At 38.3% G+C, this 288,358-nt stretch overlaps 10 protein-coding genes and 2 pseudogenes across 14 annotated transcripts in view; 8 read left to right on the forward strand and 4 right to left on the reverse strand.

Annotated features, from left to right (window-relative positions):
• The window catches only part of LOC144635774 (uncharacterized), a 10,192-nt gene extending 9,608 nt beyond the window's left edge, over positions 1-584 (forward strand). For both annotated transcript variants that reach the window (XM_078494858.1, XM_078494859.1), the window contains one exon: positions 53-584. In XM_078494858.1, coding sequence (XP_078350984.1) covers positions 53-384 — 332 coding nt within the window. In that variant the 3' untranslated portion in view covers positions 385-584. The remainder of the gene's footprint in view (positions 1-52) is intronic.
• A 10,065-nt stretch (positions 585-10,649) lies between these two features.
• LOC144634820 (uncharacterized) lies at positions 10,650-13,227 on the forward strand. The gene is made up of 2 exons (XM_078493853.1): positions 10,650-10,801; positions 12,711-13,227. Exons 1-2 carry the CDS (start codon positions 10,750-10,752, stop codon positions 13,040-13,042), a joined length of 384 nt encoding a protein of 127 aa, XP_078349979.1. The 5' UTR covers positions 10,650-10,749; the 3' UTR covers positions 13,043-13,227.
• Positions 13,228-14,549: 1,322 nt separating this feature from the next.
• Positions 14,550-16,395, reverse strand: LOC144636131 (adenosine receptor A3-like). The gene is made up of 2 exons (XM_078495263.1): positions 16,282-16,395; positions 14,550-15,810 (listed from the first exon to the last, which is right to left on the reverse strand). The coding sequence occupies exon 2, from the start codon at positions 15,638-15,640 to the stop codon at positions 14,723-14,725; it is 918 nt and encodes a 305-aa protein (XP_078351389.1). The 5' UTR covers positions 15,641-15,810; positions 16,282-16,395; the 3' UTR covers positions 14,550-14,722.
• A 7,825-nt stretch (positions 16,396-24,220) lies between these two features.
• On the forward strand, positions 24,221-35,410 carry LOC144636991 (uncharacterized). The gene is made up of 5 exons (XM_078496173.1): positions 24,221-24,356; positions 31,702-31,827; positions 34,071-34,190; positions 35,154-35,285; positions 35,394-35,410. Exons 1-5 carry the CDS (start codon positions 24,305-24,307, stop codon positions 35,408-35,410), a joined length of 447 nt encoding a protein of 148 aa, XP_078352299.1. The 5' UTR covers positions 24,221-24,304.
• A 1,831-nt stretch (positions 35,411-37,241) lies between these two features.
• LOC144634532 (uncharacterized) lies at positions 37,242-125,543 on the forward strand. The gene is given in 40 exon segments (XM_078493509.1): positions 37,242-37,301; positions 39,068-39,237; positions 41,866-42,183; positions 43,044-43,328; positions 44,048-44,195; positions 45,382-45,551; positions 45,645-45,956; positions 47,577-47,861; positions 52,057-52,198; positions 62,448-62,626; positions 72,634-72,951; positions 81,640-81,927; positions 82,089-82,254; positions 93,381-93,562; positions 93,909-94,223; positions 94,575-94,865; positions 95,202-95,379; positions 95,915-96,099; positions 97,345-97,614; positions 98,226-98,270; positions 98,765-98,910; positions 99,122-99,463; positions 102,879-102,979; positions 103,324-103,416; positions 103,663-104,112; positions 104,114-104,178; positions 106,895-107,113; positions 107,314-107,640; positions 108,297-108,551; positions 111,696-111,895; positions 114,869-115,202; positions 116,768-116,893; positions 117,708-117,830; positions 118,527-118,652; positions 119,269-119,391; positions 119,625-119,750; positions 120,933-121,051; positions 122,479-122,582; positions 123,250-123,630; positions 124,610-125,543. Coding segments are annotated over 40 exon segments (8,223 nt in total). The 5' UTR covers positions 37,242-37,248; the 3' UTR covers positions 124,773-125,543.
• Positions 125,544-128,837: 3,294 nt separating this feature from the next.
• On the forward strand, positions 128,838-130,490 carry LOC144636992 (uncharacterized; annotated as a pseudogene). Its single transcript, XR_013567653.1, has 3 exons — positions 128,838-128,882; positions 129,479-129,547; positions 129,792-130,490. The product of XR_013567653.1 is annotated as an uncharacterized LOC144636992 (transcript).
• A 2,163-nt stretch (positions 130,491-132,653) lies between these two features.
• Positions 132,654-195,630, forward strand: LOC144636993 (phosphatidylinositol phosphatase PTPRQ-like; the record flags this gene model as incomplete). Its single annotated transcript, XM_078496174.1, has 17 exons — positions 132,654-132,786; positions 135,928-136,053; positions 137,668-137,793; positions 142,004-142,145; positions 142,714-142,898; positions 145,240-145,557; positions 156,517-156,801; positions 157,469-157,616; positions 158,683-158,846; positions 158,940-159,248; positions 165,438-165,722; positions 174,475-174,616; positions 182,692-182,861; positions 183,431-183,748; positions 186,462-186,746; positions 189,318-189,459; positions 195,591-195,630. Coding segments are annotated over exons 1-17 (3,237 nt in total), but the record flags the coding sequence as incomplete, so codon positions are not given.
• A 31-nt stretch (positions 195,631-195,661) lies between these two features.
• Positions 195,662-233,619, forward strand: LOC144634535 (uncharacterized). The gene is made up of 30 exons (XM_078493512.1): positions 195,662-195,796; positions 205,383-205,700; positions 211,174-211,461; positions 212,072-212,237; positions 212,712-212,893; positions 213,620-213,934; positions 214,455-214,745; positions 215,141-215,318; positions 215,911-216,095; positions 217,470-217,739; positions 218,346-218,390; positions 219,134-219,279; positions 219,608-219,949; positions 220,706-220,806; positions 221,164-221,256; positions 221,508-222,025; positions 222,711-222,929; positions 223,156-223,482; positions 224,371-224,625; positions 225,164-225,363; positions 225,688-226,021; positions 226,759-226,884; positions 227,252-227,374; positions 227,862-227,987; positions 228,729-228,851; positions 229,098-229,223; positions 229,711-229,829; positions 230,539-230,642; positions 231,030-231,410; positions 232,762-233,619. The coding sequence occupies exons 1-30, from the start codon at positions 195,721-195,723 to the stop codon at positions 232,922-232,924; spliced, it is 6,240 nt and encodes a 2,079-aa protein (XP_078349638.1). The 5' UTR covers positions 195,662-195,720; the 3' UTR covers positions 232,925-233,619.
• A 3,209-nt stretch (positions 233,620-236,828) lies between these two features.
• LOC144634415 (uncharacterized) lies at positions 236,829-238,697 on the forward strand. Its single transcript, XM_078493366.1, has 3 exons — positions 236,829-236,998; positions 237,579-237,647; positions 237,868-238,697. Exons 1-3 carry the CDS (start codon positions 236,954-236,956, stop codon positions 238,552-238,554), a joined length of 801 nt encoding a protein of 266 aa, XP_078349492.1. The 5' UTR covers positions 236,829-236,953; the 3' UTR covers positions 238,555-238,697.
• A 1,441-nt stretch (positions 238,698-240,138) lies between these two features.
• On the reverse strand, positions 240,139-245,047 carry LOC144634673 (uncharacterized). 2 transcript variants are annotated; one of them, XM_078493701.1, is made up of 5 exons: positions 244,380-245,047; positions 243,516-243,781; positions 242,915-243,001; positions 241,770-242,066; positions 240,139-240,611 (listed from the first exon to the last, which is right to left on the reverse strand). In XM_078493701.1, exons 2-5 carry the CDS (start codon positions 243,720-243,722, stop codon positions 240,432-240,434), a joined length of 771 nt encoding a protein of 256 aa, XP_078349827.1. In that variant the 5' UTR covers positions 243,723-243,781; positions 244,380-245,047; the 3' UTR covers positions 240,139-240,431. The 2 variants fall into 2 exon arrangements, with proteins under 2 accessions (XP_078349827.1, XP_078349825.1); XM_078493699.1 differs by lacking the exon at positions 244,380-245,047 and having other exon boundaries at positions 243,516-244,273.
• Positions 245,048-246,073: 1,026 nt separating this feature from the next.
• Positions 246,074-253,875, reverse strand: LOC144634641 (uncharacterized; annotated as a pseudogene). Its single transcript, XR_013567225.1, has 4 exons — positions 251,964-253,875; positions 248,315-248,424; positions 247,596-247,918; positions 246,074-247,217 (listed from the first exon to the last, which is right to left on the reverse strand). The product of XR_013567225.1 is annotated as an uncharacterized LOC144634641 (transcript).
• Positions 253,876-275,631: 21,756 nt separating this feature from the next.
• Positions 275,632-283,133, reverse strand: LOC144634633 (uncharacterized). The gene is made up of 7 exons (XM_078493650.1): positions 282,685-283,133; positions 279,652-279,698; positions 279,197-279,227; positions 278,446-278,519; positions 277,255-277,389; positions 276,511-276,771; positions 275,632-275,987 (listed from the first exon to the last, which is right to left on the reverse strand). Exons 1-7 carry the CDS (start codon positions 283,004-283,006, stop codon positions 275,817-275,819), a joined length of 1,041 nt encoding a protein of 346 aa, XP_078349776.1. The 5' UTR covers positions 283,007-283,133; the 3' UTR covers positions 275,632-275,816.
• Between the last annotated feature and the right edge of the window lie 5,225 nt (positions 283,134-288,358).

Consider the following 288,358-nt stretch of genomic DNA (forward strand, 5'->3'; position numbering starts at 1 on the left):
CAACTGAAGGCTTACTTACAAGTGCCTCAATTTCCCTCTTCGTTTATTTCAGCTTATAGCATCAAGTGCTATGTTTGCAAGGGAACAGAAGACACTTGTTCAAAGATTAATTTGGAAGCAGACAAGGACATGCAGCAGACCTGCCCTGGTGATAGCAATCTGTGCATCAGGAGCTGGTACGGAGCAGGCAACTATACAACAGTTTCCAACGCATGCGGCACTGACTCAACTTGCGAAGACTTGAAAGGTACCTGCGGCGTAACCAAAGCCTTCTGTGATGTCGGCTGCTGTTACAGAGACCTGTGTAACGAGGGCTCCCCTCTTTCCTTCAGCGTGTTTCTAATGGTCGTTTGCTTCTCCGTGGGCCAAGCAATACTAAAGTAATCCGGGAGCAAGGATGTTTATGCAACTTGTCCTTGGATATAATGTTTCGTTTTACAGACCTGTAGCTCGTAAGAACAATTTAAAAACAAGTTCAAACTTTGCTTGTGTTTCGAAATTTAACCTAGTGAACGTTGTTTTCCTTCTTTTCTAATCTGAAAGGAGGTGATGGGTTTTGAATAAACATTAATACGCAGGTGTTATTTCAGCGGAGTTCTTTATATTATACTTGAATATTTAAATCAAACTTATGGAAGATAATACTCCTTTACTAAAGGTAATCTTTAAATTGCACCAATTAAAATCAACCTGTAACAGGAAACGAGAGCAAGTGTATAAAATAGAAGTGGAAAAGGGTATGATGAGCATCTCCAACGGACCCTTAAAGAGAGCCCCTCTCACCCTGTCCCCACCTCATCAGGCCTACGTGTGGACTTTGGTATAATTGGAGCACATGCCATGTTTCATCACTTCTTTTGGTGTCCCGAGATTCATTATAGACATTTTGTTACTTACAAAGGTCTCTGAACTAAAAGAAACTAACAAAATAGTTTAAAGTGAGAAAAAGAGAACAGAGATACTTATAAAAATCAGGGATGTTGAGTCACGTGTTGGCGAGCAGTTAACAAAAGACAAAAACTCGCACATATACTGGCACATCAAAGGACCAGAAATCTGCAAAGCTTCGTGTTCAGAAGATTTCATCTCAATCCTCGACATCTCACTCATTGCATGCTCGTGCTTTGGACATATTTAGAAGGTGTAGCCGAGTTCGATTACTTTTTCTTTACGTTGATGATTGTTTTATCTTAATATCGTGATGAGAAAAGAAAAAGCAAGCAGCTCTCAGCGTTACACATTTCAATTGCATGTATAGTTAATCGCCTATCCATTCGCTTTTCTGTATGCGTCTCTTAATCGTTAAATTAATTTTCCCTCTGGACTAATATTTGCATAAACTGGCATCATTTATATTCTTTTTTTCTGGTTGTTAAATGTACTCATCTTTCTGCAGTATTTGATTTCTTTTTGTCCTTTTATAATTGAATACAAAACTTACATTTAAGCTAGAAAGTGTTACTGGGGAAAATATTCTGTTGGTTTCTTTCTTATGTGCTAACAATTTAGGGCCTGTTTAAGAAGCAATTTCATTTTTTTTGGATATTGTGGTGGTAAAGAGTGGTTCAAAATCTTTTTCTGTCACACAGGAAATAAAAAAAATAAAGTAAGATTATCATCTGTGGTGTTGAAGTCCTTTTTCAGAAACTAAACAGAAATTTCCAAATCTTTTCAATGCCAAATCGCTGTAATACGAGTACCCGATATAAATTCAGTAAATTCGCCATTATATAAATTACTCATTTCTGATTACCGGCAGGACAGAGAATATTGCTAAAAATTCTAGAAAAAAAAAACAGAAATTATTTTAATTTAGATTATCACCTGCTGTATTAAACGACATGTTATCTGTTTAAGTGTTTGTTAACAGAACTTTCTTGACCTTTTTGATGGCACGTTCAGTCGTTGTATTGCCAAAAAAGGAGCATCTAATTAAAGTTGTTGACTCTGCGTCCTTGGTTTACAGGTGTTTTTGGAGAAGCGTTCTATTTTCTTTGACAAACGTTTTCCATGATTATTCCATAAAAGCAAATGCCACACATTCTATGGGTTCACAGGCTCAATAAACCCACCTGGGATGTTGGAGGAGACTCAAAAAGTTTGTAAGTCACTGGCCAGACGGCTCGACATCCCGTGTGGGTTTGTTTGCACCGGTAAACCTCTAAACAAATAAATTATTTAGAAGGATGTTCACCACACGGATGGTTTTTTAAAAAGAGGTTGTTTTACAGATTGCTTATTCAGTCCATACAACAGCATTCTACGACTTTCTTCTTGGCGGGAAACAGACATTGTCACTTACGGGTATTATTTATTATCACGGGTACTACTGCTTCTGGGGAGATTGCCACAATTTCAAAACCATAATCGATTTTAAATTTCGTTACAAAGTTGCTTATTATCAACACAATCATCGGACGACGTTCTTTATCCGACGCCCGCGCTATTTGGAACTCGCGTATATCGCGCTCGCTGTCGCGTTCGTCCTCACCGACTTTAGAGCAAAAGAGAGACAATAGTCACTGCGGCTTAAAGAATAAAACAAAGGTTCAGCTCCACACACAAACTGCCCAGTTCAGCGCGACGAAAACTTTAAAAGTTACGAGCTATAAAGGTCATAAGAAAGGAAAGGTAAGAGGCAGTCGGTGAGAGGCAGGAAAAGTATTCAAGGACTACCTATTTTAAAAGTTTTTCTGTAGAAGTGTTTGTTAAGGTGGCTCGATCGGATTTTTGAGTGACGATACCTTTCAACTTTGAGCAACTTGTATGTCACGGTAAACAATACGACTGAAAATCGATCAAAACAGCTGTACTAAAGTAAGATGAAAGTTTCGAATGAGATAAGTTTCGTCGAAATCGGAGTAACCATAGCAAAAAAAATGAAAAAAGGCTTCTAGATCTTGGACTTTTTTTTTTTTTTTAAATTTATTTATTGACACACAAAGAACACTACTTACTTAACAAATACATACACTACCTACGATGCTAATTACAAGACATTACTTATTACATTATTTAATATACATTTTCTTTTTAAATAATAATATCGCAATAACACGCCTTACAATACCTACTATAACAAATAGCGCTCTTACAAAAAATATTACATTATATTACTATTACATTTTAAAGTTACAATCTATTTACAAAGTTCAATTTTTTACTACTAACTCTAATACTAACTGTATGTATTTTATTTTACTATGAAACGAAAAAAAATAAATAAATAAATAAATAAATAAATAAATAGATTGCGGCACAACCTCTGGGCAGGGGGCGGGGTAACTTGGGGGAACTCAGGCACAAAGTGTTGTCCATTTTGCTTTGTATTTCGTCAAACTATTATTTTTAACAGCGATTGTGCGTTCATAGAGAATCTTTTGATTGAGTAAGAGAAGGAAGATATCTAGATTCGGATATGCTGAATTCAACCAGGACAGAAAAATGTGATACTTGGCGATGATGAGGAAATGATTCAGGGCATAAAAATTACTTAAATCTGGTTTATTACCGTAAAAAATATCTGTGTCAATTAAGGTGATATTTTCTGAACGTTTTTCATTCCACCATGCAATAACTTTTTTCCAGAATAATTGTACCGTCGGACACTCATACAGCAAATGAGGTAAAGTTTCGTATGAAGAGCTACAACGATCACAACTGGGAGAACTTTTCAATTTCATTTTGTAAAGTCTGTTATTAGTGGGTAGAATGTTATGTATGACCTTGTATTGGAAACATCTGAGTTTATTTTCTATCGTAACTTTGAGTGGCAATTCATAAATGGCTTTAGCAGGAAGACGTTTTTCTATAAGCTTAGTTTCTATGTTTGGGGCTTTAAACACTTTCATAACAAGCAGTTCGCGAGCAGATTTGGCGGTGACATTCGCAAGAGGAAGCTCATTACTGTCAACATCGGTAAGCATTCGTTCGCAATTTAAAATTGATTTTTTCCATTCTTCAGGGATCGCGGTGAGAAGGCCATAATACGTTAAGAAGTTTATCGTCATACCATATCTATGTTGAAACTCAGACCAGGATAAAAACGTTCTGTTCTCATTTACCAGATGACCGATTTTAATAACTCCTTTTCTATGCCAAGATGGATAGAAGACTGATTTACCATCTATTTTAATATAGCGGTTATTCCAAATAATTTCGTTTTCATATTCCTTAGCAGAAGAAGGGTCTTTAGAATGTAGCTCCTGCCAGACATTCAATACTTCCTTGTAAAAGGACGGTACATACGAGACGAAATTAAGGTCAGATACATTAAAATTACATTCCAAAAGAAACGAACCACCATATTGGGATGTAGCAGATGAGAAGAGGGAGCACCATTTGTTATCACCAGCTTCATATAAACGTTTAACCCATGCTCCCTTTAAAGATTTGTTTATCATGTTGAAGTCTACCATGTTAAGGCCCCCTTTCTCTATAGGACCAATAAGCGTGTTACGTTTGACCTTATCGGGCTTAAAGTTCCATATGAACTTGAAACAAATATCATTAACTTCACTAGAAAAATTTGGTGGTGTTGTGAGAACGGAGGTATTATAAACAAGCTTGGAGATAGCGAGGATTTTGATGATACAAATTCTTCCCATTAAAGTTAAGCCTCTGGTCGTCCATTGGTTTAAAATTTTCTTTAGCGCAACAAGTTTTTCCTCGAAATTAATTTTGTAACTAACAGACTGATCATATGCGAAGGCCACACCTAGCGCGATTACATATTTTTCAGGCCACGAAATATTAAATTTAGAACGTTGACCCAAGTTGCATTTAAGACTGCCCAGCCACATACCCTCCGTTTTAGAAGTATTTATTTTTAAACCTGATATATATATATATATAGCCTTGGCTCCTAAGTGAAGCATAGCTCATCCACAGTTTTCTTCCACTGTTCTCTGTCTTGGGCTTGGTGTTCAATTTGGGTCCATCGTAGAACAGCCTCCAAAATCATTTAAAAGATTAAACAAGTGATTAGCTGAGCGATCATCTTTTATAAAGGCTGTGATATCATCCGCGTACATACTTAATTTTAATTCCGTGTCGTTTATTTTCAAACCACTGATATTTTCATTATTTCTAATCGCTTGGCCAAGTACCTCAATTGCCAGGACAAATAAGAGCCCCGATAAGGGGCATCCTTGTCGGACTCCTCTTTGAAGCTGGAAGAAATCGGACGCAAATCCGTTATTTATCACACAGCTGGTGATATTGGAATAGAAGGTGTGGATCCATTTTTGAAAAATTGGCCCAAAGTTCATTAATTCAAGGACTTTAAACAGGTACTTCCACTCTAGGGAATCAAATGCTTTTTCAAAATCTATGAAAAGTAACATGCCAGGTAGTTGTCTTTTCTCATAAAACTCAATTACATCAGATATTAGCCGAATATTTTCTCCTATAAAGCGGTTTTTAACGTACCCTGTTTGATCATTATTTATCAACGTTGGTAAGACTTTCTCTAATCGTTTTGCAATACATTTCGTTGCTATTTTGTAGTCAATATTCAACAACGTGATTGGCCGCCAATTTTTGAGAAGGAGGGTGTCTTTATTCTTTTTAGGTAACAGAGAAATCACACCTCTCCTTTGCGAGATCGACATTTCACCTCTATGATAGGCTTCATTTAAACAGTCTATTAAAGGAGTTACCACGGAATCCCAGAAGCATAAGTAAAATTCTGTAGTCAGTCCATCTGAACCTGGGGTTTTGTTTTTCTCAAACGTTTTAAGAGCGGCTAAACATTCTTCTTCAGTGATAAGGCCCTCGCAGGATTTTTGCTGCTCGCTATCAAGTCTCTGTACATTGTCAAGATTTAAGAATGACGGGGCTGAAGCATCAAATGTGTTATCTGTTATTTGTGAGGCATATAAAGCTTTATACAAAGTTTCCATCTCACACAAGATCCTGTTCGGTTCCTCAACATACTCGTTTTGATCGGTTTTCAATTTAACAATATGCTTCCTTTCATGCGAGCGCTTCTCTAGATTCATGAAATATTTCGTGTTTCTTTCGCCATGTTCGTACCACCGTGCTCTGCTTCTTATAATCGCGCCTTTTGTTTTATGTTCAGCGATTCTTTGAAGTTCAAGCTTGACACGTTCAATGTCTGTTGCTAAATTAGCTGCTAGCGGATTTTGATCCAAACGCATATTTAATTGTTTTAACTTGCAGAGTAAATTTATTTCTTTTGATTTTCTTCCTTTAGCAAGACGTTTAGAGAAACGGATACAAAAGTCTCTAATCTCCATTTTAATCATCTCCCAATAGAGTCTTTTGTCACTTGTTCCACTATGCTTTTTCTTGGCATGAAGTAAAAAGAATTTTAGGTTTGTTATAAATTCTTCATTGTCAAGAAGAGAGTTGTTAAATTTCCAAAACCCAGGGCCAGCTTTTTTTTGCTTATTTTTATACGCGATTTCAGCATAAATTGGGGAATGGTCTGAGTCGTAATATGATAGCACATCCGTCATAGTAGTACGTGGAACTAAATGTTTTGAAATAAGCCAATAGTCTAATCGACATCTTATTTTTCCTGAACTATTCTGCCAGGTAAAGCGCTTATAATTTGGATGATGAAATCTCCATATATCATCGAGATTTAAGTTGCCGCTCATTTCCTTTATGCTGTGGATAACTTTTTTCTTACCGCTGATATCTTTTCCACCTATTTTATCAATATTTTGGAGTGGACAATTAAAATCGCCTCCCATTATAAGATTTTCATTCACATGAGGACGTAGCTTGCTCGTTAATTCGTTAAAAAAATTTAATTGTTGATTTTGGTCATTGGGAGCGTAAACATTGGCTAAACAAAATTCTTCGTCTTGGAGTGTGAAGCGAACAATAAGCATTCTTCCGTTCTTATCATTAGTAATGCAAATATTCTCTGCTTTTAAGGTAGGTCGAAAAAGAATCATCACGCCTCTGCTATGTTTAGAGCCATGGGAAAAGCAAATGTCACCACCCCATTCTGCACGCCAAACGTTTTCGATTGTTTTGTCACTGTAGGTTTCCTGCAGAAAAATTAAGTCATATTTGCCATTATGAAGCCACCTAAACAAATGTCTGCGTTTGATCGACTTATTTATGCCTCTGATATTAAGGGAAACACATTTTAAATCCATTGCAAATGTAATTACGGCTCAACACCTGCACCAGAGCCCCAGCCAAAAAAAGTTGTCCCCAGATGTGGTGCCACCAAAAAAAGAAAGAAATACCACGAAACACTAAACAAAAATCTAATCAAGCCGTTGAACGACTTCATGTATAGAGGAGATAGCCTTAGTAAATAAAATAAATTCATCGATCTTGGACTTGATATAGTTTTCTCAAGGTCCGCAAAATTTGAAGAATTTTTATGAGAGCGTTTTCGAGAATATTTTGGATGAAGTTTTCAGGTGCTCAAATACAACAAAAACAAAGCAGTGTTAAAACATTATTGAGAAAACGTTCACAAGGCCCGATCAAGTGACATTTTGGCCTTAAGTGAATATTGAACTATCTAATTACCTTGGAAGAAAATCTCAGAGAAATAGTTTCATTTGATTTCTTGAAACATCAGCTTGAATATGAACTGGTATGAAGTGTTATTTCGCTCTCTTATCGAAAAAGAGCCTTCGCTTACTAAAATGATCGCAAAATAAAAAGCGCTCGATAGAATTTTTTTAAATTTGGCAGTCAAAAAGAATAATAATTATGTAATGAAATGTCCGATTTTCAAAATAATTGAACCATTTAAAGGCATTTAATATCAAGCATTAATTCAGGTAAACATTGCGCTGTTTTGCACCCTACATCGGATCGCTGTCTGTCTCCATTGTCTCAAGCCGCGTGCATTTGTAAATTCCAGTAGATCATGAATCACTGATTATTTATTACTGGATATTTTTGTGACAATTCTGCCTTGGCTTTGAAACTGTTAAGAGACTGAAGATAATACAAGTGCTTTACTAGCCTATTCGTCGTTGTTATTGTACTTCGGCTTGTTAAATTAGCTTGTTTCCGTGCAGTTTTCGGAAAACAAGCAGCTGTTATACATATTCAAGATGTGCTGAAATTTACAAATGCACGGGGCACGACACAATAGAGTACTTATAATGAGGCAGCGATCCGATGTTGGGTGAAAAACAGTGCAATGTTTTCCTGAGTTAAGGCTTTAAATTAACTGCCTTATAATGTTTCAATTATTTTGAAAATCGGACATTTCATTGCATAATTATTCTTCTTTTTGACTGCCAAATTTAAAAAAATTCTATCGAGCGCTTTTATTTTGCGATCATTTTAGTAAGTGAAGGCCCTTTTTCGATAAAAGAGCGAAATAACACTTCATACCAGTTCATATTCAAGCCGATGTTTCAAGAAATCCATTGAAACGATTTCTCTCAGATTTTCTCCCAAGGTAATTAGATAGCACAAGATTCACTTAAGGCCAAAATGTCACTTGATCGGGCCTTGTGAACTTTTTCTCAATAATGTTTTAACACTGCTTTGTTTTTGTTGTATTTGAGCACCTGAAAACTTCATCCAAAATTTTCTCGAAAACGCTCTCATAAAAATTCTTCAAATTTTGCGGACCTTGAGAAAACTATATCAAGTCCAAGATCTAGAAGCTCTTTTTTTCAAAATTATCCCTCTATTACAAGAAAATCGGTCTCGTGTAAAATGGGTGGTGACGTCATTATGTTGCTATGGTTACTCCGATTTCGACGAAACTTATCTCATTCGAAACTTTCATCTTTCTTTAGTACAGCTGTTCTTATCGATTTTCAGTCGGATTGTTTACGGTGACATACAAGTTGCTCAAAGTTGAAAGGTATCGTCTCTCAAAAATCCGATCGAGCCACCTTAATAATTACTGTGCGCTGGCATGTGGCGAATTATCGCAATTTGAGTCACCGCTTTATAAGGATGGCGCACTTGTTTTACGTTATCGACGAAACTATCAAAAGCTGCAATTTCGTGTCCACGTTTTCGTCTCAAATATATAGGTTTCGGTGTATATTTGCTGCCGCAGCCAACAAGCCTGAAGCGAGCGAACGAGGCAGCTCTCTAATCGGCAAAGAATCACATTATAGGCGCATTCAATCACTTTTCTTACGAAACGCAAGGAATTGTGGTCGGCGGTAAGATAAAAGGCGCAAAGAATTGTGGTTATGCGTGAATGGAAGGTTTAAGATGCGCAGTGGCCATCCATGTGCTTTCTTAGTTTCGAAAAGTTTTTGTATATTTTTGGACTTATTCCATGAACAAGGCCTGGTTAAACTCTACTGTTTTGGCGGCCATGTTGGTTGTTAGGTCGTGTTGAGTTCTAGGCAATATTGATACACCATGGGACAGTTTGGATCGCTTCGATCGTCTCCCTGCGTGAAAGTAGTTCTCATAAAATCGTTCGCGATCGCCGCGGTCTACGACCAATCGCCCGGATAGAACACGGGCGATCCCTCAAGCAATCACAATCGCCCCAATCTCCGCAGGTATCAACGATCGTCTGTGAAGTGTTCTCATGTAATCGCCCCGATCGTAAGACCACTTTTTGAAGTGACATGCAGCGATCGGAGCGATTATATGAGAACCAACCTTAAGTGACCTTTGCAGTATGTTGATACTTCCCTTCAAATCGCTACAAATATGGCTTGTTTTAATTTTAGATCTCACTTCAATTTTACGATACTTCACCGTTTCAAGCAGGAAAAAGTAGTACAGCTTATACAGTTACTGCAAGCATACTTCTACCTCATTCTTTCCCTCGGCAGCATTTCTACCATTTTGGTATACTAGTTTAAAGATAAAAGCGAGTAGTTCCTTGCTCATGCGCACAGCCATATCACCCGGGAAGTGGCAGCCAAGGGCAGCTGTGTCGGCCTTCAACCCTCTTGTACTCGACTTAATTTAGCAGTTGCAAAAAGAAAGCCTGAAAAAAAGATATGTGTTCAATAGTCGATTGTATGCGCAACGGAGCGGTTTCATTGTTTCAGTCGAAGAAAAAAACGACGAGGAGATTCTGACAAAGCGTTGACCCGAGGTCTTCTCACCTCTGCAGAACACAAGACAACAGTTTGAGAAATTTCATATTACGTGAAAAAAAAAATATTTTTCATGCTTCCTACGCAGACGCTCTTTTTACTCATCGCGTAATCTCGAGGGACTTCGTGACGTGCACAAACAAGAAACCAATAAGGGATCGTGCTGATCCGGTCTGATAAATACTTCATGACAACTAAATAACAATTTTGCAGCAAGTATGCAAATTATAAATTGTATGCCAGGAGCAGTATGATTTTCATTCCTTAAAAGGAATGCATGGAGCCCTTCAGAGCGTACCCGCCCCTACACCCTCCCGGAGTTCTCGACTGATGGTCTTACCGCACCATTTCCTTATGTGTTGAAATTTGAACAAAATAGCAGAACAAAATTTTTTTGGCCACTGTTGTCTTACACTCTAAATTTAATTTTCAATAAGCTTTCTCCGATCGAGAAGCCAAGCATTTTAGTGAAAGAAATCCTTTTGCTTTCGCAAGTTTCGTTTTCTAGGAATTGCATCGCGAATTTTTTTTATTAGTAATCTGTGTTTCTGTTTGTGACGCTGGCGTGCCTTGATTGGCTAACTATTTTAATGGTTAAACCTTATTGGTTAATATCTGTTATATATACGCCCATTTTCAAAGCCTTTGCCTTTTGTGGGCGCTGCTTTCCTGAAGTAAGTACAAGTTACAACCGTCAGTTCACGAAGCAAACATAATGAAAGGTTTCCTGCTGAGCGTTATCTTTTTGTCTGCAGTTCTTGCGACTGGTAAGTTTATGTGTTTGTTAAACTCCAATTAAGAGTGCAATTAAGCGGGTTAGTAAGATCAGCGGAATCTGCTCAATATTCAGACAAAGTAGTTGCTTTTAAAGGATCAAGTCGACCAAGTCGATGGCCATCAACAAATTCATTGCTCAGTCGAGGTAACTAATACAAATAATTTAATTCAGAACCTCAAAATTGTCCAAAATAAGAAAGCAGTTAAGATCAGTGGAATCAGTTCAGCGTATGGACTTAGCATGATTACTTTTGAAGAATAGTCGCCAAGATGGAAACTGGGATATGAAATCAATATAAATTATTCGCTCTTAAAGGGACTGTGTCACGACTGAGTTAAGTTATTTTATCAAGTTTTGTCAAATACTTGCTATTAAACTTAAGCTGTGTTCACACTAGGCCGAAACATGTTTAGTCTGATCACGAATGAAACATGTTTCGTTATGAAAAGTGTTCACATCAGACAGTGCATTGAGCGAATCATGATTGAAACATGATTATTCTGATCATGATTGAAACTACCTCACGAGGTAGTTTCAATCATGGTCAGACTAAACACTTTTAAATGGCGGACATGCGGTGAGGAGGCGAGTGCCTAAAAGCTTCAAAATTGGGCTATCTATTAACTTCTATGAGACCAAATGTTTGTTTAAAATATGGGCTTATGAAGCGATACAACAGGAATTATCGGCGATGGGTAGAATGTAGAATAATTGGCAGAACATTGCCACGAAAGTTTACGACAGCGGATACAAGCGAACGGCATTGCAATGCAAAAACAAACTTCACAAAACATTCTTCTTTTACCAATGATAGCGCAAATACTGACAATAACTGAACTAACGGTTTTCTGTCAAGGGTTCGATAGTTTAGTTTAGGTTTCGATGGTTCGATAGTGTAGTTTTGGTTTTGGTTCCCCTAAACTAATTAACAGTTTTCTGTTAAAGTTTCAATAGGTTAGATAGTTCAATAGTTTAGGTTTCGAACATAATAGTTCGATAGTTTAGGCCCCGTCCACATTAATCCGGATAAATTTGAAAACGCATCTTTTTTTCTCCGGTTTGGCCAACCGTCTAAAAACATTTTAAAAACGGAACTTTTCAAAAACGTTCTTCAAAGTGGGTATTTGAAAACGCATTTCATCCGTTTTTGATGCGTTTTTAAAATTTATCCGGACTAGTCTGGACGGAACTGAAATATTTTATACGGCGTTTTCAAATTTCTCCGTTTTCCAAATTTATCCAGATTGACGTGGTTATCCCTGGTTTCATGTTCGTCTCACAATTCGTGTTGGTTCCGCCTCCCTATTTTCAATTCGATGAAGAGCCACTCTGCAGTGAATACCCGATTTGTGAACCCTCGATTTTTCAGACCTCCCGATATATAACTCCAACTATAAATGTCGTTGCCCTTGCATCTACTTCGATCACTCAAACACTGCAATTTTAACCCCAAAAATCTTCGGCCCGACTGTTTTTTTTTTCAAGTTTACCTCTTCTTTTGTTGTTACCAGTAAGAGACTATTTCTCTGCTTACTTGAAGTTAAGAGCTTGCAGCTAACAGAATTATCTAAAATACCGTTTTCTGAACCCTTTAAATTACCTGAATTTCAGACGACTTTCTCTGGTCGATCATACCGGTCACGCACTCCTGAGAAAATACGCCTAACAAACTGTCAGTCGAAATGCAAGGAAACGAAACTTCAAAATTTCCCTGTAGAAAATTCTTAAGAGGACATTACCGCAGTATAACTACAAAATGCATTATCTGTATCTTTAAATATCGTTTAAACAGTTGCCAAGAGTGTATTACGCATGTCTCTTTATCCAAAATATGTTTGTCATTTCCATTAATGAGGTTTACTTGTAAGTGCCTCAATTCCTCTCATCTTTCGTTTCAGCTTATAGCATCAAGTGCTATGTTTGCAAGGGAACAGAAGACACTTGTTCGAAGGATAAACTGGAAGGAGACAAGACCAAGCAACAGGACTGTCCTGATGTCGATCGGTGCTTAAGGACCTGGTACAAGAAAGACGGCAACATACAAGTTACCAACAGATGCAGCACTGACGCAGCTTGCAAAATCGCGAAAGAAGCCTGCGACAAAATCGATGAAGGAAAGTGTGCTGTCGGTTGCTGTGACAAAGACCTGTGTAACGCCGGCTCACATGCTTCCTTCAGCGTGTTTCTGATGGCCGTTTGCTCTGCCGTGGGCCTGGCACTACTGAAGTAATCCAGGAGCATAGATGTCCAGCGAACTTGTCCTTAGGTGTCATGTTTAGCTTAAGCTCGTAAGAACAATTAAAAAACAAGTTCAAACTTTGCTTGTGTTTCGAAATTTAACCTAGTGAACGTTGTTTTTCTTCCTTTCTATTCTGAAAGGAGGTGATGGTTTTTGAATAAACATTAATACGCAGATGTTATTTCAGCGGAGTTCTTTATATTAAACTTGAATATTTAAACCAAACTTATCGAAAATAATACTCCTTTACTAAAGGTAATCTTTAAATTACATCAATTAAAATCAACCTGCAACAGGAAACGAGAGCAAGTGTATAAAATAGAAGTGGAAAAGGGTATGATGAGCATCTCCAACGGACCCTTAAAGAGAGCCCGCCTCCCCCTGTCCCCACCTCATCAGGCCTACGTGTGGACGTTGGTATAATTGGAGCACATGCCATGTTTCATCAGTTCTTTTGGTGTCTCGAGATTCATTATAGACATTTTGTTACTTACAAACAGGTCTCTGAACTAAAAGAAACTAACAAAATAGTTTGAAGTGAGAAACAGAGAACAGAGATACTTATAAAAATCAGGATGTTGAGTCACGTGTTGGCGAGCAGTTAACAAAAGACAAAAACTCGCACATATACTGGCACATCAAAAGACCAGAAATCTGCAAAGCTTCGTGTTCGGAAGATTGCTTCTCAATCCTCGACATCTCACTCATTTCATGCTCGTGCTTTGGACATAATTATTGAGAAGGTTTAGCCGAGTTCAATTACTTTTTCTTTACGTTGATGATAGTTTTATCCAAATGTCGTGACGAGAAAAGAAAAAGCAAGCAGCTCTCAGCGTTAGACATTTCAATTGCATGTCTAGTTAATCGCCTATGCATTCGCTTCTCTGTATGCGTCTTTTAATCGTTAAATTAATTTTCCCTCTGGACCTATATTTGCATAAACTGGCATCATTTTATATTCTTTATTTCTGGCTGTTAAATGTACTCAGCTTTCTGCAGTATTTGATTTCTTTTTGTCCTTTTATAATTGAATACAAAACCTACATTTAAGTTCCTGCGAGACAGAGTAAGTCTTTCAAGTGTTGTATTGAATGCTGAATAGTCGCTCAGTGTTATGAAAATATATACATTGAATAGCTTTCATCAGCATCCGTATACAATCAATCATTACACAGACGGAAATTTAAAACAGCGTCGATTTCCCTGGTGAGTTTTTTGACAGATAACTGATGGGGACGCTAATTGAACACGAAACATGACCCGTTTAGTTTCGTTTTTAATGAAAATGCGTAATTACTTATTAAAGGACCCAAAGGACCCTAGTCAGCGACGCCTTTGTTTTTGTTTACATGCTAGAGTTTCAGTATTATATTTTGCGCAGAACGTGTTAAAGGGAAAGAAATCACTGTGAAAATGCTCAAGGTAATTATACAACTTTCCAGCAACACAACTGAGAACAGTGAATATCAAGTTCGCTTTGCCATAATAACGACGGCATCCAAAATGGCGGAGGCTGACTGGGGTCCTTTAAAGGAATATAATGGACATAAAGGGAGACGACAAATTTCAATTTTATCCTCATATTGATCCACAATCGCCCCAAGCGAAGAAAACCAGCCTCTTACCCGATCAAAATAAACTTCTGTTAGCTTGCACATCCCTTTTTCTGAACTAACAAAACTGTGTGATTGTGGTCTTTACTGCTTGTTTCACTTCCCTGATTTTCCAACAGTAAAGAAATGGATTCAGTGTAGAGTTTAAGTAGAGGATAGTTACTGTTGTATCCCAGGCGATATGTAGAGATTGTGTTATTGATCCAGTAGTAAAGAATATGGACACCACTATACCATATGGAAGGTAACAAGCCACTAATGTTATCTGCACCCACAATGAACTAGAAACTGTCTTTCTGTATCGTGCTATATTTAGTGGAATTCCTCCTCCGTTCTGCTGTCCTTGGTAAACATGGTCTTGTACTTGAGCTTGATGTTGTCGTAATGTAAGGTATATTTTTGTACAACAAAATGTCGAGGTTATTAAGCACAGCGTCGTTATTGTGAAGACGAGGAGATTTTTAATACGAGAACTGTAAACGATTGAGAGTGCAACAAAAGTACTTAAAACCCACGATGTAACAATGACGATCCATACCCTTCTCAAAGTTACCACTTGTCTGTATCTTAGCCTCAACAACAGGGCGAGAAGTCTGTCCACACTTATTGCAGTCAGTGTTAACAAGGATACTCCACAAAAAATTGTACTTGTCGTATTGGCAAGAATGAGTGAATAGTAACCATGTTGGGAATGTTCTGACGAAAATAAAAAGTAAACGTAAAGAGGCTGTGTGATAAGGCCTACACAGAGATCGGTGCTTGCAAGACATCCAAGCAGAAGTTTCGATGGCGGATGAAGGGATGACACCTTTTTAAAAGCAACAATTAACAGAACATTCCCCAGAAATGCAGTAACGGAGAGAGGGATATTAAATGCTGAAATAGTGATATTTATAATATATGGATCATAAATAGCCGGGATGCGAAATAACTCTTGAGTTGTCGTGAAGTTTCCATCATCAGTTAAATTTACCATGTTACACTTGATAATGATTGTTCTATAGCTGGCTATGTAAGGTGCACGTTATTGTGCCTATGGCGTGCTTTTATAGTCCTTTTAGTTTAATACCAGGGTCGGTTACGAAGACATCCCCAACACTCCTCTATCGGTTCACCCTGTGGATCGAACAGCGCTGATTTACTTTCCTGGTGAAAATAGAAAGCATTCTTTTAATACGAAAATAATCGGTAATCAAACGTACATCTTTTGGTCGCTCTTTCGAGGATGGTTTTGCAAGCACGCAAGAATAAACGAGATTTTTTTGTTTAGAGCGTGTAGTAATCGAAATAATTTCCCGTTTGCTCCGATAAGGAAGGGAACGCTGAAGTCATAACTAGCATCTCACATTTCTCACTCATTACTTGCCGGAGTTTTGAACATCCTGAGGAAAGTTAGCCAAACTCAGTTACTTTTGCTATAATTTTATCCTAATATCGCGATTAGAAAGAAAAGAAAACCCCTCTAATAATCAGACAATGCATTTTTAGCTTGTCGCCTATTCATTCACTTTCCTATGCGTCTGTTAATCGTTAAATCTTTCCTCTGAACATTTAACTGTATAAATAAAAATTGGCTGTATTTTTACAGCTTTTTTTCTGGTTATTAAATGCACTCACCTTTCTGTAGTACTTGATTCCTTTTTCCTTTTTAATAATTGAATACGAAACCTTTTTTTAAGTTTTTGATAGACAGAGGTTATCTGAGTCTTGTACCGAATAGGGAACAGTCGCTAAGGGTTATGAAAATATATACATTAAACAGCTCACAACAGCTGCCGTGTGCAATCGATCATTCAGAAGGAAAATTGAAAACAACATCGATCTATCCGGTGCGTTTTTGACAAGTAATTTGAGGAAGCTAATTGCATTCGACACATGACCCGTTTAGTTTCGTTTTTAATGAAAATGCGTAATTACTTAGTAAAAGATATCTCATGGTCTTGGAACAAAATCACAAATTTTAATTCTATCGATGCACGATCGCCACCAGCGACGAAAACCAGCCTTTTACTCGATCAAAATAAACTTCTGTACATGTTAGCTTGCACATCACTTTCTTGAGCTAGCAAAACTGTGTGATTATGCTATTCACTGCTAATTAGTAGTGTATTGTTGTTTCACTTCCCTGATTTTCCAACAGTACGTACAAAAATGGATTCAGGATAAATTTAAGTAAAGGATAGTTATTGATGTATCCCATGCGATATGTAGAGATGGTTTTTTCCCAGCTCTTTATTACTATATGCCAGCACGCCACATAACAAAGCAGTTACATACACTACATTCGCTACATTATAAAACAATACTATAATGTGTAAAAAAATTGAAATGCGATCTCTGGTTAAAATTTTTTGATTAAAAACAAGCTTTTGACTACCAGTCTGTAGTCTTTAACGAGTAATGTTAAAGACTACAGACTGGTAGTCGAAAGCTTGTTTTTAATCAAAAATTTTTAACCAGTGATCCTAATTCAATTTTTTACAAATGTCTTACCCTAGTTACTCGTCTATTTTTAAACTATAATAATTGCTAGGGCGGTGTGGGGATATACACCTCATGTTTGAGCTTTGCATTTTCTGGTTATTCTAGTGTATTTCGACAGCACCTAATGACAAAGTATTACGTTTTTCGCGCTGCATCCCGACTAACCGAACGCGTGGAACAGGCTAAGAAAACCCATAAACGCTAATGGTTCTTGGTGTGGTTAATGGCTAGGAGTCCTGGAACTCATGGTTTACCCTTTTTGGGCTAATGTAGTAGAAAACTTTACTTTAGACGCCCTGCGGCCGTGCGACGCTCGCGAGACGTTCGGCGCTTCGTGCTTTCGATAAGCGCTTTTTCCAACGACGTTAGAGAAAAAAAACGACTGCTTGCAGTATAATCAGTCCATGAACTCTCCCTTGCGCACCCTGTATAGGGGTTGACCCCAGGATCGAGCCCCCTATACCGGGCCAGGAAGGGGAATTTCAAGTACTGGACTTACTTTATTTAGACGCTATTTATTCACATTTATTTGTATTTTTTTTTTATTTATGTACGAATAAGCTGTGTCATCTATACGTTTCTGGGAAAGTATAGCCACAAACGTTTACTAGCTTTATTGATCAATGCTTATAAAAAATTAACTATGTCCCCCCTAATAAAATTACTAAGGCTGCTTGTCTGCAAAATTAAACGGAATAGGTTGCTGAAAATTTTGAATATTAATATTTTAATCTTCCTTTGACTCATTGTTTGACTGGGGGAATGAAGTGTAATACACACTGTCGGTTTTTATTTGTCGGCGATCTTGGTTTATCTGATATGAAGAGATCTTAATGCCCTTTGTAACCTGGATGAAGGGGGGGGGGGGTGTTTGAGTGGTAAAATACCTTGTTTTTTCATTGTTTTTTGGTTGAATTTTGGAGCCAATCAGCATTTTATCCGAAAACCTGGATTTGGCAGCCCAAAAGATCGACATGTGACGTCAAGGCATGACCGCGTAACCACTGAAGTTCGGATATTTCGTCAACTAGAAAACCAAAATATTTTTTGGAATCGCTTGACATTTCTAAACAGACATCTGATACTCTCAACACGTTTCAGTGGATATTTTGTGAAAATTTGCTGTTGTCTGTAAACGAGCTCATATCGTGAGGAGAAGGCTCGGCTACCAAATCAAGCTTGGTTTCCAAGCTCCCCAAGAAAGTGATCCTAAAAGAAAATGTTCACTGGTCTGATAGCGGGAAAGTGAGTTTGTGATCATTTGTTTTGTGTATTTACTGGTGCATGAATCACTATCGTTTGCTTTTAAGTACTAGCTTTTTTTTTTGCAAACGAAGTACATGCTTTTGGTGGGTATTTGTCGAAAGCACACAGCTGACGTGGAAGTGACCTCTCGAACAGACAGGTTGCAGCGCAGTGCATACGTAAGCTAAACTTGAGCTTTATCGAATCAATTTCTTCGACTAAATGGGTTCTAAATGAGGCTTAAGTTAAGGTTTTCTTTTTTAGAGCTCGCTGCAAACCGCACAAAGCGCAATGTAAAGGCAATGAAGTTACCGAGAAGCTTCATCACCGAACCACGAGGTGCGCAGCAGACGAAATGGCGCAAATCGTTTGGCCAGTGGCTACGAGTGGCTTACTTCTTGAATCGTATATTTTTGTTTTACTTGGGGGCGTTTTTCAGTAAATTGCGGTCTTCAACGATGTAATTTTCACAAGGGGCTGATAACAAACATTTGGCTGAGCTCTCATGGTGTAATTTTTTTGCTTAATGGTATCTATAACAAAATTCTCGGTTTTGATTGGTTCTGCGCTTTACCCTTTTTCTTGGATCTCCCAACAAATTTCCACATAAAGCACATTTTTGTTCGGGGGAAACGGATTTAACACTTTTTTCGGCATACTAGGAAGCGCCATTTTTTCCCGGGACGCTCGAGTCAAATATGCTCGAGTCAAATATGACATCGTAATTTGCATAAAAAGCGGATGTGACGTCACGGACAAACGATACGCACCAGTGATCCAGCGGTTCGTTGGGAGGAGGATGTCGCACCGGACTCCCAGAACGGCTGGAAATCGAGCCTAGTTCCAACAGGATCGTTTAAGAAAGTGCATCATGGGGAGATTGTCTATTATCCCTATCAGTACGAGAGGATTTAGACACTGAAATTGAAACCCGTTACGTATCGTTGCGCTGATTACTAACACCTGTCACAAAATCTTAACCGGTTCGTTTTTGGGATCCTTTGTAATAAATATAAGTAATAATCAATTAATAATATATGGCTTTCTGTTACAGCCATTTATTTTATGAAGTGCTTTTCTTTTTCTAACAATTTTAGATTGAAAAGGAGTAATGTTCGAGCTGTATTAATTTATTATCTATTTATTTACTTCGTTATTCTTCTAGTATAACAGATGAATTCCTTCAAATATTGAGTCTTGTCTGTCCAGGTCGGAAATTTTGGTTTTTGTTTTTGTTCTAGCGGATCGCCATTGCTCTGCACGATCACAAAAATCATATCAGCGGACTCACCTTTGAGACCGGGGAAACTTCAAAGTTTGCAGGTCGTCTGGTCAAAAACAATTCTTTTTCCCCCTCCCTTTCCCCCGAAAGCACAAACTGTTATAAAACCCACCTTCCATTTCCATCGTGACACAGCACTTGCTACAAAGAAAGCCTTCAATTTCTTCAATTTGGCAGGAAATTGGCAAACTTTTTGTCCACGTGACCTAAATCGCCCTATTTTTTGCCATATTTTTATTTTGTAACAACCCCCCCCCCCTAAAAATAGGAAAGTTATTGAACCCGGTTTACTCAACACCCAAGGGACCAATATATGATGCTGTTATTGGTTATTTCGGTTGTTAATCCAATTATCCTCATTCCCAAGGGAAATTCACACGCACCCTGAAAACAACTAGGATGCCCTTAGGCATCCCAAAAATTATGTCATGTGATGTTGGCTGCCAGTCATTCTTGGCATAGTTTGCATCCCCGACAGTCACTGATATTAGCAGCCAGCGCAGTGAGGTCCCGACCACGCATAACGCATTTAAATTTCTTCAAAGAGGGTAAATTTCTTAGTCTAGGTGTGAGAGCATTCCAAAGTTTGGGCCCTAGGTATCGAAGAGAGTGTTTGTCCTTATGCGTAATCGAGCGTAGTGCGGCCATGTCGGGACAAAAGCGGGACTTTACCGGTACAATAGTACATAGGTTTTTTACCAATCAGAGCGCGCGTAGTATCTGAGTTATTTTATAACTTAAGATTAAAGGTAAAAAGAAAAAAATTAAGATTAAAAAAAAAATTAAATTTAAAAATCTTCAGGTTGATCTTATTTCTAGTTTAACATTATTTTACCAAAGGGAGAAAAAGGCCTTACTGGGAGACTTCTAAAGGTAAAGATCCTAAAGGTATAGATCAGGGGTTCGGCAAGGTTGGGTTTAATTTGTGAGGAATTGAGGAAAGCAGGTTTTGATGCGGAAGACAAGGAAATTAGTTAAATACATGAACTCGAGGATAACTGGTTTTGCAAAGTGATTGATGGATTGTTTCTATTTTTGTGTTCAGCTGCGTGTAAACAAAAGCGCTTAAAAGTTGCTTTGCTTGGAATAAACCGCCCGAACTACTAGCTAACATCTAAATTATTCAGTTACAATTGGACTCTTATTCCTCGTATCGTTTAGAACGACTGGCGGAAATACGTTGACTATGCCAATATAATAAGCAAAAGCGATTTATTTTGGTATTTTCCTTCGTGAAAGCTAAAATTCCTTGCCGTTCCGTCAAATGTCTACACTTTCAGTGCGTTGCTAATTAAATCAGCTAAATCAGTTACATACGGCTGACTTTTCCCAATAACATTAAATCAATACAGTACTGCATGTGTCTTAAAGTTTAAACAAAGTTTTATTAACAGAAGAGTGTTTGTTTGACAAAAGTAAACTGTAGTAAAAAGTACTCCTGAATTAAGACCTTTCTCGCCACTTTTGTGTCTTTTGTGATGTTTTGAAATTTATTTTAATAAGAACCAGTCTTTTTAGAAGGCAACAAAACAAAAAAAAAAAAAAACCAAAAACAGCAACGCGACGTTTCTCACGAGTATTATTTTAAAAGTAATTTTTATAATGCACAGTTTTTTCTTTTAGATTGATTCTCGGAAACATCAGAGGAAAAAATTTCTGCGGAATAGTTTGAATTATAATATCCAATATTTCAAACTTACAAAATGCTTCCCGAGAAAAAAAAAATCGTTTTCTATTGGAGGAGGTTGCCACTCGCTCACCGGTCGCCATATATAAATATAAGAGTTTTAGTCTTTTGTCGATCTTGTGTTTTTTCGCTGGCAGTGAGAAGTGCTGAGATTGAGACATGCACTTTACCCGAGGGACAATAAGAGGGAGCCTTATCAGGTTCTGCACCGTGGTACTCCTCTTTGGTGTGTTGTAAAGGCACCTTGAATTAATTTATTGAGATGTCGTTCATGTTTACGGTCCTTCAATGTTCTCAGTTTTAAAAAATCTTATCCTACACTATATCAGTGACTATATCCACTGTTGCCCTTACCATAAAAAAAACTATAACGGAACTCTTCCGACCAATGTAGTCTCCTTTTTTATCGTTAAGCATAAAAAAATCTTTACGGCATCCCCATTTGTTGCTACTTTTCCAGCAACAAATCTACTTGTTACTTTTAACATAATTTTAATTTTTATATTTTAATATAGTTAAAGAAACAGAATTTTAATATATTTGTACTTAGGTTTTTTAAATGTATATAAATATTTTCTATTTTATATATATTAATTACGTCTTTTAGTTAGGCAGGTTAGGTGTCCACAATTAGTAGAGGGGACTTTTCCCCTCAGCTACTACGGATTTGACACGATTATAAAGTTATTATTATTATTATTATTATTATTATTATTATTATTAACTTTAGTTTAATGTATTCTTTTGGTCTATCTTATGGTTAAAACGGAGGATATATGATTATCGTAAATGATCATTATGAAAATTTACTGAGGGTGGATCACAAAATTAAATTTTTCCGCCCACAACATGTACAGTTGAGCAAAGGCACTGGAGAAAAAAAAAAAACGCAGAGACAAACACTGACTGAGTGAGAAGTTACAGAATAAACAGGTCCGCTTTCACTGGACTAGAAAAATATGGATATGGTTACATTCACCATTAACTCGGTAATGTTATTTAAAAGGAAATAAAACTGATCGAATTTGTCGTGATGAACTAGAATTATTTTGATGACAGAACCTCACACTGAGTTCTTGTACGCGCTTAAATGATATCTTCAGTTTTACGTGCTTTCAGTGCTTTATTTCAAGTCCGTTATTCGGCGAAAACAAAAGAATACGAAATAAATAAATTCGGAACAAATTTCTAAAGAAGTGTTTAATTAATTTGTGGAACTAACCTTTATTCTCAATACCTTTGTCAGTCTGTGAAGTTTGTAAACTTGCAAAGTTTTCGTGCAGTCTTACTTGCTTTTACTTTCGCGGTGAATGACTCCGGCCACAATTTGCTAGATTTCCACATCAAAGAACTTTAAAATCGTTGAATACATTTTATACCGTGACAGTTTGTTTTTTTCCTTTCCTTTACTTATGACTTTCATAGCTTAAAAAGAACTTTTAAACGTTTTTGTCGCGTCGATTTGATTTTGTGTGTGGAGCTGAAAATGTGATTTATTCTTTCAGCTGCTGTGATTGGTTTACCGCGTCATTCGATGAACTTGTTGAGAATAAGACATTTGATCACGAAAAAATAAAATAGATTCTTATTTCTTTGAAGACGTTTCCTATAGTTAATTCATAAAAGCAAGAGACCACACTTTCTAGGGCTTTTCTGGCGTAATAAAGCCACTTGGGATGTTGGGAGAACACTCGAAAATCTTGTAAATCACTCGCCTGCGGCTCGCGATTTACAAGCTTTTCTCGTGTTCTCCCAACATCCCGCGTGGCTTTATTACGCCAGTAAAGCCCTAGAAAGTGTGGTCTATTGCTTAATTAGTTTTGTTTCCCCGTTTGTGCAAGCGGGCGTCTGAATACAAAAACGATTTTCCGGGTGTTCCTTGTTGTTCTTTTGTCGGTTTTTCGCGATAATTGCCCTCAAGGAAAGGCGAAAGACCGACTGCCAGTCTGCCGACCACGCTAAAAACTAATGTATCGGTTGCAACATGACGACACTGTCGTCTCCAATAAGAAAGTCCTTGAAAACTCCTTGAGTTCTTGGCCTGAAAAAGTGCACGAACCCTGCGTTTAGCATACTTATAAGGGACAGTCGTTTTGACGTCCAGCAAACTTCAAAGAAGTTAGGAAGATAGAAATATGTTGGAATTTTTACGACCGTACGCAATCTTGTACATTAAATTTACACTACATAAGAATTTCAGTTTAATAAACGTTTCTATTGGTTAGTTGCTTTGACAGAAGTAAACAGCTTTTGTGTTTTGTGTACGGTTTAAAACGAAACATGCGAACTAAACAAAGAACTTTGTCAAGCTATTCACTGTGCTTTTAGCAACGATAGCTACTGCGCCCCGCACCGCTATGCCGCACTTTTAAATCGTGTAAGAAAGGAAGATTCTCCCCCCCCCCACCTGATATGGTAACAGCGTGCTGGTCCACGCGCTAGCTTATGAAAAACCAATTCAAAAATGGATTTTATCCAGCACTTCCGGCTTCCAAAGTTTTTCTTAGGCAGTTAATTACCCACATAAAGCATGCTTCAATTTGTCTGTCTGACTTCATTACTTAAGGTGACAACATGAATCGAAAAAAGCAAAAGCTCTCAGACAAGGGAAACAATACCTGTGACCCTTAAGTGCATTTCTTAAGTGCTTTATTTTTTCAGTTGTCTGTTGCAGTGATTCTTTTTCAAAGAAAAACCAGTTGATATCCAGGGAAAAGGCTCTGGAGTGGCATCTCCTTGACCTTACAGCTTGCATGTTTATTGTGTTAAAACGTGCTCACAAATCGAATATGCAGAAATGTAAAAAAATGTCAAATTTAAGCAGACAAAAGCAATCCCATCGGATTGTAGCGTTTGACCTTCGACTTGCGTGTCTGGATTTCGCAATTTAAATTGCAGACTTGCTTAATGCTTGGGAGGAAAACGAACCTTGATATCTAAAAATGCTCTGGTTCAAGGTGTTTTTGCTCCCGATCCTCAGCTGCTGCGTACAAGGTAAGCACTAAAGCCTTTTGTTTTTGTCTCATCGAAAAACCTGGGGCTTTTACATTCCAGAGATTAATCCCAGTCTATGGGAAATTTTTATTATTAGCCGGTGAAAAAATCTAGCATGGATAAAACTGTTCAGTCAATAGCCTTCGTTGCAAACTGTGTCCGTTTTAATAGGAAAAGTTCATTCCACAGATTTATCAACAGTCCTTTTTGAAAATTTCATTCTTAGAATTGAACAAAATCCGCTAACATATCACTGAATTCTGTTTGGTAAATAGCCCTCGTTGCAAAATATTCCGTGTAGGAAAAGTGGATTCCAGAGATTAAACAACAGTCTTTTTGAAAATTTTATTCTAAGAAGTGAATAAAATCTGTTATGGCTAAATTCTGTTCACTCAATAACTTCCGCTGCAAAATTTACCGTTTAGGAAGAGTGCTTTATATGACTTGGCCGTAAATACAAGCGCACTAGAACACATGCTGTCTGTAACATTTTGCAAAGCTACCTGGTTATTTCTGACTTTTCAAATTTACTCCTCTTTATTTCCTTTTAATACCAAAAATTACGTTGTCTCTTTCGGTGCTTGTTGTATGATTATGTTAGCACGCTCATTGCGTGTGACCTAGGTAACTGTACTGGATAGGTGCGTCGACTTTTCTACTAGCAATTTGTAGTTTAAGTTTATACTTTTATAAGAAAGTCGAGTCTGAAATTTACCAACATTTTATGAACATACCGAAGCAGAGAGGTTTGTATTGAGTTCAAAGTACGGTACTCTATTACTCCTTGTATAAAGAATTTATTCCGTTCCAAGTTACAACCAATGGTTAAAGTGAGTCTTTTTCGCAGTAGAGTTTTAAGTTCTTTGTTCCTAGACCTGACTACAACCTGAACGCGTGAAAACTTACGTGAAGCGAGTAATTTTACATAAGATCACATGACAAAATCTAGCATGGCTAAATTCTGTTTGATCAATAGCCTCCGCTGCAAACATTTTAGGAAAAGTGCTTTCCACGGATTTATCAACAGTATTTGCCAAAAATTTAATTTTAAGAAGTGAAAAAAATCTGGCATGACATAAATTTTGTTCGGCCAATAACCTGCGCTGCATAATTTGTCCGTGCAGGAAGAGTGCTTTATTTGACTCTGACAAAGTACAGTACTCTACCACTCCTTGTGTAAAGAATGTATTCCGTTTCAAGTTACAACCATTGGCTAAAGTGAATCTATTCCGCACTAGAGTTTAAAGTTCCTTGTTCGTAGACTCGACTACAACATGAACGCGTGAAAACTAACACGAAGCGAGTATTTTTTTTACATAAAATCAGGTGACTCGAAATGTTAATATTATTAGAGGGGGTCTTCAGAATTCCGCACTAATTCCTCAATAATTTGACTGAAGGTCAACATTCTGCAATTTCTATAAATTACAAACTAAAGATACCAGTTGAAAGAATTTGCCGAACAAACTTGAGAAACTAAGTCTCACGAAGAAAGCCGCAAATTAAGATTTTGATTTTCCATACATTTGTCTGTAAAATCGGCCGCCATTCGCAGGAAAATTTAGAAGCATTTCTTTGAAAAACTAAAAATACGATTTCTCGCTTCCCAGTGATCCTGAACTTAACACTTCAATTTAATCGTCAAAATCTTTTGCTAGGTAGCCTTACTTCGTAATTCATAGACATTGCAGAATGTCAATCTTTTCTCAAGTTATCGAGCATCAAACTCCCGATTTTTTCCCATACATTTACTGTAACTTTTGCCCTCGCCCCATTAGTTTTGCACCCCCGGCAAAATGGCGTCGGTAACCTTGAGATGGTCTATTAGGTCGACTACTATGTTGGAACTCGCTCGTCTAAAAAATAGCGTTCTTGACAGGTAGACAATGGAACCTTTTCACTAAGCAGCTACTTTAGATGCACATATGATACGCTCTTTAGAATTTTTGTATGCATTGTTTACTGCTTTTGTTGGCACATCCGCAGAAGACAATTGAAGTCAAACAATTGTCTGTTACACTGTACATAATAGTGAGTTCGAGTCTCACGATATCAAGAACAGAAAGTCATTAACCTTCTTTTTGCTCCACCAAGTGGAACACCGCACTTTTGTTTCCGATTTCTCGAACTAATGTTATTTTATTTTGTTATTTTCGTTTCTCCTAAGAAGTTCGAGAAATCGGCATTCCACAGTATCGCCATAGAGTTTCCATTTATTTGTCGTTTAGCTGGAGTTTGTTCGAAATGAATCTCTCGGATTAGGACCCTCAACAATCCGTCCTTTTAAATAAACGTTGACATCGAATGACGTTGGAAATGCATGGGACAAAAGAAAATTGCAATCCTTTTGGTGACGGGATTGGTTTCGTTTAACTGTGTTGAATGGTTGTTAATTCGTAGCGACAGAAACTGCAAATAAACTTTTTTCTCAAGCATTTTAGCGGTCCGAAATTTGATTGGCGTATTGCACAGCGCGCTCCAGTGGTTCGAATTTTTCCATCTGGACTCCGCGTACAGATAGCCTGCGTCGGAATTTAGTTCGTCTGCAACGCACGCTACGTACGAACCGTTCACCACACCAAATCATTTTGCAGCGAAACAAAAAGACACATGAAAGTTGTGCTTTCCAAAATCGAAAAAGCTCTTCTCAAACTCATTGATAATTCATCAAGTTAAAACAAAGAATAATAACCGGGAAGGAGGTTTGGATACCCGGTGTTAATTAGCATAGATATTTACGATTATATTTCACCGTTTACTCCGTAGTTTTAGTTTCGATTGAGAAGATATATCAGACTCTCGAGACAGTGTTTCATCGGCTATCCAAACACCTCAAATTTCTTCAAAAATACTCCGCTGCACGTCGTTTTTTGACTTTCTTCTCGGTGTTTGGATTATCCCGATGAAACACTGTCTCTCGTGTTTGATATATTACGTCACAAACCATTGCAAATGTGAAAGGACAAAAAGAAGTGAAACTTGGTGCCTATCAACAAGATCGAGTTGTAGTTTATCTTTTTTCGCATTTTGCAATGAATGATTTTCATGCCATTTTGCGGTTACCTGCACCGGTTTTCAGACTCCATTTATGAGTTAAACTGCCTTGTTTATTTGCCACATTTTACAGATAAACAGCATCTAAAACACTGTCCCATCTTTCAACTAAATGACATTGACCCTTTTTAAGAGGACATATGCACAAATTTCAAACAAAAATGAAAATTCTTGGCAAGAGCCCTGTTACGGATTTCGCTCATTCTCTTACCATGGGTAGGCCTTTATATGAAATAAATCAAGTATATTTGTTTGTAAATATCGATTGAAAATCGAAATTCTAAAACCAGAATTGACGCTCGGAGCAAATTTATGCCGATTTACTTCGCGTCGAAAAATAAAGCACCTGAAGAAAAATACTATTTAATATCGAAGAATAACATAATATGAACATTTGCTCTTAAAGTCCTTTTATTTACAAAATATAATTAATTTATTCGACACACTGATTAATTCAGTCAAATTATCGCTTTATTTAAGTAGAGGGTAAATGGCCGAAATTATAGAAGATAAATGATTTTCTTTCGATACTAAAAGGATTTCCTAGGAAATGATTTAGTGCGATGCTTTCAGATCTCAAAGTTGCTTAAAATTCGTTAATTTAACCGACCGTGACATTGTTGATCTTATCAACATTATGTAAACAATCCACGCAAAGGTTAATTTTCCCCATGTAAACTTCAACTGAGTAAAATAAAAACATAGACTTGCTTACCGTGGTGTTCGCTGATACATTGTAAATCCTGCTTTCCTCATTTACGACAAAACCTAAGCCCTCGGCGAAGCTGTTATCCTATTTTCTTGACGCGCCATTTGTAACTGATTTTCACGTCTTGAAGTGACAGTTCTTTTCCATGCATTCTTGAAAACAGTCCAGTCTTAACTGATAGTGTAAACAGGAATACGAATACTTGCTTTAAATCAACTTAAAGCTTAGCAGCAGTGGTAGATAAATCGATACGACCGGCGAATCTTCGTTTCGAAAACCGCCATTTGAGATTTGTCGGCCCAGTTGTCCTGCGGTATGCAGATAATTAATTCACACTTGAGTAACTTCCGGACATGCGACAACCACCGTGACCAGAAAGCACCCTGCTTTTTGGTGTATTGGTTGAGGCATTATTTTTATTATTTTAACATAAGCTCTCAATGAAAATTTTTTGGGCTGAACTTGTAATTAAGTTTCACTTCAGTAAGCCACCGTTCGAGAGAGTTGTTAAATGGTTCAGAAGCGCTTTTAACTTCCGGGTCGATAGTTCTTCTGTTGCGTTGCTTCGCTTTGCTGCATATTTTTATCCAGTTCTTACCCTTGTTCAAATTCTTGATTAGGCTAAGGCAAAACAGTTGTAGAGTCAACTCTCCCTTATTGAAGATCTCTATAAGACGGACACCTGGTGTTGGTCCTGTCCTTGCCGTTTTTTCAGTCATTTTTATACTCTAACCAGCTAGGCTACGTTTACACGGGACCGGACCGGAGCCGTTCCGAACTGGACCGGACCGGATCGGCCTCTGTTTACACGGAAGCGTTTGGCACCGATCCATGTGTTTACACAGGAGGGACGGTCGGAACGGTCATATGACCTGCAAAATAGCAGGTCTAGTTTTGGTTCCGTCCCGCACCGGTTCCAGAACGGCCAAGAAAACCTATCCGAAAATCGGACCGACCCAGAACAGAGTGATACGGCCGGCAATCTTCTTTTCGAAAACTGCTATTTGAGTTTTTCGGCCCTGCGGTGTGCAAATAATGTATTTCACATTTGCGTACTTCCGGCAGATCGACACCGCCGTGACCAGATAGCACCTGCGTTTTGGTATAGTATGGTTGAGGCACCATATATTGTATATTAATATAAGCTCTAAATGAAAAATTTGCTGAACATATTAATTCACTTCAGGTAGCCACCGTTTGTGAATCTAATAGTGCAGAAGCGCTTTTAACTCCCGGGTCTAAGGTTCTTTTTCGTTGTTTTATAGTTTTTTTTTCTTGCCTTTGTCCAAGTTCTTGATTAGGTCAAGGCAAAAAGGTGAAAGCAAAATTAAATGTTATGTTGATCCGTCTTCCGTGAAGTTAAAAAATATGACCAAATTGTTGGGTCCGGCGTAAACGGAGGGCCCCCCGCCAGAGTGGGGGAGAGAAAGCGCCTCGCCGTCAGGGGACCAAATATAAAAAATATATAAAATTTTTTAACTTTTTTTTTTATAAAAATGAAAAAATTTAAAAAAAAAAAAAAACGAAGCCCAATACCCGGAGCACAACTCCCGAAAGAATAAAAAGAAAAATATCCGAATCAGCAATATTAGAGTAGGGCCACTCTAAAAGCTAATTCCAAAAAAATTTTAAAAAAGACAATTTTACAATAAAGTTTTTTCTTCCAGAGTGTTTTTTCGACGCGAAGCTAAAAACTCGGCATAAATTTTAGCTCCGAAAGCGTAATTTTCTGGATTTTAGAATTATCGATTTTCTCGAAAACAAATCGATATTTAGCCAAACAAAGTATTTGATTTATTTATATTGAGACCTACCCATGGCAAGAGTATGAGCGAAATCCATTTAAGGACTCTTACCGGCATATGTTTGACCGTAGGAAACCTGTGCTCTTAATCGTTGACGTCATCGCTTTATGCCATCGCACGACCGGCAGGATGTTTTATTCCTTTATTCTGTTGTGTGTTTAGCGCCATCGAACAGAAATCAAGTTCAACTTAACACTGAAGAAATCGCCGCGTAGAACACAAAAGCATAATAACTACAATACTCCCTTGCAGTTAGAATGGGACACTGCAATGTATAAACGAAAGAGACTGATTATATATAATGGGATCTATAGACCTTTTTTGCTTGAGCGTTTTGTTGCCTTATTACAGACCATGTGATGATACTCTTGAGAATTCTTGCTTTCAAATTTTCAAATAGTCGCGTGTATTTGAATGAATAAATTTTATGTGGATAAAAGGAAAATTCACGTGGTCTGTAATGGGAAAACAAACCGCCCAAGCGAAAAAGATCTATTAGATGTAGCAGACAGAAATTTCCAATTCTCATAATATACAGGGCCGCTGTGAGCATGAGACCGTTTGACCTTTCTCGCAGCTTAAAAGCTAGCTCCCGCGTATCGTGTGTCGTTTATCATATGTCACCCTACAATATAACGCAATCTTTGTTTGTTGATTCAACATAGGGGAATTAAAAAAATTAAAATAAAATAAAATATTACTGTTGTTAAATCGAGCAAATCTACAAAGAAAATGTATTGTTAACTTTTCATCCTAGGCCTGTGAATTCATGACTGCTGTATTTAATTTATTTGAATTGCATCAGATCCTAACCATGCTTTTTATACAATCACCAAAATTGCTTTTTAGGTTTGAAAATGCAAGCTGTAGCTGGATAACAGTCTTTATCGCGCACAAGGCGTCAGCTACTTTTATTTACGTTAAGTTTTTGTCAAGTTTCCTCAAAATTATGTAAGACCCCCTAGTGAAACGTCATCGCTTCTGCATGCGTTGCATGCCATTTATTATAGTAGGGACATGTTACCCGAGGAAACGTGTTTCCTGGTTTTGCCAGGCCTTTATCTGAAAATAGAAATCGATGTTAAAGTGCAAAGTTTTGTGACTGATTTTAATGCTTTCACTCTATGTCACAGGCGTGCTGTATTTATTACTTCAGTTGCTTTTCTTTTTCTTCTGTGTTACCTTTGAGTGATTACGGTTCGTTTTGGCGAAAATATTTTATCCGGAATTATGTAGCAAACAAGTTTTCTTTATTTTTGCTTCTCTTGCTTACCTGTCGCTTGACTTAACATTGGATGCTTGCGTATACAAAACCCAATCTTTTCTACGTTTCTGTACAAAAAAAAAATAAAGTAGGAAAACGTAAAAACGTTATTTGCCGGTCTAGGTCGGTCCGTAAATGGAAAACTCTACCCTCCGGTCTTGAGCACCTACTCAAGACCGAGGGCCAGTTTTCTATACATAAAATATTTGCTGTGTGCCATGTTTCGCGAAATTTTTTTGTCGCGCTGAGCCGGATGGTTCAGTTTAACATGGAAGAAACACAATTTTTACAATAACTTGCTTGTCTATTTGCTAATTTTTAAATCTAAAAAGTGTTTATCGAAGTCCTTTTTCAAATAGGGGCAAATAACATTTAAAAAGGAGTTGTTTAAAGCAAAAATCCTCAAAACCGTTTTTTAATCGATGCATTTATAAACCTTGGATTGGCTATAGAATTTTATGTGAAAAAGATAAAAACAATTATTGTTGTTTTAATTTTTTTGTGCTTGTGCAGGGCTCACCGTTCTACCAAGTTCCTTGAGTACATTACAACAAGCGACTGTCACCAAACACTGGCCTCCTTCGTTAGCCATTTGGCCCACACCGACATCTTCTGCTTCGCCGTCTACTGATGTATCAGGTAATCTTGTTTTACCTTTCATTTGAGCTATTTTCAACTATTTCTTTTTATTTCCCACTCTGCTATCATCCCCACAGTACGCCAAGAAACGTATATAATTATATAATTATCATGGCAAGTTGAGTACAGTACCAGAAAAAGAACGAGTGAGCGTAGCGAACGAGTGTGTTTTCTGATACACCTCAACGAGTGAACAAAAATCGTATAAAACATTTTCCATGGTGTTATGTGTTTTTTTATTGGTCAGTACTGAAATTTTTGCGTGCCATGATTACAAACAAGCGTAAGTACACAGAACGGCGTTGAGGCGAAAAGTGATTCAAAGCTGAAAAGTGGTCAAAAGCATTTTAAATTCTAAATTGTCATAAAAACTAGAAGGTTAAAATTATAATTTCTCCACGTTCTTAAATCAAGTGTCTGCTAACAATGGCAGAGTTCAGAGGTCTCTATAAACTGCTATGGAAGAAATCACTTTAAACTGTTCAAGTCGCTGCTTAAGTCATTTTCATCTTGGCAGTGCACGTGTGCGACTCGCGACAGATTTGTTGACCAGTTTTTTTATCCTCCTCGTACCCAGGGGCAGTTAGTGGGGGCGCGGGCGGATGGGGCGGGGAAAGTAAAAGGAAGGAAAAAAAAAAAAAAAAAAAAAAAAAAAAAAACAAAAAAAAAAAAAAAAAAAAAAAAAAAATTGTAATCATATAATTGGCAAAACGTTTTCCCTTCAATGAATACATGTATACAGTTAAAAAATGCCATAGCCTACTTACCAGTATTCATTGCCATCTTTATCGTTCTTTACCTTGAGATTTTAAATTCACAGAAGTTATTGAGTTCTACGGAGTTATCTTCGACTTTCCTCGAGCTCGCCTTTCCAAGTTTTCTCGAGTAGTGTTTACATCTTGTTGAGTTTCGTAAAGAGCGATTATTGCTTTCTTGACGTGAAATGAAATGAACTCTGCAATATGAACACAAGTTAGAAGCAAACCTTTCTTTTGTTTCAATTTTTCAAAGCCCGCGTGCAACAGCTGTGCAACGGCTGCCGTGCAACCCTGCACGTTCATTCATCACTAGTGAACGATTAAAATCGATTAAAATCGATTATAATCGTTCGCGTTGTTGATTGGACGAACGATGTCTTTTACTAGTGAAATTCCATCGTTCGCGTTTCTGATTGGCTAACTCTGAATCAGCACGAAACTTTTACTCCCTACGATTTTCATGAGTGAATCTCAGTACCTATGAAATAATAGCGTTTACTAAGTTGAATTCAAAACTGTGATCAGATGTATTTTTAAACCTTTCTATTACTGGACGATTGAGGTAATGATTATTCGAAGATTGTCTTCAATCGTCCAATAATAAATTGGAAGATTAGTATCACGAAACAGCGGCTTTGATAGTGCAGATTGATTGATTGATTGGTTAAATATCAATTAAACAATTTAACTATAAAACATTTTATAACCACCATGGTTTGAAAAGTTTTAAAAAAGTTTAAAAAAGCGACGACGTTTCGACGTTCGCTAAACGTCATTATCAAGTCAAACTGAAAATGAATAAAATTAGGTGCGACTATAAATGTATAAGAAAATTCCTAAGGGACCGATATAAAAAGTAAAAAATGTCACGATGATGTAATGGGGTGATTCGCACGCAGTCACGTAAAAAGTTTGGCGCGAATAGAGTCTTTCTGAGTATTTAGCTCAGGGTTCAATTCCCTAATGAACAACATCTCGAAAATTAAGCAATCAAACTTCGATCTGCATTTTTTCAAAACAGAGAATTGTTTTTCGTCCAAATCAGCCTTTGATAGATCATGTTCCTCCAGGTACTTCCCGATTGCAGAGTATTTGTGCTCGTTGATGCGTTGGTGTAAATGTCGGGCGGTGTACCCGACATAAGCTGCGTTAAGCAATGTTTTATTGTTAAATTGTTTAACAAATCTCTTCTTCTATAAATATTAATTGTAAATATAATAATAATTTTTAATGTTTTAGATTTAAAAATATATTTTTCTTTCTTTTTTTAAATAGATTTATTACTTTAAGACACTCGTACACGTTTGAACGAGAACTTCATGCGTTTAAATAAATTTGATTTGATTTGATTTTGATTTGGTCTGTGGTTGTAGGTACAATCATAAGCGACCAGACAGGACAGTTAAAATTCAGGCTAAAAAACCCAAGCTGGGCGAAAAAAAAACAAAACAAGTGTACTGTTTTCTTTATTATTTTTTAATTCAGGCCCCGTCTGCCTTACAAGTTCCTCAAGAACATTGCAGAAAGCAGCTGTCAGCAAAGCGTCACCAGGTTGGCTTTCACCGACACCTGTCTCTGCTGCTTTGTATTCTGTTGCAGTATCAGGTAACCATGTTTTGTGTTTTCTTTTACGGTAATTTTGAAATATTTCCATCTGTTATCCGCTCGAACGTTATTCCTGAACTCTCTTAAAGGGATTTGTTGTACCTGAAGAAGAGTCTGATATAGTTTATAAAATAACTGAGATACTACACACACTCAGAAAGCAATGGACTAACGTAACGGTAAACAGTTCCTGTTAACCCACAGAAAACTAAGAGACATTTCCTTTACGCCAAAGAACAAAGAACTGGAAATTAAATATAATCAACTTTTCGTTCTGTCTGACAAAAAGAAATAGATTATCTGAAATAATGTAAACAATTTGCTGAATTCGACCACTTAAATGGCCGCAGTGGGAGTAAAGGACGTCGAGAAAATCAATTAAAAAACACAAACAGAAAAAAATCGACAAAGGAACACAATAACAGTTTCCTGCTTTCGCTGGCTCGCATAATATCAAATACATAAGGATGCATTTTCATTTAACATATTCTTGTAAACCTTTTTTTTGTAACGAAGAAAGGGACCAAAAAAATCGGTCACGACGTATGTTTATATTCTACGCCTTTTCCATTTACGCTTGATTTAGGTGCAAGCTTTAAGCACTTCATCACTTTCAGTAGAGTCTGTGGAGAACTCAGATTACGTTCTTATTGCTACTGCACATCAATAGACTGATTATAAGTTGGCTTTCGAAAAAGCAAAGCTAACATATTGTTAAGTTTAACCAAACTATGTGCATCAGTTTCACCTTAAGTAATTTAAATTCATCTTGCTCTATTGGCCACCATACTTTTAATAGTTTAGCGGATTATTAACCAGAATGAAAACATTTATATTGCGAATTCCATAAAACATAAATAAATATGGAACTCCGCTTTTAGGCTTGCCTAAATCTGATCTTTACATTATTTTATTTAAAGAATAACCTATGTTCTTTTGTGATCTATTTGCGTGCTAATTTAGGTCCCATCAGTCCAGCAAGTTCCCTGAGGACATTGCAATCAGCAGTTGTCACCAAATACTGGTCACCACCGTCAACCATTAGGCCCACGTCGATATCTGTCCTTGTCTCTCCGTCTTCTGCAGCTGTATCAGGTAATATTGTCTTGCCTTTCTGCTAAGGCTATTAAGATTCATTTCCCGTTCAGCTGTGATATTATTCCTGCAATACGCTAAGAAAGTCATAACCATTTTTCTAAATAGAGAACTTTGGTGTCTAAACAAAAGACTGCCACCGTTTCTCAGTGCAATTGAGTTGAGTAGATAATAGGTACAATAGATAATTTTTTATAGCTGTGTAAACTTGCCATATTTCGACGATCTTCATGTTTGCTGCTATTTTGAGGGACTCTTCAGAACGTTGTTCCATTTCGAGTTGTGTTATATTTTGCGTAAGTTGTTATATTTTGTGGCGTAACAGCGTCAATTATTAAATTTTGTGGCATAACGGGCTCCGCTTATGGGAAACTTTTTTTCATAACTTGTTTTTCGCGTTTTAAAGCTACTCTATCTAATGCGTTAGTTAGGTATTTCGTAATTACTTTAGATGAAAATCTATTTAACAATTAGACGAGAAGAACTGTAGCTGAGTGTACTTGACAACGTTAAGTAAAAGCAGTAAATGTTTTCTTTGTTTTCTATTCTTTTTTTAACAACTAGCTAAACTGTAAACACCGTATTTATTCTATTACGCGCCCTGGGCGCTTATTAAATTTGTGGATCTCGAGAGTGGGCGCTTATTAGAGGCTGGGTGCTCATCAAATATTCACGATTTTCAGCAAATAGTTTTTTTTCCATGTTTATTTTTGTAACAAAACAATAAATAATAACAAAACTTGAGGATGTACCAAAGCAGAATTTTAACTGTTCATTGAAAGTTTCTGTAAAATACTAACAAAAGTCGGTCATGGGGGAAGTCTACTTAGTAGTACTTAGTCAATTTCTATAATCAATACTCCTAGTAAATAATAAGTAATAGTAATTGGACCGAGTGGAGTACAATTCAGGAAGTAATCGGGCGAGTAATTTCAAAATCGGTCGAGCGCGCAGCGCGAGGTCAATTTTGAAATTACGAGCACGATTAGTCTCTGAATTGTACGACACGAAGTCCAATTACTAATTAATCGTATCAATAACAACATTCGAGGTTAGGAAGTCTTTAAGAACCATTTTTGTGAGAAAAAGCGAAAGGTAAATCCAATTGGTTGCACAAAAAGTTAGAACACAGCAAGAAAAATTCATTCAAATGGGGTGATTGACGCGCGGATGGCGTAGGTGTCCAATTACAGGTATCCAATTTGAAATTGCTCGACTCAAATTGGATACCTGTAATTGGACACCCACGTGATCACGCGCCGATTAAGCGACAAATAGGCGCGCGCAGAACCAATCAAAATCGAGAATTTTGTTATAGATACGATTAAGATGTTAAATTTTAAGCTCGGTAATGAATAATGAAGATGAAGTATTCAACATGACACGAGCATGGGACAAAGAAAAATTCTGAGTCCCCGACGGGAATCGAACCCAAGACCTCCCAGATCCCGGTTGGGCGCTCTAACCAACTGAGCTACGAGAGACTCGTTGTGAGCTGGGTCATTTTACTAGGTTGATAAGTGACACGCGTCCTGCATATTGCTAGGATCAGCAATGTCGAATTCATCAAGTTTGTAGTAAATAATAAAGATGGAAAATCTTAAGCTCGGTAATAAATAATGAAGATGAAGTATTCAACATGACACGAGCACTTCAGCTTTTTTGTGGGGTGGAGGGTGGGCGCTTATTCGAGGCTGGGCGCTTATTAACTTTTCCTACCTTCAGGGTGGGCACTTATTCAAAGTTGGGCGCTTAATCGAATAAATACGTACGGTAAGCATGGATCTTGTGATGAAATTGTTCATCCTGCAAGGACGACACGAAAAACTGAACGATTTTATAACTTTTGTGTACTATTTTTGCAGCTTGTGGGAGGACCTTTAGTGATACAACAGGTGAAATCAATGTAAGAACAAACTCATACTATGGAGGAGATTGCACTTGGGAAATCCATTCACCATTAATGAACTCCAGTATACTTCTGGTTGTTGAACATCTCCAGATGTATCATTGCTGGTAAGGATTTTCGATCATTGCTTTGTTGTATTGAAGTTTCTTCACACGTTATTTTTCGACTTTAGAAACATATAAATAGTTATAACTGAAATATTAATTTTAAGTAGGATGAGCTAACCATCTCACAGCTTCCGATGTGTACATTTGTATCATCCGGGAAATCCCCTTTTGTGTCTTTACATGAAAGCGAGGCGAGCGTGATTCAGTCCTCTTTCGCTGACGTTCTCAACGAGCCAAGACAATTTCCCCCAACCCTCTTCACCCTGTTTTCCATTATACCTACCATTTGGGCGCGTTCTCTGCAACTTTTGCTGGGATAATACTCTTTCTTAAACCTTTGAAATAGTAAGTGCACTGTGATTAGTCAATTTTTCGGGCTGTATTCTACCATACCGCCCGAAAATTTTGAGAATTATCAAAACAGCTTAGGAAGAAAAAAATTAAAAGTAACTTACGTTTGCACTCGGACGAAATTTTTGAAGAAAAAAAGCGAAGCAAACAGAGTCTTTCCAAACTTTTAACTTGATTTAGATCGGCCGAAAACGGCCGCGATTTTAGAATATGTAAGCAACCAAAACATCACTCGAGTGAGGAACTTGAGAATATTTTCATTGCAGAAAGGCGAATTAGTCATTCAGTATGAAAAAACTAAAGAAAACGAAAAAAAAAAACATTTAACACGAAAAAGGTTCCTGCTGTTGTTCTTGACGATCTCCTCGGCGAAAGTTTTAATAACGTCTGCTTATTGAAAACAAGATAAGGTTTAGTATGTCAAAGGTACAACGTCTCTCTGTCAGAGCAGTTTATCAGTGTTTAAACCTAAATATCGTTACTTTTTGGATTGACAATGGTTCGATCCTTTTCCATCTGTGTGTTTAATTGTCACGAGCGGCAAGTGATTCAGGACATTCAGCTCTATTCAATGTACGACTTGACTGAGATCGGTTTTGCACTAAACACCTCTCAGGACGAGTAGTTTTGCCAGTAATTGTTTCTGAACAAATAAACGTTTTCTTGTTATGTATATTTTGTGACTAGGTAAACTACCGAATTTCAAGCTTCCGAAAGACGAACAAATACATTGCATTAAAAATTGCTCGCGGTGTTTTTTTTCAGTAGAGTTTCTCTTTATATAACGAACTCCATTTTAATTTAGACCTTATATTTCAAAGTAACCTTGATCGGTTTCCAGTTTTCTTGCTTGCACGAGAGGCAATCGTTTGAAGTTACAATACTCTTAAAAAATGTTTGAAGTCTGGATTCTCGTCTCTACGAGCCAATTGCAAACTGTTCTCTTAAGCCAGTAAAATTCATCGTCTTGTTGCTTGTGACGTGTGTCCTTCAACTGTAGCTGCTTGCCGAGCGATTGACTTGAAATGTTTTCTTTTCTCCAGAGTGAGAAATTTCTCAATCCGTGCTGTTAAACATGGACCCTCATTTTCCCCGTCGATTTATGCCCCCCGCTTCGAGGTTGAACAATTAATTGGCGGGAAAACCTCGTCCTGTATTTCACAGTACAAACGTTAACCTAGATAAAACACCATTTAGCAACAAAAACGCATTTAGGGGGTTAGATGTTACTAAGTAACCGTTTGGAAACCAATTTCGGAGGGTTTCAAACCCTTTGGAACCAATTTATTAACCTGAGTAAAGATAAGATGCGATAAGATAAGAAATGAGTGGGTATACTTTCCACCTACTTAAGTGTTTACGAAATTTAATTCATGATATTCAGTGGAGTTTTTGTCTTTCTCTGTTGCATTCAGGTCTGGTACAATAATAACTGATAGCGGGCACGGAAGAAACTTTTGCGGAGTAAAGGAACCATTTGCAGTTCTCATTTTGGGAAGCTATGTCGAAGTCAGACTTCGCATGCGCGGATATTATACTGCATTGAAGGCTCATTATTTTGTAATGAACAACACAGACTCAGATGGTATGTTAACCTTAAAACCAGAAACCCATAACCCTTATCAGTTTCTATTAAAACTTAAGTCCACTTAAAGCAGTGCTAAGAAACTTTGTTGGTTACAATCTGTAAGTTAAATCGATGACGGATCATGCAGAAAATCTTTCAACAAGCTGCAGCAGTTAGCCACAGCAGATACCTTTCGTTTTTTGCCAAATGGAATCTGTTTGATTCTTCAGTAAAACAAGCCCCAAGCTAATCGTGTGACGTACGTAACTTACGTGATTTGATCTACAGGAAAGCCAGAAAATCACTGTGAACACCCCATGTCTAAATAAATTAAATTTCGCTTTAAATTGCCACCAAAAACCACTTGATCCATACTAAAACAATTTTTAAATTGTGGTAATTGTTCTTCTTTAAAACTCTGAGATCTTTAGTTTATTTTTTATTTGAAGAGCTATATTTACTGAAGCTCATGCTGGATATAAATTGAAGAAGGCATTAGAACGCTGATAAAAAATGGACAAGAAAGGTCTTATTATGTATTATTTAAATTCCACTAATAAATCATAAAGTCATCACGGAATACCATATTGATAGACATAATTGATCCGATAGTTTCTTAGGCAGGTTTGACAATAAAATCACTCTAAAATAATAAGGATTTCATGACGTTTACTAGTGAAAGAACTTGCATAAGACTGTACACCTCACCGTTTGTTCAGGTGTTTGTTGAAGAGAAGTAATATTAGAAATTGAGAAAGCATTTGCACAAACTTGCACACCTCGGATTGTTTTTGGCAACCAATTTTGGCATATGGCGAGCAAGAAAACTTTGACTACATAAGCTGTGTTTACACTAGGCCGAAACATGACTAGTCTGATCACGAATGAAACATGGTGGAAAGTGATTAAATCAGGCAGTGCAATGCGCGAATCATGATTAAAACATAATCATTCTGATCATGATTGAAACTATCTCACGTAGTTTCAATCATGATCAGACTAAACACATGGGTAAAAATCAGAATATTTCGACGGCGGATACAAGCGCACAACATTGCAATGCCAAAGCAAACTTCACAAAAAATCTACTTTTACCGAAGAATGACAAATACTAACAATACTGTCTCCTTGCTAAACGCTTGAAAGCCCTGATCCATCGAAGGGTTTGAAAATGAACATAAAGACATATTTAAATGGAAACTTTTTGTAATTTCGAACAATATTTTTCGGTTTAAGTGAAACAAATTTATGCAAGAACCGTAAAACCGCATAAATTACGCACCGGGATTGAAACGTGTTTGAAACTGACATCTGATGTGAACAATGCAACAACAAGCATGTTTAAGTGAAACATGTTTTGTTGAAACATGTTTATTCTAAAAATGTTTCGGATTAAATATAAAAAGGTCACTAAAGAACTTGCCTCAATCATATTTAGATCCAAAAAGGATTTGCACATCCAACAGTATAGTATCAAAACTCTGAAGTACTCGTATCCAAAAACAGCTCACGGGTCATACAGGGTCGAAGCAGCAGCGAAACACGAAAAAATTGTTTACTTATGCCTGTACTGGGTCCTACAATTGGTCGCATCAAGTTAACTTTTATGCTAAGCAAACATTTTGCCATCTTAATTCACTGATCAATAAGTCATTGAAAGGTTTGTACTACACATCGTCCTGGATACACCAGTAAAATGGCAAAATAAAGGTGCTCATTTGCTTTTGTAACAGCTAACCCAAAGGTGCAACAAGAAACGTTCACTGTAAGACGGTAAACATTTAAAATTATCAGTTAACAGACCCGGATCCAAATGGCGTCAAAGTTCATTGCAACGTGAATAGAGGTTAAACTATCCGATTTTTACCTCTTATAACGTAAGAACGTGTCGGTTAAAGTTTTTTGTTCTTGTTTTAAATTATGTGGATCCAATTAAGGATTTTTTTAAAATACAGTCGAAGCTCTCTTAACGGACTCTCTCGTAAGCGGACAGCTCTACTTACGGCCACCTTGTTGGAAACCCCGTTTTTACTCCCATACAAACTCTGTATTTTTACATTCTCGTAAGCGGACATTCCCGTAAGCGGCCGCGGACACTTTACGAGATTACGACTTAGACTTTTTCTTTATTTTTAAGCTCCCGTAAGCGGACACCGCAAAGAAAATCATATAAAAAACCTCTGTATCTTGTATTAATCAATCAAATTCACATCGCCGTTCGTCACAATGATTTTACTGTAATTACAGTACCATATTTCAGTGTTTGTTTTGTCGTCATCCACGTCCGGTTACATTTCGAAACACCACTAAGTTGCATATTACCATTATGTTAGCTGGGCAAGCTCCCGTAAGCGGCCATCTATCCCCTACACCTCTAGTGGCCGCTTACAAGAACCATTCTCGTAAGCGGCCAGCTCCAGTTGCGGACACTTTTTTCGCGTCCCGAGGGTGTCCGCTTATGAGAGCTTCGACTGTATGTTGGTATGACAAGAAAACCTTGACAAAAAAAAAAAACGTTTGCTTGTGTGTTGAAATTTACTTCTGTTATATACGTATCAGCTAAAGTATAACGGAATTAACCAAAATAATTGTGACAAAATTACCTTCTTACACTAAAAATATGTTTATTATGTATTTATTTTCTAGCTTCATATCAACATGACTGGAACGTCACAGTAGACAGCATTAACTCCACAGCAATTGATGTCAGCTGGTTTCCTCTAAACAGCAACAACTTAAACTCCACATACATATATGGCTATGTTGCTGTATGCTTACCCAATGTCACGAGCGGCATACTTGTAACGAATTTAGAAAATGCGTCATGTTCCAGCACTGTGCTAAGAAATTTAAAGCCCTATACGAAATACAAAGTGAACGTCTTTGCTCTCGTCGGAGATGGAGTTACAGGTGTTAGAACATTGAAAAGCAGCAAGAACATTGACATACGCACTAAAGAGGATGGTGAGGATTTTTAACGAATTTCTGTGTCCTTAAGTTAGCGTTACGCCTTGTTTGCGCAGTATGTTGGTACCACGTTTACTTATTGCTTTGCGAAATTTAATGATACTGCCAGAGAGTTACAGTCTTGTAATATAATCATCATCATCATCATCATCATCATCATCATCATCATCATCATCATCATCATCAACCACACCACAATATTTAAAGACATTTTTCCTGCTCTGCAAAAAGACTTTCCAACTTAAAAATAATAGTTTTCTGAGTTAGCCCCTTGAAGTATTAGGTAACGAGTAACCAACGAGGAATGTAGTGCCGAGTTGGTTTTAATGATATCTCGATGTGAAAAGAATACTTTTATTTAAATTGCGAGCTGATTTTTCAGTGTAATCTAAATAAAACCAGGTCAGGTCACTTTTTCGAGTGTAAGAGGAACGAGGCTGGCAACAGTTTCCAGTTTTAAAGTACTCTTGTCCTCCTTGCTCTTAATATAAAGCCGAAAGAATTGTCGTCCTACCTTGTAACAGTTATGTTTGATAGTGTATTCATGAATTATGCTCGTACAGCGCTGAAATTCCATGAACGTTGATCATAAAACGGTAAACTATAGCTACCACTTCATATTACACCTTTCGGCCTAGTCGCTTCTGCTATAGGGACAACCTTTCCCGAAACCAAAGGTAAAGAATTTTAATTGATTAGTTTATTTATAAATGATGTCTATTACTATGAAACTTTATCACGTAAACACCTCCCCACCTCACCTAGAAACATCCTTATATTACAATATTTTTGCTTTTTTGTTAACAGTAGCTCTGAATCTTAGAATAGTACGAAACAATTTTTTTTTTATTATTTAGTTCCTGGCGCTGTTTCATGGGTGTATGCCTACAGTCGAGATTCAAACAGTCTTGTGATTAAATGGTCTTCTATACCTCAAGAGGATACCAATGGAGTTCTTCTTGGTTACGTAGTGTACTTCATGCGTTACAAATCGAACGAAAACCTTACCATCTTCCACGTTAACGCAAGTACCCGAGTGTTGAAGATAACTGATCTGATGGAGGCCACAACGTACGAAATCAGAGTTGCAGGTCGCACATCTGCAGGAGAGGGACGTTCTACTTATAGTATTGAAAGCACAGGTTTGTAGTCACCTGTTTTGGGCATTTACAGTTGCGTTTTCTAGAATAAGACAATTTCCGGAATAGCAGGCTTTTTGTGGGTGCTGGTAGCCTTGCGCTGACTCTACTGTAATGATGTATGGTTTTTTGTTAATGTTCCTTGTAATGCTACACTGTCTACGCGAGTGGAATAATCGTTTTATTAATTTTAAACAGCCAGTTAGCACTACTAGTTATTATAGCCAACTCGGAGCTACGCACCTCGTTGGCTATAACTATCTTATATGCAACAAGCGCGAGTGGAATAGTTGTTTTATTAAAAAAACATCCAAAGTATTGCAAAATTTAAGATCCCCGGCTGTTCTCGTTGACGCGTACACCTAACATAATTATGGTCCATTGTATATGAACTCATATAGCATTGTCTTTTAACCAAAAAAACTCAGTAGTTGCAATGTACCATTGCTAGTTTTTAATCATACAGGATATCTGTTATGTACGGATGAGGGGTAACGAGGACTTCTGACCATAAATGGGCATCGTGCGTTTTGTTAGGTAATAAGTTGTGATATCTATCTTTTGGTAAGTGTATTTGACAACGTTAAGCAAATGCAGTTAAATATAATTATTTGTTAAGCATTGATATAAATATAGATCTAGCGATAAAAATGTTGTTCAACCTGCAATGACGACACGAGAAACTGAACGATTTTATACCTTTTGCACATTTCTTTCTACAGTTTGTGGGAGGAACTTAAGTAACGGAACAGGTGAAATCTCTGTAACAGGAAACTCGTACTATAGAGGATATTGCAATTGGGAAATCCATTCACCGTTAATGAACTCCAGTATACTTCTGGTTGTTGAACATCTCCAAATGTATTGCTGGTAAGGACTGTCGAATATTTCTTTGTGGTAATGATCCTTCAACCAGACGTTAAATTTAGTCTCTTAAAACATAGAGATTTTATTTTAAGAAACAAATAATTTAATGTGGGAAATGACGTAATCAACTCCCAGCTTCTGGTTGAGGAACTTCCTGTCATCCGGGAGATCTTTTCACGCTTTGTACATGAAAATGAGACAAGCGTGGCTTAGTCCTCCTTCGCTGATGATCTCAATGAACCAAGACAATTTTCTCCTCCATTACTTCCTGTTTGCCATTATACTTAACAATTAGACTACGAGCCCGAGTTTTCCATGAGCGAACAGTCAACGAGGCGGAGTCGATTTTACTATCACTCAAATAAAATTAAGGCAAGAAGTCTAATTGTTTTAGTAAAAATTCTAAAAAACTGCAGTTCAAATCCTACATTTTTATGTACTTTTAAGTCAAAAATCAAGTAAAATTGCCTCTTTGAAGGATAACGGGCGCGCAATCGGATCTATCAGCGAATAAACCAATCAGGAATAAAGATTGGTCACAAACAAATGTCTGAGGAAGCCCACTGTAAGCGAACGACCTCCGAAGGCAGTTTATTAACAAATAAAAAGAAATACAGGCTCATTAGCTATAGAAGAATACAATGATCAGACTGTAAGGGAAGTCGTAAATTAGTATTTAGAAAATCCAAATTAGCATGAGGAAATCTAAATTAGTATTCAGGAAATCCAAATTAGCATACGGAAATCTAAATTAGTACTCAGAAAATCCAAATTAGCACGCGGAAATCAAATTAGTATTCAGCAAATCCAAAGCAATGAGTGAAATCAACACAATATGCTACTATCATGGTCTCTGGGAAACCCGCGAATGTTTGCATATCGCCTTGTTAACAATTGACTGATACACTGCGATCTTGTGTGCGGGTTGCCATAAAAGAACGACCGCTCGCCTTTAAACTTCAACTCAATAAACAAAATAAAAGAATCGGGCAATATGCATCCTGGTTCTTTATTCTGCGAGGCTACTCTATTTACTTTTTACAAGAGAAGGCAGGACGATACGAGCTTTCTCTATTCTGCGAGGCTACTCATTTACTTTTTACGAGAGAGGGCAGTGTACGAAATTTAATCGGTAGACTATAATTCATCTTTTTCAATGGATCTTTTGTTTTTTCACTGTTGTATTCAGGTATGGTTCAATTATATCTCAAAGCGGGCAAAGCAGGAACTTTAGTAGAGAAAAGGAACCATTTGTAGTTCTCATTTTGGGAAGCTACGTCAAAGTCAGAGTTCGCCGGTACAGATATGATACTGCATTGAAGGCTCGTTATTTTGTGATGAACGACACAGGCTCAGATGGTATGTTGTTCTTAAAACTAAAATCAATGCTAAGCTCTGGCCAAATGATCTCTCCTAACACTAAAATGTGCTTATTATGTATTTATTTTCTAGCTTCATATCAACATGGCTGGAACGTCACAGTAGACAGCGTTAACTCTACAGAGGTGTATGTCAGTTGGTTGCCTCTGAACACCACCCGCTTAAATTCCACGGACATGTATGGTTATACAGCTGTACCCAATGTACACAATGTTAGAAACAACATATTTTTGATGAATACCTCATCCTCTAATGCTGTGGTGCGCAATCTAAGACCTTACACGTGGTACAGAGTGATAGTCGTTGCTCTGGTGAGAGATGGAGTTACAGGTGCTACAACGTTGAAAAGCAGCAAGAACATTGACATTCGCACTCACGAGGATGGTGAGTATTTTCAAGAGATTCATTCTTGTTGGGGGAGGCTAATCGGCGAGCCTGCAAGCCTGAGCCCTGTCTGCGAGCCGCGAGAAAAAAAAAATTCAAAATTACGTAAGGCCCTATCATGGTCTCTTTAGCGGTCCATTGTTGTTTTCAATTAACTATGGGCCGATATCGCTACATTAAAAGAATATCTGTACGTATCTGTTCGAATGGCCCTACAAATGTAATGCTAAGAGACCTTGAAACTGAAATTAACTGAAATAAATACTAACGAAAGAGAGAATATTAAAATTAACATAACAGGGACGTGTATAGAAATTTTGTATCTAAGTCTATACTATGAAATTAAAACCCATGAAAATACACTGAAATTTTTCATGGAAAATTCCTAGCTTCTTCATGGATTTTTCGGTAGATTTTAATGGTCAAATTTTCATGGGGTTTTTCATGAAAATATACCATGAATACTGCATAAAAATCTCATGAAAATAAGAGATGAGATGAGCTGTTTTTTATTTGATTTGTTCTTTGCCTTTTGAGAAACGTCTTTCGATCAGTTTTAACCGCAAATTAATAAAACTAAAGTGAAATAGTTGGTTTTATTATTGGAAGCAAAACAACTGCCATCGGGCGATGTCTTTGATACCCTCAGTTCCCAGTTTCCATTGGCTTCTGATTAGATTACAATCCTGGATAAGAACGACGTCTCCTACTTTTAAGTTTCTATGTGCAGTATGCCATTTCTGTTGTATTAACAGGCTTGGAAAGTAATCTCTTGTCCATTTCTTCCAAAAGTTGTCTGTAACCATTTGAATGAATTCAAATCGGCTTCGTGGATCGGTTGAATGTGTAAACGGTCCATTAGGTATTCTGGATGTGGATCGTCCTAGGAGAAGATCGTTAGGGCACGAGTACTGAACGTAGTGCCGAGTTGGTTTTAATGACATCTCGATGTGAAAAGAATACTTTTATTTAAATTGCGAGCTGATTTTTCAGTGTAATCTAAATAAAACCGAGCATCTGATCACAAGAATGCTCTCGCTCCCAGATTTTCCGCGGGCTCTTATCCACTCATGTTCCTTTTAACGCTTCAAGCTCGACTGACTTCTGAAGGAAAAAGGGGTTTATTGTAATCTATATCGGCGTGAAGTTTATTGAAAATTGAAGACAACTGACCTTTCACTTGTGGTCATAGGTGCAAGTGCAGGTGCAGGCCACTTTTTCGAGTGTAAGAGGAACGAGGCTGGCAACAGTTTCCAGTTTTGAAGTACTCTTGTCCTCTTTGCACTTAATATAAAGCCGAAAGAATTGTCGTTCTACCTTGTAACAGTTATGTTTGATACAGTATTCATGAATTATGCTCGTACAGCGCTGAAATTCCATGAACATTAAGTTGATCAAGAAACGGTAAACTATAGCTACCACTTCATATTACACCTTTCGGCCTAGTCGCTTCTGCTAAAGGGACAACCTTTCCCGAAACCAAAGGTAAAGAATTTAAATTGATTAGTTTATTTATCAATGGTGTCTATTACTATGAAATTACAATCTTTTTTTTTTCCTTTGTTAACAGTAGCTCTGATTCTTAGAGTAGTACGAAACAATTTTTTCTTTATTATTTAGTTCCTGGCGCTGTTTCATGGGTGTATGCCTACAGTCGAGATTCAAACAGTCTTGAGATTGAATGGTCTCCTTTACCTGAAGAGGATACCCATGGAGTTCTTCTTGGCTACGTAGTGTACTTCAGGCGTTACAACTCGAACGAAAACCTTACCATTGTCCATGTTAACGCAAGTACCCGAGTGTTGAGGATAACTGATCTGATGGAGGCCACAACGTACGAAATCAGAGTTGCAGGACGTACATCTGCAGGAGAGGGACCTCCGTATTATACAAGAGAGAACACAGGTTCGTAGTCAACTGCTATAGCCATTGACGGTTATGTTTCTTAAAATAAGACAATTTCCGGAATATTGGCTGTTTTCATACTAGAGATGGATAGTCCATCATAGATGGGGTTTCCGTCCAAGACGACTTACCCGTCTTGTGGTGGAAACGGGACGGTATTCATTTTAGACCTCCTTCATTCTCTTCTTTTCATTCTCTAATTTTATCCGTCCGATTATCCGTCTATTTAGGTGGACTTTGAGGAAGAAACATCCGTCTTAGTCGTATAACGTTTCTTGAATTCATTCATGAGGGATAAACTCATCTTATCTTGTCCAGAAAAGCCTGAAACTAGAGAGAGCTAGTTGCGTTTTGGGAAAGAAAACATAGTATTTAAAGTTGCGAAGAAGAAGGTATCGAGGATACAGCTAATTCGAGAAAGGTTGTCGGAAAAAAGCACAAAAGTGCACGCGACAAGACCGAAAGGTGGTCTGGGTATTTACCTGAATTTTGCATATTGGCCTAGAGGAAATGTACAAGTTTGTGTTTTTGCACCTTGAAGATTTTCTTTTTCCTTTCCTTTCCTTTCTTTGAGTGTTGAAAGTTCTTCTTAAATTCAAAGTGACTAAAAGTACCTTGTGTCCACTTATCTGAGGAGAAAGAAAACGTGCAAATTCATGTTTGTCGTGTCGCCGTCTTATTAGTATTCGGCACGTGTAGTAGCTCTCCACTTCTACCCATACCTCCTTTCGGTCTTGTCGCGTGCACTTTATTTGTGCTTTTTTTTTTTCCGACAACCTACCTCGAATTAGCTGTAAATTGTAATGTCTCACGTGTTACCCTCACTTGTTTCTTAAACAACGCCTCATTCCAGTTGTGGTAACCAGGGTCGCACCAGATGAAGAAGATGGTTTCTTTCATCATCAGGTTGCTTTGGAATCGTAATAGACTGCCCTAGCAACACACACTAGCTGTATAAGACAAGCAATGTTTGCCCTGATGTGTTTCGAGAGGTGTTCTTCGCGAAGCTTTCGGATAGAGTACCGCTAAATTGTCTTCAAGTTCTCTTTTTTTCTCCTGGTTGACATGAAAAAGGACGCGATCACCGTCATATTAAACGGTGTAAAATTGAGACGAGAGAAATTTGAAGAGTTTGCTGGTCTCGAATTCACATCAAGACGGGTATCCATCCAATGGGTTATTCGTCTTGCCGAGTTATCCGTCTCTAGTGTGCAAAATAGGCTTCTTTTGGTCGCTGTAGTCCTCGCGCTGATCCAACTATAATAGTTGCTTTGTTGTATATTATATGTTTCTTGTAACGCAACACGTTCTACGGATTCAAGATTTTTCCCTTACTAGGCAATAAAAATTAGCGCACAAGCACTCCGCAGAGAGTCACGCCATCATTGTGTAAGCGAACGGTGTCTTCCGTTTCGGGAAGACATCAAGAATGTAACACACGGTACGTTGAACCGCATAGCAAAAAAATAAAACCTAGAAACTAAAGAAAATACTAAAGAGAACCGGAGAATTGAAGCGCGATCACGTGGAAAGATAATTTAATTACTGACTTTTGGCGGTGAATTTATACAAGCAATGACAGGAACTCGTCGACGCTCAGTTGGCGGTTATTACAAATTCAAAATAGTTTTATACCTTTATCACGGAAACCGAAATAACTTTCCTTTTCCTATTTTTGCACAAAAGACCACAAATTTCGTAAGAACATATTAACAAAAGAGAAATTGCTTTTTGAGTGAAGGTTTACTGAAAAACTAGGTTAAAAATATTTCGACCTGAAATTCAGCATACATTTTTTAACCATTAATAAAGACTGCGAAAATTGACTGAATGTAACAACATAAAAGAGTTTTGTTCACAAACTACTAGCACAAGTAGCAAATCCGTTGTGGTTGGAATGGAATATTTTCTTTATTGACAGACTTGTACAAACTGTACAAATTTGAGCTGCCAAGTGTGTGTCATATGAACGAGTTATTTCCACAGCTTTTATAGTTAATAAATCAATAGATACCTTTATTTAAAATATTGTAGCTCATTTAACAAATTACCAACAGTTACTGTTATCAGCCGACGCCCCAAGTAAAATTTATATATATAAAGGATTCTTGTATTTAGATCCAAGCAAAAGGGTCAAAGAATGCAAAAGGTTGTGATATGGATGCCTTAGATCGTTAAATTATGTCAATCCTCGGAAGCTTTAGACAAAGATTAATCCTAGGTAGGAATAATATTAATGCCACATAGGATTAATAAGAATCCTATGTAGAATTGACATTGTTGAGATTGCTATTAAGATCATTTCCCTGAAATAGAACTGAACATAGATTTTTAACCAAACTTCGCCTACTGGTTTATTTAAGGAACCTAAATTTTGAAATAAAAAAGGGGGTTCACCATATTCGTTTAGGAGCAGGAAGACCTTGTATATTCCATATAATTCCTTAATAATTCCTCTGCGAATACTGGCAAAGTACACGTTTTTAGCGATAATTTTTTTTCAAACATAGGAATTGATCTGTTTTCATTTTACACAAAGAATACGATCGCTACACCCAAAATATGAGAAAAAATTGATAGGTCACCATACTCGTTTACAAGAAAGCGGCAATTTACTTCTCTCGCGGACTATAAGCCGCATAAAAAAAAGCCGCCATTTTGTTTATGTGCGCACGTTAATTACGCGTAAAAATCTGCGCAGTAAGGATGCGCAATGCAATACAGGGCAATGACCTTAAGATTAAAAATATTAATGCGATTAATATTAATCTTACATAAGATTAATATTAATCCTAATTGATTAAGGCACGGCTCAAAACTCAGAAACAGATTATAATAATCTATTACTGGATTATAATAATCTATAAATGGATTAAAATAATCCATTACTGGATTATAATAATCATTAGGAGTGATATTAATGCGATTAATATTAATCCGAGTTGTCCTGTTCTCCGTTAAATAATCATTTGCCATGCATATTTGTGTGAAAATTGCAATTCAATTTTCCGGTATGTAGAGGTCATTATTATTCATTCAAAATATATCTCCGTTTCTGATTGGCTTTCAATCCCCGGTAATTCCAGCTAACCGGCTAGCGCTGACCAAATTTGGAAGAAGTCCTATTATACGACGATTGTCGTCATCAACTGTCCTACATCAAAAATTAACCGATCGCAACCTTGTTCCCAAGGATCGCTGACGTCACGCAACAACGGCTTTGCTGCCGAGCAGCTTAAAAGCGCGAAAATGGCCGCAAGATTTGAGCATTACGAAGAGGAAAATATTTAAGTTATTAGAAGAAAAGCTCATTCAAGTAAAACAGGCTCCTCTCTTGTACTTTTATCTCTGATGACAGTGGTGGTGATATTTGAAAACAGATTACTCCCGCTCGTCTAGCAAATCAAAGGCAAACATGCTGCAAAACTATGATGAAACGAAATTATTATTTTATTGTTTTTATTTTATTGTTCATCATGATTTCATTTTTGTTGTTAGTGGCTTCTCTCAAAACATATTTCAGTTTGGTTACTGACATGAAAAAGTGTAAATATCAGGCACCTGGAGTCTGCACTGCTAGGCTTTATTGTGAAATTTTAACTGTTTGCTACCGTTGTTACTGCTTCTATTACTAACGGCTAAAATGTAGACATGTTTGGGTTACGAATCGCGCAAGACCTTGGAAGACCTTAGACACTTGTGAGACTTGCTTGAAAAAGGAAATGCAAACAAGCCTTCATGAATAACCAACACAAAGAGCAAATTTTGATAAATTCTCCATAAATTCGGAAGAACTAAATCGAATAGAACACGAAAATGGAACTGGAACTTTCGTGGGCGTCCATGCCAGTCCATGGTCAGCAGAAAAGACCCAAACATGGAAACCGATGGATGTTGGTGTTTTTTAGAGATAACAGCTAATAATAAACTAAGAAAAGCGGTTAATATTCTTATAGCGTTCACGAGAAATTGTTTCATCATCGTGGATGGAGGGGAACCGTGTATGTGGAAGTTAGAGTAAATGAATGAATGAATGCCTTAATTTAACCTGAATACATGTAACAGTTTGCAGAATAGCTGGTGGGGTCGTGGAATTAGAGTTTAGTTGCACCATTGAGCTGCATATTTGGTGAGCAAAATACTTTTTTAATTTAAGTGTTTGTCAAAAGTTAATTGAAGTGTTTGTCATTTTCAGTTTGTCGAAAGACCTTTGAAAGCACAACAGGTGAAATCGATGTAGTAGTGCCATACAGTGGACGTTGCAGTTGGATGATCCAATCACCGTTCATGAACTCCAATATACTCTTAGTTGTCGAACATCACAAATTGGATTGCAGGTAAAGACTTTCAGTTATTCTGTTGTTGTTATGATCCCAATTACATGCGTTTATATGCATCCTCAGAGACCCAGGGGCAATAAGAAGGGGTGAAGGGAACGCGAAACTTCCAGAAAAAAAAATCGGCATAGAAGACTGAGAGATTAAAAGGTGCCCCTGGGGAAAGAGTCTTACCAGGCCAGTTTCAAACAGTTCTCTGAATACTGCCTTCTGATTTGGCAGAAAAGTTCTTTATATTCCCTTTGTATTATTCTGCCCAAGAGAAACTTTTTTCCCGCGGTTTCGCGTTTCACTCAACCCCACGAAGGTACATATTGAAGCCGATTAAAAGCCGTTTTTTCGTTTCTTTTGGTACGTTTTGCCAGATTAGGACAGAGTGCAATATATATTGGAGTGTGTAAATGAAGTGTGTAAATGAGGTTTAGCTCTAGTCAGTAAAAATAAGGAAAAAATGTTTAAAAGGCCCTATTTATATGATCTAAGGTACGCGAGATAACCATTCCCCGCGGCCGTGACAACTTTACGGAATGTTATATGAAACAAAGTCAGTACTCACCCTTAAACAATTCGCCCGCCCAAGTTGTCTCGCTTCCCCTCACTCCCCGTCCCTCCCCCTTTCATCGAGAGCAGTTAGCGATTCTGATGTAAACGGTTTGCTGGGTTTTTCACAGAGCTTTAAAAAATAGAAAAATGAAAAGATAGCTCGGCCTGGGTAACTCGGGGGAGGGTTTGTCGGGTACCTGTGTCCTTAGTCAGTAAGCAGCAAAAACGAAGATTAGGTTGTTAGTTAAGACGAAATGTCCACTAAGACCGACTGAGTAGTGAAACAAGACAAAAATCAAAATTCTTAATATTTTGCCCAGAGATAGCCTTTGGTAAGCCAAGAAACATGATGGGATTTTTTTCTTGATTTTATTTTTAAACCGGCCAAAAACTCACAAAACCGCCTACATGTCTTCAAAAACACACAAAGTAAACGTCACTCATACCTTCTCGTCAACTTCGCACTGTTTCATTCTTATTATACAAACACCCGTTTTTCTGCCTGGAAATGTGCTGTTGTAGTATTTGCGAGTCATTTGAGCTTATTTATTCTTCTTTAAGTTCTTCTAAGTCCTTCTAAGTTATTGAATTGCTCAGCCTACTTGTCGCCCCTCCTACAACAATAACACCCGCAACGAAACCTACGCTCATCTTCTGAACTACTTTTTACTTTCCCTACTGTGAACTGTGACATACGGTGATCGTGCCTTTTCTTTCTCCGTACCATTACTATATTTATACTATTGTTTTTTTGGTGTTTGGTTTTTTGGGGGTTTTGGGTTTTTTTTTTTTGGGGGGGGCGGGGCGAGAAAAGGGGAGTTGATTTTTTTTTTTTTTTTTTTTTTTTTTTTTTTTTTTTTTTTTTTTTTTTTTTTTTTTTTTTTTTTTTTTTTCTTTTTTTTAGTAGAATAGAATGGAAACTTTATTAACGTGTCAAAGAACCACTTAGCTCGGAAAAACCCATACTAATTTGGGGACACGAAATGAATACATTCCAAAAGACAATTAAAAAATATTTAAAACCATGTAAAATATCAATCAACAAAAAAAATTCTAATCCTCATAGCGGAGCTCCCAGCGCGCGCTATGGGTAATGCGGGTAGTGACTTTCTTGTGAAACCATGAAGCCGAAAAAATTTGGTTGCGTACGCCCACCCGCCCGCGCCCGGGGAGGAGGAGGGGAGTCACAAGGCAACCCGACTGGGGGGAGGAGAATGTCGTCTTATCATTCGTCAACGACTGCTTTCATCTTTGATATTAGACATGATTGGAAGTCTTTGTTATGGCCAATTGACAGCTGTCAAAACAAGGATTCCGCTGACCAGTATCACATGACCATATCGCGGGCTCAGATGTAGAACACATCGAGGTTGAATGTTTTTTGAAGTTGACCGCTGACCAAGTTACATTTCACCATTGAATCGCGGGCGCAAGTACTTTTCTGTGTGGAATAACATGAAGCGGAAAGTGAAATTGGGGAAGTGCGCTGGTTGCTGTCGGCTCGGCTAAATAAAAATTTATAAGCTTATTCTGAACTTATGGCCATTCTGGTTTATACCTAAACTTTCGTGTAACGGCAAGGTTAACAGCAGAATTTTGAATATGGTTCAGAGTTAAAAGTCAGGAAACAAACTCACAACATGCCGATTAACGAATGAGTTCACCGAGAGGACTGCGCGATTGAAAAGCACACGCTTATTACAGATAAATTATTTCTGCATGTATTCCTCGTTTATCCCGGGATAGCAACCAAAGAAAAACGGATTGTGACCGATCGAAATGGACGTAAATCTTCCAAGCTACTTGTTGAGTTTAAAGCAAAGACGGTCAAAGACAGATTCCCTTTTGGAAACCAAGGTAAGCTAAGCTTATTATTTATGTTCCTTTTTTAACAGATTAGAAAAGTTTCTGTTATTTAGATTAACAAGCATTCAATCTAATAACACTCGTTCGTGTAACCGGTAAATGTATGTCAGAACAAGGCATACAACCGTATTGAAATTCGTTTTGTCTTAAACACGAGTTGTATTCAAAGCAGATAGCTTCTACTGCGATAAATTTGTTTATCCTGTAATTAAATCACCGAAGTAGGAGGAATTTCCGATATCGATTTCTATTGATTGACTACGTCAGATTCTTATAAATTACAATAAAGATAAAAGCACAGATTCTAATTTGTTATGTGTATGATCATGAACATTTTTTATGTTTTATCAACCAAATTGATCAGTTATAATATAGGATAAGGACTTGGAAAAAAAATTCCAGTTTGCCCTGTGGTCAACAAGCAGCTCTCAAATTTTGCTGGCCTAGGACAGTGCATGTGACACTATGTATTAGTAAACTTGTGACTGTATAATTAACTTGTAGTCAGATGATCATGACTTGCCTGGGCCTTTACCCATTATGCAAGCAGGCATGAAAAATTAATTGCTTGACAGGAAAATCTACTTGCCCCCAACGACCAGAGGGGAATTGTGGCTATTATTTGACGGTTTTGACTGGTACAATTTTTTAAGCCTTTCAAAATTTTCCAGCCTAAAGCAGTGACTAATCAGATATTTTTGCCTGAATTATTTTTTCTACAAGAGTAGCAGGTTAGTTTTCGATACTGAAAAAAAAAAAAAGGTTTAAAATGGGCCTGTCTGCAATGAGGAGAATTAATATCACTTAGAGCAAATTTAAAATACATGTACATTCAAATGTACATCAAGGTTTATGAGGTTAATTGAGTGACAGGTATTTATGGAGGTTGTAAGAGGCAGTTTGAGTTTATAATAAATTTTATATAAATTGTTTATCATAAATTTTATATATTGCATTTGTAAAACTTGCTATATTAGGATTTCCATACCTTTTATGGGTTTTTGATGTGTACATTTTGCTTTTAACTTGCTATATTAGGATTTCCATACCTTTTATGTGTTTTTGATGTATACATTTTGTTTTTATAGTGAGGGAAAACAGGAATTCAAGGGGTGCAGTTAATGTCTGTGATGATGAAGGTAAGCATTACATTAGTGTCAGTTTATACCTTTATTTCTCTAAATGCTCTATGACAGAGTTTAGTTTATGTGAATCTACATTAGTGCATGAAACTTGTTTTTAAAGTGTAAAATTTTGGGTTTGAGAAATGACTTACCAAGCAGTTAAAACTGCTTGGTAAGTTAATGTTTCCTTAAAATCGTGGTTCCCATTGAGGAATTTAATATACACAATTTACACGTAACAACACATGTAAATATAAATACAAAATGTAATGTTTTCATTGTTCAAGATAAGAGGGGATGGGGGAGGGGTAGGAGGGCAAAAAACCCAACAAGATCTGCCACTTGACCCGACAAATTACTGGAATACTTGTAATTACTTTGTGGGAGAAGTGCAAATTGACCTGTTCAAATTCCACTTATTAATAGCTAACTTTAATATCTACATATAAGCTTAAGCCCTAACTTAACATAAATTGTCTTGTTGTGGTACTAGGCGAATATAGTTCTAAATAGAATTTTAACTCAGCTGAAATTTCATATGAAAACAAAAAGTTGATAAACTTTTAGAGCTGTTTAGGCCAGAAAAGCCAGTTGGGCTTGTTGATGAGCCAGGGTAGTGTTTTCTTAGCTACGCTAAGAAAGGAGAGAATATGTAAGCTTTCATGGAATTAATCACAGTGCTTTCAACAGCACCTGTCAGAGAGCAATATGAGTCTCAAGACACCTCATTTAATAGGGAAATCATGAATTTTAGCCAGTGATTCACCCCAAAACACCCACCAAAGCTCATTCATGTACCAGGTCTTATTGATAGCACTATTTATGCCTTCAGTAGGTCAAAGGACTTTTTTGGTTCTGAACATATCCCCCAACACAGTCCCGGGCCCAGGCAAAAATTGGAAAAATATATCTCTTTTTTATGCATCTGCAGAGTGTTCTGAACAATTTAAGCTAATTTAAAATTATAAACATTCATTTGATGCCAATGATCATCAACAAATCTTTTGTCTTTTTTGCCTTTTCAGGGTTAACACGAGTAGCAGAATTTACACAGAGTTGCAGACACAGAAAGAGATAAATGAACAATCAGATTATTATATTATTTCCTTCATTGCATGTACAAATGTACTGTGTGTAGAATACATTTTATTTATAAGGACAGGTGAAATTGTAAAGTTAATGAAATAAAGCTAGATAAGGTACAATCATGTACATAAAAAATCATCCTGCTACCTAAACATTTAATTCCCAGTGCCCACACTGTAAAGAACAGTAATTATGATAATGAGATACACATTTCATCAATCTTTTAATGTATGGTAAAATTACATGGTAAAATTTTTGCCAAGCAATCTATACCCGAGTTTAGAACTAACAAACAGTATTTATGCCTCTCCAGAATTTTTGCTAAGTTTACATGTAATTAAGCAAAGGGCAAAGGGACTCATATAAAGGAAAAAGGTGTTATCGTTTTGGGGGACCCTATTTGGCCGAATGACAGAATGTCAATATTTTGCTTGCCACTAACTTTTACTCCAGTTTGCTAGCAGGAAGATGTTTTTTTGGTGTTAGGCAATACACCGTATAGGTGTATTATTACATCGTATAGGGCCCCCATTTGGGGGAGGGGGGGGGGAGCTACATGCCAAAACTTTCCAATTGTATGCTATGTACAGTATTAACATACCAGTTATGATGGGGATATGGATATTTTCTAGATCAACCCTTTCTTTGTTCTTGTTTAACTTATCTTAAGAAGGTAATATGCAAGACTACTAATGATATTTTTGATTGATCAATTTTTTAACTCTTCTTTGGTGCTGTTGTTCATGGTGGAAAGGGATACATATCATATATAAAGAAAAAAACATGAGTAAAAAAAATCAGTCTAAAAAATTATTAAGGAGAAATAACTGGGGAGCCCCGCTTTTAGGCTTGCCTAAATCTATATATTAATACTTATCTACTAATCTAATAAAAACATGTCTAGTAGCATAGGAATTAAAATGGCAATCGCTAAAAAGATAAAATGATAAGATTCTCTAATTATGATGTGCAGAGGGAACAGCAATTGCAGTCATAATCAAGCAGTAAGCTAATGTCACATATACGTTTATATCTTATTTTTTAAAATATTCAAAGTTTATGCCGTTCTGACATCTAGGGATAATTTTCCCCATAATCTAAGCCCAAGGTAACGCAGAGAATGCTTGCCGTATGTTACAGTGTTATAACTAAAAATGGAGAACTCTGATTGACGTAAAAAAATAAAAAAAATAATCGTGATTATTAAAAATGGTACAGATAAAAGTTGGACACAGTTTATGCTTTACTTTGTACATTAAAATACATGTAGGCGCCTGTTCATCAATGTTGGCAACTCAGCCCTCTTAACCCTATCGGGGGGGGGGGGGGGAAGTTCCCGCGCTGACTTTGAACGCTTATAACGTTTTCAAAATTCAACCAAACGCTGCCAAACTTTGCAAATTTATCTAAAATTTATCTGGGAATAATTTGGTAGGATTGGTTGTTGTGTCAAGAACTTGACGTTACCATGTTTGTTTCTATTAATGAAAAATACCTTAAATGCAATTATTTTCACTTTTTTGCGGTTTTGAAGGCCCGATTTATACTAGAGACGGATGATCCGTCTGGACGAACTTGTCTTTTGGTATACGTCACGTGGGATGATGACGTCACAGCATGTGACAATTATATCATTATGTCTAAACAGCCGCCATCTTGGACCAACTATCTTGATAATTCGTCTTGGCAGACGAATTATGAAGATAGTTGGTCTGGACGGATGATCCGTCTGTTTTCCCGTATTTATACACAGACGAATTATCGGACGAACTAAAAAATGCTTCCCTAATTAAAATGTAAGTCCATCCAGACGGATCATCCGTCTCTAGTATAAATCAGGCCTTTGAGTACTGCACAGTAATTTTGGGCGGTTTTCTGACGTTTTGGAAAAATTTTGAATCCAAGATGGCGGATCCAAAATGGCGGCTGTTTAGACATAATGATGTAATTGTCACATGCTGTGACGTCATCATCCCACGTGACGTATACCAAAAGACAGATTTTTGGACATACTATATATCCTCTAAGTTTCATAATGATTGCCCAAATATTCTGGAAGTTACTGTCTATAAAGTTCCAAACAGCCCGGTCTGAATAGGGTTAAGTAATTGTGAATAACTGGAATGGTTTTCTCTGTACACCGCCCTCAAACCTCTTTCTTGAAGTCTCTCTATTTTACGCGCATCACTGGCTTTACAAAAATGCCAAACTAAATGACAGTTGTTAAGGTACGGTAAGACCGCAGATTTAAGTAAAACTAACTTAGCGTTCATCGCCAGAAATCGCGAACATTGGAGTCGGCGAATTTTGATGCATCGAACATTAACCGCTCACGAAACTTGGTAATTGCCGGTGATTCGAAAGCCCGACTTTGGGGTCATATACATCGACGATGATACATAAGAATGAGGCCTAAATAGATGAATATTTTTTGTAGTGGGGAAACCATGGTCCAAAATATTGTACGATAATAAAACTTGAGCAAAAAAGCTTTCAAACGATGGCCTGTGTAGCAAAATTGGAGCAAAGACGGTTAAAATATCGTAGTTCAAAGACAGCGGAGTTTTCGATTTAAACGGGACTGCCGCCTGGTGTTTACGTTATGCGATTTTTTATGGTTTTCTTACGGCAAAAATAATCATCAAATCTAATCGGAAGGAGATGTAAATCGTTCGGAGAGTTAGATTCATGTATAGTTTTATCAAATTTGCTTGCACATTTTTTCGATCACATTTAGTTTGCCGACAATCCCTGTTTATTAACTATACGTTTTCGGTTTTCGCCATACATTCCTCATTTATGCCTTATAATTTTGGTGTCAAAATTTTTTTCACAGGAAACGTTCATGAATACACATGAAATTCTGCACTTCAATTTTGTACAGTGTGGTTCTTAATACACCAGTCTATTGTGTTCCGCTTGCATATTTTTACGTTTGTTAATTTTTCAAGAAATATTTAATTGAACATTTCATTCTCAATACTGTTTCTTTGTAATCCTTGCGTTCTCTTCTACGGTCAATGTACCGCAGGACATACTAATCGCGGACTTGGAGGTCCGCGATTTCTGGACATGGTGGGAATTAAGTTTTTCCGTCTCATGAGAACACCTGTTCTTTGACTTGCTTTCTTACCAATTGAGCTTACGTGATCACTTAAGTTACGTTTGGCGTCTATGGAGCAGCCTCCCGGACTCTTTTAAAAATACATATCTCGTTAATTTTCAAGGACACATGATTCATTGATGAGATCTCTTAAGTAAATCTCTTTAACTGTTGTTCAGAAAATAAACAACTGCTATGCCCGCGCGAGCAAGTTGAAGAAATTCGTACTTGCCCTAACCTTTCTTATAAATTCTCCTCGTTCGCATCGCAGAACGCTTGCTACGCAGACTTAATTCAGATTTACAATCCGAAAGAATTTTTATGAATTTCATCGTTGACGATAGGCGATATTACCTTGTGTTGAAGTCAACTACTCAATAATTCACACTCGATCCCGAAACTAAAGGTTAAACTCGGTCAGTTCTACCAGTTCTCTTTATAGTTTTGTTTGACACTGGTATCACTATAGCCTTCAGATTACTAGAGCCTTACAGCTTTTAACATTTTACTGGTTTTCGGCAGCCCAGCCGTACTTTAGTCTATTAAATTCCTTGTTCGGTTTGTTTTGTTTTTGAGTGCATTGCTTAGCACATTCTGGTTTTGACGTCACGGCTCGACTAACCGTACGTCCCAAAATAATTTCGCTGTGCCTTAATAGAAAGAAAACCCTGGGGAGGGGTCCATTCATCCCCCCTCCTTTGTACGATGGTGGAGGTTTGAGATTGCTTGTACGTCCGAGGGGTCAGAGGAAGGGGATAGTGCAGGGTTCAGGAAACCAGGTGATCAAATAATAGCGAATATCACTGAAAACAAGAAGAAATATCTATATTTTAAGTTATTTAGCCTAGATGAGCGTGTCAATTGTTTACAGGTTTATGTCGTAATTATCGGGATTTCAAGCTTTTTTACTCCGTTCTAAAAAAACAAAACTAATTTTAAACAAGGTTTTAGAATGCCATTTCCTCTTTAAAGTGCTACTGTGATGAAATTCGCATGTTTCCTTTCGTAGCCGTTTTAAAATATTATCAAGTACTCCATATGAGAAGAAAAATGCCCTTTACAGTTTTCAAATTTCTCTTTTCTTTCTTGAGATATTGAAGTTTTTAAAATATGCAAATTAGCAAAGTTGTGACGTCATAGACTCAACCAAATTTTGAACAAATATGAAGAAAGTGATATCTCAGCCAGTTTGTATCGGAACTCTCTGTTTTTTTTTGCAGTAACACTCTGCTAGTTGTGTTTTACAATATGAATTTAGAATTTTGTTACCATGGCAACAAACTAGGTTCCAGATGCCCCCCCTATGCTAAAGGCTTTTCTGGCCAATTCTGGCATTTCTTTTTGATATTTGCCGATGATACTTTACATGCGTGATCTGGCAAGCATATGAATGGATTAGGCAGGCATCTTGGCCAGGTTTCATTTTTCCGAACTGAAAAATTCTAAAATATTAAAAACGAATTGGTGGGGACTGGAAAAGAGTAAGTTGCCATGGTAACATAATTTAGTTATAGATGTAAGTGTGTCACCTGCAGAACTATTAGTGTGCCAAGTTTTATTGGTTTCTGCAGAAAAATGTCTGATATTTCTCAATTTTTGAACTTCCAATAAAATTGGGTTGAGTAGATGACGTCATCAGTCCCCTAATTTGCATATTTGACGATTTTTAAGCTTAAATATCTCTGGAACTAAAAAGATATTTGAAAACGGAAAACGCCATTTGAATCTTTCGTTAAATACTCTATGAGACGCCTTTAATTTCAAGGGGTAAAAATTTCATCAAAGTAGCACTTATTTCACATAATTTGGTGATTTACCGGGTAGGGAAATCTTCTCTTGAAAAAACAAGTGAATTTCGACGAGTTTTAGCGGCTCGCCGTGACCTAAGAAATTAATCCACAGCAATATAATTGGCCTCGTTTCCCTTGTTTACACTTAAACAACATATTTTCTAGCTCCAAACAAGGTTTAAAGTGATGAAAATTAAACAGAGCAAAGTTTACTTGAAAGTATATGTCATGTTAAATTTTGTTTGTGTTTTCAAGGCACGTGGGGCTCCAACGGTTTTTTTTAGTTTTAAAACATATTTCGAGAACAAACTCACCGCGTTTCTTAGCCTACCATAAGGTATCTCTGGACAAAATATGAAGGATTTGATTTTTCATAATGTGCTACGTGTTTTGTAATCGACTTGGAGGACATTAGCTCTTAGATCTCTTAATTTTTACGATTTACGAGTGTAAAGAGCTGCCGTCAGAGTGGTATCAATGTGCAAGGTAGAATGTAAAAACAGTTGTGAATAGAGCGATGCTCAAGACGGTGTGTTTTTTCCTTACAAGCCCAGTATTACAACCTTTCTGTGTATGTGCCATGTGGAGTGGTCAGTCGTTACAATTGAGAAGTTGTTCCATGCACTTCATAATTCAAAGCCAGTACCGGACAATGTGCGAAATTCGTTCCGTAGTAATTCGGAACAGGCAGTGTGATATATTTAAAGCTCTTTAAAACCCGCGTATCTTTTTTTTAGGGATGCTTACATTAGAATACAAACTGGCAACAGGGCTAGAAAGTACATTTGCAATCACACCGAATCATTTGCAGTTTTTCTGGCGGACAGTTATGTTTATGTCAGATTGTACCAGTACAGAGGGAATTATACAAAATTCAAGGCTCATTATTTTGTAATAAACAACACAGCTTCAGACGGTAAGTTAAGCTTCAAATAATGTTAGTAAGTTCTGTAATATAAAAAGAAATAGAAAGAGATTTTGCTGACTCTTGGGAAAGTCAGTCATGTCTTGGTTTTATAATTACTAAATATATTTGAATAAATCTAACTACTGAATATATAAATAAATATAGATTGTTTCATAAAAAGTGCGACTTACGGAAGTAGTATACTAAGGACAGCGGTTACCCCTTCTGTGGGGCGGAATCTCATTAGCGTGGGGCGGAATTAATTAAGTAGGTGGCGTCATAGGGGCGTAAGTGACGTCATCAAAATGGGGCGTAATCTAAAAGTAGAAAAATTACATCATTGGGGCGTAATCTAAAAATAGAAAAATTGCATCATCGGGGCGTAATCTATAAATAGAAAAATTACATCATTGGGGCGTAATCTAAAAAAAGAAAATTACATCATTGGGGCGTAATCTAAAAATAGAAAATTACATCATTGGGGCGTAATCTAAAAATAGAATAGGGACAATATTGCCTCCATCTTGTTTATTGTAGAGAAAATAAAAATATATTTATAGAGGTTAAAGAATCTGCATTCAGAAGTCTTTTTAAAGGCAAAATTATCGGTATATTTAAGATTTATGCAGCAGCCAACGGAAAAGTCATGGGAGCGATTATTTCTCGTTTCCATTCTAACTCGGGCAATAGTTCGAATATAATGTATGCAGGTTGGCGCAATGTTTTGCTGTGAAAGACCAAAGTCGCATTTTCTTAGTCCCCGCATATTTGGATCATCCGAAGACGGCAACTTCGTGACCTTGATAAATGAAAGCATCCCATCTTGGCTTGCGGAGAAAAAAAAAACTCAAAACTCAACTGGCAGTAGTGAAGAGGAGGGAACAGCTTCTGAGGAGGGTAGTGGAGATGAGGAATCTCAAGGGAGCGAGAGCGACAGTGATAAAGAAGCCGAGAATAGCGATTTCGAAAATGTAATTCAGACAAAAGCAAGTTCTCCATGTGAACACTGCGAGGGTTCCAATGTATATGATACTGCGATCATGAAATGCCCGAAGTGCTTTTGGGAAGATAACTGTAAAATTTGTCCTATATGCGAGCACGAAATCCCTCTTGACCGAAAGCACGGAAAGGATACTTTGCGTCGATGTAACGATTGCGGAGCTATAACACACAAGAACGTGAAGACATCAAAATCCACATTTTATCCCCCAAGCAATGAGGAGGACGAAGACGATTATTAAATTAAATCATTGTAATGTCATGTTGAACGATCGAAATAAAAGTTTTGCTTGAATTACAATCTGTGTGTTTAGTGTGTAATTTTTTTTAAACTCTGTACCGATATTTTCTCTATCATAAGCGGTTCGAAATCCTTGTTTATATCCGAGGTCACCGAAGCGCGTACACGCTCTTGTTTTTATTTTTCGATTGGTCATGCTTTGTTCACTAGAGCACATCGAGTCTTAACCATTGTTTTAAAACAATAATGTCTGGAATAGAAAATATGTGCAACTAGACAACTTGCATAATTACAGAATTTAGTGATCTGACCGAAATGAATCGGTACTTATGCCTGTTCTGGTGAAATGCTGAAAACCGCTCCTGCCATAGAGTAAAAATTGAACTATGACATCATTGAACTTTACAAAGGTAATTTCGTTAAACAAAAAAGTGCCACTGAAATGTTGATTTCGTAAACTAATTAGTTCAAGTTGATGCGAATTCGCGTGCAATAAATCTTGGCGTTAGTTGATTAAGGATCACGAAGTTATTTAATTCTAGTTTGGACATGAAGCAAAAAACTTACCAGAGATGATCCAAATATATATATATTTTTTTAAAGAATTTATTTCATACTCAAAGGTTTTTTTACAGCACACAAAAGATAACATACATATTTATATTACAATTCGAACACACAAATATCCAAAAAAAAAAAAAAAATAAATAAATAAAACACTCACGCAAACACACACACACTGTACCACCTGGGAGTTACTGGTATACTGGCTCTGTGAAAAACAATTGAATTATAAGTATATTGAATTGCAAGTGATGAAATTGCAAGTATAAAAAAAAAACGCTCTGCGATAATAATTAACAATCAGTTTGATGCACTTTTATAAACTTGCCCCACTTTTTAAAATGGGTTGGCCATTTGTTGCCAGATTTAGCTACCATCATTTCTAGTTTGTAGATAGTCTTAACTTTAGCAAGGAACACCAGAAAAGAAGGTTTAACCTTATTACATCTGCAAGAATAAATATATTTTTTCGCGATTAATAAAATGTGATTTACAAACAATTCTTCTTTCGAAACTGTTATCCCAAATATTATATCTTTACAACTAAGAGAGACTATTTGAATGTCAAGGCTGCTAATCAGTTTAATAACCTTCCCCCAAAAATTTACAGAATAATGGCAAGTTACAAACAAGTGTTCGAGGAATTCGTCCTCTTCTCCACATAAAGAACAAGCTGGAGATGACAAAATGCCGATTTTGCAAAGAAAAACATTCGTTGCGAGACATCTGTTTAAAAGTTTATATTGAAATTTGCGCAGTTTTGTGTCTAGGGCAACTCGATGCGGTAAGCTATATATCTGCTTCCAGTCTAACACATCGTTTTCGAATAGATCATTATATTTGAATTGCGCTGTAGGTGGAGTAATGATCCTATCACGTAATTCCTTGTAAATGATTTTTGATACAGCTTTACTGATCTGCACATTTTGTCCGTTTAAATGCAGTTGTATCTGGTCTTGTAGGTTGAATGGCTTCGCAGTAATATATTGACACGTTTTTAGACATCTTCGCCATTCGGTTGGAATGGCTTCGATGACACAAGTAAGTCTAAAGGCATCTAATGGGGAGATATTTAATTCACGTAACTTATGTTTCGTGATAAGTTCATTGTTTTCAGCGATTAAATCTCCTATTTTACGTATACCGATGCTCGCTAGCTTGTGATTGTATACAGACTTGCCATTGATGCAAATAGCTTTATTATTCCAAAGGACAGTTTTTAAAATTTCAGCAGCTGATAGGTTCTGTACGCCTTTGTTCGATACAGAGCATTCTGAAAAGTATTTTAGACATTCTTCATAAAAGGGTGGAAGCTTGATAGGCAAAGTTTTCACATCAAAGTCGCAACAGAGGATAAATATGCCACCAACAGGTTTAAGGTAATGCAATAAAATAGTTTTCCAGTTGCTGGTCTGTTCGTTTGCAAGTCTCTTGCAAAAAAGTATTCTTTGGGTTCTAATAATGGATTCGAGATGAGGAGCTTTGAGTCCGCCATCTTCGACATCGCTAACAAGCGCTAAACGTTTGACTTTATCTTTTCCTTTCCAGATAAAATTGAATATAATGCTATTTGCCTCGTTTAAGAATTCTTTGTCTAGACATATCATGCTTGCACGATATAGGAGAATTAGAATTATGAAGGTTTTAACAATTTGAATCCTACCAATAACTGTAAGGTCCCTCCACCTCCAGATTCTTTACTTTTCTTTGATCGATTTAATCAGATCGTCACAATTTAACTTTCGCTTGGCGCATAAATCGTACGTGAAGTGAATTCCAAGGATTTTAACAGACGTCTTAATTTCTAGACGATTAACAAGGTGATCTGGTAACAAATTTGAACATCCTCCAAGTAACATTATTTCTGATTTATCCTGATTCATTCTAAAACCAGAATACTCTCCAAAGTCGTCTAAAAGGTCAAGAAACTTTGCCAAAGAAGTATCCTTTAATAAAAATGCAGTCATGTCATCCGCAAAAATTTCCAATTTAATCTCTTCTCCATCTACCGTGATTCCCTGGATGTTTTTGTTGCTTCGTATATTAATAGTCAAAATCTCGAAAACCACGATGAACAAACAAGAGGAGAGCGGGTCTCCTTGCCTTACCCCACGCTGAATTTCGAAAGGGGCAGTGGAGAACCCATTATTTAAAACGCAGCTTGAAATGTTGGTGTAAAAAGTCTGGATCCATTGTTTGAAAGAAGGTCCGAAGTGAAACGCAGAAAGAGTCCGAAACAGAAAGTCCCTACTTACAAAATCAAAAGCTTTTTTGAAGTCTATTGAGACCAGTCTCCCTTCAATCTGGTATCTTTTTGTGTATTCCAAAATATCCTCAATAGACCTAACAGCGTCGCAGATAGTCCTATATTTGACATATGCAGATTGATTGTAGTGTATGATACTGGGTAAATCAGCCTCCAGTCGTTTAGCGATGGCTTTTGAACCAATTTTTACGTCGACATTAATGAGCGAAATTGGTCTCCAGTTAGAAATGTCCCTTCTGTCTTTATCTTTTTTTTTCAATAAGTGTAATAATAGCCCGTCTCTGTGAGTTGGACAGTTCACCATGATCGTAAGAGTAGTTTAAGCTCTCCACCATTATTTTGCCAACGACATTCCAAAAAGCCTTATAAAATTCCACCGTTAAGCCATCTCGCCAGGCGTGATGGAGGCCAAAACCGGACGAACCCCCACAGACGAGCGCCGGTGAGAGGGACGGGCAAAAGACGAGCGAGTCATTCGATGGGGCTAGCGAGTCAGCTTTATAAAGGTTCGAGTAAAACTTTTCAATTATGTACAATACCTTCTTTGGATCGGTTACTAAAACACCATCTTCGTTTAAAACCTTACGGACAGAGCTTTTTGCTTTTTTGTGCGATTCAAGGTTCAAGAAGTACTTATTGCTCTTTTCTCCTTTTTCATACCAAGTTACTTTAGATCGAACAATTGTACCTTGAGCTAAATCATCATAAATACTGTCGTGCTCTAATTTTAAAATTTCGAATTGTTCACGATTTTCAGCGGAAGGACATCTGCTGCAATTTTCTTCGCAGATCTTCAGCGAAGCCTCGATATCCGTTATCCTTTTTCTTTTCTTGCGTGCCTTTTCATTTCCATATTTTATTGAAAGTTGCCGTATTTTATATTTGATTAAATCCCAAAGCAATCTCTTATCATCAATTGTTTTGAACTCCTTAAACCAGGATGGGATGCTTTCATTTATCAAGGTCACGAAGTTGCCGTCTTCGGATGATCCAAATATGCGGGGACTAAGAAAATGCGACTTTGGTCTTTCACAGCAAAACATTGCGCCAACCTGCATACATTATATTCGAACTATTGCCCGAGTTAGAATGGAAACGAGAAATAATCGCTCCCATGACTTTTCGGTTGGCTGCTGCGTAAATCTTAAATATACCGATAATTTGGCTTTAAAAAGACTTCTGAATGCAGATTCTTTAACCTCTATAAATATATTTTTATTTTCTCTACAATAAACAAGATGGAGGCAATATTGTCCCTATTCTATTTTTAGATTACGCCCCAATGATGTAATTTTTCTATTTTTAGATTACGCCCCAATGATGTAATTTTCTATTTATAGATTACGCCCCGATGATGCAATTTTTCTATTTTTAGATCACGCCCCAATGATGTAGTTTTTCTACTTTTAGATTACGCCCCATTTTTGATGACGTCACTTACGCCCCTATGCCGTCACCTACTTAATTAATTCCGCCCCACGCTAATGAGATTCCGCCCCACCGACGGGGTAACCGCTGTCCTTAGTATACTACTTACGGATTTTTATTCACGAGTTGCGACTTTGGAAAACGAATGAGTGAGCGTAGCGAGCGAGTGAGATAGTGAGCGAGTTTTTCAAAGTTTTGCAACGAGTGGATATAAATTCGTACAAAACACTTTCTATGCTGTAATGTGTTTATGATATATTTAGAGAGAATTCAATCATTGTAAACTTTACGCGATTTTTCTAGTTTATGGCCTTTGGCATATTAAAACTCAGTGCGAGGAAAAACAAAGCTGGAAAATGCACAACGCTTTCCAAATGAAATTGTCATTATTTAGAAAATGACCATCGACAAACTCTCATACACAAAAACTTTATAAACACTTTTGGTATCGCATTTGTTTATTTAAACATCACCACAAGCGAATTACCTGAAACGGCTGTGAAATGTCAACCAAAATTGTGTTAATACAAGGCGTCGGTTACTTAAACAATAATTACGACCGAATTCCACATGTAAAAATGCAATTTTGCAATTTAGTTTTCCATGGTGTTCCCGAGTACTTGAATGTTCTTAAAAAGTCCGCGGATGCGTTGTAAGTTCCGAAGAAAATCTTGCATCTTTCATGCATCTCAGTCATCCCCACTTAGCTTGTCTTTGCTCCGTACGTGTTTGAAGAATGATTTTTATCATTTTCCTAACATTACTAAATTTTTTTCTCAAGCATCTCAGCGGTCCAGAATTCTCAATCCTTGAACCCGATTTTCCCCTCTTATCCAGGAGAAATGTCGCTGAAAAAGTCGTGGGAACGGAAGATGCCGAAGTGAAAAGTGTTGTGGAGGGCAGGGACCGAATGTGTCGGCACGAACCGTGAGAGGGGGGCGGATGTGGGGCGAGAAAACGAGGCTGAAGCCACCGCGCAAGCAAGGAATTGGAGGACGAAGATCCAGGAGAAAACAAGAGTGAAACGTACAGGTCAGCCCAGAGACCCGGGGAGGGGCCGCCAGCGCTGACAACGCGCACCGGGGGAGAATCATTGGACGAAGAGGCGACGAATCACATGGAACGGACGGACGGAGATCACCCGGGGCCAAGAGAGGGGTGGGGAAGATAAGATGGCGGATCAAATGGCGGCGGACACGGAGATGACGTGTGTCGAGTACCAGGAGAACAGAGACGACAACACACCAGAGCAGAGGAGAAGAAGCAATGGGGGACGAGGCCTGGACGAGGGCGGGGCAAGCGGCGAAGCCCGACGAGACTGAACTCATCAAAAGAAGAACGGGACGAGAGAGAAGGAGAGGGGAGAGAGAAGGAGGGGGGAAGGGGACAGAGAAGGAGAAGAGAAGGAGGATGGAAAGGGAAGGAAGAACCGGAGGAGGGAACACCGACACCGGAGGGGGGAGGAGGGACGGAGGAGAAATGGGAGGAGGGGAAGAAGAGAGAGGGGACAAAGCGGAGGGGGGGGGAGGAAGAGGGAGAAGGGGGAGAGAAAGGAGGGACGGAAGGGGGAGGAGAGGGAGAGAGGGGGAGCGAGGGGAGGAGGAGGGAGAGGGAGAGGGGGCGAGGAGGAAGGAGGAGAGGGGGAGGGTGGAGGGAAGGAGAGTGGGAGAAGAGGGGGGGGGGGGGGGGGGGGGGGGGAGGGAGAGAAGGAGGGGGAGGGGAGAGGGGGGAGAGAACCGAAGAAAGAGGGGCACCCAGGAGGAGAGGACAGATAGAACGAGGAGGAGGGAAGAAGAGACGGAGGAGAGGGAGGAGGAAGGACGAGAGGAGAAGAAAATGAGAGGGGGGGGAGGGAGAAAAAAGAGAGGAGGACAGACAACAAGCGACGCACGCCGGGAATATGAACGACCGGAAATGTGGTGAGGGGACGAGGACTGCAGGGTGAGCAGAGAGCGATGGTTGTGAGAGACAAAAGAGATGGAATAGACAGAAGCAACAACACGAGCATCATAGCCGGAAAGGCGATGGACCCCCGAGGCGACGGGACAAGATGCCGACAACAATGTGCTAGGTCCCACACTCAGACAGGGCAAGAACACGGGAAACCATTGCTCCCAGACTATCTGTACCCCGCGTACGGACCGCTCATGGCGCGAAATCATTTTGTAGCTTCGGTCTAAACGAACACATGAAAGTTTTACTCTTCAAAATCAAAATAGCTGTTCACCAACCGTTGAAAATTTGAACGGACAAATTAGCAGTGGAATTAAAGGCCTCAGAGTCCTTCAAAAGGCGAGTAATTATTTCTTTCTCAACAAAATTGAGTTGTAGTTTACCGTTCGTAGTTTGCCGTTGTTTGCGCATTTTGCAATGACTTTCACGCCATTGCGGTAAACTGTACCGGTTTTCAGACTCCCTCTGGGAGTTAAACTGCCTTATTTATCCGTCACTTTAAGCTAAAAACAGAGCACTATTTGCCATCATTCAAGGAAATGAGATTCTTTAATTAAAAACGGACAAATTAATTATCACAATATTGTGCCGTACGTAGACACTACGCATTTCATTCAGTTTGGCACTGTTTATCAGAATAAAATTCTGCTGGGAATCATTGCAAAGATTATTAATTTGTTCAATACAAGAGTGAATAGCTTGTAAAATGCTTTTCGGTCACAGATCTTTTTGAGTCAGAGAAATAGGATTAACACCCTGCGAGCAAAGTTCGGGAATTGTTCGGGAAGCCGAAATCGATTTAATGTGTTCAGTTTTGTGGTATATTTGTGATTTATTTATGATTTTTATTTGCTTTTTATTTGCTTCTCTGCAGTGTAAATTAAATATGCTGAACCTTTCTTGAGTAAGGTTCATTTAAAGCGAAGCTATTTTCTTCGGAAGTAAAAGGCAAACAGAATTCTTCACTCTTGCTCGTCGATCGAGTCGGACACAACATTGAAATCAAATCCGCGCATCCGCACAAACAAAAATTTTTCGACACATTTTTTTCTCGGATTCTTTTCCAAACAAATTAAAGTAGGAAAAGATAAAAACGTTATTTTCCGGCCTAGGTCGGTCCATCTTGGGAAAAACTGTACCCGAGGTCTTGGGGACTTTTCCCAATAAGGACCTCTCGGCCGGCATATAACATATATGGATTCTTCAGATTTTGCCTAGCGTGTTCCTGCTGACTTGCCTTTCAACAAAGTTCTACAGCAACATAAGCTTGTCGCTCGTTGTTTCTTCAAACTCTTTCGAAACCATTTAAGTTCTCTCGCTCTGATTGGTAAGTTCGTTCTATTCTAGATGCTGATTGGTTCCTTTTTTTACGCAAACAAGCCTAACGCGAGGCTGATTGGGCGTATCGCTTTTATCACATGTTAAAATATAACAAATATAGAATTATATTTTCAAGGTTTCTTGCCTAACATTTTGGCTATTTTTTTTAATTAATAAATTTACATCAAGACACTCCCGGCCTCTGAGTGACTAAAAGTACAGTGACTTTATCGCGCTGCAGCAATATTTACTACTTAAAGGAACTATGTCACGGGGATTTCGCAGTTTTATGGCCTAAACTGTTCCGAAATAAGTGATAGGGAACTTTACCCATAAAAACATTGTCTTTTTAAAACATTTAACGGAAGATATAACCTTTATTTGGGGATAGAAAACAAAAACTTCGGCTATAAAAATTGATTTTTTTTTTAAGGCGCGCGGAAACAACTTGAAAACTTTGGCTAACGTTTTCAAATTGCAATGTATTTTCATTCGAGACATCCGCAGCCATACGCGCTTTTAAATAGCAATTGTTAATAAAAATGGACCATTATTTTTAAGTTTCCTACGATACAAATATAAATTTGGGTTGTTTAAAAATCTGTTAAAACCCATGACATAGTCCCAGGCCTTTTTTTTCCTTAGCCATGTGTCCTTTTTATTTCCACTGCGATCCTCTGGGAGTTTTTTTTTTTAGTTGAACGAATCATTTTTTTGATATAATTTTACTTCGGTTAATTTAACTGTGGTTCGAGAATTTTCACTTCGGATAGCATGTTCTGTTGAGCTCATTATAAGTAGCACAAGAAAATTAAATGTGTGTTTTAATGTAATTTAATGTAAATGATTTTGTGTTTTGTTGTCTATTCATGTGTATTCTGTCAATTCGTGAATTTCGGGAAGACTCAAGTGACCTTCCAACCTGTCCACAACGATGACCTTCACGTCCGCCTTTATGCTTCTTTGAGCTTTTTCTCTCTACGGCCGCGCGCGGAGACGAAACCTTTGGATTGTCCGAGCACCAGCAATTGCTTCCGAAAGTGATAACACGAGATAACACGGAAATCGCCCCCTCGCAACGGGATTTGTACTCTCTCTACAAAAGATGCATGTAGATAAGACCACCAGAAAGTAACTGAAATACTCTATTACTTTAAATCTCTGTTGATACCATAGCAAAGGGAAACTATTTTGGCAAATTGATGTCCCCATTCTAAAAACGTGTTTAATATTCGAATTTTTCAGCTTCGTTGCAGCAGGATTGGAATATCACAGTCCATGATGTCAAATCTACGTCTGTAAGCATCAGTTGGTTGCCGCTGAACACCACCAGTTTAAACTCCACGGACATATACGGCTATGTAGCTGTCTACTTACACAATGGTACCAGTGACATACTTATGTTGACTGTAGAAAGTGCTTCATCTTCCAATACCGTGGTGCGCGATTTGAAATCCTACAGGAAGTACCAAGTCAAAGTTGTTGCTCTCGTCAAAGATCGAGTGACTGGAGTGATCTCACTTAAAAGCAGCAAGAAAATTGACATACGTACAAAGGAGGGTGGTGAGTAATATTGATATACTTCTATTTCCTAGGAGCCATCCGCAGCCACAGACGCTAGTTTACAGTTGCAGTGCTCTAATATAGCAATTGTTAATGAATATGGATCATTAGTTTTAGGTTTTTTATGACACAAATATAAATTTTGGCTGTTGGGAAATTAGGTATAATCCGTGACAAAGCCCCTTTAACTATTCGAAAGTGGTTTTCATATTGATGAAATCAAAACGGATTTCACTCAACTACTTGAAGTATTTATAGACGTGAAAATATTGCCTTAATCAAATTACATTCTGCAGGAAGTATTTTCTATCCTTTATTTTGTCCCGAAACTTTGAGGAAATTGAAGTCTTTATTGGACAGTACTGCATAAAAGGCAGTTATAGAACTGAATAAAAAAAAATAAGAATCATTGGTAAAGGAAATCTTAAAACTTTATTTTGCCTCATTTTAACGGGATTCAGGATTTTCAAAGACTGCCGGTAAACGACTGTATCTTGTCTGTCTCTATTAAACGATCTTGCTATGGTTTCGAACGCTTTGATTTTTCAACATGAACAAGTGCTGCGCTGGGATATCATGGTAGCGGGCAGACGTCGGTTCGTTTTGAATTTGTCAATATACAAGTTACAGGTCAATAAACAGACCCTCTGTACAGTAAAAAAACGTTTTGTGAACAAACCATTATGAAATTATTTTCTATGCAGATTATAGTAAAAATCCTTAGTACGGCGTGGTGTTTGTTATCAAAGTACGTTTATAAAAACATTCCAGTTGATGAGTGACACTTTATAATTTCTAGATGTACCCTAATACATGTCCAGCTCATGTAAACCGGTGGCTTACGCAAACGTCGGTCTGAGTGTTACTTAAGTAACTGCTTCGTGGTTTTTGCTGTACCGAACCCTGCCTTTCAAGTCAAAGTGGATGGTCAATTATTAACTGCCCGATTTTAAGCTTCTCAATCTTCTTTTTATTGAATGAATCGCGCTTTGCGGTAATGTTGTAACCAATAAATGAACTTTTTTTTAAAAAACGTAGTTTTGTGTCCAAGTTTTCTGCTCGAGAAGAAAACAAGAAATTCGATTTTACTACTCAGTGATCAGTCAAAAGCTGACTGGGATTCTTTAATTTCAAGTTTCATTGAGAGTTATCAGCTTTCAGTATAATTTCAGAGGTGATTCTAAGAATTGGGCCATTCTGATTGCTCGAGAAACTCGGCTTATGAGGCTATAATCACCCCGTGAGAGGTGTTTATAGCATTTAAAGGCTTGATTACTAAGTCATGCCCCTTTTGACATCTTGGAAAGTAAACATTGTCGCATTTGTTGAATGAAATTTTCCTTCATTTGAAAGAAGCCACTCCAAGATATTGATTGTAAAACATTAGCTTTTGGAAGGCTTTTGGAATTATCGTAAACACGGTGGTTTTAAAGATCGCACGCGGCCATGAGAAACTCAGTCAGATGGATTGAACAAACATAACTCAGTTCTCTTCCCAAAGGACTTACTCATTCCGAGAGGATTCGCACATTTGATCAGAAGCCACATGCAATAGGGATAGCAGAAAACGAGGGGCCGGGGTCCCGGAGTACTGGGTCTGTGGAAAACGTGGGTCTCGGGGTCAATGGAAAACACGGGGTCCCGGGGTCTGTGGTAAACGCGAGGTTCTGGGGTGTGGAAAACCAAAAACAATAAAAACTCTTTCTATCTTAAAAGGGAAGTTTAATTTTTTGGCTGTTATAGCGGAGCTCCAGCGCGCGCAGCACGCCAGCGGAGCACCATGGGTAAAGAAATTTGGAGTAAAGCTATGGAGCAAAAAAAATGTGGTTAGCGAGTGAGCGTACGCCCGCCCGCCCCCCGTACAGACTCTCGGGGAGAAGGAGAGGAGTCACAAGGCAGCCCATCCGGGGGCCGGGGGTAGAAGAATGCCATCTTAGTATCACATGACCATATCGCAGGCAGAGGTGTACAACTTATCGAGGTCATGTGTTTTGAAGCTGACCGCTGACCAGTTATAGTTTTCCGTTGAATCGCGGGCTCAAACAAATCTTACTTGACAAGATTTTGTTAGCGCATTTTTTTCGATTGGAGTTGACGATCTATTTCGGCTATGGATCTTTCTTGAGTAGCATACGTTTAATAACTTCAATGACAGTATTTTCAATTCGCTTTTTTCACGATCCCATAATACATCTTGTTTTATTTAAATAACCCCCCAAAATTTTTGCATAAGCATTGTTTTCAATTTCTCTGGGGACGATTGTACGTCACTGTAAATCCCAAGAGAAATTGAAAACAATGCTTATGCAAAAATTTTGGGGGGTAAACAAGATGTATTATGGGAACGGTGAAAACAGCGAATGAGGAGGCAGCGGCCACACACGAAGACCGAAGGCCGAGGGGAGCGAACCCGACCGCGGCCAGGAAGCCACCACGAGCACAGCACGAGAGGGGGGGACGGGAGAACCGAGAGGAAAAGAGGGCGGGGGAAAAGAAGAGGGCCGAGCGACGGGAGGGGAGCGAACCCCGAGCGGGGCCACACGAGCACAAGCCACGAGAGCGGCGGGGCGGGGAGAACCGGCCAGAGGAAAAGAGGGCCGCAGAGCAGGAAAAAAAGAAAAGCAAAGCGGATGAGAGCATTTTTACAAAATCTTAGGAACCAGAAAATAAGTGTGGAGCTCTGCTTTTAGGCTTGCCTTAATCTATATATTAATGCATTACCAAATGAAACGTGATTCTTTGCATCGTAAAACCTATTTCATCATGTAAACATGTTGTGAACGGAAAGCCACTTGAGCGTTGTGAATGGTACCTTTTCTTTTATAATAATAATTTATACATTTATATAGCGCTAAAACTATAAATATTCTAAAGCGCTGTTTACTATATGTAAAAATAATATAAAATTTTATAGCCTTTTGGAATAACGTCACACATCATACAATTTTTTGCTTCAAACAAATTATATGAAAAAATATGTAAATTATCAAATAGTAATAAACCTTTTGTTGGTGGGAAATAATTTTCGGCCAAAAATTAACCTTCAAAGGTTTGTCGTGATTCCGAAAATATTCAGACAAACTACCCGCGCGCCACCATCGTCCATATTTCTCACGGAAACACTGGCGCTGGCGCTGACTTCATTCACCGAGTTTCATTCATGAATCGATGTGTCGTGCCGTGTTTTTTTTTAGTCAAAAAAAGCAATGGCGTTTTTTAAAATACCGACTATTAAAACAAGACCAAAAAAGAAGAATACAGTGGAGGGTTTGAGCGAGTTTGAGTAGGGTGACATTATAAACGAAAAGGAAGACATCGGAAGAGGTTCTTTTGGGGTGGCTTTTAAAACGTCATTTGAAGCTTGAAAAGCGAACAAACGGCGAATGTTGCCCTTAAGTAAGACTGTAATATTCAAAGTGTCACAAAGACAAGTTTGAGTGGCTTCCCTTCATGACATGCTTAATAGGCTTTTCGATACAAGAGAACACGTTTCACGAAGATTCTGAGTTAGTTGGTGATGTCTTTTCTAATAGACAAAATTTAGCCAGAAAGAGTCTTTTTTGGTTTCTAATTTTCCACACCCCGGGCCCACTCGTTTTCCACAGACCCCGGGACCCCGCGTTTTCCACGGACCTTGGTACCCCGGTACCCCAACCCCGCGTTTTCCACTAATCCCAAACGATAGCCGCAATGTTTGTTTTCGCTTTATTATGCAAATTAGGCACGTGAATCATTAAGGGGAAAAGCAAGCTTAAATCGACAAATTTCAACTGTTTTCTTACTATAGCTGATATTTTTTTTCATACCATGCTTTGGTTTCACTATTGTGGCAAACACATTTTAAGTTTAACGCAATTTTGGCGATTTTTATAAGACGAAAATGTTAACAAGTCAAGTAACCGAGCAATTTTTACAGAGTACCTTTAATAATGAAATCATTATTCCATAATCTGGCTCTCAAATGTAATTTTGGCGCAGATAGATCACTACTTCTTCTTAGCAGTGGAAACCCAAAATGGCATAACTCGCTTAAATCGCCTCGTATCGGCCTGAGAACCGAGATAACAACAGACATAACAACAAGACATCGACGGAAGTTGATTTTATTGTCAAAATATCATTATATTTAGCTATAAATTCGAAAGGGTTAACTCCCATACAAACCTTTATAAATACGAATCGTTGTAACACAACACCTCCATATGTCACTAGGCGAGAGTCACGTTTCGCGTATTTCAAAAGAGTATTATTTGAACTCCTCACATCGTGAGCTTGGGCCGCCTGTGCACTGTCGCGTAAATATTTGCGTACGTTAAAAAATGTACGTTGACAAATTTCCACTGTCGCGTGAAAGGTAATAAAAAACATTTCTTTTTTACGCGCGTTGAACTTACCTAAATGCCCGCCATCCTGAATTTTGGCGCCAAAAGGCAGGGAGATCACTGGTAATTTGATTTGCCTGCCGCCAAAGTAACCCGTTGGAGACAAGCGTTTCCTTTTCTTTTTTTACCTACGGCAAAGACTCTAGAGAAGAAAAAAGCAAGAGATACCAGGTATTAAAGAGAGCTGTTTCAATACCGTTATCAAGTTGGTGAATAGAGTGAGTTCTTGGCGGCCATATTGGAGGAGTGAAACAACAAATTGATTTTCCTTTAGGAAAAAAATCATTAACATTTTTATGCAAATATCGTGTTGTTTGACTCTTCCAACATGGCTGCCATGAAAACACACAGCCGTTTTCTTTCACTACTGCGTTCGTGTAATTTGGGTCTGTAGTCAATTCTAAAGATTACTGCTGGAAATGTTCGGACATTCGATAAGAAGTGCTTCTACATCTGAATGTTTTTCCATGTAAATCGACGGCGATTTAAAACAAAATGGCTTTCCACATGGTAAGTGGTATGTGACAAAATCCAAAAGTATGATTGGGTAAATCGTTGCGTAACCGCAGACAGCCGCGAAAAAAGTTGAACTCAGTTCAACTTTTTTGAAAACACTCGCGATCGCTACGTGCGTGTAACGTACGTAAATACCAAGAAAAAAACGTGGCAATGGAAATTGGACAACGTAAATTTGACACATAATCGCGCGCATAAAATTTCATTTTTACGTACGTTTACAATTTTTACGTACGTTAACGTGCGTCAACAAAAACGCGACAGTGGAAATCCACTTTAACGGTTAATTACGTAGAAGATTTGAATATAAACCGTACAAAAATGCTAATGAAAGCTAACACCTAAACTCCTATAGAATAAAGGTTTAGGGCTGTGTTTGTATTATTTAAAAGCCATTGTTCGTTTAGTTTTTCATTCAACGTCGTAGCAGGTGGCTGCTATTAATTCCCCTTTTCAAAATGTCTAACTTTATATACTACTTCAGTAAACTGGGATATTTTGTTTATTCCTGCATTAATATATATATTTTTTTCAATTGAGATGTTCATCTATTACTACTCCAAAGGATATGATGTGTTTTTACTCGAGAAATGGTTGGTTTTTTTAAATTGTTGATTCGTTTAGGGCTGGTTCCCACTAGCGACGTAAGCGACGGAATTGGAATCGGAGGCGGAGTCGTAATCGTAAGAACCTTACGATCTAGTGGAAATCAAAACGACGGAAGCGTCGGAAGCGGTAACGCAACGCTCACCTTTGCCTCGCTTACATGTTGTAAGTATTCAAGATGGCGGAAAACGATGTCATTCTTCTTTTGCTGTTGTTAATTATAATTCGACGTTAAAAAAGAAGAAAACAGGAAAAGAAAATGTTGGGTGCATGAAATATATTCACGTCGTTTGCATATTTCAAATTTCAATTTTCCCCGTTATAATACATACCAGATTAAAGACCAATCTCAGCAGCCACATCCTGCCAGGCCAAACGATTTTTTATTTTGTCTTTGAAGTCGTTTAAGGACTTGTCGTACAGTATTGGATATTTTCTCACCGCTTCTGCCAGTTTCTCGTCTGCGGTGGCCACCATATTACTCTGAGGCTCGTTTTTGCGTAATTGGATTGAGCTTTGTGATTGGCTTATTCTTCCGATTGGACTTCCGATTCCGATTCCGATTTCGGGTTTCCACAAGATTGTAAGCGACGGAAGCAAAAGCGGAATCGGAAGAAAAAGGAAACTTTCTGATCCTTCCGATTCCGATTCCGTCGCGCTTCCGATTGCGATTACGACTCCGTTTTTTGATTTCCACTAGAACGTAAGGCCCTTTACGCTTCCGACTCCGACTCCGCTTCCAATAACGTCGGTAGTGGGAACCAGCCTTTACGTTTTTTCCTGTATGATTAATTAGTACTATTGTTGGGCCCTTGAATTAATCGTTGTGTCATTTGACGCTGACTTTTAAAATGACAACGTTTGTTGACACGATGGATGTATTGAAGTAGTTCTTGCTGGCTTAAAAAGGCTCAATGTCAATTTTGTGAGTGATATCAGGCGCCTTTGTGTCACTCATGCTCTTGTGTATACACGTTAACGATACTATATATGACCGGGAAGCGTCTTTCTTGAAAAAATACAAATATTGGCCTGGTCTAGCCTGCGTCGCAGACAGTCCAAACCGCCGGCTGCAACGCAGGCTTGCCTGGTCGGGTGACTGACGAAAAATCCCGTTAAGCCTATAATTTACGAGCCTACCATATTTTCTAAATTAAACGCCCCGGCGTTTTTTTTTTCAAACTTGGCTTGATTAATTAACGAAGTGCATTTTTCTGTCAATTTTCAGGTTGATTTGTTATTACCGATTCTCGGAGAGCCAGAGGCAGTTTGTCAAGGCGGGACGATTTTTCCCTTCGTCCTTCGTCCCGCCCCGGCATACTGTCCCTGGGCTTCCAAGGGTAACTTACCAAAAGATATCAAGATTTGTGAAGCAAGTATATTTTTTGGAAACAAAGTAATAAAGTTAATAAACGGCAACGTAGCAAACGTCCTCCTCGTTTACAAACGTACTCCTCGTACTTATAAACAAACGCTAGAGGAATCCTCGCGATTTCAACAACAATGACCAAAGAAAGAAAGCGTATCAGTGGCGACAACAAGTTATGTTACGCCGGACTGTTCCTTTGAAGGTTTATCAAAATTACCAAAGTAGCATATCGTACTAGTATGTCATAGGAGTGCAATTCAAGAGAATATATTTACTCGTTGGCTTGACCGCAAATAAACGTTCCAGCGTCTATTTAAAAATAAGCAGTTTTAACCCCGGCGTTTACACGAGGCCAGGGTTTAATCGGGGTTTGCCTAGCCTGCGAACGCAGACGTATTTCCCGCTGTCGTTTCTCAAGCTAGGGCTCGCCGTGGGGTCCTTCTTAACTACAGCTGCTAAGGAATTGCTAAATTTTTAAAGATGGTTTTTGGTGGCTAGCCATTTTGGAGAGTTTGGAAATGCTTAATGGTGAATTTTTAATGGGGAGGACAACTGCATTGAAAAAATTGATATTGCGCGCGCGTACCTTCTGCCAGTCCCAAACCGCGCTCTAGAATTTAAAATCCCTTAAACTTGGAGGAAGTTAGAGTTGCGACTTTTTTTAAAAAAATAGAGATAACACAGCCTTCTTTATATTCCTTCGTATGGAATTACCGTTGACGTGTAAGAATGAAATAAAAGGCTTGTCTGAAAATACGGGTTTTTATTATGCTATAGCTTTAATAATAATGCGAATTTCATTAAAAACCATACGAAGCATTAAGCACGTAAACGTTCTTCATCTAATGGCACTAACTTTAATTCTTAGATCTATATGCTTTTTCAGCTGTAGGTTTTTTTTTCTATTCTGGCCACCTGACTTGTCAAATATGGCCGTGATTTGAAACAGTTGAGGAACTCTTCAATGGAACAAAGTTTTGCAAAAAGCCTATCCATAGGAGGTTTGGCGTCCAAAAAGTGACGGTCAGGAACTTTTCTTAGCAACAAATTGGCAATTAAGAAGGACCCCCGTAATCGAGAAAATACGGAATATCTCCACGTCAATCAACTGCAAGCACATAGACAAGAAAAATCTGTTTACGAAGTAGAAGGCACTACCCCTTTTACAGCGGAAAATTATTTGGCCTCTCAAATCTTATTTCTGATAAAACTTGGTCTCCCTGAATTCATACATGACAACTTCATCTCGATTTGAGTGTGTACCCCAAATTTTGGGGTCGTTATAAAATTAAGGATTCATATATTCAGTCTATTGTTCTAGCTCATTACATATTCCCGCCGAGTAGTTTGCCGAGAATGTGGCATATTTATATTTTATTTAATGTGACTTTTTCCTTTTGTTTTACGAAGTTCAATAAAACCTCTGGGACTAACTTGCCGCTTGATTGATTATGAAATATCACTGTTTAGCGTGCTGCATACCGGCGACAAGAAGCGAACAACTTTTGCGGAGGGTTTAAAATGTGGCGTGGTGCGGGGCCACTCAAAAAAATACATATATCAAGAAGTATTTAAAACAATGGTGGCTTAGTAGACACTGTAAAAATCCCGTTGTTGTCATTGCCGAAATGCACTGAACCTCGCAAAATAAATTTAAAATGTTGTACAACAACCTTCGAGATTACAGTTATTAGTCTTCTTGTTAACAACCTGTTTATTTAAATTTATACCGAATATTTCTAGCGAATGTTATTTGTTATTTGTTATTTTCCATGAAAATTGCTTTCTAAGTAAATGCACTTATTCTATTTGCAGTGCCCGCAGCAGGACCTCGGTTTAATAAAAATTTGGCCTTGGGTCATCACAGAGTTTTTGTAAGCTGGTTTAGGTTGCCACCAGATGATGTCGGCGGATTACTTCTGGGTTACAAAGTCTATTACCGACACGACAACACATACGAAACTAAAAGTGTCACAGTGCGACCAGACAAGCTGCAGGTTGAGTTGACTGATTTAGATCCAGACACCTACTATGATATATGGATAGCTGCATTTACAGCTGCAGGAGAAGGCCCACGATCGTATAGCGATTGGATCAAAACTTGTAAGTGAAGTGCCATCCTTGGCAGTTTCTAATGTAATTTAATTTAATGTCTGATTTTTCATTTATTTTCGGGGGTCGTGTAGAGTAAAGAGAGAATAGCAGGTTCTGATTTTTGAGTACTGTTATTAGTCTGCTGTTACAACATTTGTTTGTGGTTTTAGTGTGTGGATGGTCAATTTCTAATCAGTCCGGTGAAATTGTTTCTTCTGGTTTCCCCTACTACATCCGACGCGGTGACTGTTCATGGAGTTACTCTGCTGCTGATAACAAGTCAATACTTCTAGTCACCTTTCAACATTTTGATTTACCCTTTACATGGAACTGCAGGTAAGAAAATTTTTTATTCGTGCCGTTTAAGGAAGTCGCATGACAAGACGTTAGAAGTTTAAGTGTCATGGTCAGAAAAAATCAAAGAAATTTTGGCCACAGCCAAAAACTCATACTTTGTCAGTTTGAGGGCCTAGGTATGTAACTTAAAGATATGAAGTTAGTTTTTCGAAATATTCAATTTTACGGCAGAAAACCACGAATAACGGTAATCGTACCGGAAGCTCAAATTTTACTTCTCGACAATCCGAAATTTCACGCTTTTCAGCTTCTTGCTACCCAGACGTTTCAACCGCTGTAAATCTTTACTTACCTTAGTTGCATAGATTAACTCTTCCTTTATCGAAATATAGTTAGTATTTTTATCTCTGATTATTTCTGAGCCAGCTGAGCCTCGATTAAGTAGACACATTTTTCTCATTTAGGAAAAAGGCTAAAATAATCCAAATTCAGTGAGGAAAAAAGCTGACCGGAAGTGCTTCAAATCTTCTGATATTTTAGCCAAAGAGAATCCAGTCGTTGAATTTTAGGTTTATGGTTTCAAAAGTGTGGGATCTAGTAGCAGTTTTGAACAAAGGTCGATCAAAGGTCGACAAAATTACAATTCCGCGGCTTTGAAAAGAACAACTGAAACACGTGACACGAAACACGCAATAGAGTAATTTGTATATTTTTTTGGGCAAAGACAACACGGTAAAATTAGCTTTGAAGTTCTATACGTTTGAGACTTTAGAAAAATAGTATTTATCCTAAAGATTGCCTACAATAGAAGAAATACCAAAAATAACAGCACTTGAACTCTCCCTGATGTTCGTCACGCACGAGCGACTTGGGGCCGCGAATGACAAAAATATTTTCCATTGATTCAAAGTAAGTCATATTCTGAAATAAGAAAAATCTATTTTCTATAAACTTTGCTCACAAATCTGTCTTAACTAAAAACCGAAACAGCTTTCATTTTTGCAAATATCGCAAGAAATATATTTTTTAAGAATTTTATTCAATTGGACGACAACCGGCCTATTTTTAGCAATGGCGACAAGTGAAAATAGGAAAAAAGGTCGAGTCAACGCTTCAAAAATGTATGCTCCAATTTTAGGAATTGTCTTAACTCTCCAGGAATAAATTGGACCTTAATCTGTATAAAGCACGCAATTTTGGTTCGTTAAAAAGAAACTAACAATACGGAATATTTTTGATTTGAAGTGTACTTGGCCATTTACGCAAACGGCTCAAAAAAATTGCACATTTTCAACGGGTCATTGCGCAAAAGTCCAACTACTTTCGCATTAAATTTGTTTCCATACCAACTAAAAAGAAGTCAAAGAGTATGGAAATGGAAAAATATGTTGTGGTTTAAGCGAGCTTTTAGTGCAACCAGGGGGCAACGTGGCTTATGTTGCGAATCAACATGTTTTGTTTACATTGCAACAGCGGGCAGTTGCTCACGCGAAACGAATTTAGCTTAAACAACACAATATTTCGTAAACATTGTAACGTTACAAAACTTTATATCAGCTCACACAATAAAACATCATTTAAAACTCGAAAACCTTAGCAGCTAGCTAGTCAGCAAAAAAAATACTGTCGCCTACCTGCAAGCCGGTGAAACAACAAAATTCATTGTCAGGTCCGCCATGGCCATGTTATTGGATTCCACATTTCTTTCTGGTTTTCGTCAACCATAGTATCCGCAGAAAGTTTCAAACGGTAAACATAACACACATAACATAACATTGAACATACCACATGATTGTGATAACTTAAAAAAATGAAAGAAAGTTGCGGGCAACACATCCCAAGACATTAATCGATCACAACAGATCGGCTTGAACGGTCGATTGAAAGTTGCGTCACGCAATCTAACCTGAATCCAACTGCCTTATGGGCGAGCTGAATAATTATTGTCCAAAAATCGGACTGTCCAAAATATCGGCTGTAAATATTTTCTGACAGATGTACATGTCTTCGTGTGCACCATTTTGGTATGTTTATTAGAAACGAGGCTTACGTATTAAGCTGAAAACGTATTTAACTGAAAGAAAAGTCAAACAGTCCTAATCGCGGACGGGTTTTTTTTCATTTCCCAGTTGGGCGGGTTCGTTAAGGGGGGGGGGGGTGTAATAGAGCTCAATTTACCTCATCATCTATTCCTTCTTACGAAGAAAGAAATAGGGTGGAAATTATCAGAAGGATAGAAAAACCCTGCACATTTTCTGGCCACACCAAAAATCATTAGCCAACGAAAAAGTGAACAAGACATTTTTGCCTAGAAAAATTTCCCACTCAGCCATTAAAGGAAATCTATAAGCTTATACTACCGTAATGTGAGTTACGTTTACAAACCTGATCTTGTCGGCCATGTGCCATGCACATTTAGCACATCTCTGCTTCTAATGGCTTTTTTATCACCACGGTGAGTGGGATATTAGCAAGGCCTGTGCTGTTTCGAATATTTCCTAAGAGAAACTAGGATGGCCATGCTTGGGACATATAAAATTTCCCTGGGGGGGGGGGGGGCACTCAAAAAAGTTTTATACGGGGAGGCTCCGCCCCGAGCTCTGACCCCTTACCCTTTTATATACCATTTTTGACAGAAATTGTACCCCTTTCGTATACCTTTTACTGAAAAAGGTACCCCTTTTATATACCTAAAAGACATGGCATAGACTTGCAACAGAACGTTTTCTTGTCATTTTCACGTAGCGCTTAATACATTAAAATAATACAGCCGTTAATTGCGTCTGTTCGAAATATTTTAATTAAAGGCCCTTTTAAATACCTAAATGACAGATTTCCATACTCTTTCGTATACCAAAACTTTTGAAATCCCTACCCTTTCATATACCTTAAGCCTGAAAAAGGTACCCCTTTCGGGCGGAGCCTCCCCGTATAGGCCATTATAGGGAGTGCCCCCCACCCCCCGGGAAAATTTCGCCTTTCTTTGATGAAGACAATTCAAATACACCTGCTCTTGCAAAAATTAGTTCGTGCTCTATCAAAAATGCGACGAAATTAAATGGTTTGCTATGGGATCAAGTCTCTTGCCGCAACTTCCTCTATACTTTGAAGTGTGAAACAAAAAGCGCAACTCCTCCATTTGTTTTGGAAGTTGTTAATGCTTCACGAGAACAACAGCAAAGTATGATTGACAAGTTCGTGGCGGCGTGGTTTGTAAAGACTTATTTTTGTTCGACTTTTTCTTTCTTTCTTACCTACCTTTATCGTTTACTAGAAAAATTTATCATTTTAAAAAAGCGGGTTTTTTTGTATTTGCAAAGCGAGCCTAAAATTTCAAATTTGGAAGCATCCAGATGTAGATGTACAGGAAGTGGTCGAGAACAAGAAATCAAACAAATACATCGGTCAAAAATATTTACAGCCGATATTTTGGACAGTCCGATTCTTGGACAATAATTATTCAGTTCGCCCATAACGCAGTTGGATTCAGTTTGGATTGCGTGACGCAACTTTTAATCCACCGTTTAAGCCGATCTATTGTGTTCGGTTAATTTCTTGGGATGTGTTTCCCGCTACTTTCTTTCATTTGTTAAAGTTATCACAATCATGTGGTATGTTCAATGTGATTTTATGTGTTATGTTTACCGTTTGAAACTTTCTGGATACTATGGTTGACGAAAACCAGAAAGAAATGTGGAAATTTGAAATTTGTTGTCTTGCAGGTAGGGGACAGTATTTTTTGTTGTTGACTAGCTGCTAAGGTTTTCGAGTCTTAAATGATGTTTTATTGTGTCAGCTGATATAAAGAAGAGTTTTGTAAGGTTACAATGTTTACGAAATATTGTGTTGTTTATGCTAAATTCGTTTCGCGTGAGCAACTGCCCGCTGTTCTGCTTTTCTTTCGGAGATCCGCTGACCATGGCGGCGTAAGGAGCTTTGTGAACCCGCTCGCGAAACAATCTCTTTTTATTTGCAAGATTGGATGGCAAACCAATTTGTGAACTACTTCAGTAAAAGGAGAAACAGAACGCCGAACAGCTCTGCTAGTGAGAGTGAGTCACCCGATTCTAAAAGATCCAAAAACCTAGAGGAATATGTTGAAGAAAACGAAGATGGCGACGTGATCATCGACGCCCCGGAAATGACGGGAGAGATTGCAGGAACCCTCAAAGGAATTTTGAAAAAGCTGCAAAAGCTAGACACTATCGAAAGTAGTGTTAAAAGAATCGAAACTACGATGGAAAATCTTGAATTAAGAATAGCGAACCTCGAAACCTTTGAGCAAACAGCTACGACAGACATCGAACATCTTAAAGAGAGCGTCACGCAAAATGAAAGCAAATGCATCGACCACCAGAAGTGCTGCGAGAAAAAGCTAAAGAAAATTAAAGAAGCTATCGCAGAATTGGACCACAAAGAACAAGAAATAAACAACAAACTGAAAGAGCTAACGTCCAAAGATCTGTACTTGGAAGCCTATTCGAGGCGGGAAATTCAAATTCAACTACATCCCCGAGACAGCTTCACCTTCAATCGGGGAGAATGGTGAAAATACTGAAGCAGTGCTCAGAGAGTTTCTGGAGAAAGAATTAGGATATGCTGATGGAAGCACAGTCGAAATCCAACGGGTTCACCGACTAGGGAAAAGAAGAAACGAAACCCCGCGTCCAATCTTAGCTAAATTCCTTAGATCTAAAGATGTGGAGAAGATTCTCTCGCTGAGTTCCCGCCTGAAGGGTACAAACTTCCAAATGTTCCGCGATCTGCCACAAGAACTCGTTGATAGGAGGAGAGCACAGATGGATAATTACAAGAACGCAAAAAGAAACGGAATTCCAGTATCCTTTAGTCGATCGAAACCCGATCAATTATATATTAGAGGAAAACTCTGTCCACCAACGATTCTACGTTTTGACGGATAACTGTTTACTATGATTTAGTTTATTAGACACTACCAAAGCTGTTCGAACTGTGTTAGCCTCCAGTATATTCCATTATACTGCTTAAAAGTGAGTGGGGCAAAACAAAGCTTAAACCAAACGAACACTGCATTGTTCGCTAGCTACTTCTTTATTTATTTACTTTCTTGTTTGTTTTAGTTTCGCTTTTGGTGTTAGGTTTTCTTTAGTTGCTTGTTTTCTCTTGAGTTTTAAATATCACCCATTCAGGAAATATGACACAAATACCTTCGGAGCTAAAGACATATCTAATTTTAATATTACTTGTTTTATAGTTCAGCGATTTTCAAATCTATTTTCTTTGGAAAATTTTTCTGTTCGATCCGATGTGCGCTGTACATGCAAGAAGAAATATGCAAATTTTAAATCCAAAATCTGCTGCATTGGGAATTATGACAACTCCGACACCTCTTTATGAATAGTCCTATTGATATCAAATGTCTGTCAGTGAACATTAGAGGTTTGAACAAATCACTTAAGCGTCGCACTGCCTTTAGGTGGCTCAAAAGAATGTGAAAAGGTTTGGCAGGCGGAATGGGGCGGCGAGGTATTTTTTAGCCACGGCACAAATCACAGTAAGGGCACTATGATTCTTTTCAATCCTAATCACAAACGGACATTCGATCTACGCTCCGAACGACGTTAATCAACAAGTAGTCTTTCTCAAAGAGCTTCAAGGACACCTCGAAGAATTTTCTGAAGAAACAATGATAATAGGTGGTGACTTTAATTGCACATTGTCAGAAAAAGACAAAAAGGTGGTAATCCAAGCAACCGAAAACATGCGGTAGTCGAAGAAATCACCAAACTATGCAACCTTTACGGCCTAAATGACATTTGGCGTTCTCTAAACCCAGATGCAGAGGAATATACGTGGAGAAATAAATCATTTAAAATTCAATGCCGCCTTGACTTTTTCCTAATTTCTAAAAAACTAAATGATCTAACCGAAAATTGCAAAATTTTATACGCACCCGAAACAGATGTCATTCAGCAACACTGATACACGTAAAATCCGATGAGCTAAGACATAAGAAAGGTCCCGGTTTCTGGAAATTTAACCAATCGCTTCTTAAAGACGAAATCTATGTCTCCAGATTGCGTACAGAAATTCCCAACTTCAGAGAAAAATATAGCAACGTCGACGACTTAACCCTCAAATGGGATTTAATTAAGATGGAAATAAGAGGTTTTACGATTAAATACTCTAAAAATAAAGCAAAGAAAAGAAAATCTGCAGAAATTCACCTCCAAAACCAAATCAATGAACTCTACAAAAAGGCTGAAAAACAACCAAATAACAAGCAAATTATTAACGAGATCTATCACATCAGATCCTGCTTAAAAAATATCATGCATCATAAGACAAATGGGACGATTCTTAGAAGCAAAGTCAGGTGGCATGAGCACGGGGAACGAAATACGAGATATTTCTATGGCTTAGAAAAACGAAATTATGTAAAAAAGACAACTACAAAATTGAAACTTTCAGATGGCAGTTTCACCAACGACCAATCCAAAATTCTACAGGAACAAATGCACTTTTATAAAACCCTTTACACATCAAATAAGCAAAGATCTGCGACTTTAAGCGATCCTCTCTGTAGTTTCAACGAAAACATCATTCCATTAGAGAATGACGACATGTTATCGTGCGAAGGAAAAGTGACTCAAGCGGAATGCTTTTAAAGCTTTTAAAAAAGCTTTAAACGAGTTCAAAAATGAAAAATCGCCAGGTACAGATGGGCTACAAGCAGAATTCTACAAACACTTCTGGAAAGAACTGCACTCCGATATGTTACAATGTTTTGATTACGCCTACGATAGCGGTAAACTATCGATATCTCAAAGATGGGGAATCATAACACTCATCCCGAAACCGAACAAAGACACTACTGTACTCGATAACCTAAGACCAATTTCGCTTCTTAATACCGATTATAAAATATTAACGAAAGTCATTGCAAAACGGCTAGAAAAAGTACTTCCAAAAATTATTAATCCCGATCAGACCGGCTACATTTAAAACCGGTACATTGGTGAAAATGTTCGTTTAATTTCTGACATCATGAATTACACAGAAGAGAATAACATTCCGGGAATCGCCCTATTTATAGACTTCAGAAAAGCCTTCGCTACCATTGAAAGGGATTTTATTAACAACTGCCTTGAAAAATTCAATTTCGGGCCGAACATCAAAAACTGGGTTAAAATTTTATACAACAATGTTTCCAGCTGTGTTCTTAACAATGGATTTGCATCGGAATTCTTTTTAGTAGAAGGGGGTGTTAGACAAGGTTGTCCGTTGTCCGGACTTTTGTTCGTAATTGGCATAGAAATACTCGCAAGAGAAATTCAAAATGGTACCGGCATAAAAGGCATTAATGTAGGTGAGAAAGAAATTAAAGTCTCTCTATACGCAGATGATACCACTGTTTTTGTTCGTGACCTGGATTCTGTTGACAACTTACTAACTCTACTTGATAAGTTCAAAAACCTCTCCGGTCTAGAAATTAACACAACAAAGTCTGAGGGAATGTGGCTTGGTCCATGGAAAAAGAAAACCGAAACTCCCTTTGGCTTTCGTTGGCCGCGGGACCCAATAAAAGCTCTTGGTATCTTCTTTTCGTATGACACAAATAAAACCAACGAGTTAAACTTTGCAGTGAAAATCCGGAACTTAGAAAAGACACTAAATAGTTGGAAGAGAAGAAATTTAACACTCTACGGAAAAATAAACATTGTGAAAACTTTCGGACTTTCAAAATTAATCTACAATGCATCTGTTCTTGTTATTCCAGAAAATTTTATCAAAGAAATCGAGAAATTGATTTTTGACTTTATTTGGGATGGAAAGCCCGCAAAGATAAAAAAATCAACTATCATTGGGGAAAAAAGACACGGCGGTCTTAAAATGACTGACTTTAACATCATGAATAAAGCTTTAAAGGTTGCTTGGATACCACGTTTGCAAACCAATACTGACGCGTCCTGGAAGATAATCCCTGAAATCGCATTAGAATATCATGGAGGCCTCTCTTTTCTGACACACTGCAATTACGATATCAACTCGCTGCAACTTAACCGCCTCCCAGGCTTCTATCACGAAGTCTTAAAACATTGGCAGAGCTCAAAACAAGCCTTTCAGAACAACACATCTCTACACAACGAAATAATTTGGAACAACCGCAACATAAAAATCGAGGGTAAAACACCTTTTTACAAAAATTGGTTCGAAAAAAATATTCTACGTATTAAAGACCTTCTCCAAAATGATGGCAGTTGCCTTTCTTTTGAACAATTCTCCGAAAAATTCCATCTTGAAACACCTTTTACTTTATATTTTGGATTGATCAATTCCATTCCGAATGACTGGAAAGTAATAATTAAAAGAACTCCCCGGGAAACAGCAGAAAATAGAAATCATAAAACAAACATAATTTCTACCAAAAACGTCTACTCCGCTATGTTAAAAAACGTATTTTTACCCCCAACCGCTAAAAGCAAAATTTTAAGGTACAGTTTTAACCGAGCAAACTTAAACAAAGTTTATGAATTACCCTTCCAGATAAAAAATGACATAAAGATATCAATGTTTCAATATAAGCTTATTCATAATATCCTTCCAACAAAAGTCAGCCTTTTTAAAGCCAGAATATCAGATAGTGATTTATGCCCTCAATGTCTCACTGACAGACACTCTTTAGATCACATGTTCTTACACTGCTCTTCAACTTTATCTTTTTGGAATTTATTTCAAAATTGGTGGTCCAGCAAAACTAAAGAAAAGATCACATTATCAAACAGTATGATTTTATATGAAATTCTTGACAAAAAGACGCACTCGTACTCTTTAAACTACACGCCTCTCATTGCGAAATACTCTATATTCTGTAAATGCTTACACGATGAAAAACTATGCTTCGAAAGTTTTCTGTCACTCTTAAAAGAAAGACTTAATATACAAAGAGAAATCGCGATCCAAAATAACAAACTGCCTGAATTCAAAGAAATATATGAAAATCTTTTGTAGTTTTTTTTTCTTTTCTTTTCTTTTTTTTCTCATAAATACAAGTATGTTATCTTTTTTCCAATACTACTATTTCTACGTTTTCTTTGTATCCTTGTATAATTAAGTTTAACGATAAATGTATGCACTGTATGTAAAACAAATTGTAACGCATGTAAATACCTTTACAATTTCTTATTATTTTTTTTTTTATACCTGTTAGTTTTTATTGTTTCCTTGTACTGTAAGCCCTAACACCAAATAAAAGCTTTTTATTGCAAAAAAAAAAAAAAAAAAAAAACTGCCCGCTGTTGCAATGTAAACAAAACATGTTCGCAACATAAGCCAAGTTGCCGCCTGGTTGCACTAAAAGCTCGCTTAAACCACAACATATTTTTCCATTTCCATACTCTTTCACTTCTTTTTAGTTGGTATGGAAACAAATGTAATGCGGAAGTAGTTGGACTTTTGCGCAGTGATCCGTTGAAAATGTGCCATTTTTTTGAGCCGTTCGCGTCAATGGCCAAGTAGACTTCAAATCAAAAATATTCCGTATTGTTAGTTTCTTTTAAACGAATCAAAATTGTGTGCTTTATACAGATGAAGGTCCAATTTGGTCCAGGAGAGTTAAGACAATTCCTAAAGTTGGAGCATAAATTTTTGAAGCGGTGACTCGATTTTCACTTGTCGCCATTGCTAAAAATAGGCCGGTTGTGGTCCAATATTTGTAAAAATGAAAGCTGTTTCGTTTTTTAGTTAAGACAGATTTGTGGGCAAAGTTTATAGAAAATAGATTTTTCTTCTTATTTCAGAATATGACTTACTTTGAATCAATGGGAAATATTTTTGTCATTCGCGGCTCCAAGTCGCTCGTGCGTGACGAACATCAGGGAGAGTTCAAGTGCTGTTATTTTTGGTATTTCTTCTATTGTAGGCAATCTTTAGGATAAATACTATTTTTCTTAAGTATCAAACGTATAAAACTTCAAAGCTAATTTTACCGTGTTGTCTTTGCCCAAAAAATATACAAATTACTCTATTGCGTGTTTCGTGTCACGTGTTTCAGTTGTTCTTTTCAAAGCCGCGGAATTGTAATTTTGTCGACCTTTGATCGACGTTTGTTCAAAACTGCTACTAGATCCCACACTTTTGAAACCATAAACCTAAAATTCAACGACTGGACTCTCTTTGGCTAAAATATCAAAAGATTTGAAGCACTTCCGGTCAGCTTTTTTCCTCACTGAATTTGGATTATTTTAGCCTTTTTCCTACATGAGAAAAATGTGTCTACTTAATCGAGGCTCAGCTGGCTCAGAAATAATCAGAGATAAAAATACTAACTATATTTCGATAAAGGAAGAGTTAATCTATGCAACTAAGGTAAGTAAAGATTTACAGCGGTTGAAACGTCTGGGTAGCAAGAAGCTGAAAAGCGTGAAATTTCGGATTGTCGAGAAGTGAAATTTGAGCTTCCGGTACGATTACCGTTATTCGTGGTTTTCTGCCGTAAAATTGAATATTTCGAAAAACTAACTTCATATCTTTCAGTTACATACCTAGGCCTTCAAATTGACAAAGTATGAGTTTTTGGACTGTGGCCAAAATTTCTTTGATTTCTTTGATTTTTTCTTACCATGACACTTAATTTTATTAGACTGCAGTACAAGTTTCAAGGGTGCTTTTATTTAACTACACGGCACAGTTTCCTAGTTTTGTTCCATAATCTAAATTTAATTATTTTCGTTAGACTTTATGACTCCAGAAAATAGAGTTTGTCTTAACTAACTACTCTATTCACTGTATAAAGCTAATTAGTAAAAAATTACATGCGACAAGACCAAAGGGTGGTCTGGGTATTCACTTCAATTTTGCATATTGGCATAGAGGAAGATTTTATTTTGCACGTGAAGATTTTGTTTTTCCTCTCAGGAGGTCTTTTCCTGTAGCTTTTATTTTATTGTAGCATGTCTTTGAGTTTTGAAAATTCTTCTAAAATTCAGCGTGGCTAAAAGTAACTTGTTTTCACATGTCTTTAGAGAATTTATTCGCGTTTGTCATGTCGCAATCTTATTAGTGCAGTAGCTCTCTGCTTCTACCCTTGTCTCGTTCACTTTTGTGTTTTTTTTTTCAACAAACGTTCTCGAATTAGCTGTACAACACTCGGTACTGAAGCTGGAATCAATTTTTTGTTTACACAGCCGTTTTTATCTTGACGTCAAGAAAGGAAAAGAAGTTGATAGGATTTGTGGCTCAAGGACTGGATTAACGATTCTTTCGGACGGACGGCCTTTGCAGCTGCGTTACCACTCGGATCGTTGGACATCCAGGGCAACTGGCTTCCAAGCCTATTATTACATGATTAACGGTTCATTAAACGAAGGTCAGCTTAATTTGAATAAAAAACGAGCAGTTTATCACTCGTTATTATATTGTTACAGATGTTGTAGGGAATGATAGACTTAAATTTGTCAACTGTCACTACCCAGATGGAAAAATAGATTTACAGACCGGCTAATAGTAAAGACGAAATTAATTGACAGATTGACGACAAGAGATATATAGAATTATTGTTATTCTTACTATTAATAAAGAATACTGGTAACTGTCAATTTTGGTACAGGACATGAAACAACATGAAAGTATCCGATCGAGAATTAAAAATATTTTTAAGATTTACTTCTCACGCGATTAACTAATCTTATTCATCTATCTTTCCGGTATTCAAGCCCTTCAGCTAGATGGCTGGAACATCACTGCCGAGAGTATTACCTCGACAACAATATTGGTGACGTGGTCAAACGTGACACATGTCATATCAATACAGGATTTGTTTGGTTTCGTCGCTGTTTGCACTGCCGCTGGAAAAAAAGACACATCCCACCTGGCTACAGCTAATGTCTCCTCTGCAAATGTTTTGGTGCGAACGCTAAGGCCGTATACAGATTATCAGGTTCAAGTGGTCGCCTTGCTCAAAGGTCAGAGTAATGGAACGATTGAAATGAAAAGCAGCAGTGTTGTTGTTCTTCGAACGAAGGAAGACGGTGAGATTAGTTTTAAATTTATATTGAGGTTGCCATATATCCTATTATTTTCCTTTTGAAAAAGCTTACTGTGTAGCCAAGTTGCTCATCAGGAAAAGGTTATCCCAGTTTATGTAGCATTAAGTGGCGAAGAGTATTTTTACCCCCCCCCCCCGGTCAGATGCCAGTCCATCGCAGGGTTACTCCCAACAGTAAATTTGCTGGTACCCATTCATACACCGGGTCGGAGAGAGGCACTGTGAGACTAAACTTTGTAGACGGAACGTGTAAAGGGACGTGTATACGTTTTTGACTAATGACTTAGCATCTGTAATTGCCAAACTGAACTGTTTCTTCTTTATCTATCCACAGTTCCTTCTAAACCTCCCAAAGATATTATTGCCCAGGGTAACAGTCCCACTAGTCTTATGGTTAAATGGTCTCCCATAAGTGAAATTGACGTAAGAGGAAAACTCTTGGGATACCTGGTGCAGTACAAGGAAGCATGGACACAGGATAGTTATTACAACATTTCACTCCAGGCTTCAGCTTCAGCTACAGTGATTAAAGGGCTGAAAGTTTTCACACTGTACAGGATCCAGGTTGCTGGTTTTACTAGTGTTGGTGTTGGAGTTCAAAGTAGGCCACAGTATGCAAAAACAGGTACCATGTGTAACTAAGGATATGTTTTCTTTTGGCGATCCGGAAAATGTTAGGCGGCTTTTAATAATGAGACTTTCACTACGGTTCAATGTACTTGAGCCATGGATTCTAAATTCGTAAAGCTGTGGAATATATTGAAGGTGTATATCTATAACGGAAATGATTGTCGTAGATTATCCCTGTAAAGTAATCATTCAAATGCTTCACATATCAAAACATTCGCTGCAATTAGATGAAGAAGTCGTATCCGAGGAAGGAGTCGTATAAGAGATGTTTTTGTGTACATTATGTATATTTATGTATCTTTTCCCAAACACTGTTCTATGATGTTTTCAGGCTGTACATTTTCTGTACCCAAAGAAGTCACCGAGTTTATCAGTCCAAACTACCCGAACAACTATCCGAGTAATTCAAACTGTACCTGGATAATAGGTCAAGGAATGGATTCAACAGAAACAAAGATCATAGTCCTGTTTGACTACTTTCATACGGAAGGCTTTGGCACTCCTTGCAGGTAACTTTTGGCTAGATATATTTTCTTTCAGGTCAACTCGGTGTTACGCATTAGCATTATCAAATTACATAGCTTTGCTATTTTTTTTTTCAGTTTCGTTGATTATTAACGGCAATGGCCTAAACGTTAGTGCACTGGACTCCTGATCGAGCGGTCCGGGTTCGAGCCCTTGTCAGGGTCTGTCAGGGTTATTGTGTTGTGTTTTGTGTTCTTATGCAAGACACTTTACTCTTACAGTGGCGAAACCGGAAAAAGCTCTGGCCTGATATGGGCCACTAGGCTCGAACGCAGACATTACGTACCGACCTACCATATATATTAACATACGAAGAAAGCGGTTTGATAGTTTTTTTTTATTTAAAAACAGTTCCTTTTGTTACGCTATTTTTTTACAAATGGGTAATATATATGAAATGAAGATGAAGGGTTTATACTGGTATTTTCGCAGTTGCACAACTGTGGCAAATGTCTGTGAAGCCTTTTTAAAACCATCGTGTCTTAACATAAGTGTTTTCTTTTCCGCTCAATTTTTCAGTTCTGATTTCGTTCAAGTGAGTGACAGTTCCCAAAGTGTAAACTGGAAATTTTGTGGGAAAAACTCCCCTTTTGCAGTCACCATCAGCCAAAGTCCTGTCACGGTGCACCTTTATTCAGACAATGGAATAGAGGAAGCTGGTTTTCACGCTCGTTACCTTGTGGTAAAGAACAACGTAAATCTGGGTACGAAATGTTACTCTTTGGTTTAATACTACATATATGGAGGATATTACATGGTGGCGAGAAGATATGAATTTTATGTTCGAGTGGCAGAAACGATATCTCACGAGTGAGCGTAGCGAACGAGTGGGATAAAATTTATATCGAGAACATAAAATTCATATCTTTGAGCCAACGTGTAATGTTCTTTTTATTATATGGAGACCAGATGTAGTTGACGTTGCCGATTTTTATTTCATTGTTTTCGAATAATCCGTTATCGAGCCAGTTTTACAAATCAGCGTTCGTCTTCATAGAAAATACAAAGCACCCGTGAACAGGATAACACTAAAAACTGAATTCCAATCAAACAAAATGCTGGTCAACTTAATAACACGTAAGAACTGAAACATTACTGACTTTGACTTGAATCCGATGCGGCAAAGTCTTGATGGCCGATCGACAGTTTTCAACTGCTTTTGTTTTCTTCTTCACGACATCTTGCAATGGTGAAATTCCTTGCGAAGAATTTCCTTTAAAAACTTTGAAATCGTCAAGGTTTTCATTATCGTGTACTCATTCTTAACTTTTTTGCAAAACTGATTCTTTTTCCTTGCTTTGTTAAACAGATTAAACATTCGTGTCGATGCTTGCTAACAATAAACGACACGAAACCAAGTTCATTCAGCAAAATAGAAATGGCGCGAATCGTGACGTCAATGGGCGATTTGTCACTCGCAAGAGTGTCATACGGAAAATACGCCACTCGGGTCGCGGATGGAGTGGCGTACGGAATCTACGAGTTGTTTAGTTCCCGGTAAAACACTCTCCTCCATATAATAATAAACACTATTATATAACACGCGTTTATAGTGGAACAAAACTTTATTGTAAACATCATTGTACATCATATTTTTCGAGGCTTTTGAAATTACTTTGATACAATCGTTTCCACTTATCCTGTTTCGGTGTTCACCCTGGTTTCAACAGAACTGAATGTCTCGGCGAAAGTCTACTAACGGTGTTCTATCTCAGGTTCGTTCTCAAGAATGTTGAATTTCAGCACAAAGCAATTGAACCTGCTGTCAATGTTATGTTATAGGCAAACACCATTAGGAGATTCATAGATCCAAAATGTGGAATATGTCCTGCTAACAAAACTAGACATTAATTTGTTTCACTTAATTTCTATCAGAATTAGCCTATAGAGTGTGGTATATACATCATTTGCTATAATTGTAAGAACCTTTACCGTTGTTTTGCCATCAGATATTACAATAAAAGAGGAGAGTACCATTTTAGCGACAGCTGCATTGGAGTGGAAAAAGCCGACGCTCCTCACTGGTAAAGCAATGAGTTACATTGTATTATACAAGCAGTCCCAACCTTCAATGTACTGGAATGTTGCAAGAACCAACGATACTCAAGTATATCTGAAAAACATTCAACCAAAGACAGAATATACCGTCAGAGTGCTTGTCCTTAGCACGTCTAACATCACCTACGAGAGTCAAATATTCGCCTTAGAGACTGGAATAGGTACGTTATTGCATATTTCTATTTTTAGGTTTTGTTCATAACGATATTAGAGTAAAGGTCTTTGTAATAACAGCGTATGGAAAGCGTTGTGGTATATGTAATGGCTACTTTGTTGGTCTCCGGTGCAAGAGCATGCCAGTGTCCTTGGACAAGACATTTTACTTTCACAGTGCCTCTGACGAACCAGTTCTTTAAATGGTATCAAAGGCAAATGTGCTAATAGTTTTAAAAACTTATATCGAATGAGTACCTGATCAAGGGTAGGGAAGCATTGGGAAGCACTGTAAAGCTACAGGTTTACGTGGTACTGAAAGAAACTGAAAACGATGGAGTTTAAAAAAAAGTGTTTAATTACTAACACAGTTACACAAACACAGTGGGCATACGCTAACCCAACTACAATGCTAAATGCTTTTTTGCATTTATTGTCATTTTCACACGCATGTTTAAACAAGCCTCGTCGCTCCTCCTTCACGATGTAGCATGGGTAAATAAGCTATTATATAGTATTGTTTTTTATTGTTATATTGTGGTTCATCAGATGATCTTCAATGACAAAATTGACATGTCCATTTGAATGTGTATTAAAAAAACTTCCTTTTTCTTCACAGAACCGACTGGCGAACCGACAAATACAGCAAGACCTACTTCGGCAGGTAGCAATTTAATGAATTTTATAGACTTCATAGTAAACGTTAGTCTGAAATTCAGTCGTCCTCTCGTCCGTAACCCCCCAACGGAGGGGCGCGGGGGTTAGGGACGAGAGGACGGCTGAATTTCAGACTAAGTAAACGTAGACTACTTTTTTTTAACTATGGGCGGTTATTTCTGAGCAAAGTAGATATTCTGAAATCAAGTCTGCTTTGGTAAAGCGAGAGTACAGAGCGAGGGAATTACGCCTTTATATTCTTTTTCCTTTGTCTATAACAATCTTATTGCCATTAGGTTATGGTACCTAAAGCCTTTAATATAATTATACAGCCATTATTTCGCTCATTTTGTAAAGATACTTCAATCTGCCGTCAAATTCTCCTGTCCTTATTGACTTAAAATGATACTAGAAACGAGGTAGCCTAATTTATTATAGCTTATTATCTCAATTGATAGATTCAGTAGTTATTACATGTGTTATTTTTTTCCTTTTAAACAGTACCAATAAGACTGATGTATCCCTATGGACCTGCATCTCGGGACTCTGTAGTTCCAAACACCGACGAATATTCGTGGCGATGTTTTAAGATCGACATCCCGGACGACGGCATGCAATTCTTTGGAAAACGTCACTACCAAGCTTACGTATGTATACACTTTAACATCATAGCTGGTAGCTGGTGTTTCAACGCGCAGGCCCTGGATTCCTTTTCGATCAACCTCGTTCCCGTGTCTCTCCCCTGGGAACGAGGCTTCAATTCTAGTTTTAAGCCAAACAGTTTAAGGTTGCCATTCAAGCAAAGTGTTTTCTTGTAATATTGACAGTGTACTAATCGTATTGCCTTCTTTCTTGAAGATCTGTCGCAACGGAGTGTTGCTCTTTGATTCACAATGGCTCCCTTGGTGGCCATATAACTTCGGACAACGCTGGTGGCTGAAAAAAGAGGCCATGTTGGCACCGTATTGGAGTTTGACTGATACGCACCACTCTTTCGTGAATAATGGCGTGTCCAGAGTCTACTATCATACATATTCAGATTCCGACCCAAGTTCCCTTCAAATGTTAAACATGGCCACATCAGATGTCAAAAAGCTCCAATCAAAACCCTTGCCGACAGACTTCAAAGCATCCTGGATGCTGGTGATAACATGGGTAAACTTGCGAGCCTATCAGTACCCAGCAAACATGGCACAAATGGTAATATTTAAAGAAGATGATCATTTTTTAACTTGGTATATATAGTGTTAGTAAATTCTCAGCTCCGACTATTGCATTTCTAGCTCTTTGTTTGGCTCAAAAACTTTGAGTATGAGGCATTAGTCAGAGTTTTACCTAATATGGAAAAAAGTGTGCTAGGTTTAAAAATTTTCCGCATGAAGTTTTTAACTTCAGCTCGCCATAATGGCTGATACTGGTAGGTTTCAGGAGCTGTCTCCCACAAAAATTCAGATATTTGACAATGCTGTTCCAGAAAATGCAGAGAAAGCCACAAAGTTCGGCATGAACATGGTACGTATCTGGGAATTTCGCTTAAAAACTAGCAACAATTATTACGTTCACTGTCGATGTTTTCATGATAATTTATAACGTCGTAAGAAGGGCAAAAATGCTCACCTCATTATTTACAGAATGGCTGTCAAGTCCTGTTGACATTAAATTTCCAAACAAATTGAAGACATTTCCAAAGAGGAGTTAAAGTGTCTATCCAGCCTACAGGTTTTTTGTGGTTTTCGTATCTCTATTATGCATAAACAAGTTTTCTAAAAGAAATTTTTGGATTCCGCCACTTTTTCGCTGCAAAATCGAGCTTTAAAGTTCCCCTTTCGGCCACGCCCAAAGAAGTTGTCCGGGAGTCAAGACCAGAAAGAGTCTGGGTTCCAGACCGGCTGTGACGTCAGATCAGGAACCGCGAAATCTTGCCGCCATTTGAAGTCAGCATTTCTTCTGTAATAGCGAGGAGATACTGGCGGTAGAAATATACCAGATAGATGCGTCGTTGCGGTATGCTTGAATACTCCAAACGAAGAAAAGGGTATTGCGCTGCATTTTGAGGTGATATGGGAACAGAAGCAAAGGCTAGAAGGAAAAAGTAGATGGACTTCGTCAAGTTAAAACGTGCAAAGTAGAATCCGAGTGCCTCGTCTGCTGTCTGTGCTTGCTACTTCGCTCCCAGGGATATTACAAGAAGACATTCCTTTGAAAATCTTCAATGCCAACGGTCGCTGATCTAAGATGATAATTGGCATTGTTCCTGTGCCAAGATTTCACCGGAATACTTAACTTTGTCCAGTCGAAGTCGTCATCGGGTATTCATTTCTCATTATTCATTTGATTGAATGTCTGTTCTCGAACGACAAGACACGCGTCTCGCTAGACGCCTAAAAAACTACAAGTAAACGTCGCCAACTTCCCAAGAGATTTTTATTGCCTATTATCAACCATCGTGTAGAAATAATAAGCGAGCAAGCGTCGCCAAGCAAAGATAACATGTAGCTGAAGCGACGTTCGATTTGTCGACCAGTCAAGGTAAAGCGAATTACTCTCCCTCAAATATCGCTTGAATTTCTATTTCTGTTTCTTGTAAGTCTTGTTCATAAAGTCTTATTAAAATGTGATCTTTATAATCGAAGTCATTACGCTCGTACGTAGCTTTTCAGGGTTTCAACTCCCATACATGTAAAGTTATAATTTTATCGATCGGTCTCTGCAAGCGCTATTGTTTGTTTAAAGTGCGTACAATGAAAAGTTTATCAAAGCTTTCACAGCTTAAGTAAGCATTGTCACGATGAAAAGAAAAGTTTTTCTAAGTTATAAAAGTTAAAAAATCGATAGGTTAGGACTGTTTGTTAATCGTTTTTGAGACAATCAGTCGCACTTATCATAAGCGCGTGTTGTCGGCATTTCTAAACGCGTGAAAAGTCGCTTGTATTTTTATTAGGCTGTAACAAGAAGGACTAAAGTAGCTCCTATTTTAATAAGCTGTTATAAGAAGGACTAATAAAAGTAATAAACATGTTTATTAATATTAATCTTTTGCGTATCAACTAAGGGCACATTTATTATTTGCAACATACGCAAATCTACCGACGCGACAAGTGTCGATTCAAAACAAACAAGCATACCACTTTCAAGTCAATGCGTTGTGTGAGTGTCAAGGGCAATTTTCGGGAATAATAGTGCTTACAGTCTATTCGTTATATTGTTTTCATGTTCGTTTCACATCTGTTATGAAAATTAAAAGGTATACAGCCTGAGAATGCAGATCGATTTCCGTCCGTCGTTGTAGGTTTCGCGACGCGTGAAGTTTCCATTCAAAGCTTTCTGGAGTGAATTTGCGTACAAAATGCAAATTTAACGCGCGGAGTGAGTGTTTGGAAAAAGTATCTATATAACCGGTATGTGTGTAATTCCACGACTCTGTTAAGCTGGTTTTGTAATTTTCGTTCCCTCTCTTCAATGAGTTGCTTCTCTCCATTATATTCTTCTATCCATGCATCGTCCGCTAGAGGTTCTTGAGAGTAAGCGCGTTCTTCTTTGTTACTCTTATCTTCTACTGCAGTGCAAGTGAACGATTCGAGTTCTCCGGACTCGATCTCTTCGTTCGAATCAGATGAACTGCTAGTCACGTCTTCTTCAGATAAGAAATCGCTGTCTTGTGAGTATTCCATCCAAACTCGAAGAATTCTTGGGAAAAACAAACCTTATGTTGTGGCTGTCAAGCAAATAAACACATGCAAACGCTCCGAGCGGTTCCTGATATGACGTCACTCATCACCAATCCTCGATCACGCGGTCAACTTCTTTGGGCGTGGCCGAAGCGGGAACTTTAAAGCTTGATTTTGCAGCGAAAAAGTGGCGGAGTCCAAAAATTTCTTTTAGAATACTTGTTTATGCATTAAAGAGATACGAAAACCACAAATAACCTGTAGGCTGGATAGACACTTTAAATGAATGCCTTAAAGGTTTCTACACCGAGCGAACGTAGCAGATTTCCGCAGGTTTTCTTCAACTGCAATGTCCAAATTCACCATTATTACGGAGGCGGAGAATAAGGAAGATATTCCTGAACTTTGAACCCTATTTAAACACTTGAAAGCTTCCAAAATCGTCTTTTTGCTTGCATTGGAACGGTTAAATATTTCAAGGTTGATTTTCGTCAACAGTTGACAGGTTTGTCGTTTGTGTAGCTGTCAAATTTCATTCAGCTCGTTCAGTGATGTAATAATCAGGTGATCACGGCGCGCGTGTTACCCAGAAGTTGTATGCTCTTTTGACCGCTTTGTAAATTTGTTAAAAAAAATCGCGGCAGAAACTCGGTTTGAGAATTTACTAAAACAATTATTATCGTCTATTGCTCTTAAGTGTGAATACGTTTTGAAAAGGTCTTGTCTGTTCTTGCCAACTACGGAGAAGTCTAGATCTGATAAAAATTTCCAACTGACAAGTCAATCAAAATGGTCTATATGAGTTATTATAGAGGTTCGTAATCACCATGACAGACTTCGTGTTGAATCTCAGTCAAGAAAAGCAGTGGGCGATAAAAGACGTTTGATTACTAAGGCTATCTTAGCTCGATATGTGTGTTAAAATTGACATTACATTGAATCTTTAGGGAAACACATTTCAGTTGGTTTTGATCACGGACGGCGTCTATTCCTTCGCGATGTATAATTACCCCAGCAATGGTTTGCAGTGGTCGGCTCCAACACAAAGGTATGTAGCTGTTAGTCGAGTGAGCAACTGTAACACTGATCTTGGTTAATAGTCTAGAGAAGGGCGACAGGGCGAGAAGGACGCGGCCCATAAATCCAAAGAAAATACAAACAAACAAACGTCAATACAGTTACAGAACAGAAGTGCACGTGGTTAATAAAATGTTTATTACATCCCTAGCTGCCAAAAACGTGCCGTACCGTACGTAGCATAAAACCACTGGAATGACCGGTCACAGTACGGGTACTATCTTAGAGATAATATGAATTCTGTTGCTAATAATATCCATAGAAAAATCGTAAATATATCGTGTCACTGTTTTTAAAATAGCAATTATTTTACAGAAAGTACTACAAATATTACTACAACTCGCGTGGTTTACCTGTGGTTGGCTGGAATGCTGGAGACAAGCAAGAAAACAAATATAATATGAAACGGTACGTTGCTGTTGTAACTCAGTCTTCATACATTGGCCCAGATGACATTGATTGTATTGTTTCTCCTTCTGTAAGACCAGTGGGAGTAAAATTAATGGCAACATGGCCCGCTCGGTCTCTTTCGCGGTGCAGCAGGCAGTTAATGGTGCCGTTTGTGCGGTGGTATCTTAAAAAAGATATGACAGTGTTTGTTAAACGTTTTGCAAATTTTAATTATCTTCTTTATGTCGGCTTTATCGTCTAAAGGTCTGGTACTGTCAACATAGACACCATCGATGGAATAAGAGGCAACACCGACATGGTTGGAAAATGGTTTTTCAGGCTTGAGAATTCTCTTGGAAAACGCAACGCGAGACAGGAGTGTATAAAATGGTTCAAAGCACAACCAGATCCTCGTTTTTATACTGAATACCTTGAGCCTTGTCCATGCAGCTTTCGACAAGCTTGGTGGGACGAGAGGTTCACTGTGAACTGGAGAGACTGGCCACGAATGTGTGGCTACGCTCAGTTCCCTTCGACAGACGGATGGGGTCAGGAATGTTGTTATTCTTCTGACTGGGACAGCTGGGGTGCACTGCTTATAGGAAATCCTGGAGGAGGTTCTGCGCATAGATATCACAAGCTAACGCAGAAGTGGAGGGCCACACACGACTCTAGCGATGTACAGGGTTATCAGAAGTGTTGTGTAAACACAGACATGTGATTTATATTACAAAAGACGTCCCTCTGATGACTGTGGAAATTATGTGGTGCCAGAATGGAGTAAGTGTTTTTACATTTTTTTATACTGGAATAACGTATCATAGGGCGATTAAAGACATGACGTAATATTTTTTGTTGAGTCTAATGCTTGCGTGCGCTTTGCGCATGCGCATTAGACTCTTTGTTATATGAAAAAAGCTGTTAGCAATCCCAAGGGAATGGTTCGGGATCGATAATCGTTCGCTGTAATGTAGAAAACAATGATCAGCTGCAAGAACGGACCCCCACGGACACGCACGATTAGTTTCAATTAAAAACAGCCAATCAGCGACACGTGTTCCCACGCATAATTAAAAGTTCTTTCTCAAGTCACGATGGGTGCTTACCATTTAGCCAAAAAATCCGGAAATTTCGGTTTGAAGTCAAATGGTAAGGTAATTTTCCGGAAATTCCATTCGGAAATTGTGGACTACCTCTAGAGGTACTCCACTTTTTCCGTTCGGAACGGAACATCGGAAATTTCCTTACCATTTGAACGAATTTCCGTTTCCAGGCCCTTTTTAGCACCTCCGCGCGGTTTTAGTCGTGTTTACAATATGGCGTCTTTATACCAATTTAGAGCGTGTATGTTCAACTCGACCATAGAAGTGCCAGCACTTTTTTAACGGGAGAAATAAGCTGCCTGCCTCTGGTATACCACATTGGAATTGTTCATGTGTTCATATTTTTTCTCGGGACACTCCGACAGGATCTAGCTCGAACGTGCCAATTTTCACTCGACTGCGAAATCCACTCGGTGCGTATAGGGAACAGTTACACCTCAAAATAACATTGTATTCTGTTTAAATCGCGTTTCATGGAACAGCTGACGGCAGTAAACAGCATCAGCCCATCTTCTTCGTCAAAAAGTTTGTTTTCTACCTCGAAGTATTTAGCTATATCGACTGAAAACAACACTGAATTTCACGCTAGATCGAGTGAGCGGGATGGAACGCCTGGTAGAATAATGGTAAGCGAAATCTCATCCGGTTGGTCGCTATATTCGGAAAATCGCTTACCATTATGCAACGGTCACACCAACCGGATTTTTCTTACAAATGGTAAGCACCCGATTATTCAACACTTGAACAGGACGTAATAATTTTCCAGTTAAGACGTTTGTAAGCTTTTTGTGAAAATAAATCTTCTTTTTCAGTTCAGTTAAGCACTCGTGTTTTCGTCTTGCTTAAAAAGCAAGACGTCTTTGAGAAAAAATATTTCGACGGCGACTCGCGTTTATTTACACAATGCGACCAAATATTTATTTTGTTTTAAAAAATAGAAAACTTTACCTCGTATTTTGTATTTAAGTCATTCGAATTTTGACCAATTTTTTCTTTACAGTGCAAACAAAAACCTTCAAAAATAAAAGATGTACATGGATAAATGTAAATCAAGTTACGCGACTAAATCAAAATGCGTTTGTTTGGCCGCTTTGCAGTATTACACTGTCCCGGCCTTTGCCATACACTGAAATCGAATTTCATGCTTTTACGACTCTCAGAGATCTTAAGTTCTTCTTACAGCTAGAAAAATCATAAAATGGTTACATTGATATGGAAGTGATGATTCGCGAAATTTGTACATCATGATAAACAGTCTTCGCTCCTGTGTATGGTAGCTCGATAATAATTGCCTAGTTTCCAGCGTTCAAAAGGTCATCATTATATTGACGTGAGCATTTACACCCGTTTTTAGGAAAATCTGTCACTAAGTGCTTACAGTACAATGGAGTAACAGTCACTATTTCAAGTGCTTTTATTGCAAAATCTGTTTCAAGAGTCATCATCAAAATGGTGAAAAATCTGAAAGAAAACGATGTGAAGTTCTTCAACCCTTGTTGTAATGAACATGCTTTTTGTAAATCGTCACGCAATCTTGTCCAAATGTTTAATCGTTTCTGCTTTTACGGACAATACGGAAGAAGTAACATCAACTCCTGTTCATACTTTAAATTTTGTGAAGCATATAACATTTATGACTGTTTCGTTTTCATCCATAATCATCCACGATGCCCCTAGCTTGCTATAAGCATTTTAAATTAAACTCCCGAACACAAACCTCTAACCAATTTTAACCGGCTTACGAAAACCGCGCAATCTGTATCACTATGCCATACGGCATTAGACTCATGTCACCCTTGGTGACCTATTTTTTACCCCTGTGAATGAGATACATCTTTGGGGTTTTTATATCAAATTCTAAATTTTTCAAGCTTGGTCGATCATTCCCGTAGGAAATACTACATTTTTAAAACGACATCTATGGAACCAAAGACCACATATAATTTAATATTTGAAAGTGGATTTCATAAGTTACACGAAAGGCATAGAGGAAGTCACTGTTTTAATTCTAAAACTAAAACGGAAAACAAGAAAAAAAATGAAAATACCTAATTCTTCTAACAATTATTTTGGGTAAATGCGTGGGTTGTTGTCAGATATTAACTTTACCTTTAAAGTAATAGAGGAAAAAGTTGCAAAAGTTGTAACGGTGGTTAATCAGGTCTTATATATGGGAGGGAGTAATCTGTCTAAGATTATTTTGCTGCCCAAATTTAATACAAATTGATATTAAGGGGAATCTTGTGCCGTATGCCACTCTGGGAGTGAGAGGGTTAAATTTGTCCTGCACAAAATAATTTAAAAGAATATTTAGATTTTTTCTTGCCTTCCCAATATTCTGCTTTTTTTATCAATTGCAAAGATTATTTTTCTTTCATCATTTTATATTATAGGTTGGCTGTGGGGTGATCCTCATTTTGTCACTCTTGACGGTAAAAACTACACCTTTAATGGTCTTGGTGAATATGTCATGGCAGATGCTCGGAACGGGAGTTTTAAGTTACAGGCTCGGACGAAACTAGCTAAAGGCGATGGAACAGCAACGGTATTTTCTGCTGCAGCTGCGAAGGAAAACAATACAAGTGTTGTCCAGGTGGATTTGGAAGATGAAAGTTAGTGATTCCTCGTGTTTTTTTAATTTTCCCTTTAATTTGTGTACAGTAATAAAAGACAATCTTTTTTAAAACGAGACTGTGCTTTTCGGAAGGCTTTCTTTGAAGAGATGGCCCTAATACAAACTTACACGTATGAATACACTATACCACAGCTAACTACAGCCTGTTGTTGTGTTTTGTGTTCATTTTATAAACAGGGTTGAGCGTGCTGATTGACGGAGAGACCTTTAATTACACGAGTCTTACAAATGAATCTGTTACACTGAACGGTTCAGTTGCTGTTGCCAGACCAGAAAACAATTCCTTTTTAATGGTTTTCCCATCCGGGATATCAGTTACAGTTAAGGTGGTATCAGGGGCACTTTCAATTGTGCTCGCGGCACCGAGGAGGTTCAAAAACCAAACAAAAGGTCTGCTTGGAACATGGAATGACGATCCAGATGACGACTTTTTGACCCCTAATGGCACAATTTTACCTTCAAAGGCATCCAGCAAGGACATCCATTATAATTTCGGTCTTCTTTGTAAGTCCCATTTCTTATTTATCATATGTTCATCATTGTAAGTAATTTTCCTGTCACAGTAGAAATTTTCTACTGTGACAGGAAAATTACTTACAATGATGAACATATGATAAATAAGAATCAAATGTACTTCATGATCAGATTCAGCCCGTTACATAGTGATCCGCTATGGTTCGAGTGAATTACTTCTACTTTAAGAGCTTCTGCCTGAAAGACCGGGCAATCTTGGAAATGAAGGACGACTGATTTGTTTTAAAACTTAATACAAACGACCTTATGTAAAACGATATTATATTCCAAATTTCTGAAAAAAAAGGAATAAAATAAATCACTATCGATAACTTGTAACAATGACTTCGAAGTCGATACCAGTCTCATATAGCGCCAGGATCCTCATTTAAAGCAAACGAGATAAGGGGCTCTGTTTGATTTTAAAAACCCTTTCCCATGATTCTGTTTGCATAGGTATCACAGGAACCCAGAGACCCAGTTAAACACACAAACTATGGGAGTGCCCATTTAGACAAGAACTTTGTCGCCTCAGTCACGCATCTTGTTAACTTGATCAATCTAATGCCAGATTCCATGTATGCATGGCGTTTTGTAGGTAATCATAGAACAGTATTTAACCTTGACGTGCCTTTTCTCCGTTTAAGGGCAAGTGGACAACAAAACTACACTTTTTACGTACAAATCAGGGGAAAGTGTGGCGACATTTGCAAATGCATCTTTTGTCCCCATGTTCGTGGAAGATCTGGAATTCGCAAACGACACATTACGTGATGAAGCAGAGAAAGCCTGTCAAGGAGATATTAACTGTCTCTTCGACTCCGCCTCAACAAAGGATGTTTCCTTAGGAGCAAGCACTAAGGCTGTGTCTTCCACTCTGGAAAAGGAATCATCTTCTCTTAGTATGTATTTACTTTTGGTTAAAGGTTTATAACCGTTTGACAGCCGGTTGCATGAAAACGCTATATGGCTCTTCTTGTTGTCTCGAAACAACGACAAAGCTAGTCGAAATGCAGGACTGATTGATTTTCAATACGCCAAAAAAAAAATTAGAGCCTGAACATACAGAACTAGTAAATTTTGAAACACTCAGACATCCTATCTGATGACGATAATTGAACCACCTACCTATAACTACCTATCTACCAACCTACCAACCAACCTACCTACCTACCTACCTACCTGCCTAGCTACCAACCTACGCACCAACCTACCTTCATACCTACCTACCTACCTACCTACCTACCTACCTACCCACCCACCCACCTACCTACCTACCTACCTACCCACCCACCTACCTACCTACCTACCTACCTACCTACCTACCTACCTACCTACCTACCTACCTACCTACCTGCCTACCTACCTACCTACCTACCTACCTATTTACCTACCTACTCACCTACCCACCTACCCACCTACCTACCTACCTACCTACCTACCTACCTACCTACCTACCTACCTACCTACCCACCTACCCACCTACCTACCTGCCTACCTACCTACCTACCTACCTACCTAACTACCTACCTACCTGCCTACCTACCTACCTACCTACCTACCTATTTACCTACCTACCCACCTACCCACCTACCCACCTACCTACCTACCTACCTACCTACCTACCTACCTACCTACCTACCCACCTACCTACCTGCCTACCTACCTACCTACCTACCTACCTACCTACCTACCTACCCACCTACCTACCCACCTACCTACCTACCTACCTACCTACCTACCTACCTACCTGCCTGCCTACCTACCTACCTGCCTACCTACCTACCTACCTACCTACCTACCTATCTACCTACCTACCTACCTACCTACCTACCTGCCTACCTACCTACCTACCTACCTACCTACCTACCTACCTACCTACCTACCTAACTACCTACCTACCTGCCTACCTACCTACCTACCTACCTACCTACCTATTTACCTACCTACCCACCTACCCACCTGCCTACCTACCTACCTACCTACCTACCTACCTACCTGCCTACCTACCTACCTGCCTACTTGCCTGCCTGCCTACCTACCTACCTACCTAACTGCCTACCTACCTGCCTACCTACCTACCTACCTACCTGCCTATTTGCCTACCTACCCACCTACCCACCTACCTACCTACCTACCTACCTACCTACCTACCTACCTACCTACCTACCCACCTGCCTGCCTGCCTGCCTGCCTACCTACCTGCCTGCCTACCTACCTACCCACCTACCTACCTACCTGCCTGCCTGCCTGCCTGCCTACCTGCCTGCCTGCCTGCCTGCCTGCCTGCCTACCTACCTGCCTGCCTGCCTACCTGCCTACCTACCTGCCTACCTGCCTGCCTACCTGCCTGCCTGTCTACCTGCCTGCCTACCTGCCTACCTGCCTGCCTGCCTGCCTGCCTACCTGCCTGCCTGCCTGCCTGCCTGCCTACCTACCTACCTCCACCCACCTGCCTGCCTGCCTACCTGCCTACCTACCTGCCTACCTACCTGCCTGCCTGCCTACCTGCCTGCCTGCCTACCTGCCTGCCTGCCTGCCTGCCTGCCTGCCTGCCTACCTACCTACCTACCTACCTACCTACCTACCCACCTACCTACCTACCTACCTTCCTGCCTACCTACCTACCTACCCACCTACCTACCTGCCTGCCTGCCTGCCTGCCTACCTGCCTGCCTACCTGCCTGACTACCTGCCTGCCTGCCTGCCTACCTACCTACCTGCCTACCTATTTACCTGCCTACCTACCCACCTACCTACCTGCCTGCCTGCCTGCCTGCCTGCCTACCCACCTGCCTGCCTGCCTGCCTGCCTACCTGCCTGCCTGCCTGCCTGCCTACCTGCCTACCTGCCTGCCTACCTACCTGCCTACCTGCCTGCCTACCTGCCTGCCTGCCTACCTAACTACCTGCCTGCCTGCCTGCCTGCCTGCCTGCCTGCCTGCCTGCCTGCCTGTTTGCCTGCCTGCCCACCTACCCACCTGCCTGCCTGCCTGCCTACCTGCCTGCCTGCCTGCCTGCCTGCCTGCCTGCCTACCTGCCTACCTACCTGCCTGCCTGCCTGCCTGCCTGCCTACCTGCCTAACTGCCTGCCTGCCTGCCTGCCTGCCTGCCTGCCTGCCTGCCTGCCTGTTTGCCTGCCTGCCCACCTGCCTGCCACCTACCTGCCTGCCTGCCTGCCTGCCTGCCTGCCTGCCTACCTACCTACCTACCTACCTGCCTACCTGCCTACCTGCCTGCCTACCTGCCTGCCTGCCTGCCTACCTGCCTGCCTGCCTACCTGCCTGCCTACCTACCTGCCTGCCTGCCTACCTACCTGCCTGCCTGCCTACCTACCTGCCTGCCCCCTCCTCCTCCTCCCTACCTACCTTCCTGCCTGCCTGCCTACCTACCTGCCTATCTACCTGTCTACCTACCTACCTACCTACCTGCCTGCCTGCCTACCTACCTACCTACCTACCTGCCTACCTGCCTACCTACCTACCTACCTACCTACCTGCCTACCTACCTACCTACCTACCCACCTACCTACCTACCTACCTACCTACCTACCTACCTACCTACCTACCTACCTACCTAACTACCTACCTACCTGCCTACCTACCTACCTACCTACCTACCTACCTATTTACCTACCTACCCACCTACCCACCTACCCACCTACCTACCTACCTACCTACCTACCTACCTACCCACCTACCCACCTACCTACCTGCCTACCTACCTACCTACCTACCTACCTACCTACCCACCTACCTACCTACCTACCTACCTACCTACCTACCTACCTACCTACCTGCCTGCCTACCTACCTACCTACCTGCCTGCCTACCTACCTACCTACCTACCTACCTACCTACCTATCTACCTACCTACCTACCTACCTACCTACCTACCTACCTACCTACCTACCTACCTACCTACCTACCTACCTACCTACCTACCTACCTGTTCCGCTTTCTACTTACTTGTCCCGCTTCCTACTTACCTACCTACCTCATTCTAATTCGGCGTGTAGGTGAATTAGATATACCTTTTTATTTACAGAGAATTACCCTCCACGGATCGTCACAGATCTTTCACAAATCAACGTCACCGTGAACCAGAGTGTTAGTGTCACTGTGGTTGCAGAAGACCCCAACAACGACACGCTGAGCTTCTCCGTTATCGGTGTTCTGCCGTCTGACGCTATTTTGTTAAACACTTCCAACTCTGTAACAATTAAGTGGAATGGAACTAAAGAGCAGGTAGGAACACAATGAAATTCAGTTTTGTATTGTTTTGATTTTTGTTTTGCGTTCTTGAGCCTCGTAAAAACCGCAGCTGGTTGGGGGATAATGGCACTCTTAAGAAGACATGTCGAGACATGAAGTTATGGATGCAGGTTTAAGCAAAAAAGTTTAGCTAACAATGTAAGGGGTGGCGAATGGTAAAATCCGAGACTCGCCGAGACGCCGAGACCCTTGTTTCAAAATCCGAGACCGAGACTTAAATGATTTAAGAAAATCCGAGCCCGAGACTCTGTGAGCCTCTGTGCAGTAAAAAACCGAGCCCGAGACTCTGTACAGTAAAAAATTTAGCCCGAGATTAGTATTTTTTAGTGAGACGTAAAGAATTGGCGAAATGTACTCACAGTTAGACGCCAGCTGCTAGTTATGGATTAACTTCGCAACCTTGTTACGACCTATCACGACCTATCACGACCTATCACGACCCCACGACCTATCACGACCCCACAAATTACGTATCGAAATTGGTAGACACACAATACCCAAGACTCCTATTAATTTGAGAATCTGTTCTTTCTGCCATTCGGATGAAATTGAAAACGAAATGCATTTCTTATTTTCATGCAAGCTATACGAAAACATACGTTTAAAGTTCTTTAATGAAATAACCGCCAAATATAGTATTTTTAACGAGTTTGATATTAATGCAAAATCTTTATTTCTTTGTAACAGCATTGATCCTGCTGTTTGTCGATCAACTGCTGCTTTTGTTTTTCAAGCTATGTCTCTTAGACATGAAACTTTATTTTCCAAATGATAAAATCGCATTTTTTTTTTGTTTTATTTCTGATACTACTTGTAATTTCTCAAGTGTAAGTAGGTAATGCCATGTATTTTTATGGAAATACCTCAATAAATTGTTGTTGCATTTAACTATCCAAGGTCACGCGCTCTGTCATACCATGCGAGCTTTTGCGTCACGACATCTTCCCGTTTCCGGTCGGAAAGTATCATATCAGTCTCTTGTAACAGCCTTTTGAAGGTCGCCAGATCGATCTGATCGCTTGAAGGTTTTGGTCAGCTTTTGCCAACTTTTGAGAACTGGTTCATAGATAAATATGGACGAAGAAGGGGAGAAGGAAAAGCATCGGCGAAAACGGAAACGTAAGTAGCGTAGTATGAGATAGTATAAAGCTTAAACGAGTAAGTGGTTACATGATGGCATGGTCTCCACGTGTTTTGGCATTGCCCTTGAATTTTACCAAAGCTTTGGCTAGCTTTAACAATCGATTATGCATAACTGCTTACTTGCGTGTTCTAGCTAAACAATTTGTAAATAGGTCAACGTTTCTTATATGCGCGCAATTCATTGTTTTTGCGACCACGTTGGAAATATGGCTAAATCTGGAAACATTCCAAGACTAATCCAGAGAACCAGGAATTTTACCTAACATGTGTAACGGTATGAGTGTGTGACAGAATTGAGCCGAATTCCCACGAAGGAATCCTCTAAAGAAATGACGACCAGAGAAGACAACAGTGCAACAAGCTCCAGAGGGCGATCTCTAAGGCTTCCACATAGATATCGCTAGTAAAATCTACAAGTGCAAAGTGACATACACTCTTGTTTTTTTTTTTCCTATTTGAATATTTTTTTCCGGCCCAGGCTGTGTATTTCAAGTTTTTCCGCCGCTGTTAGGCTGAAAATACTCTTGTGTACATTCTTAAAGTTTAGCATATTACATCTCCGTTTATGTCGTATACTGTGCATATCGTCGTATTGCATCGTCCGTTCATCGAACTGTCATAAGCATCGGACATTTGGCTAGTAACGGTTTTTTACTCTCATTTTCAATTTTTCTCGTTTGGAGAAACAAAGAGCTTTACATGTATATGGTCCATTTTAAAACATAGTTATATGGTATTTGCAATTTTAACATAAAATTTATACTCTTTTCAAAATCTCGGGCTTTGGATCATTCTTAAAAATTTTCCAAATATTCATATCAAAGAAATTGTTATAGTATTGTTACAGAGAGTTTTATATGAAACGGGTCAGAGATTCTGCTATTTCAGTACAGCTACTTGCACCCTGAATGGAATATCAGTCCATCGCATCTTTCTCAGTTCCTGCCCTATGCTGAATTTCCTTGAGAGTTCACCGCTACCGTGACTTATATATACTCCAGTGTAAGTAAGGCATAGGAGAGCAAGGTGTCTTAATCTTGAATGCAGTACAGCACAAGACTAACCACTCAAGGTACTACAGAGTTCGAAGAGCACGAAACATCGGATTAAAAGGGTAAGACAAAACCTATTTATTTAAAGTTATAGGGTTAGCTATAATTAGAGTAGCCATACGGATAAAGTTTCCAATTCTGAACCATGAGTAATCCGTACATTCCGTGTACGTAATCTTTGACTGAATATACTGGCTGGTCACGCCATTATACTCGATAGACTACGATCGTACACATATATAAATCGTATTCAAGCGATTTCAATACGGGCGTCTGAAACTTAATGTAGAGTTCATTGGTATAACCTGGGAACGAGAATGCCTTCTGACCAGAAGGATCGCGGCCTCTAGGCGACAAGAATGAGCGGACTTTCCTCGTTAGCTCTCGTAGCTTTTCGTTAACAACGATTCGTTTTGTCCGAGATTCTGGCTCAAATAATATAAAATCCGAGACTCCGAGACCTTGCGGCCAAAAATTCGAGACTCCGAGACACAAAAAAATCCAAAAAAAACGAGACTCCGAGACTCATCACAAAATCGTCCGAGATTTCGAGATTTGACCGGAATTTTCCGAGACCCTGGATTTTCTGGGTACCATTCGCCACCCCTAATGTAGTTCCGTTGGTTGAGGTTCGGTATTAGGTTATCGCACTTTTTTGTTAAAGCGCGATGTTCCCATTTTCATCAGTGCTTGACAAGATTCTCTTTTTGATTTGTATAAACTTCAGCTAAAAGAACATTTGTTTTCGTAGATTCAAATAGAATTTGTGGTAAAAGACAGCGAGGGAGCAACAGCATTTTTGAGGCCAGTCATCAACCTATGTGCTTGCCATAACAACGGTCTGTGCTATCTTTCGACAAGCAACAGAAACTCAACTCAGTCCAAGATGAATATACTTCAGTGTGAATGTTTGAATGGTTATACAGGGGAATTTTGCGAAAGTGATCTGGATGCATGTGAAGCAAATCTTAACCCGTGCTACCCTGGCGTGTCATGTGTGGATCTTCCCCCTCCGGCGAATATAACTGGTTATAAATGTGGACCTTGCCCTAATGGTTTCACTGGAGATGGCTCCAAATGTCGAGGTATTATCGATTTATCTTTTATGTGTCGAGAACTGCTTCTTTTGCCACATTTCATCAAACATCATCTTAGCTTTGGTTTAATTAAACAAAATCTCGAGCATCGTAAATATATATCGATATATAGCTCTTGTGTTAGAAAACGAACATAACTTTAAAAAATCATGGAGGTCATTGTATTATAATGTTTGGTTATGGTGTTTATTTATTTCCATATCCTTTGAGTGTTAATGTAGCTCCTTAGGCCAATCTCTATTTATTTTTTTCTCTGTTTGTTACCTAACCGTGACCTAGACCGCGACCACTTCTAGGGTTAATGGCCGGGTTTGAAATTTTCTATTGTTGTTGATCTCCCGCAAGCGGACTCTTAATTGACACGTGATTCGACCGCGCTAAGGCGCATGCCAGTCATTATAGCGACATGTGTATTAACGTTGTTGTTCGTTTTATTTCTGATATCCGTCCATTGCCATATAAAACATAAGTTGTACACCCAATAAACCTCTTCAAACCATTTTACCTGTGTGACTCTCTCCTACACTTCTGGAGCCCGACAAACGTGCAATTTAATGACACAGGAAGTTGAACTATTTTAACAATAGAGTGTTTCTGTCGAGGAACTATCGGCTGATAGTTGCCCCGCGGAAATTTGATGTTCTTAAAACAAATATTAGCCCGAGAAGCGAAGCTTCGAGGGCAAATATGCTAGTTTTAAGAACATCAAATTTCCAAGGGGCAACTATCAGACCGATAGTTCCGAGACAGAAACACTCTATTGTCTTTATTGTTCACCACTAATTTTTCTTCCGCGCGCACATACAGAAACAAGCATCGTGAATCATTTTTACTTTTGAGGATAAAAAACTCAATTGGAAGCCGAAATTTAACCAACGAAACAAAACCAGACGAGAAACCCACTTAATGAAGTGGATTTGGTTGGTTTTTTTTTGTCTGCAGGCATCTTGTTTACAAAAAACAGTCACGGGCGGGCACTATCGACCCGGGCATTTTTCACAGGAGGGCACTATGGGCTGTTAGCATAACCACACTGACCTACTATTGGTAATCGCGCAATCTGATTGGCTACACAGGTGCCTACTATCGATCCGTAGAAGGCTCTCGGAGCGCGCGCTTAGTCTTCGCTGAATTTTATCAAACAAAACCTTCAATAAATCAATTCTAGCGATATTCTGAGTTTAATAGATCGGTCAGTGGGTTATGCTAACACAATTAGACGGCTCGCTCTCGGTTTCTACCGGCCTTTGATAGTTGACTCGGGGCTTCGCCCCTCGCCAACTATCAGCCGGTAGAAACCTCGAGCTTGCCGTCTAATTGTTAACTAGTAGTGCCCTCCGGCGGACGGGCACTTTCGCGTCACGTGTTCAATTTTAACCAATCAGAATCGGAGAAAATTTAGTGTTGAACTATAATGCTAAATAGTTCAGCTAGCAGTTCTGATGCTTTTGGTGAAAGAAAAATTTCCGCAAGGGTAAAATTATATTTAAAGATAGTACAAATGCTGTTTTGTTATCTCTTTTATCCTTACTTGTGCGATACAATTTTTGTAGATTTTGATGAGTGTTTAGAAGGTGATTCCGGTGGATGCAAACAACTCTGTATCAACACACCAGGCTCGTTCACATGTGATTGCTACCAAGGGTATCGACTGAATATCGACCAACGCACTTGCGATGGTAGGTGTTAGCTTTTATTTTGGGTATTGTTAATATTACAGAAAACCTCACTGAAAAGTTATAAAACTGAAATCAAACACCTACTTTATGTATCCTGTTCCTCCTAGATTAGATGTCTTGCATATAAACAAGTATGTATGTGTTGCTTTGGCAAAGCTCTGTTTGCTGGGATAATAAAAGACAAGACTACCATTTGGCAGATTTTGGCCACGGGTGTGGCCGTTTATTTTTTATATCAAGGATTGAAAGCTTAAAATGTGGAAACCTTAAAGTATTATCCCAGCAAAGGTGAGGGAGAACCCGCCAACCCAAACCAACAACAACAGAACGCAGGGAGCGGAGGGAGGGGAAACTTTTCTTAACTCGTGGACGCCTTTAGCGTAAAGGCGATGTAACCGCGCCTTCATAACCTAAAAGCCCGCGAAAATGTAACCGGAAGTGATAGTAGGAGGGAATTTAACCGGAAGCTGGTAAATACTTACGAAACAAGCTACATAAAACCATTTATTTTTGCAAAATAAATATCCTTTATTCTCGGTAATTTTCTTATAGACACCCCGATGTAATGTCAAAAGAATTTATCGAACTTACTCGTGAAGGAGAAAGAGAAAGGAAGGAAACGCAATTTTTAGTTACTTTAGTTCTTTAATTATTTACTTATTTTTTCTACTGAATTCCTTTTCCCTTTCACGGCCGTGTTTGTAGCCTATTAAGGCTCTAAACAGCTCCCACCTAAGTACAACCCAATTAACCCTGCCACTTAAACATTGCACTGTCACAGCGTTGTCATTTACGTTTGTTTCCACACTTTTAGACGTTAACGAGTGCGTACCTGTAAGTGACTGCATGCACAAGTGTACAAACTATCACGGTGGATACAACTGTAGTTGTAACGATTTCTTCAAGGTGGATCCTGTAAACACCAAGAACTGCATACGTAAGTGTTGGCATAATGTCTAACTTATTTGCTTTATTTCAACTTCTGATGTCATTGATTGGAAGATTTAGTGTTGTCGTTAAATGAACAAACAAACAAACAAACAAAAAAGGAAAAACAAATAGTCTACTTTTTGCCAGATACATGAATTAATATATATCAGAAAAAAAAATTGATCTGTTCATCCAAGACAAATGGGCTATGAGCTTTATGTATCTAAATTAAATAAAATTTCTGAAAGCTCGTTATCTCATCGTTATTATGCCAACTAAGGGTTAAATACCGATCATTGACGGTCAAGTAGATGGGCTTAGATATCAAAAGAAACAGGAGTCAGAACCACGAATTGCTTACACATTTTTTATTAGTGGTGACCAACCAATTAATCATCTAACCCACTACTCAGTCATCAGTCAGTCAGTCAGTCTTTTTTGCTTATATTTAAATTATTCTAATTTTTATTAATATTTGCGGTTACCGAAAGAAACATCTTTTTAATGCCTGCTTCAGATATTTTTTTAAAGTTTCATAGTTAGAGAATTGAATTTTATTAAGCAGTTTAGTTTCTAATTGACGCTAAACATATAATTTGGAATAATTGGTGTAGCAAAGGCTACAAGAATATACACGTTCAGGCAAAAGATTAGGGAACAATTTTTACAGAATTTTACTGATCGATGGTCTTTACAATTACAGCGGACTCTCCATGCCAGGACGGTAAACACGACTGTCAGCACATCTGCTTTCTCAGCTCAAACAATATTCAAACGTGTGCGTGTAGACGTGGCTACCATCTCGCGAATGATGGAAAAACATGTACAGGTTCGTTTCGATTTAGTAGGTGATACACGCGTACACGTAGCTATGATGTCGTAAATAGATATTAAGGTCGGGAGACACTAGGCGACAAGTTGCTGCAATATGTCGCAGTGACAAGTTGCTGCAACATGTTGCCTTGTGGGACATACTGCATTTCTGCGACAATCTTTGTTGCTGCGATCAGTCGCACGAATTCAAACCAGATAAAATTCGTGCAACAAATCGCAGCGACACAATTTGCGAAAGCAGTGTTGTCGCTGCGTGTGCACACTTTTGCGACAAGTCGCTGCGACAAAATATAACTTAACCAATGAAAGAGCGCCATGCATTTTCGCCATATTGAATTGGAAAACTAGTCACATTCACACTCTTCAAAATTTGCTGTGTGTGCAACGAACAAGCGCCTTGTTGCAGCGACTTGTTTTGAAGTAGTACACACGGAGCGACTTGTCGCAGAGACCTGTCGCTGTGACTTGTCGGCTAGTGTATCCCGACCTACAACCCTCACATTTACGTACCTAACTCAATTGCTTATATATTATGCCCAAAGAGGGATTCTTGAATATCAAGTAGTGATAAATAAAGTATAAAGTTGCATTTGTGTTATGGTTTCCTTCAGATGTCGATGAATGTGCAACGGGTGAAAACCAGTGTAATCAGAAATGCAGCAACACAGAAGGAAGCTATTTATGTTCATGTGTGGACGGCTTTAGACTGGACACTGATAACGTCACATGCATAGGTAGGATTTTGATTGAAAAAAAATCGAGCTAACAGTACAATAATTGCACCTTTATCAGAGGTAAACTGAAATACTTGCTTTGGTAAAACACCAGCTACCCATAACATTTTGCCATCTATCGAGTGCTTTCTTTACTGAATATTTTTTCACCCAGTCGCAATGAGTTGTAACCATAAAAAAGAAAGGACAATGTATTCTTCAGGTTTTGAAATAACGCTCTCGTTTTTGTTTAGACATTGACGAGTGCTTGGAATGGACGTTTAAATGTCCGGATCCATCACAGCGCTGCGAAAACACTGAAGGCTCTTACAAATGTAAATGCGAAGATGGACTGTATTGGATAAATAACACGTGTAAAGGTGAGAGCTTTGACAAAGTTTTGATCATAGTCAGAAGTGACATTTCTTATAATATTGACAGATTAACAAGAATTCAATTCATTGTTCGGCAAAGGAGACAAGTGAGTAAAATAGAATCGGAGAGATAAAAGCGGATACTATAATCTTGCTTTAAGTCTAGCAGAAAGTTTTAAGGTGATTCCCTAGTATTGTATTGCGCATTCCTACTGCGCAGAATTGTACGCTAAATAAGCGCGCACACAAACAAAATGGCCGTTTTTTCCTATGCGGCTTGGCTCGCGAGAGAGTTAAATCATTGTTTTCTCGTAAACGAATATGGTTACCTATCATTTTTTCTCTTAGTTTAAGAGTAGCGATCAAATTATTTATGTAAAATGAATACAGATCAATTTCTATGACAGAATAATACATTATCGACAAAACATGTACTTAAGGAATTATGTGGTATAAACTGAAGGTCTTCCTGCTCCTAAACGAATACGGTGACCCCCTTTTTTATTTCAAAATTTAACTTCCCTTAAGATAAACAACCAACCGGCAAAGTTTGGTTGAAAATCTATGAGCAGTTCTATTTCACGTGAATTACCTTAAGCCAATTACCTTAAACTCCTTACTAACTGAAATACCCATGCGATGTTTTGAGTATCGATAAGCGTCTGGTCCCATGTCATATTTCCCTAAAAATAAAAGACTACAGAAGATCCCCCCCTACCCCCCTAAAACTGCAAATTATATATTAATGTATCTTTGCTTCTTCTGAATTAATCACCAATTATTCCGGAAGTACCAGTGTTATTTCCATAACAATTATTTCCATAACAGTGACTGAAAGATCTCATTACAAAAACATACAAACTATGGTGAGGGGGAAATCACCATACCACTGTTAAGTATAACAGAAAACAGGGTGTCGAGGGAGGGGAAATTTGTTTTCATTTGTTGAAGACATTGAACACGCTTGCCTCGATTCTATGTAAGAACACATGAAGAATATTCCGTATGACCGGAGGCACCACCGAAAACGGGAGCTGGGAGATACATAAAATGTATTTATTTTTGGAAATAAATAATCAAGCACGGCTTTATATAAAGAACAGTCTCGGGGCGTGTCGTATATTTATAATTATGTTGTTGTTAAAGTACATAAAATAGTGTAACTGTTTCGGTTTGTTCCCTCTGAAGGTCTCGACAAAGATGAGAAACCGCCACCTCAACCACCAGCACCGACACCAAGAAAGCCGTCTACGGAAGAAAAACTCCAGGCGGTCATCATCACTTTGGAAGGGCTCAGGACTGCTCAGGTAATGTCAATATAAAATAATACTGATAATAATAGAAAAAAAAAAAAACGTTTCAAGACTAATAGGTTATTCGAAACCACCAGATGACCTTTGACGCCACCAGAGTGGGCAGGGAATTAATCCCTTCATAATACGTGTGGGTATGTATTGCACTAAAGGGTACGACTTTTGAGCAGGCTTAGTCTAAAATAGGCTTTTTGTCTTGATCACTTAGGTCTAATAGCGTATGGTTTGTATAATCTGATCAGGGTTAGGTATATATATAGTATGAAAGTATTTTTATCACTGTTGTATAAATCTAAGAAGCAAAGTGCAATAAAACTAAAATAGGGAATTTGAAGTCCTTGTCAAATGTTTAAGCAAACGAAGCAGTGTCTGGGTAGTTTTGGTTTGAAAAGAGAAATTGAATTTCCGGTTAAGTCAAAATAAGGGTAGGGAAAATCGCATACTTTGACCTGAAATGGGGTAAAGGTTTCAAGAAGCGCGCTGCTGACCACTCCCAAGTTTTTGGGGGTGGTTTTGAAGGTCGGTTGGTGGTTTCAAATCACCTTGAAGCCTGCATGCTTCAAACATTGCATTTAGAAGTTGATGTGTGCATGTACCCATGGCATCTTTTGCCATACAGCCATGCAAACAAACCTCTGTAAAATTGCTAGACTAAATTTAATTTTTGGCAAATGTACAACTTAACGAGAAGCTGAACGACATAAATCAAGGCATGTTCCACAGAGCTATTTTTTTGCGCGTGAATGACGGCACGATTGGCTCGGGGATGTCGGGAAAATAGCCTGTATGCTCTCATTAGTTTTCAATAAAACAAGGGAAACGTTTCGATTTGTGTACAGGTTTGAATTCTTTAAAGATACTGAAAACTGCCTAAACGTTAAAGGCACTTACAGGCACTTTTTTTTTTCGGGTCAAAAATATGGAAGGTGTACAATAGACCGTATTCGTGTTCTTGGTATTGGACTGGAATGAGCTCGCAATGGAGGCTAATTAATGTGGGGGAATATTATTAAAAGGAGTTTCGTGTGATTTCCATTTGAAACGATTACCCGCATTAGCCTCCATTGCAAGCTAGTTCAAGTCCAATACCGAGAATACGAATATGAACTATTAAGAAGGCTTTTTAAAAATGTTTTCAGAAGCTAAATTTGTCGATAACAATTTAAAATGTCAAAAAATTGTTGAACAATATATACCTCTCCAAAAGGCTGTCTTTGTTTGTTTGTTTGTTTTTGTCATAGTTTGGTGGCGAAAATAGCCAGATTTCTGGCGAGTTTTAATTGCTACTTTTGTGAAGTTTTCGTTTACTTGTTCTTGGCAGTAAAAAGGCCGTCACGTATGCTTGAGCGTGAAATAAAGATTGACACAGCATTTACAATTGATATTCATGCTGGATTTTCATCTCTTTGTCATTTGTTTAGTGGAACCTACCCAGAGAGCAGGATTTCAAAGGAACTATTGCAGATTCAGTTACTACGTTCTGTGCAAAGACTGAAGGTTGTTTCACTACAAGGCCCCGACAAAGGTTTCCTAGCTTTAAACAGTACTTTGTGTCAATCAGTCATGACTCAATTTATTTATTTTTTATTATTGCAACTTCTAACATATCTCAGTGGTTGTTGCTTAGTATTGAACGGCGTAAGAAGCTGATAAAATATCATTTACCAATTCCAAGATACCTATCTAAGTCTACTGAACCTTTGTGATAGAAAATAAACACTCTGGTAAAGATTCTGTACCGTGTAACGGAATAGCCAACGCTTTTATACTGTCACGTTGTTATTACAGCCATTTTATTGCAGGCCGAGGAAATACTCAGTCGGTGAAGACAGCCTAACTGTAAATATAATAGATAGATAGATAGATAGATAGATAGATAGATAGATAGATAGATAGATAGATAGATAGATAGATAGATAGATAGATAGATAGATAGATACTTTATTAGCGTGAAATAATCTTAGCTTTACGGCTAGTTTACAGTTATTTCACGAAATTAAAAACTAAAATCTAAATTAATTAAAATATATACAATATAAAAATGCTAGCTACTATAGATAATATAATTAACATGATTAAAAATATAAAAAATTAAAACACCCTTGATTGATTAACATCACTACATACGGTCACTTTGTTAATCCGACCCAAATAAGAATACAAACTGAAAAACCCCTTTGTTTGGTTTTCAGGAGAGCGCTTGACTACATCCTGTTTACGTCAGATCAAGTTCACCTTCTTCCAGGATTTCCAGAACAAGATGTCCATCCCCTGCGAATTCGCGTGGCTTTTTATGTCCAACTTCCTCCTGGGGTGGCTACTGACTCCACCTCCACACTGAACAAGCACATACTACTTAATGTCATCAGTGAATCTCGTGAAAAATTGGAGAACACCTTGAACGTCACTATAATAAACATTCAGGTTGCTTACGTCGACGCTACCACAGAGAGCAGCTTCACTGTGACCCCACCCGCTCATCTTGAGAAATCGTCGCAGGCTTATTTCATCATTGGAGGCGCAGTAGCTGGACTCATTGTTGTCATCATACTTTCTATTCTAATCTGCCGCAAGTAAGTCTTCGTTGTTGTTTGACAATTCTATGGAAAAATATGGTGATCTCAACAGTAACGAGAACCCCGGGTACATTTAGAGTCCCCACAAACGGACGGACTTGAGCTTAGGTGTCCGCTCGCGGAAATTTTTATTTGTTACGAGTTTCCAGCTGTCAAATTATCGGGCATCGCAAACACAACGAAAAAAATAAATAAAAAGTACAATTAAATCCTTATTGAAAAAATATAGTACACTGGATGGCGGTGTTAAAAAATCTTTGCTTTTCATGTACTCTTTGATAAAAAAGACACCTAAGTTTGAACAACAGTTTTCAATTTTTCTTGGGACATACAGTCGTCCCTAGGGAAATTTGGAATAACGCTTATGCAAAATTTTGGGGGGCAAACAAAGGTTATTATTGGAGATGTGGAAATGGTCAATTGACGGGCGTACTGAACTGCAGGTTAAAATTTTACATGTATATTTTCTTATAACCTACTTCCACTAAAGCTAAAATCAAAGCCTAGTGATTGTAAAATGCAACACTTTCCATTCCAAAGAAATTATTTTCGCAGTTTCCAGTTGTAGATTCCCTTAGTACTTCTGTTCTTAGTTGACTGAATGGCGTAGTAGTAGTGTTTTGAGAAGCTAGAGTGCTTTTGGCTATCGGAAGTCGGATATCATTATGAAACTTCCAGAAACTTGAAATTGATTGAAAGGCAATCTCTGTTTAACCGCTACCACTCTATTGCTCGAGCCATGGATTCTTCTGTTTTTGAACCTTTCTAAACTACCTACCTCTCTACATTCTGCCAAGGGTGGCCGCTGTAAAGATTCAATGCATTAAACAAGGATGTACACGTCCAAAGAATGATTCATTTTTTCTTAGCCAAATAAACCATAAACAAATTCTTATATTTAAATAAATAGTTATTTTCAGAGAAAGCTGCAGTGAACGGGTTATTCCTCAGACTTTCGTCTTTACTTTTGTGTTAGGTTCTGCAGTTCAAGGCGCGTTTTGAAAGAAGGAGAGGTTGCTGATAACAATGACGAAACGGTAGAGTTGGAGAAAGTTGGGAAATGTTTCGAAGATCATTTTGAAGAAGATCCAGGCTTTACTAACGAGCAAGTCATAAATAGTGATGAAGATGCTTACTAAAAGTAGCATCTTAGGATGACCACTGGACTGTTTTTCCTTACTTTGTTTGGGTTGTAGTTAGAGGTGTTTGGCTAAGTAGGAATTGATGCTGTAGAAGTTATTGCTTTGAAGTTTAGTCTTTGAGTTGAAATAAACACAAGGTTTGAGCCGTTCTTCGATATCCCCTACGTATTAAGTAGATTTATTTTTTATTGTAAATAGTTTCTGAAAAGCCCTATGGGGAGATTACTATTAAAGTTCTTAAAGTTCTAAAGTTCTAAGGTAAAGTGACTCTCTACGTTTGCACTTGGTAGTTTTCAAGTATTTGTATCTGCGTTTGCTTTTTATACAGGTGTGATCCAGCCCGAGGACTGATTTGTGTATTTCTATTCGCTAGTTCACACTTAGTTGGCCCTAGTTGCGTTTACACTTAAATTTGCTTTACGCGTTTAAATCAGGTTGAAAGCATTCTGCCAACTACAAAGGAATACTTTTAAATATCATTGCATAGTCTTGCATAAGATCTAAAGTCGTGGGCACAAAACAGCAGGTTTATTTTATCTTTACGGTTTGATTAAAATGGTTATAGAGGTTAGATAGTTCTGGGTTTTGTGCGTGTTGTTATTATATGCGTTAAAATATTTACGCTTATTTTCGGTATCAGTATAGGGTTTCGTCAGAGACCATAAATAGAACCAATATAAATTTAAGATAGCTTTCCAAAGATAATGTATAAGTAAGAGGCTCAGTGTGATTTAAAGTGGTAGTGGAGTGTTTTATTAAGTAATCTAAGCGTGATAGCTTGGAACTCATTGCTAAAAATAAAAAAATTGCATTTGTGATTTGTTACCTCTTAAATGACTCTTATAGACGACTTTAAGTTTTAATCCTAAACAAGTTAATAGCCTTAGTTAATAAACACAAGGTTTGAGCCGTTCTTCGATATCTCCTACGTATTAATTTTACAATAGCCACCGACCTATTGGTTGTTATGTTATTTATGTAATATCATAGGTGACAAATTACTCCTTAATTTTGGCGCGAAATTATAACGTTAATTCATAATTTCACATGTGAAATTATAAAATTGCCATGGCAACAAAGTTAGAGACAAGATGGCGTCCGGAATAAAAGATGTTTTGAAGCTTGAACTCTGTACATTTTCCCTTGAATTTCATCTTAGCCAGCTAGCCTTGGCCATGTAATAAAACTTTTGACTTTATCTTATATTTAAAAACGTCAAAACGACTTCAAGACTTAAGTCAATTACATAAATGGCATCGAGCGGATTTTTGAGCGTTTTACATGGGCACCGTTTTCAGTTCATTCAAGATGAACTACAGTCATAATGTGAGAAATAATTGACAGTTGATTCATCTTTGAAACTTTTTCACAACAGCAAAAAGGAATCTCTTAAAGGTTTTCTTCAAAGACTAAAAAAACTGCGAACTTGAGCAAAATATATGCTTTCCGGCAACTTTTCAAAGCTCGGACTTCGCGATGCAATATACCAGTCAAAAACCTACGATTGCAAGCGTAATTTGTCACCTATGATATTAAAATGTAATCAAATGGTCTACTCGTAAAATTAGGAAATAATTTCACTTGCATTTTGTCAAAATTTTTATAATTTCCCTCGCCTGAAGGCTTGGGAAATTATTAGAATTTTGACAAAACGCGCGTGAAATTATTTCCTAATTTCACTCGTCACCATTTGATTACCCATACTTATATTGTAATACGAATTAACCAGGTAATTTCTGGTGGTTAGGGGTAAACAAGTTAACACATTTGTTTGAACCCTTTTCTTCGTATGCTCAATCTTCTTTTCACGGGTATTTTATGCTCCAATGCAATTATTATAGTAGGTAGATGAATATGTTTACTTTACATTTTCATCTTATATTTGCATGGGCAAAATTTAGGATATTTATTTTATACCCATTACATTAAATTTAGGATATTTATTTTATACCCATTACATTTCAGTTTAGGAATAGCACTGCTATTTTGCAGAAATATTGATTTTAGGACGATATACGCAGGAGGAGACGAAAACAGTAAAGCGAAAATTTCTACATTTACCCCATGGAAGTCAAGGGTACTTGCGAGTGAGGAACTGGGTCGGTTGGTAGGCTCTTTATCCATTTGTCTTCTTTTCTCGGAGATTTTGCTTCCCTGCGGCTGCTTTGCAGGGTTGATTTATCGTACAGGCACAGTTTGTCTACGTGGACGCCATGTTTGATTCAAGACTTTCCCTAGTCTTAACAGGCAAGATTCGAGGAACCGGAAATTCTGGCAACAGTGTCGCACCTAGAAACGCATGAACAAGCCTTTTGAACAGCGAACCCTATCCAACACGAGTGGCTAAAAACATGGATTTTTCGCAATATTTTTTACCGAATCTTCACGGCACTGAAATAATAATTTAATTTGTAATGCTTCCTTGAGGGATCGACGAGCACATTTTTCTGGTAACTGAGTGACCTTTTTGAGGTTTACTGTTAGTACACGTTATAAGAGTAGTAAGAGTTAAAGAAAAACCCTTCATATCGCTCAAACTCACCATTCTGAGCCGCAGAGACCACGAAATATACAAATAAGGTAGATTTACGTTTATTTTGACCTAAAATGTAAGCATTACTTGTATTATTCTTACGATAATACGTCTGAACATACAAACAGTCACATCGCTTATTTGGGACCCTGTGGTTGCATTTATTTTAACAGAAAAAAAGAAAGAACTTGTTGCTCCCTCCGACATCTATGCAATGTTTTTTTTTTCTGCACATCTGAGAAAAAAGCAGTAGATCACGAAAATACGAGGAATCAATATAGTGAAAGGCAAGGGAGAATCTGCATAGAATTGGCTGAATAGAAAATGACACGGAACTTTCATTTTAGTAGCATTTTAATTGCAATCATAGTGGCTCTGTTTTTTAATGCATGAATCAGACGTAAATGAATCGCTTTGTTTTGATCGAAGTTGATTACAATGACTCTTTATGCGAATGTACGCTGTCTAGGTTTACTTTAGTTGACACTAAACTCTTTTTACCCCCAGATACAAATATTAGCCTTTTGCAAGGGTAAAATAAACATCACGATATCTTGACAAATCACAGTGCTGAGTTTTTTCGTAAGTTTCTGCAAAAGGAGATTCGCAACAAGCTAACATTTATATCCCAGCCGGACGTTTTACCACCACATTTTTTGACACCGGCGTTCAGCAAGACAATCAGGTCAAGATTGAGATGCGAGCCGTTTACTGATCAGAGCATTACAGGGTATTAAAATATTTCATAATACGTTCATCCAATGTTTATTCTGTGTCTGTGTTTGTTCCGATGATACACGACGGCACAGGAGTCATCACATAAATTATAACGTGACGTGATTTTTATTCAGGCGCTCATAACTCGCTGTATATTTGGTCATTTCAAAAAAAAAAATATATATTACTCCTCATTCTTCATATCGATGTAATCGGTCAAAAATTCGTTTACACTCATTTTGAGCTAAAACCTGGACGACGCCTAGCGCGTGATAACGTGTACAGCGCAGTCTTCTCTTACTTTATTTCCGTGGTTAATTTTGGTTATAGATTAACTAATAGAAGCGAGCCGAAAAAAAAGAGAACAGAACAGACGAGGTATGTTAATTTAAAGAGACGAAAAGCCTTTTACAAGGTTGCACATGCCACATGCTTATTTCCTACAAACGTTGTTCTACCAATAAAAGATTTATTCAAGAGCATAAAATCAATATGTACCTTGAGACATGTATCTTTCTGTTGTTTGAAACTGTACCGATTAAGCTTCAGCAAACATAATTGAAAATGTCTTGTTATCTATAGTGTAGTACAATTTTGACTGATAGCTCTTTTGTGCTGTCCTTCAATCATGTGGGGAACGTGTTTTGTGAAAAACGGTTTCTTGTTTTAGATTTGTTTACTTCTTTTGTACACGTATGCATTCCCTGAGAACAGTCGGGGTGCTTGTTGAACAGTTTTTTGTCCTTAACGAACCAAGGAGTTTCTTCTTTAAAATTATACCGCTTTACAAGTCTTACAACGAAAAGATGACGATGGCGTTCAAGATGATCGTTGTTTTAAGTGGCATTATTTTACTAGTAAGTGAGTTGTGTCTTTATCCTTCATAATATAAGCTTCTATTTTGGCCAGTGACTGTAGGAGATTCTTAGTACTAAAAGAGATACAAAAACGCGGAAAGCTCTCGTAGAGGAGAGAAAAAATAACGCTAATATATGACCGAGAATGGATATGTTGTTATCCTAAATTTGAGGAACTAATGCTTCCTTCACACTTTAAGCGCTCAAATTTGTTTAAGATTGCAACTACACAGACATATATGCAGTCTCAAAGCGTTCACTGATATACCGCTTCTGCTTTGTTCGCCCAGTTTGTTTTATGTTCGTTAATTTTTTTTAGTTCTTTCACAAAGGCCACCAAATATTCGTATCGTGCAAGATTAACATCGGATAGTTCGTGAAACCTATTACGACAAAACGTCAGACATTTCGTCAGGAAGTGCTTTGTGTTAGATACTCAATGCGAATGCGAAAAGAAATATAAAATAAAGGAATGGTCGTACCGAGCTGCATAACTAGTCAGTAAACAAGTTTTACTATTTGGGTATAACATGAAAAAATAATTGGAGCGAGCCAAGTTCGTTTACAAAACAAACGAATTGTTGTCCTTTTTCTAGGCAAATGCAGCTGTTGTTGATCAGAGTCAGCAAAAACGTGGTTTTAACGTTGTTACTGTGGGATGCAAGGTAGGATCTTTTTAAACGTTGTACTGTGCAAATCGTAGCTTAAAGTGACTGCTCTTTGGTTAACCAATTTAAGTCACCATGCATGCATTACATTGGTCAGAAGTCCCATACAGGATTTCAGTGTAGTTGTAAAATGGAGTTCAATGGAAAAATGCGATGCGTTAAGAAAAGAATTGAAAAGGACCAGAGTGAAACATGATAATAAATTCGTCATAATGATTCAATTGGTTCATCTTTATTTTAGGGAGATAACTGCCCTAAACCAAAGAATCAAGCGCAGGAAACATTCCGTCCCACTTCCTGCGTTGATTATCTGTCGCGAGGCGCATCAAAATGTGGCATCTACAAACTTTACGACAATGCTGGTAACAGTTACCCTGCTTACTGTGATCTGAAGTCCGAGCCTGGTACAGCCTGGACCCTAGTGATGTCGTAGGCTAACATGTATCGTGCGCTACCCGGTATGAGGAAGCTTCCTTTTAAGAGCAACGCGCAAGCGAACGAGAATTCCCTTTACTGGAATCTCTACCGTTTAAGTCTGGCACGAATGAGGTCACTGCAAAGTCATTTCACTCACTGGCGAGCAACATGCAGCTACCCACCCATGGCGTCGATTACAGAGACTACGTCCGTGGTAACTTCAAGGACTTCAACATCGTCGATTTTATCGGAAGTGGCAAGTGCATGAAAGTGGAATACGTCAACATCCGCGGGCACATGGGCATGCATCTGACAGCACGCGTTTGGTAGGGTACCACCTATATGTGGCACATTGACAGCAGTCATCCCGGCTGCCAGTTTAATGCAAGATCTGGTTCAGTGTCAGTGGAAGACAACTTTGGTCATTATGCGACCATCAACCCGAAGTTTTGCTGCACAGAGGGGCCTCATTCGACTACTCAGTGGTGGTTCGGAGCTCATTTGTAAGCTCTTGTTTAAAAGAGCAAAACAAGCAGCAGGTCACAGCACTGAAGTGTTCCCTGTAATGTTGATTTACAAATAGTGATGACATATGTAGTACAAGTCTTTCACAGAATTTTTAATAAATATTAATAATTTTTAATAAACGTGTCAAAAAATAAATCAATGTGTCAGTTAAGAGAACTTGCGGGGCAAATCCACTATCCAAGTGTGGAGGAGCGGGGGAGGACGAATGACGAAGGAGAGGGACAGGGTGGGGGCTGGGAGCAGATCGACATTTCCTTTGTCCTCAAACCGGTGTCTAGATAATTATGGTGACGTAATGCTGCCAATCAACCTCAACCTGTTGTTAAGGATGATATCATTTTTATAAGACCGGAAAGGCAGAGAAAAATGCCTTAAAAAATTCCTTTTACAGTCCTTAAAAATGTTTGCTTCTTTCTTTTAGCTGAATAGCTTGGGGAACAGTATATAAGTCCTGAACTTTAACAACAGAACAGCACCGTACGCACGCGCTTGATGATGAATATTTGTTGACAAAGTGACTAGGAAATGACTTGCTATTTTTTTATTTTGTATCGCCTATTATTAAAATGATAAAATGATGATATTCGTGCGAAAAAGCACCCAATGAATGATTTGCCAGTGATCGGATTCCATATTATTCGTAAATGATTCTGGGATCGCCTGGGGGCAAACATTGCAAGTCGCTACAAGAGAATATATGGCGAAAAGTTGTTTTGACGTTCAAAAAGACGATTTTAAATAATATTGTAATAATAAAAGTATTTATATAGCGCCGAAATCCACTAATTGCCCATGGCGCTTTACATTAAAAATATTAAACCCGTCGAAAAAGAACATAGAGGACATTTTGGTGTGAGAGAGACGCTTTTTCGCCAGTACACAGTTTTATCAGAGATGGATTTGGGAAATGTTGGTACGTTTAAAGTGTAACGTTTTGTTTGAATAACCGTAAAACATGCTTTAAAATATACCGGCAGGTTTATTGTGAAATTTACGTCGCGTAACCGAGGTCTCGAATTTACAAAAATTGGAAATAGCTCAATAAAATCCGCTATTTCGCTTGGTTAGCTTGGTCCGTAAAGCTGAATGTCTCTTTCAATTCAATTTCAATTCTTTTCGAAAGTTCAATTAATTTTTGATAATTTTATCTTGTGCTTTTTCTGATTTTCTCTTTTTTTTTTTTATAAAAGTTATCTTTATATTTCCCTTTTCTGCTATCGTGTTATCCATTTTCTTTCCTTTTCTTTATTAACTTTTTTATTTCCCCTTTATCTATGTTTTATTTTACCCCTTCCTTTTTCGTTTTATTTATATTTCCTTGTTTTCTTTTAATCTTTTGCGTTTTATTTTTTTTATTTTTCTTTACTCATTTTTCCTTTTCTCCTTTCCTATACTTTATTGTGCCAGCGACCAAGTAAGGCGACTGGTAAGAAAAACGAATTCCAAGAGGTACCATGTCGTTGGCCTCGGTATTACGCGTTAATAGGCGGTTTAAGATACGCAACGGCGAGGAGCTGCTACGGCTGCCGGAAGTTATTTGCTTAACAAATAAAATACTGGGCATGTAGGTCAGCTAGTCACGTCCAGCCAGTCGGTCAGTCACGTCCGTTTTTCTTAGGCAGTTAATAACTCACATAAGGCATGCGTCAATCTGTCTGACTTAATTACTTAAGGTGACAGCATGAATCGAAAAAGGCAAAAGCTCTCACACAAGGGAAACGATACGAGTGACCCTTAAAGTGGATTTCTCAAGTGCTTTATTTTTCCAGCTGTCTGTTGCAGTGATTCTTTTCTAAGGTAAAACCAGTTATAATAAGTTGCTATCAAGGAGAGAACAACTTCCCATTTATCAACAATTACACCATATAAATCTAAAACTTATAATTCCTTATAATTCTCATATTGTCACGTTTTATGTTCATTTTGTTGTCACTATCTGTCATAATAGGCATTTTTTCTAATTATTATAAATTCAACTTCCCACGCTTCTGATCTGAATTCTAGCTTTCATCTGGGAGAATTGGGCCATTGATTTGTTTCCTCCACTCCACGCTGTCTCCCGCAACGTTTAATGTACACTAATTAACTGAAGGTGACAGAAGTTTCTGTCGAAACGTGTCTTAGCAATTCTGGAATTCGCAATATGTTCTTCTCTTAAGGAAAATATTGAGCAGACTGTTGGTCGAAAATTAAAAGCTTGCTTAATGCTTTGCAGGAAAAAGGACCTTGATATCTGAAAATGCTCTGGTTCAAGGTGTTTTTGCTCCCGATCCTCAGCTGCTGCGCACAAGGTAAGCACTACTTTTTTGTTTTTGTTTTCTGGTCTCATCGGAAAACCCGTGTCTTCTGCATTCCCGAGTTTAATCCCAGTCTTTGGAAAAAATTCAATCTAAAGAGTGAAGAAAATCTAGTATGGCCAAACTCTGTTTAGTCAATATAGTGTAATAGCCTTCGTTGCAAAATGTGTTCGTGTAGGAAAAGTGCATTCCACAGATTAATCAACAGTCTGTGAAAATTTAATTCTCAGAAGTTAACAAAATTCAGTATGGCTAAATTCTGCTCGGTCAATAACCTCCGCTGCTGAAAATGTGTCCGTGTAGGAAGAGTGTTTTGTTTGCTTTGGCCGTGGAACGAATACTGTCTTAAACATTTTACAAAGCTACTTGGTTATTTCGACTTTTCACATTTTCTTCCATTTCCCTTTAGTTCCAAAAAATTCGTCATCTCTTCCGTTACTAGTTGGATGATAATGTTACCACGCTCATCGTGAGTAACTGCACCAGAGACGTGCGCCGACTTCACGACTAGTGACTCGTAGTTTTTGTCTACCGTATACTTTCGAGTCTGAAATTCACCAACATTTTATAAATATACTGAAGCTGAGACTTTTGTCTCGAATTCAAAGTACGGAACCCTACTACTCCTTGTAACATTTGTTATCTCAAAATACTCAGTTAAACTGATATGATGCAGCGCAAAATGGTCTTTTATAGCTTACTTGGTCACAATTGCATGGGTTGTTAAAGTCTTTACCACATAACCGTTAAACATGCTAAAAAGGTTCTCAGTCATAATGAATTGAGTAAGAATAAGAACACACAGTCACGATTCGGCTTCAACTCGATACTTAACAGTTTTAAACCGAAAGTCGTGTTTGCTCACCGGCATCATTGCTAAATTTGCTCTGAACCACAACAAAGTGTCGCCCTCCTTCCCCTCCCCGCGCATTTCATAATTGACATCTGTCAACCCTGAATGACGTCTTCTGTAAAGTTGTTAAGATGTCTCAGCACCGACTTCACGCTGGCGAAATTGTAGTCAACTACATTAAGTCAACTAAAACTTCGCATGACGGTTAATCTGAATACCGATTTTATTTTCAGTTCATGTAAGACCACAAATTAAACTCTAGACGAAAAGGCATGCCTACATACTGTATACTTACATTAGTCTTAATAATGTAGACTATCGCGCAATTAGGAGGACCTTTATATTATAGGAACTCCGACTCGCTGGTCTAGAAACAACAACCAAAAATATGTTAAATGGTTTTTCTTGAAAAGTGCTTAGTTCTTCTCTTGTTTCTTCTTCTCTTTTTGCCGGCGAGATGATTCGGGAATAACGCCTCCATCGGTTGCAAAGCTCGTGTTCTCCAACAAAACAAAAATAGATTGCCTGACAGATAGACAATGCTGCCTTTCACAAGGTAGCTTACTTCGGACGCATATATGATACGATCTTTAGGATTTTTGTGTGCATTGCTGCATGGCATATCCACAGTAGACAATTAAAGTCGAACAGCTGTCAATTACAATATAATCCCGATTTTTCGAATCTCACGCTAACAAGCACTAAAAGTCATTAACTTTCTTTTTGCTTCACGAAGTGGAACATCGAAATTTTGCCCCCGGTTTCTCAAATCAATTTTCGTTTTCCTTGGAGGCTCGAAAAATCGGGATGCCACAGTATAAATATTTCCATAAACTGCGTTTTGTCCATTTATTTATCATATGAAGATTAAGCTGCATTGTTAGAGGTGAATCTGGCGGATCCGGTCCCATGAGTATTTTTAAATGATCATTGACACTGAAAGGCGTTCTTTTGTGCATTAATTTATCATTTGAAGGTTAATTAATAATAAGCTGCATTGTTTGAGGTGAATCTCGTGAATTAGGTCTCTTAACAATACGTCTCTTTAAATAAACATTGACACTGAACGATATTCTGTTGAATAGTTGTCAGTTATCAGACCTATATGTCAGTTTGTAGCGTCATAAACTACAAATAAATCACTTTTTTTCAAGCATCTCATCGGTCCGGGATCCTTAATTTTCGAGTCTGATTGGCTAATTGCACGCGCTCCAGCGGTTTGGATTACCCCATCCGAACTCCGCGTACGGACCGCCTTCTTCCAAAACCATTTTTTGACTTTTGTAGCTAGACATATATACAGACACATGAAAGTACGGTTCTCGAACGTCGTACTCAAGACCTCAAGCGAATTTTTTCGTATACAGACATCCTGTCCGGTGAATAACATGTACATATACATTTATTAAAAAGTAGCCATGGTATATTGCAACTTGAGTTTTGATTGGATTACAGGCCATGGTATATTTCCACGAGCGCGCGTTGGATATGAAATGGTAGATAGCCAACAAGGCGGGTAGCACCGAGTTGGCTATTACAATCTCGTATCCAACAAGCTCGAGTGGAATAATTGTTTTATTAAAAACGCCCAAAGAATTGCAATATTTGAGCTCCCCAGTTATTTTCTTTGACGCGTATCGGCTACCAATTTTGTGGTCAATGGCATATGTAGCTCACATACCATTGCCTGAAACCAATCAAAACGCAAGAATTGCAATATAAAATTGCTAGTTTTTAATAAAAACTCACATACCATGGACCACGAATATAGTAGGTGTTAATATTACAATTCTTTGGATGTTTTTAATAAAAACAATATTATTCCATTCGCGCTTGTTGGATATGAGATACTTGCAGCCAACTCGGCGCTCCGCGCCTCGTTGGCTATTCACCATCTCGTATCCAACGCACGCTCATGAAAAAATTGTTGTTTTGTCATGTTCTTTCGGGATGATTTTAACTTGCAAGAAAACACAATTGTTATAATAACTGACAACTTTTTATGTGTCCATTTGCCAATTTGTATCGTCAACAACAGAAAACTGCAGATACATATACAGCTGAAAACCCTACGCGTAAATCTAACAACTGTTCAGTTTACAAATAATGACAAAACAGGAGTTGTTTAACGCAAAAATCCTCAAAAACCGTTAAGTATAGCTTTTACATTGGCTGAATTTTAACCGATGCATTTATAAACCTTGGATTAGCTATAGAATTATATGACTTGTGAATAAGATAAAAGCCATTATTGTTGTGTTAATTTTTTTGTCCTTGTGCAGGGCTCACCGTTCTACCAAGTTCCTTGAGTACTTTGCAACAAGCGACTGTCACCAAAGACTGGCCTCCGTCGTTAGCCATTTGGCCCACACCGACATTTTCTGCTTCGCCGTCTTTTGATGTATCAGGTAATCTTGTTTTACCTTTCATTTTAGTATTTTTCAACTGTTTCTTTTAATTTTTCGCTTTGCTGTCATTTCCACACTACGTCAAAAAACGTATATAAATGTCTTCAAAGATAACCGATTACGCCAATAGAAGGGCATTACCTCATAGTTCAGTGTAATTGTGTTAATGAGCCAATTGTGATATAATTTAAATTTTGTCATGGCGCAGAGGCAGAGCGGCTGAAAGAAATCACACGGAGGTCGATGGATAAATGAATAATTTGTCGCTTTAGTCTCTTAAGCTTTGGCGCCATGTTAGAATTTCAATATATTTTAATTGGCTAATTTTTGTGGTAAAATGCTTTATGCCAAATTTGTACTTCTTTCATGTATTGACTGACTGACTAAAAACAGTTCAGGAATGGTGTTTATTGAGTTGAATTCAAAGTTAACTTTGATCAGGTGTATTTTTACACCTTCTCGACCACTTTTGTCTTGGTTGTAGGAACAGTCCTTACTTTTCCAAAGTGTTTCAACTCGTTACTATATTCTCATTCCTTGCTTAATACATTCAATGCTTGACTTGAACTAATTATTCTGTAGGGTAGGGCATAAGGCTAAAAATATCGTACCTTGAAGGTATTATAGCATAAATGAAACCACAGAGTACGCATTACGGCAAAACGGCAAAGAAGTTTTTATCGGCCAATGTTTTAACCATTAGAGCTACTATTCTTTGGGGCCAGGGGTATAAAGAATTGAAAATAAAGTCTCAATTTAAATGTATAAATTTGACTATTGACTAGTTTCTTTTAATTTTTTTTTTAACTTTACGCTTCCTTCAACTCAAGGCCGCCGCCAAAGTTTTTTAAGCAAACTGTATGTAAGAACTTAAAGAAATTTAGAGTTTTTGGGTGGTATTGAGACTATACTTGACAACTCGGGAAGATATTAGGCCATTTTGCACGCATTGCTGTCTCTTCCGCAAGTTACATTTTTACTTCCGGTTGTAAGATGGTATCCCACTCCCGTGACCCCCAACTGGCAGAAAGATCGAACCATGAGAGCTGAGAGTTTCACCCCTTGTCACTATATGTATATATAGCACTCGTAGCTTGATCGGGTGTCGTCCCGAGAATTAATATTTACGAATGTTCCTTCCGTCCCAAACCCCACATTTTTTTCGATTCTAGACCTTCAACCTGCTAGACCGAGTATTAAACATTCAAAATGGCCGATAAAACATAAAAAAACGCGACGATAACAAGCTCATGCGAGGGCTCCCTGTGATAGTGCAGAGCTAGAAAGCGCGAAAATGGTCGCCAGGTTTGAAAACTACGACGATCATAAAAAATAGCGAAAACACAAAAAAAAGAGCTTCAGAGGAAAGCCACTTGTTTAATTATTAAAGCTTTTCTTCAGGAGAAAAACATCCAAAATACAACAAAAGCAGGGATGAATGAAACGTTTGACGTTTTAGTCTCCTAAGCTTCGTTCGGCGCCATGTTAGATTATTCTTTCTTTTTTTCAATAGATAAATCGAGTAAAACATGTAAAAATTTTCTTTTTGGCTTGCCTAAATCATTAAAATATTATTTGTTTGAATGAGATAACCTATGGTTTTTGCTTATTTAGATCCCACCAGTCCAACAAGTTCCCTGGGGGCATTAATATCAGCAGTTGTCACCAGATACTGGCCACCACCGTCAACCATTAGGCCCACGTCGACATCTGGCAGTGCCTTTCCGTCTTCTGTATCAGGTAATCCTGTCTTGTCTGACATTATCCTAAGATCCACTTATATTTTAACCCTTTGATGTATTTTATCTTTTTATCCTTGCGCGTTTTTTCTTTTCTTTTTCTTTTTTATATTCTTTATCACTTGATCCATTGATATAAACTATTTATACGGTATGGGGTAAGGGGAGGGGGTGGTGTTAGTTTTGTTCTTTTTATCATTCTATTTTTATTGGCTGGTATAAATTTTATATACTTTTAAAAGCACACACTTTAGTGAATTTCAGTCCTACGTTTTATACATGAGCCTCTGGTTCGGACATTGAGGGAGACCTCGTGTCACGAGAAATTAATCAATGTCAAGGGAAATTATCATAAAATAGAACTTTTGCACTTTTAGAGTTAGCTTCATCGGAAAATTATGCAAATATAAGTGTGTAAGCAAACAGCAAACAGCAAATTTTGTGCAAAAAAGTGACTCCGTGGGCCGCCATACACAAATAGCTCAACCCATGACATAAACCATCCCAACAGGACAATCACCCAGTTTCACCCCAAGCCACCCCATAAATTAAAAAATAACACCTGCACGCTTAGCGTGCCTATGTTTATTAAAAGCAGAACAACTAATAATAATAATAATCATTTGTATAGCGCCCTTTCCATACGTTCAAGGGCGCTTGACAATGTTAAAAAGTAAAATATTAGTTAAGTAATTTACAATTTACTTTGGATTAAAAAATAAAATATGATTAATATAAAAAGGCCTCTCTAAAAAGCAATGTTTTAAGTTCTTTTTTAAAAACGTCAAGTGATTTAATAAGTTTAAGTTTCTTTGGAAGCGCATTCCATAGTCTGGGGGCGGTAACTTTAAAAGATCGTTCTCCATAAGACTTTAAGTTTGTTTTCGGTACAACCAACAGATTCATTGATGAAATATAAGTTGTCTGGTCGGTGTATAGTGCCATCGATGTAGCCGTGAAAAACAAAAGTATCTTGTTACAGCACTTGCAAGGAAAACAGAAGTGTCTTGTTACAAGCAAATAACATTGGTGTTACGGTTGCAAAGATAAGCGTAAGGAACTCCCGGGAAGGAACACAAGTGGTGTTTGGTGGAGACACACTTAAAACATTTAACATTTAAGTTAAAATATGCGAGAATGCCACTAAATTCGCTTCTTGTTTGTTTTTTCTCGCGGGAACAGTTCTAATTGAAAGTACACTCCTACGTGAAAACAGATCTCAAGTTTCCGTTCGCAAATAAACCAAAAAAAAAAATATCATAACATTTGCTTGGAGCAGAAACAAAACAGTTTTAATGCGCATTTTCCTTAAGTTGGTCAGAACTGTTATAACAAAGATTTTGTTTCATTCACCACAACAGAAATCAGTTCATTCAATTAAAAAACAAACTAATTAATTATCAAATTGTCACGAAATGGCACGTTCTTATTCTGTTGCCGCTATCGATCGTCATTCATTCGAGTTTAACTCCAAAACACACCGACTAGTCTTTAAAAGGTAACCTTATATACCCAATCTGAAAACTATTTCTTGGATCAGTAACGATAGTATCTGTGTTATAATTGGTTTTATCAATTAAAGCAAAACAACTTCCCGGCATTGATATCGCCCTGTTTGCGAAAGAAATGTATCTAGTTACATATGTTTTCGACAAACAAAAAGTGTTGCGTTACATAAATTAAGGAGAAAAACAAAAGTATCATGTTACATTCGTTTACACAGAAGGGGAAACTATCACGTTTGCTGTTTCAACATCTAAGAAATTTTTCTGTTTTTTTCCGGCAAAGATGAAAACTTTTCCCAAGTGCAACCCATGCCTAACTGAAAACCAAACCAACGAAAGTTAAATGTTATCTAATTTAACGCCATGTGATTTTCAATGCGGTAGGATTCTTTAAGACTCTTGCTACTTAATTAAATTAGACTCAGAAGAAAAACAAAAGAATCATGTCACATAAGTGTGCACAAAAAGTAAAAGTATCACATCTGCTGCTTAAAAAGTCTCAAATTAACGACATTTAACATAAAACACAATGATTTAAAAGATCCTTTACTAAAATATCGACTCCTTAATTGTGTCAACTGGCCAGCCGCGTGTGTTACTTTCAATAAGGGAAATCTTTCTCCCGGATGAAAGTTGTGGCGTGATTTAGTTTTGACGATTGGTCTTTCAACATCTTACAAGTACCGGTACACTTGAAACAGCGTTTTCGACTGAAAGTCGAACTTATTTGACTTATTCTCAAGTGAAATTACCCTGGAAAATTATTATCATCCTGTCAATTGAATGGCCCGGCATATTGCATTCTGCACTGTTCTTTGAGTCTCTGAGTTTTCTGTTGTAAGAGTTGCTCTCAAGCCCTGAAACTATATTCTAGCGAAAGAAAAAGAGTTTTTATATATGTTGATAGGAAGTGTCCAAATTTTTCTGCGCGGTTTTGTAAGCGAACGCGAGCAAAGTTCATAACAGCTAATTTCGGGTTTGAAAGTTAGGAAATTTGTGACTTCGACCACCGAAATCGATTTTCTATGTTTTGAAAAAAGCGATACGTCCAATCAGCTTCGCGTATAGCTTTCTTCACATGTGAAAAATATAACCAATCAGCATCTAGAGTAGTACGATTCAACCAATCACAGTGCAAGAATTCAAATTGTTTCCAACGAGGTTGAGAAAGCAAGCGGCAAGTTTGCTGCCGACGGCAGTTTATGTTTTGAAAACATGGCGACACGTTTTCTTCCTTTACAAAAGTTTGCCTTTTAAGAACTTAATAGAAATGCAAGCCAACAGAAACACGCTAAGCAAAACCTAAAGAATACAGCAGTAATAAAAATCATTCTTCAAAGGCGAAGTGAAGACAGGCGAAGGCGAAGTGTCGATAAGTGAAAGCGAAGACAAGACGTTCATCGGAATTTACAACACATCCGCGGACTTTCAAAGAATATTCAGGCACTTTTGGGATCGTCTTGGTTGGTTAAGGTTGGTTAAGTAAATTGCATTTTCAATTTGGATTTACGTCGTAATTATTATTTAATTATCCGACTCCTTGTGCTTTCACAATTTGTTCATAATTCGCCAGTTGTTTCGCCAGTAGTTTATTTGCTTGTGGCGAAGTTTCCTCGCTGCGATACTAGAAGCTTTAAACGTAAATGTAACGCAGTGTGTGCATTTAAATAAAGTTTTTGTCTAGGAGAGTTTGTCGCCAGTAATTTTTATTTTTTACATGTATATTATTGAAATAGCGAATTCGCTTGTAAAGCTATGTGCATTTGCAGCTTTGTTTTCTCGCGCCGATAACTGCAGATGTTGTATGTCAAAGGTTTTAAACTGGAAAAATCGGCGTAAAGTGTTCAATGGTTGAATTCTCGTTATATATATATAATAAACAAATTACAGCATAGAAAGTGCTTTGTACAGATTTTATTCACTCGTTGCAAAACTTTGGAAAACTCACTCGTTCGCTACGCTCACTCGTTCGTTTTCTTAAGTTTTGCAACTCGTGAATATAAATCCGTACGGCGCACTTTCTATGAAGTAATCTATATATATAGAAGCAAATAACTTCAAGCAGTTTTTGAATACGAGAATTTCGTTTCTGTCATAACGCAAAAGAGGTTCTGATTTATCACTAGGATATATAGCCATTTAATTTGGAAACAAAATCGAATTATCTGCTGTAAAGCTTTTAAGGGCTTGTAACATCACAGTCGACGGTCATCTCTCAGTAAAACGGCAATCTTATCCCATCATCCCCTAATATCCTTAATAAGTTTTAGCGGAATCGATGTTCGAAATTCAGCGAATTAAAGCTTTATAAAATATAACACCTCTCAAGAAATTTCGCTAATGAATTTTTTAATGAGCAAAGGTCCTGCGCAACTTAAAGATTCTTTCACCGTCTGTCTCCGACTCGGCGACGTCTTCCGACTGAAACAACTGGTTTCGTCGAATTGCACTTGCAAAGTTTGCTATTCTTATAGCATTCGTGCGCAATTATTTCAAGATGGTGGAGGGAGTGGAGCCAAATTTGGGTGTGTGGCTAAGACAACAGAATTTAACACCCAGAGTTACAGTTTAGCTGCATGGCGTTGTAGACAATAAAATGGAATGGACGGTAGTGATCCATTATCTAAAAAGTAATTAAAATAAAGTAAGAGTACTGGCTGCCTGGAATATGACATATGATGACAAAAATAATTTTGTTATTTTCAGTTTGCCAGAGGACCTTTAAAAATACAACAGGTGAAATTGATGTAGTGGTACCACCCTATAAGCATTGCAGTTGGACGATCAGATCACCGTTCGCGAACTCTAGTATACTCCTGGTTGTCAAACATCACAAATTAATGTGCCGGTAAGAAATTTTAGTTATTTTCTTCTTGTTATGATCTTACATAAACGCAATAATATGGTGACTCCTCGTTATCATATTTAACAAATAAAGAAGCCTAAGCCACGTTTTATACTGTCATAAAATACGACGGGAAAACATTTAGAAAACATTCGCCTGCGGCTCATGTTGTCTACATTTCTCGAGTATTTATACGCCACGAGTTAAAATAAAAACGAGATCGAGAAACTGACGCAATTTAATACCATAAGAGTGTCACATGCAAACGCCAGCAAGCTCCTGATTGGCTGACAATGCCAAATCTTGTAATTTGGTTGGCCACTCAAGTACTGATGCTGTCAATTTGTCAAACGCGAATCAATTGAAGCAAAGAATTGAACTGAGTGGAACCGGTTTTTTGGTTTTGAAAAGTCACTGAAAAGTACTTAGATTATATAAAAAACCCTAAGTCAAGCTCACAAAATTTACGCAGTAAACTGTCGAACAGTATGCGAAATTCATTGTAATCACCCCATGAAAATTCTAAACAGCTAGCGTGATTTATTTGGAGCCTTTTTTTATTTGTTTTAAGGTATGCTCGGATTGAGATACGCACTGGCAATGGGGAATATAAGAACGTTTACGTTTGTAACCAAAAGGAACAATTTGCCGTTTTCCTGTTGGACAATTATGTTCATGTCATGTTGTACAGCTACAGATGGCCTTATACAAAATTCAAGGCTAGTTATTTTGCAATAAACAACACAGCTTCAAATGGTAAGTTTATCGTCAAGCAATGTTTCTAAGTACTATTTAAAAGTGATGGTAAGAGTTTTTGCAGACTGTTGGAAAAGTTCGTCCTCGTTTAATTTTATAGTGACAACCAGCGTAAAAAAGTAAGCATTGTTTAAATTTATGTGAATTAACTAAGATAATAATTCAATTTTAATTTAATTAACTATTTTTAATTCTCCTTTAAAAAGCTGAGTACTTCAGTTTATTTTAATTTGAAGAGCTATGTTTACTAGAGCTCATGCTTGATATAAATATTGCAAAAGGCAAGAAAGCTTTTTTGTGAGCATAGTTTAGTGATCTGGATGCGTGGCACACTGGTCTACCTTCTTGCAGCAAACATGCCCCAAGTCCATAGGATGATGCATCTACTGATACTGTTGGGGGGGGGGGGGGGGGGGGGGGGGGTTCAACATCATAATACTGGAGTGTCGCATCACTTGTCAGCTTTTCTCTAATGGCTCGGAGTGCTTTCTCTTGTCTTTCGGACCAATGCCATTCCACGTCTTTGTGCAGTAGCTCTCTTAGTGGCTGAGAGGTCTGCTAGGTTGGGTATGAATTTACTCATGTAATTCACCATTCCAAGGAATCTTAAAAGTGCTGGCTTATCTGCTGGAGATGGCATTTCCTCCACTGCACGCACCTTGCTAGCAACTGGTTTCAATCCGTTCGATGTCAACACATGGCCAATTTATGGAACTTCAGAAGCCAAAATCTTCGTTTTACTTCGGTTGAGCTTCAGTCCAACTTTCCTTGAACGTTCCAACACTTGCTCTAGGCGATGATTGTGCTCAGCTTCATTTCTGCGCGAGATAAGAATATCATCAACGATTGTATTCACTCCACTCAAGTCCTCAAAGGCTTGAGTCATTCTCTTTTGAAAGATTTCGGGGACTGAGTTAATACCAAATGGCATCCTAAGGTACTGGTATCGACCAAATGGTGTGTTGAATGTTAACAGTTCGGAACTTTCTCGTCAAGCTTAATATGCCAAAAGCCAGATGTAGCGTCTAGAACACTAAATACTTTGGTATCACTTAATTCAGCTGCAACTTCTTAAACAGTTTTCATAGGATAATGCTCTCTTCTGATAGCTATATTTAGATCTTGAGTATCTAAACACAATCGCATCTTACCATTTGGTATTTCCACTACTACTAAAGAACTAATTCATTCACTTGGTTCCTCGGCTTTACTAATAATACCAAGTTTTTCCATGCGGTCAAGTTCTTCCTTGACTTTCTCTCTCAGAGTGAAAGGTATTTTGCGAGGTGGATGTACCACTGGACTTACAGTAGGATCAATCTTAATTCGATAAGTACCCTCCAAACATCCAATACCATCGAACACATCTTCATTCTTCTTGAGGATCTCATTAATATCTTGATTATTGTCACTGGACAGGTTTTCCTCCCGTTGGGTATCGACTGAGCTGACTCTCTTGACCAAATTTAAATCATGGCAGGTTTGAAGACCAATTTCTGGAGTGGCTGGACGCTCAATTATTTAAAATTCGACAGGGTTATACTTTCCTCTAAGTTTCACACTGAGTGTAGCTTTACCAATCAGTGGCATCTTGTGGCCTGTATAAGACACAAGTAGGGTTTTTTACTTCCTTATTTTCTCACGTGTCAGTTTACAGTACAAGGCATACGACAAAACATTGCATTGAGCACCAGTGTCTAACTTCATTTTGATTGGAGTTTATTGATCACTACACTTTGCATCCAATTTTTCTGAGTCAGTGGTTTAGTTCCCAAGACCCCAATAAACAACTCAACTGTATCCGAATCATCACATGTGAACTCACTTACTTGTTTAGAGATGTCCCTTGGCTTGGAGCGGCATTTTTTGGAGTAATGATTCCTTTATTTACATTTGTGGCAAACCTGACCATAGGCAGGGCATTTCTGAGGCTGGTGCACTTTTCCGTTCTTCTGCAGTTGAACGGTTTCTTTGTTTGGTAGTGCTTTCCATTTCCTCGTCTCGATTTTCCGGCTGGCTTTTTGGAATGGTCTTTCACATCGTGCACCTCTAGGTCATCCTGTTACACAACCATATTTTTCGCCTGGTTTTCATGAATCTCAGATGACTTGCACATTTCAACTGCTCGCTCCAAATTTAAATCTTTTTCTCGCAGAAGACGTTTCCTGACCTCGTTACTTCTGATAACACACACGATACGATCACGAATTATAGAATCATGCAATTCTCCAGACTCACAGTTTCTTGCAAGCTTTCTCAGTTCCGTGACGATGAACCTAAATAATTGTGACATAATTACCTCTTTACACTAAAATATGCTTATTTTGTATTTGTTCTTTAGCTCCATATCAACATGGCTGGAATGTCACAGTAAACAAAATTACCTCTACAGCGGTCGATGTCAGTTGGTTGCCTCTGAACACCAGCAGCTTAAATTCCACATACATATATGGCTATGTAGCTGTCTGCTTACACAATATCACAAGCCGCATACTTGTAACGAATTTAGAAAATGCGTCATCTTCCAGCACTATGCCGGGAAATCTGAAGCCCTATACGATATACAGAGTGAAAGTCTTTGCTCTTGTCAGAGATGGAATTACAGGTGTTATAACATTGAAAAGCAGCAAGAATATTGAAATACGCACTAAAGAGGATGGTAAGGAATTTCAACGATTTCTGTGCCATTAAGTAAGTGTGATGTTTTGTTTGCGCAGCATGTTGGTACCACGTTTACTTATTGCTTTGCGAAATTTAATGATACTGCCAGACAATTACAGCCTTGTTATATCATCATCATCATCATCATCATCATCATCATCATCATCATTAAGTGGCGATGTCCTTTAAAGCGGACCACCGCATTTCGGGTCGGAACAAAGTTTTCCTTCAAACTTTGCCCAGTGAACTATCTTGGTTCACAAGTAAATGCAACGGCTTTAGTTTTTTGAAATACGTTAAAATATATTTTTTAGAGCCTATAACAGCCAAGGCGACTTAAAGGCTAATTTTGATGGTCACTACAACGAAAAATTACACAAGTTGACGAGCTCGGCACACAAAAACCGCCGACCGAGACAGAAAATTATTATAATCCCATGAAAGGTGGTCCTTGAAAGATTGTAAAAACATGTTTGTTTTAATATTTTTCTTATTTTCAGGTTCGGAAAAATTTATATCTCAACAACCGTCATATCGCTTTTTATAAACATGTCAATCTACCCTGACTTTGCTAGCCGTTATTTTCCAAGTCCAGACCAGACTATTCTAAATACCAGCTGAATTCTACTAAATAGATGCCAGAGAGCACAGAAATCTAAAAATACCTTGCACTTCTTACTTTCTTTTGCCACAGCGACTTCCAACTTTTCGTGTTTTAAGCGAATCTTTCACACGCATTATGCAAATGAGGTTGTAAACCGAACAACGGTTGTTTTCAACAAAAACGGTTAAATTGTAAACTTTTGGCATTGGAAGTAAAAAATACTGGGAGTATAATAGAAAGAAAACTTGCAAATGATATAAGTAGTTAAAATTTACGAATTATTCGGTCTCGAACTTTGCATGCTTTCAAGACAAATGTAACAATTAATTTGCAAAATTTGTTGTGTGCTGAACTTTGACCAATTTTTTAAACAAACCGTTCTAGTTTTTTGAAACTCGCTGTGTTTTATCTATATTTAAATATGAAAGCATTCAAGGTGTAAAATTTAAATAATTCATTCAGTTTTAACTGGTCTAACAAGTTGGAGTAATGTACCTTTTGAAATCAACAATTTGTGACCTCTTAATTCAGTTGACTTGTTTTGATGCCATTTTATAACTTTGCAATGTTATTTAGTTAACCTGCTGTTAAAAGACACATTCCTAAACGTGTTTTGCATACAGTTTTGTATACAGCAGCATTCATTATTCCCAGCGTAAATTCCCGCCGTATTTGTGGTCGCCTAAGCTACTTCCAATAAACCGCCTTACAATTAAACCGAATTTCCGTGACTTTTTTGTGTGTAATGCATAAACAGGATTTGCGTCGGGAAAACCGGACAGTTTGTACCGTCAAAATTCTATTGCTACAATTCACGTTACCTGTTTTAAAGGATGCCCAAAGACATTTGACATTGTTATTCTGTTACTTATTTTATTCATCGTTTAGTGTTAAGTGTTATATAATGGCACGATTTTTAAAACAAATGTTCGGGACAGTTCTGGTAAGTATTGTTACAAAGTTTTGTAATTGGTTCGGCCCTGGGTTCGGCAAATAAAACTTCAAAACAAGATGTCGTGCTTTTTGTCGCGAACGGAAAAGTGTGGCGATTCACGAAACGTTTCAGGTCTCTTCTGCTTGCTTCAGTGCGATAAATCGATAGACAGCCATCTCGTTTCTATACATTTATCACAAGAGGACACTACGGAATGGAAACTTATCCTGGCCAGAGCTGGCTTTTTCGATGTAGAGGGGTCGATTGTCGCAAAAATTAACGTGTGCGCGAAGCACATGGGCACACATATGGAAATTTCTGGCGCACAAGAACAGTTTTTCTTTATCAAGCGCACCAAGGACGTCCACGAAGAAACAAGGGGGGGGGGGGGGTGGGGGGCAAAGAGCCGATATTCCGTAAATCTATTCCGTAAGGCTATTTAGCAGATTACGGTATTTTCGTTTAAGTCGGATCAGGTGCGTAGAGAGTTACCATACACTTTCTCTCACATAAAACTAGTCCAGTCCCTGAACTCTCTCTTCCGCGCGCCCTTTATAGAGGTTGAAGCCAGGAGTGCGAAGAGAGAGTCCAGGATAACTTGCATGTGCATGAGCCAATCCCCCCCTCCCTAAATTGGGGAAAAAAACATATTTGGCAGTACTTTTGAAAACGCGCGGGCACAAATAACGAGCTCAACTACGCAACTGTGCACACTATACTAAAGCAGGATCACCGGAATAACTTTATAAAAGCCTAGCTTGCCAGTCATTGTCTACTTAAAGCTAACGACCAAAACAAAACAAATCGCTATCCATCAATTATTCCTAGTATTTTTTAACTTTTTTATGATTTGGTTTTGTATGAAATTTAGCACAGTTTTTTCTCGCATTTATTCGCGCACTTGGTCGTGTAGTTTAATTCGTCATTTGAGCGAGCAATTCTTACCTTAGCGTAGCCCTAGCGTGCATCTTAAGGCCGTTCGCGCTAATTGTTTATGCGCATCCTTAGGCTATGTTTACACGGGACCGGTCCGGAACGGATCCGGTCCGATTTTCGGACCGGATAGGCCTTCTGTTTACACGGGACCGTTCTGGAACCGGTCCGGAACGGATCCAAAACTGGACCTGCTATTTTGCAGGTCCAGTTATGGATCCGTTCCGGACCGGTTCCAGAACGGTCCCGTGTAAACACCTGGATCGGTTCCAAATGGTTCCATGTAAACAGGTCCGGTCCGGTTCGGAACGGTTTCGGACCGGTCCCGTGTAAACGTAGCCTTAGTGCGCACGTGATTCATGTCGCAACGTCATGCCACGCCATATATTGAGCGCGCGCGCTGTGAAAGCTTTCTGAGCACATATAGGATGGGTAGCCGTTCCGCTCACTTCGCTTGGAGTTTGCTCTTTTAAATGGTCGGTGGCCCCTACTTTTTCTTAACGGACTACTTTTGTTAATTAATATCTACGTTTTGCGAGAAAATGAAAAAAATCTATCGAGTGAAAGTTTGTTTTCATTGTCCGACTGACGTTTGAATTTCGCTTTTTGAGCTTCTCGTTTTGCCGTACGACAGTTTTTAATGCCTTTTTCAGGGTTAAGTCTTACAAAAAGGATATCAACACAGGAATTATTTACGTAACAGACGCCCTTCTACAAAATGTGACTAAGATTGTTTGCCTCCGCTCACTAATCTTCGATATTTTTAACTACAAGCCTTGTAAACAGTGATGAATTTCGCGTGCCAATTTTGCAAAATCAGGGTAGTTTTCCACACGCTTTATCTCGGAAACAAAGTCGGTGGCCGCAGTAAAAATTTTAAAAAAATCTATCGAGTAGAACATTTAGGCGCGAACGTCCTTAAGCAAGTGACGCCACACTCCTCGCTTCTGATTGGTTCCTTCTGAGCATGCGCATGCAAGTTATCCTGGACCCTCTTTTCGCATGCCCGGGTTCAACCCCTATAAAGGGCGCGCGGAAGGGAGAGTTCAGAGACTCTGAAAAGAAATAAAAATAAATGTAAAAATAAATTAGGAATTACACGGCTAAAGGAAGGTCTTTTATAGCTGGTGAGTCATTAAGGCCCTTTCTTAGTTTTTTTGCCTTTGCCATTAGGGGTGGATCATTAGATTATTATGGGGGTGGGGTCCAATCCATTACCCTTTTATATACCATTTTGACAGGAAAGGCACCCCTTTCATATATCGAAAACACATGAAGTCTTGATGTCAGTTTTACGTAGCGTTTAATAAATTTACATAATACAGTAATAAGGTTTCTTCGAAATATTTTAATTGAAGACCCTTTTAAATACTTAAAAAACCGATATCCCGACCCTTTGATAAATCTCAACTTGTGAAATTCCTGGCCTTTTATATACCTGAAGCGTAGCCTCCCCGTATAGGCTATTAAAGACCCCCTCCCCTTGGTGGTGGTTGTGGTGGTGGGCGGGGGGCGGGGGGGGGGGGGGGAGAGGAAGGGCGTTGTTCAGAGACGTTTTTTGTTATAAGCTTCAAGGTAGTTGTGGAAACTGAAACTTCTATAAAGCGTCATCTAAACATGAAATCCAAATGGATAAGCAAAAAAGTCGAAAGATGAAGAACCAAGTGATTAGTTCTGAACAGATTGGTTATAATGTTTTGGCCGTGTCACGTCAGTTTCCGTTTTGACCGAGTGATCTATATTTGAGTCAAGAAAACAGACAAGTAATTTTTTGAGAAAAGTATTTCTTTGAAAAGTATTTTATTTGCAATGAGATAGTGCTTTCCTTTCCTTTTTTGGAGGAAAATGATATGATCTCAGAGTGTAGTACACTCTTTTTTGTAAGAAAATATTCTTAGTTTTCTGCCGATTTTAGGCTGAAAATATTCTTATGAACATTATTAGAAAATACCGTTTGACATTTCCGTTTTAGCAAGTATTGGGTAATCAATTACAAGTGTCTGGTGTCCAGATCTGTATCGTGTTACATTGTGCACATGTACCATTGCTTTTCGTTGCAGCCTGGCCGTTTTGGCGTTAAAACAAAGCATTCCTCACAGAGATAAAGTGACGGAAATGAAAATACCTGATTTTGTTTCAACTAAAACTACCGGTATATTCTTTTTCAAATCTCAGCCTCGGATTTATTCCTAAAATATTATTATTAAAAATTTGCAAATTTCAGCCTCGAGATTCTTATAAACTACATTCTTATAAAATAAAAAGAATGTAAGTTGTACCGTGCAGTGGCGACAGGGATCAGAGACGTTTCTAACCTGCGATCAGGCGTTATTTTTCTCGATCGCAGGTTAAGACGTTTCTTGTTATAAGCTTAAACTGAAATTTGTGTAAGGTGTGATAGCACATCGTAACATGAAGACCAAATGGATAAGCAAAAAAGTCGAACGAACCGAGATAAAGAACCACGCTATAAGTTCTAAAAAGATTTAGTTATAAATTATTGGCCGTGTCACGTCAGTTTCCGTTTTGTCACGGAAAAACTCGCCCCAGGGATCTAATTGGAGTCAAGGAAACAGACTTGTAAGTATTTTTTTGAGTAGCGCACGTATTTCTATGAAAAGTATTTCATTTGCAATAAGGCAGTGCTTTTCTTTTCTTTTTTGGAGGAGAATATCTCCTATTGCACTCAGAGGGAAGATAATTGGACGTCGATACTCACAAATGTGTAAGTATAAGATGTGTGTAAATAAAATTCAGCTCGCACGAGCGAGCTTTGAAGTATTAAAATACCTAATACACAGAGATAGACTAAAACTTAATGATGTCTGTGTATGTAACAAAGAAGTTAAAAACGAAATTCATCAGGAAGAAAGGCAATTAAGGCCACAAAGGACCGTCTTCAGCTACTTCTTGCAAAATGGAAGGTAACAGGAGAAATTATTGTTTTTAACTTCGTACAGGTATGTGATAATTTAATTAAAATGTCACGAATTCTTTATTTCAATGTGTGGTGTTAAAATTGAACTTATTTACTGAGAAAGCGTTTAGATTCCAAAAAATAACAAAACTGTTAACTCAACAATAGAAAGCAGCAAAACCTAAGAGTACACAATCCAATAAGTTTACCTGACCAAGTTTAGCAGTCAACGCAACTGCATTATTAATTCGCATCAGTACGAATTCAAAGTTCCAGGACGAATAATTCGCCGTTTTTAACCGCTTAAATCGTTTGCAAGTGATCATTCTGTGAAATCACCCGTATTTTTGACTTGCAATGCCGAAAGTCAACAAATAAACCGTTTTTGTTGAAAACAACCGTTGTTCGGTTTACAACCTCATTTGCATAATGCGTGTGAAAGATTCGCTTAAAACACGAAAAGTTGGAAGTCGCTGTGGCAAAAGAAAGTAAGAAGTGCAAGGTATTTTTAGATTTCTGTGCTCTCTGGCATCTATTTAGTAGAATTCAGCTGGTATTTAGAATAGTCTGGTCTGGACTTGGAAAATAACGGCTAGCAAAGTCAGGGTAGATTGACATGTTTATAAAAAGCGATATGACGGTTGTTGAGATATAAATTTTTCCGAACCTGAAAATAAGAAAAATATTAAAACAAACATGTTTTTACAATCTTTCAAGGACCACCTTTCATGGGATTATAATAATTTTCTGTCTCGGTCGGCGGTTTTTGTGTGCCGAGCTCGTCAACTTGTGTAATTTTTATACCTAATCGTACCTTTTTGGTACGCTTCGGCGGCATATCAGGCGAGTTTGGTCGAGCCATGGTTCGTATTTTGGCGAGACGCAGTCGAGCCAAAATACCCATGGTGAGACCAAACGAGCCTGATGTGCCGCCGAAGCGTACCAAAAAGGTACTATTAGGTATTTACCGTACCCAAATTCAGCCAAAAATCCGGTGATATTATTCGATCTGTTGAAGCCATGCTTGCCAGACACGTAGTACAAAATGTGTTGACCTGCTTGTATTGATACTTTTTTGGTCTTCAACACTTTTATCAAGTCCTCTTCCTACATTTTTTTACTCGTTTGTTTGGAGTTTCATTCCCTAAATTTTCAAAATCCAAATTAAGCGAACAATTTGGAAACTCCGACTCCATTGTTTCAGTGTGAATGTTTCAGTACTTGTCGGCAAACATCGCGCAATTGGCGAGCGCGCTCAAGTTTAGTTTTGGAGGGAAAGTTTTTCTCATTTTACGACCGGTAAACACCAGATAATTAAAAATACTAGTTTCTGTTTTATTGGTAAAACCTCTTTTCAATTCATCGTACAGAAACACTACTTTAATTCAAAGTGACCGTGATATGGTGGCATATCAGGTCAGTGACTTGATATCGTAGGATATCAGGACAGTAGATCGCGCTTCTGATTGGCTACTTGCGAATTTGGGTACGGTAATTCGTTGTAGTGACCATCAAAATTAGCCTTTAAGTCGCCTTGGCTGTTATAGGCTCTAAAAAATATATTTTAACGTATTTCAAAAAACTAAAGCCGTTGCATTTACTTGTGAACCAAGATAGTTCACTGGGCAAAGTTTGAAGGAAAACTTTGTTCCGACCCGAAATGCGGTGGTCCGCTTTAAAGGGATGCTACTAAAAGTGGTAACGGGGAGCCGGGAACCGGGAACGACCGGGAACCGGGAACCGGAGTCTGGGAACGAGTGTACAGCGGTAATCCGGAAAAGAATTCAAAATGGCGGACGAAAACACAGAAAAGGGACTGGGAACTAGTGTTCGAATTCGATTGTCGGAGCAAGTCGACTTTTCGTGTGTTTTTGTTCTCTATTCGCCGTTCCGAGGACTCATGAAGGTGCTGTTTAGGCGGAATTTTGGGACGAGTTGCAAGGTAGGTGAAGAATCATTAATATTTTCCTGGAGTTGTAAATATTTTTCCCCGATTGTTACATCCATAAAGTTTCATCGTGTGCAATCTGGGCAAGGTAGACAACCTGGATTTTTGGTAGACTTTTTTAAAAGTTCGATGATCATGACGCAGCAATACTACGCGTACGAGATCAACTGTTCCACGAACAACCAAAATTTCTTTATAGGCAGTCGGTTCTTTTCTTTTCCTGGGCTAAGCTCTGTTCATGTGATACATCGTGGCGCACTGTGTATAATTTGCGCCGACGAAATGCCGAAGGCTGAAGACTAACTTTCATTACGAAAGTAATCGAATGTGGAATGTTCCATTCTGGTGGATTAACCGAACTTCCATCCGCCGTGCATCTAAAATGCATGCTGATATCAGCTGCTGTTATTAAGCACAATAATTATGAAAATTGCAGGAAATTTTTTTGAGTATTTATTTCATGATAAAGGAAATAGAGAACTTCTGTCACAAGGTTGTAAACCTCATGTCAGCAGGACATGCAACTGTGTATAAGAAATTCTTTAGACACTTTGGCAATGGGAAAATGTGTGCGTTTTTTTTTTATTTATACTATTGCAAGTGCAATTGTGAACCACATTGAATCTTAAAGAATGCTTAGTTAACACAAAGTTCAAGCACAATTCCTCACTTGGAAATCACCAATTTGCTTGTTGAAATACTTTTACAATGTCAATTTTTACCTTGTGGCCAGTAATAGAAAAGACAAAACTCCTAATGAGTCCATGCATTAATTTCTGAAAATTTCCAACACCCCTCCCCAAACCACCAGTCGCTAATGCTATAATTGATTATGGAAACCGAGGTAAGCTCAGGCTTGATGGGTCACTGGGCTCACAGTCAGACTTAACCAACAGCTGTGATTCCGTAACCCCTATTGCAATCACGATACACAACGATCATGTACTTCTCACGACAGATTGTGTCTTTTGCGTGCTTCATCATTGGTTTTCAAACATGGCATAGTATCTTGGACTTTACATGAAGATTTGTTCCATTTATGAAAAGAAAATAACTATTTGGTGATGGCTGTTCACCAGTTTATTGTATGCTGTTATATTTCAGCACACTGATCATAGCTGTATTTCATTTTTGCAGGTCTGGCAGTTGACTAAAGGACAGACAACAAATAGAGACTAGTATTTACCTACTGTAAAATGAAAATAAATTTGAAATTCTTTTCTTCTCATTCTGTCTGCTGATCATTTTGTGTTTTGTACAAGTGACTGGGGGATGTTCTTTCCAGCCCACACCTCTTGACAGCCTCGTGCAAAGCTCAGTGTGTTGCATTACGGTATATTTCTGTGTCATAGTTTGTTTTGGTGAATCTGTAAATGAATTCCGAACACTATGTGTTTTGTACAAATTATGACAGCAAAACACATCATTTGTAAGCAGTTTGTTATTTATGGCACACAACTCGTTTTATTTTTTTGCAATGATATGAATTCGGAATGAATGCATGCAGTTGGGGAATGACATATACAGAAAATCAATATTCACAACATTGCAAGGTTGTCTTTATTTCAATGTAAAAGGTAAATCAGTGTAATTATACACCCCTGGAGAACTACAATTATCATTTACAGTACAGCTTTAATAGCACATGTTAAATTTAAATTTTTCCTTTTATGCAATACCATGTGTACGAAGAAAAAGTGATTTTCAGGGACAATGATGTACACTGTATTATACTGAATAGCATTTTGGAAATGCTACAAATATTCAGTGTTGCCTACAAAAATTGTTTGGTTCAAAAGCAAAATAAAAGTCACCATTCATATTACTATCTAACAACCTACAAATGCCAGAAAAAATTGTTTTTAAGTCAAGAGATAGATGTACTTGGGAACTTTGTTAACGAGAGTGGGACAATGCATAAATATGACTAGCACGCAACAATTTACGAACGTATGATCGATCGGATAACAAACCAAGCCAATATATATCTGCTAATGTTACGCAACGCTTAGGTTCCATCCTGTCAAATGAAACCAATCCCGCAACTGTAGTGGAAAATACAGCATATTATGACTTACCCTACTATTCGACTGCATTTCAATAAAACATAATTTAATTTTCGAAATGAGCTATTTCGAAGCTATTGATCAGCGTGCAAGCTCCTTGCTCCCAGCCTCCCACAGCCGTCCTTTGCGTTGCGTTGTGTGTAAATGTGGATTCGAACACTGGCCTTGCTTGAAAGATTCCTTCTAGAAAGAAATAAACATTCGAATTCTTCTTATACACCTCGGCACGTCCACAAGTTCGCAAATGTCTGCGTTCGTCCGCCACGATCGGTGAACCAAAAGGCGGATTCGGACCTTCCCATTGGCTGAAAGACCAGATGGCCCTGTCCTAATATACTGGAATAATCTGGACTGGTAACACTAAGCATTTACCTTCATCAATAAGCTACATTTTACTCCGTTTCTGTGTTTTTCGTCCGCCATTTTGAACTCTTATACGGATTACCGCTGTACACTCGTTCCCAGACTCCCGTTCCCGGTCGTTCCTGGTTCCCCGTTACCACTTTTAGTAGCATCCGCTTTAAAGGACATCGCCACTTAATTACACGAAGACGCTTAAAGAAGCCACACCACAATATTTGAAGACATTTTTTCTGCTCTGCAAAATAATTTTCAAATTTAAAGTTGCTTGAATATAATAGTTTTCTGAGCTAGCCCCTTTAAGTATTAGGTAATGAGTAACCAACGAGGAACGTAGTGCCGAGTTGGTTTTAATGATATCTCCATGTGAAAAGAATACTTTTAATGAAATCGCGAGCTGATTTTTCAGTGTAATTAAAATAAAACCAAGCATCTGATCAAAAGAATGCTCTCGCTCCCAGATTTTCCGCAGGCTCTTATCCACTCATGTTTCTTTTAACGCTTCAAGCTCGACGGACTTCTGAAGGAAAATAGGGGTTAATTCTAGTCTATATCGGCGTGAAGTTTGTTGAAAATTGTAAAATTGGCCGTTCACTTGTGGTCATAGGTGCAAGTGCAGGTGCAGGCCATTTTTTTCGGGTGTAAGAGGAACGAGGTTGGCAACAGTTTCCAGTTTTGAAGTGCTCTTGTTCTCCTTGCACTTAAAATAAAGCCGAAAAAATTGTCGCCCTGCCTTGTAACAGTTATGTTTGATACAGTATTCATAAATTATCCTCGTACAGCGCTAAAATTCCATGAATGTTTATCAAGAAACAGTAAACTATAGCTACCACTTCCTATTACACCTTTCGGCCTAGTCACGTATGCTAAAGAGTATGTTTCTGTTCTAAGGACAACTTTTCCCAAGCTATTCCACTTTTAATGAAAGTAATTTTTTAAAAAGTAACGATTTAAAATTTTGTTAGTTTACTAAACTATGGTCACAAAAAAATTTTGCTGCGTACGTAGCACTGACAATGGTAAAGAATTTAAATTGATTAGTTTATTTATCAATGGTTTCTATTACTATGATCACGTAAACACCCCCCCCCCCTCACCAAAAAACATCCTCGTATTACAATTTCTTTGGTTCCTTTGTTAACAGTAGCTCTGGATCTTAGAATAGTACGAAACAATTTTTTTCTTTATTATTTAGTTCCTGGCGCTGTTTCATGGGTGTATGCGTACAGTCGAGATTCTAACAGTCTTGTGATTAAATGGTCTTCTATACCCGAAGAGGATACCCATGGAGTTCTTCTTGGCTATGTAGTGTACTTCAGGCGTTACAACTCGAACGAAAACTTTACCATCTTCCACGTTAACGCAAGTACCCGAGTGTTTAAGATAACTGATCTGATGGAGGCCACAACGTACAGAATCATAGTTGCAGGTCGTACATCTGTAGGAGAGGGAGGCTCTTCTTATAGTATTGAAAGCACAGGTTTGTAGTCACCTGTTTTGGGCATTTACGGTTGCGTTTTCTAAAATAAGACAATTTCCGTAATAGCAGGCTTATTCTGGTCGCTGGTAACCTTGCGCTGACACTACTGTAATGATGGCTTTTGTTAATGTCCTTGTAACGCTACACCATCGACGCGAGTGGAATAATTTTTTTCTTAATTTTAAACAGCCAGTTAGCACTACTAGTTATCATAGCCAACTCGGAGCTACGGGCCTCGTTGGCTATAACTATATCATATCCAACAAGCGCGAGTGGAATAGTTGTTTTATTAAAAACATCCAAAGTAATAAGTAGTACCATCGAATGGTATATGAACTCATATACCATTGTCTTTTAATCAAACAAAACTCAGGAATTGCAATGTACCATTGCTAGTTTCTAATCATACAGGGTATCTGTTATGTACGGATGAGGGGTAACGATGACTCCTGACCATATATGGGCATCGTGCGTTTTGTTAGGTAATAAGTTGTGGTATCTATCTTTTGGTAAGTGTACTTGACAACGTTAAGCAAAGGCAGTTAAATATAATTATTTGTTAAGCATAGATATAAGCATAGATCTAGCGATAAAAAAGTTGTTCAACCTGCAATGACGACACGAGAAACTGAACGATTTTATAACTTTTGCACATTTCTTTTTACAGTTTGTGTTAGGAACTTAAGTAACGGAACAGGTGAAATCTCTGTAACAAGAAACTCGTACTATAGAGGATATTGCAATTGGGAAATCCATTCACCGTTAATGAACTCCAATATACTTCTGGTTGTTGAACATCTCCAAATGTATTGCTGGTAAGAACAGTCGAAAATTTCCTTGTAGTAATGATCCTTCAACGAGACTTTAAATTTAGTTTCTTAAAACATAAAAAAATTTATTTTCAGAAACACATAATTTAATCTGGGATTTGACGTAATCATCTCCTAGCTTCTGGTTGAGAAACTTCCTGTCATCCGGGAGATCTTTCTGCGCTTCGTACATGAAAATAAGACGAGCGTGGTTCCTTCCTCCTTCGCTGATGATCTCAACGAACCAAGACAATTTTCCCCTCCTCCACTTCCTGTTTTCCATTATACTTAACAATTAGACTACGAGCCCGAGTTTTCCATGAGCGGACAGTCAACGAGGCGCAGTCGAGTTGACTATCACTCATATAAAAGTAAGGCGAGAAGTCTAATTGTTGTAATAAAAATTCTAAAGGACTGCAGTTCAAATCCTACATTTTTATGTACTTTTAAGTCAAAAATCAAGAAAAATTGACAACGGGCACGCAATCGCGTTCTATCAGCGAATAAATCAATCAGGAATGAAGATTGGTCACAAACAAATGTCTGAGGAAGCCCACTGTAAGCGAACGACCTCCAAAGGCGGTTTATTAACAAATAAAAAAAGGAAGTAGAGTCTCATTTGCTATGGAAGAATACAATGATCAGAATGTAAGGGCAGTCGTAAATTAGTATTCAGAAAATCCAAATTAGCACGCGGGAATCTAAATTAGTATTCAGGAAATCCGAAGCAGTGAGTGAAATCAACACAGTATGCTACTATTATGGTCTCTGGGATACCCGCGAATGTTGCATATCTCCTTGTTTTTACAAGGAGATATGCAGTCAATAGTTAAAACTATTGACTGATAGATCGCGATCTTGTGTGTGGGTTGCCATAAAAGAACGGCCACTCGCCTTTAAACTTCAACTCGATAAACAAAATAAAAGAATCGGGCAATATGCATCCTGGTTCTTTATTCTGCGAGGCTATACTATTTACTTTTTACAACAGAGGGCAGTGTACGAAATTTAATCGGTGGACTATAATTCATCTTTTTCAGTGTATCTTTTGTTTTTTCACTGTTGTATTCAGGTATGGTTCAATTATATCTCAAGGCGGGCAAAACAAGAACTTTTGTGGAGAAAACGAACCATTTGTAGTTCTCATTTTGGGAAGCTACGTCAGAGTTAGCATGTACGGATATGATACTGCATTGAAGGCTCGTTATTTTGTGATGAACGACACAGGCTCAGATGGTATGTTATTCTTAAAACTAAAAGCAATGCTAATCTCTGGCCAAATGACCTCTCCTAACACTAAAATGTGCTTATTATGTATTAATTTTCTAGCTTCATATCAACATGGCTGGAACGTCACAGTAGGCAACGTTAACTCTACAGCGGTCTATGTTAGTTGGTTGCCCCTGAACACCACTGGCTTAAATTCCACGGACATTTATGGTTATACAGCTGTACCCTTACACAATGTTACAAACAACATATTTTTGATGAATACCTCATCCTCTAATGCTGTGGTACGCAATCTAAGGCCTTACACGTGGTACAGAGTGATAGTCGTTGCTCTGGTCAGAGATGGAGTTACAGGTGCTACAACTTTGAAAAGCAGCAAGAACATTGACATTCGCACTCAAGAGGATGGTGAGTATTTTCTAGAGATTCTTTCGTGTTTGGGGAGGCTAATTGGCGAGCCTGCAAGCCTGAACCCTTTCTACGAGTTGTCAGCCTTTTTTTGCGAGCCTTGAAAGTTTCCGGCGCCAAAAAATCCAAAAGAACACAAGGCCCTATTATGGTCTTTTTGCGGTCCATTGTTGTTTTCAATTAACTATGGCCGATACGTATTTGTTCGAATGGCCGTACAAATATAATGCAGGCAGAATGTTAAGGTGGCAGAATCTCTCTGTCGGCGAGGTTTTGTTATGTTTTGGTTGCGATTGTTCTACGAATAGCCCAATTTCGATATTTTAAAATTCAGCCTAAAACAATAGACATTACGCGGCTCTGGGGAATAAACCCCACAAACTCTATAGTTTATTCCCCGGAGCCTCGTACTGAAGTCTATTGTTTTAGGCTGAATTTTAATATATCGAAATTGGGCTATTCGTTTTTCCAAAACTCTTTTTAAACATTAGAGTGTTTCTGTCGAGGAACTATCGGCTGATAGTTGTCCCGCGGAAATTTAATGTTCTTAAAACAAATATTAGCCCGAGAAGCGAAGCTTCGAGGGCTAATATGCTAGTTTTAAGAACATCAAATTCATTATTTTTTACTTTTCAGGATAAAAAAACTCAGTTGAAAGCCGAAATTTAAAAAAAACAAACAAAACCAGAAAAGAAACCCACTAAATGCAGTGAATTTGGTTGGGTTTTTTTGTCTGCAGGCACGCTTGCTTACAAACAAATTCACGGGCTGGTACAATCGATCCGGGAATTTTTCTTCGGCGGGCACTATGGGCTGATAGTGCCCTCCGGCGGACGAGCTCTATCGCGTCACGTTATAAATTTAAACCAATCAGAATCGGAGAAAATTTAGTGGTGAACTATAAGGGCTGATAGTATCCTCCGCGGATAAACACTTTTGCGTCACGTGATTGTATCGGTGTGTACCAATATACAACATAATAGGCTATCGGTTTCAAACTTTATTCCATTTAGTAGTAGGTAGTATGTGGTCTATAGTCTGTAGTTTGAAATCTGTAAAGTAAGACATAACTGTCATCACAAAAGGAAATACAAAGAATATTTACCCGATGGCCTTCAGTTGTTGTCTTATCACAGTTGTGTCTGTGTCAATTGATCAGTAATACAATAATTAGGAAATTATCGTTTGTCACGGCGCGTTATGTGCGTGTAATTAAGTGAAATTATAATCAATGACGATACACTCCCCCCGCAAAACGCGAGTTAAACTAGTATTTACATTTACAGTAACAGAGTGTTTCTCAAGTTGTTATTTAGAAAGTCTTTCTTCATCATTGAGTAAGAGAACGACCAATTTGTTAACTGGTCTCTCGATTGTGAAGTAACCTCTTCCGTTATATTTCAATACCGGCTCTCCAGGTTTTGGGTTTTTATACTGTACTTGAACTTTGCGCACTTTGCCGTCTTGTCCTTCGAATCTCTTTGATACCTTTCCCAGTTTCCATTGGCTTCTGATTAGATTAGAATCCTGGATAAGAACGACGTCTCCTACTTTTAAGTTTCTATGTGCAGTATGCCATTTCTGTTGTATTAACAGGCTTGGAAAGTGATCTCCTGTCCATTTCTTCCAAAAGTTGTCTGTAACCATTTGAATGAATTCAAATCGGCGTCGTGGATCGGTTGAATGTGTAAACGGTCCATTAGGTATTCTGGATGTGGATCGTCCTAGGAGAAGATCGTGAGGGCACAAGCACTTATCATCTGGGGAAATGGAGGTCGTCCAATCGGTCTCTAATTAAGTAAGTTTGCGGCCTCATAACACACAGTTTGTAATTCAGAAAATGTTAGAATGCTTTCACCGATGGCTGCCGTTGTGGCTCTTTTCGTTGATTTTATCAGCGCTTCCGAGACACCGTTTTGCCAAGGTGCGTCTGCTGAAGAGAACACCCATTGAAATCTTTCTACGAATCCATAATCCTGTAAACTTTTTTGGTCTAAATTTTTGACCATCTTCTTTAATTCCTCACTTGCGGCTACCAATTGGGAACCATTGTCTGAGTAGATCTTGGATTCCGTCGGGTCCTTTAGCCCAGTATTCGTTTAGCACATGACCCATGTAGTTGGCACTGCTGTTAAAGACAATTCTCACTGGCGTAGATTTGGAGTAAGCACGTTTCAATTTCGTTGTTATTGCATACACTGGCAGAACCGCTTGCGGAAGCGATGTCGGTTGGCCTTCCTTTGTTCTGTTCTTCTTCGTGTAGTGTTTTGTGGTGAAACCTTTTGCAATCGTTAACGCCACAAGGTTTCTTGCCTCTACACTCTTGAGTTCTGTGACCCCGTCTTAAGCAGGACCAACATGCTCCTCTTTCCTTTAATGTGTTAAGCCTTTCCTGTACTGGCTTTGAGAGATAAAGTCTGCATTCATTAGTCCAGTGATTGGCACCTTCATGGTATAGGCATTTGGTTCTCTTATAGCGTGACGAACCTTGTTCTTCTGGGATAGCGACTTTGTCATTCCTTTTCTCTAGGTAATGAAGAGAGCCCCTTAGTGGAAGGCTGCTGCTTGAGCGTAGCTCTGCGTTTTCGTATTCTATTGCTTGTTTTTGTTCAAGGAGAAATCTTAACAGACTTGGAAACTTGTCTCTTTTATCGACGGGACTGTGTTCGGAGCTTACCAGTTTCGCCCACTCTCTTTTCACATCATTTGGCAGCTTTCTTTCTATTATGCTCATCGAACTGGTTGTAGTTATTTCTTTCTCTAAACCTAACCTTTTCAAGTCTCTGTAACCGTCGTAGATGACGTTGATGAGTTCGACGAATATTTTACTTTCGCCTTCTCGGATAGGTTTCATGTTCTGAATTGCACACATTATGACGTCAGCGACTTTTGCAGGATCGCCGTATTTTTCGTCCAGTCTCTTCCACATTGCATCAATATCGTCGTCGACGCTTTTTACCGTGTCGGCGGGCTCTTTTCCCAGACATCATTGGAGAACATATGGGGCGTTCTCGGAGTTAATTGACGGCATGACTTGTTTTTCAAAGTCTATTTTAAATTGAGGATAATTCCTTACATTTCGGTGAAATGACGGCATTTTGATTTTTTCGAGTTGTAGCGGATTGCTTTTGTCTTTCGCGTTGTTATCTTCTCTTTTAGCTGAGATAAATGCTTCGATACTGCCACTGATCTCTTGGTGGCGCTCGTGCATGTTTCGAATCCATTCGATTTCCTTTTCGACGTTTTCGTAGTCAAGTAGCTCGAGCGTTGTGTTATGTACTGCTTTACAGTCTGCGAGCGCGATATCTAAATCTCTTTCGGTTTTGCGCAAAGCTTCTGCAGTATTTACGTCCTTTTTTTGTGATCCCATTTCGTCGTGTGCGTGTTCCACTAAGGTGTTAAATATAGTCCTCATGGACTTGTTTTTTATACTGAATTGTTCCAATAGTCGCCCAAGTTTTTCTTCTTCATGTCTCATTGATTCTTGTTTGTGGAATTCTTCCACTCGTTTCTGCTCGTGCAAGGTTTGGTCATTGACGTACTGGGCGTGAGCAGTCACTGCTTCTTCGTACAGTTCTTGTAATTCATTTATCCATGCTTCATTCTGCTCTATTTCGTGTTCGGTTAAGTGTATCATGTAAATGTCATGCTTATCTTCGACAATATTCCAAGCTTCGTGAAAGTCCGCAAAGGTTCTTTTGACCGCATCCATACCTTTGTTTTCCTTGATTGACTTCAAGAATTCATTGCGTTTCCTTCTGAATCGTGACTTGGCTAAGGTCCTAATTCTCTTTGCTTCTTGTTTTTTCGCTTCTTCTGCCATTCTTGGAGGATTCTTACGGATTTCGAATGTATCGGTGTGTACCGATATACAACATAATAGGCTATCGGTTTCAACCTTTATTCCATTTAGTAGTAGGTAGTATGTGGTCTATAGTCTGTAGTATGTAGTCTGTAGTTCGAAATCTGTAAAGTAAGACATAACTGTCTATTTATAGTCTTCACATCACAAAAGGAAATACAAAGAATATTTACCCGATGGCCTTCAGTTGTTGTCTTATCACAGTTGTGTCTGTGTCAATTGATCAGTAATGCAATAATTAGGAAATTATCGTTTGTCACGCGTTATGTGCGTGTAATTAAGTGAAATTATAATCAATGACGATACAGTGATCAATGTAAACCCATCAAAATTGGAGAAAATTTAGTGGTGAACTATAAAAAGGAGATAGAGTAACGAAAAATTTATTTATACTATCAGACAATTTACAATATGGGGATTAATTTATTATTATTATAATGTCTTCATGAGCACGCGTTTAAGGAGTAACGTCCCTCCATTTTAAGACATTTTTCTGCTCTAACAAATAAATTTAAATTTGAGGGAAACGTAAAAATAATAGCTTCTCTAAAAAACTATTAAGATTTGGACGAAAAACTGACGACAAACTTGAAAAACTTGATTTATTCGAAAAAGAAAGCAATTCTTAGTCGCTGGCGCAATGTTCGCTGTGTAAGTTAAATGAAACACGTGTGAAAGGAAGCAAGTATTTGGAAGCGTCCTTCACACATTCCCCGGTTATACGAAAAAAAAAGTTATGCCTAACGATTAAGATTAACGGAAAGATCCAGAATATTATAATACAAAAATGCTGCTAATAATGTTAATTCCATTAGTCTGCATTTTGCGTTTTTATCCACATTTAATATAATTAATCCAAATGTCTAACGACGTTCATCTGCTCTTAAATAAAGGCACAGAGTTTGTTGAAAATTGAAGAGCCGTTCATGTGGGGTCATGGCAAAGTGATGCATCTTGAACCTTTATAATTTGAGTGAACAGGACATTCTTAAAATGATTGGCAACAGTTTCTAACACTTTTCACCAAATCTGCTTTGACGGCTCAATACTACATAACATTAAATACTGTTATGTTATGTTATGTTATGTTATGTTATGTTATGTTATGTTATGTTATGTTTGTTATGTTATGTTAAAATCAAGTTCGCATAAAACAAGCAAGCATAAAACTGCAAACAAGCAAGCTTGAATTGCACAAGGAATAGATCTTTGGCAATTAATTCGGGTCTCCTCGCAAGCTTTTTCGTTTTCCACAATCATTTCACGGAATATAGACGAATTTTGAGATCATTGTTCGAGAAGGAAGTTGTCTCGCTTCATTTACCGTGGCGTTTCCTTCAGCCTACACAGTGAACACCGCAAAACAAATTTTGCCGCGTTTTCATACCATTACTTCTTTTAGATCAAACTGAAACGTCCACATCATCCAGTCGATAAAAAATAAGTCAATTGCTCGTTTAAGAGTTACAGAAAATGCGACCAGGAGACCAATACATTTTGATTTAGCTGTTCAGCTGTCGGAACGAGAGCGACGATTTTATATGCGTGAACCCAAATTTACGCGCTGAGGTTTCTATGTACTCACATATAAAAAAGGCAAACATAAAAGAGCAGTTCTATCAAAAAAAATCTTTGATGTTTTGTTGTGTAATGTCGCTGAGTTATTTAGCCCGTTTTGTCTCGCCCTGGGAGCATAAGTTTATTTGCAGTTTTTTGATTTTCCAGTTGTAATTTCCTTACTTTTCTTTAGCCACGGGCACCCTCGTCCCCAGGTCTAATCCGTGCATACGGTCGTACGTTGGCGACCCCAAAATTTCTCGACTTGATAGATTTACCAACTTCTCTTACTTATGAATGCTCCGCTTGAAATAGTACTGCTCATAAATTTCCAACCAAACTTTGCCAGTTGGTTTTTTACCTTAAGGGATGTTAAATTTTGAAATAAAAAGGGCGGTCATCGTATTCGTTTAGGAACCAGAAGACCTTGTATTTACCATATAATTCCTTATATTTCCTTTGCGAGTACTGACAAAGTACACGTTTCGAGTGATAATGTATTATTCTGCCATAGAAATTGATATTTATTCATTATATAGAAATAATTTGATCGCTACTTTCGAACTAAGAGAAAAAATGATAGGACACCGAACTCGTTTACGAGAAAACGATGATTTTCCTCTCTCTCTCTCGCGAGCCAAGTCGCATAGAAAAAATCCGCCATTTTGTTTATGTGCGCGCGCTAATTACGCGTAAAATTCTGCGCAGTAAGGATGCGCAATGCAATACTAGGGAATCACCTTAATCAAAATTGTTTCTTTATCATTTAGTCCCTGGTGCTATTTCTTGGGTAAATGCGTACAGTCGAGATTCAAACAGTCTTGAGATTGAATGGTCTTCTATACCTGAAAAGGATACCCATGGAGTTCTTCTTGGCTACGTAGTGTACTTCAAGCGTTACAACTCGAATGAAAACTTTACCATTGTCCATGTTAACGCAAGTACCCGAGTGTTGAGGATAACTGATCTGATGGAGGCCACAACGTACGAAATCCGAGTTGCAGGACGTACATCTGCAGGAGAGGGACCTCCGTATTATACAAGAGAGGACACAGGTTCGTAGTCAACTGCTATAGCCATTGACGGTTATGTTTCTTAAAATAAGACAATTTCCGGAATATTGGCTGTTTTCATACTAGAGATGGATAATCCATCATAGATGGGGTTTCCGTCCAAGACGAGTTATCCGTCTTGTGGTGGAAACGGGACGGTATTCATCTAAGACCTGCTTCATTCTCTTCTCTTCATTCTCTAATTTTATCCGTCCGATTATCCGTCTATTTAGGTGGACTTTGAGGAAGAAACATCCGTCTTAGTCGTATAACTTTTCTTGAATTCATTCACGAGGGATAAACGCATCTTATCTTGTCCAGAAAAGCCTGAAACTAGAGAAAGCTAGTTGCGTTTTGGGAAAGAAAACATAGTATCTAAAGTTGCGAAGAAGAAGGTATCGAGGATACAGCTAATTCGAGAAAGTTGTCGGAAAAAAGCACAAAAGTGCACGCGACAAGACCGAAAGGTGGTCTGGGTGTTCACCTGAATTTTGCATATTGGCCTAGAGGAAATGTACAAGTTTGTATTTTTGCACCTTGAAGATTTTGTTTTTCCTTTCAGGAGGACTTTTTCTGTAGCTTTACTTTTTCTGTCGCATGTCTTTGAGTGTTGAAAGTTCTTCTTAAATTCAAAGTGACTAAAAGTATTTTGTGTCCACTTGTCTGAAGAGAAAGAAAACGTGCAAATTCATGTTTGTCGTGTCGCCGTCTTATTAGTATTCGGCACGTGTAGTAGCTCTCCACTTCCACCCATACCACCTTTCGGTCTTGTCGCGTGCACTTTTGTGCTTTTTTTTCCGACAACCTATCTCGAGTTAGCTGTAAATTGTAATGTCTCACGTGTTACCCTCACTTTTTTCTTAAACAACGCCTCATTCCAGTTGTGGTAACCAGGGTCGCACCAGATGAAAAGGATGGTTTCTTTCATCTTCAGGTTGCTTTGGAATCGTAATAGACTGCCCTAGCAACACACACTAGCTGCATAAGACAAGCAATGTTTGCCCTGATGTGTTTCGAGAGTTGTTCTTCGCGAAGCTTTCGGATAGAGTACTAAATTGTCTTCAAGTTCTCTTTTTTCTCCTGGTTGACATAAAAAAGGACGCGATGACCGCCATATTAAATGGTGTGAAATTGAGACGAGAGAAATTCGAAGAGTTTGCTGGTCTCGAATTCACATCAAGACGGGTAATCCATCCAATGGGTTATTCGTCTTGCCGAGTTATCCGTCTCTAGTGTGCAAAATAGGCTTGTTTCGGTCGCTGTAATCCTCGCGCTGATCCCACTATAATAGCTGCTTTGTTGTATATGTTTCTTGTAACGCAACACGTTCTACGGATTAAAGATTTTTCCCTTACTAGGCAATAAAAATTAGCGCACAAGCACTCCGAAGAGAGTCACGCCATCATTGTGTAAGCGAACGGTGTCTTCCGTTTCGGGAAGACATCAAGAATTTAACACGTTGAATCGCATAGTAAAATAATAAAACCTAGAAACTAAAGACAATACTAAAGAGATCAGAACCGGAGAATTGAAGCGCAATCGCGTGAAAAGATATTTTAATTACTGACTTTTTGGCGTTGAATTTATATAAGCAATGACAGGAACTCGTCGACGCTCAGTTGGCTTTTATTACAAAATTCAAAATAGTTTTTTAACTTTATCACGGAAACCGAAATAGCTTTCCTTTTCCTTTTTTTTTGCACAAAAGACCACCAATTTCGTAAGAAGATATTAACAAAAGAGAAATCGCTTTTTGAGTGAAGGAGAAGAAGAAATATCGTTTATTAAAAAACTTTTACACTTGGCAGTCCTTAGACTGAATTACGTGTAAATGTATAAAAACTATATATATTACAAGATTTAGAAAATATGAATAGCTATTTACATTAAAATATATTAAAACTATTAAAAACGATCTATACAATGTAATTTAAACTATTGTCTATAATAAAAGAATTTTTAAAACGGTCCGTCTTACAAACAGGCGTGTCGAACACTCTCTTGATCCGAAGTTGGTGGCTGTTGGTTGGTCTTTCAGGCAGCAGATTGACTAGTTTGTGGTTTTTTGTAGTTACAATGTCATTAAACAGACTCTTAGAAAGCAAATCACGCCTACCAGCTAGGGTAGGGATACCGGCCTCTTCTAATGCCTTTCTGTATCCTGAATTTGGGAAAATTATACGCATTGCACGCCTCTGGATGCGCTCTAATTCTTCTGACAGATAGCCAGAAAGGCTGCTGTGAAACAACTGGCATGAATATTCAAGGACTGATCTTATTACACTACAATAAAATAGAACTAGATCATTAGAGCTGACTGCGGCACGTTTTAACTGTCGTAATAAGTAAAGGCGCTTGGCAGCTTTTGATGTGATTATTTCTATGTGATCGTTCCATTTTAAATCATTTCTGAGAGTAATTCCTAGAACTTTGGCGGAAGAGACTCTTTCAAAGTAAAGTCCATCCACCTCGACTGGGTCATACAGAGGTGGCGATCTTTTGAAGCATGTCAGCATCTCCTTACACTTCCTTGGGTTCAGCTGAAGGTGGTTTTCTTGAGACCATTTATTGACGTGATCGACAGCATGCTGTAAATTACTGATGTCGGACGGCTGCACTATCTCGGAAATAGTGGTATCGTCAGCGAATTTCCACATAAGCATGGACTCTCCAGGTAGATCAAGGTCATTGATCATCGCGAGAAACAGCCAAGGTCCGAGCCGGGTACCCTGTGGTACTCCTGCAGTGACGTTTAGCCAGGTGGAGAAGGTCCCATGTAGCTTCACCCTTTGCTGAAGGTTTACTGAAAAACTAATTAAAAACATTTCGACCTGAAATTCAGTTCAAACTACAGCATACATTTTCCTTTTTATTCTTAATGCGACTCTTTCTCCGTTAAAAATCCTCGAGACATTTTCCACGTATCTTTGCGTGAAAATTGCAATTCAGTTTTCCGGTATGTAAAGGTCATTGTTCTTCATTCAAAATATTTCTCCGTTTCTAATTGGCTTTCAATCCCCGGTTAATTCCAGCTAACCGGCTAGCGCCGACTAAGTTTAAAGAAAGTCCTATTCAATAGATTTAGCCAAGCCTAAAAGCGGAGCTCCTTGGTTATTTACTTGACCCTTTTCGAAAAATATCCGAATTTACTGACCGATAACAGAAAAAAATAGAGCACTTAAGCCCTCGATCCAATGTAAACCATTACTTGGCCAGCGGTAAACTTAAAAAAAAACATTCGACTTCGATGAGTTCTTTATGTGAGCCCGCGATATGGTCATGTGATACTGGCCAGCGGATAACTTGTTTTAACAGCTGTCAATTGACCATGACATAGATGTCCAATGTCAAAGATGTAAGCTGACGTTAACCATGACCTTAAACCTATTTCTGGAGTATGGCCGCCATGTTGGGCAACTTCGTCGTCGCTAGGGCACACGCGCCTGCGAACCATACCGCTAGCCATCATGACCAAGAAAAACCAAAAGCATGGGTTTGTTAATTTTCTATGAGTATGGACTCTGCTCCGCTATTATACGTCGATTGACGTCATCAACTGTTCCACTCGTTCCCAAGGATCGCTGACGTCACGCAACAACGGCTTTGCTGCCGAGCAGCTTGAAAGCGCGAAAATTGGCGCAAGATTTGAGAATTACGAAGAGGAATATAGTTAAGTTATTAGAAGAAAAGGATAGTCAAAACACGGAAAAGGCAACGAAGGGGAGTCGAACGATTTTGAAAGCGTGTATTCGAGAGGAAAACATTCCTGATCCAGCCACAGCGGAGCACTTGGAGTGGTTTTACGAAAAATCTACGTCGAAGTAAACAATATCGATGGAAAAACGTCGCTTTGTGTCGTCAGATTTAGCTTCAATAGACACTTCAAGCAAGTGCTAAATATTAATATTATAAAGGACAAGAAATGTAATGAAAGTAACCGAGTTTTTGAAGTTTAAATCAAATTTAAAACCGAGCGATGTTGTGTATTTGTGTACTTTGCTTACTGTCAAAACCCTATTTAATTCATTTTGTAAATGTACAGCTCTGGAAATATTTTGAATGAAAAATAAAACAATTATTGAATTCGGCTTTCGTATGATATGAAGAATTATGCAGATCTCAGAGGGTGTTATCTGCCGAAGCTGAAGGCTGCCTCATCCAATAATTGCTAATTATTTGATTGCGTTAGTAAAATAAACAAGCTCTCGAATTTTTGGTATTTAGAAGCCAATTCAAGTAAAACAGGCTCTTCTTTTGTACTGTTATCCCTGATGACAGTGGTGGTGATTTTTGAAATCAGATTACTCCCGCTTGTCTAGCAAATCAAAGGCAAACCTGCTGCAAAACTATGATGAAACGAAATTATTATTTTATTGTTTTAATTTTATTGTTCATCATCATTTCATTTTTGTTGTTAGTGGCTTCTCTCAAATCATATTTCAGTTTGGGTACTGACATGAAAAAGTGTAAATATCAGCAAGAGGCACCTGGAGTCTGCACTGCAAGGCTTTATTGTGAAATTTTAACTGTTTGCTACCGTTGTTACTGCTTCTATTACTAAAGGCTAAAATGTAGACATGTTTGGGTTACGAATCGCGCAAGACCTTGGAAGACCTTAGACACTTGTGAGACTTGCATGTAAAAGACAATGCAAACAAACCTTCATGAATAACCAACACATAGAGCAAATTTCCAGCGATAAATTCTTGATAAATTCGAAAGAACTAAATCGAATATAACGCGAAACTGGAACTGGCACTTTTGTGGGGTCCATGCCAGTCCATGGTCAGCAGAAAAGACCCAAACATGGAAACCGATGGATATTGTTGTTGTTTAGAGCTAACAGCTAATAATAAACTAAGGAAAGCGGTTAATGTTCTTATAGCGTTCACGAGAAATTGTTTCATCATCGTGGATGGAGGGGAACCGTGTATGTGAAAGTTAGAGTAAATGAATGAATGAATGCCTTAATTAACCTGAATACATATAACAGTAATAAATTATTTTTCGTTTGTCTCACGACGTAGTCACTTGTGATGGAGATCGCGACGTTTCGACTGCACACTGCTAGTCTTCCTCAGGCGATAAGGTCGACTGGTTGTGTGTGAACTTATAAAGCACGCTGCTGCGCTGTGATTGGTTGGTGTTTAACAGCTGTGATTGGTGCATTTCGATCCTTGCTGTTTCTGTGTCCTGTTGTTCCCTCAGCGGTCCGCTGTTGTACAGTTCTCCTGTTGTTGTGTTTTTTGATCGTGGGCATCCATGCTATTCCATTATCCCTAATAAAAACAATAAAAAACTTTCACTGGCTAAAAATATTAAAAACAATGAGCTTTCGGCTGTCGCTCTACAGCCTTCGACGGATAAAAAATTGAATATAAAATGGATAAAATATATACAAGAAAGGTGTGATAAAAAGAAAATGATGAAAAAACAAAAGCGAAGTAAAAATGTGCTAATTAAGAGGCTATTTTTTAAAAAGAATACAATATTGGCTTGGAATGGGCTTTGAGTTATTGTCAGCATGCTTAGTAGCAGAGGTGTGCCAAGCTTCCAAAGTTTTTCTTATACGAAAAGAGCCTTTGTCAATAACACTAGAGTTTTCAAAGTCTATGCGATGGTCGAATGACCACGCATGTTTCGCAATGTTTGAGCCATTCGCACAGGTTTTTACATTCCTGATATGTTCTTTTTTGCGGGTTTCAAAACATCGGCCGGTTTCACCCACATAGCACCAATCACAATCAGCACAAGGAATTTTGTACACCACATTCGGTTGTTGTTCGACTGGTGGTCTAAATTTAGGGGATGGGAATTCTTGTTGTAATGTCTTGTGGGGTTTATTAATAACTTGAATGTCGTGCTTTCGAAGAATCCTTGTTAGTGGTTGCGTGACACCATTGATGAATGGAAGTACAGCGTAAGTGTTGGAATGCTCCTGAGGCGCAGCCCATTTAAAAAACATATGGACAAGTTCTTCTGGTGAAGGGATGGCATGTGTTGTTGGATTGGGGAATTTCTTCTTTAGGATGTTAGAAATAATATCGGACGGATAGTTGTTAGCTCGTAGGGCATCAGTGACGTGATTGATTTCAGTATTTTTCCCTTGGGCTGTGCTAGGGAGTTTAGTTGCCCAGTGTAAGAGGGTCTCAGCTGTGCTAATCTTATGGCTTTTGTCATGGTGAGAATAAAAGTCTAAATATCTGTCGGTGTGGGTTGCTTTGCGATAAACATCGATGGTGATCGTGTTATCTTTGCGGGAAACCAAAGAATCTAGGAAAGCGATCTGTTGGTCAGATTCCTCTTCGATGGTGAATGAAATGTGTGGATCAATGGAGTTGAGAGTAGCATGGAAGGAGTTAACAACATTTCTTTTGATGATGCAAAAACTGTCATCCACATAGCGTTTCCACACTTTCGGTTGTACTTCAGACGAGTTGATGGCCACCTCTTCGATCGCCTCCATGCACAAGTTCGCCACGACAGGGCTTACAGGGCTGCCCATCGCGCAACCATGGATCTGTTTGTATATCTTATCACCATAAACGAAGTAGTTGTTAGATAAAACAAAGTTCAGCAGAGAAATGATTTCAGTACTATCTAGGCTCGTGCGTGAAGAAAGTGTTTGATCCTTGAGTAGTTTTTTCCGTATGTAGTCACAGGCTTTATCTACAGGAATAGCTGTAAATAGTGATACTACATCGAAGGATAGCATTACTTCGTCATCTTGAATGTCGACATCAGCGATTTCTTTTTTTTTTTTTTTTTTTTTTTGTCTTCTTCTTCCGTCGTATTATTACAAGTATTGTAAAAAAAAAAAAATCCGGCTATTGTGTATTAGTGTTGTCTTTATTAATGTTTAAGTATTGTAAGTATTGTGCTAGCTGTTATTGTAAGTTTACTTATTATTGTAAGTAAGGCGTCAATTATCTTATTAAAAAAAAAAAAAGAAAAAAAATCAGAGATTTCTTCAGCAAACTTAGCAGAGTTAGGGACAGAGAAACCATTTCCGTTTTGTAGAGTTGACAAAATGTCTGTGAGGAACTTGGAAGTATTATAAAGTGCTGAGCCAATGGATGACCCATCGTGCTGAGCCAATGGATGATACGATGGGTCATCCAATAACTCAAATAACTCAAATAACAATAACTCGAATCCCATTCCAAGCCAATATTGTATTCTTTTTAAAAAATAGCCTCTTAATTAGCACATTTTTACTTCGCTTTTGTTTTTTCATCATTTTCTTTTTATCACACCTTTCTTGTATATATTGTATCCATTTTGTATTCAATTTTTTATCCGTCGAAGGCTGTAGAGCGACAGCCGAAAGCTCATTGTTTTTAATATTTTTAGCCAGTGAACGTTTTTTATTGTTTTTATTATGTCTAATCCCTGCTGCGCTTCAATCTTTAATCCATTATCCCTGTTGATATTATTAGGATGAAGTCTTATGTGAATTACCTCTTTGACCCTGCGTTTGTACCAGTGTGGGTCACGATCAATAAACTTTACCTCGTTCCGAAGCGGGTAGTGTCCGGTGTTGTTGGTGTGTTCTGCAACGGCGGAGGTCTGGGTACGGGCGAGTCGGATGTCCCGGACGTGTTCTTTGATCCTGTCTCGCATAGGTCTTCCCGTCTCACCGATGTAAACTTTGCCACATTCACAGGGAATCCTGTAAACAACGCCATCTTGCTTAGTGGAATCAACAGCTTCTTTCGGCCGTACTAGGCGTGATCGTAGTGTGGTTTCCGACTTGAAAACAGCCCGCACGCCTTGTTGTTGTAGGCAGCGGCGAAGTTGTTCGGAAAGGCCTTTGACGTAGGGCAAAACCGCAGTGGATTTAAACTCGGTCGCGGGTTCAGCATTGGTGCTCGGTTTTCTGGTCTTGGTGATCTTCTGCAAGAAAGAAAAAGGATAACCATTAGATACAAGAACACATGACAGATGTTTTTTCTCCTTAGAGATAACAGATGGTTTTGTTACGAGGCGTTTAGCACGATCGTAAAGACACTTAACAATACCGCGTTTTACTGATTGAGGGTGATGTGAATCATACGCTAAGTATTGATCAGTGTGTGTAGGCTTCCTGTATACGCTGGTGGTGAGGCGGCCGTCTGGTTCTCTCGAAACTGCGGTGTCAAGGAGGGCGAGTTTGCTGTCACTCTCTGTTTCCATGGTGAAACGGATGGAAGGCTGCTGGATGTTAAGATGTTGTAAGAAGCTATCGACGTTTTCGCGATCCAAGATGATGAAGGAGTCGTCCACGTAGCGTTTCCATATCTTAGGTTTGTAGGATGATGAAGTTATAGCCTGCTCCTCAAAGCTCTCCATGTAGAGGTTAGCAATAACAGCGGAAACCGGGCTTCCCATGGCTGCGCCTTCTTGTTGTTCGTAGATTGATCCGTTATACTGGAAGTATGTGGATCTCAATACGAACGTCAGAAGGTCAGCGATCTGAGCAGGTGTTAGCGTTGTGTGGTCAGCAAGGCTGGGGTCGTTCTCTAGTTTCCGTAGCGCGGCTTGTACAGCGCCGTCGATAGGAACGTTGATAAACAGCGACTCTACGTCGAAGGACACCATGATCTCGTGGTCTAGGATCGTCTCACTGCTGATGGTGGATAACAGTTTGCGGAATAGCTGGAGGGGTCGTGGAATTAGAGTTTAGGTGCACCATTGAGCTGCATATATGATAAGCAAAATACTTTTTTAATTAAAGTGTTTGTCAAAAGTTAATTGAAGTGTTTGTCATTTTCAGTTTGTCGAAAGACCTTCGAAAGCACAACAGGTGAAATCGATGTAGTAGTGCCATACAGAGGACGTTGCAGTAGGACGATCAGATCACCGTTCATGAACTCCAATATACTCTTAGTTGTCGAACATCACAAATTGGATTGCTGGTAAAGACTTTCAGTTATTCTGTTGTTGTTTTGATCCCAATTACATGCGTTTATATGCATCCTCGGAGACCCAAGGGCAGTTAGTAGGGGTGAAGGGAACGCGAAGCTTCGAGAAAAAAAAATCGGCATAGAAGAGAGATTGAAAGGTGCCCCTGGGGAAAGAATCTTACCAGGCCAGTTCCAAACAGTTCTCTGAATACTGTCTTCTGATTGGACAGAAAAGTTCTTTATATTCCCTTTGTACTATTCTGCCCAATCTGCCTGCAGGTCTACGATCGTTTTTGTGTGCTCCAAAACGAGGTATATACACAAAACCAGTTCGCTCGCTTTCTTGCCTGTTTCAGTTGCTCGAGAAGGTAACATTTCAGCTAGTGCCTTTAATGGTCGAAACAGCAGGAAGGTTTCGGCCATTCCCGCCGTGAAATGTCGGATGACAGGATGTCCGCTCAGCCCCATACATTTATTATGCTTACTATAAACATTTCTTATGACGCTATTCTCCCTGAAGTTTTCCCTTCAGACAGCGAATGATTTTCCAATGAAATATCTGAACAAAACTGTAACATCGATTTCCCCGACTTGCACATCACATACAAGCTAAAGCTCGCATACAGCATGCAAGCGTTAGCAAGGAACTAGCCGAACATTTTTCTTCCCGAGCAAAATCTTGTATATAATTCGTTTTAGAACACACGAAATGGACTGCAGACCTACAGGCCGCCAATTGGGCAGAATAATACAAAGAACTTTTCTGTCCAATCAGGAGGCAGTATTCAGAGAGCTTTTTGGAACTGGCCTGGTAAGACTCTTTCCCAAGGGGCACCTTTCAATCGCTCCAACGTTTCTATGCCAAACTTTTTTCCCGCAGTTTCGCGTCTCACTCAACCCCACGAGCTGGATTGTAAGCAAGCGACCTCCGAAGGCAGTTCATTAACAAATAAAAAAAGGTATAGGGGCTCATTAACTTTGGAAGAATACACTGATCAGAATGTAAGGGATTTCAACTCAGAGACTCAAAGGACAGTGCAGAATGCAATCGAGTCGACAATTGAAAGTATGATGATTTATGTGAGAGTGAGTGTGTGTTTTTTGCTTCATTTTACTTTCAATTAGACGTTGAAACACCACTTGTATTCCTTCCCGGGTTTTTCTCACGCTAATCTTTGCAAACGTAACACGACACTTTTGTTCGTTAGTAACAAGATACTTTTGTTTTCCTTGAAAATGCAGTAACGTGATACATTTGTTCGTTTTTGTTTTGTTTCACGGCGACATCGATAGCATTTGTCTTACTTTCAATAATTAAGTGCCACTGTCAGAGAAAGTGTTCCAGGCGATGAAAGTCGGGTCAACCGATTTTGATGAAACTTGCTGCAGAAGTTGGCCTTGATGAGATATTCCAATAGCCATTTGGGTTTGGTTTTCTGACTTTTACTTTAAAAGTTCTGGGTATAGTCCCAAATGGAGGCTCTAGATCATCAAAAATCTTGTATTTGAAGGGGTAAGTTTGAACTTGTATAAAACGAAAACCCTTTAACTTATTGACTAACTATTTGTATGCTGTTTTTCTACTATAAAGGCTCTTTCATATGATATGTGTCGTTTTGGCATAGAGGTTTCTGGCAGTGTGGGGTCCGGCACTAATATTGACTCAATTTTGATGAAAAAACCACTACTCAAAATTGCCAAATTTTAGATGTTCATAATTTTTAACTGCCTTGGTGTACATAATAGATACTAATATCAGGAGTTACCCCAATGTTAGTAGATTGAAAATCAACTGAGAAAAATTTGGGCCATGCAAGTTTATAGTGCTTCAAAGACCCATTTTGAAGTACACCATCACCTAATTTGCATAATGTCAACACCAATAGTTTAACACTCAAACTCAATATATTTATATTAAAACACTTCAGTTTGCCTTGGTGTGGCATATTTTCCTTGGAAATCTGTACCATGAGTAATTTTGTTGAGTGAACACTACCGTAGACATTTGAATTGCCAAAGAATTAGAAAGTTCAGTACTGACAAAACTAAAGTAACTGCTACTAAAAAAGTTTAAAATGTATACAATAAATCTTTTTGTCTAGTATTTATTTACAGCATTCCATTTCACTCCGATTCAATTGTGAATTGCTTCTTGAAGCAGTTGAGTAGTTATATCAGTACCTCTTTGCCAGAAGTGGTCTTCTATAGAGATTTTTCGACTGACTTCTCGTTGCACGGCAGCTCAAATCTTTATATTTATATTATCATTATACTTTAAGCTGAAACTATGTCCGTGTTTTCTTACCTGGTAAAACGCGTGTCCTTTTTATGGATTTTGTTACATGTGAAAAACAGAACCGGATTATCAAATCTTAAACTGGTTATCACATTGATATAAAACTCGATAAATACAAATTTCAGTCTGACTTCCATCTTGGACGTGAAAAGAAGAGAACTGGGTCATAAGCGGTTCCCAGTCTTCTCCCCAAAGAAAAACAACTTGTTGTAAATTATTTTATCCAGCCTGAACGATTAGTCACATAATAGCACAATGGCATATTTCTCGTTTGGAGGGGAGAAAGATCCCTGCGGTGCTGTAGAATGGGCTGCCCACGCCAGCTCTATGGTTCCATTACAAAACTGTAAGCGTGACATGAGCTCGTGGCTCAAAGAGAAGTACGGAGGTTCCGGCGCTTCCGGGAGTAGAGGACGTCCCACATCGAAAAGTAGCGGTAAGGTATTAAAATAATCATGCAATTACTGCAATTCGTGGCAAAAACAAAAGTTGCAAATATGTTTTTGCTGCATGTGGTCATGCGTTGACTGTCGAGTGTTACATGCAGGCTTTAAATATCAGGTTACAGGAATAATATAAATTGGTATGATAAATTTTCAAATTACGCCGGTTGTGCAACGCGAAATAGCCCTCTACAAAGCAAACAAGCACAGAACAAAACAAAACAAACAAACAAAAATACAGAAACAAAAAAAGACTTGAAAAATAACTTTTTAAAGATTAAATCTGCAATATGCAAATCCACTTTGTCTGCATGTTTAATGTAATGTACAGTAAACGAGACAAACATGGTAGCAAGTGTGATGACAGATTGCTTTCAAACACGACAACCATCAATGGACAGAACCATTATAAGAAACATTTACGCATGACATTGCTTCACTATACATTACTTCCAGATTCGCTTTTAACTTTAAACCGCCCAATGAAAATTAAAAGTATGGTTTTCTTCGTTTCGTGACACCGAAGGTCATTATAGTCACGCGCGTGTCACAGTTGACTGCTCGGCTTCGAAGATTGTTGAATGAATTAAGGAATCCATAAATCCTTAAAAATTGGGATTTAAAAAATCTCAAACTAGTTTAACTTATGTTTGACTTTCGTCATAGATTTAATCATTGTATCTAATGAAAATGATTTCTGGAATGTTGACTTCAACTTCCGGGTTTCGGTTGCAATTTTGTGATCAAGTAACATAAACAAATAAAACTAAATGCTAAAATCTGAAGGTAACAATAAAAACAAAACAAACTATACAACTAAAACATATAACAAAAATAGAAATAAAATGAAGAATTAAAATTAGGAATAAATGTAAACTGTAAGAAGTAAACATCTACCATGATGACTCAGACAGGTTTTGGCACGTTTAGATACGTTTGGGTACGAGGAAGGGGAGCGCTTATTTCATTAATACCCAACCTGTTCTTTCTTAGGGCAATTATTCGAAGGGTGGGGGTGGGGAGGGGTCGCGCTTATAAAATTTTCTAAGCCTTAGGAAGAGCGCTAATTCGAAGCGGGGCGCTCATTTGAAGCTGGACGCTAAATTGAGCATTTATGGTATATAATTTAGGGACAAAAATACCTTGAGACACGCCCAGATGGGTATTCTTTAGGAGTACCACCCCTACGTCAGTCTTCCAACTAGCATCCCCGTCCCTTTAATGCAAGAGTCCTCACTGCGGGCGAAAGGCTCACATCTAAAGCACTAGACAAGCTCAAGCTACTTTCGGCTTTTCCGTGATAGCTCTCGGTGACAGACAATGCCATTGCCAATTTCTTTAGTCAGTTTCTCGTGGAGATGTTGTTCGATCTATAAGAAACTGTCGGCGAAGCAGGAATTTTTACATATTAAATCTCTTTTCATTTATAGGTGGCGAGGCGGTAATTTCTGAATGGGAGCTAATATTGAATCGTGCAGGGATAGCTTGTGATGAAGTCGACTCAACGAGATTTATTATCTGCCCGAAACTTCGATTTAAACTTACAACGCTGTATAAAGCAAAGGTAACAAAAAACAAGAAGGGAAACCGTTTGAGCGTTTTTCAAAGTAACTAATGATAGAGTTTTTGTTTTGCTAGGACAAGTGCTGTCATCCTTTGCACGAGGAAAACAAAAAGCTTCAAAGGTGAAGAAGCGCTTGACGGACATATTAAAACGCCCTAGACGAGTTACTAAAACTATGGCAGCTACTATTTACAAAAACACGGGCCGCGTTGTTGCTTTTGGCTCAGGTATTCATTAAACTTACCCCTGATATATGACTTCAAGCGTTGTAGCAGGCCTGATTTTTGTGAGATCACGATCGAAATTGAAGCGCTGGTTACATTCAATTACGTACCCAACGAAACCAATCATTAAGAAATAGCCATCTAAGAACATATCAATAGTGGATGCCAATATTGTGCAGTTGGTTAAAAACCTAGGCTATTTGAGTTTGCATCTATAACGAGCTTTTGCCATATTTCAACTTCTAATTGCCGCGATTTGCCTCCAATAACATTTGTCATGCTCAGACTGCCAGAACATAAAGAACGTTCTGAAAGATATACAAAAGAAACTTGAGAACAAAGAGTTAGAACTTACAGAAGACCAGCAAGAAAGGGCAAAGTGAGAGTTTGAACATGCGCTTAGCGATACTGAGGCCTGGAAATCTCATCTGCTTAGGGCATTCCATCAAGACCAAGCAAGGCAAGATGCATTAAGCCAACTTGACGAGAAAACAATTATTTTCATAAACGACTGGGCGATGAAGCTACTACCCATGAAATTTAGAGAAAACCAATCGCAATGGTTCGCGAAACGTGGCCTGAGTTGGCATTTTTCTGCCGTGATTCACAATTCTGGTCACCCTGACTGCCAAGCTGAAGGCAGCGGCGAGCATGTGATTCATACATATGTGGCTGCCTTTGATGATTGCAAGCAGGATTGATTTTCTGTGGCATGTATAATCAAACAAGTCCTTGTTACCGTGAAGGAAGCACACCCAACTGTGTCAAAAGCTGTGTTACGCAGTGACAATGCGGGGTGCTACCATAGCACATCTCTTTTGACAACTATTAACTCTTCAAAGCGAACAGGTGTAGAGGTCATACGTTACCATTTTTCGGATCTTCAAACAGGGAAGGATCTCTGTGACCGCAAAATCGCGCCATGCAAGCAGCGTCTGAGAAATTACGTAGCAGAAAACAATGACGTAGAAGCACGCATATTGAATAGTCAATAAAGAGAGCGAATAAGGTGGTTGAAGATGCAGGAGGATTTGAACATAGCCTCCTGCCACTAAAATTCACCGAACCCCCACCCTCTTACTCAGTTTTTAGGCAGACACTGCCTCTTTCTTAAGCATAGCGAGTTTTAGTATTAACATAATTGTTGCACGCTTTAGGGAACAACTGTTGGTGAAAGTGGTCTCACCGTCCGCAGAAGTTTGTCAAATGTTCAATAACAATAGCCAGACAACATTTTGTAGGTCTTTCATTTTATTTTGGGCAAGGAATCAAAATATCAGGCTGATTAAAATATGAAAATATATAAATTTGCCAAGATGGCAAAGGCTTATTTAATTGTTTTATTGACGTTTTATTTGACAATATAGATTTTCGAACAGGAAACAAAGATATTAAATTGCTGGAGGTTGCTGGATTGACTCGTATCAGTCAGGCTACTCTAGACCCAGTTCTCCCGCCACCACATCCAAAATGGTGGATAAACAACCCTTAATGCCAAGACAGCAAAAACGACAAAGAACTGAGCGAATATATAAAGCTTATTCATTATATCAGACTATTCACATAGATCCATGTAAAGAAATGTAGGAGGAGCCGATTATCAGAAAATACGATTTGTCCATGAACTGATTGTAGTCGCAGGATTTTGAGAAAGATGGAAGTTTGGCTTCCAACCGTTTATATTTATACACTTTTTTAGATATGTTGGTAAAGTAAGCAAAGCTTTTTTGAAAGAAAGTTATGTATTAGTATTGTACACTCTCCAGGAATACTTATTACTGACTTGCTTTATTGTATGCATTTTAACTTTTTAAGCACAAGTTAGATTGATTTTGTCAGTAGTTAATTTTCTAATTCTTAGGCAATTCAAGAGTCTACAGTAGTGTAAACCCGACCACATTACTCATTGTATAAATATCTTAGGAACGTAAGCCTCACCAGGGCAAATTGAAGTGTTGAAATATAAATATATTGAGTTTGAGTGTTAAACTATTGGTGTTGACATTATGCAAATTAGGTGATGGTGTACTTCAAAATGGGTTTTTGAAGTACTAAAAACTTGCATGGCCCAAATTTTTCTCAGTTGATTTTCATTCTACTAACATTGGGGTAACTCCTGATATAAGTATCTTTTTTATACACTAAGGCAGTTAAAAATTATGAACATCTAAAATTTGGCAATTTTGAGTAGTGGTTTTTTCATCAAAATTGAGTCAATATTAGTGCCGGACCCCACACTGCCAGAACCCTCTATGCCAAAACAACACATATCATATGAAAGAGCCTTTATAGTAGAAAAACAGCATATAAATAGTTAGTCAATAAGTTAAATGGTTTTCGCTTTATACAAGTTTAAACTTACCCCTTCAAATACAAGATTTTTGATGATCTAGAGCCTCCATTTGGGACTATCCCCAGAACTTTTAAAGTAAAAGTCAGAAAACCAAACCCAAATGGCTATTGGAATATCTCATCAAGGCCAACGTCTGCAGCAAATTTCATCAAAATCGGTTGACCCCGACTTTCATCACCTGGAACACTTTCTCTGACAGTGGCACTTAAGCCAATTATTTCACTTTAATTTAATTAATTTATGGTTTTAACTGCACGAAAGACGTTTCTCAAAAAAGTAAGGAACAAATTTAATCAAAAAACATCTCTTTCGAGAGGTTTTTTAAAACGCAGTACAGCTACGATATTTGTTTCCTGGTTATCAGGAGTTTTTTCAAGCCGAAAATCCCGGGGCAAGTTTTTGCATTCCTTATTACGAAAGCGCTGCGAAAGTCTCAAAATCTAATTTAATTAATTTGTGGTTTTCACTTGGTGCCACACAGTCTGCAGGAATCCTACCGCAAACACGCAATACAAGCTGCGTTCATGAGAGTTCCAGAATAAACGTAGACTAAACTGTGCATGCGTTTGGCGCAAAGTACTTTGCCCTAGAAAGGGTAGTACCACAAGGAGAACCAAAAGTTTTCTGAAACAAATATATACCTTTGACCTTCTGTTATGAAAGTAACGTAGATATGCTCCAGGTTTTACCTGGGGTACGGTCAGGTTCTTAATTTATTAATTGATATTAATTAATTAATTGGCGATTAAAAGTTTACACTGTAGCACCTTAGCGCGTTAGAGGTTTAGTAGCTTAGAAGTTTAATAGTTTAGTGGTTTAGTGGTTTAGTGGTTTAGGGGTTTAGTAGATTAGTAGATTGGTTTTAGGGGATTAGTATTCAGAAAATCCAAAGCAATAACTGAAATCAACAAAGTATGCTACTATTATGGTCTCTGGGAAACCCGCGAATTTTTGCATATCTCCTTGTTAACAATTCACTGGTAGACCACGAACTTGTGTGCGGGTTGCCATAAAAGAACGGCCGCTCGCCTTTAAACTTCAACTCGATAAACAAAATAAAAGAATCGGGTAATATGCATCCTGGTTCTTTATTCTGCGAGCCTATACTATTTATTTTTTTACAGCAGATGGCAGTGTGCGAAATTTAATTGGTGGACTATAATTCATCACTTTCAGTGGATCTTTTGTTTTTCACTGTTGTATTCAGGTATGGTTCAGTTATATCTCAAAGCGGGCAAAGCAGAGACTTTTGTGGAGTCAAGGAACCATTTGCAGTTCTCATTTTGGGAAGCTACGTCGAAGTCAGAGTTCGCATGTACGGATATGATACTGCATTGAAGGCTCGTTATTTTGTGATGAACAACACAGGCTCAGATGGTATGTCGACCTTAAAAATAAAAGCAATGCTAAGAAACCTTGGCGATGGTGACGTGCTGTACCACAATATTTGCCTCTAGCATGTGTGACACAATTCCTTATATTAATAGCTGTTATATAATTTGTCGATTTAAAACATCAATAACTATTATTGAAAGCCGTCAGAATGCCGCATCATACGTTAACGAAATCATTTCCTCGGTGTAGCATAAATATTGATCTTTTGGTATCTTTCACAGCATCGTCCAATATTTTTGGTACCATTCTACGATTGTTTTTAGAGACTACACGAGACCGAATTTTAGTGTTGACTCACTTCTTAAGTTAGTACGCTGGACTCCGGATCGAGTGGCCAGGGTTCGAGCCACGGCCGGGGTTATGTTATGTTCTTTCGCAAGTCATAGTCAAAAGTGAAAGTTTTGTAAAAGTTATGACGAGGAAACCTTGTGTTATAATCTACTTCTGTCATTATACCTTTCAGCTGAAGTGTTATTGAATAAAACAACATAGCCTTACCCAAATGACCTCTCCTAACACTTAAATGTGCTTATAATATATTAATTTTCTAGCTTCATATCAACATGGCTGGAACGTCACAGTAGACAGCATAAACTCTACAGTGGTCTATGTTAGTTGGACGCACCTGAACACCACTGGCTTAAATTTCACATACATATATGGTTATACAGCTGTACCCTTACACAATGTCACAAACAACATACTTGTGATGAATTTAGAAAACACCTCATCCTCTTATGCTGTGGTGCAAAATCTGAGGCCTTACTCGAGTTACAGAGTGAAAGTCTTTGCTCTGGTCAGAGATGTAGTAACAGGTGCTACAACATTGAGAAGCAGCAAGAACATTGACATTCGCACTCAAGAGGATGGTGAGTATTTTCTAGAGATTCTTTCTTGTCTGTGGAGGCTAATCGGCGACCCTGCAAGCCTGAACCCTTTCTACGAGTTGTCAGCCTTTTTTGCGAGCCTTGAAAGTTTCCGGCGCCAGAAAATCCAAAAGAACACAAGGCCCTATTATTGTTTTTTTTTTTTGCGGTCTATTGTTGTTTTCAATTAACTATGGCCAATACGTATTTGTTCGTATGGCCGTACAAATATAATGCAGGCAGAATGTTTAGGTGGCAGAATCTCTCTGCCGGCGAGAGGAGACCCGAATAAAATATTAGCTTAATATGCTAGTTTCAAGAACATCAAACTTACAAGGGGCAACTATCAGACCGATAGTTCCGAGACTGAAACACTCTATCGTTTTTATTGTTCACCACAAAATTTTCTTCCGCGAGCCCATTCATAAACGGGTATCGTGAATTATTTTTTACTTTTCAGGATAAAAAAAATTAATTGAAAAGCCGAAATTTAACAAACGAAACAAAACCAGACAAGAAACGTACGCACTTAATGCAGTGAATTTGGTTGGGGTTTTTTTGTCTGCAGGCACGCTTGTTTACAAAAAATTTCACGGCTGGGCACTATCCATCCGGGCATTTTTCTTGGACGGGCACTATGGGCTGATAGTACCCTCCGCGGATAAATACTTTCGCGTCACGTGATCAATGTAAACCCATCAGAATCGGATAAAATTTAGTGGTGAACTATAAAAAGGAAATAGAGTATCAAAAAATTTCTTTATACTATCAGACAATTTACAATATGGGGATTAATTTATTATTATTATAATATCTTCATGAGCACGCGTTTAAGGAGTAACGTCCCTCTATTTTAAGACATTTTTCTGCTCTAAAAAATAAATTTAAAATTTTTATTCCTAAAAAAGCTATTAAGATTAGGACGAAATACTGACGACAAACTTGAAAAACTTGATTTATTCGAAAAAGGAAGCAATCCTTAGTCGCTGGCGCAATTTTCACTGTGTAAGTTAAATGCTGAAACACGTGTGAAAGGAAGCAAGTATTTGGAAGCGTCGACCTTCACACATTCCCCGGTTATACGAAAACATTATGCCAAACGATAAAGATTAACGGAGAGATCCAGAATATTATAATACAAAAATGCTGCTAATAATGTTAATTCCATTAGTCTGCATTTTGCATTTTTATCCACATTTAACATAGTTTATCCAAATGTCTAACGACGTTCATCTGCTCTTAAATAAAGGCACAGAGGTTGTTGAAAATTGAAGAGCCGTTCATGTGGGGTCATGGCAAAGTGATGCATCTTGAACCTTTATAATTTGAGTGAAGAGGACATTCTTAAAATGATTGGCAACAGTTTCTAGCACTTTTCACCAAATCTGCTTTGACGGCTCAATATTACATAACATTAAATAATGTTATGTTATGTTATGTTATGTTATGTTATGTTATGTTATGTTATGTTATGTTATGTTATGTTATGTTATGTTATGTTATAATCACGTTCGCATAAAACAAGCAAGCATAAAACTGCAAACAAGCAAGCTTGAATTGCACAAGGAATAAATCTTTGGCAATTAATTCGGGTCTCCTGGCAAGCTTTTTCGTTTTCCACAATTTCACGGAATGTAGACGAATTTTGAGAACATTGTTCGAGAAATATTTCGAGAAGGAAGTTGTCTCGCTTCATTTAACGTTTCATTCAGCCTACACAGTGAACACCGCAAAACAAATTTTGTCGTGTTTACATACCATCACTTCGTTTAGATGAAACTGAAACGTCCACATCATCCAGTCGATAAAAAAATAAGTCAATTGCTCGTTTAAGAGTTAGAGTTAGCTGTTCAGCTGTCGGAACGAGAGCGACGATTTTATATGCGTGAACCCAAATTTACGCGCTGAGGTTTCTATGTACTCACATATAAAAAAGGCAAACATAAAAGAGCAGTTCTATCAAAAAAATCTCTGATGTTTTGTTGTGTAATGTCGCTGAGTTATTTAGCCCACTTTGTCTCGCCCTGGGAGCATAAATTTATCTGCAGTATTTTTGAATTTTCAGTTGTAATTTCCTTACTTTCCTTTAGCCAGGGGCACCCTCATACCCAGGCCTAATCCGTGCGTACGGACGTACGCTGGCGACCCCAAAATTTCTCGACTTGATCGATAGATTTTCCAACTTCTCTAACTTATGGATGCTCCGCTGGCGCGCGCCTTCGCGCGCGCGGGAGCTTTGCTTTTAAGGTAATTCCCTTGAAATAGAACTGCTCATAGATTTCCAACCAAACTTTGCCAGTTGGTTGTTTACCTTAAGGGATGTTAAATTTTGAAATAAAAAAGGGAAGTCGTCGTATTCGTTTAGGAACCAGAAGACCTTGTATTTACCATATAATTCATTATATTTCCTTTGCGAGTACTGGCAAAGTACACGTTTTCAGTGATAATGTATTATTATGCCATAGAAATTGATCTGTGTTTATTATATAGAAAGAATTTGATCGCTACTTTCTAACAAAGAGAAAAAAATGATAGGTCACCGAACTCGTTTACGAGAAAACGATGATTTCTCTCTCTCGCGAGCCAAGTCGCAAAGAAAAAAGCCGACATTTTGTTTATGTGCGCGCGCTAATTACGCGTAAAATTCTGCGCAGTAAGGATGCGCAATGCAATACTAGGGAATCACCTTAAACAAAATTGTTTCTTTATCATTTAGTCCCTGGTGCTATTTCTTGGGTAAATGCGTACAGTCGAGATTCAAACAGTCTTGAGATTGAATGGTCTTCTATACCTGAAGAGGATACCCATGGAGTTCTTCTTGGCTATGTAGTGTACTTCAAGCGTTACAACTCGAATGAAAACTTTACCATTGTCCATGTTAACGCAAGTACCCGAGTGTTGAGGATAGCTGATCTGATGGAGGCCACAACGTACGAAATCCGAGTTACAGGACGTACATCTGCAGGAGAGGGACCTCCGTATTATACAAGAGAGAACACAGGTTCGTAGTCAACTGCTATAGCCATTAACGGTTATGTTTCTTAAAATAAGACAATTTCCGGAATATTGGCTGTTTTCATACTAGAGATGGATAATCCATCTTAGACGGGGTTTCCGTCCAAGACGAGTTACTGTCTTGTGGTGGAAACGGGACGGTATTCATTTAAGACCTGCTTCATTCTCTTGTTTTAGACGGATAATCAAATTTTATCCGTCCGATTATGCGTCTATTTAGGCGGACTTAGAGGAAAAAACATCCGTCTTAGTCGTATAACTTTTCTTGAATGCATTCACGAGGGATAAACGCATCTTATCTTGTCCAGAAAAGCCTGGAACAAGAGAGAGTTAGTTGCGTTTTGGGAAAGAAAACATAGTATCTAAAGTTGCGAAGAAGAAGGTATCGAGGATACAGCTAATTCGAGAAAGGTTGTCGGAAAAAAGCACAAAAGTGCACGCGACAAGACCGAAAGGTGGTCTGGGTATTCACTTGAATTTTGCATATTGGCCTAGAGGAAATGTACAAGTTTGTATTTTTGCACCTTGAAGATTTTGTTTTTCCTTTCAGGAGGACTTTTTCTGTAGCTTTACTTTTTCTGTCGCATGTCTTTGAGTTTTGAAAGTTCTTCTTAAATCCAAAGCGACTAAAAGTACCTTGTGTCCACTTGTCTGAAGAGAAAGAAAACGTGCAAATTCACGTTTGTCGTTTCGTCATCTTATTAGTATTTGGCATGTGTAGTAGCTCTCCACTTCCGTCTACCCATACAACCTTTCGGTCTTGTCGCGTGCACTTTTGTGTTTTTTTTTCCAACAACCTTTCTCGAATTAGCTGTAAATCGTAATGTCTCACGTGTTACCCTCACTTTTTTCTTAAACAACGCCTCATTACAGTTGTGGTAACCATGGTCGCACCAGATAAAGAAGATGGTTTCTTTCTTTCAGGTTGCTTTGGAATCGTAATAGACTGCCCTAGCAACACACACTAGCTGCAAAAGACAAGCAATGTTTCCCTGATGTGTTTCGAGAGTTGATTTTTTTGCACAAAAGACCACCAATTTCGTAAGAAGATATTAACAAAAGAGAAATCGCTTTTTGAGTGAAGGTTTACTGAAAAACTAATTAAAAACATTTCGACCCGAAATTCAGCTCACACTTCAGCATACATTTGTTTTATTTTTAATCGTGACTCTTTTTCCCAGGACAACTCGGATTAATATTAATCCATGGATTATAATAATAATAATATATTATAATAGTGTTATTATAATCCAGTAATAGATTATTATAATCCAGTTGTATATTATTATAATCTGGTAATAGATTAAGGCACGGCAAAAAATTGGAAGGATTAGATTATTATTAATAATATCATTCGGATTAATATTAATCTCTATTAAAATTCAGAGAAAATTGCCGTGAATGTTAGGATATAACAGATCTATATGACAGACACACTACAGACATAACACGGGACTGACGGGACATAACACTGATCACATCAGTCACATGTTTGTTGAAGCAGTAGGCATCATTATCCCAGTTTAGAAGTGGCGACAAATAACAAGACATGTATAAAGTATCGTTATCAACGGATACAGGATACGTGATCTGCAAGGTCACTTGCCAACATAATGCTAGAGTTCTAACTCAGTAAGGCCAAGTCTTTCAGAAATAACTGGCAAGCATTCACGGATTTCCTTTGATGACGTGCGCACTGACATCCCTTTCACTTTGTTATTTTTTATGTTACTCAAGATCTTTGTTCTATTCTAAATCAAAGGCAAACATGCTGCAAAACTATGATGAAACGAAATTATTATTTCATTGTTTTTATTTTATTGTTTATCATCATTTCATTTCTCTTGTTAGTGGCTTCTCTCAAAACAGATTTCAGTTTAAGTACTGACATGAAAAAGTGTAAATATCAGAAAGAGGCACCTGGAGTCTGCACTGCAAGGCTTTATTGTGAAATTTTACTGTTTGCTACCGTTGTTACTGCTTCTATTACTAAAGGCTAAAATGTAGACATGTTTGGGTTACGAATCGCGCAAGACCTTGGAAGACCTTACACACTTGTGAGACTTGCATGTAAAAGGCAATGCAAACAAACCTTCATGAATAACCAACACAAAGAGCAAATTTCCAGTGATAAATTCTTGATAAATTCGGAAGAACTAAATCGAATAGAACACGAAACTGGAACTGGAACTTTTGTGGGGTCCATGCCAGTCCATGGTCAGCAGAAAAGACCCAAACATGGAAACCGATGGATGTTGTTGTTGTTTAGAGCTAACAGCTAATAATAAACTAAGGAAAGCGGTTAATGTTCTTATAGCGTTCACGAGAAATTGTTTCATCATCGTGGATGGAGGGGAACCGTGTATGTGGAAGTTTGAATAAATGAATGAATGAATGCCTTAATTTAACCCTTAATACATGTAACAGTTTGCGGAATAGCTGGAGGGGTCGTGGAATTAGAGTTTAGGTGCACCATTGAGCTGCATATATGATAAGCAAAATACTTTTTTAATTAAAGTGTTTGTCAAAAGTTAATTGAAGTGTTTGTCATTTTCAGTTTGTCGAAAGACCTTTGAAAATACAACAGGTGAAATCGATGTAGTAGTGCCATACAGAGGACTTTGCAGTTGGACGATCAGATCACCGTTCATGAACTCCGATATACTCTTAGTTGTCGAACATCACAAATTGGATTGCTGGTAAAGACTTTCAGTTATTCTGTTGTTGTTTTGATCCCAATTACATGCGTTTATATGCATCCTCGGAGACCCAGTGGCAGTTAGTAGGGGTGAAGGGAACGTGAAGCTTCGAGAAAAAAAAAATCGACATAGAAGAGAGATTGAAAGGTGCCCCTGGGGAAAGAATCTTACCAGGCCAGTTCCAAACAGTTCTCTGAATACTGCCTTCTGATTGGGCAGAAAAGTTCTTTATATTCCCTTTGTATTATTCTGCCCAATCGGCGGCCTGCAGGTCTACAATCGTTTTTGTGTGCTCCAAAACGAGGTATCTACATACAAAACCAGTTCGCTCGCTTTCTTGCCTGTTGGCCACGATTTCAGTTGCTCGAGAAGGTAAGATTTCAGCTAGTGCCTTTCATGGTCGAAACAGCAGGAAGGTTTACGGCCATTCCCGCGGTGAAATGTCGGATGACAGGATGTCCGCTCAGCCCCATACATTTATTATGCTTACTATAAAAAATTCTTATGGCCCTATTCTCCCTAAAGTTTCCCTTCAGACAGCAAATGATTTTCCCATGAAATATCTGAACAAAACTGTAACATCGATTTCCCCGACTTGCACATCGCATACAAGCTTAAGCTCGCAAACAGCACGCAAGCGTTAGCAAAGCATTAGTCGAAAATTTTTCTTCCCGAGCAAAATCTTGTATATATATAATTCGTTTTACAACACGCGAAATGGACTGCAGACCTACAGGCCGCCAATTTGGCAGATTAATACAAAGGGAATACAAAGAACTTTTCTGCCCAATCAGGAGGCAGTATTCAGAGAGCTTTTTGGAACTGGCCTGGTAAGACTCTTTCCCAAGGCGCACCTTTCAATCGCTCCAACTTTTCTATGCCAATTTTTTTACCGCAGTTTCGCGTTTCACTCGACCCCACGAGTTGCCCCTGGGTCTCCAAGGATGGTTTATAATTATCTTACGTCATCTTCACCATAGCGAAATAGAGAGAAAAGGTACATATTGAAAAAGCCGATAAAAAGTAGTTTTTTCGTTTCTTTTGGTACGTTTTGCCAAATTAGGACAGAGTGCAATATATATTGGAGTGTGTAAATGAAGTGTGTTAATGAGGTTTAGCTCTAGTCAGTAAATATAAGGAAAAAATGTTTAAAAGGCCCTATTTATATGATCTAAGGTACGCGAGATAACCATTCCCCGCGGCCGTGACAACTTTATGGAGCGTTATATGAAAAAAGTCAGTACTCACCCTTAAACAATTCGCCCACCCAAGTTGTCTCGCTTCCCCTCACTTCCCCCCGCCCCTCATCGAGAGCAGTTAGCTATTCTGGTGTAAACGGTTTGTTGGGTTTTTCACAGAGCTTTAAAAAAGAGAAAATTGAAAAGATAGCTCGGCCAGGGTACCTCGGGGGAGGGTTTTGTCAAGTACCTGAGACCATATGAATGGGTCCTTAGTCAGTAAGCAGCAAAACGAAGATTAGGTTGTTAGTTAAGATGAAATGTTCACTAAGACCGAGTGAGTGGTGAAACAAGATAAAAATCAAAATTCTTAATATTTTGCCCAGAGATAGCCTTTGGTAAGCCAGGAAACATATATTTTTTTTTTTAAACCGGCGAAAAACTCACAAAACAGTCATGGCCCACATGTCTTAAAAAACACACAAAGTTAACGTCACTCATACCTTCTCGTAAAATTCGCACTGTTTCATTCTTATTATACAAACGCCGGTTTTTTTGGCCTGGAAATGTGCTATTGTAGTGTTTGCGAGCATTTGAGCCTTTTTATCTTCTTTAAGTTCTTCTAAGTCCTTCTAAGTTATTCATGGAATTGCTCAGCCTACTTGTCGCCCCTCCTACAACAATAGCACCCGCAACGAAGCCTAAGCTCATCCTCTAAACTACTTTTTGCTTTCTCTACTGTGAACTGTGGCATACCGTGACCGTGCCTTTTCTTTTTCCGTACCTTTAACTAAAAATGGAGAAGTCTGATTGACGTAAAAAAAATAATATAGGATAGTGAGGATATTACTTGGCCGCTCGGAGATACGTAATTTCTAATAAGTATTGAAAAACATTTCACGAAGGAGTGAAATATTTTTCAACATAAGGAGAGAAATTTCTTATCTCCAAGCGATCATGTAATTTACATACCACTTTAGCTATATACCACTTAAGCCTTTTTAACCCCCAAAAGATACATAAGCTGATGAATAAGAACTACAGAGAGGTTTAATAATGCAACCCTAAACGCGAAACCGTACCTTGACGACTAAAAATACATGTTGTTATGTAGCTAGAAATTGGCTTATTCGAGGTCACATGACATCTAACAATAAAAACTGTTTTCCGCCAAAAGTCTCTGAGCGGGCAACATTGCAAAATCTATGACGTTTGAAGGTAATATTGCAATGTTGCCCGCGAATGTTCACCGACAAGCGCCATTTTCAAAGCCAATTTGTCGTGCCATTTTATAAAACACTAAATGACTGATCCCTCGGAAAACAAACCAGTTAATTTTGTTTCCTTCGAATCTCGATGTTTCCTTCGGCTTCTCCTTGGGAAACATTGAGATTCTCGGGAAACAAAATTAACTGTTTATCTCGGGAACAGTCATTTCGTGTTTATTATGGCGTCCTGTAATTGAAGACGACGAGCCCCCAAAAGGTTTTTTTCAAAATTTTGAAAAGAGGATTTATTCTACATTGCTGTAACTTTTAGTAGCTGTTCATTTATCCCTTGCGGAAGTTTTAATATGTCAACCATGTGTCCATGATATTTGACGTTGCCATAGCAAAGTCGATTACAGGCAGATTAATTTTTTTCTTTTTTTCCAGTTTTTGAAACAGAATAGTAGGATCTGTTTATTTTTATATTCCATAAGCATTCTGGTATGAGTTTGTTATTTCCTGACTTTCTAAGATCAAAGGGCTCTTGAGCCAGCTCATTCATGTTTTCTTGGGTTTTTAAATAAACTGAATCTAAACCGTGCTAAAGGAAGACAAGTAAAATAGCAGGGGCCAAGTTGGAATAGCCAATTCTTAATCATTGAGGAAAATCTTTAAAAGGTAAATGATTAGATTGCCATAGCCTTTTTGGATTAGTTTTAATTGGATTAGTTTTATTAAGTTGGCCATAGCCTGACACACAAATCCCTAAAATCCAACAGTTGGGCAAAAAGGATGGCGAGAACACCACTAGTGCTAATGTGTTATCTTTGGGGTTTCAAGGCGTCTTTTATCTTAATTAAGATACATTGTAAATGAATGTCTGCGACTCAGTCATGACGAAGATCGGCGAGAAGAGTCTCTGCTGCATGAAAACGTTTAGCAGCAGGTGGGGTGCCTGTGGAGATGAAGGGGCTATGGGAGGAGCACTGCTACCTCTTCCACTACCCTGACCTAGTGCCATAATTCTTTTTCCCTTTCCTGGTAGATGTTCTGGTCGTTTTGCAGTATCATTAAAACCAGGGTTCATTCCTCTTCACTAGAATTACCCCCAGAGTGTAACATCCTTCACATATTCTGGGTGACTGTAAAAAAAAGACATTTACCATTTCAGTTAACATTACCGATTCCCATAAAGCATGACGAAGTAATAACAAAATCTGTACCTTTACAACATGAAATAAACCATTTGTTGGTGCACAAGCTATAGGAGGATTGTGTAAAAAATGTAATGAAGACACTCCTGTCATGTATCTGATCAAATGTCATGATCACGCGGAAATTGTAAAATTGCGACATAACTACGAAGTACACTAAAATTGCTAATAGTTGATTTAATTAGCACTGAAGCAGCTAAAACATTGGAAAGAAGTAATTCAAAAACGCGAATGAAGAGTAAAAGGAATGGTATGTAGGTGATTTTATTGGAAAAGTTAAACAAAGTAAGAACACGATACGAGGACAAGTGGAACGTGACTACCTGAGGTACGCGTTGTTGTCTTACACTAGTAGGGGGTTTAGAATTAAGCGCTCCGAAAACATTACGATTGTATGGAAATAAAAATAACGCTTAACAAAATAAAATTTTACCTTCTATTCAATAAAATAAAGAAAATGTACTCAACTCCTCCTTTTGGGTTATTTGGTCGTTTTAGGGGGTTTGGAGGTTTTTGTCGAACCCCTATTTTATGGCCACGGTCTACAACTTCCGTCCATATTTGGTTGATTTTAATTATCTCATTTATTTCAATTGCGTGCTCCGCAGAATGAACGAGCTAAAGGAATGTTTTACCATTTCACGGGCTTAAACAGACCGTATTTTGGCTCGTGACGTTCTTAGGTGGCGAAGACGCCGACGGGCATGTTTACACGTACCATGGACCGAAAATAAATGTACGTCAACAATGTTTTTCAACTAACTTGGTAACGTGCGTTACGGATCACATTGTGTGACCGGAAAAAACACTTAAGGCAAGTCGTTAATTTTCGATCGTGCCTTAGGGGAAATGTCACTAACGAGGGAATAAAGAATAAATTCAACTATGCTTTTGAAAACGAAACCCTATTCCTTGTTTGAAATAGCTGCTTTATTAATTACTTCCGTCTGCCACGACGGACTAGATGGCGTGTGTTAGCGCATGTGAAATACACTCGTTTAGGGTCCTCCAAGGTGACAACATTTTAGCTTCTTGATTCACGTTGCACCTTTTAGAAGTTTCAAAATTGTGATTTGATGTAAATTTATTTATTACACCATAAAAGGGTTTCATTTCTTTTAACCTTTGTGTCTGAACTTCATGAACGTTATTTTTGACGTTACTAAGGAGGGGGGAGGGGGGAGGGTAGCATGCAAAATTACTTCCGGTCTACAACTTCCGTCCACACATCTTTTTTCCACACATTTTTTCTCCGCACATTTTTTGTCCACGCGCAACTTCCGTCAACAGCTAATCCATTTTAATATCCTCATTCATTGCGTGCTTCGCGGCATGCCGCGGCACGCTACATGAATGAGCATAAAAATAGTGAAATCCAAGATGGTGGATTCAAGATGGCAGCTCTTATGACGTCACGTGACGTCATATTTTGTCACAGCCAACAATGATTTTGTCATCTTGTAGAGTAAGCTAAGGACTTTCTACTCAGTGCAAAATAATTTCGCTGTGCCCTTACCCTGGGGAGAGGTTCTACCCAACCCCCCCCCCCCCTCCCCCTTGTACGATGGTGAGGGTTTGAGTTTGCTTGTACGTCCGAAGGTTAAGGAATGGGATAGTGCAAGTTCAGGAAACCAGTACATACCTGTACCTAATATAACTGAATATCGAATGATAGCGAAAATCACTGAAAACAATCCTGGATGAGCGTGTCAATTGTTTACAGGTTTATGTCGTGATTATCGGGATTTCAAAGCTTTTTTTAAATCGGATCTGAAAAAACCTAAAACTAATTTTAAACAAGGTTTTAGAATGCCATTTCCTCTTTAAGAATTATCAATTTTACAAAATTTGGTGTTTTACCGAGAAGGGAAATCTTCTTTTGAAAAAGCAAGTGAATTTTTATGTGATTTAGCGGCTCGCCTAAGAAATCAATTCACAGCAGTATAATTGGCCTCACATCTCTTGTTTACACTTAAACAACATATTTCTAGCTCCAAACAAGGTTTAAAGTGATAAAAATTAAACAGAGCGTTTACTTGAAAGTATGTGTCACGTTAAATTTTGTGTGTGTTTTCATGGCACGTGGGGCTCCAACGGTTTTTTTGTTTAAAACTTTTTCAAGAAAAAACTCACCACGTTTCTTAGCCTACCATAATAATGAAGAATTTAATTTTTCATAATGTGCCACGTATTTTTTCATCGACTTGGAGGACATTAGCTCTTAGATCTCTTAATTTGTACGATTTACGAGTGTAAAGAGCTGCCGTCAGAGTGGTATCAATGTGCAAGGTAGAATGTAAAAACAGTTCTGAATAGAGAGATGCTCAAGACTGTGTGTTCTTTCCTTAAAAGCCCAGTGTGTATGTGCCTTCTGGAGTGGTCAGTCGTTACAATTGAGAAGTTGTTCCATGCACTTCATAATTCAAAGCCAGTGCCGGACAATGTACAAAATTTGTTCCGTATTAATTCGGAACAGGCAGTGTGATTTATTTGAAGCTTTTTAAAACCCGCGTATCTGTTTTTTTTTTTAGGGGTAAATACATTAGAATAGACACTGGCAACAGCGCTGGAAAAAAAGAACATTTGCAATCACAACGAAAGAACATTTGCAATCACAACGAATCATTTGCAGTTTTTCTGGCGGACAGTTATGTTCATGTCATGTTGTACAGCTACAGATTGGCTTATACAAAATTCAAGGCTCATTATTTTGTAATAAACAACACAGGTTCAGACGGTAAGTTAAGCTTCAAATTATGTTAGTAAGTACTGTAAAAAGAAATAGAAAGAGATTTTGCTGACTCTTGGGATAGCCAATAATGGCTTGGTTTGTTAATTAATTACTAAATATATGAATAAATCTATTAAACTACTGAATATAGCTAACTGTAACTACTCATTATATAAATAAATATAGATTATTTCATAAAAAGTGCGACTTAAAAATTTTTATTCACGAGTTGCGAAACTTTGGAAAACGAATGAGTGAGCGTAGCGAGCGAGTGAGTTTTGCAACGAGTGAATAAAAATTCGTAATGTGTTTAAAATATATATGGCGAGAATTCAATCATTGTAAACTTTACGCGATTTTTCTAGTTTATGGTCTTTGACATATTAATACTCAGTGCGAGGAAAAAGAAAGCTGCAAAATGCACAACGCTTTCCAAATGAAATTGCCATTATAAAATAAAAAAAAAATAATCACCATCGACAAACTCTCCTACACAAAAACTTTATAAACACTTTTGGTATCGCATTTGTTTATTTAAACATCACCACAAGCGAATCACCTGAAACCGCTGTGAAATGTTATTTAATAATAAAAATAAAATACAAGTGTTAATACAAGGAGTCGGTTAATTAAACAATAATTACGACCGAAATCCACATGTAAAAATGCAATTTTGCAATTGAGTTTTTCATGGTGTTCCCGAGTGCTTGAATATTCTTAAAAAGTCCGCGCATGCGTTGTAAGTTCAGAAGAAAATCTTGCCTTCGTTTCACGCATCTCATCCCCACTTAGCTTAGTTGGGTCTTGCTACCGTACGTTTTTGAAGAATGATTTTTATCATTTTCCTATCATTACTATATTTTTCTCAAGCATCTCAGCGGTCCGCAATCCTCAGTCCCTGAACCAGATTGGCCCATTCCCTCTATAGCGCGAGCCTGCAGGCTCGCGCATGGTTTGATGAATACAACTACCGTGATTCCCTGCACGCGCGCGCTATAGAGGGAATCGGTCCTGATTTTCCCATCCGGACCCCGCGTACGGACCACTCACGCGCGAAATCATTTTGTAGCTTCGGTCTAAACGAACACATGAAAGTTTTGCTCTTCAAAATCGAAATAGCTGTTCACCAACTGTTGTAAATTTTAAAGGACAAAATAGCAGTGGAATTAAAGGCCTCAAAGTTCTTCAAAAGGCGAGTATTTGTTTCTTTCTCAACAAAATTTAGTTGTAGTTTACCGTTCGTAGTTTGCCGTTGTTTGTGCATTTCGCAATGATTTTCACGCCATTGCGGTAAACTTTACCGGTTTTTAGACTCCCTCTAGGAGTTAAACTGCCTTGTTTATCCGTCACTTTAAGCTAAAAACAGCTTGTAAAACTGCTTTTCAGTCACAGAGTATTTTTGAGTCAGAGAAATAGGATTAACACCCTGCGAGCAACGTTTCTTTCAAGACTATTCAAAACATTTATCGGGAATTATTCGGGAAGCCGAAATCGATTTAATGTGTAAAGTTTTGTGGCATATTTGTGATTTATTTATGATTTTGTTTGCTTTTTCTTTTAGTGTAAATTAAATATGCTGAACCTTTCTTGAGTACGGTTTATTTTAAGCGAAGCTATTTTCTTCGCCGGAAATAAAAGGCAAACAGAATTCTTCACTCTTGCTCGTCGATCATTGAAATCAAATCCGCGCATATGCAAAGATTTTGCGACACATTTTTTCTCTTTTTTTTTTTTTTTTTTTTTTTTTTTTTTTTCAAACAAATTAAAGTAGGAAAAAATAAAAACGTTATTCGCCGGCCAAGGTCGGTCCGTATTGGGAAAACTGTGTAAGACCTTGGCTTTCAATAAAGTTCTACAGCAACATAAACTTTCGCTCGTTGTTTCTTCAAACTCGTTCGGAACCATTTGAGTTCCCTCGCTCTGATTGGTGAGTTCGTTCTATACTAGATGCTGATTGGTTTTTTTTTTTTTACGTGAACAAGCTTAACGCGAAGGTCTGGGCACGATGCATCGGTGAACGGACGTGTGTTTTCGAGCTCCGTAACACTCAGTATTTCGCCTGTTTCAGTGGCCCGTTCTCTTAAGTCACTTTCTTTTATTTAAGTTGGTTTTTTGAGGAAGAACAATGGGCCCGAAGAAAAGTCCCAAGAAAGCGGCCGAAAAGAAAAGAGCTAGACCAAGCAGCTCTACAGGTGACGAACTTAATGGCGACGACGAAGGCAGCCTGTACCTTGAACTCTTGGACCTGATAAAAAAGCTACAAGATGAAGACAACGCTAAAACTATCCAGATCAACAACCTCCAAACTAAACTAGACGAAGCGTTGGACGAGATTTCCTCGCTTCGCTCGAAGGTAAATGAGCTTAAAAGCTCGCTCGAGTTCACGCAAAGCCAACAGGACGAAGCCAAAGAAAGGATCGACAAATGTGAAGAAGACCAATGCAGGCAAGAGAACGAACTTGTCCGACAGAGTATATATAGTAGGCGATGGAATCTTATCTTCCATGGTATCCCCGAAACAGAGGGGGAAGATTGTTCGAAGTTAGTCACGCACGCGTTGGTTGCGAATTTGAAACTTGAAGAAAAGAAAGCGAAGTCATTCATGTTCTGTGGCACCCATCGCCTTGGAAGAAAAAAAACTGGAAACTCCAAGCCAAGGCCAATTATTGCACGCTTTACATGCCGAGCAGACAGGGATTTTACCTGGCGACAGCGCTTTAATCTCAGGGACTCTGCGGTAAAGATTGCGGAAGACCTGCCCCACAACGTACGCGAGATTCGGAGGGATATTTTAATTCCAGCGCTTAAAAAAGCAAGGGAAACCGAAGGCACCAAGGCGGCGATCATTGGCGACCGGCTACTAATCAATGGAAAGAAATACACGTTTGACAAGATTCCTAAGAAATGGCGATCGAATGTTGCTCAACATCAAGACAAGTAGGTACTATACGAACAGTCCTTTACAGGATCATTCCTCACAAACTTGCTAATTTCGTCTCGTATCCTTTGAACATTAGATTATTTTCTTATTTTTGTTGCGGAGTCTCGAATTAGCATATTAATCTTGCTTTCCGCTTTGCGCTTAAAGTTACGATCATTCCGCACGCCCATTACTCTTAAGTTCTGTTTTAATTACTGTAGTAATTATGTTAGTCCTGCGTAAGGTTCAGGTATACGTGTTAATTATCAATGGCTATTGTCCACTTTATTATTTGTTCCTGTTTTTTTCGTACAAGTTGTTTATATTGTTCATAATAGGTGTATTATTAGTGTCTCTATTTAATGGCTGCTATGTTTTGATTGAGTGGATTCTAAAGCAGGGTAATTGTTTTCACCATCACACTTCTTAAATATATGTTCTTTGAACGTTAGAGGTTTATCAGGGGAAGCCAAACGTCGAGAAACTTTCAAATGGCTAAGAGAGAAAAATTTCCAAGTTTTCTTTTTGCAAGAAGTGCACTGCACAAATGAAAAACGAGACCTGTGGCAAAACGAATGGGGCTATAAAGCACTCTTCGGGTGCGACAGTAGTCGAAAAGCCGGTGTGGCTATTCTATTTAAAAACAATTTCGATTTCATATTAAACAAGGAATATATTGATCCAGGAGGCCGCTTCATTATCCTAGATATTAAAGCCGCCAACCTGAGTTTCACGTTAGTTAATCTGTACGCTCCAAACAAGGATGACCCTAGTTTCTTTCAAAATATTACAAATCGAATGCGTGATTTTGATTGCGACAATATTGTCATAGGCGGAGACTTTAATTTGGTGTTAAATGTAGAGTTAGACAAACAAGGAGGCAACGCTAACACCTATCATAAGAAGGCTTTGGCTGAAATAAGAAAAGTTCAAATAAATCTCGACGTAGGCGATATCTGGCGGGACCGAAATCCGCTCACGACGCGATACACCTGGAGAAGACGCAACCCCGAAATATCTTGCCGTCTTGATTTTTTCCTGATCAGCTGCGGGCTATATGGCAAAGTAACGAATTCTGACATTACTCCTGGATACAAAACTGACCATTCTATGATTACCCTGAGCCTAGGTGTCACTGAAAATCCCAGAGGTCCCGGCTTATGGAAACTGAACACCTCCTTTTTAGGAGATGTAGATTTTACACACCGGGTCAAAACAGTTATCTCCCAGACATGTGAAGATTACAAAGATGACAACAATGTCGATGATGCTTTGTTATGGGAGATGATTAAACTTAAGGTAAGAGAAGCTTCAATTTTTTATGGAAAGGAGAAAGCTATTTCCAGACGTAAGGAGGAGGACGATCTGCATGCGAAGGTGGCATACTTGGAGAAAAAAGTTGAAGAACCCATTCCCCCTCAACTGAAAGAAGAACTTAGTCAACAATTGAGTGAGGCAAAAGAAAGCCTAGAAAAAATCTATGAATATAAAACTAAGGGATCCATCTTGCGGTCTAAAACTCGGTGGTACAACGAAGGCGAGAAAAACTCAAGCTACTTCTTTAACTTAGAAAAGCGACATTTTAAACGTAAGGTTCTATGCCAACTTCGCCAAGCTGACAACACAACTTTAACCTCCGATCACGACATCCTTCAAGAATGCGTGAATTTCTATAGTGATTTATATAGTAGTAGAACAATACAAAACAACAAGGAGGACTTGGATTTCTTCCCAAGAGATAATAGTGTGAGACTTGATGAAGACTGCAAAGACTCCTGCGAAGGCCTTCTAAGTGCCAATGAATGCTTGAGTGCCCTTAAGACAATGGAATCAAATAAATCCCCAGGCTCAGACGGTTTCCCAGCAGAGTTTTATAAATTCTTTTGGAATGACATCTCTACTCTTTTTGTGAATGCAATCAACTGTTCCTTCCAAAAGGGGCTATTATCCGTCACCCAGAGGCAAGGTATAGTTTCTCTTTTACCGAAGAAAGACAAAAACCCCATTCTCCTAAAAAATTGGAGGCCAATCACTCTTCTGAATTGTGACTACAAAATTGCAGCTAAGGCGATTGGAAATCGAATTAAACGGGTACTTCCAAAAATTATTGACAATGACCAGAGCGGCTTCCTAAAAGGACGCTCCATCGCTGAAAATATTTTACTAATTGATGGAATAATAAACTTTGCGGATAATACGAATAAACCCGGTCTCCTGATGTTTGTAGACTTCGAAAAGGCGTTTGATTCGATCGAGTGGTCTTTTATAGAACGAGCTCTCATACACTTCGGTTTCGGGCCCTCGCTGGTGAACTGGTTCAGGCTTTTCTACAAAGATGTCTCCAGCGCCATCCAAAACAACGGTTGGGTCTCAGAGCATTTCATCTTAGGTAGAGGGGTCAGGCAAGGCTGCCCGATGTCCCCATACTTGTTCATAATAGCAGCTGAGATACTAGCCAATTTTATAAGAAGGGATAAAGACATAAAGGGGTTTGAAACGAATGAAGTAGAACACAAACTAAGCCAATATGCCGACGATACAACCTTAATACTCGACGGTTCTGAGGGCTCATTTCTTCGTGCAGTTGCAGTCTTGGACGGATTTCACATAATCTCTGGGCTCAAGGTGAATTACGAGAAAACAAAAGTGCTATGGGTGGGTTCAGCAAAAGAAAGAGAACCAATAAAATGTGACAAATCGGAAATTTCCTGGGTGAAAGGAAAAGTATTTGCACTTGGAATTTGGTTTGCAACAGACAGGAAGACAATGCTCCGCTGCAATTACGAGGTAAGGATCAAAAAGATAGAAAGTGTAATTGAATCATGGCAGTTTAGGAGGCTCAGTTTAATCGGAAAAATTACCATCATTAAAAGTCTCCTGGTTTCCCAACTGGTCTATATTTTAACGCCGCTAACCACCTCCGTAGAAGCATTACAAAAAGTCAATAAAATGTTTTTCGATTTTCTCTGGGATGGTAAAGGAGATAAGGTTAAAAGGATATTTATAACCAAAGATTACAAGGAGGGCGGCCTAAAAATGATTGATATAAACAAGTTCAATCAATCTCTCAAAGTCTCCTGGATCCAAAAATACCTGGATCCGACAAATGATGGGAAATGGAAATTTGTTTTCGAGGACAGTCTTAAAAAGCATGGAGGAAGGGATATTTTCACCTGCAATCTTCACAAAGACGACATCCCCACGTTAGGGGTCTGTAACCCCTTCGTCCAAGAGGTACTGGAAGCCTGGGCAGAGTTACATTTTACGGATGTCACTGACATCACTGATGTAAATGTTGGTGACCAGATCATCTGGTACAATTCTCTTATTCGAATAAACGACCGACCCGTTTTCCATAAACATTGGTTCAACCACGGAATTTGCAAAATTTCCCACTTATTGGACGAGAATGGCACCCTGCTTAGGTACGACGAGCTGAGGATTAAGTTCCCCGAGCTAAAATGGTTTGAATCATTTGCCGTTCTTTCAGCTATAAGGTCATTTATAAGGAAGCTACATAATCCTCAGACGCCAGACAATAACATTATGAAAGGAGTATCTTTAGCTGATCTTACCTCTAAGAGTAAGATCAATCATTTTGTGTATACCTCTCTTTTAAAGAGAGAAAAAATCCCACCCATTGGAAGCCAAGTAAAATGGCTGAGAGACCTTCATGTTCAGAACGACTGTGAGGTAGACTGGAAAGTAGCATACACAATTGCTTTTAATTGTACGGCGTCCACCAAATTAAGAACCTTCCATTTTAAATTCTTACATCGGAGGATTGCCACGAATGATTTTCTGCAGAGAATCAACCTTATACCTTCAAATAAATGTTGCTTCTGTGCAAAACAAACAGAGACTATCATCCATCTTTTCTTGAACTGTCCCATAACGCAATGTTTTTGGGAAGATATTAAACAATTTCTCTTTCAAAAAGGCTTTGGGACTGAGTTTGTTCTCACAGATCTCCATTTGATGGGGCTGTTAAGAATCCCGACTAACACAGCCGTTAATCTTGTGCTTCTAATTGCGAGATATCATCTTTACTCCCGGAAATTAGGCGGAGCGCCTCCTTGTTTGTCTGTTTTCTTGAGTAAGTTGAATTCCATTATTCAAATTGAAAAACAAATAGCTTTGCATAGTAATCGTTTGACCGCCTTCACAAACAAGTGGAAGATGTTTCTCTGTTAATCTCCTCTACACTTTTTTCCCTATAAATTATCTCCATGTTTTATCCGTTTGATTTATCCACCAATCTAGTTTCTGTAAACCAAGTGTTGGTTTAGTTTTTTTTCAAATGTGAAATTTATTTATAGATCCGTCTAGCCATTATGTAGTTTTTTTTTTTTTTTTTTTTTTTTTTTGAAAAATTTAATCTAGTCGACTGTTTCCTTTACTAAGTAGTTGCTGTAGCGTCATTGTTATTTGTATATATGCATAGTTTTTCTGCTGTTTTTTTTTTTTTTTCCTTTTTGCACTGTAATTGTGGCATGAGGCATTGTTAGTATCACTGAAAGCATAGCAAAAAACAAAAGAAAAAGAAAAGAAAAAAAAAAGAGAGAAATATATATGTAGATTTAAATAAGTAATAAGCAAATACAGTATTGTAAATTAGATAGTATTGTAAGTTTTGTAATGTTAATATGGTAGGTAACACCAGTATTTTATTAGGATATAAGGTATTGTCAGTATTGTTAACAATGTTTTCTTGTACTGTTAGTAACTGTAAGTAATGTAGTTAATGTTAGTATTGTAAGTAATGTTAGTTTTGTTTAAGTAATTTGTGGTATTGTAAGTATTGTTAGTATTGTAAGAAAATTTGTTGTTCTCAATAAAAAAAAAAAAAAAAAAAAAAAAAAAAAAAGCTTAACGCGAAGCTGATTGGACTTCGGGTACAGTTATTCCCAATATGGACCTCCCGGCCGGCAAATAACATATACATATTTTCAAGGTTTCTTGCCTAACATTTTGGCTATTTATTTAATAAATAAATTTACATCTAGAAACTCCCTAGTCACGTATCCGTGACCTTCCCACCTGTCCACAGCGATGACTTTCGCGCGCACCTATATGCTTTTTTGAGCTTTTTCTCTCTACGGCCGCGCGCGGAGACCAAACCTTTGGATCGTTCGAGCACCAGCAATTGCTTCCGAAAGTGATAACACCAGATAACACGGAAATTGACCCCTCGCAACGGGATTTGTACTCTCCTGCAGCTGCGATCTTGTTGGTTCCCTACAAAAGATGCATGTAGATAAGATCACCAGAAAGTAACTGAAATACTGTACTAGTAGTAATTGGAAATTAGGGGAGTGCGTTTAGTAGGGTGGGGTGGGGGATATGGGGGGAAGGGGCAGGGGAGGAGGCAGGGAAAGCTGGAGGCAGGGAGTGAGAAGTATGATATTATGTTTTCATATTCTCTAGCTAGCTTGATATTTGAGGTCTGTCCATGCAGAAAATGTATGACATTGCTCAAGCTGATGAAACCTGATCTGCTTGCAACAAGCCATCTTTCTAAAGCATATGAGAAGAATAATGCCTTTTGATTGTGCCAAGCGAAGTGGCTAAAGGAAATAAAAAGATACTCTGGATAATGTTTGTATACTTATTTGTAACATTTACTAACAGTAACAAACGACTTTTAAACTGAAATGTAGCCATTCCAAACATTTTGATACCAGTCCATTAGGAACAGTTTTTTTGTTTCATTACAATCATAAAATACAATAGATGTGTTTAAAGAAATTTTGAGGGTTGTAAAGTCACTCAGCAGTAATTTAACTTGAAATAATCTGCATTCATCTTCTCAATGCTTAGTGGCCGAAGGGAAGTTGGTATATCACAAGTCTCACAAGTCTGTATGGACAGAGAAGTTGAATCTGTTAGGCAAAGCAGCTGAGTTGACACATCACAAGTGACAACTCGGTGTCGTCACCGAGGCGAATTGCAGCGTCTGTTTCTTAGAAAACAAAGCACTGCACAGCTTTTCAATTTTCTGATAAGTAGCTTTAGTCATATTTTGCTACTGATACTCCGAACAAATTATACATACAACTTCACTTACCTTGGAGAAAACTGCGAAAAATATTCGAAATAAGCGAAGGCAAAGGACTGAACAAAGAAAGCACACACGAAAGCACAATCGAAAGTACTGATGGATTACCAGCTCTGAGCCTGTTATCTTTTCACCACTGTTGTTGTGTTTATAGCTGAAGCAAAAATACTCATCATACAACTTTCGGGAACTCAGTTTTCACGAACGGCCACTATTTTATCGACGTTCGGTGGCGGACTAAAACTCTACCGCCCTGGATGAACCCTGTTATGCTTTCCTTGTTATTTTCGGTATTTTTTTAACTTCGGCTACACGTTTCAGCCATTTCTTCAAGCAAAACAAGTCAGAACGATTCCAAAATCGACGCCATATTGTTCTGCATGAAACGAGGCCATGTGTCAGCCACACCAAGATGGCGTCCAAAGCTCAAAACCACCAAGCTTCAACGATACCCACGTGACTGAGTTCGGAAAAACGACGCGATTAGTATGCGTTCTCCTTCGTCGAACGCAATTAATCACTTTAAATATCTGTTGATATCATAGCAAAGGGAAACTTTTTTGGTAAATTGATGTTCCCATTCTAAAAACGTGTTTAATATTCGAATTTTTCAGCTTCGTTGCAGCAAGATTGGAATATCACAGTCCATGATGTCAACTCCACGTCTGTAAGGATCAGTTGGTTGCCGCTGAACACCACCAGTTTAAACTCCACGGACATATACGGCTATGTAGCTGTCTGCTTACACAATGGTACCAGTGACAAACTTATTTTGAATGTGGAAAATGCTTCATCTTCCAATACCGTGGTGCACGATTTGAAATCCTACAGGAACTACCAAGTCAAAGTTGTTGCTCTTGTCAAGGATCGAGTGACTGGACTGATAACACTCAAGAGCAGCAAGAAAATTGACATACGTACAAAGGAGGGTGGTGAGTAATATTGATATACTTCTACATCAGACATCGTTACGCCATTTTTTAATAACGGGCAAATAAAATGGATAACAGATACAAGTTGATCATAACTAATGATTACTGAACACAATAAATGTGATTGTGCAAATTTTCCTTTGTTCCATATGAATATTTAAGTAAGGAAAAAATCGAAATGTCACTTTTCATTTTTTATTTTCACTCCATTGCGACAATACACCACATGCACGACCAATTTATTTAATCGAATGTATAAAATGTAGTGATCAGTACATAAGCGAAACAGGACACCCGGTTCACAACATCGCAGTGATATTAAAGGTGGAACAAAAAACATACATTTAGTCAGACATTTCAAAAACTGTGGAGTACAAAATCTTAAGTTAACAGTTCTTGAGAGGGTTAGAAACAGGACCAAGACATTCGGAAAGCGAGAGAAAAATATTGGATTTTAAGGCTGAAACCCTCTATAAATAACTTAGTTGTATAAAAAACCATAGCTTTGCATGTTTTTAATTTAATCAATTCTTTTTTTTTTTTTTTTTTTAATTTTTGTATTTTTCTTTGACGTATATATGTTTTTTTACCCGTTGCTGCATATTTTCCCTTACATGTGACCTTGTTACGTCACAATATATGTTAACCGTTGGCACGAATTTGAATTTTGTATGTTGTTGATGTAAGCAGTTTATACCTCTAACGCTCTTGATGAAGACCGTGATGGTCGAAACGTTGAGCGATTGAAACCAACTTAGCTATATTGGAGTTGGCTTCTTGACAATTACATTTTCACTTTTATTTAAGTTATCTCAAGAGTCCACGAAAGCTTTAATGATCCTCCAAACAGCACCTACAGTTGGTACCGGATTTGCATTGTTGACTCATTGTTTGCGAGACCTCTTACAAGTTGTGTGCTATATATACAAATCAGAACAAATCTCCATTTGCCTAAAGTGGGGGCGCAAATAGTATCGGGAGTTGTGCAGAATGCCTGCAAGTGGGTATCGGGAGGTGCGATAAATGCCTGTAAGGGGATTTGTCAATGATGACGTAAGATGAACGAATCTCTGCGTGGTTATTGGGTGATGATTGCAACCCCTCAGCGTAAACACATGCGCACTCGACAACAACGCTTCAACGAATTCTTGCAAACGTTGATAAGAGTTGATTTCCAGCTTGGAGTAAAGATAATTTGAGGTTTTATTCGAGGCTTATTCATTTTACAAGGTCTAATAGCCGAAAGCAATCCAGATGATCTGATCGTATTAAATTAGCCAATCAGAGCCGGGGAGAAAAAAATTAAAGCCGCACAGAATTCCTTGCGCGCTTCGGCCGAGGCCACGGCACTTGATTCGAGAAACTCGTCTTCAATAACAGAAGATTACGTAACTTACCGTCATCAGATGCAAAAAACGTTTTATTCGGTGCGGAGAATGCTATTTGGTTTTCGACGAAGCAGAAGATCGACTGGCCTTTTTTAATCGCAGGTGGAATGGGGCTTCAAACTTTCTTGCAGCTGCTTGCAGAAAGTGCTTGAATTATAACTCGACGATGTGTATATTTTTTGTTCCACACGGCTTTCGGATTTCGTGGAAGTCTGTCGAGAAGATTTAGGGAAGCAAGTTGTACCGCTCTAACCAGTAAATGTTGGATCTGTGGGGGTAGGGTAATTTTCCTATCCGAAACCCGTGTGCGGACAGCCGCCACGGCGCAAAATTATTTTGCAGCGTCGGATTTACGAACACATGAAAGCATTGCTCTTCAAGATCGGAATAGCTGCTCACCAACCGTTGTAAATGTAAAAGGACAAAACAGAAGTGGAATTAAAGGCCTCGATATCTTCAAAAGGCAAGAATTTATTTTGTTCTTGACAAAATCGAAATGAGTCCAAATGGTTTGTTGTTGTTGGCCGTGTACATTTCAAAATGATTTTCACGCCACTGCGGGTTTTCAGACTCCATTTAAGAGTGAACTGCCTTGTTTTATTTGATGCTATTTGCCAAAACAAAACACTATTTACCGTCATTCAAGAAACTGTGATTCTTTAACTAAAACGGTCTTATTAATTTTCCAATATTGTACCCTGCGTGGACGACCAAACTACGCATTTCATTTATTTTCGCGGGATGTTTGACATGCATGTTCATCAGAACAAAAATTATGCTGTCGACGCAGAAGTGATTTGTGTGTATAGCTTAAGAAACTGCTTTTGAGTTGGAGTATTTTAGAGTCAGAAAAAATTGGCTTAAGGTAACACCCTGCGAGCGGAGTTTCAGTAACATGAATATAATTTTATCGGGAAGCCAAAATCCACTTACAAGTGTTTAGTTTTGTGCTATATTCATTACTGCCTAATTTCCACTAATTTCCATGCTTTCCTTAACTCTCTGCAGTGTAAATTCAATATGCGAAACCTTTCTTGAGTACATTCTAAGCGAAGCTAATGTTCGAAATTAAATATCAAACAATGATACTTCACTTATTCTTACCCGTCGATTAAACTGCAATTTCAAGTTAAAATTGCACAAATGCGCGCGTACAAAAACAAAGAATTTCCAACACATTTTTTCCGGGTTTCTTTTCAAAACAAACTTAAGTAGTAAAAATAGAAACGTTATTTGCCGTCCTAGGTCAGTCCTAATAGGGAAAAGCTGTACCCTTCGATCACAGCGAAATCGTCCGGGTGGGTTGTTGATCGCCCTAATTTTACGCTTACAAAACAAAGAATTTCCAACACATTTTTTCTGGGTTTCTTTTCAAAACAAACTTAAGTAGGAAAAATAGAAACGTTATTTGCCGGCCTAGGTCAGTCCTTATAGGGAAAAGCTGTACCCTTCGATCACAGCGAAATCGTCCGGGTGGGTTGTTTATCGCCCTAATTTTACGCTTACAGAGAAATCACCCGGGCGGGAAGAAAGTTATTCGCCTTAATTTTTTTTATTAGTATATAAAAGAATTGGCCTTTTTATTGTCTACGCACATTTTTATGTATTTGTAGTACTGTCTTTTTTTTTGGAAACTGGCATAAAGTTTAAATCCCGCTCAAGACCTCGGCCACAGCTTTTTGATAAACGGACCTCCCGGCCGACAACTTGACAATATTCAAGCTTATGTTTCGACAAACACAACACACTGGGATCTTAACAGTAACGGCAATCTTTAATTATCTTGAAACCTGAACGCAGAGCTTTAAAAGGACATAAAAAACAAAAACATACAAACCAAACATTCAGGCTTACAGTCAGGATTTTAATTTAGTTTAATAAATTAAATCCACGGCATTTCACGTGCATGATGCTACAAGCGTCTACGTTTTCGCAGCAAACGTACGCGTTTTGGTTGCTGAATTTACCATTCCGAAACGGCTCCATCCTATGATGACTTCCTACTGCCTCTGTGACACGTTACAATTTGATGGCTAACGTGATAAGGCGCAAAAAGAAATCTCTGAGCTCTGATAACAGCCGCCATGAAAGCTTCGAACTCAAAGTCTCAAACTTACGGGCCGCGCGCTTGTGGGATACGGCATTAAAATTTTTCTTCCCAGTCCCCCAATATGACGTTACAGGTCACCTGGATGCAATTATTGCAAGAGTTCGCAATAATTAACTCGCAGAGCAGTAAGAGAATCCACATTTTTACTTCTGAGTTGTGCTGTCATTTCACAAAGCCCCGAAGACGAAATCTGTCTAGGAACGCGTACGAACATATTTACAAATTTTGTCTGCGATTTACGATAAGCAAGCCTTATGGTGGATTTCCACTGACGCGTAAATTTTTACGTGCGTGAAAAAAATTAGAGACAATGTATGAACGGCCTGCGTAAACGTGTACGCAAGCCGTTCATACATTGTCTCTAATTTTTTTACGCACGTAAAAAATTACGCGTCAGTGGAAATCCACCATTAGTCCAATACCGCGATTTACCAAGCGCAAACTACTTGAACGGAGAAAGGTCTTGATCAGGTCTCCTCTGGACGAGATTTACAAGATGATATGCGGCATCAAGAAAAGAAATTCAAAAGAGTTCTCGAGATAATGGTTGTTTTCACACTATAGCTAAGGACGGACAAATCGTCTAGACGGGCAAATCGTCTGAGACGGACAAGTCGTCTTAGTGTGAAAACGGGACGAAGGATTTTTGGACCTACAAGTCGTCTAAATTTGTTCGTCGATTTGGCCGTCTAGGAAGACGATTTTGCGAGGACGACTTGGCCGTCTAGACGGACAAGTCGTCTAAAGCCGTCTTTAATTCACACTAGACGAACAAATGGTCGGTCGTTTTTTACCTTAAAGGGAAGTTGCACTAGCAAAAAGTATGCTGTTGGGCCCTTGAATTAATCGTCGTGTTATTTGACGCTGACATTGGAAATGGCAATGTTTGTTGATACGATGAATGTATTGAAGTATGTTCTGGCTTGATTGAAGAGGTTCATTGTCAATTATTTGAGTGATATAACTTGAAATGAGGTGCGTTTGTGTCGTGCTCTCGTGTATGCACGTTAACTGTACTATAGATGACCGGAAAGTTTAACTGTGCTATAGATGACCGGGAAGTTTAACTGTACTATAGATGACCGGGAAGTTTAACTGTACTATAGATGACCGGGAAGTTTAACTGTACTATAGATGACCGGGAAGTTTAACTGTGCTATAGATGACCGGGAAGTTTAACTGTACTATAGATGACCGGGAAGTTTAACTGTACTATAGATGACCGGGAAGTTTAACTGTGCTATAGATGACCGGGAAGTTTAACTGTGCTATAGATGACCGGGAAGTTTAACTGTACTATAGATGACCGGGAAGTTTAACTGTACTATAGATGACCGGGAAGTTTAACTGTACTATAGATGACCGGGAAGTTTAACTGTACTATAGATGACCGGGAAGTTTAACTGTACTATAGATGACCGGGAAGTTTAACTGTGCTATAGATGACCGGGAAGTTTAACTGTGCTATAGATGACCGGGAAGTTTAACTGTACTATAGATGACCGGGAAGTTTAACTGTACTATAGATGACCGGGAAGTTTAACTGTGCTATAGATGACCGGGAAGTTTAACTGTGCTATAGAAGACCGGGAAGTGTGTTTCTTAACAAAAATACAAATGTTGGCCTGGTCGGGTGATTAACGAGACAACCCGTTAAGCCTATATGAGCATATTTTCACGTCACGTCAATCAACTGCAAGCGCATAACCAACTAAAACTGTGCCCTGACTTAAACAGGTTTACGAAGTAGAAGGCACTATTAAGGCACCCTTTTACAGCGAAAATTGGCCTGTCGGGTCATACTTCTGATAATAACTTTGTCTCCCTGACTTCATACGAGATTACAGCTATAAATCTTAAGATCTTGCAAACAACCTGTTATTTTGAATTTCTACCGAATATTTGTGGCGAATGGTATCTGACTAAAGTTTCTCATATCAATTCTTTTCTAAGTAAATGCACTACTTTTTTGCAGTGCCCACAAGAGGACCTCGGTTTAATACCGTTGTGGCCTTGGATCATCATAGAATTTTTGTAAGCTGGTTTAGTTTGCCACCAGATGATGCCGGCGGGGTGCTTCGAGGTTACAGAGTCTATTACAAAAGCTACCTTACATACCAAACTAAAAGTGTTTCAGTGAAACCGGTCCAACTGCAGGTTGAATTGACTGATTTAGATTCAAACACTGAGTATCGTATATGGATAATTGCCTTTACAACTGTAGGAGAAGGTCCACAGCGGTATGGATATGGGATCAGAACTTGTAAGTAAAATGCTACCAGTTGTTTATAAAGCTACAAATGCCCAATCATCCACAAGTTTTAAACATATTCTTGACATTAGTGGTTACCATAGCAACAATATAATCTGTTAAAAACATCTTTTATTTAAAATTTCAGTACTAATAACTTCAAAATAAGCCGGTGACCCCCATTTTTTTATGATTGAGTTATGATCAGCGTGTCAGGACACACCGTTTGGCAAAGTGTAATATAATTATATCGAGGGGTTCCGAGCCACCTTAAATTAAGTTTTCAAAATATTAAGTTGGTTCTAAGACTGAAAGCTAAAATTAAGTGTGTTTTCAATAGGTTATAGTTTTGATATGGTAACGACTAATGACAAGAAAATGATCACAACTTGTTGTCCAATGATTGCGCATTTATTTCATACCATTGCTGGAACAGCAAAGCAAAGCATAAGGGCAGGCAAACACTGAAAACCGTTATCAGCCACCTTTTTTTGTTATTTGATTGTTCATTTTTTCTTGGGGACATGTTGAGTAAAAAGATATGGGAAGTTCTTGTTCGCGTTTTCAGTACATAAGTGCTTCAGATATTGTCCCGGTATTATTATAGTTTTCTGTGGTTTAGGGTGTGGATGGACAATTTCTAATCAGTCCGGTGAGATTGTGTCTCCTGGCTTTCCTTATCGCATCGAAAGTGGTGACTGTACATGGAATTACTCTACACCAAGCAACAACTCAATACTTCTAATCACGTTTACACATTTTAGTTTACCTTTTACGTGGAACTGCAGGTAAGATATTTTGCCGATTTCTCTTGCCTTCGCTAGTTGTTAATGAAAGCGAGTGGCAATAAGCGAGTTAGATGTTTATAGTTACACTGGAGAGACTGCAGTGTTTGTTTTTTTGGAATATAAAAAGATAAAGTTAGGCATTCCAGGCTGGATTCTCTTTTCCAAGTCTGGTCAATTAATTGTTTCATATCATTTTAATCTATAATTTCAATCTATAAACCTCTAAGAGGGATGCAGAGAACTGGCGACAACCCAACCATTCTGTTTAAAAGTATTAAGGGCGATGAACCGCTTTTATTGAAGTAGAAAAGACCTATCTTCACTTTAAGGTGATACTCCATTTTCTTTTCTCCGTCCTTTGACCTCGTTTTTGTTGCATAAACTAAATTTAATTATTTTCGCAAGTCTTCTGTATACATAATTCGGTACTCCCTTTATTAAGTGAGGCTGTAACCAGTTGTTTTGTTTACACAGTCGATTTTATCTTGACGTCAAGAAAGGACAGGAAGTAGATAGGATTTGTGGCTCAAGGACTGGATTAACAATCCTTTCGGATGGACGGCCTTTGCAGCTGCGTTACCACTCGGATCGTTATACATCCAGGGCAACTGGTTTTCAAGCCCATTATTACATGCTTAACGGTTCATTAAACGAAGGTCAGTTACTCAGGATTTACTTTGAAAAAAATGAGCAGCTTATCACTCGTTATTGCATTGTTACAGAGGCCTAAGTGTATGCATGATAAACTTTGTAAACTACAATGCTCAAAACTGCAGACCAGCTAATAGAAAAGACGAAAACTATGGGCAGATTTATGATCACACATCTATGTAATTATTCTTAAGCTTACTTTAAAAAAGAATATCGGTACTGAGTTGTCTATTTTGTTTGTTAATATTTTTTAATCTAAACTGTTCTCAAATTAGGGGTGGTTTTTGAAGACGTGCGGAAACAACTTAAAAATTTTAGCCTTAATTTTTTTTAGTTGCAATATATTTCTATCCTAGCCATCCTCATCCAAAGACGCCTGTTAACAGTTTTAGTGCACTATTCAAATACGATATTGCCTGGTACCTTTGTCGTTAACATTAATACTAATTTCACGATCAGTTTTCTTTTAGGAAGGTGGACAAATAGTACATATTTGATTTTAGAATAGATAAGCTCAGTTTGTTTTTAGGCAAGTCGGAGCCTTGCCTTGCCGTCTAACAACTGTTTACGTACGAGTAGTCCTCTTTCACTTTTCTTAGTGTCAGACGAGGAGAACAGTGAACATATATGAAATATATGAAAGTATCCAAGTAAGAATTAAAAAAACTTTTTAGGTTTAATTCTCACACGAAACTAAAGCTTATAATTCATCTTACTTTCTGGTATTCCAGCCCCTCAGCTAGATGGCTGGAACATAACTGCCGAGAGTATTACCTCAACAACAATATTAGTGACTTGGCCCAAAATGACACGTGCCATATCGATACAGGATTTGTATGGTTTTGTCGCTGTCTGCACTGCTGCTAGCGAAAAAAGCACATCTCGCCTAGCCACAGCTAATGTTTCCTCTTCAAATGTTTTGGTGCGAACGCTTAGGCCGTATACAGATTATCAGGTTCAAGTGGTCGCCCTGCTCAGAGGTCAGAGTAATGGAACGATTGAAATGAAAAGCAGCAGTGTTGTTTTGCTTCGAACAAAGGAAGACGGTGAGATTAATTTTATATTATTGGGGTTGCCATAATATCCTATTATTTTCTTTCAAAGATGTATGATTAAAGTGGCTCATTAGAAAAAATTATCCTTTCGGCTGGATGGGATGCTAGTCCATCGAAGGGCTACCCTCAACAGTAAATTGGGTGGTACCCATTAATACACCGGGTCGGAGAGAGGTAATGTGAGACTTAACTTTGTAGACGGAACGTGTTATGGGACGTGTATACGGACCATTATTTTTTTGGAGGGGGGGGGGGGGATGAAAATATTGAAAAAAATTGTTTGCAGGGCCTGGAAAGACGAAATAAATTGTTTGCAAACACGATATGTATAAAAAAAATAGTAAGAATTTCGAAAAAAAAATGTTTGCAGAGGTGCATAAACTAAAAAAAAAAGTTTGCAGAGGAAAATTTTTCATCCCCCCCCCCCCTCCAAGAAAATAATGGTCCGTCCCTAAGGGACTTAGCTTCTGTAATTGCCAAACTGACCTGTTTCTTTTTTTTCTATCCACAGTTCCTTCTAAACCTCCCAAAGATGTTGTTGCCCAAGGTAACAGTCCCAATAGTCTTCTGGTTAAATGGTCTTCCATAAGTGAAATTGACGTAAGAGGAAAACTCTTGGGATACCTGGTGCAGTACAAGGAAGCATGGACACAGGACAGTTATGCCAATATCTCACTCCGGGCCTCAGCTTCAGCTGCAGTGATTAAAGGGCTAAAAGTGTTCACATTGTACAGGATCCAGGTTGCTGGTTTTACTAGTGTTGGTGTTGGAGTTCAAAGTAGGCCACAGTATGCCAAAACAGGTACTATGTGTAGCAAAGCATAGTTCTTTTCAATTGGCGATCCAGAAATGTTAAGTCGCTTTTTAAAATAAGATTCTCACTATGGTTTAATGTACTTGAGCCATGGATTCAAAATTCGTAAAGCTGTGGAATAAATCGAGGGTGTATAAATGGAAATGGTTGTACTAGTCATTATAGAGGTTTGCAATCAGTCAAGCGAAATAGTAGGCGTTAATAGACGTCTTAGTTTAAAGTTGCCGTAGGCTATCCCTGTAAAAGTAATCACTGTTACTTAAGATGAAATAAGATGAAGAAGCTGTATCCGTGGGAGGAGTCGTATAAGAGATATTTGTGTGTACATCATTATTTATATGTATAAAGATCTCTTCCCGAACACTGTTCTATGATGTTTTCAGGCTGTACGTTTTCTGTACCCAAAGAAGTCACAGAGTTTACCAGTCCAAACTACCCGAACAACTATCCGAGTAATTCAAACTGCACCTGGATAATAGGTCAGGGAATGGATTTAAAAGAAACAAAGATCATAGTCCTGTTTGACTACTTCCATACGGAAGGTTTTGGCACTCCTTGCAGGTAACGTTTGGCTCGATATATTTTTTTAGATCAACTCGGTGTGACGCATTAGCATGATCAAATTACATAGCTTTTTTCTTTTCTGATCATTTACGGCAGTGGCCTAATCGTTAGTGCACTGGACTCCTGATCGATCGGTCCGGGTTCGAGCCTGTCAGGGTTATTCACTTATTGTGTTGGTCAGACCCTTACAGTAGCGGCGAATCGAATGCTGGAGATAACCCTACAATGGACGAGCATCCCATCTAGGGGGAATTAGAAATACTCCTAGCTTTATGCTACTGAAACTTGAAAAAACTCTAGCATTACTGCTTTGTTTTCTGATATGTGCTACTTGGCTCGAACGCAGACATTTCCGACCTACCATATATATTAACATACGTAGAAAGCGGTTTGATAGTTTTTTTTTATTTTAAAAAAGTTCCTTTTGTTACGCTATTTTTTTTTTACAAATGAGTAATACATATGAAATGTAGATGAAGGATTTATACTGGGATGTTCGCAGCGGCACAACTGTGGCAAATGCGTGCGAAGCCTTTTTTTAAACCATTGTGTCTTAACATGAATGTTTTCTTTTCGTTCAATTTTCCAGTTCTGATTTCGTTCAAGTGAGAGACAATTCCCAAAGTGTAAACTGGAAATTTTGTGGGAAAAGCTCTCCTTTTGCAGTCACCGTCAGCCAAAGTCATGTCACAGTGCACCTTTATTCAGACAATGGAATAGAAAAAACTGGTTTCTACGCTCGTTACCTTGTGGTAAAAAACAAAGTAGATCTGGGTACGAAATCTTACTGTTTGGTTTAATAGTACATGTACACAATTGAATAACAAGCCTTGTAGTGGGTCCGGACAATACTTTATTATAGGCATCATTGTATACAGTTTTTATATTTATTTCGAGGCTTTTTAAATTACTTTGATACAATCATTCCCAAACCTTGCCTTTGGACAGTATTTGCGTTGCACACATACTAGTTTTGCAATATTTTCAGGTGGCATACTGTGGAATATTCAATTAGTGACTTGATTTTTCAGTAAACACATGAGCGTTTATGCGAGTGTGTATACAAGTCACGAGTTGAATATTATCCTATGCCTCTTATATACACATAACAGTCAATTAAGCTTTCTAGACGAATCCATACAATTTAAAACAAAAAGGTTCATCTTCAATTGAATTTAAGCTTATTGCGAAACGTGTGCAGCTTTTAACTCGGGAAACCGAGAAAAATGGGGGGCGGCCCGGCCCAGTGTTCATATCTGGTTTAGAGTCCTACATCTGCTTTTCGAAAAGCCGATAGAATGCAGCATTAAGAATTCTTGTTCCAGAATATTGCCAGGTTTTGCTTGAACGTGATAGAGGTCGCAATCCAAAGCTCTTTACTCAATTTCCTGGGTTTCGGTCGCTGCATGCTTGGCAAATTCCTCGGCTTCGTACAAAGTTTTCCGTCCCTAGTATCAGGTATTTTTGAAGATTTAAGATATAAAAAGTAGAATTGGAGAGAATAATTTGGTTCTTCATTTATGTTTCAACATTTTCTCGAAAAATCCAAACCGAGTCGAATGAAAAAAAATAGAGCGCGCTGCCGGCAAGGCTTTCGGCGGGAAAACTTAGAAGCATGATGAACACCGGGAAACTTTCGTGGAATACGACCCGTGGAATACCGCAAAATATGCAACGGCTTTATAGGCCCCTGATTGGTCGTATTAAAGCATGGAATTAAGTTTTATAGACTATTATAAAATAACTGAGATACTACGCACGCTCTGATTGGTCAAAAATCTATGTTACATTGTATCGGCTTTATCCCCGCTTCTCGATATGACAGCGCTGTGCTTGAACATGTGTAAGAACGAAGAATTGCTTAACCTTAGTTTAATGTCTAATTCTGGTCTATCAGAAGATTAAAACAGAAGATCTGATTCTTATAAACGATTATCATGCAAAAAACTTACTGAGGGTCGATCAAAATGAGTTTCCCACCCACCGCATTTGGAGAGAAGGAACTTACTGGGAAAACTGAGGAATATCTCCTGCCAACAGGAGACATTTGTTCACTTTCTTTCAAAATAAGCCTGTAGAGTGTGGTATTTGCATTATTTATTATAACTGTAAGAACCATAACCGTTCTTATTTATTATTTATCATCAGATATTACAATAAAAGAAGAGAGTACCATTTTAGCGACAGCTGCATTGGAGTGGAAAAAGCCGACGCTCCGCACTGGTAAAGCAATGAGTTACATTGTATTATACAAGCAGTCCCAACCTTCAAAGTATTGGAATGTTGCAAGAACCAACGATACTCAAGTATATCTGAAAAACATTCAACCAAAGACAGAATATACCGTCAGAGTGCTTGTCCTTACTACGTCTAACATCACCTATGAGAGTCAAATATTCGCCTTAGAAACTGGAATAGGTACGTCAGTGCATATTTTTTTATTTTAAGGTTTCGAAAAATAGATGAAAGATAAATGTCTTTGTAATAACAGCGTATGGAAAGCGTTGTGGTATATATAATGCCTTCTCTGGTGGTCTTCGGTGCAAGAGCTTGCCAGTGTCCTTGGGTTTCATTCACGGACAAGACAGTGCCTCTGACGACCCAGTTCTTTAAATGGTATCAAAGGCAAAATTGTGGTAATAGTTTTTAAAACTTATATACCTGCTCGCGTGAGGGAGATCGGGAAGTTATTACACTGTAAAGCTACAGGTTTACATGGTTCTGAAAGAAACTGAAAACGAAGGAGTTTAAAAAAGTGTTTAATTACTAACACAATTACACAAACACAGTGGGCATACGCTAGCTCAACTACAATGCTAAATGTTTTCTTTTGTATTTATTGTTATCTTCACGCGCATGTTTAAACGAGCCTCGTCGCTCCTCCTTCACGGTGTAGCATGGGTAAATAAACTATTGTATTGTATTGTTTTTTATTGTTATATTGTGGCTCATCAGATGATCTTCAATGAGAAAATAACCATGTCCATTTAAATTTGTAGTCAAAAACTACCTTCTTCTTCCCAGAACCGACTGGCGAGCCGACAAATACACCAAGGCCTACTTCGGCAGGTAAGAGGACGAATTTAATGAATTTTATAGACTTCATAGTTAGCGTAGATTACTTTATTTTTAACTTTGGGCGGTTATTTCTGAGCAAATTAGATATTCTCAAATCAAGTCTGCTTAGGTAAAGCGAGAGAACAGACCGAGATAATTAGGCCTAATTAGGCCTAATTCTTTTTCCTTTTTCTATAACAACCTTATTGCCATTAGGTTATGGTACTTAATTTAAAGCCCCCTATTCAACCAAAGCCTTACAGCCGTAAGGCATTATCTCGCTCATTTTGCAAAGATACTACAATCTGTTGTCAAATTCTCTTGTCCTTATTGACTTAAAAATGATACTAGAAACGAGGTAGTATAATTTATTTTATTATTCAACAAATGCGTGCGCTTCCCATATAATTATGGTCAAAATGCTAGTGTTATCTGTCATCCGTACATAACAGATATCCTACGATATACGTAGGCTGAGAAGATTCGTCCAAAGTCTTGTAACGCGCTGCATAATTACACTTTTTCTTTTTGCAAAATGTGTTCTGTTGACAAATTGTTGAATAATAATAAAAAAAAAATATACTGCTCAATCTTGTGGAATATCGTCTGATTTTAGCCGACTCGGCCTACGGCCTCGTCGGCTAAGCATCAGGCGATATTCCGCGCGATTTAGCAGGATAATTGTTAAATAGCTTATTATCTCAATTGATAGCTTCAGTAGTTATTACATGGGTTATTATTATTTTTTTAAACAGTACCAATAAGACTGATGTATCCCTATGGACCTACATCTGGGGATTCTGTAGTTCCAAACACCGACGAATATTCGTGGCGATGCTTTAAAATCAACATCCCGGACGACGGCATGCAATTCTTTAGAAAACGTCACCACCAAGTTTACGTATGTATACAATCTATTATCATGTTATTCGGAATTGAGCAGATATCGATAAAAATGTAGCTGCATACGCGACAAGAAGACAATTGGTAGCTGGTCTTTCAACGCACCGGTCCTGGATTCCTTTCTGATATACCCAAGCTTAACCCCTTTGTTTCGCTGCGTAAATGAAGAAATGACCGCTAACCAGGAACAAAAATGTGTTTCATATGCATGGCCAAAGAGGCCTCAAAGAGCCAAAGAGCAAAACAGTTAAAGGTTGCCATTCAAGCAAAATGTTTCTCAGTATAATATTAACAATGCACTAATCAAACTGCCTTCTTTCTTAAAGATCTGTCGAAACGGAGTGTTGCTCTTTGATTCACAATGGCTCCCTTGGTGGCCATATAACTTCGGACAACGCTGGTGGCTGAAAAAAGAGGCCATGTTGGCACCGTATTGGAGTTTGACTGATACGCACTACTCTTTCGTGAGTTATGGCGTGTCCAAAGTCTACTATCATACATATTCAGATTTCGACCCAAGTTCCCTTCAAATGTTAAATATGGCCACATCAGATGTCAAAAAGCTCCAATCAAAACCCTTGCCGACCGACTTCAAAGCATCCTGGATGCTTGTGATAACATGGGTAAACTTGAGACCCTATCAGTACCCAACAAGCATGGCACAAATGGTAAGAGTTAGAGAAGAGAGTCACGTTTTATTTTTTTTTTTTTCCTGTTAGTATATTATCAAATAAACTGAAATTCCCAACCAGGTATGTTCAACTTGAAATTCGTTTAAGGGTAACAGTCAATTTCCGCCTTGCGGACACCTCTCTATTACGGACACCCCGTTATTAAGGACAGGAGTTGAGGTCCTGGCGAATTAGAATTATTGAAAATAACTCTCGCTACTACGGACTTTCTCTATTACGAACACCATATGATGGTCCCGAAGGTGTCCGTTATAGAAAGAGTTGACTGTACTTATTTCTAGTGTTTTAGAAACGCCTTTATACCATTATAAAACTATAAAGTGTTACATTGTAGCTCTCGATCTTTTTTAGAGCTAAACATGTTTATCAAATTATCTCATATAAACATAGTTTAGGGATTACGGCATGTAGACTAGAAGGCTTGTCGAGAAAATTATGTTCTTTTACTATTCCTTTCCGTCTTCGTCTACTGTTCTCTAGCGTGTATACGTTTTGAAAAGGTCTTTTCTGTTCTTGCCAACTAAAGAGAAGTCTAGATCTGAGAAAAATGTCAAACCGACAAAGTCAATCAAAATGAACTATATGAGTTATTATAGAGGTTCGTAATCAGCATGACAGACTTTGTGTCGAATCCCAGTCAAGCAAAGTAGTGGGCGATAAAAGACGTTCGATTACTAAGGCTAGCTTTAGCTCGAAATGTGTGTTAAAATTGGCATTACATTGAATCTTTAGGGAAACACATTTCAGTTGGTTTTGATCACGGACGGCGTCTATTCCTTCGCGATGTATAATTACCCCAGCAATGGTTTACAGTGGTCAGCTCCAACACAAAGGTATGTAGCTGTTAGTCGAGTGAGCAACTGTAACACTGATCTTGGTTAATAGTCTACAGAAGGGAGACAGGGCGAGAAGGATGCGGCCCATAAATCCAAATAAAAAACAAGGAACAAACATCAATATAGTTACAGAAAACAGACAAACGGGGTAAATAAAATGTTTATTATATCCCTAGCTGCCAAAAAACGGACCGTATCATACGTAGCATAAAACCACTGAAATGACCGGTCACAGCACGGGTACTATCTAAGAGATAATATGAATTCTGTTGCTAATAATATCCACAGAAAATCGAGCACATATCATACATTTATCGTATCACAGTTTTCAAAATAGCAAGTACTATTTTGCAGAAAGTACTACAAATATTACTACAACTCGCGTGGTCTACCTGTGGTTGGCTGGAATGCTGGAGACAAGCAAGAAAACAAATATAATATGAAACGGTACGTTGCTGTCGTAATTCAGTCTACATACATTGACCCAGATGACATTGATTGCATTGTTTCTCCTTCTGTAAGAGCAAGTGAGAGTAAAAGTGATGGCATTTGTTTATATGGCCCACTCGGTCGCCTTCGCGGTGCAACGGGCAGATAACGGTGCGTTTGTGGGAACTTGAGAGAGATATGACAGTGTTTGCAACTTTTTGCGAATTCTTCTTTAATAATCTTTTTTATTTCGGTTTTCTCGACTAAAGGTCTGGTACTGTCAACATAGACACCATCGATGGAATAAGAGGCAACACCGACATGGTTGGAAAATGGTTTTTCAGGCTTGAGAACTCTCTTGGAAAACGCAACGCAAGGCAGGAGTGTATAAAATGGTTCAAAGCGCAACCAGATCCTCGTTTTTATACTGAATACCTTGAGCCTTGTCCATGTAGCTTTCGACAAGCTTGGTGGGACGAGAGGTTCACTGTGAACTGGAGAGACTGGCCACGAATGTGTGGCTACGCTCAGTTCCCTTCCACAGACGGATGGGGTCAGGAATGTTGTTATTCATCTGACTGGGACAGCTGGGGTGCACTGCTTATAGGAAATCCTGGAGGAGGTTCTGCGCATAGATATCACAAGCTAACGCAGAAGTGGAGGGCCAAACACGACTCTAGCGATGTACTGGGTTATCAGAAGTGTTGTGTAAACACGGACATGTGTGATTTATATTACAAAAGACGTCCCTCTGATGACTGTGGAAATTATGTGGTGCCAGAATGGAGTAAGAGTTTTCATATATTTTTTTACTGGAATAACGTGTTTAGGAGGGCGATTCAAGCGCCTCCTTAAAGATAAATAGAACGGTACTTGTTCGACATATTGTAATCTTGTTTCTTTACCCCAGTGAATGAGATATTTCTTTGGAGTTTTTATTACAAATTCTAAATTTTTCAAGCTTGGCCGATCATTCCCGTAGGAAATACCGTGACCACAATTATTTAAAACGGTATGTATGGAACCGAAGACCACATATAATATAATATTTGAAAGTGGTGAGTCATAAGTTATACGAAAGGCGTAGCAAAAGTCACTGTTTTAATTCTAAAACTAAAACGGAAAACAAGAAAAAATTGAAAATACCTAATTCTTCTAACAATTATTTTGGGTAAATGTGTGCGGGGTTGTTTTCAGATACTAACTTTACCTTTAAAGAGAATAGAGGAAAAAGTTGCAAAAGTTGTAACGGTGGTTAATCAGGTCTTATATAAAGGAGGGAGTAATCTGTCCAAAATTATTTTGCTGCCCAATTTTATACAAAATGATATTGAGCATGTATTTAAATTTAAAATAATTTAAAAGAATATTTAGATTTTTTCTTGCCTTCCAAATATTCTGCCTTTTTTATCACTTGCAAATAACATGTAAATTACCAATGAATTTCTTTTATCATTATTTTTATATTAAAGGTTGGCTGTGGGGTGACCCTCATTTTGTCACTCTTGACGGTAAAAACTACACCTTTAATGGTCTTGGTGAATATGTCATGGCAAATGCTCGGGGTGGGAGTTTTAAGTTACAGGCTCGGACAAAACTAGCTAAAGGCGATGGAACAGCAACGGTATTTTCTGCTGCAGCTGCGAAGGAAAACAATACAAGTGTTGTCCAGGTGGAATTGGAAGATGAAGGTCAGTGGTTCTCCGTTTATTTTTTTAAATTTTCTCTATCATTTGCGTACAGTGATAAAAGACAATCGTTCTAAAAAGAGACTGTGCTTTTCGACAGGCTTTGTTAACTAAGGTGATGGCCTTATTACTTTGTAGTGTATCGTTTTTTTTTTTTTACTTATACGTATGTAAACACTGTAGCTTACTACAACCTACTATTGTGTTTTGTGTTTAATTTTATTAACAGGGTTGAGCGTGCTGATTGACGGGGAGTTCTTTAATTACACGAGCCTTACAAATGAATCTGTTACACTAAACGGTTCAGTTGCTGTTGCCAGACCAAAGAACGATTCCTTTTTAATGGTTTTCCCATCCGGGATATCAGTTACAGTTAAAGTGGTATCAGGGGCACTTTCAGTTGTGCTCGCGGCACCGAGGAGTTTCAAAAACCAAACGAAAGGTCTGCTTGGAACATGGAATGACGATCCAGAGGACGACTTTTTGACCCCTGATGGCACAATTTTGCTTTCAAACGCAACCAGCAAGGACATCCATTATAATTTCGGTCTTCTTTGTAAGTCTCATTTCTTATTTATCATATGTTCATCATTGTAAGTAATTTTCCGGTGATAGTAAAAGATCTCAGAGCCCTCCCCCAATGTACTTCATATTTAGCCTATTACATAAAGTGATCCGCTGTGGTTCGAGCTTTAAGAGCTGAAAGACCAGGGCAGTTTTAAAAATGAAGGACGATTTTGCTAAAACTTTATACAAACGTCCTTATGTAAAATTATGTAATATGTCACATTTCAGCCTTGTCGAGATTTATGCAGCCGAGTTTTGGAAAGAAAAATAAATAAATGAAATCAGTATCGATAACTTATAACAATGACTTTGAAGTCGATACCAGTCTCGTATAGTGCCAGGATACCCATTTAAAGCAAACAAAACAAGGGGCTCTGTTTTCTTTAAATCCGTACCCCTGATTCCGTTTCCGCAGTGAATTTCCAATTTAAGCAATTGGAATAAAGAAGCCTGAAAAAATTCAGGGCTTCAACGGGATTGCTTTTAAGCAATCCCGTTGAAGCCCTGAATTTTTTTCAGGCTTCTTTATTTAAAAATTAATTTAAAAATTGGAAATTCACTGCGACGATTATTTATCACTTTCATATACATCCGCAGTTCATATATGAATCATTTCATATACATTACGTCATTTCACTTCTCTCACGGGTAAAATATGAACTCACAATTGACCTCGCTCCCAATGTGTGGCTTCAATAGCTCAGTTGGTAGAGCATCGCACCGGTATCGCGGAGGTCACGGGTTCGAATCCCGTTGAAGCCCTGAATTTTTTTCAGGCTTCTTTATTCCAATTGCTTAAATTGGAAATTTACTGCGACGATCATTTATCACTTGGTCTTTTTAGTATTAACATTGACGTGCATTTTCTCTCTTTCAGGGCAAGTGGACAACAAAACTACACTTTTTACATACAAACCAGGGGAAAGTGTGGCAACATTTGCAAATGCATCTTTTGTCCCCATGTTTCTGGAAGATCTGACATTCGCAAACGACACATTACGTGAAGAAGCAGAGAAAGCCTGTCAAGGAGATATAAACTGTCTCTTCGACTCCGCTTCAACAAAGGATGTTTCCTTAGGAGCAAGCACCAAGGCTGTGTCTTCCACTCTGGAAAAGGAATCATCTTCTCTTAGTATGTATTTACTTTTGGCTAAGTGTTTATTATCGTTTGACGGCCAGTTGCACGAAAACGCTATATAGCTCTTCTTGTTGTCTCCAAACTACGACAAAGCTAGCCGAAATGCAGGACTGATTGATTTTCAATACGCCAAAAAAAAAAAAAACTTAGAGCCTTAACATACAGAATTAGTGAACTTTTAAGCCTCAGACATCCTATCTGATGACGAGTATTAAACTACCTACCTATAACTACCTACCTACCTACCTCTTACCTATCTATCTACCTAGCTACCTAGCTAACTAACTACCTAGCTACCAACAAATTAAACCAACCTACCTACCTACCTACCTACCTACCTACCTACCTACCTACGTACCTACCTACCTACTTACCTACCTACCTACCTACCTACCTACCTACCTACCTACCTACCTACCTACCTACCTACCTACCTACCTTCCTACCTACCAACCTGTTCTGCTTCCTACTTACCTGTCCAAGCTACCTCATTCGGCGTGTAGGTGAATTAGATGTACCCTTTTATTTACAGAGAACTACCCTCCACGGATCGTCACAGATCTTTCACAAATCAACGTCACCGTGAACCAGAGTGTCAGTGTCACTGTGGTTGCTGAAGACCCCAACAACGACACTCTGAGCTTCTCTCTCATCGGTGTTTTGCCGTCTGACGCTATTTTGTTAAACACTTCCAACTCTGTAACAATTAAGTGGAATGGAACTAAAGAGCAGGTAGGAACACAATGAAATTCAGTTTTGTATTGTTTTGATTTTCGTTTTGCGTTCTTGAGCCTCGTAAAAACCGCAGCTGGTTGGGGGATAATGGCACTCTTGAGAAGACATGTCGAGACATGAAGTTATGGATGCAGGTTTAAGCAAAAAAGGTGTTATTAAACAAGGTTAGCTAACAATGTAGTTCCGTTGGTTGATGTTTTGGTATTGGGTTACCGCACTTTTTTTTTGTTAAAGCGCGATGTTCCCATTTTCATCAGTGCTTGACAAGATTCTCTTTTCGATTTGTATAAACCTAAGCTAAAAGAACATTTGTTTTCGTAGATTCAAATAGAATTTGTGGTAAAAGACAGCGAGGGAGCAACAGCATTTTTAAGGCCAATCGTCAACTTATGTGCTTGCCATAACAACGGTCTGTGCTATCCTTCCACAAACAACAGAAACTCAACTCAACCCAAGATGAATATACTTCAGTGTGAATGTTTGAATGGTTATACAGGGGAATTTTGCGAAAGTGATCTGGATGCGTGTGAAGCAAATCTTAACCCGTGCTACCCTGGCGTGTCATGTGTGGATCTTCCCCCTCCAGCAAACATTTCTGGTTATAAATGTGGACCTTGCCCCAGTGGTTTCACTGGAGATGGCTCCAAATGTCGAGGTATTATACATATTTTTTTATGTAGTGAAAAATGCTTCTTTAGCTTTATCTTATTTCATCAAACATCATCTTTGCTTCGGTTTTATTAAAAGAAATTTCGAGCATCATAATAGATCTTTATAAATAGCTCTTGTGTTAGATAACGAACATAACTTTGACAAATCATGGAGGTCATCCTCTTAATATGTTTGTAAATTGTGTTTATTCGTTCCCATATCCTTTGAGTGTTACAATAGCACCGTAGGCTAATCTGTATGTATTTCTTTCTGCTTGTATCCTTACCTCTTGTTAATGACCGCGACCACTTCTAGGGTTAATGGCCTGGTTTGAAATTTCTATTGTTGTTGACCTCCTGCAAGCGGACTTTTAATTGACGTGGTTCGATGGCACTCATTGGTGCACGTCAGTCATTATTTAGACATGTGTATAAATGTTGTTGTTCCTTTTAATTTCTGATATATGTTGATTGCCGTATAAAACATAAGTTGTACACCCTGAAATCTCTTTAAACTATTATACCTGTTGGACACTCTTCTTCACTTATTAAAGCACGACAAAGGGAAGTCGGACTATTTGCATTTTGTTATATATACGTTATTGCGGAATAGTTCATCTAGCAGTTCTGATGCTTTTAGTAAAAGCAAAATTTTAGGATTGGGAATTTCTTTTTGAAGATACCACAAATGCTACCTTTTATTAGCTCTCGTATCTTTATTTGTGCGATACAATTTTTGTAGATTTTGATGAGTGTTTAGAAGGTGATTCCGGTGGATGCAAACAACTCTGTATTAACACACCAGGCTCGTTCACATGTGATTGCTACCAAGGGTATCGACTGAATATCGACCAGCGCACTTGCGATGGTAGGTGTTAGCTTATATTTTGGGTATTGTTTATATAACAGAAAACCTCACTGAAACGTTACAAAACAGAAATCAAACACCTACTTTATCCTCGGTAATTTTCTTATAGAACCCCAATGTAATGTAAAAAGACTTTAACGAACTAACTCGTAAACAAGAAAGAGAAAGGAAGGAAATACAATTTTTAGTTACTTCAGTTCTTTAATTATTTACTTTTTTTCTGCTGAATTCCTTCTCCCTTTCACAGCCGTGTTTGTAGCCTATTAAGGCTATAAACAGCTCCCACCTAATTACAACCCAATTAACCCTACCATTCAAACACTGCACTGTCACAGCGTTGAAATTACGTTTGTTTCCTCACTTTTAGACGTTAACGAGTGCATCCCTGTAAGTGACTGCATGCACAAGTGTAAAAACTATCACGGTGGATACAACTGCAGTTGTAACGATTTCTTCAAGGTGGATCCTGCAAACCCAAAGAACTGCATACGTAAGTATTGAGTAGACATTCTTTCTAAATTATTCGCTTTAGTGCAACTTCTGATGAAACTATCATTGTTATTTTGCCAACTAATGGGTCGAATACCGATCATAGACGGTCAAGTAGATGAGCTTAGGAACCAAAACAAACAGGAGTCGGAACCACGAGTTGCTTACACATTTTTTATTACTGTCCAACCAACCAATTAATCATCCACCCCACTACGCAGTCAATCCGTCCGTTCGTCCGTCCGTCAGTCAGTCAGTCAGTCAGTCAGTCAGTCAGTCAGTCAGTCAGTCATATTTGCGGTTACCGAAAGTAACAAAATGTTTCATAGTTACATAATTGAACTTTGTAAAGCAGCTTATTTTGGACGCTAAACATATAATTTTGAATAATTTTTGTGGCAAAGCCTACAAGAAAATACGCGTTCAGGCAAAAGATTAGGGAACAGTTTTTGAAAAATTTTACTGATCGATGGTCTTTATTATTACAGCGGACTCTCCATGTCAGGACGGTAAACACGACTGTCAGCACATCTGCTTTCTCAGCTCAAACAATATTCAAACGTGTGCGTGTAGACGTGGTTACCATCTCGCGGATGATGGAAAAACATGTACAGGTGCGTTTGGATTTAGTAGGTGATACACGCCTACACGTAGCCATGATGTCGTAAATAGATATTAAGGTCGGGACACACTAGGCGACAAGTTGCTGCAACATGTTGCCTCGTGGTACTGCATTTCTGCGACAATCTTTGTCGCTGCGACACAATTTTGTTGCTGCGATCAGTCGCACGAATTCAAACCAGATTAAATTCGTGCAACTGATCGCAGCGACACAATTCGCGAAAGCATCGTTGTCGCAGCGTGTGCACACTTCTGCGACAAGTCGCTGCGACAAAATATAACTTAACCAATGAGAGAGCGTCATGCATTTTCGCCATATTGAATTGGAAAACTAGTCACATTCACACTCTTCAAAATTCGCTTTGTGTGCAACGAACATGCGCCTTGTCGCAGCGACTTGTTTTGAAGTAGTACACACGGAGCGACTTGTCGCAGAGACCTGTCGCTGTGACTTGTCGGCTAGTGTGTCCCGACCTACAACCCTCATCATTTACGTACCTAACTCAATTGCTTATTATGCCCAAAGAGGGCTTCTTGTTACAACGCGGTGACCGTGCGCGCAATGCCTATAGCATCGATATGATGTCAGGATCACACTACTTGAGGTTATTTCTGTTTGACATTGTCTTTGTATCGCAACAAATTATTGTAAAATTTTACATCTTTGAGGACTGTGAATATCAAGAAGTGATAAATAAATTATAAAGTTACATTTGTGTTATGGTTTCCTTCAGATGTCGATGAATGTGCAGCGGGTGAAAACCAGTGTAATCAGAAATGCAGCAACACAAAAGGAAGCTATTTATGTTCATGTGTGGACGGCTTTAGACTGGACACTGATAACGTCACATGCATAGGTAGGTTTTTGATTGAAAAAAAATCGAGCTAACAGTACAAGAGCTAATAATTGCATTGCACCTTTATCAGAGGTAAACTGAAATACTTGCTTTGGTAAAACACCAGCTACCCATAACATTTTGCCATCTATAGAGTGCTTTCTTTACTGAATATTTTTTCACCCAATCGCAATAAGTAGTAACCATGAAAAAGAAAGGACAATGTATTCTTCAAGTTTTGAAATAACGCTCTCGTTTTTGGTTTAGACATCGATGAGTGCTTGGAATGGACGTTTAAATGTCCGGATCCATCACAGCGCTGTGAGAACACTCAAGGTTCTTACAAATGTAAATGCGAAGATGGACTGTATTGGATAAATAACACGTGTAAAGGTGAGAGCTTTGACAAAGTTTTAATTACAGTCAAAAGTGGCGTTAATGGACGAATGGACGGATTAACAAGAATTCAATTCATTGTTCGGCACAGAATATAAGTGAGAGTAAAAAAGAATCAAAGAGATAACAGGGAATACTGGAATTTTGCTTTCAGTCCAGCTTGAAGTTGAAGTTTGAAGGCAAACTCCTTGCTAACTAAAAACACAGAAGTATCGACGTGCGTTTGGTCTCATGTCATACATCCCTAAAACTAAAATGTCACAGAAGATCTCCCTCCCCTCTATAACTACGGAATATACAAAATGTACGTAAATCAAGCACACTCACTCACTCATCCTCATCGAGCCCATGAGGACTCTTGAGGCCGGACGTAAATCAAGCACGGCTTTATATTACTGATCAGTTTCCCAGCGTTTCGCATACTTCTATGTTGTTGTCAAACTACTTTATATAGTAAAACTGTATCTGTTTGTTCTCTCTAAAGGTCTCGACAAAGATGAGAAACCGCCGCCTCCACCACCAGCACCGATACCAAAAAAGCCGTCTACCGAGGAAAAACTTCAGGCGGTCATCATTACTTTGGAAGGGCTCGGCACTGCTCAGGTATTGTCAATATACTGAACTAATACTGATACTGAAAAAAAAAAAAACGTTTCAAGACGAAAAGGTTATTCGAGACCATCAGATGACCTTTGCGGCCACCGGATTGGGAAGGGATTTAATTCCCTTTAGAAAATGCCCGCGTTTGTATGGTCCTAAAGGGTATGGCTTTTGAGCAGGTTTGGTCTAAAATATAGGACCACTCCCAAATGTTTGTGGTGGCTTAGAAGATCGGTTGGTTGCATTGTTTCAAATCACCTTGAAGCCTGCATGCCTCAAACATTGCATTCAAATGTTGGTGTTTGCATGCATCCATGGCAACTTTTGCCATACAGCCATGCAAACAAACCTTCTATAAGTTTGCTAGACTTAATTTAATTTTTGGCAAATGCACAACTTAATCAAGTCAATTTCGACCACAGAGCAATTTTTTGCGCATGAATGACGGTGAGAATGGCTCGGGGATGTCGGGAAAATAGCCTTTTCTCATAAGTTTTCAATAAAACAAGGGAAACGGTTCGTATGTGTACAGTTTTTTTTGGCGAAAAAGCCAGATTTCTGTCGATTTAATTATTACTTTGTGGAGTTTTCTTTTTTTGTTCTTGCGCAGTAAAAAGCTGTCAAGTATGCTTGAGCGTGAGACAAAGATTGATACAGCGTTTACAATTGATATTTCATGACGGATTTTTTCATCTCTTTGCCATTTGTTTAGTGGAACCTACCCAGAGAGCAAGATTTCAAAGGAGCTGTTGCAGATTCAGTTACTACGTTCTGTGCAAAGACTGAAGGTTGTTTCACTACAAGGAACCGACAAAGGTTTGTAATTTAAAACAGTACTGTCAATCAATCATGACTCAATTTAGTTTTTTATTATTATTGCAACTTCTGACTTATCTCAGTTGTTGTTGCTTAGTATTGAACAGCGTAAGAAGGTGATAAAAATATCCTTTACCAATTCCAAGATACCTATCTAAGTTTACTAAACCTTTGTGATAGAAAGTAATCACTCTGGTAAAGATTTTGTACCGTGTAACGGAATGGCCAACGCTTTTATGCTGTCACGTTGTTATTACAGCCACTTTATTTCAGGCTGAGAAAATACTCAGTCGGTTAAGCCAACCTTATAAATACAATGTACGGTCACTTTGTTAATCCGAGTAAAATATGAAAACAAACCGAAAACACATTTTGTTTGGTTTTCAGGAGAGCGTTAGACTACATCCTGTTTACGTCAGATCAAGTTCACCTTCTTCCAGGATATCCAAAACAATACGGTCATCCCTTGCGAATTCGCGTGGCGTTTTATGTCCAGCTTCCTCCTGGAGTGGCTACTGACTCCAGCTCCACACTGAACAAGAACATACTACTAACTGTCATCAGTGAATCTCGTGAAAAATTGGAGAACACCCTGAACGTCACTATAATAAACATAAAGGTTGCTTATGTCGACGCTACCACAGAGAGCAGCTCCACTGCGACTCCACCCGCTCATCTTGGGAAAACGAAAGAGATTTATTTCATCATTGGAGGCGCAGTAGTTGGACTCATTTTTGTCATCATACTCTCTGTTCTTATCTCCCGCAAGTAAGTCTCCGTTATTGCCTAACGACTCTAAGGAAAAATATGGTAATCTTAACAATACCAAGAACCCCTTGAACATAAACGTCCGCAGAAACTGACGGACTTGAGCTTGAGTGTCCGCTAACGGAAGTTTTTATTATTTTGTAACGTGTTTTCAGGCTGTCAATTATAAGAGTAACGCAAACAAAACGAGAAAAACAAAAAACAAATAGAAGTAAATCCGTATTGAAGTTGTTATTACATGCACTTGGTACTTCTGTTATTAGTTGACTAAATGACGTAACAGTGATATTTCGAGAAGCTAGAATGCTTTTGGCTATCAGAAGTCGGATTACAACAAAGAAATTGAAGTGATCGTACATTTCACGGAAGGCTAAATTAAGATTTATTATATTGGAATCTAAACTTCCACTTGGCGGATACTAAATTGTAAAAATAAAATTGTTTCCCACTTTCTCTGTTTTATTGGCTGAGAGAACAAAGCTACGGATAATACACTTGATAAAAGACGTATCACTATGAAAGTTTCAGTAACTTGAAATGCAACCTCTGTTTAACCGCTATCACTCTATTGCTCGAGCCATGCATTCTTCTGTTATTGAACCTTCCTACACTAGCTACTTCTCTACAGTCTGCCAAGGCTGGCCGTTGTAAAGATTCGATGCATTTAACAACGATGTACACGTCCAAAGAATGATTCATTTCTTCTTAGCCAAATAAACGATCAGAAAATTCTTATATTAACCCTATTCAGACCGGGCTTTTTTTGACCTTCTCAGACCGGGGGGGGGGGGGGGGGGGGGGGGCCCTATGTAACTTCCAGAATATTAAAGCAATCACCATGAAACTTATAGGATGTATTGTATGTTCGAAACTCTTTCTTTTGGTATACGTCACGTGGGATGGTGACGTCACATCACGTGACAATTACATCATGATGTCAAAACAGCCGCCATCTTGGATCCGCCATCTTGGATTTCAAATTTTTTCCAAAATGCCAGAAAACCACCCAAACTCACTGCAAAGTACTCAAAATCAATAAAAATGTGCTTTAAACCCGTAAAAATGTAAAAATAATTACAAAAATTACAAATTTGGGAAAACATGCCTGTCAAAGTGCCGTTGCCACGGTGATGTCAAGTTCCTGACACATCATACAACCCTACCAAATTGTTGCCAGATAAATTTTAGGAAAACTCAGAAAGTTTAGCAGCGTTTGGTTAAATCTCAAAGTCAGCGCGGGCCTCAAAAGCCCCCCCCCCCGGTCTGAATAGGGTTAAAGTAAATACTTATTTGGAGTGAAGGCTGCAGTGAACTGTTATTTCTCAGACTTTTGTGCTTACTTTTGTGTTAGGTGCTGCAGTTCAAGGCGCGTTTTGAAAGAAGGAGAGGTTGCTGATAAGAATGATGAAACCGTAGAGTTGGAGAAAGTTGGGAAATGTTTCGAAGATCACTTTGAAGAAGGTCCAGGCTTTACCAACGAGCAAGTCATAAATAGTGATGAAGATGCTTACTAAAAGTAGCATCTTTGGATGACCACAGGACTGTTTTTCCTTACGTTGTTTGGGTTGTAGTTAGTGGTGTGTGGCTAAGTAGGAATTGATGCTGTAGAAGTTATTGCTTTGAAGTTTAGTCTTTGAGTCGAACAAGGTAAAGTGACTCTCTACGTTTGCAGTTGGTAGTTTCCAAGTATTTGTATCTGCGTTTGCTTTGTTTACACATATTTACCAGCCAAAGACTGATTTGTGTTTGTATTCGTTAGTTCACACTTAGTTGGCCCTAGTTGCGTTTACACATGAGTTGGCTTTACGCGTTTTTTAAAATCTGGTTTGAAGCATTCTGCCAACTCCAAAGGAATGCTTTTAAATATCATTGACTAGATCTAAAGTCATGGGCACAAACAGCAGGTTTATTTTATCTTTACGGTTTGATTAAAATGGTTATAAAGGTTTGATAGTTTTGGTTTTTGCGTGCTATTATAATATGTGTTAAAATCATACCGCTTATTTTCGGTATCAGTATAGGGTTTCGTCAGAGACCATACGTAAAACCAATATAAAGGAAATGATTTGAAAGCTTAATTAAAATGTTATATTGATTTTAAGATAGCTTTCCAAAGATAATGTATAAGTTTGTGTGTGATTTATTGTGGTAAAAGTGTGTTTCATTAAGAAATCTACTCATTGCTTAGAATAAAAATTTGCATTTTTGATTTGTTACCTCTTAAATCACTCTAACAGACGACTTTTAGTTTCAGTCCGAAACAAGTTACCCTTAGTTTAAAACAAGGTTTGAGCCGTTCTTTGATATCCCTTACGTATTGTAAATAGCCACCTATTGGTTGTTATCGATGTTATATTGTAATACGAATTAAATACGAATGTAATATGGTTAGGGGTGAACAAGGCAACACATTTGTTTGAATCCTTTTCTTAGTATGCTCAACCTTCTTTTCACGGTTATTTTATGCTTCAATGCAATTATTATATTAGCCAATTGAATATTTTTACTTCATAATTTTTGTCTTATATTTGCCCCGGCAAAATTTAGGATTTTTATTTTTTTACCCATTTTTTTTTAAGGAATGCACTCCTTTTTGATAGCACAGTATACGCACGAGGAGACGAAAACGGTTAAGCGAAAATTTCGGGATCTACCTGAAGTCAAGCGTATTTCCGAGTGAGAAACTGGGTCGATTGTTAGACTCTTTATCCATTTGTTTTTGTGCTCGGAGATTTTGCTTCCCACTAGCTGCTTTGCGGGGTTGTTTTTATCATACAAGCACTGTTTGTCTACTTGGACGCCATGTTCGATTTAAAACTTTCCCTAGTCTTCACCAGTAAAGATTCGAGAAAACAAGAATCTTCACCACATTAAAATTGTTATTAAATATGTAATGCGTCTTGAGGTATCGACCAGCACATATTTCTGTTAACTGAGTGACCCCTTTGAGGTTGACTGTCAGTACACGTGATAAAGGAACACGTAGTAACAACTCAGACCCTTCAAATCGCTAAAATTTTGAGCCGCAGAGACGAAGAAATATATAATTATATAGGTAGGTAGATTTACATTTATTTTGTCCCAAATGTAGACATTACTTGCATTATTCTTACGACAATAAGTCGTAAGAATAAGTCGATATTCTCAACATACAAACAGCCACATCACTTTTATGGGACCCCTGTGGTTGCACTCATTTTAAGAAAAAAAAGTTCGTGAGACATCTGTTGAAGGTTTTTTTTGTACATCTGAACAAAAAGCAGTAGATTACGAAAATGCGAGTAATCAATATAGTGAAAACAAGGGAGAATCTACCGTGCTTTCCGACATGTATACAACTGCTGACGTCACAAGGTCGCTTAGGTCGCTGTTTGGCTCCAAAAAGCCGATTTTAGCAGGCAGTATAAAAAAAGCTTTTTCTGTTAATATTAAAAAAACTTTGCCATGATTATTAGCATGTTTGAAATTACACATTAAGTGAATAAAAAAGGATACAAAACTTTCATTTTTGTAGCACTTTAGTGGATATAATGTTTGGGTCTGAACTGATGCCTCGATTTGCTTTAATTACTGACAACTGAATTGAAATGATGCCAGTAATATTAACTAGCGCCGGGTCGCTGCCAATCTTTTTCAACAATTTCAACCAAGCTCTTAACCAACAGAATTCGAGAAATCCAACAAGCAATAACGCCTGCCGAACTAAATAGAATATGGCCTTAATGAAATGGAATGAAAACCCCAATGAAGGGATAAGACAAAACTAGTCGATGTGGTTCAATTGAAGTTTCCGTCTTTAAATGTTATGAAGAGTCGAAGATAAGATAAAAAATAAGAAAGGACTAGTATCCTGAAATGTGAGACTTGTACCTCACCGAAATGCTAAATTTTAAAGCATGGTAATCATTTTGTTGTGTCCTTTATAACAAGTATCTAGAGCGACACTACTGTTACATGTTTATCTTGTCACTGTTTTCTTTGTGCTTAGTTCACACGTCCACTCATTCGAAATGATGCAGATGAGTACAAAAAAGGCAGTGTACATAACAACTGCCTGTACAACTGATATAACACGACTGTTTAACTGGCATTTTTTTACACCATAATGATTAATCAGTTGCAATAAATGAGCAGAAATTTTGTGTTGAAGCACATTTCAAAGGCCAGAACAAGGTTAGTGAGAAATTTATTCATTTGGTGTTACACCATGTTTTACTTTTGTTTACTTTTGCAACATGTTTTGTTCACAAGTTTCTCATTCAGAAACAAAGCGAATAGTTTGTTTAAGCAGCCTATTCTGGTAAAAAAGTACACTGAATGTCGCTCGTTTTGTAAACCAGAGATAACCTCATGTGTGAAGGTAAAGTCACTGGGTTCCATTGATAGTGGCTCTGTTTTTTTTAATGCACGAATCAGACGTAAATGAATCGCTTTGTTTTGATCGAGGTTGATTACACTGACTCGTTATGCGAATGTACGCTGTCTAGGTTTACTTTAGTTGACACTAAAATCATTTTGCTCCCAGATACAAATATTAGCCTTTTCCAAGAGTAAAATAAACACCATGATATCTTGGCAAATCACAGTGCTGAATTTTTTTTTCCAAGTTTCTGAAAAGAGAGAACATTGGCAATAAGATTTATATCCCAGCCGGACTTTTTACCACCTCATTCTTTGACACGGGCGTTTAAGACAACCAGGTCAAGATTGAGATGCGAGCCGTTTACTGATCAGAGCAAGATTTAAGACCACTGAAGGGTATTTAAATATTTCATGATACGTTCATCCAATGTTTATTCTGTGTCCGTATTTGTTCATCTAATGACACACGTTCACAGGGGTCATCGCATAAATAATAACGTGATGTTCATTCCGATCCGCTCATAACTCGCCGTTAGTTTCCACCGAAAACTATTACAACACATTCTTCGTATCAACGTTATCGGTCCAAAAATTCGTTCAACACTCATTTTGAGCAAAAGCGTTTACCTGGAGCCGATGACAAGCGTGTGATAAAGTGTACCGCGCAACTATCTCTTACATTATTTCAGTGGTTAATTTTGTTAGTAGAATAATAACAAGTAAACCGAAAAAAAATGGAACAGACGAGGTATGTGTTTAAAGTGATGAAAAGCCTTTCAGAAGATTGCACACGCAACCTGCGAATTTCCTGCAAACGTTTTTCTGCCAAAAAAGATTTATTCATAAAGAAGATAAAATAAATTCGTACCTTAAGACATGCGCCGTATACCTTTCTGTTGTTTAAAACTGTCCCCAATAAACTTCAAGAAATATAATTAAAAATGTCTTGTTATCCATAGCGCAGTACAGTTTTGACTGATAGCTCTTTTGTGTTGTCCTTCAATCATATGGGGAACGTGTTTTGTGTAAAACGGTTTCTTGTTTTAGATTTGTTTAATTCCTTTGTACACGTACGCATTCCCCGAGAACAGTTGGAGCGCTTGTTGAACAGATTTTTTGTCCTCGACGAACCAAGGAGTTTTTTTTTTTAACCTATACCGCTTTACATCGCTAAGACGACTATGGCGTTTAAAATGATCGCTGTTTTAAGTTGCATCATTTCACTGGTAAGTGAGTTGTGACCACATCCTTCATAACACGAGCTTCTGTTTTGGCCAGTGAGTGTAGGAGATTCCAAGTACTTGAAGAGCGGTAAAAACGTGGCAAGGTCTCGTAAAGGAGAGGGAAAATAACGTTATATGACCGAAAATGGACGTGAATGAATGTCGTTATCCTAAATTTGACTGGAACTAAGGCTTCTTTCACGCTTCAAGCGCTCACAGATTTTTAGATTGCCATTACACAAATTTGTATGCATTCTCAAGGCGTTCGCTACTCTACCGCTTCTAGTTTGTTCACCCAGTAAGCCGTTTGATTCCCATTAATTTTCTTCAATCCTCTCATAAAGGCCACCAAATATTCGTATCGGGCAAGGCTCACATTGGATAGTTCGTGAGACCCAGAACTTCAAAGCTTTCGTCAGTACGTGTGTTAGACTTGTTAGTTACTGTAACTAGTGCAATGCGAGAAGAAAAACAAAAAATAATGGAATGGTCGTAACTAGCATAACTAAACTGTAAACAAGCTTCATTAATTGGAGCGAGCCAAAGGCGTTTACAAAACTAACGATTTGCTGTCCTTTTCTAGGCAAATGCAGCTGCTGTTGATCAGAGTCGGAAAAAACGTGGCTTTAACGTTGTTACTGTGGGATGCAAGGTAAGATTCTTTTATCTGTTTGCAACTTTTCTTAAAAGTGACTGCTCTTTGCTTAACCAATTTAATTCACCATGCATGCATTGCATCGAAGTCAGAAGTCGCATACGGGATTAGTAGTTGTAAAATGGAGTAAAATGAAAAGAAAATAACTGTAAATGAACACAGAGAAACATGATAATAAATTCGCCATAATGATTAAATTGGTTCATATTTATTTTAGGGAGATAACTGCCCTAAACCAAAGAATCAACCACAGGACACATTCCGTCCTACCTCCTGCGTTGATTATCTGTCGCGAGGCGCCTCAAAATGTGGCATCTACAAACTTTACGACAATGCTGGTAATAGTTACCCTGCTTACTGTGATCTGAAGTCCGAGCCTGGTACAGCCTGGACCCTAGTGATGTCGTGGGCTAACATGTATCGTAAGCTGCCCGCATTCCTGAAGATTCCCTTCAAGTACAACTCTCCAGTAAACGAGAATGCCCTTTATTGGAAACTCTACCGTTTAAGTCTGGCACGAATGAGGTCACTGCAAAGCCATTCCACTCACTGGCGAGCAACATGCAGCTATCCAACCCATGGCGTCGATTACAGAGACTACGTGCGTGGCAACTTCAAAGACTTCAACATAGTCGACTTTCTCGGGTCCGGGAAGTGCATGAAAGTGGAATACGTCAACATCCGCGGGCACATGGGCATGCATCTGACAGCACGCTTCTGGCAGGTTGCTAACAGCTACACCTTGCATATCGACAGCAGTCATTCCGGCTGCCAGTTCGATGCAAGATCTGGCTCGGTGTCAAGCGAAGACAACTTTGGCTATCATGGGTCCATCAACCCGAAGTTCCGCTGCACAGAGGGGCCACATTCCACCACTCAGTGGTGGTTCGGAGCTCATTTGTAAGCTGACGTTTAAAAGATCAAAAGAGCAAAACAAGCAGCAGGTCACAGCACTGAAGTGTTTTCATGTAACGTTGATTTAGAAATAGCGATGGCACATGTAGCCTTTGACAGATTTCTTAATAAACGTGTCAAGAAATAAATCAATGTGTCAATTTGATTCCGTTGTATTAAGATGAAGAAAGAAGGGTGATATGAAACTCTGGAAAATTAAATGCAATTTTCAATTCTTCAATCAAGTGTTCTTTTCAAAAGCTGGTAAACCAAAAAAATCTTTGGCTTACCAATTCAATTTCTCCTTCTGCAATTTTATCTATCCGCGTTTCTTGTTTTGGCAAGATCGATAGTTGAAACAACTCATACTCTCTTTTTGGACATGCAATTTTCCATTCTAGATCATTTTCTCCAAAGGAAGTTCAACAACACATCTATTTCAGGTTCCTATAAGTTTCAAGGTAGCGAAGTTTCAGTAACGAACATGCAGTACCCTAAAACAAGCATCTTAACGTTTGAAAAAAAAAAAAAAACACTGAAGCATGAAAACTACTTATTGTCATTATCAGCCATTGCACACTCCAAGACATGCATGGCAGTTTCTTTCGGCGCCAAAATAAGTAATTGAGGTCGTATGACTTCTGGCCAAGAAGCGGAGAAATGAAAGTACTCACACTGAATGCAGCAATGGTCAAAAAATTAAGGTGTTCAAGATGAAGGTGTTCACATTTGAACAGAAAATGAAGAAGGTTCACAATTTTTTTAAAAAAAAAAGATATGCCAGAACCTGCAGGGCAAAATCACTATCAAGACTGATGACAGGTTGTTTGGGTGGAGGGGGTGGAGGAGGAAGGTTAGGGGGGGGAAGGGGTGGGGGGGGGGGGCTGGGAGCAGCTCGACATTTTGCGTTGTCCTCAGAACGGTGCCTGGATACAGCGACAAAATACAGCCAATCAACCTGTTACTAAGAGTGACATAATTGTGACATCATTGTTACATAACTGAAGCCCGAAAAGGGGGGCCGAGGAAAGTGCCTAAAAAGTCCTTTTATGATTTGATCTTGAAAACTGATTGCTTCTTTTAGCTGAGTAAGTTTTAAAATTTAACAACAGAACAGAACCGTGCGCGCTTGCTTCATGATGAAAATTTGCTGACAAAGTGACTACAATCCGTTGAATCATACACATACGCAGTATTCGTCCATAACTTGTCTCTCAAGCGAAGAAAAACATTCCCCCCACTCCCCACTACTCGATGTTGTTTTATGGGGTTTGCGATTGACTTGGCTTCATTTATACAGCAGATCACCATGCACAACATTGGAATGGGGGAGGGGATTGAAAAACTGTAATGAGATAATTAAATTGGGCGAAATTTGGCCGAATGTTTCTACAGTTTTGTTCAAGATATAAAAATTACCACAAAAATCACCAATTAGATTGCCGGAAGAGGTATTTTTAACAAAAAATGCGCTTGTCAATTACAGAATAATTACATCTCACTTTTAACAGTTTCGAGTAAGGAATGAAAACGAAGCGTCATATTAAATGGAAGGTGTTTTAATAAATGGATGAAAAATTATTTTTCAGGGTAATAAAGATACTTATGTACTATAATGCTAACATTTTAGCTTATGGTGTGCGCGTATGATAAATATGTTCGTAAAGTTTGGAATATAGCCAGGAGCCAGATAAAGCAAAAAGCTTCCCACCCTACGTCACAGTCAAAAAGAAACGTTTAGAAAAGAGTCAGTGTTTGAACAATGTTGAATGCGCAAGGGAAATAACAGGGGATTCCTGGACTGCACACGGAGTAGACAAGAAATACTGAAACGATCATAAGAGATGTTTACTTTAAAATGTACTTTATAAGACCAAGTTTTTTCCTTCACGTTGATAAACGGCACTCCCAGTAGTGAATGTAGCAGAACATTTTGTTGGCGGCAGCAATGCCCATGGTTCCTCGACAGCGGCAGGTGAAATATCGAGATCCTCTGTTGACAGCGCTAGTTAAGGTGTGCATCTGCGCGTCATTCGATGAGCAGGTCACTCCAATAATCTTAACGTCCTGTAGAATGAAAAGCGGAACTGTAAACATATTAGGTCTGAGGTCTATATAGAGTGTGTTATGGCGGCATGTTGGAGGAATGAAACAGTAAAGGTGTCAAAATGATTTTTTTCCCAAGTAAAATCATTCTATTGTTTCACTCCTCCAATATGGCCGCCATGAGCACACTCTATAGGTCTTGCGCATGCGACATAAAGATTGAAGCACATGGCAGTTTATTATACACTACACTGAAAGTCGTGCTCAGAGTTGTTTACGTAGGGTGGTGACGTGATGTAGTAAGAGTTAAGTGTGTGACTGCGAGCCAGACCGCAATGTATTTGGGATTGGTTGAGAGAGAACATGTGTCGGACATCAAAAGACGGAGTGTGCTATAAAACGCGGTGATTTGAGCGTGTAACATTTATCATTGTTTGTGGAATAAAAGCGAAGTTAACAGTACCCAAGAAAAACAGAATATTTTTTACAAAAACTAACACAATGGGTGGGTGGACAAGTCTTTACGATCTCATGCTGTCAGTCCAGAACTTTTTATCTTCCTTCTATTCCATCGCAGGTTACTTTGCAGCATATATTTCAAGTTTCCTAGATGCTTATTCGCGGTTACCCATTTACCCTTACGACAGGTTCTCGGTTGCTATGACAATCTTTTATGCTAAGGATACGATCACAACTTCTCATCCAATTATTTATCAATTATATTATTGGACATTCGCTTGGTTCAGTTATTTTAGCATCGATATGTATAGGGTGGTAGTATCGATCCATCGAGGTAAAAGTGCTGCTCACCGTTACGAAAAACCTCTAGTCAATTACTATAGTTATATTTTATTGCCAACGTTCAGTATTTGAAACTTGTGATCGCCTTTATTGCTTGGGAGAAGTGGTCGAAAGGAAGATTTTACTGTATTTAAAGGAGCTTTGTAACGATAGTTTAAGTCCTATTTCTGATGTACAGATTTGCGTTCAAATTGAAAACCAGCCTCAAAATATAGTTGTCTGAAAAAAGGATAATAAACTGAATATAAACAAGAATTGTTACAATTGAGGAAGATTAAGACTTCGCACGTCACATTAAATGGCCATTTTTTTCAAGATGCACGGTCAAAGCTTCTTTAAGATTTGTCTTACAACAAAAATAATTGTGGTTGTACTTACATTTAATTGTTTCACAATAACGTCATTGACTGCATTTGGACCACTACTGATACTGCTGGAACTTTCCATTTTGTAGTAACAGGAACTGAAGTTTCCAGTCCCTGGTGGACCGGATGGGCCTTGGACTCCTTGAGATCCATCACTGCCACGGGGTCCGACAGGGCCATGGGACCCTTTAGAACCATTAAAGCCCCGTTCTCCCTTGGGACCAACAGGACCTCGTGTTCCATTGATGCCTGGATTACCCGGCATGCCCGGTGGCCCAACTGGACCAGCTACGTTACTGATTTTGTTGATCTAGGAATAAAAAGGAGATCCTTTAGCAACATCCCTGGTTACCCTCGGCAAATTAAAACCGTAAATTATGCAATGACACGGTTTCAAACGAAGGCAACAGAGGGTTGTTTTAAGTTTACCTTATTCCAAAAATGGAAGAAAATACATTGTCTTCATGTTAATTGGCCGTCATGGCCTCGATCACATCTTGCAGATTTCAAAAGAAGCCAATTAACATGTGTAATAAAAATGTGTATTCCGCCTTGGAATAAGTGTATTTTATAGTTTTAAGATCAGTTTCAAATTTTTTTTTAAATTTAACATGTTAAGCACTGATTGCCCAAAGAGACGTTCAAGTTATTTAGTTAAGTGACCTCTTACTAGCCCACCGAAAACGAAAAAAGAGAGGAAACTAATAAATATATCTTATTCGGTTTGTTTACGAAATTACTTTCTGTTGAGCTTCCACATAAATACAGACCCCACGTGCACTCAAAGACAATAGAAGCCATGCAGAAGCCCATCTGAAAAGATTGCAGGGTTTTACACAAAAGGTAGATTTGTTTTTAATGAAAGAGACCCCTTTTTGTTCGTTCTCCGCCTCTTCTAAGCAGCAAAATTATTGAAATAGTAGAAATCGAGAAGGAAAAAGAGCGGGTGGGGTTTAGACTGCGTTGAAGACGAACAAAACCCAGGTATAGGACTATACCGGGGTTTAGTTCGTCTGCAACGCAGGCTAGTGGGGCTCAGATTGCGCTATTATTCACGAGCCTAGAGGAAAGAAAAATCCCGGCAATTACCGGTATGGTAATGATTCCACGCTGGTGTAGTTTTTTTAAACCAAATAATTATAAACGTTATATATTTACCTTGTCTACAAGTGACGTGTTTAAAAGCACAAGATGCTTCTGCAGTATATCAAGTTTTCTTTGTAAATCCTCTTTGGTTGCCGATATCTGTGTTAATAAATGCAAGAAAAACGGAGCAAAAACCTGTAAAGATGTCATTAGACTTGATATATTTTTTTAAAACTATTATTTCAGTTACAATTCACTTATGCATACCGGCGACTTTTTTTAAGTTATTAAGATTTCATAGATGTGATGTTCTTCGTGCATGGTGGGTATAACGTCGTGTGCAATCATGTTTCAAGAAATGCTGTAAGACCAGCAGAAACTGGTTATGGGATTACGTTTCAAAGGATATGTCATAAGGACTAGAATTAACTTGAAAAAAAAGATGAATAATTTTACTGAAATACTTTGATTTCAAAAGAATTCAAAGTTGAATAGTGCGTTTTTCATTTTTCCGAAATGTACGATAATATTATTACCTCTTTGACTGAAAATCATTGAAAGCCTGCAACCCCACGTGTGACCCCACTTATTATGTTTTATTTAAACGTGACTTAAGATCCGACAATCCTTACTGGTTTGACGCTGTAGTCTTTCCTATATTGGAGGTCCTCACCTTCAAGTCTGTGTCTGAACGATTCCGTACCGCATTTTGAATGATTTTGACATCTTCTATCAAAATGCGTGATTTATTTTCCAACCTTTCCAGTCGTTCATTTGTTGAGTTAAAGTGGCTTAAGGGATTTCCGGCGGTGCTGTCATCGTCCAAGGTGGTATTTCCCGGGGCGACACGTTTGTTTTTCTTTTCTTGTATTTCTCTCATTTCCTGTTTGGTTTCATTCAGAATCCCCCATAGCTTCTCAGTGTTGCCGACAGATCTTCCTATAGAGTCCGAAAACAAACACATTGCGTAGCTTAAATCATCTCAATTTAAAGCACATCAAACACTCGTTTTTAATGACGAAATAATTGAACCAATAAACGGAATGACAAAAGGTGTATATCAGGTTTGTACAAAATTAGATAAGCTAAGTTGACGGACAGGGAGGAAAAATATTCTTCGTGTTATTTTATCAATTGCGTAGTGTTTGAAAGAAATAATTAAATTAGTACAGATCCATGCTATGCGGTTGGTAACACAAGCTGCTGTGAGTTGATCTATTGATCTACATGCGAAATCTATTCCTTGAAATTCCTTAGATACATGACCTATTACTTAATTAAATTAAGCCGTTAAGTCCGCGAAGGACGTACATAAAAGCTACAACAAACATTTTAAGTACAAGGGGATTTCTTGGAAAGGAATCGAAGGACGGAGGCTTATAGTCTACTTTTGTGCATGGAAAATGAACAGAGGGGAAACTTTTGACTAGGCCACTTGATGTATAATAAAATAAAACTAAAATGATAATTATAGTTAAGTAAAAAAACCGAAAAATGAAAACAACTGCAAAACACTGTAAAAAAGCTAGCTAAATACCTCCGTCTATTTTGTTAGCACTGCAATCATCGTGCCCCCATGCGTCTCTGCAGATGACCCAAATGTTCAGAGCAAGAGAAACAATGGAAGCAGCCACTAGAAACACAGCCAGCACTCTAAGAAAGTGAACTTCCTGGCGAATTCGTTCAATACTGACAGGATTCTGGATCAAATCATCTTTCAGCGAGCTCTTGGAACTTTCAGGCGTTCCTTTCAAGCTTTCTTCTGGGATAGATTGTAAATTACGACACGAAAGCCTTTCGTTTTGTAACCGAAGTTGTAAACCCTCTTCACTTTCGATAAATTCTTGGCTGTGTCTCTTTTCCCTGAAACCCTACAATTGGTTGTACTTTTACGTTTTTACTTCGCAACGCTATTGTTCCTTGAAAACAATAAAAGGGGACGTTTGTAGAAGTCTTACTTGGCGACAGACTTTGTGAATAAGACTGGTTTAATAGCCCTAACTCTGCGAATAAGAAGCCATGTGGACTTACATGACACAATTTCAATTATCGCCTACTTTGCAGCCAGTCCAAATTGAACTCACGCGCGTGTTCTATCATCACTACTTTAACATTTTAATTAAAAGTAAACACATCTGTGACTCTGCTTACCTAAAAAATCCTGAGGGTTACTGACCCCAAACTTCTGGTTGCAGTATATAGTCTGCTGCCGATGTGGCTTTCACTCTTCGTCATATAGATTGTATAAATGCTATAAAGTTTTGTCTGAAGCACTGCTAAAGGGTTTAATATTTTGATCCAGAATCTTCCAACGTAATATGCACTCTTTTTTCTTTTTAAACGAACGCATCATATTGGACTGTTGAGATTTGTTAGACAAAAATATTAAACAAACTTTTATCCCACATGTTCCAGTAGGGTGGTCAAACTGTTTCAATGGTCACTTAACAATGTTGGGTGAAATATGGTTACCGTTTGACCAATGGCTTAAGATAATCTTCTTCCCCTTCCCTTTTTTTTTTTGTTGGTTTTTTCCTTCTATCGCTATAACATAGCTCTTTTTGTCGTTTTGTTTTGAGATGTCAGTCCTCAAGGTGTCATGTAAGTGGTAATTGGCAGTGCCAAGGATCAGTATTGACCCAATGAGATGATTTTATTTTATGAAAAGCCGCTGGGAGGTCCCTATAGTTATACTGGAGTGATGAGGATGCTTGCTAGGTATTTTGACAAAAAAAGCACGAAAATGTAACTAAATTTCATTTTATAGGGCGTGGCTCAAGTTCCTATTTCCCCTTAGAGGTACAGTGTTGATCGTTTTTTTTGATGAGTGAAAAACGACACCTGACGCCCTGATGGCTAGTCCTTGTTTATTTGTGGCTTATGTCCTAGGTACCATAGTATGTAACAACCATAAAAATTTGAAATGAAACACTCCAAAGTGGTACCAAAGAGGCTATTTTGCACTTTATAAAAGTTACAACCAGTATCCTCGTCAGTGCCATATGTAGTCCCACCCTTCAAAGCTTTTAAACGAGAGGAAAATTGTAAAAAAATATCTGCACACAGATGCTCTCAGGAAGGAAAAAAAGGAAAGGTTTGGCAACCGACAAGATGACAACTATAACATGAATTTAAAACCATGGGATGGTTGGATGACGCACTTTAAAACACTCCCGCACTAAAACAAAAAAACAAAACGAAAACAAAACAAAAACAAAAAACACACCGAAATAACAGCTTGCGACATTTATTTCTAATATTTTTCTTTGTCCAAGAGAACTTTAAATATAGTTTGTACAATCCTAATTTAGCCTGTGAAAAATTAAATAATTTGAAACATGTGTACATGGATTAAGTATTTTTTACATAGAATTCAACAATTGCAAAATTGAAACTGCATGGGCAGTCTAAAACTCTTTCCGTTTTTAAAGCGCATTTTTAATTACAGCTTATATAATGTTTGCGACGATACATAATTTTATAGTATTGAGACAAAACGAGAGCCTTTCAAATTGTCCCGGTCTCTATTGCTCATATGTCAATTTCTAGCTTATTTACAAATGTTCTCATAAAAATGTGTGAGCATACCTACAATTGATTAACCACTTACTTAGTTTACAATTTACAACGAACTTTAACACAACTTTAAAAAAAAAAGTCTGAATTTTTTTTACAAGAAAATAAAATTCCTCTGTATAAAATATACAGTACTTTACTACACTTCTGAAGTGAAGCAGTTAAACAAATTAAGTTTGTTTTACAAAGAAATTTCTAAATATATTAACGTTAAAATTAAACTCCATGAAGAGCTCGTCCCAATTTTTCTCAACTACATTTAATTTGTAGCTTTATAAATTCGTTTCAGTGGTGATAAAACATGTTTTTTCTCAAAATGTGAATGCACTTCATGCAAATTAAAAATTTTTTAAAGATATGGTTTTGCAGGATGTTGTGGAGACATTAGTTTCCATAGCAAATTAACATTCTGGTCGAATCCTAGACACATTAGTTCAATGCTGAAAGCAATTTATTCCTTTATTTGTCCCATCCGGCCGTCTGACCGTTCGGCTTTTCGTTCATTCGTTTGTTTTTTCTGTAAACAGCTAAGTAGTAACTAAGTGAGCATTTAAAGTCAAATATGATCTAACACCATATAACGTCCACCTTAAATATTTCATTGCACGAGCGGGAGTTCAAAGTTCACATTGCCAGTAGTTTATGGTGCACTTCATCCGTTTTGAGTTACGGCCGGTGTTGTGCGTGTTCCTTTGCATATGCACGTATATTTATACATTCCTTCTGCTATTTTTTGGCTTGAGAGCTCATAAGTGATAGCATCGTTTGAATAACACGTAGCACTTATAATCTTTTTGCCCTGGAAAAAGGAACAGCAACATATTTTATACATAAATTAGTTAATATCAGTGTTTCTTGGCCACTGACCAAACATTCAACTGCTAATAGATCTGTACAGCGGACTCTTCGTGACTTAATTATTGTTTATATTTTGCTATTCTGCATAATGATTTTTTCTACCTATTCTATCTTCGTCTGGTTCTTTCACCCAAGGGCCTCCTTATTCCAAACCTTTAATTCCTTGTTTTGCATAAAATGGAAAACGATAAATTTTACAGTTATCAAATATACCTGTCTATACTCGTTGCAATCTTCAAATACGTTCTGCTTTATAAATAGAGTGATTTTTCTAAAGACAAAGATGATATTAATAACAAAAAATGGAAAATATTCTTACCACCACATCCGAGGTGGACGCGTCATTAGGCGTTCCTTTGTTCGCATCCATCTTTCAACCTTTCCATGAATGCAAGAACTATAGTTTCCAGCCCCTCTCGGACCGGGTGGGCCTTGGGATCCTGTTGCACCTTTTGGACCTCTGGTGCCATTGAAGCCCGAGGGTCCCATAGATCCCGATTTTCCCGGTACTCCGGATGCTCCGGGTGCTCCGGGTGCTCCGGGTGTCCCGTTGCTACCATTATAGCCACGCGGTCCTCGTGGTCCTGAAGAGCCACTGAATCCTCGTGGGCCCCTTGGTCCAGGCAGTTTGCTAACGTTTGCCTGAAATAAAAGTAAGATCATATTATTAAACCTTGCATTATTGGACTTTTAGCCATCGTTCTTAACTTTGTTTTAAGTGGCCTTAGCTACAATCAAACCCTGGTATTTTCAAAGAAAGCCCTTTTAAAATTACTTCCAATTTTTCGAACCTTTCAAGTTATTTTTTTTTCTTAGTTCGATTGTTGTTTATCGTTATTAATTTATTTTATTTTTTTTTTTTTGATGGGCGGTTTTTCGAGACGGTTAACAGTTCGAGACGGCTATAACTTACTCGTTAATATCGGGAACAATTAAAGGATAAACACTACATATATAAACTTTTATGGATTGGGATGTATATTAGAACGGCCCCAGTCAAGCCTGTCAACTTTAGTCTTATTATAAACATGTCCTTACCATTTTCTGAAGTAGAAACGTCATATTTTTGGACAGCTGATTGATTCTGTCAAGGTAATCATTTTGCAAAGGGGGGCCAGGAGATTTCACCTGCTCTGAAGGACTTTCACCTGCAAGAAACACAGCATTTTTGAGATCTGAGATCACTGGGTCTCGGCGCCTTGAAAATGCTGAAGACTCGAGCGATTTACATTCATGGGTGATTTGCTTTTTAAATTTATGAAGAAATATGAAAACAATATCACTGCTAGGATAAATACTTTAACCTGACTGCTGAAAGTCTCTCTAGTTCTTTTATGAATGTTCATATTTTTTTCTTGGCAACTGTTTTTTTTAAATACACGTTTCACACACCGCCATGTCGATCGAGTGGAATTTCTGCAAATTTATTGAATGAAGTAACGTAAGAAAAGAGTTGGTTTAGCACGGCTAATCGTTTACACTACATATTTTATTCGAGCTGGATTAGATTTTCAGGAACCCGTACCAATTTTATCCGTGCTCGGACTACCTCGCGACTAGGTCCGAGCACGGGTAAAACTTTGGTTTGGCACGGGTGAGGAAAAGTCGTTTACACGACAAAATTTATCCGTGCCGAACCATTTTTCGGTACGCGTACCAATTTTATCCGAGCCGTGCCACAAATTTTCTGCCGTGTAAATGGGGCTTAAATCTGCCTTAATTTTCTTAATGGACCCTGTTTTTTGTCTCCCCCCCTCCCCGGGCAGCCACGCGACGAGGCTTGAGAGCAGTCATTTTTCCGTCGACCGCCACGAGCAAAATAAACTAAAACAAGTTTTTTGCAGGTTTCTAAACTACCTTCGAGAATTAACTTCGCGAAAGCATTTTCAATTAATTAGTAATGGTATAGTATTTTCATAACTTGAGTAGGGAACCAAGCAGATTGCCGGAAAATGCAACATGCTGTTTGCGACTTCAGGCGAGGGTTCCGGAATCACTGAATTACAACGCCCACGCGTGGTTGCATCATAGTACAAGCAGGATTGAAAAGTGGTATTGAACCAGTTTCGTCTAGTTTTCTCCATTACACACATTCCATTATTTTAGCAGCTCTAGGTTTTTACGGGAGACAGTGGACTCGGCAACGCGCCATTTACTATTTAGTTGTTCAAACCTCGGGATCGTTGGCTTATTGTCAAATAGGAAACATTAACCCAGTTTTTCTTCGGCCAGCCGAAAGGTCTCCTTTGCTAACGTTGCTACTCCGAGGACCGTGCACATGGGAAAGAAAACGTACACTTATTTTGCAATTCAAATACAGAAAAAAAAGACACAAGAATATCATTCATGTTCAGTGCCAAGGCGCGTTCGGGTCTAAAACTTTGAATCGCCACTAAATTTCATTTACCCTATTCCATATATTGTTGTTGCGATAGTTTCGATTTGTAAAGCATTTCATTTCATTCATAGAAAATGAACCATAATAAAATCAATCATTTGTTCATCCCGGGACCGCAAATTTTTTTATCCTGGCAAGTTATATCGAGTTTACAGCTTAGGCAAATAGATTAATTACAAGCTAAGTGAAAAATGTAAGCCAATGAACCTACGTAATATTCCAAATATCAGTAACAGTGACAATTTATGTCTTAAAGGGACTATGCCATTTTTGATCAGTTTCTAATGTAGTGGATGTGCTGTCACTGAATCAAAGGAAACGTGAAAACAACAGTACTAAAGAAGGGTTTTATACATAGGAGTTCAGTGTTATTTTCTCAAACTTCGCAAATTACGATGTAGTTTAATAGTGCAAAGAACATGTTGTAAAATTAATATTTGGGTGGAACGAATTGATAAAATTATAATATCATGGCAAAGACTGCTGAATAGTATTTATTTGAAGTCACACTTTACGATTGCATTTTAAAAGAAAAGATCCCACTCAAGTTTTGACACTGAAATAATGATTTTTCTTGTACTTTTTCATATTTTTGGGGCTTTTCTTTACAGAGCTGCTGCTGTTTTGTGCTCTGCGTGTTTCTCAAATGTCATAAAAAAAATTTTTTGGGTTATTTTTAATTTTTAGATGTGTTGACAATATCAAAGTGGTATCTAAAGAAACCGAACTGAAAACTAATAACATTGATGGCAAAATCTCGATGCGAGCAACTTATCACCTGTACCTAAATGCTCGGGTTTCTTGAATTTAATAGGAGAGCCGTATGGGAAGGGCGGAGGGGCTTCAAAACGTGACATCGCGACTGAACCCTTCATTGAAGATAAATACCTCTTTCTTCTTTTATCAAGGCTGTTTTTTCACAGCAAAAAAAAACGCGCAGACTTCAATAAATTCTTTCATTGCTGTAACTTCTCAGCAACAAAATGCGCCAACCTTGGGATGACCTCTGCTCAGAAATTTTACCACCCAAGTTCACTGACTGATATATTGTACAGATGACAGATTTTGAATGGATAATTGTACTTTGTACTTCGGTGTGTTTTTAACTATACAGTATTTCTTAAGGTTTGCGCAAGAAAAGAGCGTAAGCTTTTTTTTCAGTAGATTTTGTCTTTTTAAAGCATGACCTTATTTAAATAGAGGCTTGTAAATGAATACTTCAACTCTATTCATACAAGATTGGCCAGTCAGGCTGTTTTACGGATATATTCCTTTGCACGAAACGTCAAAAAAAGACTGAAACGCTTTGACGCTTTAGATGGCTTATTAAAAAGAAACTTAGACAATCCAGAAACAAGGATATTTTGTCGCTGCTCTGCACGAAAATGCGAATACAGGATTATCTCGATTAAACGCCGGGCCCCGAATAAACGCCGGGTCTCCATTCTGTATTTGAAAATAAACCCTTTAAACATTTTTTAAAGTTTTATTTTTTTTTAAAATTATTTTTTATTTTTTTTGCTTTCAAAATTATTTAATAAAATTTTTTTTTTAAAAATAGGGTAAAAAAATCTATTAAATCCCCGCCCCTCGCGGGCCATTTTAAAAAAACGCGGGGGGGGGCAAAATACAAAGTTCAACTGTGCCACGATTTCGGGAACAAAGTACAACATGTTAGAATTCCTTATGCGTAGGACTTTTTACGCTCAGCGGCTCTTCTACAACAAACAAGATGGCGTTACAAGAGAATAAAAATGGAAAGAAGGTGTTGTTTTTGTAGCCAAGATTATCCTGGAATTAATGCCCACTATTAAAGAGCATCTGTACGGTGAGGATCGAGATGGCGTGGCCAGAAAAGCATAAACGCTACACTGTATTTACCATACTTCTGTTTTTTTGGCCGCGACTCTCATATTACCGCTTGTTAATCTCGTGACTTTGGAAAACAAGAAAAACTGGAAATTATACCCTGTTTATTTTTTTAAGGCCCGGTCCAAAGAATTGAGCATAAAGAGAGAAAAAAAAAATAAAATAAAAAGCAAAAAGCAAAAAAAAAAAACAAAACACAACCATGAGCCGTTTGAAAAAGAAAAACAATAGAAAAGGGTTTTGAGTCTTGGATGCTGGCTCAAACAGAACAAGAAAATTTATTCATCAGCTCAACCAAATAAGCTCATTAATACGACATAATTTGACTTAGTTAATTAAGTTTATTTTGAACAAACGCAGATGAAGCATAAGAGTCTGGTTAGGTTTTCTCCTATTTCCCAACACTACGAAAAGACTTACCACTTTTTGCTGAATCGGAGTTTCCTTTTGACTTGGCTTTCCCAATGCTGACACTTGTGCTGTAAAAGATTATTGTCGTGAAGGCCAAGGAGGCAAGCGATAATAATGTCAACATCACCATCCAGGCCACAAGGCATTTCATCTTTCGAGACGTCTTCCTTGGTTTGGCTCTCTCGACGACGTCAATATACATTGGTTCTAAATGCATGTCTCCTTGCCCTGCCTTAACTTTATCGGGATTGGCATACACGCTGCTGCTCATGGCTAGAGTCGTGATGTTCAGGAATTCTTTTCCTCTTGCGATGGTCGAGTAATAATTTTCCTGGTTCGGAGCCGGTAGGCTCTTCTGAGGTCCGTAGTCATTTTCAGCTCTTTCAATATACATGTTTACACTTTTGACGTAGCCACCTTACTGGATCCCTGATTTAAGGTTGTGATCTTGTGCACACAGCGAGAAAGCGGTGTTTATTATTTTAGCGGTCAGTGAGATGCTTTGATACTATTTCCCGCCCTTAATTTATCAGATCACCCAATCGGCCGCGCGGTTAGACGCCAGATGACAGGATGTAAACAAATGCGTGGATTCCACGAGTTACGTGCGTGCACATTTCCGGATGTATAAGTCTTTTCTTTATACTCGTATCACTCTTTTGAGCGTCTTTATTGGTCGCACGTAATTAAATACAAACATTAATCAGTAATTGGTTTACCGTAATGTTCCTATCTCTTTAACTTTTTAAGTCTCCTGGTGTTGTCACGCTATAGTAAGTGTGACCCCATTCATTTTTACGCAGCTACGTTTATTTGTTTGTTTTCAATTTAAATAATGAGCCGGAAGGTTTAACAAGGTACATCTAGTTCAATTTAATTTAAATATGATTTTAGACCCCCAAAATGTCATATTAATCTTCACTACAGGAATGTTTCACGGGAAGCTAACAAAGGATGCCTTGAGTACAAAGTCAACAGCGGAAGTTTTAATTGGTGGAAAGCGTGTGAAAATTTTACGTGAATACGTTTTTAAACGAAGTTAGTGTTGTTTTACTATGTAGACCGAGGGAATCAAAATGTTTAAGCCAAGATTTCATTAATATCCAAATCGGATATGACCTTTTGCACGAAAACCTCCTTCAGTTCAGGAAATAAATGAAATGAGTTCTCTAAATCCCTGATTTGGTTTCCCGTGTTTCGTTTCTCGGAAACGGCTTACATAGCTTGTTTCGTTTATGTTAAGATCAAGGAAAACTAACATCTTATTCCTTCTGGCACGATCTATAGAAACCATAAGGACGTGGTGACACTCCATGCTCGACATTTGGAAAGACATATCATCGCGACTTTATCGAGGTATTAGCTTGTGACCAAGAATGAATGTTTTAGAAGTGCTTTATATTCTGGAGCCGAAATTTTAAGATTTCAGAGGTATGATATTGTCTGTTACCAAAAGACCACTGTGTTAAATTTGTTTCAGCCGAAGTGCACACTGGGTGATTAATTGTTAATGAGAATAATGCAAGGTCAAAAATCGTCTCTATAGTTTTGCCGTTGCCACTGATTAAGTTATAAGTAGCTACTCTGGTTTCCTCTCTACTCGTACTCTGGTTTCCTTGTTATTTATTTATTTATTTATTTATATAAGACACCCAGCCAGCCACTGCAAATGCTTGAAATACACTGAGTGTATATTTTGGAACTGTGGGCGTGGTGTCCCTCAAGGGCCTCGACACTTCAAGGTCTGTTTTTAACTCAAAACTTACATTTTTACATTCATTACCTTAGACATGCCCAGCTCTACCCTGTTTGAAGCCATACTTTGGTTAAGGGCATAAGTATGTAGAGCAACAACCACATGTTACAACCGATTGTTTTGAGAAAGTCAGTCAGCAAAAGTAAAACGCGGGACTAAATGATATCCAAGAACTAATCTACTGCCATTCACATTAATTGATTCTGTAGCACTAATAAGTAAGTTTGTTTCAATAACAGGAAAACTTTCAAAATATTTTCTTATCAGCCACTAAACTAACCACAAACGTCTCTCTTTGGCATGACCGTCGGAAAACGGTATTTTTTTTTTCTGTTTGCCGTCGTGCAGGATCACGGGTTCAAACCTCACACGATAAGGATCGACTGAACTCTTAATTACTGGGATTTTGACAATCTACTTCTATTAAAAATATCTCAAAATTCAAAATTATTCTAAAGCAGTATTATAGTTGTATGGTTTGCTTGAATACTTACCTGTAAATTGTTTAAATTCATTTATTCTAGTGCAAAACGCTGACTGCATTATTTATAAGACATCAACACTGATTCCAATTGGCCCGTGTAAGAAAATCGACTATTAAGTTATTTTGAGGTCGTGGGGTCCAATTGCGGGCAAGAGAAAATTTCCGGCAATTTAAATAATTCACTGAAAGAAGATTTTGAATGAACCCAACTATCGGGATTGATTACAAATATTTTCATGCGAAAGGTCATTTCAAATTTGAAAAGTGGAATCATGATTAAAAATATGAATTTTTGTGGACTTGTTTGGTATGTACGTTAACGTGCAAAAAAAAAAAGTTTTTTTGAGGTGCGATTAAGGCCAAGTCCACACAAATTCTCGTAAATTTGAAAACTCATATTATTTCCCTCCGGATAGGGCAACCGTCCACAACGGAGTTTTCGGTCACCGAAAACGGAGCTTTTCGAAAACAATCTCTGAAGTGGAGAAATCTGAAAAAGCCGGCCAAGTGGTGTAGTGTAGACGGCGAAAAACGGAGCTTTTCGAAAACGTTGACGTAAAATTTGGTAGTCAGGTGATCAATGTCAATACAATAGCTCTGCTGGTGCGTTGCAACGTTGTATTGTATGCGATGTAGCGCATCGTTTTCAAATTTATCCGGATTAGTATAGACTGAAAACATTTTATTCGTTTTCGAGGCGAAAACTCCGTTTTCAAATTTATATGGAACAGTGTGGATGGGGCCTAAAAAGCATCATTCATTGTAAACCAGTATTGTGCGAAATTAAACTGGTTTTAAGACAAAGAGGAAATCTAAAGTCAAGGTTGAAGTATATTGAGACGATATCGGAATTTCCGCTCGTCAATAACCTTTAACAGGCCTCGATCACGAGAACTTCAGCTGGAACCTGAAAATCCTTTCATTAAAGAATTCTTTAGTCTATAGCAAAGGACTTCTCTAACTTGGGCAAATCTTTAAAAGAATTGGAAGGACTACCATTTTCGTTCCCTTTGGAGGTTCGAAAACTCGGGTTTGCTCTTTAATTATTTTTACCGTACCCAAATTCGCAAGTAGCCAATCAGAAGCGCGATCTACTGTCCTGATATCCTACGATATCAAGTCACTGACCTGATATGCCACCATATCACGGTCACTTTTGAATTAAAGTAGTGTTTCCGTACTATGAATTGAAAAGAGGTTTTACCAATAAAACAGAAACGAGTATTTTAAATTAGCTGGTGCTTACCGGTCGTAAAGTGAGAAAAACTTTCCCGCCAAAACTAAACTTGAGCGCGCTCGCCAATTGCGCGATGTTTGCCGACGAGTACTGAAACATTCGCACTGAAACAATGGAGTCGGAGTTTTCAAATTTTTCGCTGAATTTGGATTTTGAAAATTTAGGGAATGAAACTCCAAACAAACGAGTAATAAATGTGAGAAGAGGACTTAACAAAAGTGTTGGAGACCAAAAAAGTATCAATACAAGCAGGTCAACACATTTTGCACTACGTGTCTGGCAAACATGGCTTCAACAGAGCGAATAATATCACCGATTTGTGGTTGAATTTGGGTACGGTAAATACTTAATAGTACCTTTTTGGTACGCTTCGGCGGCATATCAGGCTCGTTTGGTCTAGCCATGGGTATTTTGGCTCGACTGCGTCTCGCCAAAATACGAGCCATGGCTCGACCAAACTCGCCTGATATGCCGCCCAAGCGTACCAAAAAGGTACTACCTTTAGGTATAAAAATCGTGCATGAAATAACCCAAGGCCGTTTACCTAGGATTATACAAGGCTTCATAATTATTGCATGATAGGTCATCTTTTGTTCCAGTAGTGTCTAACATAACCGATCGATTCTCGATAGCATTGTCTGTCGAAATCAAGTTTATTTTAACGATTGTCGATAGTTCGCTGATAGCTTGGCGGATAACATGTCTAAAAACGTGGACACTTATTAGTGATTAAAACGCCATTAAGATTAGTTAATATATGAGAGATGGTAGATATGCAGCTCGGTTTATAAATATAAATTAATAATGTTTTTCTCTGTCCCACGCTCGCGTTACATATCTTATACATTTCATATTTTTTCATAAGATTAGTTAAGTTAATGCTATTTTAAAATTAAAACCTAGTTATTATATTCCAATTTTTGCCAATAAAAAAATATGAAGAAAAACAAAAAAATAAACAAAATATCACTGCTATTTAGCAAGGGGCGTAAAAGTGGATGGAAAGACTCTCGGAATCCGGATTGCTCACCATCTCGGGCTGAAAACCCGCTTCCCTTGGCTTTGCACACTCTATAAATTAATTTACGTACTAAGGGCTACACAGCCGTACATATTTTATCTCAAACCTCTTGCCAACTCAAGCAATGTGAGAGGTCCCTTGGATTAAATTTAACATCCGATCAGGAAACTATAAATTGCAACTTTATTATCATAAACTTTAAACACAAAAATGAAAACGTTGAGCCAATTATATCCCTGTCTCGCCATTGCCAAATCTTTTAGCTGCCTTGACGTGACAAACTAATGGCCAACTCGTGTAATGGCAAACTCAAGATGGTGTGTGTGAACGACACAAAAACGGCAAAATCTTTGGCCAACTGTTGGCGACAAATATAGAACTTGTCCGTATTCTCGCCAACACTTTGCCAACTTGTTTGCCACCTGGTGTTGTGCCGTTCACACACACCAACTTCAGTTTGCCAACTTTAGTTTGTTGTGCGAAAGCCGCTTTAGTATGGCCTCGGCGTTGTTATACGCTGTTTTGCAGAGCAACCGGCCATCTTGAAGTTTATCAGAAGTAGAACGTAAACTGAATTATGGCGATTTTAGTTTGCGAGTGGCCTTTCTTGTTTGGGGTATGGAGCGAAGGCGAAGCAAATGAAGAAGCGAAATTCCAAACAGCTGTAAACAAGCGAGCCTGCTGGTCCTGGGGGGGGGGGGGGGGGGGCACTCCCATATATTAGGAATATAGGTATGTGCCGCGCGAAAGGGTATGGTTTTTGAGCCGTTTTGGTCTGAAAACGGGTATAGATTTTGAACATTTTGGTCTGAAATTGGGTATGATTATTGGGGGGACGTTTCTACCCAGCAACCAGGGCAAGTAACTGGTGAGAGAGAAAGAGAAATAGATAAAATATATCATTCCAGCTAATTTTTACCTTTTCATCTTTGTTACGTTGACTTCCGTTCAGCACTAATGCATATATAACACAAACAGCGGTGATAAACATTATGAAAAATCGCATTTTTATAAACTTGACGTTTCGTATGCTAAGCTACCTACATTTTCAAAAGTATGACCGTTAAAATTTTGGCAACTATTTATATATTGTTATGAAAGGGGTCTGGAACCGAGACTGAGACAATTGATCTACAGCAGTAACTTAATATTTACATTAGGTTAATAAAGTAACAACCTCTCACTGCCGACATTGGCATTTGAAGAAGGTTGTAGTTCATGAATGTATAAGGTCTCTTTAATCTTGCAGTGGAGGTCAGTTTTGCCTGACGCAAGGATTTCAAAATGATCCCATTTGATGTTATGGCCTGTGGTTTTTATGTGATCAGCAATAGCTGATGGATGGTCACATTTAGTGAGGGCCTTAAAGTGTTCAGTTTTTCTGTCATGCAATCGTCGTTTTGTTTCCCCAATGTAAACATCGTCACAGTCCCAGCAGCTAGCTTTGTAGATGACCTTAGATCGTTGAGAACGGTTGAGGCGGTCTTTGTACGGAAAGAAGGATTTGATGCGGCGTGTGTTCTGAAAAATGATCTTGAGGTTGACGAAAGAGTAGAAGTTGGATACACAGGATTTAAGGCGTTTAGTGATTTGGATGCTCGGAAAACCTAAGTAGGGTAACAGGATTATGACATCTTTTTAGGAACTGTCGCAACAGGGGTGTCTGGCTTGTTTTTGTGTCTGTTCAAAATATCGTTAACGTTGTACGTGATAATGCCTTGAGGGTAACCATTTTGCAGCAAGAGCTTCCTGAGATCTTTAATAGCGGATTGTAATAATGAGGCAGAGGAACAGATTCGGAAACAACGATAGGTAAGTGTGCGGATAAGATTAATTTTGTATTTTCGAGGTGTAATTGAATCCCACTTGGTGTAGAGGCCGGTGAAAGTCTTCTTCCGGTAGACAGAGGTCATGAAAGTGTTGTCGGGGCAACGTTTGACAAGAATGTCTAAAAAAGGAATCTCATTGTCTTGTTCAAATTCAATAGTGAACTTGATACTGTTGTGCCTCGAAAATACAAAATTACTAAATGCGACCATCCATCAGCTATTGCTGATCACATAAAAACCACAGGCCATAACATCAAATGGGATCATTTTGAAATCCTTGCGTCAGGCAAAACTGACCTCCACTGCAAGATTAAAGAGACCTTATACATTCATGAACTACAACCTTCTTCAAATGCCAATGTCGGCAGTGAGAGGTTGTTACTTTATTAACCTAATGTAAATATTAAGTTACTGCTGTAGATCAATTGTCTCAGTCTCGGTTCCAGACCCCTTTCATAACAATATATAAATAGTTGCCAAAATTTTAACGGTCATACTTTTGAAAATGTAGGTAGCTTAGCATACGAAACGTCAAGTTTATAAAAATGCGATTTTTCATAATGTTTATCACCGCTGTTTGTGTTATATTTTTAATCAAGTTACGATGGCCTAAAACCAAGAGACTAATGCATATGCTATGGTCTGAAAACGGGTATGGATTTTTGAGGCCAGGTCTGAAAACGGGTGTGTAAAATGGCATTTTTTGGTCTGAGATAGGGTCTGGATTTGGAGCCAGTGCGGGCGGCACACCCCCACCAAAAATTCCAAGGAGAACCTCCCCCCCCCCCCCCGGGCTGTTCGTAGGCTATGGCGGTTTTTAATTTTGTACTTTGTGCAAAGCTGCTGAAGGAATTTAATTTTATCGGTTAGTTGGCTGGAAGTTAATTAAATAAGCAGCGTGTGAGAGCTGATTTGGTCTCACTATCTGAGATTAACTTGTATCACACCAGTGGATGTTTTTGGGAAGTACGTCACTGGTGGAAAACACATCGTTACTGCCGCTTACACTGTAAATGATCGTCAGGATGACGATGCGTAATCCCATACATCGCTAAAAATCGCGGACATTGAAGTCGGCGAATTCTGATGCATCTTACATTAACCGCTCACGAAACTTGGTAATAGCCGCTGATTCGAAAGCCTGACTTTGGGCTCACGTTATCTACGATGATACACAAAAATGCGGCCTACACAGAGAAATATTTTGTGAAGTAGGAAAACCACTGGTCAAAAGTATTGCCTGATAATAAAACTGAAGCAAAAGATCTTTCAAACGATGGGTTTTTCGGCAAAATTGGAGCAAAGACGGCTAAAATATCGTAGCTCAAAGACAGCGGATTTTGGGATTTCAACATCGACTGCCGCCATGTGTTTACAGTATGCGATTTTTTGTGGTTTTCTAACGGCAAAGATACAAATGAAATCTAATCGGAAGGAGATGTAAATCGTTTGGTGAGTTAGATTCATGTATAGTTTTATCAAATCTGCTTGCACATTTTTTCGATCACATTCAGTTTGCCGGTAATCCCTGTTTATAAACTTTAAGTTTTCGGTTTTCGCCATACATTCCTCCTCTACGCCTTATAATTTTGGTCTCAAAAACTGTTCGCAGAAAACGTTCATGAATACAAATGAAATTAAAAGTCACTTCAATTCTTGTACAATGTGGTTCTTAATAAACCAGTCTATTGTGTTCCGCTTGCACATTTTTACATTTGTTAATTTGTCAAGAAATATTTAATAAAGCATTTCATTTTCCGTACATTTTCTTTGTAATCCTTGCGTTCGCTTCTACAGTCAATGTACCGCAGGACATACTATTCGCGGACTCGGAGGTCCGCGATTTCTAGAGATGTATTATACTGCAACTGTGGGAATTTAATATTTGGCACCCTGCACACTTGAATGAATGGAAAAATGCTGAAAAATATTTAAATCGGTGCAAATATTCAATTAGTTTAGCCGTGGGAGGAGGGCTGTCAGTACACCCTTTGTAAGAACGCCTTTTAAGCTTCAGCTGAACCTCCCCTGTAGCTTTACACGATTCTTCTTATTTTTCAATTATTTTGAAGGAAAAGTGGAAGCGTCGTAAGCCACTCCGAATGCATTCAAAAGGTACAGGTACACTTCCATGTTGGTTGCAGATTGGAATTGACATATTCACAACATAGTGATTTTTTTGCCCTTGAAAATGTCAGAAATGTTTTAGCATGTCTTAGAATTTTCGCGCTTTTTTCAGGTTCGGCATTTAAGAAAAACGACTTTTAATAATAATATATAGTAATATATTGACCTTGAAGCTTAACATTGCTCCATATGAATAGCAATAAAAGCGAAAAATAGACGCAACTTGATCATAGCGCGCCAAACAAGCAAATGTAAGGTCAAACCGGCTTTTGACTTCTTTCCTGTGGACTTTGCGCCGTAAATACGTTTTCTGTGTTGCTATTTGTATCATGTTTACATTCCACCTCCCGACATTGCACGGTTCCTCTTCCTGCACAGGTCTCGCGCTTTGATGTTTTCGAAGTTTACCATTTGTGTGCAAGTTTTCAGACCATTTTCCAAGGAAAAAAAGATGGCTACAGTTAGTTCATTTTTAGAAATCTCTACTTGCTATTTAATTTGGATTGGTTAATCCCTTTCAAAAGTCATGTGTTTAAATGTCAACCTTCCAAGCCTTGTCCATTTAGCCTCCAAAAGGTGGTTAACCGCGTTCAATGCGGTTCCTAAACGGAATTTCTTGTTTCTATAGCCTTTGTTGGTGGGATTATTTTCCTCTAATCGCGACTTAGTTTTGTTTGTGCGATAGAAAAGTTTTTACACTTTCACTTTTGGAGAGGTCAGAAGTGTTGCTTCTCACTCTCTAAAGAAATCCTTGTTTTCTATTTTTTTGAGAGGGGGATTTAAACAGCTAGCGCTTGAAGGGGGCAATGGCGACGACTGACAAATTTAACGTCGTAATAACAAATATAAAAACACGACTCGGTTTTCCGGCCTGAGGGGGCTTGTGGCGTTTATTTGAGATTGTTGTTTATTTAAAAATACACTTGTTCAACTAAAGCCCATAAATTATCATAAATCAGCAAAATTGTTTCATTTACTTCAGCTCACCAGTCAAAGCCCTCTTTTTATTTTTGATTGTTTTTTTCGTTTTAGGTTAAGCACTCCCAGTAGTGAATGTAACAATACATATTACCCGCTCCTGTACTAAGAGTTTTCGTGCATGTACATGTGTAGGTTCTCTTGCCACCTGAGATGCTGCTTGAGAGCTGAGCAACTTTTGCGTCGTTTGTGCCACAGTTAACGCCAAGAAACTTTTTACCCTGCAACATATACCAAAGGTTAAACACGATTTCCAGGCAAAGACGTGGACTACAATACAAAATTCGTTTAATGGTGCAAGTGTGCGACAATTTCGCTTGTCAGTTTGCATTGTAGAGGTCGAAGGAAGTATCTCAATTATACTTTTTTGTTATTTGGACTCTGCTGGGTGTTAAGATAGGTCACAGTATCGTTCCCCGGTGAAGAGTTGTGGGCACATTTCGGACTATTTATTATCTGACTTATGCCGTTTTTGGGCACTTTCATCAAATCTTTAAAATAACACCTTAAACGAAAAAATAGAGCACAAAGTTTCTGTTTCCAACTGTATCGTTCGTTCTGTAGTTTAATCTCATTTTACATGAAATTAGACTTTCAAGCACCTCGGACACATGACTTCCTCTTCGCTGTCGGCCTTCGTGCATGTTAACGTTTTTCGCAAGGCTAAGAACGACGAGGGTTACAGTTCAACATGTTTACAGCCGTGTTACAGCCTGATGTATACTCATGTCACAGTGAAACGAGTTTTACTCGTGAATATCCGTGCTTAGAATACGCACGCTTCGGCCTAGTGTGAGCAAAATATATACCGCCAAGTCAGTAGATGTATCATTTCGATCATTCTAGACAAATTAATTCATAACACCGGCCAACCAATAATAGAATCCCAAACCTGATCATGATAAAATTAAGAGATCGTTGAAATGCATACCATATCTCGTGCATGATATCTAGATAGCATAGGACCCTATCTCTGATTCAGATTTTACACAGTTTGTGTGAAACAAAGGCCTCCGATAGTGCTTATACTGGTAACTGTTTTCCACTTTACCTTGAAAACCCTCTTTGGAGCAGTGCCACCACTTTGTTGATCAATTTGATCTGGAATTCCTATTAAAATTCAATTTCATTTGCAATGCTGACCTTCGGATTAGTTGTTTAAGAATCCACCCCTGATTTCTTGCGGAATTGCAAACCGTTCGAACCTCTATCTAATTACATTTTATTTGCCCTAGTAGCCTTTGATCTAATTTTTATAGACTTACCTCTGATTCAGTTATCTGCACCGTTTCTGTAGCATAAAGGCCGGGACTCTGGCCTCTGCTGGTTCCTTTTTGGTAAGAACAAAGAGTCAGATTGCCAAAACCAGGTGGTCCGGGAGATCCGGGAAGGCCCTTGGTTCCATTATATCCTGAAACCTTAAATGATACAAAAAAAAATGTTTATTGTTCTCACAAAGCAGTGAATCTTCAGCCACCTCTACCTCGAATTAATTAGTTAATAAGTCAATTATATAGTAAGTCAGTGGGGCAAGCAAAATAGCATAAGCAAGCAAGTAAACAAGCAAGCAAACAAGCATGCAAACAAGAAAAAGAGAGAGAAGAAAGTAAGCAGCAGAAAGGCACACAAGTAATTATAAGCAAGCAAGAAAGCAAGCAGACAAGATGTCAAGACAGCGAGAGAGCAAGAGAGCAAGCAGACGCGAATGTAGCCCAATATAGGTTTATTATAAATTACGAATATGAGTTAAATAACGTTACTAATGGTTTCGCACCCTATTTATTCTAATTCATTTATTTCCTCGAACTATTCGAATAACATTAATTAATTGATTAATTAATTAATAGCTAACCATTTGCTGTTTCACGATATCAAAAGTTTACGAAATGCAATATTTTCACACCTTTTGACCCAGCTGAATGATTTCTTGTTGAACGTTAATCAGTTTTCCGTTCACTTCTGGCAAAAGAGCTGTTAAGTTGTCAATTCTCTTGGAAGATTTCTGTATGGAGAGCCACAGCTTTGTTGCATTATTTTCCTAAACAAGAGTACGAGAAAGTGCAAATGACAATGCAATTGACCATTCCTTATTATAAGCACAACCCTGTTATGAGCCTATCAGTATACTAACATTAAAAAAAAAACAATGGAAAAACACTTTATTAGACTGAAATATTATTCCGGTTATAAGCCCCACATATATATCGGTATCGGATACCTCTCCCCCCCCCCCCACAACTTTCTTTATTTCCTTACTGTAAAATTGATAACGTTTTATCAGAGTAACTTCTCGTAATCTAACGGGGGGTCTTGATTTAACAACTGAGTATACATGAATTAATCAAACCTATAACAAAATCTTCGAACTTGATTGGTTATCAGCAGCCCGATTTGAGCACTAATAGGACAGTGTACGCGTCATGCTTGTAATTGGACAGTGTAATAGGACAGTTTACGCGTCATGCCTGTGTAATTGGATAGTACGCGTCATTTTGCGTGCGCTGTTGTTGTGCATTTGTTGAGTAGACAGTTATGTTTTTCAGTATTCATAAAGACGTTTAACTATTCAGCCAAAGGTTAGTTTCTTTCTGAAATTTTGTTAAAGTTTTGATTCATTGGTAACTGGACTTCGTGTCGTCCAATTCTGTCTGTAATCATACTCGTGATCAAACAAATCGTACTCGCGCTTCGCGGTCGTCAGATTTTGTTAATCACTCGTATGATTACAGACCGAATTGGACTCCACTCAGTCCTATTACCATTATATATTTTGAAATCTGTGGAACATTTTTCTTTACTAGTGTACAAAAATAGTACAACTGAACGGTTATTACAAGCCCCATATGCAGTATTTCTTATCAGCTGCTTGCAACATTAAAGATGATCACATTACATGAACTTTTGTTTTGATTTAAATTATCGACTGTACAGTATCTCTCCGGGTAAAGCGCTATCAGTTTTATCGGACGATCCTATTGATTTATTGCACTCTAAAGATGAAACCCTCCCTTCAATCTCGTTAATCTGTAGCTTGTTTGAAATTTTTACTTTTCCCAAGAATCTTGTATTAACACGTACTGAATGTTTGTTAAAATAATGACATTCATGTTGTTGTAAAATACTATAAAACACATTTCAAAAATTTGGCAACTTACGGTTAAGAAAGTACTTTGTTACATTTGGAAATTTTCCAGTTCTGCTGTAATACGCGAGTCTGTTTAACAATACTGTAGACTACGAAACTGAATTTTCTTTGAGCGAATAGTCAACAAGGAGCAGCTGAGGGTGAGAAGTCTAACTGTTTCAGTAGACACAAAAATACACTTGTGTATTTGTGTATTTTTAGGTGAAAAAACAATAGTTTAAAAGAGGAACGCCCTCTCGATCGCCTTCTCTCAGTCAGCAAATATACAAAAACGTGAGAGAGTCAAAACGATTTAAAGCACGATGAGTGTCTTCTAATTCTCTTAAATAAGGTTTAAAGAATAAGTAGGTCTCCCATACCAATTTTTAGAACAAGAAAAAAAAAAATAACAGCGATTTGGCTATTTTAAGAGTCTCAGTCATATTTGCAGCACAAATGTAACTTTATGTTTTGGTCTCATATTGTTACAAACGGAGGACATTAAAAAGATAAAAGTGCCAAATCTAAGTTCAAAACTCACTTTGATTTTCAGATTCTCCAGCTCTGCTGTAACCTGTCATAAATCAGAAAACACGAACGACGTTTACATGAGGTCTATATAAATGACTGCGTTTTAGCACACTCCTTCGCTTCGTTCGCTAATTTTCCCAATAGACAAGAACAAGCAGGAACCAGCAGTTTTAAGCATTGATTATGATCAATATTTTAACTTCTTATTATTTCCCATTCAGTTCCTAGCTAGTTGCTATACCATACGGCTTGTTATTTCTCAACCCACTTTTCTCTCTGGAGAATCAAGGCCCATAATTGCTTGAAACCACTGCTAAATCACAGTAGCTATGACGTTGATGCATCAGTTCCAGGTTGAGGTTGTATATTCCCATCAAGACGTAAGTAAATCAGTTATTTTATAACCCAGTTATAAGAGTAACTAAAATACACCATTATAGAGGAATTTGACAATATTAACCTGGTACCATTTTGTTACTTACCAAAGATTGGAATTGGGAATTGTTTTTCTTTATTTCCTTCAGTTCAGCTGCCAAGGCTAGTCAATGAAAAAAATGAAAAGAAAGAAAAGAATATGACAACAACAAAAAAATTAAGATACAGACAAAAAAAGCAAATACGCATAGTATCTGAATAATTTAATAAAGGAATTTGTGAATAAATGAATTAGGAAAGTGAAGATGTGAATAAACGAATTCATGAATACGTGAACAAATAAATGAATTATTAATGAATACAGTTTTGACCATGCTCAGTTTAATTTTTTTCTCAGACACTTGCTCTTCTTTTAGACCTTTATTTTGAACATCCGTTTACCACTATCGTAGGAAGGAAATAACAACATGGGTGGCAAATATGGTTAGGTGAGCTGCTAATGAAATAACTGTTTCGTTTCCTCTGCGACGGGTGTCTTGCACTTCTTCATGTGTCTAATCTCGCAAATACAGTGGCGGATGCGAGAAAGCATAGGACCGAAAAAATTCGTTTTAACCCCCTTTCGTTAATTATTGTTACGGAAAATTTTCCATTTTTAAGTCATTTCTATGTTAAACCGTATTTAGCATGTTAATCATTTAAAAAACACTTAAAAAGCTAACAGCATCTAATTAACCGAAAAACACTCTATTGATTTAAGAATCCGAAATTTCAGAAAACAAGTGCGTTGTAACAATAGATTATTCTTTTTACTTCCAAACTTTCTGTGTCTTATTTTTAGTAATAACGGTTGTTTTGGTTTATTACCGTAACTAATTACTTAAGAATTTCGCTCTTGTCGCATTTCTAAAAAGTGTAACATTTTGTTAATTAAGTTGTGGATTGCTTTGCTAAATAAGTCTCGTGCTGATCTCGCCTCTGCTGTTTACTTGAGTAGCATTAATTAACAACCGGTTGGTTGCTGAATTTTCGAGTTATAGCTGTGAATACATTTGCTGACACATCCAGTTCCTTTAATTAATGTTTGGTTACTTAACCCTTAATATGCTAAGTCCGGATTATTCCGGGATTTGGAGGCTTTGGCTTATGCCCATGAGCCAAAGTAAAATATTGTACATTTGTACATTTAAATTTCATCAAAAACTTACTGCAGTGTCAGAAAGTACATTTCTATCAAAGTTTAGAGAAATTTAGCACCGTAGCGTCAAAAAAAATCCATTTAACGGTTAACAACGTGTTTTTGGAGTAATTTCAGCATATTAAGGGTTAATATATTTGAGGTGCGATCGTTCGGCAAGAAACCCCTCGTTAACACTTCATCCTTTCAATCAAGGAGTTCGCCCGTTCCCGCCACGCTCGCACAGGCAAGCAAAACCCACCGTTACAGTGGTGGGGGCGGGCGAACTCTGAACTTGAGAAAACGATGCAACTGCGGCGATAATTGCGAGGGAAATTAGACTCAAATGGGCACTCGCTTGCAACTGGAAAAAAGTGTTAACGAGCGATTTCTTGCCGAACGATCGGACCTCAACCCTTAAAATACTCCAAAAAACACGTTTTTCAACCGTTTAATGGACTTTTGGCGCCACGGTGCTAAATTTCTCTAATATTTGCTAGAAATGTACTTTCTGACACTGCAGTTAGTTTTTAATGAAATTTCCATATGAAAATGAACAATATTTCAATTTTGGAGCATGCGCATAAGACAAAGCCCCCAAATCCCGGAATAATCCGGAATAAGCATATTAAGGGTTAAGTAACCAAACGAAATTAAACTAATGAATAGCTCATAAATTTTGAAGTGTTAACGAGCCGTTTTTTGCCGACCGAGTGCACCTCAAATATATTAAGTAACCAAACATTAATTAAAGGAACTGGATGTGTCGGCAAACATATTCACAGTTAAAACACAAAGAGTCAGCAACCAACTGGTTGTTAATTAATCCTATTCAGTATTTTGGTTAATTGGATGCTGTTGGCTCTTTAATTGTTTTCTAAATGATTAACATGCTAAATACGGTTTAACATAGAAATGACTTAAATATGGAAAATTCTCCGTAACATTATGAAGCAAGAAATGGTGCATCTCAGGGGCTTCTGCGCATCGTCACTTCTTAGTACCTCTGGAATGTGTGACATGTCTCACAGCCTATACGATTTAATACAGCCCATCACAGACAATTTTTTTTTTTTCAGGATTTGATTCTATCGCACACTTTCGTCTGTAAATGTAAAAATTGTAAAAAAAGGTTCCTAGAAGGAATTTTTTGTTTACATGTCACCAAATTATTTCCGTTAGTGTTGTAAGCAGAATTGAACGCCCAGAAAAAAATACATCTGTTAGCTCATGCGGTTTTAGAATTAAAGGTATTCGTGAATTAACTTACCATGCACATCAGTGGAATCTCTGTAAGCAGTTGAGTCGTCTCGAGACATCATCATCGTTAAAACTAAAACCAAAGTAGCAACAGCAGTCAGGAAAGCAACAGCAACGACAGCGGCTGTAATAAACAACATTCGCCGAGACACCGCTGTATCCAGGTTTGTAAATGGTTGTCTTTTCTTCTCTGCTCCTTGGGCAAATGTCTCAAAGCATATTCGTTTTGTCACAGGGGCTTTGATTTCACCAGCTACCTCATCATCAATGTCAGGCTTAGTTTCCTTTTGTCTCGTGTTACGTCGCGGTCACGTCGTGAACGACGTGACCGTGACGTAACACGAGATTATCCGAGGGGACTTGGTAGCTCAGGATAGTGCTTTGTGTAAGACCTCTCGTAAGGTAACGAAGTGATAAAGTAGCAAGGAAACAAGGTAAGAAATAGACATATTTACATAGATACATTTTGCTGATAAGATGCATCGGGATGCTGTTCTTCGTATTGCGCGTTTTCTCTTGTCGAGTTTTAAACGTGCTTATTTACACGTGTGAGACATGGTGTAAATGTTTGGATTACTAAGGTATGTGAATAATGTAATATATTACATGAAGTATCATCTTTAGTAATACCGCCAAATCTGATAAGGAGATTTTATCTCACATATGTTGCTTAAATAGGTAGTTTTTTACATGGAAAATGAATTTATCTTTACGGTAGGTTTGTGTTTTGATATTATATTTGCGGTGGGTATTGTTAAAGTATGCGGCTGGCTGAAAAGCTGTTGTTAAATTTCTGTTTGCGTTACAAGAAAGCCATTTTGGTGCGTGTTAGGGTCGAGGGTTGTTGAGGTCAGAGCAGTTTTCAGATATGTCAAATGATGTGTCAAAAGGAGAATATTAAGTGAAGTTACCACGCAAACAAAAATATTGATGTGGTATCTCATCTTCGGATTTGTTCGTTTCTTTAAACTTTATTTAGTAAAGAATAGGAAGGGCGTATTGTGAATAGTGTAGAAACAGAATAAAAGGATTAAGGGAAGTGCGATTATCGTTATCTGAGAAACAGGAAATTAATTTGCTTTGCTTTGTTAATTGTATACGCTTTCCAGAACGTGATATGATATTTTGAAGACACTAAGGTCACAAAGTCAAATTCATAATTCCTTTTTGTTTGTTTTTCTTAGGGCCGGGTCGCACTAAAAAAAAATTTGGAAGAATTTGTTTACTTTGCGGTGAAAATCTATCAACACGCGAGATTTTTAAGTGCGACCTCCACTTAAAAAAAAAGGCGAACCGATTTTCCAAAATTTTGTCTTTAATAACAAAGGAAGCCGTCTCCAGTGATAACAGAACCTGTCAGGGAAATGACATTGAAGGTCATGATCGCACGCAATCACAAAGCGCGGGAACTTCGCTAGAACACTCGATCATGGATGGAGGTGGCTTTTTTCTCAGTTCAACACCATTTTATCCGGTTACTTTTTTGATCAGCAGCAGCATCAGCAACAGCAGTTTGGTCCTTTTATGAATGAACTGCATTCGCAGTTAAACGTGGGTGAAGGCAGTCAAAGCAGGCCAGGGAGCGCATCGAGCGATATAACGAGCTCCCCGACGAGTCCCGTTGCTGTTGCAAGTACATCTACAGCATCTTCTCCCGAATCCGGACCGGCAAAGAGAACTTACGAAAAATGGGTCCGACGATGATCAGAAATGCTAATTCGTATTTGGGCTGATAATTTCGATCGCCTGAAGAGAAGAGAAGCACGAAAGGTCTGGTATGAAATGAGGCGAGCACTGAACTCGAAATTTGGCACGAAGAGGACCAGGGATAAAGTCTTTTAAGCGTCAAGCAATCAAATTCATTTCCGGTTGTCACTTGCGAAGCCGGACCAAGATATATTAAGTGATAATACACAATACATCTTGCAACAGTATCAACAAAATGCAAGTAATCAACGTTTTCACGGAACATATATCTTGTCCTTCCACGGCGTAAATTTCGAGAGTTTAAAGCGTATTTTACAAATAGACTTGAGCAAAAACAAACTAAACTAGCAAAACATGTGGCAAAGAAGTGTGAAACAAACAGGAAACCACGCAGCGCAGACTATAAATGCAATGACCTCTAGACATTTCCTTGGCCACAATCTTACGGCTCTATTTAATACATAATGCCTCCAGATAAAACAGATCCCCATTAGAAAGAAGTGAGAAGCAAATTACGTCGAAAAACCTTCTCAGGAAACTAATTTGCTTTGCTTTTCACCACTTCGGCTTTAGATTTCGAGTGTAGTGTCAGGTGACGTTCTTGCTAAACAAAGACTGAATGTTCGGGCAACATCTGTCGAAGATACTGTGTAGTGGGTAGTCGGGGGGTAGTGTACAATCGGGTCGAGGGTTGTTGGCGCCAGAGCACTTTTCAGATATGTCAAATGATGTGTCAAAAGGAGAATATTAAGTGAAGTTATCATGAAAACAGAAAAATTGAAGTGGTATCTCATTTTGCGTTTTGGTAGATTGTTTAAACTTCATTCAGGCCATAATAGGAAAGCAGTATATTGAATACGCGGTAGATACAGAATAAAACCATTAAGGGAAGTGCGAATATCGTTATCTGCGAAACGGGAAACAAATTTGCTTTGTTCAGTGTACTTATGTCTTACTAATTAGGTAGCTGTATCAACAAGTTGCGCTGGAAGTTCTAAAAAGCGTATTGAGAATTAATAATTTAATCAAGGTTATTATATGTGACTGAGGGCTTTTCATGCACAGTTCTAGTTTATTTTCACTGAGAATAATTTTAGTTGCAAGGTGAGTGAACGGTAGGGTAACATGTTTGTGCAGAGGTGTATATAGAACACTTCTTTTACATATTGGAAGCTATCATCGGTCTTTAAGCGGCAGAGCAGAAGTAGTTGTTGAATATTGACCTTAATTTTTTCATATGCTCACTAGTGGCGCACGACGGAGTTGTGATTTTTGAACAAGTTATGTAAAATAGAATATTTATTTAAAGGACGATTTCTAGAACGTTATATGACATTTTGAAGACACTAAGTCATCAGAATGGGGCTTTGTCAGGAGCCATTACTAGTAATGCGCTCCTGGCAAATGTACATGTAATTGTAGAAAAAAACTCAACCAAGTGACTTGCCTGAAAATTACATGTAAGTCTCTCAGTTCCATTTACTTACATTGTAATATGAGCATTACAGACGGAAGCATTACAGTACAATCCATTTATAATACTGTACATGTAAATACAACTATCATTTTGCCATTTAAATATGCAGATTTTACACAGCTGAGTGCTCCTGGCTCTGTATATTTCAGAAGTAGGTTAAAAGCTTCAGTAGATTACAAATTGCAAGATTTCATGATTCCTATTCCTATGAACTTGGTAATAACTGCATAAAACAAATACGAGGAGCAACGAGTCTTTCTTCCAATCCGCCAGATTTCCACATTTCCACACTTCCGGAGATAGACTGTTAACTGTTTTGCAGTCTATGATTGTGGTGGAAATGGAGACTGTTTTCGTTTTTCGAAGTGTTAGTCATCAGATCTTTAACTCGGTAGCAAGTCATTTGCTGCCCTCAGGGCCGATGGCGAATAGGGAAGTAGGTAATTAAGTATGTAATTAGCAAATCATTTGATAGTGCGTTTTGCAGTTGTTGAATACCTTAGAAATCATTGCGAAGATTTTGTTGAGTTTTTTAGAAGGACAGTTGGACAGGTTTGACTATTTGAGTAGAATGTGAAGAAAGGGCACATGGTGCGATGCTGGTATAGCACAAGCTGTTGCAAATGTCAGCTGTGTATTCAAATGCTTGAGAATGAAATTTGAGAATTAATATTGTAGAATCCGGAGATGGTTTTTCTGAGCTTATATGATTGTTAGCAACGGGTGCTACTTTACTGATCTGTAACACGAGACAGCCCAACGGGCACTTTGATTGGATTCCATCTCGGAATATGTGTTTTCTGTCCCGACTTTTATCTTACTCATGGTTAAAATGCAATGTGCAGTTTTCGAGCGATGTTCCTCACGACGAGCCGATGTTCACAAATTCAAAAATTCAAAAATTGGATGTTCAAAAATTCGTACCGTCTGGTTACTATGGTATGACGTCATATGAGAGGTTAAGCATGACGTTTATTGTTCCCGCAAACGGCAAAAATTCAACTTCTGTCGTTTGCCGTTTGGCGTTCGTACGCGGAAATGAGTATTTTTTTGTTTGTTGTTAATGTGGGTTTCTCCCCTATTTTTTAAGAGGGATTAATTTTAGAATTTGATAAAAAGGTAGCAAAATGAAAGGCACGCTCCCGTTGCCGTTTGCCGTATAAGCTTAATCTCTATATAATCCCGCTCAGTAGCTTTCATCGCCTTTGATTTGCAGTTTCACACCGTTTGTGTACAATATCCAATTAGAGTCGATCCTGTTTATTTTGAGGGGCTGGATTTTTCTTTTGACATTTCTTTAGGTTGAATTTCAGACATGGCTCAGAAGAACGGGAAATTTTGCCCTCACTTCGATAGCATGGAGCCCTTCGTGTATTCGAAGAGCAGAAGTGCTACAGGCAAACGATTCACGACAGAAGTACCCGACGGATCCGCTCTTAAGGCTGAACTTGAGCTGGCTGGCAAATTTAGGAAGAAGATTGAGCGCTTACTGGGACGGTATTTCTTGGAGAAAATTTTGGGATTTTTTGTAATTATTATCGATTGTAGCCGAGGACAAATCAACCAAGGGAACGAAGTTGGCGCGCGGCGATAAGAGAATTCAATAATTAACTCAAGTTTAATAACGTTAAAAGTAATTGTTTACTTTATTTCTATTATTCTTCCGTCACTGAGAGCTAAAACAGATCTGTTTCCCTTTTTGTGTGTAATCACAGGGAGCAGAGGAGCCAAATTCGACCTTTGTAAATATTAAAATGTTCTATCGATTTCGTATCGTTTGTCATACGTTTTCTGATCTATTTGTTTACGTGACGGGTAAACCAGCAGGAATCCTGTTGCGCGGGTAGCCGGGTATAGTGGGATAGTTTTGTTACCCTTCGGGCAACGAACGAACGGAAACCCGCAGCGACTACGCAATAGAGTATTGAAAGAGTTTCCCGCTGGCATAACCGTCGCGTAAACAAAGGTCGAATTTGGCTTCTTGGCTCCTTGGCTCCTTGGCTGTAATACGAGCATGTGTATGACTCAGTGGCAGTCATTACCTTCGACCTGGCGATCGAGCGGACCAAAGCCGATGCGTGGAGGAATTTTCCACCCGGCTATTTATCTTTTTATATACAAATTATCAACTTTTGGTTTTGAGCTGCTATATAATAAATGTGGCGTGCACGCTTGGTACGTAATCCGCTGGTCACTGTCAAGATTAGGGTTGCGGCCTCTCTGGTAAGCGCTTACCGATAGTGCTAGCACTTTTTTGGCATTACCGTAAATTATCTAATAAACGCCCACTCTCAAATAAACGCCTCGTATCTAATAAACGCTCTCCCGGAGGTGTAAAGTTTGTATTAAACGCCCCTCTCTAATAAACGCCCCGTGTCTAATAGACGACCCCTCCAAGGATAGCCTCAAAAACCAAGGTAACGCTATATAGAGTAAAATCACGCAATAGGCCAACGATACCAACATCGTTGTCCCAGATGTCGATGAAAACATCAATATCGAACTGTGAACAACATCTCCAGGCTTTGCATTGGCGCAGAATAGATTAGACTCCTAGTCACAAACTCTGCTTTCTGTCTTACTCCGCAAACAAACTTCGCATATTATTTGTTTTGTTGTCGTTGTTTCAGTTAAAGTGAAATAAACGCCTCTCTCAAATAAACGTCTCATATCTATTTAACGCCCTCTGTAGGACCCCTAAAATTTAATAGACGCCCCGTGCGTTTATTAGATCATTTACGGTATTTGGCTTCGCAAGCATTTTTTTTACAGCTTATCCCAAAAAGCACTGCTAGCATTATTTTGGATTTTATTTGTATAAATTTGTGTTAAAAAGCACAATCTGACTTTATTTATGTCGTCCAAAGCCTCCCAGATGCATTTTGCCCTCATTTTAGTCAAAGGAGCCAAGAACGCCTGGGGAATATGTTTGATAGGTCAGCGGTTGCCTTCTAGAAACCCAGGTCATCACACTTGTTCCACGATGGCGTCATCCACGTTGTCATCGAGGAACAATGGAAGCCAACCAGCCAAGGCAGAGATAGCTCGAGAGCGTACTCTGCCATTAATCAGCGAAAAAAAATACGACTAGGCGGAACTGTGATGAAAAGAACATTGGAAAAAAGTGAGTATTTTTATGTAACTCACGAGCACGTTTTTTTTTTAATAGCATTATTTTAGCATTTTTTTTGGCCAAAAACAAGCACTGCTTTAAGCATTTAATGCTTGTGGACGAACACTATCGGTAAGAGCCTACTCTCTTGCGCCCGCAACAACTGCGCACAGGATAATCAGCTTTATCGATATAATTCTTGGTGAGTACCCAGTTAGAAGTTTGCTTACTTTGTCGATTTTGTAGCCTCCAACGGTTTGAGCAGCGTTTGATGTGAATATTATGTATGTTCACCTTACCAGCTTACCGGCACGATGGGATGTAAAGATTCAAATCATTCAATTCAAGTAGTTTATATTTTGTACAATCTTCAATGCAGCTGCCTTAAATTGTAAATACAGTGAAAAAAAGTATTTTGCGTAGTTCTGACCTTCATTGAAACTAAAAATATTCAACGACATGTACAAGCTGGAGGAGTCATGATCACACTTTCATTGTTCCCAGCTCCGTCCGAACGAAACAAAATCGGAAATTGATAGAGACAATTCATTCGACTTGAAATAGACCTTAGCATACAGTGTCCTATTTTTTTCTTTAGGCCATAACCATACAAAAATGAATTGACAACAAGGTGGAACACAAAAAACTTAAAATTAAATAAAAACCGATGAAAACCCCGCGTTTTCATGATCTTTTACTTTTGTTACTTTTTAGCAAAGTGATTAATCATGTATTCAGAGCAGAAGAGTCTGAGTGACTTTTAAACTAACGTATCGAGAAAATCGTCCCAAGAAAAAAATTCTTCCGATTTCTTTGAAACAGGATCCAAGATCTGGCTGAATTAACATTGAACCCGGGCTCGAACCCGGGCCGTTGGACTCGGTGTAGAGCGTGCTAACCATTAGGCCACCGCGCCTCCCAAACAAGTTTAAGTCTTCATGATTATGCATGACAAACCTTTATGACACGATTTTTTGAAAATCACGAGAATCGCGAAAATTAATTCCCGCGAAAATATTTAACAATAAGGAATTCAAAAGAGGGGGCCGGGAGGGGCAGGGGGGCGTGTTACTTTAGGAGGGATTTTTACGAAAGAACGTAATTTACTCCCCTGCTACCATGCATAGAAAGATCCATTTAGACCCAGTAGCCAATTTGACTTTGTCAACATAGAAAAGACTGGCATAGGCTCGTAAACAACTGCTTCAGAGTGCTTGTTGTACTCAGTCTTTGATCTTTAAGCAGTAAATAAGCCATTTCAGAGACAAGTTTAACAAAAGGAGGGTCAGTGTTCCTTTAAAAGCGGGATAAGGTGAAGAACACAATTCAGTGATAATGACTATAGCTGAGCGATATAAAAGAGAAGAAAACAAGCCACTGATGTTATTTGCACCCAAATGGCAGTGGACATAGTCTTTTGGTATGGCTCAATGTTGAACGAAGTTTCCCCTCCGTTTAGATGTCCCTGGGGACTTGTGGAGTTAATTTGAGATTGTTGTTTATTTCAAGTCAAAAAACCCATCATTATACAAATAGAACAGTTGCTGTCACTCGGCGACTTATTTACAATTATTGCTTAATCATTATTAATCTGCTAAATTGTTTTCATTTTCTTCAGTTCGGGATCAGTCGAAGTCCTTTCTTTATCTTTAATTATTAATTTTGTTTTAGGTTGTGCACTCCCAGTAGTAAATGTAACAATACATAGTAGACGCTCCACTGACAATAGTTTTCTCGCATGTACACGTGTAGGTTCTCTTGCCACCTGAGATGCTGCTTGAGAGCTGAACAACTTTTGCGTCATTTGTGCCACAGTTAACTCCAAGAAACTTTTTACCCTGCAACATTTAACAAAGGTTAAACACAAATATCAGGCAAAGACTTGGGTTATGATACAAAATTCGTTGGGCGACCCCAGGGCGCTTTAATATTACGCTTATCAGTTTCCATTGGAGAGGTGGAACGAAGTATCTCAGTTAAATTACACTAATTTGTTATTTGCACTCCGACGAAGTGAAAAAAGGTGCGAATTTTATTCCGCTTTTGCTGGGCGTTACTTTAACTTGAAAACTCTCTTCTCTGGATCTTGGCACAACAACGAAGAGGCCTTCGTGCCCCACGATGATTTTTCTAACGTTTGACTAATTCGATTTGGAATTCCTATTAAGATTCAATTTCATTTGCTATACTGGCCTTTAGATTGATTGCTTCAGGACGCATGACGCACATCTGATTTAGTTCTTTGCACCGAATCCCAGGTATAAACGATTGTGCAATTTACAAACAGTCGGACCACTATTTAACTTAACTTCATCTGCCAGTTGCCCTAATGGCCTTTGATCTTATTTCTTAGAGACCTACCACTGGTTCAGTTATCTGCACCGTTTCCGTGGCATAGATGCCCGCACTCTGGCCTGTGCTGGTTCCTTTATTGTAAGAACAAAGTGCAAGATTACCAGATCCAGGAGGGCCCTGGGTACCATTATATCCAGGTTGTCCGGGTGATCCAGGAGGGCCTTGGGTACCATTGTATCCACGTGATCCGGGATGGCCAGGAAGGCCCTTGGTACCATTATATTCTGGTGGTCCTATGGGGCCTTGAATCATAGTTACGTTGATAACCTTAAATGATACAAACAAATTTAATTATACTCACAAAGCATCCCCCTTACATTGTTGATCGCCACATGTAAATTAGTCAGTAAGTCAATTATTCAGTCATTTAAGCAAGCTAGCATGCGAACAAGCAGGGAAGGAAGAAAGCAAGCAAACAGGCAAGGAAGAAAGCAAGAGAGCAAGCAGAACAAGCAGAATGGTTAGCAAACGGTACGCACACGTCAACTTGAGGTGTATTAATTTTTTCTTCGCGAATGTAGCCCAATATAAGTTTATTATTATTATGAGCACAAGTTAAATAGCGTTACTACTAATGGATTTGCAAGCCATTCATTTCACTCTTTTTTTTCCTCAAACTATTCGAATTGCACACTAATTTCCTTCTGCTTAAGAAATTTTGCACAATACCGTGTTAGGCTTATTGACAAGGTAGTTAACCGTTTGCTGCTTTACTTTATCAAAATTTTACGATATTCAATCTCTTCATACCTTTTGATCCAGCTGAAAGATTTCTTGTTGAACGTCAATCAGTTTTTCGTTCACTGCTGGCAAAAGAGCTGTTAAGTTGTCAATTCTTTGGGAAGATTTCTGTATGGCGAGCCACAGCTCTGTTGTATTATTTTCCTAAACAAGATAACGAGAAGGTGCAAATGAAAAGGAATTTGACCACAATGGAATAAAAAAGCAATCCTTGTTATAATCACTACACTGTGGTAGGCGCATCATCTTACTAAAATTGAGAAAGAAAAAAAATAAATAACTTTATTTATTTTTAAATAAAAACGGTAAAATGTTAGATAGAAGTATTAAATCCGGTTATAACACCTCCTTACCCCTTCATCGGAAGACCCCAGGCACAAAAAACTTTCCTTATTTCCTTACTGTAAAATTGATGACGTTTAATTATCAGAGTAACTTCTTCAAATCTGTGGGCGGTACCTGACATTACTGAGTATATATTTTAAAAATCGATGCAACATTTTTCTTTACCAGTAGACCCAGTACACAACGGTTATTACAAGCCCCATATGCAGTATTCAAGTTAGTTTACATCAGCTGCAGGTCTGCTAGCGCTTGCAACATCAAAAGCGATCACATTACTTAAAACTTGTTTTGAGTGAAATTATCTACCGTAATAATTCCATTTAGCGCCCGGGGCCCTTATTTACTTCAGGCACCTCGAGGGAGGGCGCTTATTCGGGACAGGGCGCTTATTAATTTTTTTGAGAAACAACCAAATGTTCACAAAAAACCGTTAATAAAATATTAAAATAACTAACAATAACAACAATTGCAACAGTAACAAATTGTTGAAGTTTAGTTACTTTTAAAGTAATTTTTTTATTTTAGCAGTAAATAATATATGGCACGGTGAATGTTCATGAGTTTATCTTGTCGACGTCGACAACTTCAGTAGGGGCAGTTATCCACAATAGTTAAAGCACTTATAATAACGGGGGCGCTTATTAGAATTGGGGCGCTTATTGGAATAGGGGCGCTTATTGACAAAAACGCATTCGAAGGGAGGCGCTTATTCGGAAGGGGCGCTTATTGGAAGGAGGGCGCTAAATCGAATCATTACGGTATGTTACGGTATCTCTTCGGCCCACTGTTCGGGTGCAGTGCTATCATATGATTTATGTTTGCGACTTTTAAGCTTTGTTTATTATCAATATGTACCTCATTTTTATCTGATGGTCCGTTTGATTTATTATACTCTGATTTTGAAATCCTTCCTTCAATCTTGTTAATTTCCCCAGTTGTTCGAAGGTAGTTTCCCTATTTTTTTTTTTTTTTAATTGGTATGTTGGCCTGTAGTAAAGAATGGAGCTTGTTTGAAGACTTTACTTTTCCCAAGAATCTTGCATAAACACGTATAGAATTTACGTTGAAATAATGATGCTCTTGTGATTGTAAAGTACTTAAAACACATTTCAGAAACGTGGCAATTCAAGGTAAAGGAAGAACTAAGTTAAATCTGCAAATGTTCCAGCTCTGCTGTAAAGTGCAAGTCTATTTATTTTAACAAACAGACAACAAATCCGAATTTATTTATTTTTTTATGAGCGAATAGTCAACGTAGCGTAGCAGAGGATTGCAGTCCAAAACCTACAATTTGGTGAATATATTAAAGCCAAAAATCAAGAGTCACTTTCCCTTTAAGGAGAAAAACGCGCACCAACTTCCTTTATCAGCGAATAGACAACAATGGGAGAGCCAATAAGATTCGCAGATTTCCAATAGGAGCACGATGAGTGTCTACTTGTTCTCTTTAATAAAGTTTTGAAGTATCAGCAGGTCTCCAATGTTAATTTTAAGAACAAGATAGTAGAAATTACTTAATGTAGCCTTATGTTTTGGTCACATATGGTTACAAACAGGGGACACTGCACAGATAGAAGCGTCACATCTATAAGTTAAAAACACACTCTGATTTTCAGATTCTTCAGCTCTGCTGCAACCTGCAAAAAAAAAAGAACACAAAAACGCTTTTAACAATAAGATTTATATTAATGACCGCGTCTTCAGCACACTTTTTCACTCCATTTGCTAGTTTTCCCAATGGAAAATAATTATTTAATTACGAGTTTTTTTGGAACCGGCAGTTTTTAGCATTGATTATGATCAACATTTTAACTTCTTTTTATTTCCTTGTTCTTAGTGGGCCAACCAGTTCTCAGTCGCTTTACTAAACTGCTTTTTTTAACTGATGACTCAAATCTTGTTATTTCTCAACGCACTTTTCTCTCTGGGGAATCAAGGACCCTAATTGCTTGACACCACTGCTAGATCACATTGGCTATGACGTTGATGCATGTTTCAGGTTGTTATTGTATATTCCCATCAAGGCGTAAGTATCCCAGTTATAAGAGTAACTAAACTTACCAAAGATTGGATGTTGGAATTGTTTTGCTTGATTTCCTTCAGTTCAGCTGCCAAGTTGGTCAGGAGAAAGGAAAAGAAAGATGAAAATAACAAACAAATTAACAAACAAACAAAAAAGCAAATTCGCAAATAAGTAATTAATTAAACATGTACATGAAAACAAGAATAGATGAACTGAAGTGAATAAGTGAAACGAATAAATGAGTACATAAACAAATCAACAAAAGTTTTGACCATGTTCGATTTACACTACTATTTCAACTTCTATTATTTCTACGACACTTTCCGTGCTTTTAGAAGTTTATTTTCAACATCGGTCTTCCTCGATCGCAGGCAGAACTAACAACATGGGTAACAAATATGGTTAACTGAGCTGATCATGGATAACTAAATCTTTTCCTCTGCGTCAAGTGACTTGCACTTCACCCTGCAGTGTCTAATCTCGTAAAACACAGTGGCGGATCTGAGAGAGAATAGGACCGAAAACATTTTGCTTAGCCCCCTTCCGTTGCCGAAGCAAGATATGACCCATCTTTACTGTCCTCTTCATATTTATTACCTCTGGAATATGTGACTCGCAGCCTTTAGATTACAGGGGGCCGTACAGGGGGGAGGGGGGGGGGGTCCTCTGGCACGATTCACGGGCAAAAAAATAACGAATCAGGGATCACGGATAGTGAAATTTCATTTTCCCAATCACGAAAATTAGTACTCTTCTATCCTGTTTATCCTGTTCTTACGCTAATCCAAATTAATTAAAACAAGTAGATTTGTTGCTGGAAAAGTACCAACAAATGGGGATGCCGTAAAGAATTTTTATGCTCTATAATAAACCGCAGACTACATTGGTTGGAAGAGTTCCGTTATAGTATTTTTTTGTGATAAGGGCAACAGCGGAAGACGTTGGCCGCCAAAGTGTTCTCGTCACTGATATAGTTCCGGGTAAGATATTTAAAACTGAGAACACATAAGGACCATAAACATGAACGACTCAATTAATTAATTCAAGGTGCCTTTACAACACACTTAAGGAGAGTACCACGGTGCAGAACCTGATAAGCCTTCCTCTTATTGTCCCTCGGGTAAAGTGCATGTCTCAATCTCGGCACTCCTCGCTAGGAGCGAAAAAAAAAAAAGATCAACAGAAGACTTAAACTCGGAGAAATTTCTTGGAATTGGTAGTCAACTAAATTTATATATGGCGACCGGTATATATATATATGGTCTCGGGAAACATTTTGTAAGTTTGTTAATATTGGATGTTATTATTTAAACTATTCCGCAGAGTTTTTTCCTTTGATGTTTCCGAGAATCATTCTAAAAGAAAGAACTGTGCATTATAAAAAAAAAACCATGAACATTATAAAAAAAAAAAAACACTTTAAAAATAAGGCTCGAGAGAAACGTCGCGTTGCTGTTTTTGTTTGGTTTCCTGTGGAAAGAAACGTTATTATTTTGGATTCGATGTGAACTATTTTCACAGCATGTCTACTATCCAAACAGAAAAACGCTCGTTACCACAATGTCCACACGTTGTATTGAAGGCGAACAAACTCTTTTTTCATGTTCTTCAAACATCGAAAGGATAATCTCAGGAACCCCCCAAAATATTGAAATTTTTTGTCGACTACAATGCTTTTAAAGTTCGATTAAAGCGATGTATTGGCGAAAAATATAAAGCGAGCTCTTTTCGTGTTTACTTGATTGTTAATTAAATTTTAACAGACATCACGTAAGGCACAAAAGTGGCGAAAAACGTCTTAATTCAGGAGTTTACTACAGTTTACTTAATTTACTACAGTTTATTTTACTTTACTCAAACAAAAATTTTTTTGTTGATAAAACTTTGTTTAAATTTTAGACACATGCAGTACTGTATTGAATAAATGTTATTGAGAAAAGTCAGCCGCATGTAACTTATTTAGCTGATTTAATTAGCAACGCACTGAAAGTGTAGACATTTGACGGAACGGCAAGGAATTTTAGCTTTCACGAAAGAAAATACCAAAATAATTTGCTTTTGCTTATCATATTGGCATAGTCAACGTATTTCCGCCAGTCGCTCTAACGAGATGAGGAATGAGAGTCCAACTGTAATTGAACAATTTAGATGTTAGCTAGTTCGGGGGGGTTTTTTCCCGGGTTTACTGAAAGCAACTTAAGCGCTTTTGTTTACACGTAGCTGAACACGAAAATAGAAACTATCGATCAATCACCTTGTAAAACTAGTTATCCTCGAGCCCATGCATTTGACTAATTTCTTTGTCTTCCGCATCAAAACCTGTTTTCCTCAATTCCTCACAATTTAACGCAACCTTGCCAAAACCGGTTTGCCTAACACCCAAGGGACCAATTTATGATGCTGTTATGGTTATTTCGGTTGTTAATCCAATTATCCTCACTCCCAAGGGAAATACACACGTACCCTGAAAACAACTGTAGGATGCCTTAATCTTTAGGCATCCCAAAAATGAAAATAAGAGAGAAACGTACTCATTTATTCTATACTTACTCTTCAAAGAGTGTTTGAAAAAAATCCGTCAACGAACAATAAGTGAAGGACAGCAAGGGAAGCTCTCGGCTATACTTGGTAGTTCCCAATGCCTTACGAGACGTTACGATAATTACACGGAGGTCACATTTGAAACAATTTGAGGCCTCGCGTCTCAATATCACGCAAAATAAAGTGGTAAAATCACGAATATCGGTTATTAATTCACGTGTCGCGCAAAACCTTCCGGTCACGGGTCACGAAGAATAAAACTATTGAATTCATGTTTCACGGAAAAGAATCTCAGCTAATCACGATCACGAGAGTACCCTTGTACGATCCTTATTACAGCCCATCACAGTCAATTTATTTTTTTCGGTATTTTACCGTTTTCTTGGAGGACATTTTTCTTGACATGTAACCAAATTACTACAGTTAGTGTTATGAGCAATGTTGAACGCCAAGCAAAGACAAAAAAATACATATGTTGCTTTATGTATTTTTTAGTTCTAAAGGTATTTATAATTTGTGATTTCCCTTACCATACACATCTTTGGAAGCAGTCGAGTCGTCTCGAGACATCATCATCGTTAAAGCTAAAACCAAAGTGGCAGCAGCAGTCAGGAAAGCAACAGCAACGACAGCAGCTGTAATCAACAACATTCGCCGAAACGCCGCTGTATCCCGGTCTTCAAACGGTTGTCTTTTCTCCTCTGATCCTGGCGGAAACGTCTCAAAGCTCATTCGTTTTGTCGCAGGGGCTTTGCTTTTTCCAGCTACCTCATCATAGGTTCCGGGCTCAGTTTCTTTTTTGGATTCCATCTCGAAATAAATATTTTCTGTCCCTACTTCTGTCTTACTCATCGTTTAAAAGTAACGTGCGGTTTCCGAGCAATGTTCCTCATACGCTATAAAGCTGCAACTGTATCTCTAATCCCATTCCAAGCAAAATAAATTAAAGTTTATTCAAATCCCAATTCTGTCATGTGATGTTATTTGTCGACGTCGGCTTCTGATTGTTCTCAGACTGTTCTCATACCAGATTGGAACACGCAGAAACGTGTACATCATATATATCAACCCAGTGACCTCGGCATTTTTTAAAGACGCTTGAAAGACTCAGCACTGTTTACTTCTTAAGCTTAGAGGTGAATTGTGCCGGCAACTTTTGGAAAATTTTTGGCAATAAAGTTTGTGACGTTTATCAAGAAGAAATATGTAACCAAGGCCAGCGTAAATTCTTGCTCTTCTTGTGTTTCAGAAGCTTAAGTAGTTTTATCTAAAGCTGTTCTCGGAAAAATCCTCATCTAAATTAAGTTAAAAAGAATTTAGTACGAATTGTAGTTGTACGAAACACCACTAAGGGCGCTACACATTTCCGGCGATATATTTTACCGTTAACATTAACCGTAAAAAGCTTACAAACGAGTTACATACGACCCTTATTCGCAACGTAAACAAAACCGACAAACAGACCGCAAACAGAACGACTTAAATTTTGACTTCAGTAGACGGATTGAAATAATATTGACCAATTTCTGTTGACAAACTTTACATGAGACTTACAGCCAATAATATTACAGCGAAACTGACCAATCAGCTTGAACGGACCAGACTTAATAACATCATCGACTGACAACAACTTTTTACTTAAACGTCAGTCACCAACAATATTTCTTTTCTGAGCTACTCACCCGTTTAGTTTATGCAATGCTCATATTTTTATTAGCGAAGGACAACGCCAGGCGAAAAATGAATTTATATTTTACTCGGAATCTCGCGATTACCCAGATGTATTCAGTGTATCTACTGATTTAGGAACTGACTCCAGCTAAATATCTAGAAAGAGCCCCAGGGGGAGTGCGCGGGATTTCAAGCGACAAGAATGATCGAATAAGGGAAAAAATCAAGACCCCCAAAAATCCCTAGACCAAAAATTGCTCCCCCTCCCCCCCCCCCCCAAAAAAAAAAAAAAAAAAAAAAAAAATTCATGCCGAGTTTCTGACCCTTAAATTTCCAGAAAGGAGGAACGATATAACACAAATAAAAACATTACTACTAACTACGCAGCCAAGGCACTACCAAGAATCTTCATATTGTTTTTAATACCCAAAAAAATCCCTTTTCAAATCAAGCCACCCAAAAAAATATTTGCCAAATTTTCCTACCCAAAACAATATTAAAACTAAAGTTGACCGACGTTTCGATGTAACTAACATCAATATCACGGTAAAATGTTGTATCGTGGTTAAATTAAAATATAAATTAGTTTGTGGAAAAATAATAGACATTTGCTGCATGGTTAAGTAAATAGTTTCGTGCGTATGAAGACGTATGGAGGCAGTTTGCACGTTTAAAGTTTAGGCCTTGAATAATTAGTTACATCAAACGTCGGACAACTTTAGTTTTAATATTTCTACTGAAGTTTTTCAATAAACCGTTAATTATACAAAAAAATATCGGAGTCGAAAATGCCAAACCCAAAATTATCCTCCGATCATCCCCGTCACTTGAAATCCCGAACCCTCTGCGGAAAGGGCATTCAACCCCAATGAAAAATACACAAATTTAGCAGTCGTCGTTTACGTTGTCCAAAATACGCAGAATTTGATGTTTTCACGATGTTGTTTCGCAGAGAATGACCAAGAAATGCACAAAAGAAAGAAATTCACCAAAAGTTGAAGCGCACGTTTAGAGGTATTGTTCTACCCATTAGTCGTAGTTTGCTTAACGCTAAGCTGTATATTATCTTTGTAGTCATTCCCCTTCTAAGTTTCTTATTACAAACCAGTATGAGAGGTTAGATGGAGATGGGATCTGTCCCAACATATGTGTTTTCCGTATGTAGTCTGTAACGCGAATTGTTGATTACGGGTACACTTTATGCATTCTTAGTTTACCAAGTTTTTCCTCTTCTACAGAAGCATTCAATACACTTGGTTGGCCAACACTCTTGAAACACAGGTTATTTCACCGCTGCATATTCGTTTTCAAATATGTAAATGGCCTCATAGATTTTAATTTTGATACAAAGAGAAACTATGACATTCATTCTTATAATACCCGTGGCAAAACCAATTTTTATTTACCGAGGATAAGACGTAATTATGGCAAGCAACGCCTTTATAATTTATACCAAGGACTTGCAGACTGGAACAAGCTTGACAAGTCGATACAAGACATTAAGTCCATTTTACTTTTTAAGCAAGCCCTGAAGAATGTAGTTTTTAGCTAAATTTTTTATCCTATGCTTTTTATTGTGAACTTTAATACTATACATTTTTTATCTTGTATTTTTTTTAATTCTTAAACTATGTTTTAATCTTGTCACTGAATAACACCTTTGGTGATGTGAGCTCCCTGGATAAATAACATTATTATTATTATTATTATTATTATTATTATTATTATTATTATTATTGTTATTATTATTATTATTATTATTATTATTATTATTATTATTATTATTATTACAAGTGAAACCGGTAAAAACAATATATAATTATATATCCCATAGAAAACAGGTAAATGTGAAAATAGCTTAGTGTGTATCAATCAGATCAATCTGCAGCTTACTTTCATAAGCAAATGCCCACATTGTGCGGTTCCAGAAAATATCCATACCCACCCCAAGGATGGTCATTGGAAATTCCGAGGGGGATGAGGGTCTCAATAGTACAAACTTTTTAAAGAAAGTATGAGGCGAAACTAGAAATCCCAGGGGGTGGGAGGGTCCAAACCAAAGAACCATCCTTGGGGGAGGTATGGATATTTTTTGGAACCACACCCTGTGGAACCAAGCCTGTGCTGCAAAACAACTTGACACATTAACTTAACCTGGAGTAAAATTTGTGGTCTGTGATAAAAATTATGTAAATTCTCTGTTATTTCATTATTTTTACATGTTTTTATTGAAACAAAAATGTTTTGTCATGAACCTCAGAATGGTTTTAAAACTTACATGTAATTAAGTGTCAGTATTTACATGAAGCCTTATTGGGTTCTAGGAGAAGCCACGAGCCAAGCAGCCCACACTGCTGGAGCTTATCCTGGTTTATGCAGCATTGAGCGGCTAGGAATATTTCTACTCACCCCTGAATGGGATGCTAGTCCACTGCAGGGTCCCCCTGCCCAGCATTATGTCGCCGGTACCCATTGATACACCTGGGTGGCGAGAGGCACTATGAGAGTAAAGTGTCTTGCCCAAGAACATAACACAAGTGACCCCGGCCGGGGCTCGAACTTGGACCGCTCGATCCGGAGTCCGGTGCACTAACCATTAGGCCACCGCGCCTCGATCCCATCTTATTGGGTTCTGGGATGTTCATATTATATAAAAAGCCATCAATGTCACTTAAGTATATTCAAGTTTAAACGGGCAGCATGTGGGAATCAATCATGTGATAATTTTATTACAATGACACAGTGTGTATTTTTGAGTTCATTTTTACTAACAGGAATGCCCTTGCAAAGTCTTCCAAGTAACCTGTAAATAGAAACAAAACAAACAAAAAACTATTATTTTGCTGAAATTGCTATTTTCGAGCATGCAGACTGTATATTAAAATTAAATGGCCCTTTTCAGTGTGTGAAAACTGGCTGCTTTTATGTTAGGCCAGTGGATCCAATATTTTTTTCCACTTGTTACTGTAGATAGCCAAATGACATTTATGGATTTTTATTTTTTGTTGTAGTTGTTTCGAAAGAAACATGGGGCTTTGGGTAGGCTTATAATGGTTTCACCTTGCCCAGTCTACCTAGGTCAGGCAAGGAAGAAATCAATTTTCTTTGCGCCCTTCCTTTCATTAATTATTGCAGAAAAATGTCATATTATTTTAATAATCTTTAAAAATTTTTTGGACCCTAAAACTGAATTTTGTAATCTGTTCATTTCAAAGCATTACATCACTGAAATCTATGTTTGGTATTCTTGTAGAGCAGGTTGCCAACAAAAACTAAGCTGAAGTTTATTTAAATCGAATTTACAGCTACTGCTTGGCTAATTTTAATATGAGTTAAAAAAAACTTGGGTCTTGACAAAGTGCGAGCCAACAAGTCATGAGAGCCATTCCACTATATACAAATAGCACATTGGTTGGCCTAAAAAGCTCCCTGGTTAGCCTAAGCAGTACTCCAGTTAGCCTGAGTATAGTTAGCTGAGGTGGCTTCAGGTTATGCTATTTATTGGAGTTAGGTATTTTGGCTTGTATGGCACTTATGTGTCATGAAACATACGAGCCATGAAAGCCATTCCAGTTAGCCTACATAAGATTCCGGTTAGCCTATATAGTACTCTGGCTAGCCTTAAAAGCACTTTGGTTGCCAAAGGGTACATCATGTTGCTTGCAGTTAGCTTTATATTGGGATTAGGGTTTCTGGCTTGCTTAAGTTTAAGGCCTCGCGATTTTTTACATTGCTACTTTAAAATGCTACTGTAGGTCATCCAACAACTGAAAATACAGCCCTTAAAAACAAACAGATTTTTTGTAAAGTAGACAAATGTCTGGTCAAAAAGCAGATCTTAAATGCCTCAGGCAATGAATGTGTGTAGAGAGAAGGAAGGGAATTGAGATCAACAATTACCTGAACTCCATAGTTTAACTCACTGAACAGTAATCCAGAATGTCCTGTCAAAACATTAGGCATTCTATTAGTCCCTGACCTGTAAACCACAAAATGCAAAGGAAACGTAAATCTATGTTTACCAATACAATAAAACATCATGGGAAGAACAAATTTTGAGTTAAGAAATGGTCTCATTTATTAAACATACCCAAAAAGGCATTCCAAAACGGGAGTAGCACTGTTTAATTAAAGTCTAGATTAGCTACCAGGTTGACTGCAAGTAGTCTCTAGTCTAACTTAAAAAAATAGATCACACTGAGCTGAAATGTTTCTTCCAATTTCAAAGGTATCACATAAAATCTTCCTGACGTAATTTTTCTTTGCGGTCTAAAATGGCCACTTGGTCAATATTTTGAGAAACATTTCCTCATGTATAAATAATGAAAGGATGCGAGTCTTATTAATTTGGAAAACAGTAGCTTAAAATTCAGATAACGAACATAAATAACAGTTGTATGCCTCGACGAAATGACTGCCATTTAATACTATCGCCTTGTTCTCACCATCTATTTTTTTTAAGCCTAGCCAGGCTTTAATTCCAGTAAGCTAAGTTGATAATCATGATAAACGTCGAAGACATAAGCTTTAACC

This window comes from Oculina patagonica, chromosome 13 (assembly GCF_052425735.1).
Source record: "Oculina patagonica isolate OP01 chromosome 13, crgOcupat, whole genome shotgun sequence".
Lineage (NCBI taxonomy): Eukaryota > Metazoa > Cnidaria > Anthozoa > Scleractinia > Oculinidae > Oculina > Oculina patagonica.

Bases quoted from the DNA above. Each gene is read 5' to 3' on its own strand.
- LOC144634820 (XM_078493853.1), top strand. From the start codon at position 10,750: ATGAAAGGTTTCCTGCTGAGCGTTATCTTTTTGTCTGCAGTTCTTGCG. The intron at 10,802-12,710 runs GTAAGTTTATGT...CTTTCGTTTCAG, and splicing joins GTCTGCAGTTCTTGCGACTG to CTTATAGCATCAAGTGCTAT.
- LOC144636131 (XM_078495263.1), bottom strand. From the start codon at position 15,640: ATGGTAAATTTAACTGATGATGGAAACTTCACGACAACTCAAGAGTTA.
- LOC144636991 (XM_078496173.1), top strand. From the start codon at position 24,305: ATGCTCTGGTTCAAGGTGTTTTTGCTCCCGATCCTCAGCTGCTGCGTA. The intron at 24,357-31,701 runs GTAAGCACTAAA...GTGCTTGTGCAG, and splicing joins CCTCAGCTGCTGCGTACAAG to GGCTCACCGTTCTACCAAGT. The intron at 34,191-35,153 runs GTAACCATGTTT...GTGCTAATTTAG, and splicing joins GTATTCTGTTGCAGTATCAG to GTCCCATCAGTCCAGCAAGT.
- LOC144634535 (XM_078493512.1), top strand. From the start codon at position 195,721: ATGTTGTACAGCTACAGATTGGCTTATACAAAATTCAAGGCTCATTAT. The intron at 216,096-217,469 runs GTACGAAATCTT...ATTTATCATCAG, and splicing joins AAAAAACAAAGTAGATCTGG to ATATTACAATAAAAGAAGAG. The intron at 228,852-229,097 runs GTAGGTTTTTGA...TTTTTGGTTTAG, and splicing joins TGATAACGTCACATGCATAG to ACATCGATGAGTGCTTGGAA.
- LOC144634415 (XM_078493366.1), top strand. From the start codon at position 236,954: ATGGCGTTTAAAATGATCGCTGTTTTAAGTTGCATCATTTCACTG. The intron at 236,999-237,578 runs GTAAGTGAGTTG...GTCCTTTTCTAG, and splicing joins TAAGTTGCATCATTTCACTG to GCAAATGCAGCTGCTGTTGA. The intron at 237,648-237,867 runs GTAAGATTCTTT...TATTTATTTTAG, and splicing joins TTGTTACTGTGGGATGCAAG to GGAGATAACTGCCCTAAACC.
- LOC144634673 (XM_078493699.1), bottom strand. From the start codon at position 243,806: ATGTGTTTGTTTTCGGACTCTATAGGAAGATCTGTCGGCAACACTGAG. The intron at 243,002-243,515 runs GTGAGGACCTCC...TTATTAACACAG, and splicing joins GTTCAGACACAGACTTGAAG to ATATCGGCAACCAAAGAGGA. The intron at 240,612-241,769 runs GTAAGTACAACC...TTCATTCTACAG, and splicing joins TTATTGTGAAACAATTAAAT to GACGTTAAGATTATTGGAGT.
- LOC144634633 (XM_078493650.1), bottom strand. From the start codon at position 283,006: ATGAGTAAGACAGAAGTAGGGACAGAAAATATTTATTTCGAGATGGAA. The intron at 279,228-279,651 runs GTAAGTTTAGTT...TTTTTTTTGCAG, and splicing joins ATTCCAACATCCAATCTTTG to GTTGCAGCAGAGCTGAAGAA. The intron at 275,988-276,510 runs GTAGGTCTCTAA...TAAATGTTGCAG, and splicing joins TGCAGATAACTGAACCAGTG to GGTAAAAAGTTTCTTGGAGT.